Below are 237,721 nucleotides of genomic sequence, written 5' to 3' on the forward strand. Positions count from 1 at the left end.
TTTGATCAATTACGTAGCTATGACATTCGTATTGTTACTGAAAAAGCTATCTGTTATGGAAGTTATTCTTTACCCATGATGGGCGTTTTATTATCGAAGTCTCATACGGAGATGCATCTAAGCAATTTTCGTATTAGTTGTTGTATAACCAAACGCTACATTAGCAGCCAAAACAGAGAACAGTCTCACAAATAAAACGTAATCTGTCTTCAGTAGTAGAAAGTCTTGGAATCTCTTTGAGCACCAATGCAGTAATATTTCAATTACTGAAACGTAGTCGTTCATGCCTAGTCCATAATATGTGTGCCTTGAGTTCTGGGACACGTTCCTAGTCATGAATTTGAAGCTGATTTTTACACAGACTTAATTTTTGTTTGTTAGCTTCAATACTGTCTGTCATATCTGTTACCCACTGATTATCCATTTACATTAAGATGACTGGTGTGGCTTCTCCATCCTTTCTTTTTTTAGACAAATGTGTGCTCCTAAAGCAGAAAGTAAATCTGGTTTAATAGTACTGGTATTGCTACCAAACTGCAGGGCGTGTGATATTTGCTGCAGTCATAACGAGCCATTTAAAAACCCATTTTTGAGGAAATGACACTCCCAGACTTTTCCCTGTCTTAAGGACTTCAACTAAAAACATCTATGTTGCTGTTGTATGTTATCTAATGTCATATTTCCACATTCCTTTAGGTGTTTTCATAGCTCTTGCGATCCGACAAACAACTTTCTTGGTCCTCTATTCGCCTTAATTTTATTTTCAACAGTGTCAACGCTACATCTTGCGCTCCTACGGAAAATGAATGCTACAGAACATCCCACAAATTACTGAATAAAATAATACCAAACAGAGCAAGATTTTTTCCTGAGAAGTAACAAATTCGATTGCATATTTATTGTAATGATATCTTTATTTTTCAGCAAGTGCTTCTGACAAACACAGATATCTGTGGATTACCGAATCGTTGCAGATTGAGACAACAAACAGTCTTCGAAGTGTACAGCGTGCTTAATGAGACCGCACTCCAAAATTGCAACCCCGCTCAGAGAGTTTTCTTATTTTTAAAACAACTATTTTAAGCACATTTATTACTCGAATTAAAAAAAATTAGAGGCGCCGTCCATAAGTAACACCTTAATGAAACAAAAAGGAATCTTAATTATTTCATTAACTTGTACATATAAAGTTATAATTGTCCATTTTTATGTTGTACCTACAGTCTTAAAAGGAGCGGAGACGTGTTTATTTTTTAAATGCATGGGTCATACAAATTTTGCATGGGAAATTTGAAAGTTCCAAATAGTGGTGGTGGGAAATTTAAAATGTAAGGTGGCAGTGCAAGGAAATTTGAAAAATGCAAGACGGTGCTGGGAGGATACTTAAAAAAAGGAAAAATTAGCTTTCATTAAAATGTAACAGCCAATCACAGTCAAACATTATACCCAAAATGAAACAGGGCAACCAGCCATGTTCAAATGTATTTGATTATTTTTTTGTGGCATGTTGAAAAAGGTGTTAGGAATACTACAATAACTCCAAAAACTACATAAGTTGTACCCGAATTGCTTAGCGTGGTGGCATCACACACACAAGTACTCTCCCTCTTTCTCTCCTCTGTTTGTAATGGATGCTTGACTAATGCAACAACATTGTATAAAATTCCGGGGGGAACGAAAGGGAAGACACCTAAAAAACCTACTGTAGATATAGATTTTATTATAAAAATTTTTCTATTTTTATACAATAAACCACAGTTTTTACACATACAGTAAGTTAACAGTTAACTTTGTCCTGCAGCATAAATCGTTTGACACTTTATGCTATTACTCAATGGAAACATAGGAATATGATACATATTCTAATTCATCTTCAACATATTTTATAATGTCATCTGTCACACGCAGTAGGTTGTTAGAATTTGAGTTGTTGTTGTTGTGGTCTTCAGTCCTGAGACTGGTTTGATGCAGCTCTCCATGCTACCTTATCCTGTGCAAGCTTCTTCATCTCCCAGTACGTACTGCAGCCTACATCCTTCTGAATCTGTTTAGTGTATTCATCTCTTGGTCTCCATCTACGATTTTACCCTCCACGCTGCCCTCCAATACTAAATTGGTGATCCCTTGATGCCTCGGAACATGTCCTACCAACCGATCCCTTCTTCTAGTCAAGTTGTGCCACAAACTTCTCTTCTCCCTAATCCTGTTCATCACCTCCTCATTAGTTATGTGATCTACCCATCTAATTTTCAGCATTCTTCTGTAGCACCACATTTCGAAAGATTCTATTCTCTTCTTGTCCAAACTATTTATCGTCCATGTCTCACTTCCATACATGGCTACACTCCATACAAATACTTTCAGAAACGACTTCCTGACACTTAAATCTATACTCGATGTTAACAAATTTCTCTTCTTCAGAAACGCTTTCCTTGCCATTGCCAGTCTACTTTTTATATCCTCTCTACTTCGACCATCATCAGTTATTTTGCTCCCCAAATAGCAAAACTCCTTTACTACTTTAAGTGTCTCATTTCCTAATCTAATTCCCTCAGCATCACCCGACTTAATTTGACTACATTCCATTATCCTCGTTTTGCTTTTGTTGATGTTCATCTTATATCCTCCTTTCAATACACTGTCCATTCCGTTCAACTGCTCTTCCAAGTCCTTTGCTGTCTCGGACAGAATTACAATGTCATCGGCGAACCTTAAAGTTTTTATTTCTTTTCCATGGATTTTAATACCTACTCCGAATTTTTCTTTTGTTTCCTTTACTGCTTGCTCAATATACAGATTGAACAACATCGGGGAGAGGCTACAACCCTGTCTCACTCCCTTCCCAACCACTGCTTCCCTTTCACGTCCCTCGTCTCTTATAACTGCCATCTGGTTTCTGTACAAATTGTAAATAGCCTTTCGCTCCCTATATTTTACCCCTGCCACCTTCAGAATTTGAAAGAGAATATTCCAGTAAACATTGTCAAAAGCTTTCTCTAAGTCTACAAATGCTAGAAACGTAGGTTTGTCTTTTCTTAATCTAGCTTCTAAAACAAGTCGTGGGGTCAGTATTGCCTCACGTGATGCCATATTTCTACGGAATCCAAACTGATCTTCCCAGAGGTCGGCATCTACCAGTTTTTCCATTTGTCTGTAAAGAATTCGTGTTAGTATTTTGCAGCCGTGACTTATTAAACTGATAGTTCGGTAATTTTCACATCTATCAACGCCTGCTTTCTTTGGGATTGGAATTATTATATTCTTCTTGAAGTCTGAGGGTATTTCGCCTGTATCATACATCTTGCTCACTAGATGGTATAGTTTTGTCAGGTCTGGTTCTCCCAAGGCTGTCAGTGGTTCTAATGGAATGTTGTCTACTCCCGGGGCCTTGTTTCGACTCAGGTCTTTCAGTGCGCTATCAAACTCTTCACGCAGTATCATATCTCCTATTTCATCTTCATCCACATCCTCTTCCATTTCTATAACATTGCTCTCAAGTACATCACCCTTGTATAGACCCTCTATATACTCCTTTCACCTTTCTGCTTTCCCTTCTTTGCTTAGAACTGGGTTTCCATCTGAGCTCTTGGTATTCGTACAAATGGTTCTCTTTTCTCCAAAGGTCTTTTTAATTTTCCTATAGGCAGTATTTATCTTACACCTAGTGAGATTAGCCTCTACATCCTTACACTTGAATTTGAGTAAATATATGAAATATCGTCACCAGCTAACCAAGTTTTGACAGCTGTATCTACGTTAAAAAAATCTAAATGATACAGAACTACATTTTGTTATCAAATTGTACAGAATATGATGACAATGTCCTTAATGCAACAGTCAATCAGTTTGTTATACTGAAACAGAAATACTTCAGTTCAATAAATGAGTTCATGCTTATCATATACTTTGAAAACAACGAAGTGTTCAGAATCTGTAAAGCACTTGAGGGACATTGGCTACACAAAACTAATGACTTTTTACCTGAGAAGTAAACGCACTTGGGAATTAAACACAGAGCAACAAAATGCTTCTTTTAGAGAACGAACACTAATGTCTTCTAGAGTTCCACTGCTTGATACCTTTTGAATGGTAACTGACATTTTATGTATACAGTTTTCTGATACGTGTGTATAATAAAAATACGTTAGTTTATATCACTACCCTCAGGATCAACTGTGTACATATTGTTCACTCTTCGAAGATACACCATGCATAAGAGAATGTCAAGTTTACGATCAACGAATGCCGAGAATCTTGATGGTGAACGTACTTTGCAGTCCTTGAGCTAGACTATCATTGGCACTCTACATTAGGTATTGGCGCATCTTCTCAGGTTTGGGTGCCGCTGCCCTTCTCCAATGGCAAAAATCTCCGCCAGTGGCCACTTCTATCGACTCACAGCACCTGCAGCCCCAGAGGGGGGAAGTCGGATCTCATAGAGTGAACACCAAAGATGCAGACATGGGGGCATTCTGAAATTATCCAGAGGGCAACGGCGCCCATACAGTAGTTTGCAAGGGAGGGCATAGACCTGGGGTATGGTATACTTTTAATATTTTGGAAGACAAATGGCGACTTATAGGTAGCCATAAAAACTTTTCAGATCTTTCCATGTTAAAAACCTGTTTAATACTGACTTTTAAATCGTTTTCTTGAAATAAAAACACCTGAATACACTATATTTTTTTTCCTTACCCTGACAGCTAAAGGGGGACACTTCCCTCCCCGCCCCCATCCCTAACTTGCCCATAGGTATGGATGCCCTTGTCAGGGGGTACACTGACAGATGCCCTCAGCTCACTTAAGAATGGGCGCCTTATGAAGGGCCTAGCGGAAAATGAGAAAGGTGCCGATAATTCGAGGACCCCCTGAAGGGACTGAGACGCATTGTACACACAAGGCGCCAGGAATGCATACGAGGAGGCAAGTAAAATCATGGAGCCGCAGAAGAGGAGTATCACAATATCCTTGCCTAACATCCGCCTCCCGGCACAGTGACGGCACTGCTTCAGCTACGAAATCCACAGCGACCTGCCGATGCGGAGACTGTTCCAGTCATCTTGCTGCAAGGCCAAAGGACACCAGTGAGGGCTGCCGTCACATGCTACACAACTCTGAGGCGACGTGCCGTAACAACCCAGCGCCTGCTGCCGTTTTCACCACATGAGAAATGACTACCAAAGAAGTGAGATCATTCTCTCCTCACGCCCTCCCCTTAGTAACCGAGTTATGTCCACACCCAGTCAAATTGATTCTGACATTTGTAATTTCGTGTGAAAGGTACTATAATAAAAGCAAACATTTCACATTTTATTAGTCTAATTAATATATTCTACTTGCTCATAAATCATTTTGACATCACCACCATCTCATAATCATAACTTTCTACTTCTTATTTGTCATCACTTTCTGTTTCCATAAATGCATTGTTTTCTTTGGACCCATCGCCTTCATCCTGGCTGTCTTCTACTTTCAAAATAGCAATATTTCTTGAATCAGTCTCCATAGCAGTTGAGAAACAGATATGAATGCTCTTTCTTGCACACACCCAGCTTCAGTTTGCCTTTCTTGAAGCACTTTTCTGCATATATTTCGTCGAGCTTTGAATACCTGGCCTTTCAGACTAACGTTTCGGCCAATGAAAAGGGGATGCATGTTGAAAACTGCAATGCTCAGTCAACACCTGACTTATTGTAAGCAAACACCTCAATTTGTATCACAATGCAGAACTTCTCACACGTAGCACACGATCGGATGATGTCAAATACAAACATATTTATTGTAATTAAATAGGAAACATTCGCACAAACCATCAAGAAATGGAATAGAACAAAACAGAATGGATCGGAACTGTACAGAACAAATTTCAACGGGTTGGAGCAGAATGGACTGGATCGGAGAGGAATGGAGTGGGATGGATAAGAACAGACCAGAATTTCTTTCAAAAATGGAATGGAAGAGATCAGAAGCTCAAAAAGTTCCACAATGTAGCAGATGATATTAAATACAAATGTATCAGAATTAATACTATAGTGCCCGTTATTTACATCGTAATCTTTGTTTATAACCAGAAAATCGTATGCATTTCTTACTCCGTGCCCGTTTATACATTTGGAAGAACACGTCAAAGTACTATCTGGGAAAGCAAGATCGCTAAAACCATACCTTACAAAACGTCAGTCTTGTCTGTAAAGGATAATTCCATTAGCATTATTTCTAATTAATTGTTTTCTAATTTTGCTACATGTCTGACACAGATAAAAACTGTCTACACTATGATGGCGACCCAAATTAAAGTATGCCTTCATATGATCTTTGCTTATCACAGGCAATATCATTGATAATAAAAGTCAGTGATACTACAATCTCCTTACTCGAAAATGCGAAATATCCATCATTCAACTTTTCAAACAATTGTTCTAAAAATTAGTGATATTGCTGAACCGATTTGGAATCAACACGAACATTCTTAAATTCAGAACATTTTAATGAAGGAGAAGGTTAATAATATCACTTGTTTTTTCAGAGTTAGAAGGATTAGATATGATGCACCTAATTGTATGTGGAAATAGAGCGCCATTATTGTGATTTTTTAGATGTAACCGAATTTCGATGGCAATAGTTCTGATGGGAAGTTGAAGTGTATACTTCTTGAATTGCATCTTCAAACATAGTAAGGATCCTTCAGCATTACAACAACTAATATATAAGAGCACTCTCTGTATTCTAGCACATCACTCATGGGGTGAATATCGAGAAATGGACAAGAAGAAGAGGAAGAGGAAGAAGCAATGTGGATCTCTCCTTAATCGTGTTATTAACAAATTACCCAAAGTACCTTGAGTCCCTGTCTCCTTTTAGTGCAAGCCAGATACAACATTGATGGAACGACTAAATGGAGGTTAAATTTGTAGTCAATCCATTAGATGTTGCGTGCAAGGAATGTGACGCGGCTTATGTATTCCACCCAGACAGTTTGTCGGACAGGCACCAGGCTGACTAGATTATGGCCCAAGAAGAATGGTTTAGAGTGAAGGCAAAAGACACTAAACTCAGTGAAAAATTAGCTGCCTAAGCAGTGACTGATGCAATGAAAGCTAAAGTTAAACTAACTGTGGGTACGAAAGGGATGGAGAAGAAGAAGAAAAAGAAGAAGAACAAGAAAATGAGAATGAAATAAACAAAATAATTAAAATAGTTCAAACTAAACTGTATGAGGCTGGGCAGTGATCTCATAGCAGCTGTGAAAATCGCGTCTAAAATTTTCCTCAAAAGTTGCTCCAAAAGGCAGACTGCTAGACAGAAGCTGTAAAAATAACTTCTAAATATTGCTTCATAATTGCTCTAAAAACCAAACTGCTCGACAGAAAGCGAATAACACTCACTCCCAAACCAGGTGGAATATTACCTCTGTCCGCAGCTCGTGGTCGTGCGGTAGCGTTCTCGCTTCCCGCGCCCGGGTTCCCGGGTTCGATTCCCGGCGGGGTCAGGGATTTTCTCTGCCTCGTGATGACTGGGTGTTGTGAGATGTCCTTAGGTTAGTTAGGTTTAAGTAGTTCTAGGGGACTGATGACCATAGATGTTAAGTCCCATAGTGCTCAGAGCCAATATTACCTCTCATGCCAATATTTGCTTAATTATCAGCACTTTGAGGATTAGTGGCAACTGTGGTAGGGGACCCTGGGTCTGTAATTGACGCAAAAGCTGCTCACAAACAGCTAGATATGTTGCAATGACAATCATACAATGAAAGCAATAGCACTTTGCAAAAGGAACAGGCTGAATTGGGTCCATTCAATAAAAACAGGTGTGGTCTTAATTCCTTGAAAAGAAGAGAAAAGTTCCCTTTAACAGTTTTCCAACAAAAGCGCTTTATGATAGAATATTATGCTAAAATCTGTAAATACAACATTTTTGAGTGTAGTCATGAGACATTTATACGTATTATGCCACCATTTTTTACGAAATTTTTATCGATTTTATGTTACTTCCGTCCACACCATTATGACATCATTTCTCGCCACATATTCTAAAAGTGCTTCTGAATGTAATAACACAGTTTTCAATAGCTAGCGCAAATTGCACTATTTTTGCTGGTTGGGCGGTATAGTATAGCACTGAAGTCGATTGCATCCAACCACTTATTCAACAGATGCAGTGCATTTGCTCTGTTTTCTGTATATCTATGTGCTGCGGATGAATCAGGGAGGAAGGCACAGGTCTGCTGCCGGCTTCATGTGGTTGGCGTGATCGGTATTTCCCGAGTGACCGGAAGTGTTCTTAGGATTAGCGCATGCACGAGCGCGGGCCCTGACCGGTGTGGCGTGGCCTGACAAAGGACATGTGGAGTATCCAGGCGGGAGGCGAGACGGAATTTGTCCTTAGCGTTGTATTACCAGTTGAGCGACTGAACCATACAACTATAGAATGGATCGCATGTTTGACCCTGTGCAGGACAGATTAGGTGTTATAAAGCCTAACAAAACGGTATTTACAATGTGCTTCTCTGTACTTTCCGCCAATCACAGCCTTCTGGTGTCAGCTAACAAACAGTTGCTGTATGCCAACATTCTGCTATATGTCTACTGACGTAATATTTACACATACGAGTTGACTGCTGCCTTTGATGCTTTCCTGGAAAAAAGAGAACCATTTATCTCTAATCTGACTTTCATCTGCGTTAAAGGATGACACAAATGACAGAAAGTGGATGGAGTGATGGGTTGACATTGTCTTGTAACGAGGTATGATTTAATGGTAGACCGATGATGTATTCTAGAGAGAGGGAGACGTTGCTTCAAGTCATTGAAACATTTATCTCCATTGCCCTGTCAGGGTGATTCAGTTGTGTGGCATAACCTGCGTCCGATGCGTATCCAACTGTGTATTGTGGGTGACTTACAGCACTATCTATCGGCGATCGTCAACAGCAAACCTCTCAGTCATCAGTGGACTTCTAACAGAGTATCCTGTTTCGGCATCCTCCTCTAGACGAACGAGGATTTATGTGAGACACTTCGTTCCCCTAGGGCGTAAAATCGAATCTTCAGTTTCAAACTATGGTGATCAACCGATCACTCCAACCACTTACTGTCATTTGTGTCAGCCTTTAACGCAGATGAAAGTCAGTTTAGAGATAGAAGGTTCTCTTTTTTTCCAGGAAAGCATCAAAGGCAGCAGTCAACTCGTACGTGTAAGTATTACGTCAGTAGACATATAGCAACTTTTCGTTTGCTGACACCAGAAGGTTGCGATTGGCGGAAAGTTAGTGACAGGTGGTTGTGAGGTGCTGCAGCCCCAGGTGTTTATCTGCTTGACAGATGTCCTGTTTGCAGAGTTGGTGGCAGCACGACTGCTGGTATGCATTTGTTTCCTTGTAAGAGGCATTCTCCATTACTAACGATAATTTTTTTATAGGACTGATGTGAGCATAGTATAATTTCTGCACTGTGATCAGATGTGAACAGTGGGTGCTAAACACCTCTGGAATGCTGTGTCGCACATGTGTCACAAAGATCCGATGTTTTCTTTGGTGTGCAAGGTAGCAGCTTTTTGCATTTTACATTTTTTCACCCTAGTTTCTCGTAAAGAAACCTGCAAGGAAAATGTATTTCATGTGCTGGAAATATATTTCTTACATTGGAATATTAACTGTGTTGCATTCCACATGACTAATAGGTCAGAAACTGCGCCGCTCTAGCATTATAACAAATTTTAGGTGCTGAATCAGGCAGCCTTAGGAGTGCATGTGTTTACGTTCTCTCTTTCCAATACCTTCTTAATACTGACCCCAGACATTAGAACAATACTTAAGAATTGATAGCGCAGTTGATTTATGTAAACTGCTTCAAACTCCGTATGTCTGCAGATCCATCATGCATAAAAGCTACATGTCTCCTCTCCTTAACCGTCTGTTATAACATCACAACACTCTCATATCTATTATACGGCGAACGTATTGCTAAACTCATCGACATGCATGCATCCGGAGAAATATTGTGCACTTGTATGAATACTGTGAGAAAGTTCGGCGCGGAACAGCATTTACAGACTCAGCTCACTCTGCTCCTTCACAAGATGCGGAATGTAGTGCTCTACTTCCGTCAGCTGTGAATGTAATCGGTAACAGTGTTGCTGGGTGCGTTGGTCAAAGACAATGCAAGGATATCTTTCAATCTTCAACTCCGAGAATGCTCGGGTACTCTCATCCGTATAGGGAAAGATGAGCAATTGTAATCGTAAATTACGCACTATCGTCGAAGTGTTGGAAATATATAGATCGCTGTCTGGTATACTTTGGTGTGTATGGTTGAGAATTAACTATGAATGGACGTACTGCACAGTCATCTATCTACATTCGCAATCTAATATATGAGTAGTAGGGCGCAGTTTAACGATGGTACAGAAATTGGGAACCATGCTGCCGCATCATTGGTCTGTGTGGAAATTACGGAAAAACTGGTAAAACTGCTAATATCGATTGCACTATCAATTGTGATGCTTATTACAGTACATAAACAGTGCCTTCCCATCCCATCTGTTCAATGGTACACTGTTGATTACCACATAATGATTGACTGACATCATTTGCTTAAGATAGAAAAAGAGTCTTGCTGGAGGGGCAACACCTTCCATGGATGGCTAGCACCGAATCGTCGTCAACATGATTGCACTATGAGGAATCAATCGAAATGGAACTCTGAGCCATCTGCTGTCCTGTCACTGAGAAACTTGAGTTTAAATGTAGAGGCTGCCAGTCATGTTTGGGCGACTGTTTGGAAATGCTCCACAACACCGCAAAACTCTTGCAGTTTCCATATGTTTTGATTGTCTTTTACTTAAAATCATTCTGTATATGATTTTTGGAGGCAGCAGCATAATTTACACTGTGGGAAGTCCTACTTTCGGTCAGAGCCAATCGATCGATACATGTTAATGTAAATTTTGAACCTGACGCAGACGTCAAAGTCATGGTGGAGAAATGTATGGTGGTGTACAAAGCTGTGGCATACGCTGCTTGGACATGTTACAGCAGAAAAAAAAATCAAGCAACACAGGGACCCTCATTTACGACTGATAATCTGTGGGATATGGTTCTCCTACAATACAGATGATGACAATTTACAAATGGCTCTGAGCACTAAGGGACTTAACTTCTGAGGTCATCAGTCCCCTAGAACTTAGAACTACTTAAACCTAACTAACCTAAGGACATCACACACATCCATGCCTGAGGCAGGATTCGAACCTGCAACCGTAGCGGTCACGCAGCTCCAGGACACTTTACAATCGTCTGAGCAGGCAACTTAGATCACTGAGTGGATCAATACCTGTATAGTTAATGGGGGTCAGCACATATTCTCGATGCCAGCATGCAGACAGTATTTGTTTTCAGTATATATATTGGAAGACAGGGGCGCTGTAATATCTTATCGAGTTCTCTACCGGATCACGTAAGTGGAGTTTTTATAGTTTGTAGTTTTTTATTCACCCTTGGATGGTACTAAATAATGATGATAGAGAGAGTGTTTGGGTGACAGACATGAATGTACCCTGAGGGACGCAGACCTCCTTCAGACTGCAGTTTGGAGATGCACCGCAATCTGGTAGCAAAATCCTCATCCTTCTCCCAGTTAGGCCCTTATAGTCTTTTATTACTGCTACCTCGCGTTGCTGGAGAAAGTTGGGTTTGGCATTGGCCTTACACATCGTACACTGTTGGTGGAGCAACAACAACATGTTCCATGGTCAAAACAAGGTCCTGTCACATTAATTCGGCTCACCCTGTTTCTACACAGGTTGCAGAAGGTGGTAGATACAGTGCTCTCTGACTCCTGCTCATGTCTGAAATTGGAATGAGCACTTGCACAAAGCTGCAGAGGGAGGATGGGGCAGAGCCTGGGGAACACTTACAAGATGTATAGAAACTGCCTAAAAAGCCATGTTGGAGTTTTACTGTAGCTGATAGGTTCGAAAAAGGTGACCCGTTTCGAGATATGAGAGTGCCACGAATATGTTTCACTAGTGGCTGGAATCATTAAACGACATTTCCATAGGATCCAACGCAGGTTTGTGGTTGAATGGAAAGACTTAATTCCAAATCGCAGACAGCATTTCTACCAGAAAGCATAACACCATAGATCTGAAAATCCAGTGTATTGGTCATAGGTTTTTGCCCATTTCTTATGATTACAAGCCAGCGTTGCATTTTTTAAAGTGATTCGTTGCATAACACACCATCTACTGTATGTGATCATTCTCAATCAACCATCATCCTCCCTCGCCTATAACCCAGTGGAAAGATTGCAGAACCTGTGAGATGGCAACAAGATGGAACGCAAATCAAATACTGGAGAGGTATCTAGTGGCGGCATGAGGGAGTTGCAAATACCAGCCTCATATCACGTTCCTTAGCTGAATCACTTTCTAAATTCAGTGATTTTATTCGGAGACTACACCGCCAGTGATGTGCACCCTGCGCTTTTGGTCTGTTAATATAAGCCCCAGCGACTACCATCTATGTTGAACATAGCAGCATTTGTGTGGAAGACCACTTCATTCGGAAGCAATACCATACCTCGATTTATAAAGCTTGTATAGTTTTTAACAGGAATATCATTAGTGATACTTGTGTGTGCTTTCTCTGCCTCGTGATAACTGGGTGTTGTGTGATGTCCTTAGGTTAGTTAGGTTTAAGTAGTTCTAAGTTCTAGGGGACTGATGACCATAGATGTTAAGTCCCATAGTGCTCAGAGCCATTTGAACCATTTGAACTTGTGTGTGCCAGTAGATCCGAGACGACTTGTGACAGTAGCATAGCCGTTGCAATGTGTTTTTCTTAATAGCTTGGCCCTTATAAGATTATGTCTCTGTTCCTAAGACACACTGATACCACTGGCAAGAAAAACAAATGAGGCATGCCCATCCATGGCGAATTTTCGCTCAATATTGTTTGGTATCACCAGCATTCATTCATTGGCTAAGTATTATTCTTAGTATGGGATGTGTGATAGATTCACTGAGATGAGCAGCCTTATAAAGTATGCGTGTGTTCCACAAGACCGAAAAAAAAGATTGTGTCCGGTTGTAAAGAAGGTATTGATTTGACGCGGAAAACTGCAATAGCTGTAACGGAAATTAAAGATTTTTTTTTACATGAAAATTATGTCCACTCATAAAAGTGCTACAGATTTCCATATTACCAGAGCCAACGTCATTAGGTGGGGCTATTTCCGATACTTCGCTCATTGTCGAACGTCACCAGATTGACGTAATGTTTAATTGCAAGTACAGTGATAAAATATATGTGGCTGAAACTTCCTGGCAGATTAAAACTGTGTGCTCGACCGAGACTCGAACTCGGGACCTTTGCCTTTCGCGGGCGAGTGCTCTACCATCTGAGCTACCGAAGCACGACTCACGCCCTGTACTCACAGCTTTACTTCTGCCAGTATCTCGTCTCCTACCTTCCAAACTTTACAGAAGCTCTCCTGCGAACCTTGCAGAACTAGCACTCCTGAAAGTAAGGATACTGCGGAGACATGGCTTAGCCACAGCCTGGGGGATGTTTCCAGAATGAGATTTTCACTCTGCAGCGGAGTGTGAGCTGATATGAAACTTCCTGGCAGATTAAAACTGTGTGCCCGACCGAGACTCGAACTCGAGACCTTTGCCTTTCGCGGGCAAGTGCTCTACCATCTGAGCCACCGAAGCACGACTCACGCCCGGTACTCACAGCTTTACTTCTGCCAGTATCTCGTCTCCTACCTTCCAAACTTTACAGAAGCTCTCCTGCGAACCTTGCAGTGAGTACCGGGCGTGAGTCGTGCTTCGGTAGCTCAGATGGTAGAGCACTTGCCCGCGAAAGGCAAAGGTCCCGAGTTCGAGTCTCGGTCGGGCACACAGTTTTAATCTGCCAGGAAGTTTCATATCAGCGTACACTCCGCTGCAGAGTGAAAATCTCATTCTATATGTGGCTGGTTTTCTAGGACGATTTGTCCCAGTGCAAGAGCGCGTATGGTGGCTGTATCCTGTGGCCACAACGATTAACGTTTCTGGTCTACGGTGGGAACCGTCCGGACTAGAGAGAGTGGCTGGTGTATAGGAATGTAACTCATCTAACTGTGGCTCCCTCTAGGTGTCTCAATAGCGAAGGGAACTCAGTATGTGTTGGACAGCCTTTGTGGTCGTGTCCGTTCTCCATGTAAATTTGAGAAGATTGAATATAGGCGTGTGTTTGTGCTGCACAGTTATTCCCTCCCACGTAAATTGTCCGGTTGACTGCTTCTACCCATTCCCCATTTGGTTGAAAGGACAACGATTGTGGTCTGTGCTGTGTACATCTAGATGGTGAAAGACAGGTGAAAGAGATGTTTGCTGGTTTTCTAGACATGAGATACACCTTAGTAGATTTTGTAAACTAGAAGGATATTTTGGTATCTGTTATATCATTGACATCAGTATTCGCTAAAGAAATACGAGTGGAACTACCAGTTTTCTCTATTTTTTCGACATTTCACGTGAAAATCACACATCCATGCCCGAGGCAGGATTCGCGGTCGCGCGGTTCCAGACTGAAGAGCCTAGAACCGCTCGGCCACTCGGGCCGGCGCACCTCGCTAAAGTTTGGGGTTTCTAGCAATATAATTTCAACTCTTTGTCTTTGGAATTATAATGTACAAGCGATCGGTATCATACTGCTATGTGCTTGATATGGAGCACTACCACGCAAATTGTCTGATATTCTGGCAAACCACGTGAAAATACGTATGTTCTTGTAATTCCAGAGTCTGGTGATGGCTGTAGAAAGCATGGCAGCAAGCAAGCAAACAAATCGGGGCCAGAAACAGTAACGTCTTTATACGGAAGGGAACCAGCCCAGCCTTTGTACAACAGCTCGGAGAGTGACTGCTGTCCACGGAGGGCGCTGTGATCGCGCGGCGGGCTAGGGTGCGTGCAGGGGCAGCTGTTTCGTGACCGTTGAGCACTGTGGATGACCGACCGACCTCGCAGGAAGTATCTAGTGAGCACCGGCAGCTGCAGCACTTTGGCGGGTTTCACAGGGACAAATTCAAGCTTTCCTTGACGGAGCACTGTAATTGAGGAACTAACTTTGGCGATAATTTGCATATTTCATGGTCTGTAGACCACTTTTGCAGGATTTAACCGTCAGTGCAATATGACTTCTGTATGTGTTGTTTAGATTTGTACAAAATAGTTTTGCTGCTGAAAGTCTCGTAATTTGTCTGTTTGCAGAAAATGGCAGACAGTGCAGCAGCAGTAGCAGTTTGGTGAGTAAATTCAGTAAAAGCCAATCAGAATGCTTCATTCGAAAAACATCCTTTGCGCAAGGCGTAGGACCCTCTACAGCTCTTTTCGAACAAGATGGGAAAAGGTATCTACAGAAAGTTCTGTGACGTCTGGGAGTAATGTGATTGTGGTATTTTTTGTTCAAGTGTTCAGAGACACATCCAAGCACACCGTCAACCTCTGGCTGGATGCTGTCCCTCATCCGCCATTATGGCTTTAGAGCATCTCCAGACTAGTAGCTGTAAGAAACCGAAAATTCACCTAAAATTTCAGCCATTTTTATCCTCTGTAGGACATTGCTTCGAATTCTATTTGAGTAGTTGTTCTGATTTTCCAGTGTGTGCTTAGACACCAGTGTGTGCTTCGAGAAGTGAGGAAAATAATGTCCATGACTCCAGAAGCACCAAATATAAAACTAAGCCCACTTGCTGTTTCAGAAAAGTGATGGACTCCATAGCAGCTATAGGATACAGAAATATTTCTCGGTCTCTGGCAGTGCTTTCAAACAAGCAGCTAAAACTCGAAAATCTGTTAACATGGTGTTTAGAGATACAGAGATATTTGTTTCGATTTCCAAATATCGTTTTTTTGTGTAAAATCGGATATTGCATCTGATATCGATTTTGGGATCTGATTCCCACAAAACCGTGGGAAGTGTATCAGGGAGATTTCACAGGTGTGCAGCGATCTTTTTAGAGTCTGTTCAAGTGTGGCGGTGGTGGAATTCCTCGGAATAAAACGAGTAACTGTCTAAATATTCTCGCATCATCTGCAATGAGTACTCTCTTTCTTAGCGCAGTCATACACTTAGAGTAGTTCCTGTGGCATCTTCAAGTTATGTATGTGACAATATTCCGGAAGAAATTCGTGTTCAACGACAAACGGTATCCGTCTGTCGGGGATGTGAAGGAGGAAAGCCTCGGGTATTTCCAACATGACAGGGAGTGCTTAGCATGCGGCCCTGCAGCTGCCATGTGGCGTACCGTCCATGGACCCAGCGCGCTCCCTACCAGAGTCCCCGCACCCATTGGAAAAGGCCACACGCCAGAGGGGGTGAATGTCTTGCCTCTTATACTTCAGAAGACTGACTGGACTTTTATCGAATGACCTTCAGTTACAGCAAACGCATTTTTTACCATGACTTGCGAAGTGTCACTTAGACCCATCCTGCTGCATATTTATTATTTCATAAGGTGTACTTGTCTTCACCCAATATCGTTGCTATCAACATAGTTAAGCATTACAACTAATATACCGATTAAACTACTTTTTCTCCAGCACAGACATCTCATCCATTGAACACAGTACACAATTACGTACATCCTTCCAGTCCAGCAGCTAGACACAGACTGAGTAGTTTTTCCACAATTTTTCCCCAGATCGCCATCATGGATTATGTCACAGGAGGGGAGAGGGAGAGGGCCAGGAGCGCCCTCTGGTGGTGTTGTTGTGAAGTAAGTCAGCTGGACTCTGAACCTCACAGAGATCATACTGGATGGACCTACTATCTATGACAACAAAAATTGTTTAAATAAACAATGCATACTTACATCCATCCTACCTGGCTGCCCATCATGGACTGAATCATTTTCCTGCCAATTTCGTGGTGGGGGCGGGGAGCGGAGCAAGGCATACAAAATTAAGACTTCTGGCAGTTCAGTAGTGAGTCCATTTCCCACAAATTTACAGATAGGGGAAGGGTGGGGAGGGGAGTGAAGGGGAGGGGAGGTGGAAGGAGTGGGGGGAGGGGTGTTAGGTTAGTGGAGGTAGCCCAATTGACCTATTTTCCTTCCAAAATTTCAACTCTCCAGCATGATGTCGCTGTCATGTTGCCACATATATGGGCGCCATCTTGAATAAACCTGGCAACGATGCAACTTGGGGTGACATGAACTTTGGCCTACTACTATTGATGGCCCTTAGAAATTACATTCTTTCGTCGCAAAAGTCTGTAGTTAGTGGAATAACACAATAGATAATAAAGTTTTGCATAATAACAATACGAAAAAATACTATGCTCTTTGCGTGCTATCATTTGCCAAAATCTCATTTCGATATCTCAAATCGTTTATGAAATATGAGGAATGCTGTGGATGTTTTACTCAGGCCTTATTGCTCTCTGCCAATGGCCTTTCCACAGTGGTAACACAGTAGTTAAGCACTGTCGGGCTGGGCTAGCACTTGGATGGGTGACCATCCGGTCTGCCGAGCGCTCTTGGTAAGCGGGATGCACTCAGCCCTTGTGTGGCAAACTGAGGAGCTACTTAATTGAGAAGTACCGACTCTGGCCTTGGAAACTGACGTACGACCGGGAGAATGGTGTGCTGACCACAGGCCCCTCCATAACCGCATCCAGTGACGCCTGTGGGCTGAGGATGACACGGCGGCCGGTCGGTACCTTGGGCCTTCATGGCCTGTTCAGGGGGAGTTTTTATTAGTTTTTTTATTGATCTCGCGGTGCGATCGCAAATGAGTACGCTACGTCAAATCAATTTTCTCGAGATTGGTGACAGAGACCTCCACACAAGTCTACAGAAAAAATTAGTATGTTAGATAAATTTCATACACAGCAACATATTATTTAATATGCATCGAACGCAAAATCAAAGCGATAACAATTTTTCATTGCAAACTTTTTCGAATTTCGCACAGTGTCTTACTTCCACGTAAATATTACAATAACAATTACCATTAACGAATTTCATCGCTGACCAGCCGAAAGGTGGCAAACACTTGTGGGCTTCCACTTCTGAACAAACGAATGGATTCGCCCAGCGCTTTGGAAGAAAACTGCCCACTACGTATCTGCCAGCGCATCCTGCACGACCTACACTCAGATGGTTCATGACAAAAAGCTTCCGACGTGTTTATGGCTGCAAAATGGGAATTGAATGCTGAACGATTGTTGGAGCTAGATGTATGGCACTTTCCATTTCGGAAACCTTTAGAGAATTCAACATTTCGAGATCCACAGTGTCAGGAGTGTGCCGAGAATACCTAATTTCAGGCATTAACTCTCACCACAACTACGCTTTGGCTGACGGCCTTCACTTAACCGACTGAAAGTAGGGGCGTTTGCTTAGAATTGTCAGTGCTGACAGAGAGGGAATAACCACAGAAATCAATGCGGAATGTACGGCGAACATAGGCCTATTCGTCAAGACAGTGTGGTGAAATTTGGCGTTAACGGGCTATGGCAGCAAACAAGCAAAGAAAGTGCGTTTGGTAACAGCACGACATCGCCTGCAGCGCCTCTCCTGGGCTTCTGACCATATCAGTTGTACCCCAGATGAGTGGAAAACCGTGGCCTTGTCAAGTGAGTCCCGTTTTCAGTTGGTAAGATCGCCTAAATTGTGGTCTTTCTCCGGTATTGTCTACTGTGTTCGGATGCAAGGCGTCAAAATGATAAACTTCTGTTATTAATATTAGGAAAACTTAACAGTCAATTTACTTGCCTTTATACAACAGCATCTCTCAATAGTAGTCTATTATTTCATTATTTCAAAATTATTCATTACCAGCAGATTAACAAACAATTGCTAAACCAAACACTTCGGAGATCTTCGGATCGCGCCTAACTTGGGGATGGATGGCGAAACTATCCAGCTGTAAGATCAGAGCTGGTTCGACAATCTGAGGACAGACATGCTGTCAGCCGCAATTGAGAACTAGTTTGATAGTAATTAGCAAATCCTCAGTTCATTATTATGTTTACTCTCTGTAAAAGTGTGAAGGATGCGAATTATTTGTAATTCATAAATGGAATATAATTGTACAGTTTCTCATCTTCCGCTAACAAAAAGCGAGTGGCATCCTGTATAAAGAAACTTATTGGAAATTTCACTATTTATACAGTACCAGTGCCTCGCTAAGAGTCTATTACAGCCTCATGATAATTGATACACAACCCACGTCCTGTCTTCTGCGCAGGGGATAACTATAGAATACTGCATGTTGCTGACGTTATTCAGAACTTATGCATTCCACTCATGGCAGTGGAAGCAACTAGAAGCCTTGCTTGTACAGTAGTCTTAGTACAAATGAGATCAGTGACACATCATCTGTGGTAAAACAGAGGACGTATGAAGGAGGGAAATTTTGAGGGAAGGGATTAATCATAAACACGTAAATATTTCCGCCAACACCCCCCCTCCCCCTCCCTCTCTCTCTCTTTGTGTTCCACTTGCCGTACGGTGTGGCTAGAAAGTGGTGTGGGCTGTCTGGAGAAATCCATAACTTGATGTTATCACTGTATGATGTGACTGCAATTTGTCATTGCCATCGTCAGAAGTCATCTGAGGTGTATTCGTCATCACAGTGTTGGTAAGACTTCTGATGACACATTTTAAAAAGCACCAACTCCCTCTTAAAGAGAGGGAGAAACGCAGCGTCAAGTGCTATGAAGGCTGAGTGTGAATGTTCATACAGAGAAAGATACTGTAACTATATATGGAGTTGTCTCAGAATCTGACCTGTTAGATTTGATTTGCTTTTTGTTTGTTTGTTTGTGTGTGATACATATTACATAGATGTGCACTCTCAAACAATGCCCACAATATATGGAATACATTGTCTATTTTTTATCTTTTTTCTTCTTCTAAATACATTCACATATTCCATAGATAAAGACAATGTGCTGAGTAAAGAAACACCCAAGAGGATGGACGAATTAAAGTAATTTTTTGTATAATCCTTTTGAGTATACATTCCAACAAAAACAGCACCACAGTCATAGGAAAGATCTTTTATGAATTGAATTGTTGTCAAGTTGGCTGGTAATGTGTGATGTCATTGTATTACTGAAAACGAATTAAGGTCTATTATCCTGAAGGGTGGACTTGGTAAGAAGATTACATACTACATTCCAGCCAAGCTTTATCACTTGCTTTGATAGATCACACACACCTACCTGCAGGTAGATAAGTAGCACTAATAATCACCTGGTGCAACAGTGCAATACAACTGAATTACATCTACTAGGCTATATACATATGTGGCATCTTGATCACATGACTAGTTGTGTCATCATCCTGAATCCTTAGAATGTGTAATAATGTAGTGAAGTTCAACATGTGCTATGTAGCAGAGATTTGTTTTCAACTACAGTAAGAGCTTTTTTTTGTGAGAATTATTTTTAGTTTATTATAAATATTGCAGAAAAATGAGATACATCAATTCCCAGGGAAACATGATAATGTTATTAATGGAATCATACATATTACAGATCATGGAGAAAATATTGATTTTTTTATTATAGCTACATGTTATATATATATGTATGTATGTATTCAATACATACTGGTTTTCTATCTGTGAAAAACTCATGCCATAAGGCACTATTTACCAAATAACGTCTTACGAATTCTAAATTCATCATGTACATAAGCTCAACCAAAGGTTGCTGTAAAATCACTCTACTCTTTGCTGATATGCAGACAAGTTGTAGAATGGTTTGCATGTTGTCATCAAAAGTGTTCTTCACTTCATCACTTAATGGATGTGTCTGGTCTTCAGCGAGACATATTGCATGATGTGGCACTCAGGTATTGGTAAAGCTTAGCCATTTTAATAAAACAGTATATGTCAACACACGATCCAATAGTTTCAGTGCTGTGCCACTGAAAACACTACTGAGCACTAAGACATTCACTATTGGTGAACACGTTGATGTTGATGTCAGTGTTGTCTGGTCTGAATTCGTCCATTTATTGACTCTCAGTTTACAATTGCACAAGCAGTACCATTGTATATGTGTGAACTGCGCCTTCCTACTGTTAAGAATACTTATTTAGAAAATGTAAATACAAATACATCTGTCTTTATACATTGAACACAACCATGGCCTGGAACTGACTGCCTAACTGTTGTGCAGCAAAAATATAATACTTATTGTTGAGATCCCTATCGACGCAGTCAGTACTATCGATAGAAATACCGCATTCCAGCATGCATCCTTACATTTTTATCACAATAAAATTGTTTTCAACATTTCTTGAAATTTTATAAATTCGTTTTTGCTCAAAGATTTTGTAAAAATGTCTGTTTCATTGCTTTCTAAATCTTCTTTACAAATGTCTATAACTCTATTCATATAGCATTCATTTACAAAATGGCAATGTACTTCAATATAATTTCAACTTTTAGTAAGGTTACAACATCTGGCAATATTAATTGCCCCGGAGCTGTCTTCAAATGCTTTAACAGGTCTGTCAGACTTTGCATTAAAAATATTCTAAATATCTTCAGTTAACATAATTTCAGTGAGAGCATTTTGCAATGGCACATATTGAGCAAAAGTAGAGGATTTCTTAACACTTCCTTGTTTTGTAGGTTTCCAAAACCTCACATTACCAAATAACATAATTACATAGGCTGATGTGGACTTACAATTTACAGAATTGTCTGCCCAGACCACATCTACAAAACAATGCAAGAAATCACTAGTTCCAGCCTTTTTGTGTGTTAACTTCAAACTTTTTGTTTGATATAAATATTTCAGTGCTCACAAAGTATACTTAAAGTATCAACATAAAACTTTTGAAATCTACTCAAATAGTTCACACTGTAACTTGTATCTGACTGTTCCTGAGCTAGTGTGCAGAATAACCTTATCAATTTCCTGTACTTAATATCATGACTTTAATCTTGTGCTGCTTCCATTGCCAAATTTACTTCCACTGCTGTACATAAAACTTTGAATGTTCAATCTGATAATTCTTAGCTAGATAAAAAATATAGCTTCCCTATTCATTCATTACATTCTTTGCATGATTATAATAAATATCTATCCCAAGATAAGTCTTTATTTCACTTTTTTGTATTCTGCCTTTACTTTTACAACAAATTAGCAAATCATCAACAAACACAGTTATAAAGAGCACATAATTTGTAGTTGTAAATGCAAATAAGCAATACAGTGGAGCCCTGGTATTAGAAAATTTCATTTTGTTTGAGCTGGACTTAAGAAAATTGGAGTTTTACATAAAACTAGAGTTAAAACCCATTTCCAAATGTTGTGCACTTGTATGTTTTATGCTCTTACAAATATGTTACATTTGGAACTTTCTTTCAATTTTCCATGTGTAATGGAGGTATAACTGTCCTACTTAGGGTTTTTGTTCCTAATTCACAGAAATAACCTTGACCTCAGGCTGCTAATGCATTTCTATTACAGATGGCCAGGTACCATTAGTCTGCCTGCTTAGCTGGGTGGCAACGTGCTTGCCTTCCATGAACTGGGCCTGGGTTCAGTCCTCGGCCAGGTAGGAGATTTTCTCCACTTGAGGACTGGATGTTGTGTAGTCCTCAGCATCATTTCGTCCTCATAATTGGTCACAAGTCACCCAATGTGGCACCGAATGAAATAAGACTTGCGCTTGGCAGCTGAACCTGCGTGGGACATCCCGGCCAACAATGCCATGCGATCATTTATTTCAGGTACCATTGGATTTTGAAGAGTGTGGTTGCTCTTCTTTGTCAACCCTTCACCAATTGGGACTGCCTGACAATTAGTTGTACAGTGTGTGCCATATTTATTGTTACCCCTATTGTTGTGCCTACTTAGCAACAGTGGTTATTAAGATCCAGTATGTCTATGAAACAATACAATATACATTTTACAACATTGGCTGATCACTGTTGTATGTACTATAGTTGGTTGTATAGTGACATCTATGCTGTAATGATCCCACCTGTGTCATATTAACTTTAAAGTGTTGTATGTATGGTACAGTGTACTGTACATGTGTAACTGTGTGTTTCTTAATGTTTTTAATTCATATGTAACAATGAATGGTAGGAGTAAGATAAAATTTGGGCCATTGAATGTGCAGCTTTAAAAGACTAGACAAAGGAAAAACATTTAAAAAGTACTTGCTGCCGAGTATTGAGTGACTGAAATGACAGTTCGCGATTGGGATAGAAACACCGACAAAATCGAGAAGTTTCCATCAAACAAGTGCTCTGTTTTGTCATTTGACTGGAAGTCAATGAAGAAATCTGAGTAAGAAAAAACGAATGAAGCTATGTTTGTTTGGTTTACTCAAGAAAGACAAAAAGGAAATCCAATTTCATGGCCAATTCTGCAAGAAAAGGCTGTTTTTTTTTTTTTTTTTTAGAAATTAATTAAAGCAATGTTTTTCAACCTGTGGGTTGCGACCCCCTGGGGTATCACAAAGCCTTGTTCAAGGGTTAGTGGTCACAGGAGAAAGCAGTTGCAGCATGGCTGGTAACATATGTTTGATGATGGCCTGCTTGGATTTCCGCAGCTCGTGGTAGGTGTTTTCGATAGTAGTTCATGGTGCCAAGAAAACGCCGAAGTTCTTTGAATGAAGGTCTTGGTAGATCTAAGATAGAATATATTTTCTCCGGTGGAGGTGAGATACCAACAGCCGATATCCGGAACCCAAGGAAGGTGACAGCAGTCTGTTGCAGTTGTAGTTTGTTGGGGTAGGTTTCGATGTCTGCAGCTTTCAAGGTGTCTAGAACGGTCTGCACATGATTTATATTGTCCTCGACAGAGGAGCTGAAGACAAGTATGTCGTCGAGGTAAGCAAAACAGAATATGAGGCTGAACAAAACCTCGTTAATAAAGCGATGCCACGTGTGTGTGGCGTTTTTGAGTCCAAAAGGCATGAATCGGAATTGAAAGAGGCCTATGGGCGTGGTGATTGCTGTTTTTTCAATATCCTCTGGTGCCATTGGAATTTAGTGGTAAGCCCGTTTACAGTCGATGACGGAAAAAACAGATGCACCCGATAGCGCGCCGGTGAGGTCGGCAATGTTTGGTACAGGGTAACTGTCCATTACAGTTCTCGCATTCAAGCGACGGTAATCCCTGCACATGCGCCAGGTCCCGTCTTTTTTGGGTGTCATATGAATGGGAGTGGACCAGCAGCTGGCGGAGGATTCGATGACACCGGCGTTTAAGACCTCTGTGATTTGCTATTTGAGATCACAAAGGCGCTCGGGGCCAAGTCTCCAATGATTACTAGAGATGGGAGCACCCCGTGTGAGGCGCAATCTGTGCATTGTTCCGTTAGTAACCACAGTGATGTTGCCTGATGCAAGGGAGGCTGTTTGTTTACTGCTCGCGTCGGGCGAGTCAGGCGGAGCAGGATTACTGCGTTCGGTGTAGGTCGGCTCTTCCGAAGGAAGCCGAGGTGGCGACGTGTCCCGGGGGTCAGCGCGACAAGATGGCCGCCGGCCCAAAGTGCAAACTCCGGAATCGTGAAAGTTTGGTTGGGTTCGTGAATCGTTAGTAGGCACAGCGGCAGTGGATACGGCCTGTGGCACCACGGTCCCGGTCGAAACATGTGAATTGCGTTCAGGCACGAGTGCACTGTCTGTAGTTCATCGAGTTCACATGGTGGCGCACAGGAGCAGCGGTTTCACAGTTTGCAAGATCATCCACTGGGGGCAGGCCAGGCTGAAGTGAGGCGCGGCGCGCATGTGCAGTGGTACACAAGTCGGAGTCAACAACGGTGGCGCGAGGAGGGCGTGGCACTATGGGGCTGTCAGTACATGTGGTGGCAGCAGTACGGGGACCTAGTTTACACATATCTGCAACGACATTACAACAGCACAGTTGATGGAGGTGACGGATGAGGAGCACACGGAAGTAGGATTGTGTGGTGTCACCGCCAGACGCCACACTTGCTAGGTGATAGCGTTTAAATCGACCGCGGTCCGTTAGTATACGTCCGACCCGCGTGTCGCCACTATCAGTGATTGCAGTCCGAGCGCCGCCACACGACAGGTCTAGTCTAGAGACTCTCCCTAGCACTCGCCCCAGTTGTACAGCCGAATTTGCTAGCGACGGTTCACTGCCTGCATACGCTCTCATTTGCAGAGACGACAGTTTAGCATAGCCTTCAGCTACGTCATTTGCTACGACCTAGCAAGGCGCCATATTCAGTTACTATGTATCCTGAACAGATAATATTGTGAATCATGTACCGTCAAGAGCGACGTTCATCATTAATGGATTAAAGTTAAGTATCAAACTAATTACGTCCGCTTTCTGAATTCTATCTCCTTGTCATGTTCCAGACCTCACGTCAGTATAGTCCTTCCCTAATCACGCCAGCCTGCGTGAGCTAAAACACGTGCATTTCGGCCTCCTCTAGTAACACTGTGATGGCACTTCTGCCAACACAACAGATTGTCTGTACAGTCGATGCACTTACTAACCTTGATTTGTCCTTGTTGAAGTGTTTTTAATTTCTTGAGAGCGATGGAGAGCTGGAACTGCTTTTCGTGGATCCAGTGGGCGAGCTCAGAATTTTCGCTGCATAGGCGAGCGACCTGTTTTTGCTCGATGAAGCACTTGTCTGTAATTTCTTGCAGCACAGTCGAAAGAGACGAGCATGTGTGTACTATTTCAGCACAAACAGATGCATACAGAGAGCGAGGGCTCGACGGAGCACAGGGAAAGTGAGTGTTTGTCTGGTGATGAAACATGGTGTTACACACTATGTCCGGGTAAAGTTTGTGGTGGCGCAAGAAATCAGTGCCTATGATAGGTTCGTCAGTATAACAGACTAGGAAAGTCCACTCGAGCATGCAGTTCGGAGAGAGCATAACAAAGTGGGCTGTCGAACCAATGCACTGCAGTTTAGTGGAGTTGTCGGCTTGTAGTGACGTGTGGTCGGAACGAATGTTCTCGGATGGTAGAGACGTGGGCAGTAGGGACACATCAGCACCTGTGTCAATGAGGAACAATTGTCCCGAAGACATGTCTTTGACATATAAGTGTCCACAAATGTTAGGTCGTTCACGAACTGAGTGAAGCACTGGGAGGTGCCTGTCTTGTGCCCAGGAGGCGGCACCCGAACCTACCAGCGACCGGTGTTTGGGAAACAGCAAGGCGGTCTGCACTTCCTTGCTGCATCACCGAAATGTGTGTGGAAGTAGCAGTAGGGGTAATGTGGATGTGCATCCTGCAAAGAGCCCGTAGCCAAGGGAGAAGGACGAGGGTGTGTGCCTGCCGAAGAGTTGACTACAGGAGAGGGCGATGCCGTCAGCAGTGCCGGCAAGTGGTTACCAGTGTCCAAATTAACACAGCGTCCGCGGCTAGCAGGGGGAGGGCAAAGCTGTTGGCAGGAGGTGGGTTCAGTTTGCCGGGTGTGAAGCTCGCGTTGTAGTGCAGAATGAGCTCGATCAGTGGCGTGGATAAGTATGTTAGTTGCTTGATCTTCAGGGCAAGAGATGGCAGTTTGGACAGAAAGAGGAAGTTTCTTGATCCAGATTGCCAAGAGCATGTTATCGGGCATGGCCTGGTTGTTAACAAGGAGTCGGAGACGGCGCCACGGCTGTGATGGAGTCGAGTCGCCGAGTTGTTCCTCGTAGATGAACTGCTGGACCTTCTCAGTCGACGTCTGTGTAACACGTTCCAGCATCGTCCTCTTGACAGAAGCGTATACGTCTACCTGAGGAGGTGTGGTGGCTAGATCATGAATCAAATCAGCATGGTCGTGAAGATTGTTCATGAGACAAATATACCGTGAGTGGCCATCAAGCGAATAATACTGAAAAATCTGCTCGACTAAGGCGAACAAGAATTCGGGGTTCTCGATGGAGAACGCAGGCAGTTCCGGTAATTTCGCGAGTGGTGGTGGCCTGGAAGCAGCCTGGGGGTGAAGTGCGGAAGCAGATGTGAGGTCCAAAACGTGGACGGCAGTAGCATTCTCGAGCCTTCACGCAGCGGTCAGGGAGCTCGATGGAGCTGTGAACTGGCCCTGTGGTAGAGTGAAGGTGGTACATTTGCGGTGGAGGACGATGTGTCACTTCGCAGAAGGCCGACGCAGATGAGGCACCGGTTTGTGCCAAAAACGGTTGCGGAGGCTCGACTGGAGCCAGCACGGATGCAACAGGTGAAAAATAATTAATGAACTGTGGGCGTATGTTAGCTCGACGAGAGAGCTGAGCCGTAATCACCTGTGTGGCAGGGAGGCGGTGGAGGTGTGGGCTGAACCGAAGCACTGTGTGTATAGTGATGCCGTACATGGGGTGAGTGTTAAAAAGGTTCATTGTTCATAGTCACTCCACTCGAAATCACGTTCGGATAAGGCGAGAGCCGTGACACAGAGCACTGGAGCGTAGTAGTAGAATGTAGGGTGTCGTTAGGCCCACTAGACCACTTGTTCATGTTGAAGGCTGATGTGCCGAAGTTGGAAGACACATATTGATGTGGGACAGAAGTAGCAGCAAGTGTGGTCAGAAGCTGAGGTGAAAGGCCCGTGAGCCTGGCAGGGCCGACCATGTGGCTGTAGTTAACATGGGGTTGCACGGAGTAGAATTGTTGCTCCGGCAGTGGAAAGTTGTCCAATGAAACTTTAATGGAGTACAACATTGGTACCACACTGCATCGAGAGCCGTAAGTAGTGGTGGCACAGTTGATGGAGGTAGGCACATGAGGTGGCGAGAACAAAAGCGTTTGGTAACCATAGTCAGGCGTGTTCCTAACCTCACTTGTTGTTACAGGCTCGAAAATATCGAGCGCCACCAGGGGAGCCGACGAAGGAGAAACACCGTGTTGCATTCCTGGTGGGTGTACATCCCAGGAACACGGTGCATATTTCTCACAAAATCGGGGGTTAGGCGTGGAGCCGAAGTCATTGTTCGAATACTGTTGTGGTAAAACACACGAAAATAAGCGGCGCAGTCGTTGCGGGCACTGTCGGAAAGCGAAATCCAATAACGAAGGAACTCGGGGTCACAACTGTGGTGGATTCAGGGTGGTTTTCTCCAGGGAATACACCAACATGTTGAGAACCATATTTTATTGCACATCATGGCAGAACAACACATATGGAACTGAACTTCAACATGGTGGGAAGCAAAAAAGTCAGAGATGAAATACAATGCAAACATGGTTTGTTTATGTATCGATATTTCTGGTGATGAATTTATCGCCGCCACAGTTGGATAGGTGGAAGAAGCAATACAGCATAAGGCACCTTTAAATTTGTGGTGTAAACTTCGTGCAGATTCTCAAATTCTTACACAATTTTGTGGAAATTAGGAAAAATTATACAAGAAGAAAATCTTAATCCTGATCACTTGTATAACTGTGATGAAACAGGGCTAAATTATAAAACGCTTCCATCTACAACTCTAGCCTCAAAAGAAAAAAGGCTACCGGGGCATAACAAAAATGCAAACAGAGGTTTAACAGTTATTGCTGCATTGAATGCAAGTGGAGACAATAAACTGAAATTGCTGGTGACAGGAAAGCCTGATAAGCCTAGAGTTTTAAAAAATATCACTTCTTCCACACTGCCTGTTACATATGTCCACCAAAAATTTACTTGCATGGAAAAAAATATTTTTAAGAATTAGTTTTTTGAAGATTTTGTTCCAGAGACCAAAAGATACCTAAAGAAAAAGTGCTTGCCTTCCAAAGCAGCCTTAATGCTTCACAACGCTGATTAACACTCTGATGAGGAAGAATTGCAATGTGACAGTATTCATGCATTGTTCTTACCCCCTAACATGACGAGTTTTGTACAGCCTGTGGACCAAGGTGTTTTACAATGGTGAAAAAGAGAAAGGTATCATTGTCGTTCGCTCAAGACGCTTCTAAAAACAACAAAATGTGAAGGAACTGTCAAAGAATTTCTAAAAAAAAGAACTATGATAAAAGACGTAGTTGACTTTATAGACAATAAAAAAGTCTTGGAACTAGATTTTACAGAATGAAATGGATACCTAGAGATGAAGGTGACATACCACTGGCAGAACTGATGAAAAAGCTTGCAGAATGGGAAAATCCGAATGCGAGTGATGTTTCAGAATGGACAAATGATGATGAACAGTTTGAAGTAATTGATCTTGCAATTGTTGAAATTGTTAGTGAACCAATTGAAGACAGCGACAACAAAGAATTACCTGAAGAAACTGTACCAGTGATCACTCACACTGAGGGTTTGCAGCGCTAGATGTGGCATTGCATTATATCATGCAGCAGGTGGAAGCTACTCCAACAGCCAGTACACTTCGTAGATGGTATCGTGACATTGCTGCTGAAAAACGGGGTTCTGTTTTAAGATGTCACTTGTATTTTTGAAACTTGGAAATGTGTGTCCATGTATGCACATGTAACACAGGTATGTATTATACCTTTTTTGTATATTTTTCAATCATCATTGTACTCATTGAACATTTGTTCATGATTTACTCATTGATTTAGTAATATTTCCATTTTATCAGAGATATTTGTAATTCAAGTAGACTTAGCATCAATTAGCTCAAATCACTGGGGCTCCACTGTAATCATTTTTACTTTTTTTAGAAGGTTGACCTTTTAAAAACTCATTCAAACAGTCATAACATGCTCTAGACCCTTCCCTCAAGCCATATAATGCCTTAAATAACTTACAAACTGTATCTGTTCCATCACTGCATCTAGGAGGTTGCTTCACATAAATTTCTGAGTAAACTTTACTAGGCACATTTTTTACATTTGAAGGCTCTTTTAAGGTCACAGACCTAGAAAAATAGTTTTCATGATTAACAAATTGACCTGTGCAATCAGTATCCAATAACCAATCAATCTGTATGTTTTTACTGTAGGTTGCACTTCCATTACAAAACAGCCAATGCCAGTTCCATTCTCTTGGTATCCTTTGTATCCTGGCTATGACTTCCTCTTGAACCATAACGTTTACTCTAATCACATGACCAGATGTTGTTGTCCATGCTGCACTGAGCAGTTTGCGCATGTTGCCACCTGCTCTGACCACCTCCTTGAGGATGTCTGCCATGTGTCCATGAATCTCTGCTTGTTTCTGACTGGTGAGAGTCCCTCTTGAAATGTCGTAGTTTCCTACATCCATAAGACAACTGCTCCTGGTAGCTCATACCAGTTTTCCTTTCTGTGTGAAATGCATTGGATATTCCACTTCCACTTCCATCCTTGCCTTTTAAATCCAACATCTGAAGTTTACTTTTAATGTATTTAACTTTCTGACATTCCTCTTTCAAAACATTGACCAAGTCCCTAATTAGCTGAAGGGTTCTGGTAAGGTTCTCTCTCAACACGTGGTGTAGCTTCTCCTTTTACATCACTTTTCACTTGCTAATTTTAATTCATTCACTGTTTTTTCCCAAAAATGCTGAATAAAGTTTGCTGTATCACTACAGTCTATTAACCTTAGTTTTACAACTTGTTTCTGCACACATTTTGTAGTATTGTTGATTCTTTGAAAATAATTTGTCACACTTTTTCAGTATCTCAAATTCAGTTTCCTTACCATGCATGAATTTAGTGGCTTGTTCAAGATTACTTCTTAAATGTAATTCACTGGAGTCAGATTTCTTCATCCCAGTATGCGTCTTATCTACATTTGTTTCCACTCATGAAGCCACAGTACAGCGTTTCTTCATTTTCAGATACATTTTCATTTTCTGTTCCGAGTTCCCACAGTCTTCTCCATCAAACACTGGCATCGTAATGTCAACCGTGTCCAATTTCACAAAACACACTTGTCGAATAACCATCTTCCTTTTAGTTCACAGCTGATCACTACTTTTCTGAATGCACTATTCTATTTACAACTGCAGACTGCTTCAACGTTAAGAATATTTATTTAGAAAATGTAAATACATCTGTCTTTACACAGTGAAAATATTCATGCCTCAGAACTAACTGTGTGTGAAATGTGTGTGTGTGTGAACACTGATCTACAGATCCTCTGACAACAGATCAGAGAACTTGAATGATCTGTATTGGATGAGGGCAAAATGGGAGGTAGGGGTGGGGGGGAGCTTGATTCATGTTTGACAACCACCCTTCCTTCCTCTCTCCCTCTCCTCCCCTCCTCTCCCCACCATTGGGTGATCTCACCACATGCCGACTGTGAGTCAGCAATTTGGGCTTGTTCTCATACTGCCCCTCTACTTCAGTTGTTGGATTGGAGCAGACTGCTGCAAGAATGCACATTTGCATCCAACTCGGAACATGCCATGACGTGAATATGCCTGCAGCTGAGGCAATGTCTGCTGATAAATAACGGCCACCACTGCCTGTTTTTACCGACGGATGTGAGAGTGGGGAAGGGATGGTGTAGGGGCACAGCAGTGAGACTGGTGGGCTGCTGTAAGGGGGAAGGGAAGACTGCCAGGCAGCATTACATGCTACCGCAGAATCAGTCTGCCACCTGACAGTGGGAGAAGAGCAGCATTTGTCACTTGGCTGTAATGTGGTGTGTTGTGCATATGCACATGATGCATTTCATTCCTCACAATAAAGGTTTCTTCCTTACAACTCCTCTTACAGTATGGCATTGTTCCGTGTTTGGCACTACATGCTTAACTTTTCTGTGTCACTTGTCATAAATCTTTTTGTAATATAGTGAAGATATACTTCTTTGTAAGATCCATACGCATGTCTGGCTTTCTGATCGGATCGATTTTAATGATCATGTGAGCTGCTTCACTTTTTTCTAATATAGCGAAATTTTAACGTTGTTGTGTAATATGTAGCTTCCAATCATTTTTCTGTAGTATGAGACTGATCGATTTTGTGAACTGTAGTGAAACTGTCTTTATATTTTCGATTACTGGTATCGTTTTTCAAATGAAATTTCTGTTGAATGATCACATTGTTATGTCAGTGACATATTACATGATGCACATAATTGTTTATTTATAAGCCTATACAACGTTTCCAGCAGGATACTGTGCAATGTGAAAATTTCTGCTTATTGATCTTTTTTCATGTGTAGCTTCCTATTACAACAATTCAAATAAATTTTCATTGATCATGTGAATGGTAGTCAAGCTAATGTGCTTCCAGCAGGGTAATGCACAAACTTTCTTTTCCTTCTTCTCGAATGCATGTGAAACACAAATACCAGAAGAAGGGGGGTTGGGAAGTGCCTTGATGACATAGGCATCAATATTTTTTTTTTTTGCTACCATCTTGGATCTGTCATCTTGTGACTTTTACTTTGATGTAGAACTGGCTGCACTGCAGACTATGCTGGCTCTTGGAGAGAGGGGGAGGGAGGGGTCGGGGGGAAAGGAGAGGTGGTGGAGATCTGCCAACAAAGCAAAGTGTGGTGGCTCTCTCTCTGGTCCAATACCATCATGAACTTCCTTTGAAAAATTTTCGTTACCAGAGATACTTGAACCTTTCATTCAAAATCCAGTTTATGAAAACTACTCCAGGCCATGTTTACTCATCTTTAAATTTATGTTGCTGCCTACCTAGTCTTTGTCTTCCATTTTTCACAAAATTTTTCTTACATCTTATACTTATCATCTAATTTATGTTTTTATAATGCCAGGATATTGTTAATTAAGGCTTATGCCATGAGGAAATTAACAATGGATGTGTTACTGTGTCCATATGTGGCACTATGTAATTAATTAACTTTCAGAAAGTTTATGTTATGACTCCCTTTCAGTAACAGTGCTACTTACTTGGCCTTCCTCTGTAGGATGAATGGCGTTTGGCATACAAGCCACGAATTCACTAACATTTTCTTCAGTGCTTTCTTATCTGCAGCATCATGTTACAACTGAGACCATTGTGCATGTTATATTTTGCTGGCAGCAGCACCAGAACTTCCTTATGTCCACGGCCTTACATATCTGAAATGCTGAAAAATTTATAAACTATGTTTGCATTATCGACTTCCAAAAATTTGTTCAAGGACTCGCTCATTAGCAAATTGGTGACATTGATCTGAAGCTGTAGATCATTTGTCATGGAATATTGGAATAGATGCATCTCTATAAATATTTAAAAATGAACATTTGCTTGTAAAATATAAATAATGAACTAGAAATTAGTATTTGTTGGAAATGAATTTTACCTTAAATGATGGCTCTTTGTTCCTTCAAGGAATACAAAATCGAATTTTGGTAGAAATTTCGCTTATATTACATTATACACATAATTTTATGAGTTACACAGAAAATTTATATGTGGCAATATTTAATTTGTGCTTGCAAAGTGTGGGAAATCTCCACAGTATGTGGTAAGTCGCTTTCCTGAGATATTAACTATGACATTACCTTTGATAATGTCATATCTCTCACTATTAATGTGTTTACGAGGTGTCCACAAGCAATACATGTTCTTCTGTAGCCCAAGTAATGTTTGGTAATAAAACGCCTTTTTCCTTCCCTAATAAGACAACTGTGTTGTACATCTTTTTGTAGTGGTGTTGTTGCTTACGGATTTTTATTTTCACGAGCGATGCATTAGCTTTGCTTCTCCTAAATTGGTGCTTGAGAACATTTTACATGCAGGAATATATACTTTGAGTTGTGTTATGACTTACATCAAAAGTAGGCCTGATTATTTATTCAGTGTGTCTGTTTACCTGCTTAAATAATATGTATTTTGTTTCGAATTTTAACAAATACCGATTCTGGTTTCATAATTTATATTTTATAAGCAAAAGTTTTTAATTATGTATAGAGAAATATTCCATGACGAATTACATATAGCTTCAAATCAAAGTTACCAATTTTACTGGTGAGCCAAAACTTAAACAAATATTTGGAAGTCAGTAAAGCAAATTTAGCTGTCAAGTTTTTCAGCAGTTCAGGTATTTCATAGTATTTGGCAGCAGAGAGTGTGTGTTTTGGGCAGGAGGTGCTTCATGCAAAATTTACAGGAGAGTAGGGTTGGGAGGCAGGAGTGCCTCCCCTCTCCCTTCCCGCTCCCCTTCCCGGCATGTGGCAGGATGTCATGAGTGCCAGTACGGCCTTGGAGATAAGGAAGTGTTGATGCTGCTGTTAGCGACAAATAACATCTACAGTTGTCTCATCTGTGGTATGACACTGCCGATAAGAAAGCTCTGATGCTGATGTCAGCGAGTTCCTGGCTCATATGGCCACTGCCATATTAGTTTCATCTCCATTTTTCAAGCAGCATGATTCCTTGAGGACTGTTCTTCTTTCATGATATTAGCATACAAGACAGATTTCCAAATACATAGCAATATATGGAGTCTAAAGGTTATGATTAATTACCAAAAAGTACAAAATTTCTAAGGTATTTAGTTGTTTTCTGTCTACAGGATGAACTCGGAAACCACGGAAATAGTTTTAGATGTAGTTCTGAGATTTTTCTGAGTTCAAGTATAAATACATTAAAAAATGAGGGTGCTCAGTGAGTAATCGAGAGAAGCATTTTGGGAAATACTCGGAGAAAAAAAATATCCAGGCAACATAGTGGAGTCTAAGGCCTGTATACGCCTACAATGAAAAGGATAATGAGGTGCATGGGACATGTAGCTAGGTGATGGATGATAGATGAACCAAGAAAGTTCTGTTCTGGATTCTAAGAGCTACTAAAGAACATAGACGACATCCTAACAGTTAGTAGGTAGATGGTCAGTTGGATGATTGATTTGGGGGAGGGGACCAAACAGCAAGGTCTTCGGTCCCATAGGAGGGGGAAGGAAGCTGGCCGTGCCCAAGTAGATAGACGATTTTAGATCGCATCTGGCCATACGTGGGAGTGTAGATGTGGAGAATATACGTCTAGATAGCATTTCACGTTCCATGCATATTCATACATTGAAGGAGAGGGTAAGGCCACACTAAGAAATCGGTAAAGGATTCCCAATTATCGACTTCCCTCAGTTCCCACCCGCAGCCCAATGCCATCGACATCCATGGATCAGCATATAGTAGTGAAGAGATTTTTTTTCCTGTTCTCCTTCTCAAGACACTATAATCACAAAGACGATTTACCGTCCGTTCTCAGCAATATATAGGCGCAGTTTTCACACATTATTATAAAAGCGTCTAGTAAAACCATAAAAACACTGTTTCACATTTTTAACTGAAAGAAATAATAATTTTTTCGTTTCGTATCTTGTGAATATTATTTATCAGGCGTTTTACTGTTATTAGACACGAATACACTGTTGCATTTTCCTCTCAGAGGTCGTCAGCGTAAGGCTGCAATGGCACATTCTCATTCCAGAAATCCATCCGCTCTCCATCCTTGTTATGGGCGACAGTAAAGTTGGCCTGCATCAGCATGTAGCTGCGGGTTTCATTGTTATAGGATTCCCATACTACAGGGTCCGCCTGGGGAGTTGGATTCCTGTGAGAAAACGTATACATGTATTTATAAGGATCATAACTGTTATGTAGTGGATTTTTTCTGAGTACAGATAAAATGTTTGGCTTTTTTCTTGGACTTCATAAGCCAGTAACCAAGGTCTGTGGTACCTGTCTACAGGATTATCTAAAATTTAGCAAATAGCGATAGTGATACTGAACAAACTGTGTACATACCCATACTTCGTGAAGTTAGTCCAGTACCGAAGCATATTCCTGCGTATACGATCTTCTTCAGATTCTGGATCCAAGTTATATTCGGTATCTTTCCTCATGAACAGGAATGGTAACTCACCTGAATGGGATACACCTGGAACAAGGGATTATTTACTTTTTTCAGTTTTAAGGTATTCTGGAACGGTTATTTATCTACATGAACAATTAAATCTGTACTCCATTAGACACCTTACAGTATGAGGCAGAGGGTACTTTGTGTACTATTGTCACTTCCTCCCTTTCCTGTTGTAGTGGCGGATGATGTATGCGAACGAAGACGGATTGCTGGTATACACCTACGACCTTGTGAGCTCGTATCTCTCTATTTTTATCGTCACGGTCTTATCGTGAGATATATATGAGACGAATCAATATATTGATCGATACTTGGTCAGACTGCATGCTGTTGGAATTTTATCAGTACACCATAATGTGATACACAATGCCTCTGTTGTAGCCTCTGCAACTGGAGTTAGATGAACACATCAGTGACGCCTTCACTTTTACTAAACGAACCTGTAACGAAACGTGCTGTTCTTCTTTGGTTTGTTTCTATATCTTCAATCAATATTACCTGGTGAGGATCCCAGACTGACGAGCAATATAAAACGAGCAGGTGAACGAGAGTTTCGTAAGCTACTTTCTTTGTGAATGGCGTGCATTTCCTGAGCATTCTTCCAATGAATCTTAGTCTAGCTTCTGCCTTATCTGCTATTAACTCTATGTGGTTATTCCACTTTAAATCACACCATATGCATACTCCTAGCTATTTTACAGATGTGGTTACTCTGCAATCGTGGAATTGCAGAATACTGGCTCCTTCTGCCTACTCATCCACATTCCATAACATTTATTTATGTTGAGAGTCAACTCTAATTTCAAGCACCAAGTGTCGATCCTTTGAAGGCGTTCCTAAATTTCGTTACAATTTTCAGGCATTACAACTTCTCTGTTTGCAATAGCATCATTTGCTGACAGCCTTATGGAGCTTTGCTATTATCCACTACGCCATTTATTTTAATAACTTTTCTAATGTCTTGACCATCCTTTTTATTACTTTTAAAGTCGCCTTACATGTCTTATTTTCAAAGGCTGTAAAATACAACATAAAACCGGTATCAGAAGGTATGAAAGTACGTTACATTTTGCCATTGATTAGAGACATAGTATAAGAAGTAGCATATGCTTTTATAGCTTACCAGTGTTATGTCAATCATGTAAAATTGTTCATTAGATACATTGTATCTCGACAACATTCTCAATCAAGAGGAAAGTGCTTACTTCTACCAAGGGAGAAAATGAAAGTTAAGTGGACTAAATAATTAAGTGGCGCTGGATATGTGGTGTATGCTGCATTTGTTTGTTAACAACTGCGTTTCCATCGTTACATCATGTAAAATAATTTCATCACTAAACAATTTATGGAAAATACAATAACAATGTTTTACAAAAGGTATCTCTTTACAAAACAGTGCGTAAAAGATCTTCTGAATGGTCGAAAATAATACGCTCAGTGGTCCTGCGGTGCATGGGGACAACTGTCTCATCATCATCATCATCATCATTATCATCATTATCTCAGCCTTTCCCTACATCATGTGGGGTTGACATTGCTTTTCTGGATTCTTATCTTCCATAAATGCCTATCCAGTGGTTCTTCTCTGAGCCATCCTTTCTCCCATACGTCTGCTGCTACCTTGTCTTTACACTCAGTTTCTTAGGTCTTCAACTCTTCTCCCCACGTAGTACTCCCCTCTTCTCTGCACATGTCCATATCATCTTAGCCTACTTTCTTGGATCTTCTTTTCCATGGGCCCACTTTCACTGTTACCCTGATGTACTCATTCCTTAGTCTATCCTTTCGTGTCACCCTACTCATCCACCTTACCATCCTCATTTCCGCCACTTCCATCTTTTTCTCTTGGTCTTTTGTAATTGGCCATGTTTCTGAGCTATGCTGCATCACAAGCTTCACCATAGACTTGTAAAGCTTTCCTTTCATTCTGCAGCTAACCTTCTTATCACATAGCACTCCGCTCAGTTTCCTCCAGTTCATCCATCCATTATTTATCCTGCCCTCTATTTCGACCTCCAGTCCCCCCTCACTTTACATGTAAGAGCCTAGGTATTTAAATTTCTTGACCAGCGTCAGTTGTTCTCCTTGCAGATTAATATACAGATCTTTGGCATTCTTTGTACGCATGTACTCTATTTTCACCCTGCTAATTCTCATACCCCTTTCCTCTAGAGCTTTTGGCCACTGTTCAAGCTTGTCTTGAAGTACCTCCTGGGTGGGTTCACAGATTACAACATCATCAGCAAACATCATGCTCCAAGGTGCTTCTTTTTTCACATCTTTAACTAATACATCCATGACAAGATCAAAGGGATATGGGCTGAGAGCAGATCCTTGATGTAATCCTACACTCACTGGACATGCCTTTGTTGCACCTGCACTGTTCCTGACATGTATCATTGCACCTTCACACATCTCTTCTACCAACCTGATATATTTTTCTGGCAGTCATTTACTCCTCAGACATATCCATATCTCTTGCCTCGGCACTCTGTCATATGCCTTTTCGTGATCGATGAAGCCCATATGTAGTTTTGCTTGTACTTTTCTGCGCCTCTCCATCAGTTGCCTTAGTGCAAATATTGTGTCAGTTGTTCCTCTTCCCGGCATAAATCCACATTGTTTTTCACATACTTCAGTTTCTAGACGCAACATTTTCTCGAATGAGATTTTCACTCTGAAGCGGAGTGTGCGCTTATATGAAATTTCCTGGCAGATTAAAACTGTGTTCCGGACCGAGACTCGAACTCGGGACCTTTGCCTTTCGCGGGCAAGTGCTCTACCGACTGAGCTACCCAAGCACGACTCACGCCCCGTCCTCACAGCTTTACTTCTGCCAATACCTCGCCTCCTTCCTTCTGAGAAGTCGTGCTTGGGTAGCTAAGTCGGTAGAGCACTTGCCCGCGAAAGGCAAAGGTCCCGATTTCGAGTCTCGGTCCGGCACACAGTTTTATTCTGCCAGGAAGTTTCAACATCTTCTCAACTACCCTTTCCCAGATCTTCATTGTGTGGGACATGACTTTTATCCCTCTATAATTGGCACACTTTTGGATATCCCCTTTCCCTTTAAATATGGGAACCTGTATATTGCTTCTCCACACATTCGGGATTCTTCCTCCTTTCCAGATCTTCTGCGTTAGATCTCAGAGAATATCAGTTCCCTGTTCTCCCAGACTTTTCCATGCTTCTATTGGGATTTGGTCTGCCCCTAGGGACTTCCCATTTTTGATTTTCTTCATCGCATGTTCGATTTCTTCCCTACTTATACTTTGGATCATTCCTTCATTTATATTTCCATGCTCATACTGCTCTAGTACGTTTCCCTCGTTCAATAGCCTTTCCAAGCACTCCCACCACCTATTCAGGGTTTTCTCAAGGTCGTGTAATAATATACCAGTACCTGATCCAACCTTTATCTGCCTCATTGATGTCATGTACTTGGTTGCCTTATCTCTTGCTTTAGCGATTCGTAGGAGCTGCCTTCCGTCCTGTCTATTAACAAACAATATCACAAGAGCCCATCAGAAGTTCATAGAAAAACATTTTATAAGAATTTACAACGTCTAGAAATACCAGTTGGGGCACATAGCATTCACTTATATGGTGCAGGTGGCGCCCATTCATTGCTATTTCCGCCAGAACCCCATACATCAGTTCCATCAATAGCATATGCCAACCATGCCAGATAGCCTTATCGTCATTCCGTAACCCCAAACATCAGTTTTACTAAAGCATCATCCAAAATACAGTCATGTAAAAACCAGTGGAACATTACTTACACTCCTGGAAATTGAAATAAGAACACCGTGAATTCATTGTCCCAGGAAGGGGAAACTTTATTGACACATTCCTGGGGTCAGATACATCACATGATCACACTGACAGAACCACAGGCACATAAACACAGGCAACAGAGCATGCACAATGTCGGCACTAGTACAGTGTATATCCACCTTTCGCAGCAATGCAGGCTGCTATTCGCCCATGGAGACGATCGTAGAGATGCTGGATGTAGTCCTGTGGAACGGCTTGCCATGCCATTTCCACCTGGCGCCTCAGTTGGACCAACGTTCGTGCTGGACGTGCAGACCGCGTGAGACGACGCTTCATCCAGTCCCAAACATGCTCAATGGGGGACAGATCCGGAGATCTTGCTGGCCAGGGTAGTTGACTTACACCTTCTAGAGCACGTTGGGTGGCACGGGATACATGCGGACGTGCATTGTCCTGTTGGAACAGCAAGTTCCCTTGCCGGTCTAGGAATGGTAGAACGATGAGTTCGATGACGGTTTGGATGTACCGTGCACTATTCAGTGTCCCCTCGACGATCACCAGTGGTGTACGGCCAGTGTAGGAGATCGCTCCCCACACCATGATGCCGGGTGTTGGCCCTGTGTGCCTCGGTCGTATGCAGTCCTGATTGTGGCGCTCACCTGCACGGCGCCAAACACGCATACGACCATCATTGGCACCAAGGCAGAAGCGACTCTCATCGCTGAAGACGACACGTCTCCATTCGTCCCTCCATTCACGCCTGTCGCGACACCACTGGAGGCGGGCTGCACGATGTTGGGGCGTGAGCGGAAGACGGCCTAACGGTGTGCGGGACCGTAGCCCAGCTTCATGGAGACGGTTGCGAATGGTCCTCGCCGATACCCCAGGAGCAACAGTGTCCCTAATTTGCTGGGAAGTGGCGGTGCGGTCCCCTACGGCACTGCGTAGGATCCTACTGTCTTGGCGTGCATCCGTGCGTCGCTGCGGTCCGGTCCCAGGTCGACGGGCACGTGCACCTTCCGCCGACCACTGGCGACAACATCGATATACTGTGGAGACCTCACGCCCCACGTGTTGAGCAATTCGGCGGTACGTCCACCCGGCCTCCCGCATGCCCACTATACGCCCTCGCTCAAAGTCCGTCAACTGCACATACGGTTCACGTCCACGCTGTCGCGGCATGCTACCAGTGTTAAAGACTGCGATGGAGCTCCGTATGCCACGGCAAACTGGCTGACACTGACGGTGGCGGTGCACAAATGCTGCGCAGCTAGCGCCATTCGACGGCCAACACCGCGGTTCCTGGTGTGTCCGCTGTGCCGTGCGTGTGATCATTGCTTGTACAGCCCTCTCGCAGTGTCCGGAGCAAGTATGGTGGGTCTGACACACCGGTGTCAATGTGTTCTTTTTTCCATTTCCAGGAGTGTATATTGTGAACAGTAATGGTCCTATAACACACTTTGGGGTATACACAAGGATACTTTTATGCATGAAGATTTTTCTACGTACTAAAGATTTGCTGTTCACAGAGCCTTAGAACAAACTGAATCGTGATGCTAAAGAGATTTGGAAACAACAGTATAAGTTCAAATTACAAAATGAATTTAAAATGAAAATTTTATATATGATACTAATTTTCTCAGCCAACGTCGATTTTGTACAGTTTTGTGTTCAGCATCAAACATGAGGGTTGTTTTTAGTAACACCTATAATCTTTAATTGTAGTGACGATTACTATTAATATTATTCTTCTTTGTTGGGGGTACTGAGTAATTCGCTCGTCGATAAAAAAATTCTCACATTTTTAGACGTGATTTTACACCTACAAAACACAATCTACATCGACCAAAAGTTAAGACTTCTTTTAAAATAAGTGAGTGAGATGAAGATAATGGAGTTTCTGGTGATCTTTGTCGAATGTTTCATGTTTTTGTGTATGTGATTTGCGATGAAAAATGTAGGTGAAGCTATACTCATTGAAATGGTAATTTGACAGTGACAATGTTTAAGAGTATGTATTCGTGTGGAAGAAGCAGGGCTAAACCCCGTTAATGGCGCCCTGAATTAAGTTTTCGGTGGTGGCCTAGACCATATGAAGGGAGAATGGTCTCTTAAGGCGAAAGTAGATTTAAATACCAACTTGTCTAATTCGATCTTGTGCTCTGTATCTTATGACTTTGTCCCGATATCGTTCTGGACTTAGACCTCGACGTTGATCTCGACCTAGATTTCGACCTCCACGTTAATCTCGACCTGGACTTCTACCTCGACCTCTATGGAACGTCAAAAACTAATATTCTGTTTACGTCTCGTCAACGTCGAGATAATTACAGATGGAGTGCAATCTTAGCTTTAACAGCTGCGCCATAGTCCAGTTGCAAGAAGCATACAACCCCAAAACCAGGTAATTTCAGGGAAAAAACAACGTTGTAGAGGGCTAAGATAGATCAAAGCCAGATAAGATTGTCATCCAGGATAAGCGCGTCAGACTAGGTCTAATATCCATCATGAATCCTCAAAGGTAAATCATACGTGTTCTGGCATTAAAGAAGCTGTTTATTTAAGGGATAACGTTTATGAAAAACCCACACTATTTAAAAATTTGCACCAAATCCACAACTTTGAAGATACAGGAAAGAAATTTTGTACCAATTTTATCGAATTTAAAAAAAAAATATTTTCAAAAAACAATCGAATAGAAGAATTTTAATAATTTTCTAATTATAATTCTGCAAGTACAATATACAATTAACGCAAAATTCCAGACACTTTGCCCCAGACCTCAGCCTACACCCATAACTTCAAAATTTAACATTTATTGGGTTTACAGAAATCAATGTACAAAATTTTATAATTCAAACCTTCATAGATTTTGAGAAAAGTGACATAACTTTAAAAAACATAATTTTCAAGAAATGCAATTTAAAGTTCAACCTAATATTGTTTCTTATGTCACATCTTCAGAAGGCCCCAGAGTTGTGTACCAGGTCCTTTTCTCCATCAAGGCTTCTCTTCTGGTTTCTTATTTCTACCTTGTTACCTTTGACAGATCTTCAACTGGCTTTTCTGTTGCAGAGAGGCATTATAATGTATTTTTTTCAAGATGTCTTGAATGAAATTTCCGAGCTTAAATCTCATTCTCTCTAGTACCTTCATCTTCCCTATGTTCCCACCATTAAATACAAGAACTGCATCATAAGTTGCAATTCTGACACTTGTAGCAGATGAAAAAGTATGACTTTAGGAAATCATTTCCATTTGGGTGAATTTAGAGATTCATTTGGATTCTGGATGTTGCTATGAACACACTTTTTTAGAAGTTCAAGATCGGCCAGAGACCTGTAAGTTGGCTTGACAACACCCAGGATACAATTTGGAAGCCTCTCCTTGTGAAAGTAGGAGTTGGTATCCCTCTGAACCCATAGGTATTTACACCAATTAATGTGGCACATACGATGAAATGAAATGTTCATCTGTTGACATCATGTGGAGATATGTAGCTTATACTGCAGGTTAGCTAGTTTTCTATAGACTCTTTGCGACCAATTCTCCATTAGCAGTACACAGCAAAACAAGAATTGCTTCTTCATAAACAAAGCAGCTGATTTGTTATTGTTTCTAAGATATGGAACAAAGTCACAGATTACCTGTAAAATCAAAGAGTATACGTCACAGCCTTGTAGATGTATCCCATGCAAGTTTGCCTGAAAGTAATCTATGGAACTGTTGGTCACCAAGGTAGTTTTGATGTGTTGCTCAAAAAGTGGGCATTACAGGGAGGTCATGACACACATTTAATTATTTATCAGGCAGTTTGGGTGCGATTTCATCATTGATACTATAGGAAGGTATTGTGCAGGAGTCCTAATAAATAAAAACAGATTTAAAATTGATATTTTCGGTCAAAAATTTAATGAAGATCTACCCAGAAATAAAACTGGCGACAGGCTTGCATTTCTTAACATCACTCGACCTTTAAGAGGAAACTGATATCAGAATATCTGAAATGGCGAAGGTTTCATAGCATAGGTGAGTTACAATTCTTTGGCTTCGCAGTTAAAACAAAAGCACCATCCTGAGCAGACCACCCACAACTATAAAATCTCTCAAGTCATGCATCTTGTACACACATTTACAGTCTAAGTGAACTACATCTCGTGCAAGATTTTGAACTAGAATGACTCATTGTTTTCACGAACATTCATACTATACAGTCAGTGAGCACAAATATGCCTGACTACTCAGTGTGTTTAATGCACTTTGGGGATATTCGAATTTGTTCTTGTATGATAATCATGTCGGGATTCTTGTGGCGCAGTAGTTAGCACACTGGACTCGCATTCAGGAGGACGATGACTCAAACCCGCGCCCGGCCATCTTGATTAAGGTTTTACGTGATGTTCCTAAATCGCTTCAGGTAAATGCCAGGATGGTTCTTGTGAAAGGGCATGGCCGACTTCCTTCCCCATTCTACCCTTATCCGATGGGACCGATGACTTCCCTGTTTGGTCCTTTCAAAAATGTTCAAATTTGTGTGAAATCTTACGGGACTTAACTGCCAAGGTCATCAGTCCCTAAGCTTACACACTACTTAACCTAAATGATCCTAAGGACAAACACACACACCCATGCCCAAGGGAGGACTCGAACCTGCGCAGGGACCATTGGTCCTTTCTTCCAAATCAATCAAACAACCTTGTCGACGTTGCACTCTGGTAACAGTATTTGTTTCTGTATTCGTAGCCTTCTTACAGAAAAGATGCGAGTGATACTGTTGAACATCTCTATAAAGATAACAAAGTTGCCAGACATCTCCATACAGTGTTTTAATTTCGCAGGCAGCACAGCAAACAGCAAGAACGAACAGATTGCAAGAATCTCATGACGTTTTATTACAACAGCTTATACTCTCAACGCTTTTATACGAAAGCTAGACTTACTCTATTACCTAGGGGATCGTAAGTCAGTAATCACGTAGTTAAGTATAAAACAATATATCTAAACGAGAGAGGCACCACAGACAAGGAAAGAGACTGATCTACAATGGCCTGCGTCACGTTCATAGACAAGATGGCCGCCGAGTGAGATCTCAGGTATTTTCTTGGTCCACTAAAACAACTTATTTAAGAGGAAATAGTGTCAAATTTAAATTTTCTTTGTTTCGTATATTTGCTGCAGTGTCCGTTCTTGTCATACAACTGAATGTTAGCGTCCCAGCAGTGCTTATTCTTGAAAAATCTTCGTGCTATCTGAAGTCCCGACAATCGCGACATAACCCGAAATTTTGCGTGACATAAACACAAAAAATCCTATTCAAGTTTTCTTGATAGAGCAAAATTCGTTTAAGAAAGTCAGCTACTAGTTTCAACAGTGTCTATTGTCGCAATAAAATTATAACTAAACGTTTGTAAATCCTATTTCACAAACACATTTCGTATTGTTTACTAGTTAGACGCGATCTAGGCCAAAATTTTCCTAGTTATAGACATTTGAAAACCTGTCCAAACTCGTCTGATAACATAAATTCTCTAAAAGCAAAGTAATTACTAATTCATTCTTCTGTCATTGTATCTCTAAATCAGTACAAAAAGAACAACAACCGCCCATAAGACCTTTGTGTCGTTTTTTTTTTATGTGCAGCTAATCTCGCACCCTTGCCAAATTTACAACATTCTTTAAACTTAATTATTCTTTTGAAACTGACCATGAGTGAGAAATGTGGGAGATCTTATATGGTAGTGAGTAGAGGGATTTGTTGCCAGTCTTGTAGGAAATATTTTCACTGGGGGATATGCAGAGGGGAGAATCTTGGGAGAACAGAAAAGGCTCTCTCCTGGAACTGCAGAGTATGCAGTAGGAACATTTTGATTGTGGAACAGGAAAGGAAAATCCATGCCCTGCAGGCACAGTTGGAGGAAGCAAGGAAGGAACTGATATGGATCAAGGGAGGAGGGTGGTTGGGAACTGGTAACTGGTAGGAGGATAGGAAGAAAGAGAACGCGATCTGATAGATTTATCATTAACACCAAAAACAGGTATCTTCCACTGCCAGGGTTGAGTGGAGAAGAGCCTCAGGTAGAACGAGGAGCAAGAGATGTGCAGCACACTTCAGCCAAGGCCAAGACGCCTAGGAATATACAAAATGTTAGGAAGAAGAAAGTGCTGCTGCTAGGTAGTAGCCATGGGTGAGGTGTAGGTGCTCACTTACAGGAAAGTTTAGGGGCTATGTACCAGGCCACCAGTATCTTGAAGCCTAATGCAGGGCTAAGTCATGTGATAGAGTAGGGTCTTTATGTAAGGACTTCACAAAAGAGGACCATGTAGTGATAGTGGGTGGGACGGGAAACAGTTTGGACAGGAATAGGGCATATAAAATAGGTGGTGACTTGGACAAGGTAGCGTCCCTGACTCATGGCACCAATGTATACTTTGGCGAGCTGATCCAGCGTCACGATCGACCACACCTTGATGGAGTTGTGAGGTGAGTCAATGTGAGGTTAGAGATGACTCTGAGAGCTGCCAACTTTGCTCATGTTTCTCTGGTGCCTGTTGGGACTATCAACAGATGGAGTTTCACTAGGCATGTCCTACACCTAAACAGGACTGGAAAGGGAAGACTGGTACAGCTGATTCATGAAAGTATAGAGGGTGGATCTTTTGTCATGGGTAAGAGAAGTAGGTCTTTTTTAGGATAAATCCAGACAACAGGTTACCCTGTCTAAAGAGTATCTCCAGCAGTTTAAAAAATACTGAAACAACCACTCAAAAGAAAGATTTTAGTACTTCAAATATCCCACATATCAGATGTAACAAAGAAAAACAAACCATTGATAAAATACAATTGTTAGAAGTTGAAGTCCAATCTTTGAACTGCACAGTAGTTTGTGTTACTGAGCACTGGTGTAGAGACACAGAAATCCAACATGCAGTATTACCATTGTATGAAGTCCCAAACTCTTACTGCAGAACTACTTCAAGGGGTGGAGGATCATGCATTTATATCAGAAAAGGAACACAGTTCAAATCAAGACATGAGCTCAGTAAAGTAAGTGAAGACAGACACTTTGAAATATCAGCTATTGAATTAACAGGTCTTGATATCACCAAGAAATTAATCATTTTGTTTGTGTATAGATCTCCCAGTGGTAGCGTGGACACTTTTTTCAATACATAAACAGAAGTTCTAGACAAAGTCTCAAGTGCAAAGGTCAGCATAATTCTGTGTGGGACATGAACATCATCACTAATATCATAAATGAATCCAGCAGCACCCTCATAAATATCCTTCCAAGTTTTGGCATGTCCCTATTGGTCAATAGTGCAACAAGGGTTACTACAATGATTTCATCAGTAATTGACCATGTGGCCACTAATATGGACAGGGAAAAATGTGATGTAGCTGTAAAAGATCTCGGACTATGAGACCATCTCTGTCAACTAACAACAGTAAAATCAGGCATCGAATCATTCCCTAAACTACATGCCAACAAATGACATCTACCAGAAATCAAAATATAAGATTTTTCAGAATAACTAGAAAAAAAAACAAAGCTGGGATAAGGAAACCAATGTGAATATGAAATTTTCTAAATTCTCCACATTATTTAAGTTGAACTTTGAAAAGGCATTTCCAAAAGTATGCATCTCTGTATGAACTTCACACAAAACAGATGAATAACAGTAGGTACTAAGAAGTCCTCCCAAACACTTAAATGCCTCAGTTCCATGAAAAAGAGTCACAATCATACAGAATTTTTAAATTTCTATGATAGCTACAAAAAGATCTATAGGAAGGTGCTGATTGCTGCAAAAAAGACATTTAATGACAAAATAATATATAATGCAGAGAATAAAAGCAAAGTAGTCTGGGATGTTATAAAAAAGGAAATGGGGAGAGGCAAACAAATGCAGAATAACATACTGCTAAGGGAGGGGGATAAGGTAATAAATGATCCACAACACTTAGCGAACTATCTAAATTAGCATTTTTCAAGTATTGCAGGGAAGTTGCAGCAAAATTTCCCCAAAACAAATCTAACACCTGTAAATAATATTGCACTAAATACAATGATGTTACTTCCAACCACAGAGATTGAAGTCAATAAAACTGTTCAAAAACTAAAAAATAAAAAGTCAGTATGCATAAATGAAGTACCAATGTGTGTACTAAAACAACACATAGAGATTATACAAGGCCCCTTAACAAACATAATAAATGAACCCTTCACATCAGGGACATTTCCAGAGCAGTTAAAACAGGCAAGAGTTGTACCTTTGCTTAAGAAATGTAATGGAGAAGACATAGAGAGTTACCAGCCCATTTCCCTGCTGTCACCATGCTCAAAAAGAATAGAAGCAATTATGAAAGACAGATTAATGAATTACCTGAATAAATACAGTCTTTTAAATGAATCACAGTTTGGTTTCTGAACTGACAAAAATACAGAGACAGCCATAATATAATTGACAAAAGTTGTACTTGATGGTCTTGATAAAGATGAATTGGTCACAGGCGTATTTTTGGATCTTTGTAAAGCCTTTGATACAGTCGACCACAAGATTCTATTAAATAAATTACAAGCATTAGGAATAAGAGGGGTAGCTAATGACTGGTTTTGATCATACCTGTCAGATAGGGTACAATGAGTAGAGATAAAACATACTTCAAATAGATCTAAACATTCAGTAAAAGACTTAACAGAACCAAAATACATTAATATAGGCGCAAGGTAGCATATTAGGACCAGTACTATTCCTCATATACATCAATGACTTTCCCAGTAGTGTTACTCATGGTGAAAAAATTCTCTTTGCTGATGACAGCAATATTATAGTCACTGAGAAAACAAGAGAACTCCTCGCAGAAAAATCAAAGGAAACTCTCAAGGAAGTTTATGATTAGTCAACAAGCAATAAAGTGACATTGAACATAAAGAAAATTAATGCCATGAATTTCAGTTTGAAGAGGGAAAATAACAATGTTAAATTAAGTATAGATGGCACCTCTATAGTCTGTGTTGCAAATGCAAAATTTGTAGGAATGAATATTGATTCTCAGTTAAGTGGTGTGAACACACAAAGGTACTTGCAAACAGGATGTCATAGCATGTTATGCCCTTAGAATCCTATCATCAGTGTGTATCATGCAGTGTCTTCTAGTTACATACTATACACATGTACACTCAATTCTTAGCTATGGCTTTCTGTTTTGGGGAACAAATACACAAAATATGAACACAGTTTTCAAACTTCAGAAAAGAGCCATAAGAATAACAACCAAAAATAGTAGTCGAGCTCATTGTAACGATCTGTTCAAAACACTGGGGATTTTAACTGCACCATGTGAATACATTTACCAGTCAGTTGTACACATCAAAAATATCATTGGTAATTTCTGCACAGACAGCTCTGTCCATGACCATTGAACAAGAGCTAGATTCAACTTACATTTACCAAGAAAAAATAAACATAAAACTCAAAACAGCATTTTCTACCAAGGAATAAAACTGTACAATAAATTACCAAAAGAGATTAAAGAAATTGCAAAACTACACTTATTTAAATAGGGAGCTAAAAATACCTGTTACAATACATCTTATACATTGAAGGGTTACTTAGATAAAACAGTGTAGGGGTTTGGTAAAAAAAGTTATACAAATAAATTATAATAATCATTATGAAACATCAAACTTTCCGCAGAACACCTTCACACTATGTTTTTTCCTTCTTTTTTCCTCTTCTATAAATACTTACCCCCAAGCTATGCATAGCACAACACTAACACCTCTTTCTCTTTCTGAGCTCAACATCTCACTCATTGTAGAGGGACTGATTCAGTTTTTCAGGGTAGCAGATGGGAAGTTGTGGTACAGAAAATGGCCCAGAGCTCACCGGTGCGTGTAGTGAGTGAACTGTTTCAAAAAAATGTGTGTATAGTGTGTGAAGTGACTGATAGATATGAGTGAACAGTGTCACATTACATTATTTAACAAGTTATTTGTAAAAAAAGTATTGTATACCAGGAGGGAATCTAATGATTGTCTCTAATTACAAGTCTGTAAAAGTATGTGTATACAAAATAGCTTATTTTAAATTGGTCTAAACTTGTAAATACTTTGACATGCTCTATATCGTTGTAAAAAGAGATCTACAGATAAATGAAGCTACAACCATTACTACTAATGTTGAGAGGGATCATGCGTGACAATGACGATGTGATGAGATTTCAAGCCGGCCAGAGTGGCCGAGCGGTTCTAGGCGCTTCAGTCTGGAACCGCGCGACCGCTACGGTCGCAGGTTCGAATCCTGCCTCGGGCATGGATGTGTGTGATGTCCTTAGGTTAGTTAGGTTTAAGTAGTTCTAAGTTCTAGGGGACTGATGACCTCAGCTGTTAAGTCCCATAGTGCTCAGAGCCATTTGAACCATTTTGAGATATTGCAATAAAAAGAATCACACTGCAAGGAGAACAATGGAGCTAAGATAGGAAAGCAGACATCGATAAATTTGTTGCTCCTGACAAGTTTGGAAATTCCTACAGGCTGAGTTAGATGTCACACAAAATTATTTCTTTGGAAGTGAAACTCACAACGAGTAGGAAAACATATTAGGTAACGATACTGAGGACATGTGAACTACATACTGAATGACCGAAACGTATAAAGGAATACGGCGGCAGAACAAAAACTAATTAATTGCGAGAACAGTGGCTGCCTGTCCTCGACGGTACCCAAAAACTTTATTGGCAAATGATGAGGAACGTACGTGTAATTTCGAGTGAGCGCCTCATGTGGGCAGAAATTCCTATCGCCTGCCGAAGCAAGACTTCTACGTGCCTCTGTGCCCTCCAAAAGTTTTGGCATATATCTCCGCAAGATGTGAAACGTAAACTTGTGTATCATTTTTCCTGCCTAAACTCCACTACTACGATATAAGACAGTACAACACGACTATTGGAAACCGTAGACTGCAGGTGGGCAACCAACAACCAGAGGGCTGGATCCAGCCCACGATTTGTTGCAGTTCGGCCCGCGGAAGAAATTCGTGCGAGTGAGAGCCAGATACTCCAATTGTACGCCATCGACGACGTATCTTTGGATATTTTCGTGACACTCTGCTCACTTAGCGTTTGCAGCTCATGACGCAGACCGTTACAAATTCTGCTTACTCTGCGTATGCCAATTCGCTGTCACTGGATTTGAGCAATGAAGAGAAACACGTTTCCAGTATGAGCAGAAACAACATATGGCTATGCGATTAGTCATCAAAAGTATTTTTGGATAAATATTTAAAAAAATATGCTTGCTAATAGTGTTCGTGTATCTTTACACACTAAATTTCAAACACTTGACTGACTTCCTTGCAGCCAAAAATCGCGAAGTTACTCCTAATTCCTTGCCCAATGGAATTACGTGTCTCACTGTCGTACTTCGCTTTACTATCCTGTCTTGTATTAAATCAGTAAATAATTTATGTCCACTGTTTACGTACTACAACACTGCTACTAATGAAACTGAAGGTAATTTACAGTGAATTAGCTGCAACCGGTTGCTTTTATATGCTTCCAATCTTCAGATGTTTATATTTATTTACATGTTGTGGACGTTTTTTTTTTCTTTACAAACAGTGTTACAAAATTTTGCAACTTGAGTTTTTAAGACAGTAATTGTAAAACGTCGTAAGGACCCAATGTTCACAATACGTAAATAAATTTAAACATCTGGAGATGGGGTGGACACAAAAACGAATCTACTTTCGAAAATGAGTTTTTTGAGGCATCATTTGTTGGCGCTTTGTGAAAGGGGTGCCATCATATCGATGCATTACTCGATAACATCATCGTATGGACGCTGTAGTTTTGACTTCATTCACTAGGAGCGCTGTTGCCACATCAAGTGAGTGGCAGCCCGCATGCGTATGAATGTGATTCAGGCCCACAGGTCACCAAAGGTTGCCCATGCCTGCTCTAAACTGTTAGAACTAATCATGTATGCTCGTTTGCTTCACTTTTACAACACCTGTCTGAATATGTCAGTGCTTCATACACCCATTTTGGACCACGGCAGCCAGACAAGTTATGAGACTGTCAAACACTATCTCTACTTCATCAGTTCCATAGTGATCTAATATCCCAGTGCCTCGCATCAGATATCAACTACTCCCCCTCCCAGATGATGTCCTCATGCCTTCCATCTACCCCTCCTACCAGATCTAATCCCTCCTTCTTCCCCCCCCCCCTCCTCAGGGCTACCTCTCTCCCTCCCTCTCTCCCTTCCCTTCTTCCTGCTTTTCCCTGCTGAACACCCTGCCCTCCCTCCTCCCTTCACCCGGTGGTAGGTCCCCTTTGGTGCAGCGACTTTTAACGTTTTCCTTGTGGTGTCAGTGTGTCAGTGTTACTCCAGTGCCGTGAGCAGTGCAACATTCCACCAGCACCAGCAGTGTCGCCAGCATCATTCATTTGTGTTCCCACTGTGGTGTTTCTTTGTTTTCGTGTCGACTCACAGTGTTCATTCTCTGCATGTGTGTATGGTTCTAGTCTATGTTGTTTTTAAGTCTACCGTTTCTACTCATCTCTTTTTGTTCTTGTTAATTCATCATTTTATACCATTCTATGTTATATGTTATTTTCTCATAAGCCTATGTTTTCACTGTAACTCTCTTGGGTGAAGAATGGCGTATTGTGCTGCTGCCAGCCCGCCCGTTTTTGGGGAGTGAAATGACAATAAAGAAAAAAAATCGACTACTTCTCATCTCATCCAAATCGGAAAACAAGATCTCACTTATCTAAATCTATAGCTGTGTCCAGCCATAAAGGAAAAACATTCATAAATTCCTTCTCTGTCGCTGTTGCCCTTCTATGGAGCAAGTGCTGCACACAACTAATTAAAGAAAAAACTCCCTTCTATCAGTCTTATAACTTTTTCTTAAAAGACGTCATCAAATATGGCGAGTGTGTCAAACATAAGCAAATATTCCCCTCTTCTTCCAGATACGCTTCTTTCCCATTGCGGTTTTGTCAGTCTTTACCCCTGTCATCAGTTCTTCCGTTCTCCTATGTCCCCCCTCTTCCTCCCATTCTCACACATCGTTTGCAGAATGTGTCCTCTGTCTAAACCTACTTCTTGTTCTACTTTACATGAGCTAATATCAGTCGCACTTTATTTTACTATAGCTACAGTGTATGGTATAGTAATTTATAAGCGTAAAACCCAGTATGAAATACATAATATCTCTATCGCAATGACCATAGTGCAAACTATGTAGAACACATGGTTTGGTGTAAAAGAGGATCCAATGGCCCATATATTGCCAGAATATGTAAATAAATATATAATGAGTAAATAGCATGCTTATTCGTGTAGGGCATGCCTGCTACAACAGTAACGAATATGTGGAATTGGCGTGCAGAAGAGAGTGGTTCTAAACTATGTGTGGATGCTATACCATATAAAGTGATCAAATTCTACTGTTTTTGGTTAAGTACCGCTACAAACTATGGTGAATTCATGGCCGTAAACGAGTTAGACGATACCAAAGTGATGGCAATCTGGCACCCTCCATTGTTTAGCGACATCTCAGGCAAATCCCTTGATTATATCCCGGGGCGACATCAGACGCTATAGGTGATCTCTGTTCATATATGTTGAGGGTAATCCAAGCACATCAAAGACATCAGGATAATTTTAGTGCTAATTTACGTTTCGTATTTCAGAAAGACATTTAAGGACGACATATTGTGAGAAATACGCTAGGCGTCTTCGAAAAACTACCTGCTCCTTCACCTGGAACGTCGCACATCAAACACGTCTCTGTTATCGTTAATTGGTAAATTGCTCGTCACGGTGTTCCATCACCGCTGTTAATGCTTTGTGGAATCGAACCCATTTCGCTTGGAGAAAGATTCCCCAGGAACAAATTCAGGCTCGTTTTAATCTTATGCCACGACATTTGCAACTCTGAGTTTAACACGCTGGGGCTTCGCATCACACATAATTCTCAAGCTTGAAGACCATTTTTAGCCATGACAGAAGAGAGGAATGATAATTCTCAAAAATCTTTTAAGCGGTCACATGATCAACAGCTGCTGCAAATTTTTCTATGAAACGACGTCACGGTAATGTGCAGAAAGAATCTGAAGATTTATTTGACAGTGAAAATTACAAATTAAAGGCGAGTTTTGTTGTTCTGTACATCAAGTAGCACTTAGTGCTACATTTGCAGGCATGGGACACGTAAAGAAATGAATAGTTATATTGCTGAAGTCGCACGCGCTACTCCACCGTCAGATGCAACACTTTTCGGTGGAATTGAACAAAGAGTATGGAGACTTTATATATTACGAAAAGTGTTGTTGTTAATCACGGAGAATGCCTGGAAAGATTTTTCTATTTAAAACATGCTGTTGTTGATTTATGAAGTAAAAAGACCCACGGAAAGGAAAATTAGAACATCGGTAAGGAAGGGATTGCAGACTGCCCACAGTTGCAAGGCGAGAAATAATTATTTCTGATTTGATCGGAATGCATTTAAAACGAAAATCGCATTGCAGAAGCGAAAAATTCTGTCGATCTGAGTCCAGTTCCCTAAGCTCACTGATGTTAAAGAAAACACGAAGTTTAAGGAATTCATTGTGACCTTGAAGCGAATACAAGGATGGTTTTCTGAACGTCTTGAGGACAATGCCAGTCTTTTAAATGTGTTTTCGAACAGTTTTCGAAATCGTTTGCCGTTTCAGCTGAAAGCGACCCAATGAATGCACAAATGTAACCGACTAATCTGTAATGTAATCTTGTTTTAAGGACAAATCCTTTTCCTCGTTTAGAGTTTCCATGTCTTGATAACGAGATTGCGAAAGTCCTTCAATATTTCGATCAACGTATGTGTGTGAAAGAGCTTTTTTGCGATCACGAAACTAATTATGTCGTAACCTGAATGCGAAAATGTGTGAAATTGTCTGCGTCTGTCCGTTGCCGATGGCCTGTACCAGATAAAAATTACACAGGCCGTCCCAGAAATGTTGCGATAAATTTAGAGGAGTTGTGAAGGATGTCTTGAGGAACATACAATGAAGGCTTCCGCGACCGGATGATTCAGCTGCCGAGAATTCTTCCGGGTTGTATGGCCGTGGTCCACGTAACTCTTCTAACCCTGTCGTTTCCTCCAAAGCTACGTTGGTCATCTTCGGAGGTGCTCCTGGTTGTGCTGAGTCTTGCTGGTCGTCAAGGAAACGTCAGCCAACGACACTACAGAACGTCAAAGTTAAGTGCGTCAACACCTGCCAATAAGCTACCGCTTCAGCACCAAACATGACTTTCTAAGCTGACTGTAGGAGAAACGTCTTGCAGTGTTGTTTGTTATTCAGTAATCGCGAATGACTGCCACGATCACCAGTGGAGAACATGGCGCTGGTGCTGCGCAGAAAGGCCTTGTCTCCCATGAATGCAGTGCTTGGTTGCCTTGCTGGATGACAGTTATACAAACGGTTTCTGTGGTGTCACCGCCAGACACCACACTTGCTAGGTGGTAGCTTTAAATCGGCCGCGGTCCATTAGTACATGTCTGACCCGCGTGTCGCCACTGGCAGTGATTGCAGACCGAGCGCCACCACACGGCAAGTCTCGAGAGACTGACTAGCACTCGCCCCAGTTGTACGACGACTTTGCTAGCGACTACACTGACGAAGCCTTTCTCTCATTTGCCGAGAGACAGAATAGCCTTCAGCCAAGTCCATGGCTACGACCTAGCAAGGCGCCATTTGTAACATTGCATGTGTCTACAGAGTCGCATTTGTATAGTCAAGAGCGATGTACCACAAGGATGGAATAAAGTTAAGTATTTCCGCAGCTACGTACTTTTCTTTATAGCATTCATTACGTATCTTGTTTCAGACCTCACGCCATCCTTCGTGCGCTTATAGTGTGCATTTCGGCCCCCTCAAACACACTGTGTCGGCACCTCTGTCGACACAACAAGTGGCGACGAGTCTCAAAAGGGACTTTAGCGTTCGTATTGTATTAATTTGCTTGTGTCATGGCTTCGCCACAATCTCCAGATGTACTGTCAGAATTTTATCGCTTGCAGAATCAGCAGACGCAGGCGTTATTGGATGCCCTTGGACAGCTCGTCCAGGGTCAACGTGCACTGCAAACCGATGCGGCAGCCGCTGCTTCACCGCTGCCACAGCCACAACATGCAGTTGCACCCCCATTTCGACCGTATGATGCAGCCATAGAAACCTGGACGGAGTGGTCACGCCAATTTGGATTTCATCTCGCCGCCTACAGAATTCAAGGTAACGAGCGGCAGCCTCACTTATTATCATGTGTAGGGGTGCAAACGTACCGTGTGATAGTGAAATTATTTCCCCGACGCGACGTAGCAACTCTGTCCTACGAAGAAATTTTGTCTGCGTTGGATGCCTATTTCAAAGAAACAGTCAATGTCGTTGCAAAACGGTATACGTTCTTTCGTACAAAACGTACGGGCGGTCAGACTAATAGGGAGTGGGTTGCAACATTGCAAGGACTTACTAGGGATTGTGCTTTTGAGTGTGAATGTGGACTCCCTTATTCAGATACAATGGTGCGTGATGCAATTGCACAGAACGTTTCTGATGTTCGTATACGGGAACAGATTTTGAAACTAGTTAATCCCTCCCTTCAACAAGTGATATATTAGATAGGCAAGACACACTTGACTTTGCTCAGGCATCGTTTGAAACTTCGCCAGCTGTGTGTCACATTAACCGGCCCGCCGGGCGCGCTGCACGGAACGTTAAACAGCCCTCGCGCACGTCCGCGCAGCTGCGGCCTAGCTCTCAAACACGTGTGCCGCGTAAGCATGCCAATGCAGTGCTGAAATCATGCCTGCGGTGTGCAACTAGACATTCGCGTGACAATTGCCCGTCACGCCAAGCTATTTGCTTTTACTGTCGTAAGAAAGGACATGTTCAAAGTGTTTGCCAGAAAAAGCTTCGATCGGACACTCACAACCATTCCAGACCCTTTGTTTCGCGCTGGAATCGATCCAAGGACAATCAGGCTCGTGAACCTTCGCCCATGGACATTCATGTAATTAATTCCACCCCGTCCAGTGCCACTATCTCAAACAGTGACTGTGTTCGTCCCACACAAAGTGTGTGTCGACGTCGCCGGAAATCCCGTAAAGTCGCAAGTGCTTCTGTACCTGTATCAGTTCAAATTGCACGAGAAAGTCGCTGTTGTCGTCGGCAGGACAATAAACTTTTTGTAGACTTGGACTTTGCAGGCAAAGTAATACCATTCCAGCTCGATACCGGAGCTGCAGTTTCATTGATCAATCACGACACGTACAAACAACTGGGCAAACCTCCATTGCGTGCTGCACATGTTCAGCTCACTAGTTATTCAGGACAACAGATCCCTGTGTTAGGACAGTGCACTCTTCTTGCAACGTACAAAGGACAAACAAAACTTTTGTCTTTTTACGTCCTTCGTTCTTCTTCTGCAGTGAACTTGTTTGGTTTAGATTTATTTCAGTTGTTTGACATGTCTATAGTAAATCAGGTCCTATCAGTGAACGAGACTGTGCCTTCAGACAGTGTTTCTCGTCTGTGTGACGAATTTGCAAACATTTTTGCACCGGGCCTTGGTAGCGCTAAGAACTATGAAGCACATTTGGAACTGAAAGTCAACGCGCAACCGAAATTTTTCAGAGCGCGCAATGTTCCCCACGCATTGCGTGATGAGGTCGCAAGAACTTTACACGATTTAGAATCACAAGGTGTAATTGAACGTGTGCAGGCTTCTCTCTGGGCATCACCCTTAGTAATTTTGCCAAAACCTTCCGGAAAACTGAGACTTTGTGTGGACTTCAAGGCAACAGTGAATCCACAACTAGTGATTGCAACTTTTCCTTTACCCCGCCCGGAAGATCTTTTTGATAAACTGTGCCCGGGTCAATACTTTTCGAAGTTGGACCTAGCGGATGCTTACTTGCAGATACCAGTGGACGAAGAATCCCAGCGCGTCTTGGTGGTTAACACGCATCTTGGTTTGTACCGATTCAAAAGACTGCCATTCGGGTGTGCATCCGCCCCTGCATTGTTTCAGCAATATTTACAAACTGTTTGTGCGTCGGTCCCTACTGCTGCGAACTATCTGGACGATATTGTGATCTCCGGAAGGACAGCAGCCGAACATTTAGAAAATCTACGAACATTATTTCAGGTATTGCGACAAAATGGTCTTCGCTTGCGGAAGGACAAATGTGTGTTTTTTGCTCGTGACTTACCGTATCTGGGACATTTCATCAATGCCCAAGGCATTCATCCCAGTCCAGAGCACCTCCGTGCCATACAAGACTTGCCCTCGCCGCAGACTTTGAAGCGGCTGCAGGGTGTGCTGGGTAAAATACATTACTATCATCGCTTTCTGCGCAATGCCTCTTCCATTTCAGCTCCGCTTCATCGCTTACGCTGTAAAGGTGTTCCGTTCGTCTGGACGACGGACTGCGAACGCGCCTTTCGCCAGTTGAAATCGGCGTTGCTTTCAAATACTTGCCTTACGCCATTCGATCCCGAGAAACCCCTTTTGTTGATGGTAGATGCATCGGATTTCGGGATCGGTGCTGTGCTTGCGCACAAAGATGGCTCGCATGATCGCCCTATTGCCTTTGCGTCCAAATTGCTCTCGTCAGCGCAAAGGAATTATTCACAAATAGAGAAAGAAGCTTTGGCTCTCGTGTTTGGTGTTACAAAGTTTCATGATTTCTTGTATGGTCGTCACTTTACCATCATCACAGACCACAAACCTTTGACATCGCTTTTTCATCCGACCAAGCCTGTCCCTCCACGTACAGCGCAGAAATTCATTCGCTGGTCTATTTTCCTCTCGCAGTACCGCTACGATATCTTGTATCGGTCCACTGCTAAGCATGGCAACGCCAATGCGTTGTCCCGTTTGCCTGTTGCTGAGGATAAAGCATTCGATTCTTCCGAACTTGCTTGCATGTTCATTGACTCGGAAACCGATGACGTGGTCGAATCGTTTCCGATTGATTTTCGTCGTGTAGCTACAGCCACAGCTGCTGACCCTGTCCTTGCTACCGTTTTGCGTTTTGTTGCTACGCAATGGCCCTTGTCGAAGTCGCGGATCGAGGATCCGTTGGTTCGCCGATTTTTTGCTCACAAGGAGAGACTTTTTGTACGACGTGGTGTTTTGTTGTTGCGTTCTGATAATGATCAGTCACGAGTCGTGGTCCCACGTTCGTTACAGTCCTCTGTCTTACGGCTTCTTCACCAAGGACATTGGGGTATAGTGCGCACGAAACAACTTGCTCGTCAGCACTGTACTTGGTTCGGAATCGATGCTGCGATTACGACTCTGTGCTCTTCTTGCATGGCGTGTGCCGAACAACAATCCGCCCCACCGCGGACATTCTTTGCATGGCCAAAAGCCACTTCCCCTTGGCAAGGCTTACACATCGATTTTGCTGGTCCATTCTGGAATGCTCGATGGTTGGTTGTGGTCGATTCTTTCAGTAATTTTCCTTTTGTTGTCCGGATGTCTTCCACGACGTCATCTGCCACAATCCAAGCGTTGTCTGCTATTTTTTGCATTGAAGGTCTTCCACAGACTATTGTTTCCGACAATGGCCCACAATTCATGTCCGCAGAATTTCAGTCATTCTGCAAGGCCAATGGTATTCAACATCTGACATCCGCGCCGTTTTCGCCTCAGTCATGCGGTGCCGCTGAACGATTGGTCCGGACTTTCAAGTCACAGATGTTGAAGTTGAAAGAGGCGCATTCTCGGGAGGACGCATTGTTGCTCTTTTTGTCTTCGTATCGCTCTCAGCCCCGTAATGGTCGCTCGCCGGCTGAGTTGCTCCATGGTCGTCCTCATCGAACCTTGATGTCTTTGCTGCATCCGCCGCATCAGGTTCCTGTGCAGCGGCAGACTCCTGTTTTTGCTCCAGGCGACGTTGTATTCTATCGCAACTATCGAGGTTCACGGCGTCGGCTCGCAGGGCGCATTCTTCGCTGCCTCGGCCGCGCGATGTATTTGGTTTTGGGGGCCTCTGGTGAGGTGTGTTGGCATCTCAATCAGCTGCGCCTCTGTCGTCGCCTGGGTTCTGCCGCTCCCCGTCTGCTTTCAGCGACGGTGGCGTCCGGTCAGCGCCCTGGGGACCCATCTACTGGCTCGCCTCATCCCCAGGTGTTACCGACGCTGCCTTCCATTTTGCCTCTTGGCGACGCGCCGCCGCCGCCGCCTGTTCTCCCGCCGGCGCCGCCCGCAGTGGACGCATCGCTGCAACCGCCTGGCGCCTCCCTGGGTCACGCGCCGCCGATAGCTTCCCGTGACCAGATGTCCTCCGCCATGGAACTTTTGCCCGCTCTGGACCAGATGTCGTCTTCGCCCGTCGGGTGCCCCGACGCAATGGAGGTCGACCCTTCGGCCCCTCCTGAATCTCTACGGGCGCATACACCGCATGTTGGCGTGCACCCTGGACTAGGTTTTCAGGCGTTTCCTAGCTCCCCTCGGACCGAATGGCCAGGTGCGGGTGGCACGGCCTCGCCTGTTGTTAGGCTCCCCACCTCATCGCATACGTCAACATCGGGTCCTCCCCTCGGCGGGCGGAAGCCTTATAACACGACCGTTCGCCGATTTGCGGGGGAGGAATGTGGTGTCACCGCCAGACACCACACTTGCTAGGTGGTAGCTTTAAATCGGCCGCGGTCCATTAGTACATGTCTGACCCGCGTGTCGCCACTGGCAGTGATCGCAGACCGAGCGCCACCACACGGCAGGTCTCGAGAGACTGACTAGCACTCGCCCCAGTTGTACGACGACTTTGCTAGCGACTACACTGACGAAGCCTTTCTCTCATTTGCCGAGAGACAGAATAGCCTTCAGCCAAGTCCATGGCTATGACCTAGCAAGGCGCCATTTGTAACATTGCATGTATCTACAGAGTCGCATTTGTATAGTCAAGAGCGATGTACCACAAGGATGGAATAAAGTTAAGTATTTCCGCAGCTACGTACTTTTCTTTATAGCATTCATTACGTATCTTGTTTCAGACCTCACGCCATCCTTCGTGCGCTTATAGCGTGCATTTCGGCCCCCTCAAACACACTGTGTCGGCACCTCTGTCGACACAACAGTTTCCATCTGCAGTTTATTTTCCTCTTGGATACTTCTAAAATCTTCCATGTTTTTCACATTCATAGGAAACAAGGGCTGTCTATGCAACAGCTAGCTCCATCTTCTCCACTGGCGATTTTGGCAATCAGTCACGATCACTGAATAACAAACAAAGTTCCTCCTACGGCCCATCAGCATACTAAGTCACGTTTGCTGCCGAACGGGTGGCCCTGTGACAGGTGCTGGCGCATATAACTTCGACGCTCTGCAGCGCCGTTGGATGACGTTTCTGGACACGGTTACCTATCCTCGATTTGCTCCTGAAGACACGCTCTACAACACTTCGAAGTTTGTCGTAATAATTCAGTGTGCTCCCTGTGTTACGCATTCAGCGAATGTATACTGGCTGACTCATCATCGCCTAGCCCAAAACGCCAAGGACAGAAACTTGAAATTTGTAGAGGGTGTTGACCTTAAACTGTAGGCACCTTTTAAGAACCGATTTTTCGAAATTCGCCTTAAGGGGCTGAAACAGAGGATGACAAGTCTTTTTGAAAATACGTCGCTATCAAGTCAATTTTGAAGCTGGAACTACGAAAAGTTGTATTTAGAAATAAAGAACACGTCTTTCAGTGATATTTTTAATATTTCGTTACATTACATATTTCGTTACATTAAAACATAGACACAGAGATACATTAATTTTCAGTAGAGCTAATATATGTTCATAAAATTATTTTTGTTGCTGTTACGGTGCAAACGAATCGTTACTGATGACTAAATAGATACCATTTTAAATGTGATTCCGTGCAGAGGAATATCCATTCGAGATGAGAGAATTCAGTACGGGATGTAAGACAGGCGCTAATTACTATAGAACCAGTTAGTCTGTTTGCTTTCCTAACTCGTCATATCAAACGAAATTAGACCCTTTGGAACAATTTCATTGTGCAAAGACTGGCAGCTATGTAAAGGGTCACTAACTCTTCTATAGTGTGTAGATTTATGCATGAGCAATTGGCTCCAGAAAATACAAATTCGATTAAAGGAAAAATACCTATGATGACCACACAGTCTCCGCAAACGAAGCGGTGGGCCCTAAGGTAGTAATTAAATAATATGAAAATTTATATGTTTGTGATCTATCTTGTTGAGCAATGTCAAATATAAAACCTAGTCGTATGCAGTGCGACTGAATTCCCCATTTAAATGCAGTGTGTTTGCAGTTTCCCCTCTTCTTCCTCCTCAAGCTCAGGTAGCGAGTCGTGGCGTTGGGGGAAATGTGTAGCCAGGCTGAACACCATGATCTCTTGCCAGGGCAAGGCTTGCAAGCCAAATTCTTGGCTGCCCCTGCGGACTATATGACCTTTATATCACTATGGGATGGAGTCGCACGCTATACCCTGTATCCAAGATTGTGATAGGTTATGTATTTGATAATTATTTACGAAAGCGTATAGTTCAAAGAGAACATTGGTTTTCTTTTTTAACTAATAATTTGTGTATTACCATGTACATAATCTATAGTTCGTGGCTCATTTCAGTCACATGTATTCTTCTTGGAAATTTCTGGAACTGAACGAGGTGGAGCAGTGGCTAAGGCATTCGCATATGAGAGGAGCTGTCTTCAGATCCCTGCCCGACCATCCAGATTAAAGTTTTCCATGGTTTCCATAAACCACTTAGGGCATATGTCGAAATGGTTCTCATGAAAAGTACACTGCCAATTTCCTTCTCCTTTTTTTTCCTTTATTGAGTTTTGATTCCCCCCATATGGGGCGGGCTGGCAGCAACTTAGTACGCCACTCTTCAGCCAACATATTTTTAAAACAGAAGAAGAAGATAATAAACAATAAAAGCAGCAATAAAAACGGTGACTTAGATTGTAAAATGGCGGAAAATTGTGGAAGTTAAAACATAAAACAAAGGGTTGGCGATGCTAATAAAATACACAGGAAGCAGACAGGGAAAATAGTAGACAGACAATTCAAAAAACACAGTGACAGTCTGGTTTCTGTTTGGCAAGAGATATAAAAATCACAACCAGCGACAATATGATTTCTGTTCGCAACACTTTGGAAAAGACACACAACACTTAACACTCACTTAAAACACTGCACTAAAAAGTTGGCATGAAGATGGCACACCACAGAAAAGGGTAGATGGGGGGGGGGAGGAGACCTGGACAGATGAGGGGTAAATGGGGGGAAGGAGAGGAAAAACGAAGTGAGGGGGAGGAGCCGACGGAGGGAGAGGACTCATAGGGGAGGACAGACGTGAGAGGGAGTGGGGAAAGGCGGAGGAGGGGAATGCAAAAGGACTCAGGGGAGAGAAGGGAGACAGAGAGAGGGTAGCAGGGGAAAAGCAGGATGGAACCCCCTTCCATCCTGCAGGGGAACCCCCTTCCATCCTGCTTTTCCCCTGCTACCCTCTCTCTGTGTCCCTTCTCTCCCCTGAGTCCTTTTGCATTCCCCTCCTCCGCCTTTCCCCACTCCCTCTCACGTCTGTCCTCCCCTATGAGTCCTCTCCCTCCATCAGCTCCTCCCCCTCACTTCGTTTTTCCTCTCCTTCCCCCCATTTACCCCTCATCTGTCCAGGTCTCCTCCACACCCGCCCCCGCCATCTACCCTTTGCTGTGGTGTGCCATCTTCATGCCAACTTTTTAGTGCAGTGTTTTAAGTGAGTGTTAAGTGTTGTGTGTCTTTTCCGAAGTGTTGCGAACAGAAATCATATTGTCGCTGGTTGTGATTTTTATATCTCTTGTGAAACAGAAACCAGACACCTTGTTTTTTGAATTGTCTGTCTACTATTCCCCCCCCCCCCCCCCCGGAGAGGGACCCAGGAAAAGGACAGAGGAAGGCAGGGGGAGGTGAGGATCAGAGTTGACAGGAGGGATAAATGGAGGGAGAGAGGGCATCATCTTGGAAGTGGAGTCGACGGAAGCCACCTTGGGAAAGGAGATGAAGGGTGTAGAGGTGGAGGGTAGGGAGGGTAGGGGGGACACAACAGTGAAGGCGTGGTGGAGGGTGGAGGTCGGAGAGGAGAGGAGCAACTAGGGGATGAGGGGGATCAAGGCAGTGGGAGATGTTGAGGACGTGGATATGTTAGGGGAAAAGGAGCAGATTGGGGAAAGGAATCAGGTCATAGAGGATCTGCATGAGGGATGGGAGGCACATACGGAAACGAGGTGGAGTGCACGGCGCTTGAGGATCTGGAGGGACTTATAGAATTTGAGGGGAGCGGATATCCAGGCAGGACTGGCATAACAGAGGATGGGATGGATTAAGGATTTGTAGGTGTGGAGGATGGTAGCGGGGTTCAACCCCCATGTCTGGCCAGAGAGGAGTTTGAGGAGTCGGAGTTGGTTGTGGGCTTTGGATTGCATAGAGCGGAGATGAGGGATCTGGGTGAGGTGACGGTCAATGGTGAGGCCAAGGTAGGTGAGTGTGGGGAAGAGGCAGACAGAACGGGTGCAGATGGTAAGGGAGAAATCAAGGAGCCGGAAGGAGCGAGTGGTACAACCTATGATGATTGCCTGGGTCTTGGAAGGATTGATTTTCAGGAGCCACTGGTTACACCATGCGGCAAAAAGGTCAAGGTGATTCTGGAGAAGCCGTTGGGACCGTTGAAGGGTAGGAGTGAGGGCAAGGAAGGTGGTGTCATCGGGATACTACAGGAGGTGTACTGGATTGGGGGGGGAGGGGGGTTGGGACATACTTGCCGTGTACAGGAAGTTCCTTCTCCATATTTCATCAGTCCAAGTTTTTCTCTATCCCCATTTTCCGAAAAGCCATCGGAACATTAAAATCCTAGTCCTTCCCTGTATTGTATTTCAGTTTCCACAAACTATTATACAGGTTGATTATAATTAAACTTTCAAAACGCTGTAGAAATAACACCACTGGTCAGAATGACGTCAAATTGCAACGGAATATTATGGGAGAAGGGGGAAAACGTATGGCAGAAGAAAAAATGTGCAAATTGGTCAATAGAGGGTGCTGTATGTGTTAGAATACTGTACGTAAATGAAAACATCTGCCATGCGCACGACCAATTGAAGTTGGTATCAACACGCGGGATACACGGCTTTTCCTCCTTTCGCGTCTGCGACATTCGCCATGACTGTCTCAATTCAGGATCGCGCTCTGTTTGTGAAGCTGTATTACAAGAATGATGACCGTGCTCACGTCGCTCTGTGGAAGTTCCGGGCACTGAAGGGCTAGAAAAAAGGCGGTGGTCCGATGACTGCTGTGAGTCTGGAGGAAATGATTCGGAAATTGGAAAAGACGGATTCGTTTGGTGTGCAACCTGGCAGAGGGAGGAAACGAACTGATTCGACGTCAGTGGAAGCAGTGGCCACAGCAAAGCAGGAGGAGACGAGTGGTGGTGTGCAAACGTGTAGTGCATGGAGAACTGCCCGAACATTGGACACATACCTGTGAGCACGGCGCGTAAAATACGACGAAACATCCTTCTGTGCTATCCATTCAAAATTACCTATGTCGACGGGTTGCTTCCTGTTGACCCGTCAGCAAGAGAGACCTTTGCTTTAGAATATCTTGCTCGCATGGAAGTGGACAACGATCAGCCGTGGAAGATTTTGTGGATAGACGAAGCCCACTTCCATGTGACAGGATATCTCAATACACAGAATTGTCGAATATGGGCAACGGAAAATCCACACGCAAATCAGCCAGTACCACTTCATCCTGAAAAGGTCACAGTGTGGTGCGGGTTTAGGGCATCATTTACCACAGGGCCGTATTTTTTCGAAGAGACAAGTGCTTCCTGTCCTGTTACTTGTACCGTCACTGCTAAGCGCTATGAGTGTCTTTTGTGCAACCACGTCATTCCACCTCTCCAACGGCGTGGATGTGTGGATGGGATCATTTTTATGCAAGATGACGCACCTCCGTACATTGCAAATTCAGTTAAGCAGCTGCTGAAAAGCCATTTCTGAAATACTAGAATTATCAGCAGCCATTTCCCTACAGCCTGGCCGTCCCGATGAACTGATCTTAATCCATGTGACTTCTGGCTGTGGGGCTATCTCAAAAGATGTGTTCAAGTGCAGATTGCAAACTTAGCTGCACTGAATGCTCGCATTAGCCGGCCGGTGTGACCGAGCGGTTCTAGGCGCTTCAGTCTGGAAGCGCGAGACCGCTACGATCGCAGGTTCGAATCCTACCTCGGGCATGGATGTGTGTGATGTCCTTAGGTAAGTTAGGTTTAAGTAGTTCTAAATTCTAGGGGACTGATGACCTCAGATGTTAAGTCCCATAGTGCTCAGAGCCATTTGAACCAATGCTCGCATTGCACAACACATTCTGAACGTGACCCCTGAAACACTTCGATCAGTTGTGGAACATGCTGTTCCTCGATTTCAACTTGTTGCAGAAAACGGTGGACAGCTGACTGAACAGGTTTTGCACCAGTCACACAAAGACTAATAATCCGATTTGATTGCGATTGGTACTTTTTATGCGGTTTCTGGCCTCAGGGCCATTAAAAAGCGATGTGATTGATTCTTTTATGCGGTTATCGGCCTCAGGACAGTTAAAAACTGAATTTTCCTATCCGATGTGATATAACCGTGCCATGGTGGGTGAGCTTACGTAACAAACAGTATCACGCCTGTACGCTAGTGCACACTGAGTAGTACAGTTTGTTTAATGTGAAACGTGCACCTTAGGCATTGTTGTATGTTTCATTTCTCATTTGTAGTCGACCACTAGTAAATCATGAATCTATTGCTACATTTTGTAACTAATTTTTTCTGCCATACGTTTTCACCCTTCTCTGACAATATTCCGTTGCAATTTGACGTCATTCTGTCAAGTGGTGTTATTTCTACAGCGGTTTGAAAGTCTATAATTACACTACTGACCATTAAAATTGCTACACCAAGAAGAAATGCAGATGATAAACGGGTATTCATTGGACAAATATATTATACTAGAACTGACATGTGATTACATTTTCACGCAATTTGGGTGCATATATCCTGAGAAATCAGTACCCTCTGGCCGTAATAACGGCCTTGATACGCCTGGGCATTGAGTCAAACAGAACGTGGATGGTGTGTACAGGTACAGCTGCCCATGCAGCTTGAACACGATACCACAGTTCATCAAGAGTAGTGACTGGCGTATTGTGGCGAGCCAGTTGCTCGGTCACCATAGACCAGACGTTTTCAATTGGTGATAGATCTGGAGAATGTGCTGGCCAGGGCAGCAATCGAACATTTTCTGTATCCAGAAAGGCCCGTACAGAACCTGCAACATGCGGTCGTGCATTATCCTGCTGAAATGTAGGGTTTTGCAGGAATGGAATGAAGGGTAGAGCCACGGATCGTAACACGTCGTCCGCTGTTCAAAGCGCCGTCAATGCGAACAAGAGGTGACCGATACGTGTAACCTATGGCACCCCATACCATCACGCCTGGTGATATGCCAGTATGGCGATGACGAATACACACTTCCAATGTGCGTTCACCGCGATGTCGCCAAACACGGATGCGACCATCATGATGCTGTAAACAGAACCTGGATTCATCCGAAAAAATGACGTTTTGCCATTCGTGCACCCACGTTCGTCGTTGAATACACCATCGCAGGCGCTCCTGTCTGTGATGCAGCGTCAAGGGTTGTTGTCTTGCAAACGTCCCCATCTGTTGACCCAGGGATCGAGACGTGGCTGCACGATCCGTTACAGACATACGGGTAAGATGCCTCTCATCTCGACTGCTGGTGATACGAGGCCGTTGGGATCCTGTACGGCGTTCCGTATTACCCTCCTGAACCCACCGATTCCACACTCTGCTAACAGTCATTGGATCTCGACCAACGCGAGAAGCAGTGTCGCGATACGACAAACCGCAATCGCGATAGGGTACAATTCGACTTTTATCAAAGTCGGAAACGTGATGGTACGCATTTCTTCTCCTTACACGAGACATCACAACAACGTTTCACCAGGCAACGCCGGTTAGATGCTGTTTGTGTATGAGAAATCGCTTGGAAACTTTCCTCATGTCAGCACGTTGTAGGTGACGCCACCGGCGCCAACCTTGTATGAATGCTCTGAAAAGCTAATCATTTGCATATCACGGCATCTTCTTCCTGTCGGTTAAATTTCGCGTCTGTAGCACGTCATCCTCGTGGTGTAGCATTTTTAATGGCCAGTAGTGTATAAACACCCTTTATATCAACAAAGAACTATTTCCTAGAGCACAGGATATATGTGGATCGATTCTGTCTTACGAAGAAGTCCGGACTGAGTTCCACAGTGACCGAGCCGTTCTGGGCGCTACAGCCTGCAACCGCGCGACCGCTACGGTCGCAGTTTCGAATCTTGCCACGACCATGGGTGTGTGATGTCCTTAGGTTAGTTAGGTTTAAATAGTTCTAAGTTTTAGGGGACTGATGACCTCAGCAGTTAAGTCCCACATTGCTCAGAGCCGTTTGAACTATTTACTGAGTTCCACACACTCCACAATAACTGCATGTGGGGAATAAGTTAGCAGTTAATAAACACTTATTAGTACTTACCCCACTCTGTTGTATTCACATGTTCTCCATGGTAGTCAAACACATAGTAGAAGACTGGTAGATCAGTTATTTCACTTTCCTGACCAGAGCGTCCGTCGGCTCGAAGATCCCCAAGTCGATGTTGAACTGTTCCAATTGAAACATAGTCTTTATCAGGATGTTAATCTGATATTGAACTCAAGTGAATAAAATCGAAATTTGTACGACACATACGATCAAGTGAATAAAACTGAAATTTGTAGGCAACATAGATAATATATTGTTGCTCAGTTTTGTCTCTCATCACATGGTCCAGTATGATACTAAATGTGCAAGTAGTACGTTATTTAAGAAACACTTGGTGTCATGTTGTTTTTAAGTCCAGAAATGTATTAAACTATTTTATTAGTTGATATCTGTATGCCAACTACTTTTTAATTACACTTGGTTTTTTACCATTCAGTTTACCTAACAGCAGTTTTAACAATATGTTATCAACATAAGTTTTAACTGTAACTCTAATTCATGAGCTACAGCATGTAAATCTGGCCTTCACCTCAATAGGAAAGGGAAGGGAAAACTGTCAGGGTTGATTGCAGAAAACGTAAGGGGGGATACTGTCACAAGTGGTAAAATACCAGTGGCGATAGGTGTCAGAAGGATGCCTTTTTTAGGATAGGGAAGGGGGATAGAAAACGAGTTTTAAGAGAGATTGGCAGACACACTCAGTTTGAGAAAACAGATAAACAGGAGTCAGATTTTCGCATACAGCCTCCATTTAAACAATGTTTAACAGAAAGTAATCAGAAACTGCCAGTTTATCTTCACCAAAGCAGTTATAATCCCATTAGTATGAGGTATCAGTTATCTTTATTACGCCAGAACATTCCGGGGCTCAGAAATAAAGTTGATGAACTGCTCATTTGTATCGACGAAATGAATTCATCTAACCAAATTGACATAATCTGCCTCTCTGAACATCAAGTGACCACTGGTATAGATATGTTAGACATTTAAGGATTTAAGCTAGCTTCCTACTTCTGCAGAGTAGATATGGATGGAGGAGGAGTTGCCACATTTATTAAAAACTGCCATAAATTCAAGAACATTGACATTAATAAATTCTGTTTAGAGCAGCATCTAGAAGCATGTGCAGAAGAAGTAGAGTTCCATAACACATCCTATATAATAGAAACTATTTACCGAGCACCTGAAGGAAATTATAATCTATTCATAAATCATCTAGAAGATCTTTTGGGTTATTTAACAGGAAGAAACAAAGAAATTTTGATTGCTGGTGACTTTAATACAGATTTTCTAATTCAATCTTCCAGTAAACATTTACTGCAGTTAGTAATGTTGTCTTTCAATCTAACTCACACTGTAAACTTTCCAACTAGGATCACTAAATCCTCAAGGACAGCCATTTATAACATTTTTATAGACAAAGGAACAAAATCATATCATAAAACCTGTAATAAATGGACTATCAGATCATGACATGCAGCTCCTTGTTTTAGATGTAAATTCTAAGCAGATTATCAAGACTGCTAAATCTGAGTACAGGAGAGTATTCAATCAACCAAAAATTGAGTGTTTTAGAAAACTGCTCAAAGATATGAACTGGAAAGATGTTTATAGTGCTCAAGACATGAATGAAAAATATAACACATTCATGAACAATGTCAGTACCATGTTTGAAAACTGTTTTCCTCTAAAAGTTACTCAAATTAAACAGAAGTCTATAATAAAAGCATGGATCACACAAGGAATAAAGATTTCCTGTAAGACAAAAAGGAAAATGTATCTATCGACCAAGAATAGCTCCAATGCTGATGATTTAGCTAACTACAAGGAATACTGTAAAATATTAAAAAAAGTAATTCAGACATCTAAACAAATGGACTACGAGAAGAAGATAGCAATGTCAGGGAACAAAATAAAAACAATATGGGATATAGTGAAAGAGGAGACTGGTAGAACCAGAAAGGAACAGGAGCAAATAGCACTAAGGGTAGATGACACATTAGTAACCGATGGGCATAGTGTGGCAAATCTATTTAACAAGTACTTTATATCCGTTACTGATAGATTGGGATTGTCAGGATCAGTAAATAATGCCCTTGAATATCTGAAACTAGAATATGTCACTCACTTCACCAAAAGAAATAACTTCCATAATAAAATCTTTAAAAACAAAGCATTCTAGTGGTTACGATGAAATATCAACAAAGTTAATTAAGGCATGTTCTTGTGAGTTTAGTACAATTCTAAGTTACTTGTGTAACCAGTCAATTATAACCGGGACATTTCCTGACTAGCTGAAATATGTAGATATTAAGCCTCTATTCAAGAAAGGGGATAAAGAGATGCCATCAAACTACATAACGATTTCACTTTTGCCAGCATTCTCAAAAATTTTATAAAAAGTAATGTACATGCAGCTCTCAACCATCTGACCATGAATAACATATTATCAAGAACACAGTTTGGATTTCTGAAGGGTTCTGATATCGAAAAGGCTATTTACACCTACAGTGAAAATGTACTTAATTCATTAAATAACAAGTTACAAGCAGCAGGTATTTTCTGTGATTTGTCAAAGGCATTCGATTGTGTAAACCACAACATCCTTTTAAATAAATTAGAATTCTATGGTGTCATGGGCAGTGCTGCAAAATGTTTCAAGTCATACCTCGCTAACAGGAAACAAAGTTTGTCAGTGCAAGGGACTAGTGAATTAAGTCATCAGTCATCATCAGAATGGGAAGAAATTACATGTGGTGTCCCACAAGGATCCATCGTAGGGCCATTGCTTTTTCTTGTGTACATTAATGATCTCTCATCAGTTACACTGCCAGAAGCAGAGTTCGTTTTGTTTGCAGATGACACAAGTATTGCAATAAATAGTATGTTGAGTGTAGTTCTAGAAAGATCTGCTAATGATATTTTCGTGGATATTAATAAATGTTTTAAAGCCAACTCACTGACATTAAACTTTGAAAAGACTCACTACATGCAATTCAGAACCTGTAAGAGGTTTCCACCCAGCATATGCATAAAGTACGAAGAAGAGCAGATAGAAGAGGTTGACAGTCTTAAATTCCTGGGATTAGTGTTAGCAGACATAGGCGACATAAAAGTGAAAAAGCTTGCATACTTTGCCTACTTTCATTCCAAAATGTCATATGGTATAATATTTTAGAGTAACTCTTCAAGTCAAACAAAAGTTTTCAGAGTCCAAAAGCGTGTAATACGTATTATTTGTGGAGTAAACTCAAGGACGTCTTGTAGAAACCTCTTCAAAGAACTGGGTATACTAACTACTGCCTCTCAGTATATTTACTCCTTAATGAAATTTGTCCTAAATAATATATCTCTTTTTCAAACAAACAGCTCAGTTCATACATACAATACCAAGAACAAAAATTATCTGCACAAGGACTTAGAAGCACTTACTTTAGTTCAAAAATGGGTACACTACTCAGTAACACTCATCTTCAATAATTTGCCAGCAAACATAAAAAATTTAGTTACAAATAAAGATCAGTTTAAAAGGAGCCTGAAAGATTTACTAGTCGCCAACTCCTTCTACTCCATTGACGAATTTTTTAATAGAAACAAATGATGTATTGTATATATTCATACTATTAGTATTGTTATTTCAGCTTTAAAAAAAAGTGACATGTTCCAAATCCACGAGGATCTCCTCAACACGGATCTATGGAACGAAAAACTAATCTTATCTAATCTAATCTCATTTATTTTGTAATATTTTAATTTTTATTCTGTTTACTAAATAACTAATGGTCGTTATATGTCTGTATTTAACGATGTGACATGCGGTACGTATTTTACAAGCTTGAAAATGATTACACAGGTGAAACTGCCCAGTAGTGAAAAATACAAAGTATGGGATATTCTAATACAGGTTACAACAACCAGTCAGGCAGGTTACTGTCATTAAAAAATTCTATTTCTGATGTGAACCCACTTGTAACTAAAATATTTGCATTTCTGCTTATCTATAGGGTGTGTGAAAAAATGTATACACACTTTCAACTGTCATAGAAACTTTATTTGTCTTTCTACAAGGTTCTGTTCCTGGGAGAAAGTAATTTTATATGTCTCCAACAGTTGATAGCAGTTAGTGGCAGGGAAGGAACTTCAACATGGCGAATGTACATTTTAGCTTTGAAGTGCAGAAGCAAGTGATTAAGTGGCATTGGAAGTTCGAGAATGTTGCTGCATTTCAAAGGCAGTGGAGAAGTCAGTATGGTACAGAATCACTTTCGAGGTTAACAATTACACGTCTAAGCCATAAATTCGATGTTCGTGGAACAATGTATGATACGCATAAAGGTCATCAGCTCAAAAATCTTCAATACAAGGGGCACGTGAGAGTAATGCAAGTGTTTTTAGTATGTTACGTATCCTGAAGAGAGGCGTGTCTAGTGTGTACATCCTAAGGCAGGTGCAATGTCTAAGTCAAGATGATTCAGATCGAAGGTTATAATGTTGTGAATGGATTCAGGCGATGGTGACACGTGAACTGGGATTTATGGGTAATGTGAATTGGTTGGATGAAGCCTAATTGAAAAGCTATTAATAGGCACAATTTCAGGTACTGGGCTAAATATAATACATTACAGTTGAAAAGTTTATGAATGTGCTTGGTCTAAATATATCATGCGATTTGTCTGCAAGGGGATTCACTGGGCCTTCCCGCTTTGAAAAATGCTTCTTGATTCCATATTCCCCGCCATTCATGCATTATACAGTAATGACAAGTTTTATTACCAACAGGATGGCGCCCTGCCGCACTATCATAGGTTTGCACGAGCCAGGCCAGTGGATAGGAGGCAGGGGAAAAATCGAGTTTTTCCACGCTCTTCAGACCTCATACCATTCGATTTCTTTTTATGAAGCACAGTAAAAGACGAGGTGTACACTCAGAGGTGTATTGACGCTGAAGGCCATCATTTTGAAAGTTAATCAGGAAGAACGTACATTTACTTTTTAAATTTGACTTTAATTTTTCTATTTCCAGAAATTAAACCATGTACAACTGAAACCAAATTTTCTATGACTGTTCAAAGTAAGTGTAAGTTTTTAACGCAACCTGTATATTTCGTTAAATATTTATTATTTAGTAATACGTTCACTTTTCAATTTTTTAACGTACCCTGTATATTTCGTTAAATATTTATTATCTAGTAATACGTTCACTTTTCAATTTTTTTCAGTATCTTTGTCATTATTATTCGAAATTCTCATTCATTTACGCCAAATAATTTTCTTCAATGGGAATGATTTTTTCTTAGGTTATAATGACGTAACTCCTTTTCATCATACGTAAGAATATGTAATAACTTTGCCAGTAACATATTATTCCTATTTCTGAATAGTGTAAGTATCTGGAGCAAGCTGTCATATTTGTAGCCTAATGCTCTACAGCAAAGGAAAGATATCCTTTTAAAAATGAACAATAATGACTCTTTTTAAAATGATGGGATTGTTTATGAACTAATCGAAACAAAAGATTTACTCACATGCACGAGAGGGGCAGGATTGTCTGCAGAGATAGTATCGTTGCCGAAATAGAATTCTCGTAGTTTGAGAGCTGCTTCCTGTTGCATTTCCACAGTTGAAAGATGTAAACATGGCCCAACAGATTCAGAAAACATGTTATTTAGAGTGTTGATTTTCTCTGTCTGGTACAGTATTCCAGAACCTGTGCAGAGGAACCCCAATTAAACGCCTGTTGTAGGTAACAGGTACAATACTCCATTATTTTATCTACCTGAGAACACAACGAGGTATGTGTATACATTTGATAGAATTAGAATGCAGACTCCAAGTGAGTGATCAGCAACTCAACATATTTCGTCTAAAAGTCTGTATGACTTAGAGTCACTTCTGAAAATACTTCGTTCTATTGCCTTGTAACGAACGCTCTGAACTATGCAGCAGACATTTACGTACCTCCTTCACCGGACGTTACTCCTGTCATTATAGGCACTTGGAGAAAACGGCCATCTATCAGTGCTTGAATGGGAGATTCTGAGATGAAAGCACCTTCCAGCTGTGGCTCTATATGTGGTGACCACAGAGCGTAGGAGAACAGAAGTTTATCCTGAAACCGAAGATAGTTGTTAGTTCCTAGCAGAGGCTCGTCTGTTGCTGTAAACAGAAGCAAACTCAGTTGTTGTTATCATTTAATTTTTGTGTTGACTTTCTGTAAGAAAAAAAGGAAAAGAGAGAGAGAGGTGTAACAAGAGGGAAAAGTATGTATTGCATTTTCTTAATAGATTGGGACTAAGCTTCAAACAATGAATATGTGTTTAGCTATAACGAAGTAAACAAGCAAGATACGACAGTGGATTGAATTAATCTGCCATCGTAATGGCGGTTTGTCACGTTTTGTATAATAATATTGACATCTGTGGTACGAGTTTATTGACTGATTTCAGACACCCAGAATATAGTGGTGTCGATCACCACGCAACGTGTTGGTTCCTTTGTTATAACATTCTGGTCTTACAATAAATGACTTTCGGTCTTCCTGTAACATTGTCTTTCAGTCACAATATCAATAGTAAAGTTTGTTTTTCGATTATCATGCCTGTGTGTCGCAGGACGACAGTATGAAACCCAATCGTTGTTTCTCCGTTGGCACTATGAAAAGAAACGTGTTTTGTGTATTATGAGATTCAGCTTTGCAATTTAAATCGGAACTACAACAGATAAAATGAGACACCTAGCCAAATAACCAATACATATACCCATTTTCCCTAGAAATGATATAATAAGCAATGGACACATTTAGAAATAGAGAAGCTACGTTCCTGAGCGACATTCACCCTGAACATTTGAAGCACAGTGATTCAGCAACCAAGAATCGGCTTGCTTCTTTCTTCGACGAAATTTTATATTCAGTCGACGTGCCCATTTTTATGAAATCTAAAATTATCGATACCTTTAAAACAGATAATTAAAAAAACAGTTAAATTTTGTATATCTTCAAACCCACAGCCGTATTAAGTGAAACTTAAGAGCTACTAGAAAGACCGATTATCAAAACGATAGCGCCCGCAAATGGTTGTTTCATGTTAGTTCCACTGCTGACTTTTGATGTGGTCTAGACTGCAGAGATGAGGCACTCAGCTTGAGTATGACCCTCGAAAATAGATTAGATAGGAAAACAAAAAAAAAACCATTGTATTCGACGATCTATTGTCTACTTATGGTACCGTTTGGAAGTGAGATCTTTACCTGAAATTTAGCACCATACCATATAGAAAGATGTTTATCCCGATAGATAAATAAATAAATATATTTAGTGGCACTTTTTTTTTCAAATTCGTAGAGAATATGTCGTAACAGATTACATATGCAACAATGGCTTGCCATAAGAATCAGTGCTTTGTCCAGTTCTCCTTATCTTGTACACACATGACGTTCCAGCAACAGTACATCGGAAATTCATCTACGCTATAGACATTAATCTAGAATTGCAAAGAGAAGATTTCATTGAGACGAAGGACGCACTGTCCTAAGGCCTTTAGAGGATGGATGGTTATATTATAAGATTGTGCCTGTAACCTACCCCTCTAAAGACATAACTAGCTACGTCCCGCCTCAGTAATGGAAAGAGAAAGAACCAGCCTATGGTCAAGTTCAGAAGTAACACATAATCCCACTTCCAAGTATCTGAGTATAACCTTAGACAGATACTTAATGTAGAGGTATCATCTTCAGGAAAGGGACGAAAAACATTAAAGTCATAACAGCTTACTGGTAATATTGGATGGAACTTCATGGGCAGCAGTTTCAGCACGCTTCAGAATTTGTGTTTTCGCCCTCGCCATCTCAATAATGCTCTGTCGTATGGCTGAATAACTCCCACAATGAGTAGATTTCTGGCCTACTATGGTACATCATGAGACTCATTTTCGGTATGTTCGTCTCCATTCCTGTTCAGCGGCTACCCACAGTGAGTAAAATTCAGCCTCCCCGCATCAAATGGCAAAACGCCCGTGACAGATTGATGTGTAGAAAACTGAAAAGCTGCCCAATTCCCATCCACCAAGAAACAGACGTAATTGCTGCAGTACGACATACATTTCATAGGTCTGCCTGCAAGTCAGCCCAAAGATTGCCGGTTCCCTTACCCCTCACGAAGCAAGGAGACAAGAACTGTCTCAATCACATCCTCGCAGCCTTATTAATACCAGTGCAAAACTGGCTAACTTCAACATCCATCGGTCCACCTTGCACACCAATAACTGACAACTGTGCACTGTACTTACAATGAATTTTTTTTTTCGAGCCACTCTACGTAAAGTAGCATCAATTTGACACTTGAGTTGAAACGAAGTGGAAGAGTATGGAAATGTTTGCACCTTCTTAAATATTACGTGCTATGATTTCATGAGCTGTTTAAGCACTATTGTTTGTGCTGTTTCAATTCGTATTTGCGCTGAGTACAAGTTAACCGAAGCAACTGATTAAGAAATATATGGAAATTGGTTTAGTAACGTGGGTAAACTGTTGTGATCGACATTGGTGCAAAATAAAACTTTGCTACAGAAATGTTGTTTTTCATAGAATTCCAACAGATTTATCTTCCTGGCCTACATAGTAATTCAACGTAGATGTAGTTAATTCAGTTGTAATTACCACATTCTTAAGGCCAGAGAGAAAACATTTTTACATTTTATGGACAATCAGAATATTTGCTTTAATTCCCTTCAGCATTGTTATGTTTCATTCCTGAAACTCTCTTGTTGAACGATCAAATTGATTACATATTTGATTGTTAATTAGCAAGCACAAGGCATGTATAGTATGAAGATTACGTTGAATATGGTAAGGTACAAGTTTCGTCATGTTTCATTTGAACTTATTTCGGACTCTGCGCTAATTTTCACTTCTGCTTAGCTTATTACTCGATGTGTTACCCTTTTGCATGTAGGTGAAGCTACATCCGTACGAAAAGGTTTATCTCTCTGTTAGTTTACTGTCATTTTCTAGCTTTCGCCATTGTCTTATCACAAGCGAAGAAGTGGTCAGAAAATGAAGTCATTTGTGAAGTAGGTGATTAAATTTCTTTTTAATGAGAATGAAAATCATTGAAGAGCAAAACTGTATTTAAAGTATAAATGCAAGTATTACAGATTACAATGACTTGTTTAGGCCAAAGTTCAACGAAAGACTAATGTGTGACGCAAAACGGGTAAATCTTTTGAAGGTGATGGAGATTTATTCTAAGGCACAAGATTGACTCTCTGTCCTTGGATGAGGCCTACTTTTAGTGAAAGAGGCGCCCAGTTGACGATTCATCCTTCTGTGAATGCTTGCCTGGTCATCGCCCTCCGAAAACACATTACGGTACGCGCTTCGGTCTGCATATGACACCAGCGAAACAGACCAAGAAAGTAACGGTCAAATGTAAGAAGGATCCGTAACCGCTGATCAGCCACTCTAAGTATGCAATCACTGTTAAACATACCTCTCACAATACTGATAGGCGATCCTGTAATGGTTAAAATATGAAAGGACAGAGATGGACCTGCCACATTTCAGTCTCAAGGCCTACAATGGCGAAACTATTTCTGTTCTTGGAACATGCACTTTGCAAGTAAAATATAGAGGCATGAGTACATCAGTCTCATTCATAGTACTTCAGTCATGTTCTAGTCCCAATATTTTTGACATGGATGTTTTTGACATATTTGGTTTACATGTTCAGAAAAATGTACAGTTTACTGACACGCAACTTCCCATGCCAATATTCGTGAGTTGTGTAAAAAGTGTGTACATTTGTTCGACGACACTCTGGGATATGCGAAGAATTTTCACACACACACACACACACACACACACACACACATTACAATCACGGACAACGCAAAACGTAAGTTTTATCGGTCACGTCTGGTACCAAATGCCATTTGCGATGAAGTTGTTTGTGAACTCAACAGAGTAGAACAAACAGGAGTCTTGAAACCCGTTTCAGCAAGTCAATAAGCATCTTCCTTGCGATCAAAAGAAAGGCGAACATGAACGTCAGACTTTGTGCCGAATTTGAAGCTATAGTTAACGCTGAAACAGTGATTGATTCCTTCCTGCTTCCACGTGTTTTAGAGCTTATGGATCACCTAGCAAACGGACGATTTTTTTTTTCAAAAATTGTTTTAGTCGATGCTTCACCTGGGTGAGAAACAAAACAAAAACGTTATGGTGGTTAACACTGACGTCGACGTTGTATCAGTATCAGCGCCTTTCCTTGGCAGTGCCTCTGCTCCTGCGTTATTTCAACACTTTCTTGAACAGGTGACGTCGAATGTTCCAGTTGAAATTATGTAGATAACGTCATTTCAACTAGACAAACACCGGGACAGCATTTCAAAAATATGGAGTCTCTTTTTAAAGCTTTGACTCAGGTAGGACTAAAGTGTAATTTACAGAAATGTTCATTTTTCAACACCGAAATCGAATATTGGGGATTGGTCATTGAGCACACTACGCTTGTTCCGTGGCCAAGCATCTAGAAGTCATACGGAGATTATCTTATCCTAGTAATGCACGAGAACTCCAAGCAGTTCTTGGCTAACTGAATTCTACATTAAATTCATTCCGGACGCAGCACAAACAGTCACTTCTATGTTTCGCCTCTGGCGTAAAACTGTTCCTTTTAAATGGATTGGAGATTGCGAAAAATGTTTTCAGAAATTTCTTCTTTGCTTAGTCACCCATGTCATACTCGTATGTATTTCGAACAGCTAAAACCAGTAGTGTTTGCAACTGACGCATCACCACATGGGCAGTTTTATCTTACAAGGCCCTGCAGCATTCGTGTCTAAGATGTTGAACAAGATCAAAGTCATGGAAGCTTAGCCATAATTTACGGTGTCAGGAAATTTCATCAGAAGTTTTTTTCTTGTGTCTGATTATAAGTCGTTGACTTCTCATCTTCGACCGGCGAAAGGTGTACAAGATTGTGCAGCACGGAAGTTGCAACGTTGGTCATTACTTCATTATATATACCAACATGAACTTCTTCATCGTCCTACAGCATAGCATACGAAATGAGATGCTCTGTCTCCCTTGCCTATGGGAAACTACATCTACATCTGCATTTATACTCCGCAAGCCACCCAACGGTGTGTGGCGGAGGGCACTTTACGTGCCACTGTCATTACCTCCCTTTTCTGTTCCAGTCGCGTATGGTTCGCGGGAAGAACGACTGTCTGAAAGCCTCCGTGCGCGCTCGAATCTCTCTAATTTTACATTCGTGATCTCCTCGGGAGGTATAAGTAGGTGGAAGCAATATATTCGATACCTCATCCAGAAACGCACCCTCTCGAAACCTGGTGAGCAAGCTACACCGCGATGCAGAGCGCCTCTCTTGCAGAGTCTGCCACTTGAGTTTGCTAAACATCTCCGTAACGCTATCACGGTTACCAAATAACCCTGTGACGAAACGCGCCGCTCTTCTTTGGATCGTCTCTATCTCCTCCGTCAAACCGATCTGGTACGGATCCCACACTGATGAGCAATACTCAAGTATAGGTCGAACGAGTATTTTGTAAGCCACCTCCTTTGTTGATGGACTACATTTTCTAAGGACTCTCCCAATGAATCTCAACCTGGTACCCGGCTTACCAACAATTAATTTTATATGATCATTCCACTTCAAATCGTTCCGCACGCATACTCGCAGATATTTTACAGAAGTAACTGCTACCAGTGTTTGTTCCGCTATCATATAATCATGCAATAAAGGATCCTTCTTTCTATGTATTCGCAATACATTTGTCTATGTTAAGGGTCAGTTGCCACTCCCTGCACCAAGTGCCTATCCGCTGCAGATCTTCCCGCATTTCGCTACAATTTTCTAATGCTGCAACTTCTCTGTATACTACAGCATCATCCGCGAAAAGCCGCATGGAACTTCCGACACAATCTACTATGTCATTTATATATATTGTGAAAAGCAATGGTCCCATAACACTCCCCTGCGGCTCGCCAGAGGTTACTTTAACGTCTGTAGACGTCTCTCCATTGATAACAACATGCTGTGTTCTGGATGATAAAAACTCTTCAATCCGGCCACACAGCTAGTGTGATAAACTGTAGACTCTTACTTTGTTTATAAGGCGACAGTGCGGAACTGTGTCGAACGCCTTCCGGAAGTCAAGGAAAATAGCATCTACCTGGGAGCCTGTATCTAATATTTTCTGGGTCTCATGAACAAATAAAGCGAGGTGGATCTCACACGATCGCTGTTTCCGGAATCCATGTTGATTCCTACAGAGTAGATTCTGGGTTTCCAAAAAGGACACGATACTCGAGCAAAAAACATGTTCTAAAATTCTAGATTTCGATGGTTCAGAATTTATTCTTGTCAGATCACAAAGGTTACTGGTCAAGATGGAATAGTACGATTGTTCAAATGGCCTCATAATTCGAAATCAGTCTCAGAAGCATTAGTGCACAATGCAACAGTTTGATTAGATTAGATTTACTTTCATTCCAATTGATCCGTAGTGAGGAGGTCGTCCAGGATTTAGAACTTGTCAGAAAAACAACAATACATGACAAATATTTACAACTCAAACAAATAAGCTAATGTACCATTCCATAGGTCCCAGTCTTTCTATTGAGAATGGTGTAATTTTATTGCATTCTCCCAAAGAACGAATGACTGACTCCTGCTTCTGAAATCTTTGCAACAACATGTGCTGAAACTGTCACTTAGAGGACATTGGGGGATCGTCAGAACTATACAGCTAGTGTGCTAGCACTCTACGCAGCTCGGACTGGATAAACAAATAGAAGATATGACAGCTTGTTGCTGCCGCACTAGGGTGAACAATCAGGCAGCGCCACGGCAGGAAATTTTCAACTAACGTCGACCTGACGGTCTTGGCAACGTATTCATATTGATTTTGCTGATCCTTTCTGGAACACAAGATAACTCATTATCGTTGATGCACACAGAAAATATCCTTTTGTCATTCCAATGCATTCGATTACTGCTAGCATTATGAAAGTACTCGCTACTGACTTTTGCTTAGAGGGTTAGCCACAAACAATTGTTTCGGATAATGGCCCACAGTTTTCTTCGCTGGAATTTCAACACTTCTTACAACAAAATGGAAGCCAACGTATCCGAATGCACCATTCTCTCCTCAGTTTAACTGTGAATCGGAACGTGTCGTTCATATTTTCAACGCTAAGGCGCCCAAACCTTGTGCTTCGCACTAGAAGGAAAACGGCTTTTCTCGTTTCTGAGCACCTACCACACTACGCCTGCTCACGACAGTTTACCAGCACTCTTACATGGTCGTCGCCACTGAACTCTTCTGCAGCTCTTTCACCGTCGCCACTCTGTTTCCGACGCTCACTTCACAACAAAGTTTTGCAAGAAGGCAAAAGTTTTGTACATGTCTACAGCAATTCTCATAATAGGGAGTCCAGTGTTGTCATTAAAGACATCTGTCGTGCACATTCGTGACACCAAAACCAACTTTGTTGCCATGGTTATATGGATCCTGCCACAGCCGCCGCGACCATCGCCAATCGCTACGACGTCAGTCACGGACATCGTGTCTGTATCAGCCGTGCACCCTCTTGCGTTCTCAGCAGCGCCAATGTTGCACCCACATGTGCTGTTGAATGGACGTCCTACCTCCGGTTGCTTGGCAGATGTTCCCGGCGTTTCATAAGACGAATATCGAGGTGTGGATTGGTTGGCGCCATCTGCCATAGTTCACAACCAACCCCATAGGCAGCACTAAGGGCACAGAACTCTCTCTCGTCATCGCCCGCATCCACAATGTGCAACGACGGTACGCAGTTTGAGGTGTGCGTGGAATGCGGTATCAACGACATCTTCGTGACCCCAGATTGGCGCGCCGCGCTTTCTCATAACTACGTGGAAGATGGCACCCGCCAACTTTCTGCCAGTGCGCCGCTGGGAGAGTTCGCTCTCCCATCTGTTACTGTCTCCGATGGGTAGGTTGGTGGGCAGGGGGAGGAGGGGGGGGAGGGAGGGCACACATACACGCCACCAGCAGAAGGACACCGAAGGGACATGACCTCAGTTCTAGCGACTCTGATTGGGCGGCGCCTTTTTTTTAAGCAGCGGCGCTCAGAACTTTGCCCCAGAGCTTCCGTGAACATACAGCCTTTTCAACGTCTGCACGGAAGGTTGCAGTGAGGAAATTATATCGAAGAAGCACAATAATACATAACATTACTGAGTGTGAAGAGTTAACTAAAGATATAACCGTTCAAGACTATTTGTTTCTCTCAAGAACATTACTCTCCTCGTATATAGCTCATCCCCAACTTAAGAACCTAGAAATATACAAAGTCAGGTATATCTCATTTATTAAGTCAATATACAGAACTGCAAACAAATTTATTAATGTGTTACCTTTTTGTAAATTTCAGATTGTCCTTTATTAGTCTTCCGAACTGCCAATACATCAGTATGTCTCGGTATAGTGTAACATTAAAGGTCAAATGTTGAATATTTAACTACCTTATTATTACTACAAAAATTAAGTCCTTTATTGTAACGTGAGAGTGATCATTGTTGGTAGCCCCTCACAATGTGAAGAGAAAGATTCAGAATAGTGACTATCTAAATGATAAAAGACACGAAAAGACATTTAAATTGCGAAAGACCATTTAATTAACCTTTGTCAGGGAAACACACCTGCCCATAAAAGAGCTGAATTAATGGGAAAAAATGGATTTGAATTACAAATGTTTGGAACATTCATCACATCCAGCAACCACAGATGGATAGTGATAAGACGTACGCCTCGTTCTTGAGAGGAAAGCAGTTCAAATCTCAGTCAGGCCATGAAGATTTAGTTTTTCGTGATTTCATTAAATCACTTCATGTAAATGCCGAGAAGGAAACTGCGCTTGCAATTAGAACCTAATGACCTCATAATCAAATGGTTCATATGGCTCTGAGCACTATGGGACTTAACATCTGAGGTCATCAGTCCCCTAGAACTTAGAACTACACTACTCGCCATTAAAATTGCTACACCAAGAAGAAATGCAGGTGATAAACGGGTATTCATTGGATAAATATACAGGGTGATTCAAAAAGAATACCACAACTTTAGGAATTTAAAACTCTGCAACGACAAAAGGCAGAGCTAAGCACTATCTGTCGGCGAAGTAAGGGAGCTATAAAGTTTCATTTAGTTGTACATTTGTTCGCTTGAGGCGCTGTTGACTAGGCGTCAGCGTCAGTTGATGCTAAGATGGCGACCGCTCAACAGAAAGCTTTTTGTGTTATTGAGTACGGCAGAAGTGAATCGACGACAGTTGTTCAGCGTGCATTTCGAACGAAGTATGGTGTTAAACCTCCTGATAGGTGGTGTATTAAACGTTGGTATAAACAGTTTACAGAGAATGGGTATTTGTGCAAAGGGAAAAGTTCTGGACGGCCGAGAACTAGTGATGAAAATGTAGCACGCATCCAGCAAGCATTTGTTCGCAACCCAGGAAATTCGACTCGCAGAGCTAGCAGAGAGCTGCAAATTCCACAATCAACTGTATGGAGAGTCCTACGAAAAAGGTTAGTTATGAAACCTGACCGTCAACTACCCGAGGCGATGGATCGGCCGCCAGGCAGCCCGTGACAGAGCACTTCATCACTGGCCTCCAAGAAGCCCTGATCTTACCCCCTGCGATTTTTTCTTATGGGGGTATGTTAAGGATATGGTGTTTCGGCCACCTCTCCCAGCCACCATTGATGATTTGAAACGAGAAATAACAGCAGCTATCCAAACTGTTACGCCTGATATGCTACAGAGAGTGTGGAACGAGTTGGAGTATCGGGTTGATATTGCTCGTGTGTCTGGAGGGGGCCATATTGAACACCTCTGAACTTGTTTTTGAGTGAAAAAAAACCTTTTTAAATACTCTTTGTAATGATGTATAACAGAAGGTTATATTATGTTTCTTTCATTAAATACACATTTTTAAAGTTGTGGTATTCTTTTTGAATCACCCTGTATTATACTAGAACTGACATGTGATTACATTTTCACGCAATTTGGGTGCATAGATCCTGCGAAATCAGTACCCAGAACAACCACCTCTGGCCGTAATACTGGCCTTGATACGCCTGGGCATTGAGTCAAACAGAGCTTGGATGGCGTCTACAGGTACAGCTGCCCATGCAGTTTCAACACGATACCACAGTTCATCAAGAGTAGTGACTGGCGTATTGTGACGAGCCATTTGCTCGGCCACTATTGACCAGACGTTTTCAATTGGTGAGAGATCTGGAGAATGCGCTGGCCAGGGCAGCAATCGAACATTTTCTGTATCCAGAAAGGCCCGTACAGGACCTGCAACATGCGGTCGTGCATTATCCTGCTGAAATGTAGGGTTTCGCAGGGATCGAATGAAGGATACAGCGACGGGTCATAACACATCTGAAATGTAACGTCCACTGTTCAAAGTGCCGTCAATGCGAATACACACTTCCAATGTGCGTTCACCGCTATGACGCCAAACACGGATGCGACCATCATGATGCTGTAAACAGAACTTGGATTCATCCAAAAAACTGACGTTTTGCCGTTCGTGCACCCAAGTTCGTCGCTGAGTGCACCATCGCAGGCGCTCCTCCCTGTGATGCAGCGTCAAAGGTAACCGCAGCCATAGTGTCCGAGCTGATAGTCCATGCTACTGCAAACGTCGTCGAACTGACAAACTGCCTATTGGCTTCTGTCTCGGGTTCTTCGGCCGACGTTCATCTAATGATTTTTCTGACGTTTCGCCAGCACGAGTGGCTGGCATTGTCAAAGCTTCACCCTCCATTGCCGGTGGTGAACTGGAGCCGAGCTCGCGGGCGCAGACTATATGTACCTGGCGCGCCAACGTCCGAGGGCTTCTCCGCGGTCATTTCCGGTGCGGTTCTCCTCTTGCTACCTGCGACGGTCGTTCGCTGCAGTACGGGAAGCCAGGATCCGTTGACCTTAAGGCTTTCCTCTTTCTTGTTCAAACTGTTCGCGTGTTTTTGTATTTCTACAGCTTCTCTGAACAAGCGCGTGTGATAGTGGTTCTCTACAGCCAGAACTTCCGTGTCGGCGAATTTTATTACGTGGTCGGTCTCATTCAGTGGGTGTTCTGCCACGGCCGATTTCTCCACCTGCCCCAACCTGCAATGTCGCTTATGCTCCTTGATCCTGGTGTTAATGGATCGTCCAGTCATCCCGACATAAACTTTTCCGCATGTGCATGTCCATTAACACCAGGATCAAGGAGCATAAGCGACATTGCAGGCTGGGGCAGGTGGAGAAATCGGCCGTGGCAGAACACGCACTGAATGAGACCGACCACGTAATAAAATTCGCCGACACGGAAGTTCTGGCTGTAGAGAACCACTATCACACGCGCTTGTTCAGAGAAGCTGTAGAAATACAAAAACACGCGAACAGTTTGAACAAAGGAAAGCCTTAAGGTCAACGGATCCTGGCTTCCCGTACTGCAGCGAATGACCGTCGCAGGTAGCAAGAGGAGAACCGCACCGGAAATGACCGTGGAGAAGCCCTCGGACGTTGGCGCGCCAGGTACATATAGTCTGCGCCCGCGAGCTCGGCTCCAGTTCACCACCGGCAATGGAGGGTGAAGCTTTGACAATGCCAGCCACTCGTGCTGGCGAAACGTCAGAAAAATCATTAGATGAACGTCGGCCGAAGAACCCGAGACAGAAGCCAATAGGCAGTTTGTCAACAAGTGGCCACGAAAGCCTCAACAATGTCGTCGAACTGTTCGTGCAGATGGTTGTTGTCTTGCAAACGTCCCCATCTGTTGACTCAGGGATCGAGACGTGGCTGCACGATCCATTACAGCCAAGAGGATGCCTGTCATCTCGATTGCTAGTGATACGAGGCCGTTGGGATCCAGCACGGCGTTCCGTATTACCCTCCTGAATCCACCGATTCCATATTCTGCTAACAGTCATTGGTTCTCGACCAACGCGAGCAGCAATATCGCGATAGTATAAACCGCAATCGCGATAGGCTGCAATCCGACCTTTATCAAAGTCGGAAACGTGATGGTACGCATTTCTCCTCCTCACACGAGGCATCACAACAACGCTTCACCAGGCAACGCCGGTCAACTGCTGTTTGTGTATGAGAAATCGGTTGGAAACTTTCCTCATGTCAGCACGTTGCAGGTGTCGCCACCGGCGCCAATCTTGTGTGAATGCTCTGAAAAGCTAATCATTTGCATATCACAGCATCTTCTTCCTGTCGGTTAAATTTCGCGTCTGTAGAACGTCATCTTCGTGGTGTAGTAATTTTAATGGCCAGTAGTGTACTTAAACCTAACTAACCTAAGGACAACACACACATCCATGCCTGAGGCAGGGTTCGAACCTGCGACCGTAGCGGTAGCGTGGTTCCAGACTGAAGCGCCTAGAACCGCTCTGCCACAGCGGCCGGCACCTCGTAATCGACAGAACAAATTAGCCATAATATACTTTCCTGTCCAGCGAATCCCCATATGTTCTGTCACATAGGGAAATATGTGTGTGGAAAACATTTGAGTCCAATAAAGCGTTTACGTCACAAAGAGATGCGTATTTTGCAGATTTTAACACTTCAGGAATTCAATCCACTTAGTGGAATCGCGGCGGAGAAAGTTCAGTAGCCTAAAAGGACAGAATGTAGGAAAATGTGTGCCTGTTTGTCGTAAAAAGCACTCTTTTTCTGCCAGGTATGTAACTTTCCACCTAACCCGGGGATTTCCAAGTTCCTTACGTTAGCGTCCGGAAATTTTTGTGCGGCAAATGTTGCTTGAGAGTCAGCAAACTACATAAATGTGTCTTCTTGGTTCAAAGAGCTTTGATTAAGATAGTATACTGCTCACCTCCTCTGTCAGGATGAGCGAGCTGTCCACCAGGAGGTCTGATGGGCTGACCGACCGCAGGAAATCCACCAGCTCCTGGGAGTCATCCGTTTCGAGGCCGAGGGCAGCCCCCAGTCTGAAAGCGTTGTTGCGAGCAGCTTGCAGAGGCATTGGGCGTCCAATGAAGTTGGCGCTTTGGATGATGAGCCTCGAGAAGAGACCTGACCCAAACGTGGAATGAACCAAGTTACATTCACATAGTGGAATCTGGAAAAGTTTGGGCTACATCACGTTCATTTGCCCTGGAAGGTGTCTTATGTGACATGTCTAACAATTGTTTACCCATCTTGAGTGCTTCGCTAGTAAACTGAAATTTAAATGTGTATGATTACCGGCTTTCGAGCATTGTTCATAATCCTTACACGGGATATGGTTCAAATGGCTCTGAGCACTATGGGACTTACCATCTATGGTCATCAGTCCCCTATAACTTAGAACTGCTTAAACCTAACTAACCTAAGGACATCACACAACACCCAGTCATCACGAGGCAGAGAAATTACACGGGATATACTGGGCGGTTATAATTACAGTATAGATACCCGTGGAGTCCAACGTGGGCTGTAATTATCGCATGGCAGCGAAAATTGGTAGATATGCTGATGCCTTAATGCGGAACCGATTAATGCCGGAAAAAAATAGTTGCAATTTTGACCACCAGATGTAGATCTGGCGCTGCACAGCATCTCGTCAACGTCTCCGGTGCTCACATTGAACAAATTGTGGAAGTGGCAGTTAATAATAAAATCGCTTATTTGACCTTTTCTTCCTATGTTCTGTTCCTAATCTACTACATATGGAAACATTTCTATACGTATTTCTTGCATTCACAGCACCACATTTGCACCTAGCGTCCAAAATTGGAACTAATTTTTTCCAGCATAAATTGATTCCGCGTTGTTAACACATTAGAATATCTACCACGTTTCGCTGCCATGCTATAATTACTGCTCACACTGAACCTCTGCGAGTAGCTGCGCTTACATTATAACCACCTGGTACATGTTATCCTGTGTATTCTGGCAGCAAGTGAAAACTTATTTTCTGAAATGATATCTAAATAATGGAAAAACAGAATTATTTAAATACTGTGGCAAATGCTAAAGGTATTAAGCGAATTTGAAAATATGATCAGTACATCTCTTCAAATTAGGCATGAAACATTCGCTAGGTGCAGAATGTGGCATAATTTCCTATAAAAGTCTGAAGAAAGTAGTGTAAATCTTGTTAATCCGAGAACAAATAGAATTAAGAAACAAGTATCAACATTACGTGTTCTCGACAAAATATGAAAATTATGCAGTTTGCAAATATCTGGCAAGAGTAGAAAACTGTGAAACTTATTAGGAAAAACTCCCTAAGAACAATAATTAAAGGATAAAGCCATAATCAATTAGAAGACTGATTTGAACAACTCAGTGGTTTAGTAGTTATGGTCCTGTTGGGGGTGCTATGCTGTTACCTTTCTCCGAAATCTGAACTAACTTACCCAGCTAGTTATAGGGCGTCCTACAGTTTAAAATGGATTCCGAACCGCAGTGCACCTCGGCGCTTATCACATAACAAATATTGTCAGAAGTGAAATAAGTGATAGATAAAAATCCTAGCACTGAAGTGGGATTGAAATTAACGTAATGAAAATAATTTTACAGTTACTAATTTAACCTTTTTAGAGCCTGTCATCACTTATGAAAATAATAACAGTAAAGTGAACATGAAGGGGGCAGAAATTTTGAGTGTATGTAGAGTAATAAGTAGGCACATAAAGATCAAAACGCTAGTAGAAACGCAATTAAATTTTGCAGGGGAGTAGTAGCTGCAATTTTGTGTAATGGAACTGAATCACGCATTAGAACCAAACCACAACAGTTCAGCGTTGTACCGGAAGTGCTGTTGCTTGGAGTGGCTAAACTTGAATTATTATTGGATCAGACAGACTAAGATAAACTGATAATAGGAAACAAAAATGTGGAATGACCATTTCCTAAAAATAATGAAGTACATCACTTAAAGTTGAAAACTTTAAGTGGAATAGTAGATGCGTTTGCTAAGACGAAGAATATCCTGTAGAGGAAAATTCCTCGTAATGCAGGGTGGTTATAATTTAACTTTCACTAATTGAGCCAGTATAGACGGAAAACTCTTTACCGTATTCGTATCCAACGGTATAAGAATGATGTGCAGTCTGTGCGCTGCAGGATTTTCGTTGCTAATAGTATTAGTGTCATGACGTGCCGTTAGTTGTCTCTATTGGTACAGTGACTTAGAGCTTAAACAGAAGCATCAGAGTGCATTACAGCTGCAGACAGTGGACATGCGTCCCGATAAGGTGAGCACGGCTTTACTCGTAAAGCTATTTTATCAAAACAACAGCAATGGTGCTGTCTGCTCTCCGCGAGTATGACGCATTAAAGGAATACACAGAAGTTCCCTTTCTGGTTGAAGAACATGATTCAGAGGTTCGAATTAACTGACGATTTGGGAATTGCTTCTGGCAGAGGCCGACGACCAATTGGGCCACAAATTGTTGAAGAAAATACTGTTGCTTTGGCTGAGAATGCTGGACACATTCTGCGATCCTCAAGCGGTACACGAACTGTGTCGAGACAGGTAAACGTTTCATGGTCGACGGTTCGAAAAGTGCTGCGAATAATTGTGAAATGGTCTCTTTAACCGGCCGAAGTGGCCGCGCGGTTCTGGCGCTGCAGTCTGGAACCGCGAGACCGCTACGGTCGCAGGTTCGAATCCTGCCTCGGGCATGGATGTGTGTGATGTCTTTAGGTTAGTTAGGTTTAACTAGTTCTAAGTTCTAGGGGACTAATGACCTCAGCAGTTGAGTCCCATAGTGCTCAGAGCCATTTGAACCATTTGGTCTCTTTAATGCGGTTCCAGGTTGTCTTGGATGCAGATGGTCGCCACATTGAGCAACTTTTGTAACCTGGAAGGAAGAAATGGTGCGCAATTAACAGATGTTACCCTCTCACGCGCAAATTAAAAAGAGTTTGTTTTAATGGTTTATTTCTCTTTCGCGTGCCCTTACAAATGTTTCCGGAACGTTTCATTGTCATACGATCATTCGTTTTTCAAAGGGCCCTTTCAAGTAGCGAAAGTTTAATTACAAACATCGCGTTCCACCGTTGCTACTTTAGAGGTAAGACAATTTAATTTATTTGTTATGTCCACAGGGACCAAAGTTATCAATTTTGCACAGGGCCAGATGATTCAGTGCCTAAGGGGCTGAATGTATTTTACAGTGACTGTATTTCTTTATTGGTATTGGAAGTTGCATTGCCCAATCAACATGTGTAAAGTTTTGCTGACAATAACACAGAGTATGCACACCACTTGCACTTACAACATGCTACACGATAATTCGAGTTTTGTATCCATTCAACAGTTCAGACATTCATTCAACATAAAGTTTTTTTTAAAAGAATGTTACACCAGTGTTCCAAAGTCGACTAGTTTGCACTTTTAAGGCAGTGACTAATATTTTGTCCGGTGAGATTATTGCTACAACTTGTTGAGTACGAGGCGCATTTGTTCCAATCTTCTATTAGTCCATCAGCTCCCTCCCCCTCTCTCACTCTCCATCTTTTCGTGCCCCGTCTCTCTGACCGCCTTCCTCTCTCCCTTTCCGTCTCCTTCTTCTCCCTCTCGCGTCCATCTTCCCCCCTTTTTTCTGTCCGTTTCTCCCTTCCCCTTTCTCTGTTCATTCTCTTCCTCCCCCTCCAAATCTGTGTTCATCTCCTGCTAACCTCTCTCTTTATCTCCAACTACTCTTCTCCTTCTCTCTCCACATTTTCATCCCCAACGAAATAGAAGGCCGCTGGTTCTTACCCGCACTATTTCTTTCCAGATAGTGAGAGACATGTGTACCACGTTCGGTTAAAATCGATGCAGGGGCTAAGGAGGAGCTTTTTACTCACGGCTTTGTCCGCGTACGCACTTGTCATACATGTTTCACGCGTATTTATCACAATTCGCTCATATTTGTACAAATATTTCACCCGTATTCGTAGCGAATTTCCCCCTGCAGATTCGTTTTGACGCAGCTCAATCTTTCTGACGTCATATCTTCTGAACTATGAGTCGTACAATGATATAATTTTCCACGTATACCCATTGATATACGTGAATACTGTCTGCGAAATTTGTTGCGAATAGAGGTAGTAGCAGAGAAGCAAACGTCATACATGGTGCAGAATTTTTTCACGCATCTCAGTGTTTTCGATGTAATATCTCCTGAACTAAGCTTGTGAATTGGTATAATTTTGTAGGTGTGCTCAGCGGCACATGTGGGTACCGTCTGTAATATGTGTCACGAGTAGAAGTAGTAGCATAGAAGTAACAAATTAAAACATGATGTACGATGCGGCAGTTTTCCACGCGTATCAGTGTTTATGACATCACATCCCCTGAACTACTTGTCTTGCAGTGATATAATTTTGCAGATATATTCAGTGCTATACGCGAATACTGTCTGCAAATGTGTCACGAATACGTATAGTAGTAAGGATGAATAAATTAAAACGTTTTGCATGATACGGCTGTGTTACTGCATGAACAGTGAAAATCTAGCTCGAACAGTCTACGGGTGTACTGCCGGTCCATAGTGTCCAACGGGCCATTGGACACTATGCACCAGCAGTACACGCGTGGACGTTCGAGCAAGAAATACGCCGGGAGAAACTGAAGAATCACATCAGTGAAAATCTAATAAGGGATAATCTCTTCTTTCCCCATTTTGTGAGGGTTTTCAGCGAGAAGTTTCGTAAAGGTTTAAAACTGTGTGTAAATTTTTTTGCAAGTGACTGAGTGCTATTATTATAGTAAGCGACGTGTACCAAGTTTGGCTGAAATCGGTGCAGTGGTTTAGAGGGAGAGACAGAACATACACACACATCTTCATTTTTATGATACGTATGTTGTTGTTGTTGTTGTGGTTTCAAGTCCTCAGACTGGTTTGATGCAGCTCTCCACGCTACTCTATCATGTGCAAGCTTCTTCATCTCCCAGTACGTACTGCAGCCTACATCCCTCTGAATCTGCTTAGTGATTCATCTCTTGGTCTCCCTCTACGATTTTTACCCTCTACTCTGCCCTCCAATACTAAATTGGTGATCCCTTGATGCCTCAGAACATGTCCTACCAACCGATCCCTTCTTCTAGTCAAGTTGTGCCACAAACTCCTCTTCTCCCCAATCCTATTCAAAACCTCCTCATTAGTTATGTGATCTACCCATCTAATCTTCAGCCATCTTCTGTAGCACCACATTTCGAAAGCTTCTATTCTCTTCTTGTGCAAACTAGTTATCGTCCATGTTTCACTTCCATACGTGGCTACACTCCATAGAAATACTTTCAGAAACGACTTCCTAACACTTAAATCTATACTCGATGTTAACAAATTTCTCTTCTTCAGAAAGGCTTTCCTTGCCATTGCCAGTCTACATTTTATATCCTCTCTACTTCGACCATCGTCAGTTATTTTGCTCCCTAAATAGCAAAACTCCTTTACTACTTTAAGTGTCTCATTTCCTAATCTAATTCCCGCAGCATCACCCGACTTAATTCGGCTACAATCCATTATCCTCGTTTTTCTTTTGTTGATGTTCATCTTATATCCTCCTTTCAAGACACTGTCCATACCGTTCAGCTGCTCTTCCAAGTCCTTTGCTGTCTCTGACAGAATTACAATGTCATCGGCGAATCTTAAAGTTTTTATTGCTTCTCCATGGATTTTAATACCTGCCACGAATTTTTCTTTTTTTTCCTTCACTGCTTGGTCAATATACAGATTGAATAACATTGGGGAAAGGCTACAACCCTGTCTCAGTCCCTTCCCAACAACTGCTTCCCTTTCATGTCCCTCGACTCTTATAACTGCCATCTGGTTTCTGTACAAATTGTAAATAGCCTTTCGCTCCCTGTATTTTACCCCTGCCGCCTACACTATTTGAAAGAGAGTATTCCAGTCAACATTGTCAAAAGCTTTCTCTAAGTCTACAAATGCTAGAAACGTAAGTTTGCCTTTTCTTAATCTAGCTTCTAAAATAAGTCGTAGGGTCAGTATTGCCTCATGTGTTCCCATATTTCTACGGAATCCAAACTGATCTTCCCCAAGGTCAGCTTCTACCAGTTTTTCCATTCGTCTGTAAAGAATTCGCGTTAGTATTTTGCAGCCGTGACTTATGAAACTGATAGTTTAATTTTCACATCTGTCAACACCTGCTTTCTTTGGGATTGGAATTATTATATTCTTCTTGAAGTCTGAGGGTATTTCGCCTGTCTCATACATTTTGCTCACCAGATGGTAGAGTTTTGTCTGGACTGGCTCTCCCGAGGCTGTCAGTAGTTCTAATGGAATGTTGTCTACTCCCGGGGCCTTGTTTCGACTTAGGTCTTTCAGTGCTCTATCAAACTCTTCACGCAGTATCATATCACCCATTTCATTTTCGTCTACATCCTCTTCCATTTCTATAACATTACCCTCAAGTACATCTCCCTTGTATAGACCCTCTATATACTCCTTCCAGCTTTATGCCTACGTAGAGATTTCCTAAACCCTGTTACTCGACATCATTTTCTCGGGCCTTCTGGCTCACACTTGTAGATAACTATCTTTTCAACGAAAGAGTTTCATATGACTTCAACGAAGTGTACAGTTTGTGTTAGATACGCATGAAGGACTCGGGGCACGCACCTGCGGACAGAGGTGACACGAGATGCAGCGACACGGACACGCCGCCTGCGCTTTGCCCCTGCAGCGCCAGAAGCTGTGGGTCGCCGCCGAAGCTGGCGATGTTGCGCTGGACCCATGACAGCGCCACCTGCTGGTCCTTGAGGCCCGCGTTTCCAGGGACCACCTCGTCGCCGGTGCTCAGAAAACCTGGAGGCAACGGTAACTTTGGTATCCGCGTTACATCCTGTCGCTATTAAAGTAGCCGCTAATGTTTGGGATTACGTAACTGACGAGACATGTAAAATTCTGTGTTTCTTTGCAACCTGGAGACATTTAAAACAGCGTGCAATGACTGGGATGAAACAGGGATAGAATGCATCAGTCTGAGTTTTTATTCCAGCTGTATCGACGAATAGTATTAAAACACAGCAGTCACCAAAAATGATGGAGAAACAGTTGGAGAAACAGATGAGAAAAGAAGATGTAAGGAAGGAAGGAAGGGTTTAACGTCTCGCCGACGATGAGTTCGTTAGAGACGGAGCACAAGCTCACAGTGGTGAAGAATGGGGAAGGAAATCGGCGTTCGCTTTTCAACGAAACCGGAATGGCATTTGTATGGAGACATTTAGGTTGGTTCAAATGGCTCTGAGCACTGTGAGACTCAACTGCTGTGGTAATCAGTCCCCTAGAACTTAAAACTACTTAAACCTAACTAACCTAAGGACATCACACACACCCATGCCCGAGGCAGGATTCGAACCTGCGACCGTAGCAGCAGCGCGGTTCCGCACTGGAGCGCCTAGAACCGCACGTCCACCGCGGCCGGCAGACATTTATGAAAGGAAAAATCTGGATGACAAGATGAGGATTTGAACCGACGTCATTCCGAGTAAGAGTTCGGTGTGATCATCACTGAGTCATTTTGCTCTTTGAAACGGCTTACAGGGGTATTGATAGAGGGGTTAGACGAGAGTGTTACTATCATTAACATTTTTCAATATTTATGTTGGCAAAGTAATAGAAAAATCATTAGGAAAAGCAATAGGCATAATACGTAGTAGAAGGAGCAAGGATATAGACACTTCAGTAAGCAGATGATGGCTAAATGAGAAGAATAACTGCAATTTAAGTGGGAAAAGAGCACGGAAAGAGGATAAATACAGGAACGATCAAATGAAAGCTCTGTCAAAATGTGATACGAACGACAGACTTTCAGACACGCAAAATATTTTAGGCACTTACGACAATCGGCGAGGAATTGGGAGTAATTTCTAGCGAAAGCCGGATAATATGCAACATATGCAAGAACCGAGAGGAAACAATAAGCCTGAAAGAGAAAGAACAAAGTGCTCGAATTAAAAAGTGTGTAAGGCAGGGATGTAGTTTTTCGCCTCTGTTGCTCAGTCTGTACATCGAAGAAGCTATGCCGGAAGTGAAAGAATGGTTCAAGAGTGGGATTAAAGTTCAGGGCGAAAGGCTATCTTCATAGCTGGTGACTCTGTTATTCTCAGTGCAGATTATGAGGATTTGTTCAGTGGAATGAACAGTCTAATGAGTACAGAATATGGATTGAGACTAAACCGAAGAAAGACGAAAGTAATGAAAAGTAGCAGAAATGGGATCAGCGAGGAACTTAATATCGAAACTGGTGATTACGAAATAGGATCTTGGAACAAAAGTAACCCATGACGGACGAAGCAAGGAGGACATAAAAGGCAGACTAACACATACAAAGAGGACATTTCCTGTCAAGCAAAGTCTACTATCATCACACATAGGCCTTAATTTGACGACAAAATTTCTGAAAATGAACGTTTGGGGCACAGCATTGTATGGTAGCGAATCATTGACTATGGGAAAGCCGGAACAGAAGAGAACCTAAGCGTTGGAGATGTGGTACTACAAAGGAATGCTGAAAATTCGGTGGACTGATAAGATAAAGAATTAGGAGGTTCTGCGTAAAATCGGAGAGGAAAGGAATATATCAAAGATACTGATAAGAAGAAGGGACGGGATGATAGGATACGTGTTAAGGCAACAGGGAAGATGGTGAGGGTAAAAGTAGAGGAAGACAGAGACTGGAATACATAGAACAAATAACTGAGAGTGTAGGATGCAGGTACTACTCTGAGATGAAGAGGTTGGCACAGGAGAAAAATTCGTGGCAGGCCACATCAAACCAATCAAGACAGAAGTGTTCTGTCTGAAGTGTAGCACAACAGGACAAAGGTTCATGGAGAGCAAAAAAAATGAATACTTCTTTGATAGTTTTATAACACGGTTATAGAGAAAAATACTCTTGACTTGGAATAGATTGTCAAAAAAAAAAAAAAAGGAAAAAATACTCTTAAATTAGGAGAAGAACGAAAACTAGCGGAAATACAAGAAGATATTTACTGCGAAAGCATTGCCTGCAGGGCCGGCCGAGAGGGAGAGGGAGAGAGAGAGAGAGAGAGAGAGAGAATGACAGATAGAGTGGGCGAGGGGGGCGGGGGAAGAAGAAGACGTGGAACATCGAACGGCATGAAGCTGCACGAAGTTACCAGCAGTTTAATGAAGAGTGACCAGCGGATACTGTCATAAGACATTAAGAGCTCATATGGAAAGACAGTAACAAACAAATAAGATACATGAGCAGCAGTCATTCAGAAATATTTAAAACTGTGCAAGATGGCAATAAAACTGAATAAAACAGGACACGCTGCAACAATCGCAGTAATAACCTTCTTAATTTCAGGTGCAGCGGAGCAAATTTGGCATTTAATCAAGTTCAAACATTGTTCATAGTTTTAAGTAAGACTGTACAGTTTTCTCAACAGTACATGAACAGTTTGATTGTCGATGTAGAATAAAATAGGGATAATGAAGAAGTGGGTCTACTAATCAATAAGAAAATAAGAATGCGGGTAAGTTCCATGAGCAACTTGGTGAATACCTTATCGTGGCTAAGATAGAAACGAGGCCAACATCCACCACCACAATACAAGTTTATACTCCTACTAGCTCCAGAAATGATGAAGAGATTGAAAAAATAAGAGGGGAGATGAAGGAGATTATTCAGATAGTTAAAGGGGACTAAAACCAGATTGCATGGGAGGAAAGGAGTTCGATAGCAGGAAACGGAAGAGAAGAAAAAATAGTAAGCGAATATCGACTGGGGAAAAGGAGTGAAAGCAGAAGCCGCCTGGTAGAATTTTGCATAGGACACCATTCAGTCATTCGTAATACGTGTTTTAAGAATAATGAAAGACGGTGGTATATGCGGCAGAGGCCTGGAGACACTGTAAGGGTTCAGATACATGTCTTCATGATAAGACAGAGATTTCGAAAATAGATATTAATCTATGAAACATTTCCATGGGCGCATGTGGGCTCTTACAATAATTTTTGTGCTTATGACTCGCAGATTAAAACTGAAGGATTCGTAGAAAGGTAGGAAGTCAAGGCTGTGGGAAGTGAACAAACTGAAAAAATAATCAATGATCATTAGAAAACGATTGACTGAAACAGGAGAACAGAATAAAAATAAACGGGAATGGCTAGCTTTGAGAGATGAAATAGTGAAAATATCAGAGAATGAAATATGTAAAAAGACAAGGTCCAGTAGAAATCCTTGAAAATAAATGAATATATTGAATTTAATTCACGTAGTAGAAAATGTAAAACTGTAGCAAAAGGTAACAGCCATGAGAAAATAAAGACGTAAAGAAAAAGGGGGTTTTTAAATGTGATTCTGTGGTAGAATGCTGAAGGCTAGGTAGGTAGATCGGATAATTAATGGTAAGGTGAATGGCACTGGGGAAAAAGTAAATTTATGGCAAAAATTCATTAAAAGGAGGGATCTATTGATAGGACACGTTTTTATGCCTCAGGGAATCGTCAGTCTGGTTATAGAGGTAAGGGTGGGTGTTAAAAATTGTAGAGAGTGACCAACCCTTACCTAGAGAAATTATTTCTATCATCACGACATATATACGTACCAAGCGGGCCAAGCCGGTAGTTGATGGTGACGAGTATGACACCGTAAGACATGAGGAAGTCGGGCCCATACTCCTGATCTGAGCCGCTGCCGTAGACGAATCCTCCGCCGTGTACCCAGAAGAGCACGGGCAGCCCTGCACCCTCCTCTGGTACGCCCGGCACGAACACGTTCAGGTAGAGGCAGTCCTCGGAGCCGTCACCCGAACTCTGCACGCAGTCGCTGCCGTACGAGGTGGCGTTGCGCACACCCTCCCAGCTACCAGCTGGCTGCGGATCCTGTAGGTACGTTATAGGTTACTATAATTGCTATTATGTCCATAGTAATGTGACAACAATTAACTTATGGACGTCATACACGTAAGATCACATTGTGCAGCATCCTTGTGTATTATGATGTTACCATCCAGCATGCTACTATTTTCTGTATTTCTGGTGCTCGTTTTAGGCTGATGCTCTTCTACATCATTATTCTGCAATACGTACTTACGTGTTTGGCAGAGGGTGCCAGAACCACGTTCAGACTATTTCTCTCTTTCTCCAGTCTCAAATAGCACATGGGAAAAATTCTCCCAGATCATTCCGTATGTGAGCTCTGATTTCTCTTACGATATTAAGATGATCATTTCTTCCTACGTTAGTGGGTGTCAATAAAATACTCCGTCGTTAGGGTGGCAAAGCTATTGATTATAATTTAGAATTTCGTGAGAAAGCACACCAGAACGAAAAAGTCTTTGTTTTTTGATTGCCACTCCAACTCTTATCACATACGTCACACTCTCCCGTATTCAGTGGTAATACAAAACGAGCTACCGCTGTTCGAACTTTGTCAACGTCCCCTGTAAGTCCTGTCTAGCAAGGATATACCGTTGAGCAATACTACAGAAAAGGACGGACAACTGTGCTCTAGGCAGATTTGTATCAGCTTCTAAGTGTTCTGCCAATAAAACGGAGTCTTTGGTTCACCATTCTCGCAACATTTTCTGTGTGTTAGTTCCAACGTAAGTTGTTAGAAATTGTAATCTCCCGATATTTAGTTGAATCGACAGCTTTCAAATTTATATGATTTATAGTGTAGCAGAAATTTAACAGTTTTTTTTGCACACATGTGGAAGAGCTCAGACTTTTTATTGTTCATCTCAATTACGACTTTTCGTACGGTGCAGATATTTTGTCTAAATCATTTTGTAATTCATTTTGATCTTCTGATGAGATTACTAGACAGTAAATGACAGCATCATAAACAGTCTTATAGGACTGCTCATATTGTCTCTTGAACAGTTTGTATAGATTAAGAATAACAGAGGCCCTATAACATTTCATTAGATGACTTCCCATCAGTTAACACGGAATGTGACCTTTGTGACACGGAATCATGTACCCAGCACAAGGCTGAGATGATATTCCGTAATCAGACATTTTAATCATATTTTATTCAAGGGGCCATTTAAAGGTTTGTGGACGCTGTAAGAAAAGAAGCAGTTGAAGATGAACCCAAGGGATTGAAAATGGCTTAATGAATTATATAAATGAAGATAGTTTTTGACTACGATGATATTCATATGCACAGTGATTTTAATTGTGCTTATTGGCATCGTAATGGCTAACATATTAACTGATTCACTTCGCTTCCATACGGGCATCAATTGTGCTGGGTACCATGGTGTAAGTCCAAGCGTTTTCCTCATATCTCGTGTATGGTCCTTCTCGAACACCACTTATTTTTTTGGCCTACAAATCGTACCCAAGGCATAATGATTGTGTGTTACATTACTTCTTGGCGTTTTAATCTTGGATAGTTATCTACTGTGTATTCGCTTAAAAATCAATATCTGTATGTATAATGATTTTATACCGTTCTCTGATGAAATTCCCGTCACGTCTTTGGCCTCACGTGTGCAGTGCGTAAGTATCCTCTAATAACATAAACTGGTACACGTTTTACATGTTTTTAATGTTTCCTCTAATAACATAATTTTGTACACGTTTTACATGTTTTTAATGTTTCATGGAGAAATAACAAGAAATACATAGTTTTGTGAAAAGAAACGTACTTTTACTTTAAATGTTGTTTCCTTCTATCGGAATGATAAAAAGGTATTAATGCTCGGATTTAATGTAAGGAACTAATATATTAAGAGTATCTGTCATTTCGCGCAGCAGCTTCTTGTTGTACACTATAATTCCACGCCTCCTTTATATTTTCCTTTTTCCTTTTCACTTTGTTTCCTTCTTTTTATCAACATAAAATTCTTGTAGCAAAAAGATTGAAAAGGATGTAAAATGTTTACTTCCGTTCTTAGACAAGAGATTATCAATGCTAAACCCAATGTAATCTAATTAATTAGCTACGTTCCTAAGAAATAAGTTGTGTGACTCTATGGATAACCAGGTAAGTTTGGAACACTAGGGTAAAGCAGTGGAGTTCAATCTTCCTTCCTTCGATTTTTTTTTCATATTACTTGGTTCACTTCTGGCAATGTTCTGTAACGTGAAAAATACCAAGTTATGCCGAGGTTTGGAGCTCATATTAAACAGTAGGCCCTCCATCCACAAACTCGGTAAGCCAGTTCAGATGCCGGAGGAAGGAAAGGGGAGACCACTTGTAATATGACCGTACCTAGGGGAGCACTTCAGGTTGAGAACATCTCTAAGATATCATTTAGAGTTGAATACAGACTGACGAATTTTAGGAAATATAAATCATTTCGATGGGACATATTCTAAATCAATAGTGACGAGCGAAAGCATCTCTGAGTGGTTAATATACATTATTTTAGTGACTCTATGTCTCACAAAACGATTACAATACTGTCGTTTGCTGAAGCTAACTCTGGGCCAGATTTTTGGAAGCGAAGAGTTAGAGAAAGAGATAGAGAAACATGTAGAGAGAGAGAGAGAGAGAGAGAGAGAGAGAGAGAGAGCTCGGGGCGAGATGGAGCACTGAGAACTTGGAACTTGGAGTTGTCTGTTCTCTCTGCTCACTAAGAGTCCTAGCGTATTCTTAATAGCCTAAAATATAAGTAAGTTTGTAGACTTAATTTACATTTTTAAATGAAATTATTAAGGTATTTAAACAACAGGATACTTTTATCCGTGACGTTGTTTTGCCTTTAATAAATCTTACAAATGAAAAGCCTTCTATTCATGTGTATGTTGTCTCAGAAGAGACATAGGCCTCTGTAACTATACGCAAACGTTCTTAGCTCTAGGAAATGTTCACTGCGGTTTGAATGCCAGAAATTAATTAAAGAAGTTTTATTCTGACATAAGTTTATAAAACTGATCATCTCTCAGTTATAAAATGAGGATCTAACTCAATTTCAGATATGGAAATTGACTCAAATATCAGTTTTAATATAATTTATAATGGACAGGAGCTTTTGCCTTCTAGTTTTAAATTAAGACTCTGAGATGGCAACTAATTTCAACTAAAAATACCAAATCAATAACAATTAGAAATTTGATTTGGCATTTTTCTTGAAGTTAGTTGTCATCTCAAAGACTAAATTTAAAACTTAAAGGCAAAAGCATCTGTCTGTTTAAAATTACATTAAACTGATCATCTCTCAGTTATAAAATGAGAATGTGAGTCAATTTCCATATCTGAAAGACCAGGGTGAATGCGCTGTGGATAACAGCAATGTAACAAAACACACGTATTGAGAAGCGTCATTTGAAAGCTTTTTCATAAGTTTTAAAGCAATTTTTAGTTAGAGGACAAAATATAATGCAGTTTCCTAGTGAAACAGAAACAGAGATGATTAGTTTAAAAATAATTTCATTGTTAGAAATGTAATCTGATAAGGTTTTATGATATCAAAATAATTCTGCCATAATAAATGTGTGGCATTCATTATACGCAGGGAACATTTCCTAGGGATAACATTTGCACATAGTTACAGAGACCCGCATCTCTATGAGACAACATGTAGATGAATACAAGGCTTTTCATCCATAATATTTATTAATGGCAAAACAACGTAACGGATAAAAGAATTAGATTAATGGTATCTATGGTTTCTGTTCTTAACAGCTGTTGTTTAAATATATTAATGAAATCATTTAAAATATTAATTAAGTCTACAAACATACTTATATTTCAGGCTATTGAGCATATGCTGTTACTCCAAGTGAGCAGATAGAACAGACAACTCCAAGTTCGAGGCTCTAGTGCTCCAATTCGCTCCGAGCTATTCTTGTGCGCTCTCTCTCTCTGCTCCAATTCGCTACGAGCTATTCTTGTGCTCTCTCTCTCTCTCTCTCTATCTATTTCTATCTCTATCTCCTCTATTTCTTTTTCTCATTCTTCGCTTCCAAAAATCTGACCCAGAATTATCTTCACCGAACGATTATCTCTTGCAGCTGTAGCATTGTAAGCGGGGTCCACGACAGCAATCAACCTCTCATCGAAGAGATGATTTCCGACTGTTGTTGAATGGTGGTGCAATAAGGGTGTGTGTTTGGAACTGTCGTAAATTAATTGACTTAACTGCGTGAGTCGAAGCGAACGAGATCCTGTCCTTATTCCTGTTTTCCAACCTCAACACTGAACGTATGAAGGCACAAAAGGTGCCTGAATTGTATGATGCATCTGAACTCCTCTGCGAAAAAATTAACGTATGTCTTGTTAATGCTGGAAAATCACAGTACGTGTCGAACACTAAAGTAACACGAATTAGTCAAAGCACATTATAGAGAGTGCTAATTTCAAATCCAATCTATAACTGTCGCAAAGAATATCAATTTAAGTTCTGGTTGAAGAAAATGGCAGCTACCTAGATTTCTGAGGTCGTCAGCAGCCGGATACCTAACGACAGTCGACACGACGTGTGCCGACTTGTACCTGCACGGACCGATCCCAACTAGGGCATCTCAGCGCAGATTCCGGTGGAAAAGCTATATTTTCTTAAAGCCAGTCCCACATTGTTGCAATAACATACGAATTTCTTCACTATTACACCGTAAAGTAAAGCGCCGACACGCCAGTCGGGAACGAAAGAGCAGAGAGAGCTGTGAGAAGACGTCAGCCAATCGCACGCTGACCGACCCCTCTCCAGGATGACAACGTGACAGCAGCGGCCTCTGTACGAAGAGGACGTAAGCGTCGCGCCCGACTGGTCGCGACCCAGTTCTACAACAGCTTCAAGACTAGTCATTTCGCTTGTACTATGTAGCATTGTCTATACTTAAGAAACTTGCTTATTTTGTCTGTCGTCCTTTGCTTGCGACACTTCTATATAATTCTCAAAGTTAAATATTGTCATGCACTTTTCATAATAAAACTCGGTAATACGATTTGCTTGAATTGTTGTCTAGCAATCCGAGAAAGTAGGTTTCCTAGACAGCCCATCTTTGACGAATACACAGGATTCAACATTCTCAAAGAACTACAAGTTTTTCGACGAAACTGTTGTGGTGCCATTCAGAAGTGTCATCGGATCTGTCATGAGAACTCTAGTGCAATTTAGTATATTTTCTGTATTGGAAATGGGTGTCTCATTGTTGCGATTATCTCGTACTCTATCACCTGCTCAAACAAATGTCGTTAAGGTTTTCTGTAGAACTCTTGTGGAGCTATTCAGAATTGTGAACACAATTTTATTTTCGCAAATCGGCAAATAATCTTTTCGCAACATTAAAATTTTGCCGATTACGAGTGTTTCCTTCGCGAAATTCTGCAGAAGTATTCAAATTTAGTATAGAGAATTCTAGAAATATAGCATATCCACCAAGAGCTCTAAAAAAATGTGTAGTTCTCGAAAGTTGGGTGTGAACTTCAGAGCTAATCAGCTAATCAGAAATGTGATTATAACTTTTTTTCTCAATGTTCTACAGAACTATTCAAAATTCGTGCAGAGAACTCTAGAACTATAACATATCTGCAAAGAACTCTGAAAGAAATGGGTATTTTTCGAAAATCGGTTGCCAGCTTCACACGACTGTGAAAATAGGTCCCTCATTATTGCAGTTAACTCGTAAACTATTATCTGAAAAAAAAGGTCATTAGGGTTTCCTGTAGAACTGTTGGGGAGCTATTCAGAATTGTGATTATCATTTTTTTCGCAAATTCGGCACTTAAAATTTTTGTCAAGATTAAAATTTTTCTTATTACGATGTTTTCTTCGCGAAATTCTGCAGAACTTTTTAACAGAGAACTTTAGAATTATGGCGCGCCTATCAAGAACTCCAAAGAAGATGTATATTTCTCGGAAGTCGGTTGCCAACTTCCTCAGACAGTGTGAAGCTGGCCTCCCATATCGACTGGCGTCTTCAGTCAGATCGCGGCCAACACGGAACCTGTCGCACCGTTACGCAGCTGTGGTTTTCGACAGACATGCTGCACCATAAAAATTCTTCATTCTCTGGTAGGTGTCTACCGGTGTTTATTGTTCGGCAGTCAAGAAAAGACTAACAGCATGTTGGTCCTGTTTGGACGCATTTGGTAGTAATGTCACAGTAGTTCACGTTTCCGCATTTACAGTTGGAAAGACACGTGTGCATTTCTTACATGTCGGTGCTTATATACCCGCATAAGATTTGCGCAACGTTTTTTGATCGCCCCTTACATTTTACAATTTTACCTTCCTTCTGCTGCTCTTACGGAATTAATATCACTAAAGATGTCCCGTCGAAGTTTTAATTAGGAACAGAGCACTAGCGCATTTTTTACAAGGAAAGTATCAAAAACATCCGAGCATTCATATTAAGTGATTTAAGGACTCTCGTTCCATCTGTGAACGATCTCGTTGTAGTGTGTAGCAACTTTTCTTCAGCGTACAGTGAGTACTGGCATGGACTACTCGAGACACGGAAACTGTTGGGAGCCATCCTTGCAATGGGTGCTGACCACAGCTCACAGAGACTAGCTGAAGCATAATCTAAAACCAACGCATTCAAATCTAGAATACGCCATGTGCGTTGAATGGTGTGTGTAACTTCCAGAGGTGCTTGTCCTTTGTTTCTGATAAAATCGGTAAAAGTTTTAGCCTCTAATACGGTTTCGCCGAATAAAGTGCCGTAAGGAATCTGTCAGCATAAGTCTGTATAGATCTGACATGAGAAATGACGGTAAAAGTATTAGGGGTTCATTCTTCCTTATTCAAATATTTATCATAAAAACATTCTGTACATTTATAGAAATTCATCCCCCTCTCGTCGACGTGCGCCAACATTTATCACGTCTGTTAAGCCCAGGATGCTATTTCCTTGTTTGAAGCATACGATATTGACGTTCCTATTCCCACGGTGATCCCCTTTGCTGTAATGTGCACTTAAAAGAGTGAATCATATCAGAAGTTACATCCTCTGGACCGTAGCGAGGAGGCGGTTTTGGATGGCGCAGCGATATACATGCAATTGTGACACCACTAACTTGGGTAGTTATGATTCTCGTCTGAGGTCTGGTCCATCTCTGCTAGCACAGACCGTGTCATCCGCACGTCCAGAACTACGACAGCTTATCCTGGCTATTGCGGTACCATCCGGCAATAAATAGTCACCACTTCTCGGGGTGACAGAGACACTATCTCCCAGACAAGGCATTTGCTTGGAAGAGCTCCTCTTTCTTGGTTTCTTTCAGAGTTGTGGTTCTCTCTTACACAGAAACAGCCGACCCATATACGTACATATACGTACTATGAGCAATCTACTCACCTGGAATCGTAGCTCTCCAACGGGTGGTTCTGCGTACGGGATCCCCAGGAAGGCCGTGTAGGTCGTGTTGTAGACACTCGTGGCTGTGACACCTCGTAGAAGGCCCTGCTCTACAGACACAAGCACATCCTCCATCTGCGGGAAATGTCACACCAAATTAACTGGTATTCCTCACAATTCTAATTAAGACAGTGGCAGCAGCACTGGTTTTCCTAGCATATAGTGTGTTAGTACATTATTTGGTTCTGCCAGAGTAACAGTATTTACATATTTGTCTTGTGGCTGAAGCAGCCTTTAGGTCCTTGATTATATCAACGTCAAACATCTAATAAATAGAAGAAGGGGAGATACACAATAGACGCAAGAAAAAATATTCGGTTTCATGAAGCATCTGTCGGCTATGATTCTGGGGACAAAGCGAAAGACCTACACCTGAATTATTCAGTACGCCTTATCTAGAACTCCTGCCTTGGTTCCTCTGGTTTTCACGACTTGTTCGTTACGTGGAGGAATGACAGGTTACACTGACGAGCATTTAAATGATAAACACAGAAATGGAATTACCAATCTGTATTACATAGCGGGTAGCCACACTAACGTCACAGAAAACTGAAGGCCGATTTAAATGTTTTGAGCGTGTCTACGAGGATTACTTTTTGATGCAGATTCCTTAGGTACAAATAAATCTCGTATTAGGTGACAAACGTAGCTTTTGATTTTGGAGATATTCTAGTAGTTCCTTCTGTTGTTTCCCCGTTGGCTACCTACCAAAGCGATAATTTTCCTATATTTAACATACATAATACCTTGTTAACAGGGAACGATTCCTCTCATCTACCAGGTGTCTACGCACGGAGGTCTAGTGTGGGCTGTAATTTATCGAATGACAGCGAAACTTGTTAGATATGCTAATCATTAATGCGGAACCGATTTAAGTAGGGAAAAAAGTTTCAATTTTTTCTACCAGGTGCAAATCTGTACAGCATCTCGTCGACGTCTTCAGTGCTCATAGTGAACTAATTGTGTAAGCGGAGATTATCAATACAATCAACGGTACGCCTTTCGCACTTGTCTGACCTTTTCTGCCCACGTCCCGCTCCTAATTCATTACATATGGAAACATTTATGTACGTCTTTCTGGCATTCACAGCGTCAGATTTGCACCTGGTGGCCAAAATTGGAACTAATTTTTTTCCAGCGCAAATCGGTTCCTTATTAACGCATTAGAATATCTATGAAGTTCCGCTGTCATACGATGATTACAGCCCACATTGAACGTTTTGTGAGTAGTTGCGCTGTAATTGTAACTACCTGATAACTAAGAAAGGGGACTGGTAACGGCCATAGCAATGGCCCAAATGTATTTGTCGATGCTTCGGAAAATTCAGTACGGATCGTAAGAAGCGTTTTTCCAGAATATTTGCTGTGTTTTCCTAACCCATTCACTATACCTGAGAACGTGATTTCAGAAGGCCGGAAGAAAAATACACAGATCCGCTACGTAATTGTAAACGAAATAAAAAATTAATGTTAGTAATTAAATGTTTACTGCAAGTATAAGCATTTTTGATTTGACTCTCGCTTATTCTGTTTACAAATTACATTACTTGGATCTTTACCTTGGCACTGCCCACAAGGTCAAGAAGCAGGAAAGACATTAGACTCATGTGGAAGAACATTATGATGGACACGTTTCTGTCGAAGTACCAGTCGTACATCTGATGTCCCGGCAGACAGTTTCGCAGTAACTGGGGCCAGGTGAATTCAGCTATAATTAAGTGAAGGCTACCGACGGGTGTTGTTAACTCAGCTGATACACCAGACGCGTTCCTATTTGAGAATGAGAGAACATTGTTACATTTTGTCTTTGCCCTCCCATTCGTTCACCATGTCAGATCTCTCCATGTAAAAATCCTAAAGCAAGTCTTGACCTTAACAATACCAACGTATTTTCAATAAGTGTACTACTGACTGGGAGGGAGCGGGGTGCTTTAGAACCACAATAAAAAATAATAATTAGGTTGTTTCTGACTTTACTAAGAACATAAATTCCTCGTATATAGGTACTTCTTACCAGTTATAATGCACTGGAGTTACGTATACTACCAATAGCAGGGGAAGGGGATGGAGAGGGTTTCTTTACTACACCAACAAAATAAATAAATAAGTACAAATTTCATTTACTGTTCTTATTTTTAATAAAAACATATTTTTAAAGAGACACTAATGTGTAAAAAGGGTCTAGAACGTAAATATATTGAATATGACATTCGTTGTGAAGAGTCGCATCTATAATGAGACGCCAAAGAAACTGGTATAGGCATGCGTATTCAGATACAGAGATAGGTAAACAGGCACAATACGGCCCTGCGGTCAGCAACGCCTATATAAGACAAAAAGTGTCTGGCGCATTTATTAGATGGATTACTGCTGCTACAATAGCAGGTTACCGAGAATTAAGCAAGTTTGAAAGTGGTGTTGTCGGCGCACGAGTCACGGGACACAGGGTCTCCGAGGTAGTGATGAAGTGGAAATTTTCCCGTACGATGATTTCACGAGTGCAGTGTGAATATCAGAAATCCGGTAACACATTAGATCTCTGACATCGGAAAAACATTCTGCAGGAACGGGACCAACGACTACTGACGAGAATCCTGCAGCGTGCCAGAAATGCAACCCTTCCACAAATTGCTGCAGATTCCAGTGCTGGGCCATTAGCAAGTGTCAGCGTGCGAACCATTCAACGAAACATCATCGATATGGGCTTTCCGAGCCGAAGTCCCACTCGTGTACCTTTGGTGACTGTACGACACAAAGCTTTGTGCCTCGCCTAGACCCGTCAACACCAACATTGGACTATCGATGGCTGGAAATATGTTGCCTGATCGGACGAGTCTCGTTTCAAATTGTATCGAGCGGATGGACGTGTACGATTATAGAGACAACCTCATGAATCCATGGATCCTGCATGTCAGCAGGGGCCTGTTCAAGCTGGTGGCGGCTCTGTAAAGGTGTGGGGGGTTTGCAATTGGAGTGATATAGCACCCCTGATACGTCTAGATACGACTCTGACAGGCGACACGTACGTAAGCATGCTGTCTGATCACCTGCATCCATTCACATCCACTGTGCATTCCGACGCATTCCAGCAGGACAATGCGACACACCCACACGTCCAGAATTGCTACAAAATGGCTCCAGGAACACTGAGTTTAAACACTTCCGCTGGCCATCAAACTCTCAAGACATGAACATTATTGAGCATATCTGGGATGCCTTGCAAAGTGCTGTTCAGCAGAGGTCTTAACCCCCTCGTAGTCTTACGGATTTATGGACAGCCCTGCAGGATTCATGGGTTCAGTTCCCTCCAGGACTATTTCAGACATTAGTCGAGTCCATGCCACATCGTGTTGCGGCACTTCTGCGTGCTCGAGGGGACGCTACACGATATTAGGCAGGTGTACCAGTTTCTTTGTCTCTTTAGTATATATTTGTACTTAGGGAGCTCAATGCATAGAAAATGCGGTGCATGTAAGCTGAATAATGAATCAGTCAGAGTTATCCTTGCATGTATTATTCACTGCGATACAGCACAGAACTGTTTGATGAAGCCAAAGTGTGGTAATAATGTTTAAACGATCAACAAAGTAACATTAAAATGATGGGGCATATTTGCACATATGCTTATGTTACAAAGTAAACTCACTAAAAAAGTAAAAGTGTTTTGTTCTTATCCATGATTGATGTACAATTTTGTAGTTGCATGCGGTCTCCCTCAACAACCACTAAAGAAGAAGATGCCATCTACTGGTTTACTGCTAGCACATTGTGTGATGAGCATTGACAGTACTTATCAGTTAGGTCGTTTCTCAAAATATACTCCTGAGATTCGGTGTTGGGGCGGTAACGAATGTTATAAATAAAGAATGAAGTTCTGTAACAATACTAGAATTTATTTTGAACCCACGTAGTCTCTTCCCTTAAATGTCTGTGGTATCAAACTGAGATGGCGTGAAGCTCAATTAATGGTGAAATTTTAACTGATTTTCTCACGAAAGGAAGTCGTTTTTAAATCGATCACCGAGGAGCTTTCTTTGAGATACAAAAATAATAGATGCATCTCTCCATGCCCTACAAAAATATAAAAAGCTCTTTTATTTTGACTTGAAAAAGAAACTTTCACAAACGCTTATACCCCCAGTCTTTGATTATAGCGTTGTTATTGGGCAAGAATGCTCACGGCGCCTGGAAATGACATTGAACGTCTGCGTTCGACATATCTGTGACGTTCGACTCTTTGATCATATTCCACCATCTTACGCAATTCTGGCTAGGTGTAAAGAAGAACCTCGTCATATTCATTCGGTGTGTCGACGACAGTCTGAGTGTCACCGAAGAATTTCTCGACCTTATACCATTAAAAAGATACAACCATGGGGTTGGATATTTTTCTAGCCGCGGAAAACATGTTCAAGTCAATGGGTTTAAAATGGGAATGCCTGACCAGTGTAACAACGGATGGAGCCCCTGTGCTACCAGGCTTACGTCAGGTCAAAAATGGCTGAAGTCTGCTGTTCCTTATTCGCGACAGTCCATTGTCTGATACACTAGGAGACACTTCGTGCGAAGATTTTTAACATAAAAATTTTTATGGACACAGTTGTTAGAACGGTTAATTGTCTTCGCTCGCATGGACTCACACATAGCCAATTTAAGGAATTTCTGGCATCCCCTGCCACGCCGAAGTAAGATGGCTGGGCAGAGGGGAGGTTCTTAATCGGTTTTTCTCCTTGAGGAACGAAATCAATACCTTTTTGGAAACGAAAGGACGTCCAGAAGAATTACTTCGTCGTCCTATGTGGGTGGCGAATTTGGCTTTTTTGAGTGACCTAACTGGTCGTTTAAATACTTTGAACATTTCACTCCAAGGCGAAAATCGCTCTGTTGTTGATTTAGTGCAGACGATTCAAGCATTTAAAAAAAAACTTATTTTTGGGGAATAACAGTTGCATGAGAAGAACTGTGGACACTTCGCTGATTTAGACAGCATTAAAGATGTGGATTTTTGAGATTATGTTAAAATCATTTGTTAATTACAAGTAGAGTTTAGAAACAGGTTTTTGGAGATAAATGAGATTCAGCCGGCCTTAGATATATTTTTCGCCCGTTTTCCCCTCGGGCAGAGGACGTCTCACAAGTGTTTCAACTAGAGCTGATTCACCTGCAGTGCGATATGTGCCTAAAGAACCGCTTTCTTATGTGTAAAACTTTGCATGACTTTTACAGCTGTTTTCCACGAGAGAAGTATCCTCTTTTGCACAAGCACGCGGCCAAGTTCTCTCAATGTTTAGTTCCATGTATATTTGAGAGCGATTTTTCTCCCTTTTAAAGCTTGTTAAAACTAAGAACCGTTCACTACTTAGCGATAAAAATTTAAGTAATTCTTTGAGGTTAGCAGTCTCCCGGAATATTGTACCAAACCAAGACAAAATCATTTCCTCGAAAAAGAAAAACCTGTAAAATGTTAATTGTATTCTTTAACAATGTTGACTGTAAGGATTAAAGGTCTTTATAACCTTAATTCTATTTTTTAATAACTTGGTCAATTAAAATTTTTGCGTACAAAACAGCAAACTAAGGATCCGATGTGTAAATTATGAAAAGGGACATAAAAAGTATAGCACAAAGTACAACAAAAAATATTTACTTGTAAATACTAACACTAAGAATGAGAGTCTATATCAGTTACATAAAATAATTTCTAAAATAGAATATTTATGAGACTACTTCATTTAAGAAATTGCTATAGCTTTCAGAAGACGCCTACTGCACATATGATGAGTGTGCATATGCAATGCTGATAGACTCAACTTGTTGGTCAGAAAACTACTAAGTTGTTCTTCGATTCTCGTTTTGGATATTGTTTTCTAAGGCTTCGCTCAGTAATGCTGCCACACGAACACTAATTGTTACGTAAACAGTAAATGGTTTGCTTGTTTTACCGCTCATCGACCTCTTTTACAGCGTTGCAATTCCTCTGTTATTTTGTGTACGTTGGATCTGACCGCGGGACAGTCCAGCACACAGCAGTACTGTGCGGTCTCACTCGCTCCGCAGCTGTCTCTCTCGCTGCTGTGCCGACACGTACACATGGGCGCGTACGGGGCGCTGAACTACACTCCTGGAAATTGAAATAAGAACACCGTGAATTCATTGTCCCAGGAAGGGGAAACTTTATTGGCACATTCCTGGGGTCAGATACATCACATGATCACACTGACAGAACCACAGGCACATAGACACAGGCAACAGAGCATGCACAATGTCGGCATTAGTACAGTGTATATCCACCTTTCGCAGCAATGCAGGCTGCTATTCTCCCATGGAGACGATCGTAGAGATGCTGGATGTAGTCCTGTGGAACGGCTTGCCATGCCATTTCCACCTGGCGCCTCAGTTGGACCAGCGTTCGTGCTGGACGTGCAGACCGCGTGAGACGACGCTTCATCCAGTCCCAAACATGCTCAATGGGGGACAGATCCGGAGATCTTGCTGGCCAGGGTAGTTGACTTACACCTTCTAGAGCACGTTGGGTGGCACGGGATACATGCGGACGTGCATTGTCCTGTTGGAACAGCAAGTTCCCTTGCCGGTCTAGGAATGGTAGAACGATGGGTTCGATGACGGTTTGGATGTACCGTGCAGTATTCAGTGTCCCCTCGACGATCACCAGTGGTGTACGGCCAGTGTAGGAGATCGCTCCCCACACCATGATGCCGGGTGTTGGCCCTGTGTGCCTCGGTCGTATGCAGTCCTGATTGTGGCGCTCACCTGCACGGCGCCAAACACGCATACGACCATCATTGGCACCAAGGCAGAAGCGACTCTCATCGCTGAAGACGACACGTCTCCATTCGTCCCTCCATTCACGCCTGTCGCGACACCACTGGAGGCGGGCTGCACGATGTTGGGACGTGAGCGGAAGACGGCCTAACGGTGTGCGGGACCGTAGCCCAGCTTCATGGAGACGGTTGCGAATGGTCCTCGCCGATACCCCAGGAGCAACAGTGTCCCTAATTTGCTGGGAAGTGGCGGTGCGGTCCCCTACGGCACTGCGTAGGATCCTACGGTCTTGGCGTGCATCCGTGCGCCGCTGCGGTCCGGTCCCAGGTCGACGGGCACGTGCACCTTCCGCCGACCACTAGCGACAACATCGATGTACTGTGGAGACCTCACGCCCCACGTGTTGAGCAATTCGGCGGTACGTCCACCCGGCCTCCCGCATGCCCACTATACGCCCTCGCTCAAAGTCCGTCAACTGCACATACGGTTCACGTCCACGCTGTCGCGGCATGCTACCAGTGTTAAAGACTGCGATGGAGCTCCGTATGCCACGGCAAACTGGCTGACACTGACGGCGGCGGTGCACAAATGCTGCGCAGGTAGCGCCATTCGACGGCCAACACCGCGGTTCCTGGTGTGTCCGCTGTGCCGTGCGTGTGATCATTGCTTGTACAGCCCTCTCGCAGTGTCCGGAGCAAGTATGGTGGGTCTGCCACACCGGTGTCAATGTGTTCTTTTTTCCATTTCCAGGAGTGTAATTGTGAACGATGGCAATAATGCTGTCCACGCTATTCACCAAGTTTCTTGATATCAGTCTCAGTGGAACATACTTCGCCTGCATTACTGCCCTCTGCTGCGGCACTTGCTTGACCTGTACACTGCAACCCCATTTAAAATCAACCAAGTTAAAATATGTGACTATACTTACTGTTCGTAAGTCACTTGATTGCTGCACTCCTTACTTTTGAACTGGCAGAAATTGGAAGACTTCATACTCTTAATGCCTTGTGTCTGACCACAGCCACTAATAGTAATAGTAATAATAATAATGATAATTAATAATAATAATACTGTGTAGAGCACTGTAGTAGCCCCTATGTAGTTACTGCTCTGTCGTACCGTCAATTAATTCATTTATCTGTTTCGAAGTGAGAAATGAAGCACTTTCTGGACTTCTGCAGGTACTATCTACAACTTGGAGAAGACATTTTCTTGAGATATTTATCATTTGTTACGTATATAACTTACTTTTATCATCAGTGATGTATGGGGTAAAGCATAACGTATGTGTGTAGTGGGTAGACTACATGAGGAACCTGTAACCTCCATCGCATCAATGCTACTTATCGAGAAAAATTAATTTTTGATGACTTGTAAACCATTATTGGAGTCTTAAAAAATTGTGGTAATAGTAATGATCTTTTGAAAATAATTTAGTTTCGTGACTGAAACAGAATCGCATCGCTTAGCTTTTATCCCACAAAAAAATTCATTTTACCCCTCATGGGGTAATTACCCCCATGTTGGGAACCACTGGTCTATGTGAAAGTCGCCGAGAGTTTGCCCCCATCCGTGGTACGTACTCAATATTCTCTATATTCATACTTGCTTACGGTCCACCTAAACTGGGCTACTCGTCGGTACTTTCCTTTACGATCGAAAGCGTTTCGAACCAATCGTAAACACTTTTCTTTGATCAATTCCTCCAACACATATACCAATTCATCTCAGTCACGATTTATTCCCTGTAACAAAACTTAAATTTTACGTGTTGCTCAATTGCAGTTGTTGCTTTCAGGTAATCAAAGCATCAAAATCGGTTTCAGCGTGGTGTATCGATCTTGCGTGTCAGGTCTTAACATGTATTTCTATGCACATGAGCACGAATACATTTTAACTCATGTCTCCATTTAGGCACCGTCCCATTCACTAAGATTCCCAGGCGCACCTCGTAGCCTATAGGAAATGTTCACCATAAAAAATCAAAGTATAAACATGGATTAAGTGTCGGCCCGATGGATACACTATTTGCAAGTATAGTCCAGACGTAGTAAGTGTTGCGTTATAGAGGAAGAAGGAGTATGTAGGTGACATGTAAAAATTACGTGCTGGATCAGGATTTGAACCTGGATCCCTGGCTTTCATGGACAGCCTTTCACTTTGGCAGCACTCTACCCATGGATTGCAGGTATCCGGTCTCGAGTTCGGTCCAGAACAGTTTTAACTTGTCACATATAAACAACGCTGAAAACAGGATTTTACGAAGTACTCCGACAAGCCAAACATTAAGACCACTTTCGGCCGCGACGTTGGTTACCGCCTGGTGGTGTTACGGGCAGGTGACGTGCTAACAACACAGTTACCAACTCAACTTCTCAAAGCAAGAGCTATCTTTGAACTATGTTTACGTCATTTCTATTTCTAACGGTATTTATAATCTGTCCTAGCAACTATTACAAAATGCGTATTTATATGGTCAAACGCATTTTGTTTAATTGATTTAAATTACCATCATTGGTGTGAAATAAAAAACATTTACAATTCTTTTGCTTTGTAGATCGTTACATAAGATATTGACTATTGATGTTTACTTACGACACTTTTGCCTGATTTCAACTTACGCCTGAAGTGTCGTCTCACCACACAGTTTTGAGGCATTTCTGCGCTTGGCAGGTTTTCTTTGGCCTAAACATTTAGCCAAGACGAAGTAAACAAACATTAACGGTGCTGTTTTGTCGTATTTCACGTCTAGGAATGTGTAATGCTATAAGCGAACGAGAAGTTGGAGCTACAATCATCTTGTGTTCTTGGCCTCAGGAAATCCATTGACATAGACGCCTTTGACAAAAGGCATATCATTGTTAAGCAGAGTCTGTGAACGAGTATGTCTGAAACGGCTAAGCTGGTAGTTCGTTTACATGCTACTGTCGTGAGCATCTATGGAAGGAGGTTGGACGGAGAAACTACTACTAGGCAAAAAATTCTTGGACGTCCATGACTCTTCTCAGAATGTCGGGTTAGAAGGCTTGTACGCTCTGTAAAGTAGGATAGATTGTGGTCTGTGGCGTCTCTGCGGAAAGAGCACAGTGCTGGTGAACGCACAAGTGTTCCGGAGCACACCGTTCATCGAACATTGTTGAACATGGAGCTCCGCAGCAGACCATCCGTACGTGTTCACATGTTGACCCAATGACATCGTCAATTACGATTGCAGTGGGTACGAGACCATCGTGATCCGACTGCCGATCAATGGAAACGAGTCGGTTCTTCGGGTGAATCACATTATGCTACACTAGGTCGATGGTCAGACTCCATAAACGCTGTCGTCAAGGTGAAAGGCGCTCGAAACATGCAGTGCACCACGGACGCAGGTTGGTGGGAGCGGTATTATGCTATGGGAAACGTTCCCCTGCTCTTGCTTGGGACCTGTGGCAGCAGCTGAAGACACGCTGACAACTGCGAACCACCTGCGTCCCTGCATGCTTGATGTCTTCCCCGACGGCGTTGTCATCTTTCAGCCGAATAATTGTCTGTGTCTCGGAGCCAGAACCATGCTACAGTGGTCTGAGGAGCATTATAGTGAACTCATGTTTCTAGCGTTAGGAACTTGCTTATTCTGGATAATAAGTAGTAGTAGATAACAATAGTGATGCTGCAACTGTTGGTTGGTAATATTTACTGGCAAAATGCAACCTAACACCAGATTGCGTACTAACTGCTATCCCGTGTGGCCGTTTTTCAGTACGACTTGAAAAGAGAGAGAGATTATTAATTGATCATCGATGCGTCGGTTCTTGATTGTGTTCAGGAGACGTACGGATCGATTGCGTGAATAATTGACCTTTGACCCCGATTGCCTTCACGCAATCAGAATCTTCGATGAAATCACCTAAGGGACCTACTTGAATATAAAAATGGAAATGAAAGTAAATTAGTGGAATTTCGTAAGAGAAAGAATAACAGATCGGAAGCTGAACACATTAGTGGTCTCACAAATACAATCGAGACATCGCGATAAAAAGCGAACCTGTAACAAAGCTCATATACAATTTGAACATCATTTTTGGTTAGAGAAAGAAAAGAATAAGAAGAAAATTACTGCATTGTAAAATATATTTTGAACAAAGGCTTTAAACTACTAGACATTGACAAATACACAATAAATGCAGGTCTTACATCTGATATTTCTTTTGTGCATGGCGCAGTCGAATAATCGCTGCTCTGTCAGTCCGTTCCTCCTTAAAATTAAATGTCCTTGCGTGTGCGTAAGTGCATTGTATCCTCACCCGGGTTACCAAAATGTTTGTTCATCGTTTCACATAGTTTTTACACTAAATAAAAATACAACTTGCAGCAATGCTATGTAGTACGTCTTAACATGTCGGCGACCAAACGTACAAGGGTAATGAAGTGTCTAGAATATTTCTGAACAAAAGATAGATTGTTCTTTCTTCTGTTTCGCAGCTTCTTGCCATCAAACGCTGCGGCAATGATTTTAAATATCTGCGCCCAGCGGGTCATAGTGTTTATTTAGAGGATTTAAACGCTGGACGCGCGTCTTTGTATAGGCGCACGTTAAAAAAATTACTCTCGCGCTGTGATGCTTAGCATCTTTACGAACTACAGCTCGTTGGCTTCCTTTTCTTTTGTGACAAATATCTCATACGCAAAGTATCTGAAATCCAATAATATTACATGTTGATGCTTCGGCGACCAAATCGACCTGACGTAAACCCTATGAAACCCTTCCGGGTCAGCCGGCCGAAGTGGCCGTGCGGTTAAAGGCGCTGCAGTCTGGAACCGCAAGACCGCTACGGTCGCAGGTTCGAATCCTGCCTCGGGCGTGGATGTTTGTGATGTCCTTAGGTTAGTTAGGTTTAACTAGTTCTAAGTTCTAGGGGACTAATGACCTCAGCAGTTGAGTCCCATAGTGCTCAGAGCCATTTGAACCCTCCCGGGTCGCTGCCGGGTGCTATCGCTGCGTATGCAAGTCAATGGCCCGATAATAACGCAAATTGCATGACCCGTGGGTAGACGTCTAATGCCACATACCTCCAAAAACCTACCAACAAACTGTCGGATTCCTGGTACGCATAATCAGTGATGTATTTCGTTCCGCAGGGCGGACAAAGCAGCTATTGAGCAGTTGGTCATCATTTTTTTTTCGTCAGTGTATATTTTCATCATATTCCTTAATTGTTCCATTTTTTTAAATGAAACTAACGCTTTCGCGGAGCTCTTGTTCTTCGTTAGTCACCAATTACTGCCACCATTTAAAAGCATGATTTAAAGAAACAGCTGAGAAAAATAGCAAGCAGTATCTTTTTTAGTAGACAATAGAAAAAGAGCTATGTCCAAATATCATTATTATAAAAAAATGGCTCTGAGCACTATGGGACTTAACTTCTGAGGTAATCAGTCCCCTAGAACTTACAACTACTTAATCCTAACTAACCTAAGGACATCACACACATCCATGTCCGAGGCAGGATTCGAACCTGCGACGGTAGCGGTCGCGCGGTTCCAGACTGTAGCGCATAGAACCGCTCGGCCACACCGGTCGGCATCATTATTATAGTCCGTGACTTCTATGCTAACAACTTATCAACTAAGTGAATTGCCTAGAGCGTAGCCGGCCGGAGTGGCCGAGTGGATCTAGGCGCTGCAGTCTGGAACCGCGCGACCGCTACGGTCGCAGGTTCGAACCCTGCCTCGGGCATGGTTGTGTGTGATGTCCTTAGGTTAGTTAGGTTTAAGTAGTTCTAAGTCCTAGGGGACTGATGACCTCATCAGTTAAGTCCCATAGTGCTCAGAGCCATTTGAACAATTTTTTGAACCTAGAGCGTAATGTAAATTTCGATGAATTTCAGGTAATGGACAAATAGCGCGATTAGTTTAATCATCATTTCGAAAGCACCGGTTTTGGTACTGAGATGGCTAGCATATTTTTGATCATAAGATAAATTCTATTATCTAATCGCCAGTCTGGCCGGAGTTATCGGTTCTCCTACTTCAGCAGAAACAATCACGTGTGCTCACAATTTCCTCTGTCCTTCCCCTGACATCTGACTTTACATCAGCACAGTCGCATCGCAGCTTTCGCCTTGCGAACAATAGACCAGTGCTGCTGTTTCGACGGGAGAAAATTCAGTATGGATATGCGCTGCATCAGCCTTGTGTCCGTCCTGCTTCTTCATCTCGTTGACCATACCAAGGTAACCCTTAAAATTGATGAATACCCTTAGTACGGAAGATTAAACTAAAAATACCAAAACGTTTCCATGTGGGTGTATAATTTACAGGCACGCGAATATCCAATACAGATGATGATCTTACGTATAATTTAGTTAATCTCTTTACAGGAAAATATGAATGTAAATAGGAGTAAACTGACACGTTTCATGTCTGTTAACAAGAACGTAATGAGTTAACTGTATGATCTACGCTAGTAAATCTTACCTTTGTTGAACAGCTGCATGGAATAAACGGCAATCTCTCAGTAGGAAAGTGATCATGCTGAACTGTTGATGCATCTAATTTTCTAATGGAAGATCACTCAGGGTTGACTGTCGATTTTCATGAAGTAACCTTGTAGTGCCTTTCAGCACTAAAAGAGCTCAACGGAACGAATTATATCATTTTTAAGCAGTGGTTGTAACTATTGAGGCAGGTGCAGAATGAAATCGCTCTCTTCATTATTTTCTCTACCTCTTTAATCTCATATTCACTGTATCAGAGATAGATTTTCGTCGTGGCGTGAAAACATGGGCAAGACTGCAATGGAAAATGATGTCTCACAAACGTAAATATACTACACGTATTCTCGCTGTAAAACCCAGATTGTCGGTTTCACTGCTTGGCGTAGTAATAAAATACCCGTCAACGTTCAGATTGATATTTCCTCCTTTGCTATTGGTTTATTTATTATATATACGAAAACAGTAACTTGTTCCCGAAAGAACAGTTACTGTTGATGACCGTGCAGATTTTCCCTGGGATAAATGAAGACTAACTGAAAACCTCAGCTGCTGACAGGTGTTGTTGATTTACCTCGATGTGGACAGCTGAATATTTGTGCCCCGACCGGGACTCTAACCCGGGATCTCCTGCTTACGTGGCAGACGCTCTATCCATCTGAGCCACCGAGAACACACGGGAAGCGTGCAATGGTTAAGTCCCTGCAGTCGCGCTATTCATCTGTGTCCTCGGTGGCTGAGATGGATAGAGCGTCTGCCACGTAAGCAGGAGATCCTGGGTTCGAGTCCCGGTCGGGGCACAAATATTCAGCTGTCCACATCGAGGTATATCAACAACACCTGTCGGCAGCTGAGGTTTTCAGTTAGTCATCATTTATTCCAGGGAAAAGCTGCACGGTCATCAACACTAACTGTTCTTTCGAGAACAAGTTACTGTCTTCGTATATATAGTTAAAGGCTACCCAGCCATTGACCTTCGTCTGTGCGAATGCGCACAGGTTGCCCAAACTCTTACGGGAATCGCCAAAGCGTGCGCGAGTAATGAGTGGTTGGGCAAATGTCTATAAGGTACAGTACATATGTAGAATTGTGGACAGTTGGGAAAGTGAGTCTCACGGGAAGTGTGCAAGGGATAAGTCCCTGCAGTCGCGCTATTCATCTGTGTCCTCGGTGGCTCAGATGGATAGAGCGTCTGCCATGTAAGCAGGATATCCCGGGTTCGAGTCCCGGTCGGGGCACACATTTTCAGCTGTCCATATCGAGGTATATCAACAACACCTGTCGGCAGCTGAGGGTTTCAGTTAGTCATGGTTTATTTATTGTTCTTCGGTTGCACCCATACAGCAAATCCAAATATGTCTTAAAAAGTTAAAGCAAACTGCAATTCCTTGGTAAGACCAAACATACAGGGCCATGTTTAGTTAAAACTAATACAGACGGAAATATATGAGCCCCATAAGTTAACATTCAGAGTTAAAACAAGCCCACACACACACACACACACACACACACACACACACGAAACTTACTCCAACTTAACAGTTACATTTTAATTCCAACCTTTAAAACAAATTCCACCAGTAATTTGTAGTGTGTAAATACTTCATAAACAAGAAGATTAACATACAAGAAAGAAGTGCTCGATGTGTATCCAGGCATCTCTGCAATCAACCAGTCGGAGACTGTTCTTTACCTGGGGCAGCCGAAGAAGATACGATTAATGTCCTGGAGTTCCCCGCAGTCGTAATGTGGTGATGGTACAATGTGGAGTTTATAACTGTGTTGCAGCAGTAGTGGAATTTCAACTTCGCAATGATCCTCACAAACTGTGTCTCATTACCTATGGCAATTGATTTGCATTTCAGACGCCACTTTTCAAGATACTATTATATCTTCAGTAGCTGCGGATGGGTTTGTTTGTGCCATCTGTCCACTTGCAGATAATCGGAATCCCACGCCTAGTTCCATCCGCTTTTGACCATTCCCGCTATTGCTGCAATGAGCTCATCCGCTGGCGCGCTTAGCTGTTGTATGGAATTTGTCACTGCGTTCTTAAGCAACTGATCATCTTTATCATTCCCTCGATCCACACTGATGATACATCTGTACAGGTATTGTACATTTCTGATACAGCAGCAGCTATTTGGTATGGTAAATAACAACTCCCTCTGTCCTTATCTACTGATGTTAATGTTTGTACTGGGGAGAGCGAGTTCGTAAATATTACAATGTGGGTAGCTGGTATGGACATGCCATATCTTAGGGTGCGTTTAATGGCTTCGAGTTCGGCCATGTAAATTGATTCCTCTTTTTATACCCACATTTTTAGTAGTGTTTGGCATTGTATGGAACCACGAAAAAAAAACTGTAAATTGAAGATACAACGATACTGGCAGCTTTCAGGGCCAAGAACTATCTGACATCCACAGCTAAAAGAAGATTGTCAGGGTATGGAGGAATAGGTTGTAGGTTGTACGACAAATGGTACTGTGTGCACTGGATAATCAGTATTTGCGATAAAGTCTAACTTTCTACCGAACTGGTACAGTTGACTCTGCGGTAGTACGGGATGTTAGTTCATTTTGTGAAGACATTTTTTTCTACAAGGGGAAAGGGAATGGTGACAGCTGTCCTCCTTAACCCATAATTCTCACTGGGTGCACCCTTGCAGTGAATACTTAAACTCTGAGCCATAAGCAGCAATGGAAATTTCAGTGTATTATCACATTAATAATCAGAATTCTTTTGCACAAGACTTCATGCTGCAGACCCATAGAACAGTGTGTAGGACATTATGCCAACGTTCTTTGTTTGAAATAAATTCAATTTCACAGTAAATACTATGTCCCCACAGAGAAAAATGCAGTAGTTTGATATCCAAACAAGCCATGAAAGCTAGACTCCTTGAACAATCCATATCAATATCTGCTGTAGCTATTTTGTTGGTTGTTGTTGTTGGGCTATAAGTGAACAATTGGATTTCGTAGCTAAGGACGTACCTGGAGAAAGACAGGGCAGACAGGCTGGCCCCTATCCCTCTATACCACCAACTACTAGTTCACGAACTGATACCTTCTCGAGCATGGCCAAGGACAAGATGGACAGAAGTCATTTTCCCTTTTGTAGTTCACGTTCTAATATTTTCTCGATTATGTTTTGAAGGCATGAGACAAATTTCCCCTCCCCCTCACCCACTCCACTCAGTTCGCATACTAATACTTTCTCGAACTTGATAGGATAGGTTCGAAAGCTGCCCCCTATCCCTCTTTCCTCCCTCCCCCTAGTTTACGTCCTGAAGAGCAGGACAGATAGTTTCCCCCTCCCCTCTCTACTCTCATCCTAGTACTTTCTCGTGTATGTTGTGGCCACAGGTGGAGCTTTCTCCTTCCCCTTTTCTGACCTGCCTCCACCTAGTTCAAATCCTGGTACTTTCTCAAGCAAGCCCGAAGGACATTAGAGGCAGCTGTGCGCTCTCCCTCTCTCCCAACTCTTATTAGATCACGGTCTGATATGTTCTCAGGCACAGTTGAAGGGGAGGACATGCAGTTTTCCACTGTCTCTCTTCTCTGCCTCCTCCTTGCTCATGACCTGATCGGAGCGTGCATCGCGCGACATTCACCCGCCCGAGCCCGGATGTGGCAGACCGCTCCGATCTGCTGCCCACACCGCGGGTAGTCGAGCTCAAGTGTACCGGCAACAGAGTGAGCGAGCCGCGATGCGCCGTCGAGGCCAGCGGCTCGTCGGCTACCCGGCCGAGCCCTGGTGTCAACAGATCCGACGTAACCGGGAAACAGGCAGCGCAGGGAAGGCGGGACTGAATGGCCACATGCGAGTGGAACGTAATATAAACTGTGACATGGAAGTAACTGAATTCAAAGCAAGTGGTTTAATGGCACTAATGCTTTTATAATGCTTTACATTTCAACTGTACCACATCAAAAGGGGAGATTAAGCTTTTGCACAAAGGGTAGCTGTAGTTGCAATATTAAAGCATTTTATACTTTTCTGTTAATCTACAAGTTTTCATTATGGAACTGACTGGCTCAGTCCTTCTTTGGAATTCGTTTAGGGGGACCCACCTGTTTTGCATTTGACTTAACTTTGAAATCATGAACCCCTCACTTTAAGCTTAGCTAGAAACTTATCAGTCGTAGTGGAGCTATGTTCATAGCATCCAACTCGCCATTGTTGCCAGATGTATCAAAGCTGGCGGCGATTACGTCATCCAAGATGGCGGCCAGTAGACTTGCCAATGGCACATGATGTCATCCAAGATGGTGACAGTGACGTCATCCGAGAGGTCGGATTTTGGCGGGAAGATAGGTCAATTGGGCTACCTCCACTAACCTAACCCCTATCCCCTCCCCTCCCCAGAAAATGGCGGGAAGTTCAAATTCCATCAGGACAATGCAACACACCTCTACTAAAGTAAGAAAATGGCGGGAAAATAGGTCATTTGAGCTACCTCCACTAACCTAAGTCATCTGACCCAACATCTTCCTAGGAAGTGGTGGGAAGTTTGAATTTTGGAGGGAAGATAGGTCAATTGGGCTATCTCTACTAACCTAAGAAAATGGCGGGAAAGAAAGGGCACTTGTGCTACCTCCACCAGCCTAACTCACTTGATCACCACCTCTTCTTAGGAACTGGCGGGAAGTTCAAAGTCCATCAGGACACTGTAACATTCCACGGCTACCTCCACTAACCTAAGAAAATGGTGGGAGAAAAGGGCACTTTGACTACCTCCAATAACCTGAGTTATCTGTCCGCCACCTCCTCCTAGGAACTGGCTGGAAAAGCACTTGACTTGTGCTGAACATAAGTCTTCATTTTGCTTGCACTATTTATTTAAACAATTAGAGGTAGTACCTCCATCAAGTGTGTTCACCCCAAGGTCCAGAGTCCACATGATCTAGTACACAGTACTCCCACCAGAGGGTGCTATCATCCATAATCCAAGATGGCGGTCTGGGGTGGGGTGAAATGGCAGGAAACAGTGTGGTGGCCATAAGGCCCGGAGTCCAACTGACCTAGTGCACAGTACTGCCACCAGAGGGAGCTGTTGGGTACCTTGACATAATCCAAGATGGCGGAGAAAATGGTGGGAAACAGTGTGCTCACCAGGGGGTCCAGGTCTAGAACACAGTACACCAGAGAGTGCTGTCATCCATTCTGTGATGTAACCCAAGATGGCTGTCTAGAGGGGAAAATGACTTAGCCTGTGCTGGGCTGCTGGAGAGAGGAAGTAGTCTACTTTATTTATTTTTAGAACAATTTATTTAGACGTGGATTTGAGATAGTACATTTATCACACTGATACAAAACACATGCTCTGACATGCTTGGGGTCATGCCACACACCTACAGACCTGTAAACTACTCATAAATTACCTTAACAACACTCTGCTGACATGCAAACAACTCCTAAATTACCGAAATAATTTCAGTACACAGCACACAGACATGCAAAATGCTCCTAAATGATGCAGTACACTGATGTGCAGACATGAAATCAAATTTCCAAATACTGCATAGCACAGCCTACAGACCCGCTTGCAAAATAATGCAACAAACGCGCAAACAACATGTGCAGGCACTGCTCGCCACCCCCAGTCCACTGTACTGCACAGGAGGCCACTGAAGACACACCCAGAAGTCGGGATGCACCAACAGCCCCCAAGAAGTGATGCGGCCGTCAGCTGCCAAGTCATGCACAGGTGCCCATTCGGGTCCCCCAAGCATGAGGCGGCGGCACCCCTTTCATATTTGACACCTGAGAAATTCCTCTCGAAATATGTGATCACCTAGGCACCATTGCAGACATGACCTGATGGGAGCAAAGACCTATTTGCAGAGGGCAGATGCTACAAAAAAATGGTTCAAATGGCTCTGAGCACTATGGGACTCAACATCTTAGGTCATAAGTCCCCTAGAACTTAGAACTACTTAAACCTAACTAACCTAAGGACATCACATACAACCATGCCCGAGGCAGGATTCGAACCTGCGACTGTAGCAGCCCCGCGGTTCCGGACTGCAGCGCCAGAACCGCATGGCCACCGCGGCCGGCGCAGATGCTACAAGGGCGAGTGCACCAACACCAGCACAAGCCACTGCCAGACGCAAGCCAGCACTCTCATGCCACTGCTGACAGCATGTCAAAGTCACCTCTACATTTAAAGTCCTTCAAGTGTTATACAGACGTCACATGTCTATCTAAATAAGCGCCAAGTCATCCACTGGGCAAAGTGTGTGTGTGTTCACTGCTGTTGGTGTGATCCCTTTGTCTACCTGCAGTCCAGCAAAGACCTAATTGCCGAGCAGTCATCCTCGCAGACACTGCAGAAATTCGTTCCAGAATAGCACAGGGTGCATTGTTCCTCGTGACCCTAACGAGACATGTGTGACGCCCATACTGACGTCACAGATCGTGCAATAGAAATCTGTTTGATGGCTCACGATTCTAATGGGGCATGTGTGATGTGTGGCTGATGCATCGCTGAGCATAGCTACATACCATCACAAGCGCATCTTGCAATGTTCTCATTGGTGTACTGAAGTCACATGGCTATCTAAAATAAGAACCATGTCGAACTCTCAGAAATTGAATAGTGTTCCAGAAATACTTAATGTGCGCTTTTGTAGGAAAAAAATGGTTCAAATGGCTCTGAGCACTATGGGACTCAACTGCTGAGGTCATTAGTCCCCTAGAACTTAGAACTAGTTAAACCTAACTAACCTAAGGACATCACAAACATCCATGCCCGAGGCAGGATTCGAACCTGCGACCGTAGCAGAGTTGCGGTTCCAGACTGCAGCGCCTTTAACCGCACGGCCACTTCGGCCGGCTGCTTTTGTAGGAGCTTGCGTGATGTTTTGGCTTGTGTGAACTGAAATTCTTACCCTAACAGAACCTGTTTACGAAAATAGCGCCCAATAACGCCGAATGCATTGCCCCTGATGGTCCTAATGTGGCACCCCGTCCATCACATATTACCCTTCCTGCTTTCAACATACACAAATGTTCTTGCCACTATGTAGAGACTCCTATATCCTAGCACAAAGGATGTTTTGTGAATGAATCAAGCATTATGATTGGCTCTTATCGAATTTACCTGCCGAATTACTGATGTTACTGGTGAAGAAGCACTGCCCGCCTTTTTTTCTGCAGATGAGGCTTTCAGTGCCAAAAAAACTGTTTTAAACAGATCGTCGTATTGCACTGACAATTAAACCTTGCAAAGTGCCCCTACATATCGTCAAATACTGAAAAACTCTTACTCAGTTACACTGCTCTCCCACTGAGGAGAGAAGATTGAATATTAGAGTGCAAAATCGATCTCCAACCTAGCAATATATCACCGTGTACTGTGTCGATGTAGTAAACATACAATTCATTTCCTGTGCCATACAAAATCAGCAATTTTACATCATTTGTACATACACCTCAAAGACAGACCGCACCGTATACACTCCTCGCAGCACTAGATATTTCCCTGCGAGATCGGTGGTCATCCACTCCTCACGCGTGACCAGAGCACTCTCAGCAGACCGAAGTTACTCTCAGGACTGTTCTACAAAATTGGGCTCGTTCCCCTCGGCACAAACGGACCTGCTTGCTTGCTTGGTTTCCTACACCTATCTCCAGACTCTGGGATTACAAGAACACATGTATTTTCACATGGTTTGCCATAATATTGTACAATTTTCGTGGTACATCTCCATATCAAGCACCCAGCAGTATCCTACCGATTGATTGCGCAACATAATTCCGAAGATATAGACTGGAAATTATTTCTCTGCAAACCAAAAACTTTTGCTAGGTGGGGCGTGCTGTAAACCACTAACTAACTAGAAATAAGTCATGTCTGGGAAGACGTGGAAACTCGAAAAAAAAGGATGAAACTGATATTTCCACTCGCGAATTATGATGTCAATGATGTAGCAGATTCCAAATCATCCCTATAATTTAAAAGTTAATTAAGGTGTTTCTCATCTCTAGAGAACCGGCAAATGTATCTTCCACCTGCTAGATGCTCACGTCACTATCGATCTTCTCTCAACTATATAAAGGCGGAAATGTGCAGAAGCCCATTTACATGGGCGGGAATAATGGCCCAGCGCAAACACTCGTCCATATTGAATCTTGTCAAATTTCCATGCAATCACTAAAGCTGCCCAACAGATACTAAGTATTAGTTCGCTATTCGGCTGTCTAGAGGACAACACGGTTAAGTCAGCTACATCCCTACACTCCAACAGACCTCTCCATTCGGATGGCTCCTATCGTTAACGGGAAACATGAACCATTCCCACACAGGTCATAGTCACTGCATGCCAAGCACACTTAGGCAGACTCGTCCTAGGAAAAAAAACGGCCTCATATATATTTTATCCCTGTACTTACAACTAAATGTTACCATTGCGGTATCAGTTGAATGACATTTGACAGTGAAATAGAAACTCTATTAAACAGATTCAATAATTTACACAACAAAATCCAGTTCACCATAGAATATGATAAAGATAACAAAATTAATTTTCTAGACATGACAATAAGTAACACAGACCAAACCCTAAAAATCAATTTCTACATGAAACCAACATACACAGACACAGTCATTAATAAAGCTTCCACACATCCGAACTCACATAAACAAGCTGCAGTCAGATCCTTCTTAAACAGAGCACAGAAGTTCCCAAATAATGGTGCCGACTATGAGACAGAAATGAACACTATCACATACATTGCACATAATAATGACTATCATGAACATGAAACAGACACACTATCACAACACACAACTAAAAATAACAACAAACAATGTGACACAGCCTCCTTACACAACATCCGAGAACTCAAGTACATAACGTTACCATACTTAGGTGTCATATTAGACAAAATAGCCAAGCTGTTTAAAAAACAGACATCAGGATCACCTTTGCCTCCAACAACAACTTAAAAAAGAAACTGATACATGACATCTCGCATCCCACAGAGAAAATTAACAAATCAGGAATTTATAAAATTACATGCAGTCATTGCAACAAATATTACATTGGGAAGAAATTTTAAAATCCGCTTTAAAGAACACATTGACTGTTTCAGACTTGGCAACCGGAATAAATCAGCTATAGCGAAACAAATAAATGAAACAGGATACAGTGTTACAATAGACAACGATCTCAAAGTACTACATAATTTAGAAAAGCGCTGGAAAATGGACATCTTGGAAAAAATGGAAATATTGACCCATGGCCACATGGGGAGTAACGAGATCCTGAATCAAATGACAGACTTCAAAAATTCACATTTCTTTTCCAATTTCACTACAGTACTCCTAGAATAAAAGATACGTAACATGACAGTCGCTTGACTCTAGCTTAGAAATATGTAAAATAAATAGTTTATATCATGATGTGTCCAACAATATTGTAACAGGTGTTCAATTTGTAATGTATTTTCTCAACCTTCATCAGTAATATGATATCAAGACGTGCAGAAGACATGTAAACATCTGACACAACACATATCGACAAATCGATAGTCAAATCGAAACCAGCTGTATTTCGACCTCCATCTCGTCCACTGCACTACAGAACTGTTTGTGATCGTGTTTCCAAGCTACTGCTATGTTAGAGACAATTTGTGAAGAGTGACCAAAAGAGCCACGGAATTGGAAACACCGCATCGCATCACAACGAGACTGCCATGCTAGAAGAACTAAGTGAGTGACCGTTACAAAACATTATCGTGCAAACATCAGTACAGCTTCCAAAGTGACATCGCTTCTTACTAAATTTTCTCTTCTTCCACAGGATGATCACAGCATTTACGAAAAGACTATGTAACATCAGTATGACCTTATTGTAAAGTTGTTTTGTAATGCCATTTAGCCTGATGATGAGGTATAACTCTCGAAACATGTCCTAAATAAATAAGTAATAGAACAGTTGACAAAGTTTGTGACTGGCAGCCGTAATTTAAAAAAACCTTTACATATTTCTTGAGACAGTCACGGTCGAAAAATAGTGAAAATGGCTTCAAAAGGGAAGTTGTGCCAATCCCTCTCTCCCCCCTGCTACTAGTTGACAGCCTAGTACGTTCTCGAGCTCAGCTGAATGAAAAGACCGGCAGCTTTCTATTCAGTCACTCTCCTGCCTCCTCCTACTTCAATTTCCAATTTCCTTCTCTCCCCCTCCACCCAGTTCGCATCCAAATATGATCTCGAGTGTGGCAGTAGGACAGGATAGGCAGCTGTCCTCTTCCCCACTTTACTAGTGTCCTAATACATTCTCTAGCATGGCCGTAGGACTGGCAGGGCACTTTTTCCCTCCCCGTACTGACCCCCACGTAGTTCACGTCCTATAATTTCTCGACCATGACCTGTGGCGTTAGGGAACTGTGTTATGTTGGGAGCCTTAGGGTTCTGGACTACAATAACAATACATATTCAGTTTAATCAAGCACAACTTACACTCCTGGAAATGGAAAAAAGAACACATTGACACCGGTGTGGCAGACCCACCATACTTGCTCCGGACACTGCGAGAGGGCTGTACAAGCAATGATCACACGCACGGCACAGCGGACACACCAGGACCCGCGGTGTTGGCCGTCGAATGGCGCTAGCTGCGCAGCATTTGTGCACCGCCGCCGTCAGTGTCAGCCAGTTTGCCGTGGCATACGGAGCTCCATCGCAGTCTTTAACACTGGTAGCATGCCGCGACAGCGTGGACGTGAACCGTATGTGCAGTTGACGGACTTTCAGCGAGGGCGTATAGTGGGCATGCGGGAGGCCGGGTGGACGTACCGCCGAATTGCTCAACACGTGGGGCGTGAGGTCTCCACAGTACATCGATGTTGTCGCCAGTGGTCGGCGGAAGGTGCACGTGCCCGTCGACCTGGGACCGGACCGCAGCGACGCACGGATGCACGCCAAGACCGTAGGATCCTACGCAGTGCCGTAGGGGACCGCACCGCCACTTCCCAGCAAATTAGGGACACTGTTGCTCCTGGGGTATCGGCGAGGACCATTCGCAACCGTCTCCATGAAGCTGGGCTACGGTCCCGCACACCGTTAGGCCGTCTTCCACTCACGCCCCAACATCGTGCAGCCCGCCTCCAGTGGTGTCGCGACAGGCGTGAATGGAGGGACGAATGGAGACGTGTCGTCTCCAGCGATGAGAGTCGCTTCTGCCTTGGTGCCAATGATGGTCGTATGCGTGTTTGGCGCCGTGCAGGTGAGCGCCACAATCAGGACTGCATACGACCGAGGCACACAGGGCCAACACCCGGCATCATGGTGTGGGGAGCGATCTCCTACACTGGCCGTACACCACTGGTGATCGTCGAGGGGACACTGAATAGTGCACGGTACATCCAAACCGTCATCGAACCCATCGTTCTACCATTCCTAGACCGGCAAGGGAACTTGCTGTTCCAACAGGACAATGCACGTCCGCATGTATCCCGTGCCACCCAACGTGCTCTAGAAGGTGTAAGTCAACTACCCTGGCCAGCAAGATCTCCGGATCTGTCCCCCATTGAGCATGTTTGGGACTGGATGAAGCGTCGTCTCACGCGGGCTGCACGTCCAGCACGAACGCTGGTCCAACTGAGGCGCCAGGTGGAAATGGCATGGCAAGCCGTTCCACAGGACTACATCCAGCATCTCTACGATCGTCTCCATGGGAGAATAGCAGCCTGCATTGCTGCGAAAGGTGGATATACACTGTACTAGTGCCGACATTGTGCATGCTCTGTTGCCTGTGTCTATGTGCCTGTGGTTCTGTCAGTGTGATCATGTGATGTATCTGACCCCAGGAATGTGTCAATAAAGTTTCCCCTTCCTGGGACAATGAATTCACGGTGTTCTTATTTCAATTTCCGGGAGTGTATTTATGAAAAGAATTGCGAAATTTATCATTGAACAGTGGCAGTGGAGGTCATCCTATTATGAAGAAAACAGTTAAGGTCAAAATCGAAATACATTTCACTGAACAGTACAAAAATACAGCATATTAGATAAATTAATCTCAGTTTCTAGAAGCCCCCAGAGTCTTAGATTGTAAGTCAGAATACCATAATTAGTAACACAGAAGCTCTGACAAATTACAATGATTGTTTAAAATAATTCCCGTAGGAAAACCAATAACTCTCGTAGATTAATAAAAGTTTTGTAACGTATCAGAAAATGTAACTTGAATTTTCGTTGTTGCACGGGGCAAGCTGTTACAAGAGATTTATATAAACTAGGTCTGTTTATCTAGGCCTCAGGGTACTTTAAATGTACTCACGCAGTAGCGTTCCACCAAAATGATAGATCAGCAGTGATGTGTTCGTGCAATGTCTGAAATTCCCACTGAAGCAGGTGACAAATACTAAAATAAATTTTCTTTGGTAGAACAATTAGACGGTTTTCCTCCGATTTAGCACGTCCCACCAAGTGGATCAAGTACTAGAATAAAATCATCACACTATAAAGAAACACAAAGGAAAAATATTATTACTCAGGTTACAAGAGACAACGAAACATTTTCAAACTACGCTCAGAGCTGCATCCTCTCTAGAATAATTTGGGATTAAGTTTGGGTATTATTCTGAGCCATCCAGGTCAGCAAGTCAAGGTGCAACAAATAAGATGATTTCGTTTAACTTGTCTCTGTTAACAAATGAATTACAAAAAATATCAACTATTTTTCCAACAAAGTAATTTAGTCAGGTCGGTCACAAGTGACCGCACGAAAAATTTGACTTGAACTACTCCCTTTTCTAGCATTCACGAGAAAGGTGGAAATTAACTTAACCAAACAATTTCTCTAACTTGATCTACTTAACAGGAGTTTGGATTTTTTTCCCTTTAAAATGTGTCTAAAGGCGCTAACAGCAGTCAACATCTTCCAAAGGTTTCAATCAGCACAAGTTAGTGCAACGCTGGTTGGCTGTGGGTGGCTTACAAGCAAAAAATCAATAAGTTCAGTAGGAGTGTGACTCCAAACTAAAGCGCGCTGGCCAGTGAAAGTTATTAAAGAAAAGGTAGCATACCCTGATTCCTTGATTATTGTTTAAACAAAGAGTCAGTGACGCTGTGTGGTCAGCGTTACACTGATTGGTGTAGTTTTGAACTTAGTCAGCTTCTTCTTCAGAAAAAAATCTCGATCTTGGACAGAACAACTTGCTTAGACCTGCAGCACAAACAAACCTGCTGAGGTCATCGGTCCCTAGGCTTACACATTACTTAATCTAACTTAAACTACCCTACGCCCAAGCCTCAGGGAGGACTTGAACCTCCGCCAAGGAGAGCGTCTTTGCCTGGAGACGCCTGAATGCTTCTTAAAGTAAAGTAAACCACCTGCTGCCGGACAAATGTATCTATAAGTCACATTTGAAACTTTAAATGGTCCAAACAGTTTATTCATAAAGACTGACGACATGTCACCAACGAAATAAATACTTTATTTTCGAATCATAGTTTTACACTTTTCTTAAGTATGTGCTCAAATTGTTATCACCGACTACAAGGCACATCTGCAGTCACCGGTCCAGAAATAGATGAAAGTGCATTGGATGATATGCCGTTGCATACTGTGGCGATTCGATGGCTTATATTGTCTGGTATATTTTGGGCTCCATGATAAACTGCACCTCTCAGTGCTCTCGATAGAAGAAACTCAAGAGAAGTCAAATCAAGAGACCTGGTTAGCCCACGTGCTGCAGCATTCCGTCCTATTCAACGGTGGGGATGCCTTTCATTGAGAATTTCGGTTGCAACTCAGGAAGAGTGATCTGCGCAGCCGTCGTGTTGGAATTATACGCAATGTCGCTTACCTGATGGTACCTCTTCTAGAAGAAAAAAAAAATATTCGTAACAAAGTGTGCACACGTATTTCCATTTAACACCCCTAGTATGAAGTAAGATCCCGAATTGGAATTTCCTGCGGTGCTGCACCATAGGTTTACGCTTTCGCGGTCGTTGTTGTTGTACCTGATGAAGCCAGTGTGGATTTTCAGCTGCCTAGTAGTGCATATTACGTAAATATACATTACTGTGGTTCGTAAAAGTTGGTTCTTCGGTAGAGCACGTGTTGGAAACAGTCGAAACACTTGATACAACAACGTAGCCTGGTATGAGCGTGTTTAAAACACAGTAGTCGATTCCGGCCAACTTGCCTTTCAATTTTAGAATATTTCTCAACCTTTTTTTTTTTTTTTTTTTTTTTTTTTTTTTTTTTTTTTTTTGTGAAGAGTGTCAGTCTCAACATTTCACTGTACTCGTCTTTTCAAGCACTTTTGGATGCCATTAAGAAAGTGTATCATTCTATATTTATAAAACCATACTTGCTTCTTTAACTTGAGCTAAGTTAAGACACTTTATCACATGTCAAGGTACACGAAATTTAGACTATTATCATTTGTCGATAATCTCGTTTCGATTTCTGGAAGAACATTTACACCAGAATTTAAGCCACTAGCTGGAATAGTGGGTATTAATACACAACAGTAAACAATACACAGGAACCTGCCGAATCAGTAGTCTGCTCAAAAACAATAATTCAACTACAAAGGCCTATCAATTGCTCACACTAAACATATCAATACGCTAGAGCATATGTCTCTAACACGAACACAGCATATTAGTACACATAAGAAACAACTGACCAAATCTGCAGTTTACACAGAACAGAGATTACTCTACCATCATGGCCCCTAGACTGGCCACATTAAAATGCATTAGTATATCAGAATTTAGATCTCTAACTGAAACATGGTGAATTAATACACCATAAATAGCAGCCTGCCCAATACGCAGGTTACAGAGAATAGAAAGATTGAAGTGTCACGGCCCATAGATTGGTCACACTAAAATGTATTCATAGAATCACCACCATGTGCAAGAGACTACAGTGTAAATACCAGAACGACAAAGGCCAAAATTTATACAAGATCCCCAGGCACAAGCGCCAGCAATATTTCAGAGGAAAACTTTAACCGAAAAAAAACACAAATAACCAGAACGCATTGGCTGACTCCCATGCGAAACCAGCACTTCGACTGGGACATTGAGTGTCACCACTAGCTAGAAGAACCACAATTTTGGGCAGTCCAAACGATCTTACTTCCGTCCACGGCATGGTGTATTAATCACAGAGTGCGGCCTCTGCGTACACAACAATGATCGGCCCCACTCATTGTCGACACGTCACTTGGATGATGGAATTCTCCTTTCTGTTGGCCTTCCATACTTGCCAATCGCAAGCCTCTAAATTCACTCCGATCGTGCACACATTGCCCTTTCGAGGGCCTAGGAACTACCTCCACACCACTGAACTAAAGAGTGCGCATGAGCTAGCAATATGGACTGACACCAAGAAAATAGAACACGTGCAAAGCACAGACGGAAGGACAGGACGGGGTGCTACTCCATCTCCCTCTTCGCTCCCCCACCCCCTCCTCTTAATTTACGTCCCGCGTTCTTGAGTATGGATGAAAAACGGGACAGGCAGCTTGCCCATTCCCCAATCTCCACCATCCTACTAGTTCATGGCCTGATACATTTTCTATCATGGCCAAAGGACATGATGGGCAGATTAAAACTCTCTCTTTCCTCTCACTTATACTACACCCTAGTACTTTCTCGGGCATACCTGGATACTATGGAAGCTGTCCAACCTCCCAATCTCCACCGTACTCCTAATTTACGTCCTGACACGTTCCCGAATATGGCTGAATGACAGGATGGGTAGCCTCCTCCCCCTCCCCCCTCTTTAGTACACGTCCTAGTACTTTCACAAGCATGGATGAAGGTCAGGATCGGTAGGTTTTCCATTTCCCTATCTTCCCCCTCCTGGTTCTCGTCCTGACACATTCTTGAGCATGGCTAACGAACAAGTACAGCAGCTGTCCTCTCCCCCTCTGTCCTCTGTCGTCCTTGTTCACAAATGTGACCAAAAGACAGGAGGGTCAACTGTACTCCTCCGACCCTCTGGCCCTTTTTAGTTCACGGTCTAGAGCTTTCTCCGTCATGAATGGTTAATTGGATGGACAGCGCCCCCATGTCTCTCTCATCTCTTTGCTCCTACATCACGACCTGAAATTACTTCGCGCATGGGTGAAGGAAAGGATGGAAACTATACCCTCCCCACAGCCAAAAGGCAAGGCGAGCAGTGTCTTACGTACACTATGTGATCAAAAGTACTCGGACACCCACAAAAACGCACGTTTTTGATATTAGGTGCATTATGCTGCTATCTACTGTCAGGTATTCCATATCAGCGACCTCAGTAGTCATTAGACATCGTGAGAGAGCAGGATGGGGTGCTCCGCGGAACTCACGGACATCGAACGTGGTCAGGTGATTGGGTGTCACTTGTGTCATACATCTGTAAGCGAGATGTCCACACTCCTAAATATCCCTAAGATCCACTCTTTCTGATGTGACAGTGAAGCGGAAACTTGAAGGGACATGTACAGCACAAAAGCATACAGGCCAACCTTGTCTGTTGACTGACAGAGACTGCCGACAGTTGAAGAGGGCTGTAATGTGTAACACGCAGACATCCATCAAGACCATCACACAGGAATTCCAAATTGCACCAGGATCCACTGCAAGTACTATGACAGTCAGGCGGGAGGGGATAAAACTTGGAATTCATGGTCGAGCGGCTGTTCATAAGCCACCATCACACCAGTAAATGCCAAACGACCCCTCGCTTAGTGTAAACGATTGAACAGTGGAAAAACGTTATGTGGAGTGACGAATCACGGGTACACAATGTGGCGTTCCGATGGCATGGTGTGGATATCGTGAGTGCCCTGTGAACGTCATGTCCCAGCGTGTGTAGTGAAAACAATAAAATTCGGAGGCGGTAGTGCAACGGTATGGTCGTGGTTTTCATGGAGGGAGTTTACATCCTTTATTGTTTTGGGTGGCACTATCATAGCACAGGCCTACATTGATGTTTTAAGCACCTTCTTGCTTCCCACTGTTGAAGAGCAATTGCCCGCATCTCGTGGTCGTGCGGTAGCGTTCTCGCTTCCCACGCCCGGGTTCCCGGGTTCGATTCCCGGCGGGGTCAGGGATTTTCTCTGCCTCGTGATGGCTGGGTGTTGTGTGCTGTCCTTAGGTTAGTTAGGTTTAAGTAGTTCTAAGTTCTAGGGGACTGATGACCATAGATGTTAAGTCCCATAGTGCTCAGAGCCATTTTTGAAGAGCAATTCGGGGATGGCAATTGCATCTTTCAACACGATGCAGCACCTCTTCATAATGCACAACCTGTGGCGGAGTGGTTACTCGACAGTAACATCCCTGTAATGGACTGGCGTGCACAGAGTCTTGACCTGAATCCTATAGAACACCTCAGGGATGTTTTGGAACGCCGACTTCGTGCCAGGTCTCACCGACCAACATCGATACCACTCCTCAGTGCATCACTCGATGAAGAATGGGCTGCCATTCCCTTAGAAACCTTTCAGCACCTGATTGAACGTAGGCTTGCGAGAGTGGAAGCTGTCATCAAGAATAAGGGTGAGCCAACACCATACTGAATTCCAGCATTACTGATGGAGGGCACCACGAAATTGTAACTCATTTTCAGCCTGGTGTCCGGATACTTTTGATAACACAGTGTAGGAATCACGTACCAAACGTCCCCCCCATCCCCCCCCCCCTCCCACACTCATTCATCTCCCACCACCTAGACCCATTCAACACTGCCACAAATTATTATGCTACGTTGGTTGTTGTAGTTGTCTCTTCCATAAGATTAACAAGCTGTAGCATGGTATACCATGATTTCCATCATTTGTATGATGTATCAAAAAGAATCATCTGATTTTAAAAATCATAACTATTATGTTATTTGAGATACGTGCGTGAACAGTACATTGTTGGAAAGAGCAAAGTCTCGAGTTCTGCATGGTTCCCGCTCGGTAGCAGCAATGTGCGCCCACTTCAGTTCTACAAGAGAAAGCGTTTTGTGTTCTACGTTTCGCGCAGTGCGTGTCGGTAATAATCGTGTAGCGTTACTTTCGCACTAGGTATGGTGTGGATCCTCCTACAGCACTGAGCATTAGACGATGACATGAACAATGCCCAGTAACAGGTTGTTTGTGTAAAGGCAAATCACAGGGCTGTCCCCGAGTGTCTCAAACAGACGTCGAACGCATCCACCGTAGTCTCACAAGGAGTCCGCAAAAATCCGTTCGCTGTGCAGCTCGACAGCTCAACATGCCCCCGAAGCCCGTCTGGCGTGTGTTACGTCAACGTTTACATATGAAACCATGCAGAATTCAGCTACTGCAAGCTCTTTGTGAAGGTGACAAACGACAACGTGTAGAGTTCTGTAATTTCGTTCTTGGCAAGATGGAGGATGACAGTTTTCTTCCTCGCTTAGTGTTTAGTGACGAGACAACATTCTATTTAAGTGGGAAGGTGAACCGTCGTAATTGGAGAATATGCGGTACGGAACAACCACATGAAGTTGGACAACAGGAGAGGGGCTCTCTAAAATTTAATGTGTTTTGTGCAGTTTCACTGGTGAAGGTGTATAGTCCGTTTGTCTTTGCCGAGAACACTATTGCTGGAAGCACATATCTCGATATGCTTGAGAACTTTCTTTTCCCACAGTTGGAGACTGATTCGAACGACTTCATTTACCAGCATGAAGGGGCACCGCCACACAGGCACCTGGAAGTGCGGGAATTTTTAAATCGAAGGGTTACTGACCGATGGATCGGTCGCACTGGACCAAATGATTCAGCCTTACATTACTGGGCTCCAAGGTCACCGGGCCTGACTCACTGAAATTAGTTCTAGTGGCGATTTATGAAAGACTCTATGTGCCTCCGTTAGGAACAACAATGAATGAACTGAGATATCGCATAGCAGCAGCTGTGGAAGCCGTAACTCAAGACATGCTCGCTGCAGTGTGGGGACAATTTGAATACCGCATTGACATATGCCGTGCATTTCAAGAGGGGCGTATTAAACACCTACGAAAAGATGTGAAAAAACTTTTTGTGTTTCCCCGTTCATCAAAAAAACAAAATTCTTTGTATACGTTTATTAGTTTCAGAAATGTAGGGGTACCAAATCTGATGAATATTGTTGACACTCCCTGTATTTATTCTCTAAAATGGCACAAACTGATCGTGGGACAGAATGGTAGGACTATTGAAATTGAGTTAGCAGGTAATACAGATAAACCCTATCTACAACAGTGCTACTTGCTGCTCTTGATAAGGTTAACCGATTCTTAAATCTGCTTGCAGCTTATCTTACTACTGATGATAACATTCTGCTAAATAAGCCACAATCACTTGGAAAAAGAGGCGCCGTTATCTACTTATTCTCATAACACCTAGCAAATGGCGTACGAAGAATACACATAACACAAACCCCAAACAGTGCTTAACTGTTGGCAAAAAAATTATCAGAAACGAAACATTTTAATTCGAGTTCCTTAAGGTTAGCACGAAATGTGTTCTGATACACGTCAATAAATATTCCGGAAGTGCTGGCCATGGTAAATACTCTCATTATAATCACGAAAAAGAAAAAAAAAGAGAACTACTTGGGAGAAAGCAATTAAAACCATCTAGGCGCTTTAGAGTTGATCAATATGCAATAATATCACTCTGATCGTGAACGAAACAATTGTCATGACCATGTTAAAGACCCTGACTTGGTTAAAAACCAACTAACACACAAAATAAATTTTGACTCTCAGTTGAAGTGGAGCGAACACACAAAGATGATTGAAAACACGACGTCAGCAACATTTTATTCCTTTACAATCTTGCCATCAGTGTGTAACAGCCGTTGTCTTTTGTTTTCATGCTATTAACACATACGCTCGTGTCTTAAGTATGGAAAGCTTTTCTGGGAAACACATGCACAAAATATGTATACTGTTTACAAACTACAGAAAAGGGACAAAATAATAAGAATGATAAGTAGTATTGGAGCTCACTGTAAAGAACTGCTCAAAACATTTGGGATTTTAAGTACACCTTGTGAATGCTTTTGTCAGTCAGTTATGTACAATGAAAGTAACTTTAATTACTGCGCAAACAGTTCTGTGCAGGACGCTGGAATAAGGTCTCGAATGAACTTACTTACCAAGAAAGAATAAACACAAAACTCAGGGCAGCTGTACTAAAGAATGAATCTGTGGAATAAATACAACAAGAAAATTAAGTAGAGTAGTAAAATGAACTTATTTCGAGGGGCAGTTTAAAAGTTCATGTTAGGTAGCACAGTCCATGCAGTGAATTATTTAGAGAGCACAGAGGGGGAGTTAGGTAAACAGTTTAACACAAGCAAATAATAACAAAACGTTCTTTTCGTTTTCAGCACGCTTTTGGACCTTTTTTGTTTTGAGTCGTCAGTCTTCTGACTGGTATGATGATTGGTTTATTAATTTTCTTCAGGTAAAGCTTACACCAAAGATCTTTAATGGATAACGCTAAAACATTATCCTCCTCCTCCAGTCAACGTTTGACTCGTTATGGCGGACTGTTCATTCAGGTTATGATGCAAATAAATGGGAAGGTGCGATACACAAAATGAAAACCAACATCATCGGCAAGATCCTGATGTTAGGCGATAATGTGTGCGTTATGTATGTACTGCGTGAAATGATCAGAATAGTCGCATTTATTATGCTATTAAATAAATTCTTTGCGAGTATGTACAAAGAAAACAGTATTTATACTAAGGAAAAACCGAATGAAGTTTGCCTGCTTTTAAATGGCTTCACTTCTATTCAGGATGATGGACGCTCTAATCTCCATCAAGTCATCCTTATTTTAGTTTAGCGTGAATTCCCTAAATGTCTTCGCAAAAATACTGGTATGGTTCCTTCGATAAGGTCGCAGCCGACTATCTGTTCCATCCTCGTAAAACTATACCTGCAGCTATGGAAATACCTTTACTGATAAATGTTTTTTTCTTTTTTTGTTCTTAAACTGCATTACCACTTCTTATTTCCTTCTAAAAGTGATTTGCGAATGACTAAAGTTACTACTACATGACACAAATTGAAACTTCCTGGCAGATTAAAACTGTGTGCCCGACCGAGACTCGAACTCGGGACCTTTGCCTTTCGCGGGCAAGTGCTCTACCATCTGAGCTACCGAAGCACGACTCACGCCCGGTCCTCACAGCTTTACTTCTGCCAGTATCTCGTCTCCTACCTTCCAAACTTTACAGAAGCTCTCCTGCGAACCTTGCAGAACTAGCACTCCTGAAAGAAAGGATATTGCGGAGACATGGCTTAGCCACAGCCTGGGGGATGTTTCCAGAATGAGATTTTCACTCTGCAGCGGAGTGTGCGCTGATATGAAACTTCCTGGCAGATTAAAACTGTGTGCCCGACCGAGACAAGGACATGATCAATTCGAAACGTACATTAGTATATCTTATCCGGAAGTAGCAATAGCCTGATCAACGAAGATCAAGAAACGTCGAACAAGGAAAAAAAATTCGTGTAGTCGCAAATTTTTCTACAGTGGTAGAATGGAATACCATGAACGACGTACTAAGATTCCTGACCGGTGCGGTGTGAGCGTGGTGGCGAGGGGAGGGGGAACGTTTAAAAGCCACTTTTTATGTTTTTCTTAATAGCCCAAGTACCGCTGCTTGTAGGGAAACTGTTTCCCAATGGAAAATTAAACTACACTCAGTTACCTACAACAAAAGTTCTGCTCATTTTCTTTCTCTAGGACTAACGATTCCGCTTTGCAAGGGATAGAAAAATCCCATATTTTTAAAAATAGTATTTTAATGTTATAAAACTGTTGTTTATTCTTAAATGAAGAGGGCGAAGAATAAATATTAAAACAGCAGAATCATATTAATGGATAGCTTATGTTCTGAGGCCATGGCGGGTTAGAGGCGGGTGTTGGGTGGAGGGTTGGTGCGTGAGGGAAGGTAGGTTGCCGCATTATGGTCACGCACTTCTCTCCTTCGTAGATCAGCAAACTGAAGAGGGGCAGGCGAGTCCCCACCCTCTCTATGCCACCACAGTATGTCATAAGAAATGTCCACAGTGTGTTTCATAAAGTTATTACTATCCTTGGTCAGCTCGTCTTACAAATTACTTGTGATACAGAGTGCACACACACTCTAGAGGTGCTTGTTCTCCACTACATGGCATTCAGACATCAGACTAATAATATGAGCACAAGAAACCATTATGGATAGATTGCAAGTAAATATCTGCTTACTGTTCTATTCTAGTAGAGGCAAAATTGATTCTTAGTCATCGTATAAGACAGCTGTAATGTTCTTCCTGGAAAGGCAACTTCTTCCATCATGAGTGCTGCTCGCTTTTCAGTTGACAGACTTTACCTCACCAGTATTTCCTGTAAAGTTGTGTTATGTGAGTAGGCAAAATAATTTCACTGAGTTCGTTTTTACGTAGTGGAATAATTTTCAATTTATTAAGTCAGTACTCATTTGCAAATGTTAAGCTAGCTTTTAAGTAAAATACGTTTCTAACAAAAAAGATTGAGAAGCGTTTAATTTGTACTTGTGATGTTGTCAGTGAACTGTGTGGAATTGGTGGGCAAGGGACTGAATTTGTAAAAGTGGCAACTTGTTGCTGGCTATCGTCGACAGCATACTGTAAAGTCGTGTAACAATTTTGTTGTCAGTTAGTGGTAAATTAATGAATGACCAGAAAGTTACCCAACTGTATTACTGGTAGATTGCATAAATCTCTTGTAGGATGGGTTGCAATGAGTGCAGCCACTTACCAAACATCCGCAGTGTTTCTTCCAAAGCGGAGACGATGAAATCGACATTGTATTTTTACATAATACTTTCCTTAAAGAGTGCAAGTAAGTACTCACTAAATAAACACAAAATAACTCCACTATACACTGAGATGACAAAAGTCATAGGATAGCTCCCAACATTGTATCGGACCTCCTTTTGGCCGGCCTAGTGCACCATCTCGACGTGGCATGGATTCAACAAGGCGTTGGAAGACCCCTGCAGGAATATTGAGCCATGCTGCCTCTGTAGCTATCCATAACTGCGATTATGTCATGAACTCGATTCTGTCATAAATGTTCGATGGCATTAATGTAGAGCGATATCTGTGGAAAAAAATATCGCTCGAATTGTCCAGAATGTTCTTCAAACCAATCGCGAACAATTGCAGCCCGGAAACGTGGCGCACTGTCATCCATAAAAATTACATCGTTCTTGGAGAGCATGACATCCATGAATGGCTAAAAATGGTCTCCAAGTAGTCGAACATCCAGAGGACCCAGTCCAGCTCACACCACAGCTCACATCTTTATAGAGCCACCGCCAGCTTACACAGTAGCTTGTCGGCAATTTGGGTCCATGGCTTCGTGGGCTCTGTCCCACACTCGAACAACACCATCAGATCTTAGCAAGTGCAATCGGGGCTCGTCTGACCAGGTCACAGTTTTTCTGTAGTCTAGGGTCCAAACGATATGGTCACGAGCCCGGGAGAAACGATGCGACTGATTTCGTGCTGTTAGCAAAGGCACTCGCGTCGCTCGTCTGCTGCCACAGCCCATTACCGCCACATTTCGCCGCACTCTCCTAACGGATACGTTCGTCGTGCTTTGCAGATTGATTTCTGCGGTTATTTCATGCAGTGGTGCCTGTCTGTTAGCACTGACAGCTCTACCCAAACTCAGCTGCTCGCGGTCGTTAAGTGAAGGCTGTCGCCACTGCGTTGTCCGTGGTGAGAGGTAATGTCTAAAAGTGGCACACTCTTGATACTGTGGCTCTTGGAATATCGAAGTCCCTAACGATTTCCGAAATGGAATGTCCCATGCACCTCGCTCCAACTACCATTCAGCGTTTAAAGCCTTGTAATTCACGTCGTGAGGCCGTAATCACATCGAAAATCTCTTCATATGAATCACCTGACTATGAATGACAACTCTGCCAATGCACTCCCATCTATATACAGGGTGGTCCATTGATCGTGACCGGGCCAAATATCTCACGAAATAACCGTCAAACGAAAAAACTACAAAGAACGAAACTCGTCTAGCTTAAAGGGGAAAACCAGATGGCGCTATGGTTGGCCCGCTTGATGGCGCTGCCATATGTCAAACGAATATCAACTGCGTTTTTTTAAATAGGAACCCCCATTTCTTATTACATATTCGTGTAGTACGTAAAGAAATATGAATGTTTTAGTTGGACCACTTTTTTCGCTTTGTGATAGATGGCGGTGTAATGGTCACAAACGCATAAGTACGTGGTATCACGTAACATTCCGCCAGTGCGGACGGTATTTGCTTCGTGATACATTACTCGTGTCAAAATTGACCGTTTACCAATTGCGGAAGAGGTCGATATCATGTTGATGTATGGCTATTGTGATCAATAGCCCAATGGGCGTGTGCTATGTATGCTGCTCGGTATCCTGGACAACATCATCCAAGTGTCCGGACCGTTCGCCGGATAGTTATGTTATTTAAGGAAACAGGAAGTGTTCAGCCATGTGTGAAACGTCAACCACGACCTGCAACAAATGATGATCCCCAAGTAGGTGTTTCTGCTGCTGTCGCGGCTAATCCGCACATCAGTAGCAGACAAATATCACTAGAATAGTGAATCTCAAAAATGTCAGTGTTGAGAATGGTACATCAACATTGATTGCACCTGTATCATATTTCTATGCACCAGGAATTGCATGGCGACGACTTTGAACGTCGTGTACAGTTCTGCCACTGGGCACAAGAGAAATTACGGGACGATGACAAATTTTTTGCACGCGTTCTATTTAGCGACGAAGCGTCATTCACCAACAGTGGTAACGTAAACGGGCATAATATGCACTATTGGGCAACGGAAAATCCACGATGGCTGCGACAAGTGGAACATCAGCGGCCTTGGCGGGTTAATGTATGGTGCGGCATTATGGGAGGAAGGATAACTGGCCCCCATTTTATCGATGGCAATCTAAATGATGCAACGTATGCTGATTTCCTAAGTAATATTCTACCGATGTTACTACAAGATGTTTCACTGCATGACAGAATGGCGATGTACGTACTTCCAACATGGTGAATGTCCGGCACATAGCTCGCGTGCGGTTGAAGCGGTATTGAATAGCATATTTCATGACAGGTGGATTGGTCGTCGAAGCACCTTACCATGGCCCGCACGTTCACCGGATCTGATGTCCCCGGATTTCTTTCTGTCGGGAAAGTTGAAGGATATTTGCTATCGTGATCCACCGACAACGCCTGACAACATGCGTCAGCGCATTGTCAATGCATGTGCGAACATTACGGAAGGCGAACTACTCGCTGTTGAGAGGAATGTCGTTACACGTATTGCCAAATGCAATGAGGTTGACGGACATTATATTGAGCATTTATTGTATCAATGTGGTATTTACAGGTAATCACGTTGCAACAGCATGCGTTCTCAGAAATGATAAGTTCACAAAGGTACATGTATCACACTGGAACAACCGAAATAAAATGTTCAAACGTACCTACGTTCTGTATTTTAATTTAAATAAACTACCTGTTACCAACTGTTCGTCTAAAATTGTGAGCCATACGTTTGTGACTATTACAACACCATCTATCACAAAGCGAAAAAAATGTCCAACTAAAACATTCATATTTCTTTACGTACTACACGAATATGTAATAAAAAATGGGGGTTCCTATTTAAAAAAAAAAACGCAGTTGATATCCGTTTGACCTATGGCAGCACCGTCGAGCGGGCCAACCATAGCGCCATCTGGTTTCCCTCTTCAGGCTAGAGAAGTTTCATTCTTTGTAGTTTTTTCGTTTGACGCTTATTTCGTGAGATATTTGGCCCGGTCACGATCAATGGACCACCCTGAATATGCGTATCACTCCTCCCTGACTTCTGTTACCTCAGCGTAGAAATACGACCTGAGTAAAGTTTTACGGATATAAGAAAACTTGCCAGGAAATGTAATGAGGGTATTGGTACCTGTAAAATGAAAAACGAGCAGTGGTTATGGTGGAGAAAACTACCTTCCCAGAAGAATGCTACACCTGCCATACAAGACAACTAAAAATAATTTTCCCTCTAGCGAGGTAGAATCATGCGCAGAGATTTACATAGAATCTGTCCACATGTGTTTCTTGCATTAGCATTGCTGGTGACCCATATCTGTACTCCATATAGTGGGAAATGAAAACCCGTAGGTAATGTCTGCGCAGTTCCCCGCCGTGATTTGTAAGGGGAGCAGCAGGAGAATCGGTCCGCGGTGTAGCAAATATGTACGAAAAGGCCACACGCAGAATCGCAGTTTGTGGATGTCTTGGTGCTCGGGTCCTATTGGAGCTAAGAACATGCTGCAAAAAGTTTTTGGTTTAGCTCGGACCAGCGGTTATTTGTATAACCATTCGAATATCTGTCTTACTGTAGCTATGTTACAGTACATTAAGCAAGGTTTGAAAGATAAACCGGAGCTGGCGCCTAGGCAAATCGTGCAAATCAATTACTTCCTTTTACAAAAGGCTGAAATTAATGCTCAACTAATGACACCATTTGTATGTGTACCGTTCGGATTTTTCAAGCAAAAGCAATCACCGTCGCTTGGATTTTACGTACAAAAACAGTCACCACACCATTAAATACCTTCGGAGTGGAAGCGAGATTGATGGTTTAGACTTGGTACACCAGTGCATCGGACTTTGCTGTAATATAAATTTTTACCGTTTGGAAAAAATTTTGCTTCGTTTGGTTTGCACGTGAAAAAAACAAGTTTTTCTGGGAGGTCCGCGTCACTTCTATATTTTATTTTAGTACGAATCGGTTCAAACTTTGCACAAAGGTAGTTAAATTGATAAAATCAAAACGAAATTTTTTATCCAATAATCTTCATCCGTTGTCGAGATGTGACGGTTTAAAGTCGAGCTAAATGTTGCACATACACTTTGTTTCGTGAATTTTACGTGCAAGAACAGTTTAAATCAAATAAATATACAATGTGTTCGTAGGATAAAATTGAAGAATCACTTTCAAAAAATCTAGTGTCATTTGGATTTCACGTGCAAAAATATGTTTTTGTCAGTTTATTTACGAGTGCAACTTCTGTTTCAAACTTGGGCGAATCTGTACAAATTTTGTAAGAAGATAGAAAAATAGATGTAATTAATGGTAGCCTGTTGTTTTGTGAAAGCTTTATCTGTTGCCACGATATAAGCAACACGGTTCGAAAGAGAGTAAAAAACGTATATCTGATCAATAGTTGCCCAGGTCAATAAAAACCTACATCGATCTAATGTCAAAATTATGGTAGAGTAAAAGTTTAGAAGCAAAATGAAAACTGTTCCTATCATAACAAAAAAAAAAGGCGAATATGCCTTGGGCACATTTAGGTGTGTAAAGCGAACGAGCTTTTCGAATTATGTGGCAGCTTCAAAGACATTTAAATCAAAACATCTTGACACATTAGCGCTTTTTTACGAGATAACCCTTCTTCGCCAGCGCACTGAGCTCTCTTAACTGCAGGGTCTTAACACTCCTGCATCTTGTAATTTATATGCCAAAGTCCCTGATTCTTGTCACTAAAATCCAGAGGATTAACCAGCCATACGAGACAATATATGGGTGGCTGGGAGGGGGTGACTTTTTCCCAGGGACCAATTTTTCCCTCAAAACTACCACATGTTACCAGTATGGTGAGGCGTATAAGAACAAACAGACACAGATTTATGTGCTTCTAGAAAGTGTGGTGGACCTACAATAGGTAGCAACCGAGAGTGACGGTGCATCTATAATAGGAAGTATCCGAGAGTGGGGCTGCATGCATCCAAAACTTTAATGACAAGTTGGGTCATGTTGCACCATTGCACGACATAATACATGGATGATATGATGGTTGCATCATGTTGTATGACATGACATCATGTATCATGTTACTTTACGTGACACGATGCATTATATTATGTGACCTGGGTACCATTATTAACAAGTGAAAAAGCGGCAGTATGTCAAGACGTTTTGATTTAAATGACTTTGCTGACAGATAAGTCGAAAAGCTGGTTCTCTTCTTTTACATCTCTAACTCCGTCCAGGATATATTCGTCTTTTTTGTGCTATGATAGGAGCATTTTTCGTTCTGGTAACTTTCTGAAACACCTTTTAGCTGTTTCTCATGACTTAATAGGTAGAGAGAGTGGGGGACTGGCCCATACTCTCTTCAGTTTGCAGATCTACGGAGGAGGGAAGTGCATGCTATCGATACAAACCGATCCATGCGATTGTAGCATCAACTGGCGAGTAATGACTGCTAGTCAGACACACGCACGGTGCATGTAGTATCAGCGAGTGTTCTATCCATGTGTAGAATAGGGTAGGTGCGCGATCTCTTGAGTCTGACCGAGGGCAGATTGTGAAGCGCCGAAGGCTCGGCACGAGCATTTCGGAAGCTGCACGACTTGTCGTGTATTCGAGGGGTGCTGTGGTCAGTGCCTTCAGCACGTGACGACATCAACGTGAAACGACGTCCAGACGTCGTGGGGTTGGGCGGCCACCCCTCATTACAGATGTCGGACGTCGTAGGCTGGGTAGATTGGTGAAACAGGGCAGGCGGCGAATTGTGACGGAACTAACAACAGAATTTTATGCCAGGCAAGACACAAGTGTGCCTGAACACACAGTGCACCGAACACTCCTAACGAAGGCGCTACACAGCCGATGACCCATGCATATGTCGTTAACACAACGACATCGGGAACTACTACTGAAATGGGTGCGTGACCATCGGCACTGGACGTTGGCGCAGTGGCACAGCGTTGCATGGTCTGATGAATCCTGACACGTTCTTCATCATGCCGATAGGAGGGCGCGAATCAGTCGTATCCCAGGGGAACAACTCTTTCGCACCTCTAATGCGGAACAGAGACAAGCTGACGGAGCTCCATTATGCTCTAGGGAAACATTCATGTGGGAATCCGTGGGTCCAGTGGAGCTCGTGCAAGGCATCACGAGGGCCAATGAGTATCATACATTGGTTGCAGATCACATACATCCCTTCATGACGACCATGTTTCTCGGAAGGCAGCGGCATTTTTCAACAAGACAATGCGTCATGTCACAAGGCCAGGAGTGTGATGGAGTGATTGAAGGAACACAGTGGCGAGTTCCAATTGGTGTGCTGGCCCCCTAATACGCCAGATCTGAACCCGATCGAACGCGTCTAGGATGTGATTTGAAGATGGCGTCAGAGCACGTTGCCCCCCTATCCGGAATTTACAGGGTTTAGGTGACATGTGCGTGCAGATATGGTGTCAGCTCCCTCGAGCGAACTACCAAGGCTTCATTGCTTCTATGCTATGACGCGCCGCCGCTGTCATCCGTGGCAAAGGTGGACATTCGGGCTATTAGGCAGGTGGTTATAATGTTTTGGTTGATCAGTATAAATGACTGCTACAATGAACTGCATTCTAGAAGTACCTCAGCGTACACTAGACGTCTCTGTCTTGCAATAGCATAGGTGGTTTCATATGAAAAAATGAATGAAATGGTGGTTTCACGCGGAAGCCATTGGTACTCAAAGCGTTACTAAGATTTGGAATACTTATTTCGTTTGTCAATCATTCCATCGTATTGAACTATGACACAAAAATGTTGATGTCACACACTTCTGCGACAGCAAAAGAGAGGAAAAGAACATAAGACTGAATCGGAAAACGGAGCGCAAAAATTCGAATCTGTGCCTTTTTTTCCCTAGGGCCTCCAGTCCCCCCTCCCCCTCCCAAAAAAATGAAGCATTGGCTGTGTTTTGAGCCGGAACACAGAAAGTTTTGATTATTAATCAGAGACATGAAGGACGATACCCGTAGACCTCGGGTTCACCGCTAATGGACTGATGAAGTAGAGTCGAAACTTTGAACATCATTTGCTCGTAAACTATTAAATAAACCAACATAGATGTCCCGTTATTTTCATACTTCTTTCATCCTGTAAAACTTCGACTTTATCAGGGAGCGACACGTGGCGGTTTCTTCTTGTTAGATGAGAAATGTAAACTTTGCCTTGGTCGATGGGCCCTGCACGAATGGAAGTTGTATGAGTACGCTTTTTTAGCTTTTTGTGTACGGTCGCTGCCAATTTTAGCCGTCTGCTCTGTGAAAAAGCACGGTAGCACTCAGCAGTCTCTGCAATGTTTTTTCAGAATTGACATATACCACGAGTAGTCACTAGCATACTTTGAAATCAATTACACGAAACATTTCAGGACTGACTTCTAATTTAGTACACAACGCAAACCAGAGGAACAATTGAAACGTCCCCTTTTAATAATTTTACACGACTGTGCTTAACCTGACACACAATATTTTTTTTAGCGCAACGCAATCTGACTTTCAACACACAATATTTTGTTAGCGCAACGCAATCTGACTTTCAAAATTCTCTACAAGAGAATGGCCCTGACTAACATTAACCTATACGTCTCACAAATCACTTACCTCACCAAAAATCTTCGCTGCTCAAGCTACTGCAATACAGCGAGCGCCACTACTGCCAGCTAAATAAAAGATTCAAACTATGGAAGGCACTAACTACTGATAGGGATAGTTAGCAAATGAAAGATATTAATAGAGAACAAACAATGTATTTACCTTGATATCATGACAAATTACAAAACTCCACCATCTCTCTCCCCACATCCACCACTGCTGGCGGCTCACCTCCAACTGCGCAACGCTACGCGCTGTTCACAGCCAGCTGCCTAACACTACAATGGTTGAGTATTACAACAATGCAAAGCAGCCACAGACTGCACACAGCACAGCCAGTGATTTTCATACAGAGGTGGCGTTACCAAAAAAAAACCTAAACAGCCTACTTACATAGCCCCCATGCTCCCCACAAAAAAATTTTACAAATTGTGTTGGACAGTGGCCAATACAGATTTGAAGAAATTTTTCATAATTACAATAACAAAGATATCAAATGCACACACTTATTGATACAATGTTGGTCAAAAGCTAAAATTTTCTCACAGTCCATAAAGATAGTTCTGATCATTCATCATAATAGTAATTACAGTTTTTTTTTCACAAAGTCTCATTAGTAAAAGAAATTGCACACAGAAGTAGTGGATTTCCATGCAGTCTTGAAGAAGTCGTGTCCTTCCAACGGAAAGACAGTGCTGACTCTTGAAATGCAGACAAGTAATGGGCCACAACAGAGTAAACCCACCGCAGAGTCAGTCGAAGTTTTGAAGAGTATTGGTAGGTAGGTCATCACAGAGCAGACCCACTGTAGTCCTGGTAGAGATTACGGTACTGGTGGGCCACCAGAGGTGCAGACCCACTGCAGTCCTTGTAGAAATAATGGTACTGGTGAGTCAGCAAAGACGCAGACCCACTGTAGTCCTTGTAGAGATATAATGGTACTGGTGGGCCACCAGAGGCGCAGACCCACTGTAGTCCTTGTAGAGATGGCCAGCAGCCATCTGTTGTGACTGTGCAGGTACACAATCACCATTGAAGAGTCTTGCGGATAATATAACAAGTCCATAACCACCACTTGTGCACTCACAAAGTTGTTGGAATTGTCCTTAGAACAAGCAATGCTGTTATCCAGTCCCTTGCTGAATTATTAACACACGTGCAAACACTAACAGTCCCTACTTGTCACATATTGTCCATATACTATGACCAACAAAAATGTGTGCAGTGAAATGTAACTTACAAGTTGCTTAATTTGATGACCTGGTGTCAATTACAATTTTATAACATAAGAACACAATAACAAAGGTACAAAACACATCATTCAAGAACATAACAATACAAATAACAGTTGCGGTAATAGGGGCTTTACAAAAGAATAGAAATAAACATATACATCAGTGTTACAAAAATAATGACATAAGTACATACATAAAGATCAGAATAACTTTTGGAACATCAACATCACACATGAGCATTAAAACAGAACAGATAAATGTCTAAACATCTTTACAAAGTAAATAACATAGTATTTGAAAAATTATACAACATAAATCTTATTAGCTAAACACATAAAGACAGGAAAAACACAAATATAAAAGAGTACACAAACACATAGTGAGATAACACAAAAGGAAAGGACAGGGTTCGTTTTCAGTGTAACTTTTGGTACTGCAGTATTTTGCGAACAAAACCTTTTTTGTTCTTGGAGATCTCCCTTCGTTCATCATTATTCCCAAAAAGTCCTATCTGTACCTCTTTTCTGTGTTCCAACCATATTTCTTTCAAAATAGTTAGTTCTTAGTGCACAATACTCATTTTTGCCAAACCTGTTTCTTATATAGTCTACCCCTCTTACGCTAACTTAAATCTACTGAGCTCAGATGCTAAACTAAGGGACGAGGCAATGCAGCATCACATAAAACAATTAATATAAACAGCAATGAAAAAAAAAACGCAGATTTGCGAAGCAAGCAGCATTAAGAAATTAGCAAAGCAATTGTAATATTACAACTAATCTAAGGCAATGTGCAACAAATAATAACAAGAAATCATTAGTAAAACTGGCTTAACAGAATAATACAAAGTCAAATTCAATAACACTACGCCTGGCAAACAGCAGCAACTTATACCTAAACATGACATAGCTCAAGCAGAAAAAATATTACAGTAAAAATGGCCATGTCTAATACCTATGTCACATCTTAACACTAGAGTGATGCATCACGATAACTTACTCTACCAAAAAATTACCAAGTAGTTGAAAAGAAAATTATGTATGCAGTTCCTGTTACTAGTCCCTTCTTATTGTTCTTTCCATTCCAATAGCTCCTTTTTCGAAGAATGTGGATCATAAAGTAATTATTTAATAGATCTGTTGACAGAAAGTGTTCACATTAGCAAATGCATTTAATTTTATTTTATGAAACCAATGCTGCAAGACAGCTGGAAACCAGATATCAAATGAAATAAGCAACAATGAACAAAGTAAAGCATAAGAACATCATTCAGTAGTCATGAGGCATTTCATAAGTTAGTAGAAAAATCTCTCAACTAGAGAGACAGTAGTCATAATCAGGTGTATAGACATAAAAATATTTCTCGTCATTTCATTAGGCATTTCTGTCGCCATATGGCATTTCTCTCAATTAGCACGACAATAGCAGTGAAATGTTGCGATGCTTTCTACAAAGGAACGTCAATAGCGATTATAATGGCTTCTTTTTTCTTCTACCTGTGCCGCTGGAAGGGTAATGGCTTTTTTTTGTTCGGGCGGCTGTCGCCCAGGTGTCTGACACAGCTGTGTGCTCACGACGTATTACGTGCCGTGCCGGTGGTCACTTAACTTTCGTACGGAAATATTTACGACAGCAGTTTCCGCTACAATGGCAGTCTTAAATAAAAATATTTCACAGGTCAAGAATTAGCGTTGCAAATCTGTAAAAACAAAATCCCATGAATATAACAGTGTCCAAAAAATTTTCGTCGGCATTGTGATACATTCACGCATTTACACACATTTCATAATTCTAAAAGTACGATTCTCGGTTTCCAACATACGTCTTCACAAGGCAGAGTTCCTAACCGCTACTCATTACTCCTTACCTTATTACACATATACAAATTCGTCGACGCTTCTTCAATACTTCATCATAAGATACATAGCATAATCAAATTCCTCATATAGCATCAGCTTCTTTATCATAAACATACCGCAACAGCGTAATACACATCGTCATCATAACATTATAAAACCTCAGCTAAGTCTCAAAATCGTCGTTGCTTCCTGAATATTTTAAAACCTAAAAAAATTCTCTGCTCATTTCAAAAGTGTTATCTACCTCAAACGTACTTTAAAAATCATGATCCCATACCAAATACATCATTCAAAGCTCTCATAGTATCACAATGGTTCCGAAAAAATACGAACTGTTCACAAAGTACAGACAAAATACAATTTCATACGTATGAAGTTATTCAACTGTGTAATTACGTAAACATCTGTCACTGACGTAGTAAAAAAAATGTTTCTTTCTCTGTTAAATGATCAGGTAGCTGTGTAATTTATGTGTTAGAGAAATATGGTACCGATGTGTAAAGTTGTATAAGCAAATACCATATTAGCTAGGGCTCCTTGTGCTCGCCAAACACATGGTACACAAAGTAAGCGTGTACCCCCCTGAGGATTAATGTAATTATACCCTCAGGTGTTACAGATTACAGCAATGGAATGAAATGTATCACGGAAAACTTTCTTTGTAAAAAAAAAATCTTTAAAATAAATGTTTTAAGTATAAAATTAATCACTCAAATACGTGTCCTGTAGCGCTAAACTGTGCGTCATGTTGTAAGATAATTCTATGAAACTGTCGTAGTTATCGTCCTCTGTAAGCAAAGTTCTGCTAAAGTCAATGTACTTACCTCATGATACACAAAAGTGAAATGCTTTGTGTATAGATATCGTAGTTATTACGCTTATTGTTGTGATGAAGAAAGTACTGTACTGTAACGTATTGTTGTGCTACGAAAAAGGCTGTCTCATTGTAGCTATACCACAAAAGTTACTACTAAAACATGTTTTACTTTCCAGAAGAAGTCAGAAAAACTGTGCAGATATAAAACAGATACACCGCAAAAGCAACAAGGTAAATTGTGTCACACATTAGTAGCGTCGTGATATAGTCGTGTAGCTGTCAAATAAACTAACCACTGTGTCACCTGGTACCTCTCAGAAAGCACCTTGAATCCATAATGTATTTGCAAGTAAACCAAAATGTTGCATTAAAAAAAACAGATTATCTTTCAATAAACGGTTTTACGTGTGAAATGTGGTGTAAACCTTTACTCTTCCTAGTACGCAGAGTTTCAACTTCAACGCAATTATCATGTGGTATACGTCGGATTCTGTAAGGTCCATTGTAAACTAGAAAGAATTTGTGACTCAAGTGTTTCTTCTTATGTGACAATGAATGAGCTTTAATGAGAACTTTCTGACCAATATACAATTTCTTTGCATTTGCTTCACCGTGTAGTTTTCTCCTTTTATCTGCTGCAGATTTTATATTTTTAAGAGCCAAATCAATTATGTCTTTGTGTCGAAGTTTACGTGTATTCGGGAAAGGTACAAGCTCTCTGATTCTGTTCGGTGGTTTTTCATTCTTCAGTACAAGAGTAGGTGGTAAAGCAGTGGAGTCATGAGGCATTTCGTTCAGCACGTTTTGAAATAAGTGTAAATATCTGTCCCAATGCTGATGCTTTCTGTGACAATAAAGTCTGCAAAGCTTATTGATTTCTTTCATAATCCGTTCGGAGGGGTTACAATGTGGTGAGTACAATGAAATAAAAACAGGTTTGATTTTATGGTTGCGAAGCATGCGAGACCAAACAGCAGATCTGAATTGCGGTCCGTTATCTGAAATGACTTTAGCAACGTGGCCAACTTCACGTAAGAAATTTTTAACAAAGGCGTTGGATACAGATCGTCCAGTGGCTTTACGTAACGGAGTGAAAGAAACAAATTTGGAAGTAAGTTCAACAGCGACTAGAACGTACGAAAATCCATTCGATGTTCTGACAAGGGGTCCCAATAGATCAACTGCAGCAAATTCTTTTAATTTAGAAGGAATAATAGGAAACAACGGAGCACGATGTGAGACAGTAGATGGTTTCCCCTTTTGACAAAGTTTACAAATAGACAAGACTCTTCGAATTCTCTTTTCCATATTGTTAAAATAACAAGTCGTTCGAAGAATATGATAACATTTTCGTGGACCAAAATGTGCGTAGCTGAAATGAATGTACCAAATGAGCTTATTAACAAAATCGTCAGGAATGCAAAGTACCCATAGCTTGTCATCAACAGTGCAGCGTTTGAACAGTATGTTGTTTCTAACCAGATAATAATGCCGAATCTGTGTGTGTGTCTTTTCATGCCATTTGCTTTTGATGTCTTTCCAAATCGGATCTTTATCTTGTTCATGAGCAATGTCCTTTAAAGATGTGGTGATGAAGTTTTCAAAGGCGACTTTCTGAATGTAAAGAATACTGAAATTTTTCTCGAGGTTGCCTTCTGTGTTACTTTTCTCAAGCCCAGCTGGTGCGCGTGACAGTGCGTCCGCAACAATGTTCTCCTTGCCGGGAATGTAGACTATTGTGAAGCGGAATTCTTGCAGAAACAATGCCCAACGTTTTAACCTGTCATGATTTAATTTTGAGGACATAAGAAATTGTAATGCACGATGATCACTGTATACCTTTACGTGCTTACCAGAAAGAAAGAAACGGAATTTGTTAAATGCCCAAACGATAGCTAAAGCTTCTAATTCAGTAACGGAATAATTTTTTTCAGATTTTGTTAGCACTCGGCTAGCAAAAGCAATGGTTTTCTGAACAGTAGTGTCATTTTCTGTGGCTTCTTGAAATAAATGGGCACCAAGACCGACTTTAGAAGAATCCGTGCTAAGGCAGAAATCTTGTGACAGATCTGGATGAGCTAGAATTGGCGCGTTAAGTAGCGATTCTTTCAAAGAATTGAATTCCAACTGTGCTTGTTCGTCCCAGTTCCAAATAGTATTTTTTCCAGTGAGAGAACAAAGTTTTGGTGTAACAAGGATTTGCATATTCAGAAAACGACGGTAAAAATTTACGAGACCTAGAAAACTGCGGACTTGTCTTTTTGTGGATGGAACTGGAATGGCTCTGATTGCTTCTAACTTTTCAGGATCCGGCTGAATGCCTTCAGAAGAAATAATATGTCCCAAAAACCTCACCTTTGACCTACCGAATTCAGACTTTTCCAAGTTAACTGTAATTCCAGATTCTGCAAAAATACGTAACAAACTGTTGAGGATGCGATTATGTTGTTCCCATGAAGCTTCTGCTATTAGAATATCGTCCACATATAAGGTGATGTGACGTTTTAAGAACTCAGGTAATATGGAATTTAGCCCGCGAATGAATGCTGCTGAAGAAATGTTCAAACCAAAAGGAAGTTTCCGAAACTGATAACAAACGCCGAAACAAAGGAAAGCTGTGTATTTTCTACATTCTGGATGAAGTTCGATCTGATAAAAGCTGGATCTGAGATCAATGGAAGACAACACATTTACACCATTGAAATTTTGAAGAAGTTCTTCCAACGTTTGCGGCCTGTCTGTTTCAGGAATAATGATAGTATTAATTTGTCTCGAATCTAAGACAAGCCTGATTGATCCATTTTTCTTCTCAACAACATGTAATGGATTGTTGTATGAGCTTACTGCAGGCTCAATAATGCCCTCGTCAAGCATAGATTGTATTTCTGTTCTAACACGGTCCCTATAATGCGCCGGAATTACGTATGGTCTAACACAAAATTTAGTATGCTCACGAACACGAAATTGGTACTGAAATCCCTTGATTGTTCCTGTTTTATGAGTAAAAACTGTGGAATGTGCTTGTAAAATCTCAAAAAGGTCTTGCCTATCATTGTCATTACAATTCTCAATTGTTTGAATTTTATTCTGAATTAACTCATTAGTATCAAATGCGCCGTCGATATCACCCCTGTCAGTACTTGCAGAGTGATTGTTAGTGTCAAGTTCCGTCGAAAATTCCGAACTGTTGTCTAACAGGAGGTAAAGCCGATTAATTTCTTCGTCATGGTTTGAGAGCCAATCTTCAAATTTCAAAGCTACTGACTTACCTTCTTTTTCTAAACTTATTTCAGCATCGTGAAAGCTTAAGATTGCTTTGTATTTATTCAAAAAGTCTACTCCCAGTATAATTTCCGTCGACAATAATGGAACAATAAGAAAGTTCATAGAGAAGCTGTGGCTTTGACAAAAGAATTCTAAGTAGGTTTGTTGGCGTACATCTACACTTTTTCCAAAGATTGCACCTTGTAATTTAATCTTACGTAACGGAAGTGTGGGGCAATCGTTCGATATGTTGCATTTTCTAAAAGCTGTTTCACTAATTACTGAAATGGGACTGCCAGAGTCAAGTACTGCCGTAAATTTTACGTCATTTACTGTAATGTGAATCACAGGATATGCAATGTTGTTATGTTTTACGTCGTGTTCTTGGAGTAAGATGTCCCTAATGTCTTCCATTTTTACGTAATTACTTGCTACGGCAGCTGCGTCGTTAGTGTCACACGTGCGTTTCGTGGCTGCCAGCTGTATGAGTCACTGCCTATTGTCTCTTTGTTGGCGCGCGTCATTATTGGGGTTTGGAGACCTAACTTCTACAAATTCACCATGACGAGACGGCCCTGCCCTGTTTAAATCCCGCCAGTTCTGATGCAATTCAGGTCTGTCGTTACGATCACATCGTCTGTCGTCATGTCGGTAGTTTCTGTGGTTTCTTTCTTGTCGGTTAAGTGGTGGAGAATTTCTCCCTGAATCGTGACTGCGCGCTGGACCGTTGCGTCTAAAGTTATTCTGTCCCTCGTAATAATAATTGTTTTCGTTCCCATATTGTCTGTTTCTCTGATTGTCTCTGTGATAGTCATTACCGCGGAGAGGTGATCTTTCCCTGTAATTATTACTACTCTGCCAACGGTTGTTATACGGGTGGTGTCTGTTTCGGTCACGATTTGTGTTGTGAGAATAGCCTTGTCGCGTCCAGTTATTATTTCTTTCATCGCGGAATTGCGACGGATGTGATCTGTAATTGTTGTGCTCGTGGGTTCCGCGATTGTCAGTGTCAATTTCCAGTTCTTGTAAGAGTCCTTGAAATGCTTCAATGTCGTCTTTGCAACGTCCTGCCAAAATAATGTGTCGCAAATGTTCAGGCAGTTTGATTAAGCAAATGCGGATGAGTTCTGAGGGGCTGTATGGGTTTGACAGGTACTGATTCTTGTGCAACATGTCTTCAAAATATTTCACAAGACTGGAGAATTCATATTGTTCGAAATGTTTCATCATTATGATGCTATGTTTTACTCGGTCTTGTGTGGCTTGAGACCAATATGCTGAGAGGAAGGCATGGTAAAATTCTCCTTCACTATGACAATCGTGAATGACCGAACGCATTCTTACAGCTGGTTCATTCTCTAAATAGCCACACATAAATTCTAATCTGTGTTCTAATGACCAGTTGGGAGGAAAACAATGAGAGAATTGATGGAGCCACGCTTGTGGATGAATGTCGTTGGCAGAATTTTTAAACGTTTTGAATTTACGTGTAGTAATGAACAGCTTATAGTCAAAGTCATCATGTCGGCGAGTCGCATATCGGTCATTGTTACGTCGTTTCGGCGGTTCCATTTCAAAATTCGGTGCACCTTGCCAATTTCTTTCATAATTTCCGAAATGCGCTGTGTTATAATTTTGTGGCTGTTCCGTATTTCTATGTCTCTCTTCCTGTATTGGGGCGCGAGTGTCCTCTGAAATACGTAATTCTTGTATTACCTCTGTCAGCTGATCTTGTACTTCCCGGATTTCTCTTTGGTGTTGATTCAGATTTTGTTTCAGTTTCCTAATTTGTTCGCTCTCTTCTGTGTCATTAAAGACTACCGGTTTTGTGTCATTCAGATTTTCATCTACCTTCGTAGATAAATTAGTGAACTGATCCGAAAGTTCGGCTACTTTCTCTGATAGTGTACTTATTTCCTCAGTGTATTTTTCTGAACCAAGTTTCAGAGTATCTACTGTGTCCTTTAAATTTTCTTGAGTTTTTGCAAGTTGCGTAACCGAATCGGTAAATGCAACTGAGTCAATTTTAGCCGACAAGGTCTCATGATTTTCATGAACAATGGTTTGCAGTTCTTTTATAGCTGCTTCGTGATTCTGTAATGCATTTTCATGCCGCGAAAAAATAGGTTGAAAATGCTCACAAATTTGTGTTTTTACGTCATTACAGACTTTTTGACATTTCGATTCAATGTGATGTAACTCAGTAGTTAAATCTTCACGTGTTTGTTCAACCGTGGAGTCTAACTTTTGAAGCTGTTGCTGTGTTTGACTCTGATTTTGTTCCATTTGTTTCTGATTTTGTTCGATTGTGTCTAATTTTTCAAGCTTTTGTTGTGTTTGTCTCTGATGTTGTTCCATTTGTTGCATTAGCTGTAATAACAATGCATTAGTGTCTGGAATCTGTTCCTCTACGCTTTTCGGCAGTGCATTTGCACCGGCAACATTCACATTTTGACAAGCAGAAAATGTGTCTTGACTTATTTGAGAAAACGGTGAGGATCCAAAACCTGAATCTACAGTATTTGTGAGATCGTCTCGTGTCATTTCGGATTCCTGAGCCGCGCTATTGCCGACCGATCGATCGATAATGCTTCCCTGTTCTCTAATTGTTTCGCTGTCTACACCATTGTTTGCAACCCGCTCCATTTCCCTATGCACGATTACCAAATTACTACTTTGAACGTCTGTTAATTCATTACACAGTGGTGCTGGCAAACTACGCTCGTCGTCACTATTATTTCTCAGTTTGCTTTGGAGCCTAGTGTTACGTTTTTCACACGCCATTATTGTCACAGTATTTCAAACGACAACACAGAAAAACACAATTTCAAGAGCAAAAATAAGAGAACACATTAACATAACACTGAAAATAATATCTAGTTAATTGCAGCTGCGAAATACTTGGTGCAAATCTACATGCATACCACAACTGTTTTATTGTACAACAATGAAAAACTACAACTACAAAGGAGATTTTCTCTAAAATTACGCGCTAGCAATAAACAAAAGCTACACTAATTACACAAACTACAAGAAAAAATCAGAAGATTCCAGTGAGGTATCCTAGGCTATGGGTCGACATATGAAACGTCCCCTTTTAATAATTTTACACGACTGTGCTTAACCTGACACACAATATTTTTTTTAGCGCAACGCAATCTGACTTTCAACACACAATATTTTGTTAGCGCAACGCAATCTGACTTTCAAAATTCTCTACAAGAGAATGGCCCTGACTAACATTAACCTATACGTCTCACAAATCACTTACCTCACCAAAAATCTTCGCTGCTCAAGCTACTGCAATACAGCGAGCGCCACTACTGCCAGCTAAATAAAAGATTCAAACTATGGAAGGCACTAACTACTGATAGGGATAGTTAGCAAATGAAAGATATTAATAGAGAACAAACAATGTATTTACCTTGATATCATGACAAATTACAAAACTCCACCATCTCTCTCCCCACATCCACCACTGCTGGCGGCTCACCTCCAACTGCGCAACGCTACGCGCTGTTCACAGCCAGCTGCCTAACACTACAATGGTTGAGTATTACAACAATGCAAAGCAGCCACAGACTGCACACAGCACAGCCAGTGATTTTCATACAGAGGTGGCGTTACCAAAAAAAAACCTAAACAGCCTACTTACACAATGGCTCCTCTGGGTGCACTTGTCAGAGTTTTGAATCACAACGCCACTACCGCCTACCCGGCAACCCTTGTGCTTCGCGATGCTTGTTTCCGCCGATTTTAGAAAACCGCTATATTAGTGTTCGAGAAAAAAGTTTAAAAAGACCAAAGTCCCTAGCGGTGGGCACATAATTGTGCTCTGAAACCTGAAAGCAACACACTACGGGACGCGTATTTGATCAGTAAAAACACATTTGCATTGCAGAATGCGCGACACTCTCTTTGCATAAATGACACAATATAATACTTAAATGCGAAGTGGCACTGCTACGTTGTAGAGATTATGTCTCTGGTACGAATTTCGCTTCTTAATTTTCCATTACTGAGCGTATCCTTTACAGTGACAAAAATAATAACAGACAACTATTCCATGAAATTTCGAGATTGCAGCCGGATGACGTCGACTTCTTGCCACGATATTTCGGCTGACAGCCATTCAACCTAAATATCGTGGCAACAAGTCTACGTCATTCGGCTGCAATCCAAAAATTTTATGGAATACTCCTTACGCTGGAAAATTTCAAGAATGGTATGTATTACAGGTAGGATTCGTGCACTGATTCATGTGGGAAGGGTATTACAAAGTTGTTGTATCCTCTCCTGGGGCATAACAGTCGTGACTAACCTATGGTATCCTGGATAATGGCACTGGGACGAAGTTAATGTCCGAACTGATCCACACATGATCTGTTGGGGACGCATCTGGGCATATCACTGGCGCACAATTCATAGAGACACTTACCATGTGTGGACGAGCCTTATCTTGTTGAAAACTAGCACCACGTTATTGTCGCGTGGGAATTAACAGATGAGGACACAGGATGTCCGTGAGTTCTAGCCGTGACCTTAAGTCATACCCAATTGCTGCACACACCATGACTCTGGGAGTAACACCATCGTGCCTCTCCAAAACATTGCAAAATGATAGTCCTGCCCATGTTGCCGCCATAATCGCAGACGATAGTCAGCTGGGGTAGGGCACAATAGCGATTCATCGCAGAAAACAGTGCGACGCCATTTATCAGCAGTCCGTGCTTCCTAGTCACGGCACCATTCCAAACACAGCCGTCTGTGTGGTGGTGTTACTGGCACCCTATACGTGGGGCGGTAATTCTCTAGTTCGGCTACTGTTAGTTTCCGACCTATTGTGCGGGATGGCACAGAATGTTGCATAGAGTGCATTACTTGTTCGCGGATGGCAGTCACAGACGTGAAGGTGTTCGATGTACGTGGTGCACAATACGGCGATTCTCCCTTGTGGTGACTGGGTGTTGTGTGCTGTCCTTAGGTTAATTAGGTTTAAGTAGTTCTAAGTTCTAGGGGACTGATGACCATAGATGTTAAGTCCCATGGTGCTCAGAGCCATTTGAACCATTTTTTGAACCTCCCTTGTGGTGACCATTTGTTTCGACCGGAACTTTTACGCCAAGTATGCCTGCCCTCACTTTCCCATGAAGTACAACATCGGGCCACTGTCATATTAGAATGGACAATCCTACTAGATGACCAAATGGAGATTCGTAAGGAGGCCCTTCCCAGATTCAGTCAGGTGCTGAGAACGCTGTCTCACAATAGTACGCACCATCTCAGTGTGCTTTACAGTTATCAATCAACATCTAACGCTGTTTTACCCAAGGTCTTGTAACAAATCTACACACGAACAACACTAATATATTCTGGTGGTCGTTCTATCTGTCACAGAGGCATAAACGCTAATTACTTATAGCAGCGGATGGTGTGCACCCGTACTAAGTTATAATGTTCTCTTACCACGTATTCTGGGTGCCTAATTTTTTTCTCGGCCAGCGTATTTGTAATACTAGCTATGGAATGCAATGCGCGATAAGTATATCCAAACGTGTTGGCTGCGTGCCGTGTAATATAATGCTGTTAATACTATTGTCACGTGTTATAAATCCTTGATCTTTCTCGTACTGTAAGTTGAGATTACTTTCAGCTGCTTGATGTCATTGCAGGCCGAGGACGTGTTGGTGACGGTGGAACAGGGTACTCTACTTGGAACCACGGCTACTAGCGTCTACAATACCACTTACACGGCGTTTCTGGGTATCCCGTACGCGGAACCACCCGTTGGAGAGCTACGTTTCCGGGTGAGTAAGTGTGCAGCAGCACAGAGCTCGTACTCATTACTGTTCAATATGAATTTACTGCTTTTAGTGTTTCTGTTTACTTGAATATCGCTTAGACTCCGAATGATAATTAAATTTCCTATGAGATATTAATGACCAAACAAGTAACGACTACATCAGTGTACAAAGGTTAACAATAAAAATGAAGGGAAGGAAATGGAGAGAAGAACTCTAGAAAACATAGTAAATATAAGTGCTACACTGCTTGACAGTTGCTAAGGAACGGAGGCATTGTTGAACAGGAATAATCAGAGGCTATGATGGACGACACGGAACATGGGACATAACTAGTGGAAGTATATTTAAAACGAGAAATGGTACAACTTTCACCACTTGGGAAAGCATAATAACAGACATAAATAACTTTCTTGTTGGATACAGGTCAAACTCGCAACATAAAGTCTATATTGGACTCTCAGTAGGGAATACGCCCACCTCGGGCTATAATCCACATTTTCCACCTGGCTACCATACTATTGAGGAGTCCATGGTGGCTATTGTCCCTCTCCTCTCTCAAGGCTGCTGTTTTCAGATCTTGTACAGTTTAAGGAGGGGATTTTCGTTGGGAAACACCTCTGTCAAGAGCATCCCAGACATGCCCATTCAGGTTTAGGCCCAGGGAGTACCAGGCCATTCTGTTCATTCAATACCTTCACTTTCCAGTGTGTCCAAATACTCAGAGGTCCTGTGAGGGCAGGAACTGTCGTCCATAAAGTGATAGTCGGGACCTACTGCATCCATAGACATACTCACATGATCCAAAATAATCTCCCTGCATTAACGCTGTGTTGTAATAGGACTTCGCGCAAAGATATGAAATGGTGTTTGTTCATTGTGCATAATGCCTGCCACACCATAGCGCCTAGGCCTTACCATGACGTTCATGAACATTCTGTGGTGTGTAGCATGTTCCCCCCCCCCCCCCCCCCCCCCCCCACCCTCACTCTCTCAACACTAGCTAGTGGCCAGAACCATTTGCCACAGTGAAGCTGGATTCATTGGAGAACATCACTCTGGACCACTGCTGCTGACCCCAAACAACACGCTCCCTACAACAACGACCTCTTTGCCGACGATGGAGTGGTTGATGTGGAACAGGCTTCTGCGCATACAAACCAGCCTGATTTAATAGCCAGAAAATAGTTCTGGCGGAGACACGTGTAGAGGTACCGGTTGCAAGATATACAGCGATCTGCGTAGGAATGAGATGTCTGTTCCGTTTCGTCACTAGGGCTACGTATCGATCCTCTTGCGGTGTGGTGGTTCATCTAAGAGCCTAAGCATGCTTTCACATAACATTTCCACCTTGAGGGACCTTTTTTAATAGCGAGAAGACACTTTTGGACACACTCATTGCTGTGACCACAGTAGTGACACTTTGGTTTCGACCCGTCCAGCTACTCGTCCACAATCATAATAGCTCAAATGGTGTCTTGCAGACATGTTGCCGTGCTACACGCAATGACGCACTAATCGAGTCCATAACAACCTTTGTCAAACTCCGTACTGCATGAACTGTCGAATGCATGCAGAGTGTTCGTGCACCGGCTTCGCTGCAGTTAACACGTCCTGACCTCTACATTTTCCTTTACTATAATTGGTCTGGAGTTTCGTACAAGTTTTGGATGTTCCGTAGCAATTGGCCGTTGTTCCTTAGCAGGTGACAGTTGTTCTTTAGCAGCTGTCAAGCAGCTTACTATCTGCATTTGTCAAGTAGCTTATGTGATTAGATAGCAAGTATAGGGGCAGAAAGACACAAAGTAAAGAATTTAAAAACTAAGGACATTAACAAAACATTATAACCACAATTTATTATGAAACAGATGTTGAAAATTCTGTAAATATACTTTAATATTTGTCATGTTAAGAGTTCAAAAATTGACCAAAATATTATCTGCCTGCTGAGTAGTTCAGAAAGATGTTTCAAAAACGTTCATCTGATTTCGCAAGACTGCATGGTGTACAAGAATGGAGATAGAAACTTGGAGAGAATTTCAACTCACACGTCAAAATAAATATTTATCTTGTCGTTATAAGTTTCCGGTCTATGTGATTGGTGATGGAGGTCTTCTGGCGCAGTAGTTCGCTCGTTCATTACCCAGTGTGCGTCGAGTCGTTATGGAAAGAACACAGCAACAAGAGGTGTTTCGCTTTCTTCCGTTTCAACAGGTGCGATTCAGTTACAAATTGGTGGGTTGATTTTCGTCGAGGGTACAGAACCGCACCTCATACTACTCAAAGTATTCGATGATGGGATCAGCGTCAGCAGGTTCAAGACACTGATTGTTTACGTAAGAGAAAATCCACATGTTGAGCGAAGGGATCGTTCAAGACGTAGAGCACATTTTTACAGATTCTTGCCCCTAGTTCACAGAACTATCCTCGTCATGGCATGCAAAACTTACCTAGTCCTCACATGCCTGTCTAATTTGTTTTGCGGCGTGTTTCTACCCGTGGAGGATTCAATTGCTACAAGACCTTTATGACTGTGATAAACAAAAATGAGTAGAGCTGTGTGAATTCTTTCTGGGCATGAAGTCGAAAACCGGAAGGTGGGATAGTCTTACCGGCAACCATTGAAACCGGCAAATTATACCCATTACACGATGGTAAACGCTTAGTTTCGATGCGTATGTTTAAAATCACCCTTCCGCCCTCCAAACAATCGCGCCCTCGTCCCATGCTTCTATCTTGCATGTAGAAGGTATAGCTTTGTTGAATTGGATGCATGTTTATGAGTAACTCTGTATTTGCAAATAATTTGGGTAGTAGGTCGAACAATAATATAATTTTTTCATCTTGAACTGCTTTGTAAGAGAACTAATATAACATTTATTAATACTGAAAAGAGGTTTGATAGTCGTTATAAATTATTTATATGACTTACATTTCGTTCGGTATGATTGATACGAATTTTGAAGGGAATATTGAATTTGCCTACATCTGAGAATTCAAATATAAAGTATTAAGACGAACTTCAGTGAAAAAAAAGCAACAACACGTATTCAGTGATAATACAAATTCTGTCATTAGAAGTAACAGACGTATTGGAGGCAAATTAAATGCAAATTGGGATGAAGCTGTAGATGATACTAATCAAATTCTCTTCATCTATAAATGTATAGAATCTTAACGTATGTGTGGCAAACGAAGTCACATGTGCAAATCACGTGAAAGTTTTGCATCTGTCGAAGAAAAATAATAGTTGCAGTGTTTTATATTACTGATACGTTACGTAGCTCCTAAAGAGTCCAACGACACAAAGTACCTTCAAATATGTAAATAAGATTAATGTCGCTGAAATGAAATGAACATGTATGCAATCATATCAGCAGACACCAAAAACAAATGGTGCACTTGCAGTGTGGTTCATGATGTCTTCGGATGTTTTTCTTTATGTTTTCCAGGATCCCCAGCCGGCAACGCACTGGGTAGGTGTATACAATGCTACTAAATACGGCAGTGACTGCGTACAAGACACGGGAGATGGCTCCGAGGACTGCCTCTACTTGAACGTGTTCGTCCCTGACGTTCCAGGGGAGGGTTCAGGTTTTCCTGTGCTTTTCTGGATCCATGGAGGGGGGTTCACCTACGGCAGTGGCTCAGACCAGCAGTACGGACCTGACTTCCTTGTCTCCTATGGTGTCATTCTTGTCACCATCAATTATCGGCTTGGGCCACTAGGTGGGTATCTAGACCATGGGATAAGCTAAGTTGCTTCTCTTGCTTGTAGAAGGTATAGCTTTGTTGAATTGGATGCATGTTTATGAGTCTTGAGATGGTCTCCACTCTCCAAGTTTATATTCTCGATCTATTCCACTTCCTTAACTGCATCAATGATCTACAATCAAATGTGCCACTAAATATAACTGATAACTTAAAAGTTGATCTACCTGCAGATAGATTCAAATGGTTCAAATGGCTCTGAGCACTATGGGACTTAATATCTGAGGTCATCAGTCCCCTAGAACTTAAATCCACTTAAACCTAACTCAGCTACGGACATCATACACATCCATGCCCGAGGCAGGATTCGAACCTGCGACCGGAGCAGTCACTCGGTTCCGGACTGAAGTGCCTAGAATCGCTCGGCCACAGCGGCCGGCCTGCAGATAGAACAAGTGCCTTTGTACAGTCAATGAAATTGAATTATTGCAGAAATAGTGGTTCAGATGACGTCAGCTAAGGAAGAAATGAAACGCAAGAAAACTGTTTCTGATTCCAAATCAATTCACAAGAAGATCATACAGTATGTGAAGTTGAATATTTTAAATTTGGTGCAACGCACAGAAAGAACCATCACACTTGGGATTATGTGCATACACAAAGAGCAGTTTTCCTTTGCTTTACACTAACTTCTGTTATTAACGAAATTCGAAAGAAAGTTTACTATAATTATTATGTCTTATAAAAATTCGGGCAAGATGGATACAGCCAGTAGGAAAACTGAAGAGACCTTTGGATAAATTGCAGCTGTATGAATATCAAGAGCTCAGATGGAAAACTAGTACTAAGCAAAGAATAGAAAGTTCAGAAACAGAAAGAGTATATAGAGGGACTGTACAAGGGAAATGAACTTGAAGGAAATATTATAGAAAGGGAAGAGCACGTGGATGAAGATGAGACGGGGACATGACAGTGCGAGAATAATTTGACAGAGCACTGGAAGACCTAATTCGAAACAAGACGCCTTCTTTGGGAAAGCCATCCATGACAAAACTGTTCCACCTGGTGGCAAGATAGGCGAAATACCCGCAGACTTCGAGAAGAATGCAATAATTACGATGCGCTGATAGGTGTGAATATTATCGAATTATCAGTTTAGTAAGTGATTGTTGCAAAATACTAACACGTATTATTTACAGAAGAACGGGGAAGCTGGTAGAAACCGATTTCGGAGAAGATCAGTTTGGTTTCCGGAAGAATAAATAGAGACGCGAGGCAATACTGACCCTACGGCTTCTCTTAGAAGATAGGATAAGGAAAGCAGTTATAAGCATAAATTTATAGCATTTGTAGACTAACATAAAACTTTTGACAATGTTGACTACAATAAGCTCTTTGCAATTCTGAAAGTACCACAGCGAAAATATAGGGAGCGAAACGTTATTTACAACTTGTGCAGAAAGCAGGCGGCAGTTATAAGGATCGAGAGACATGAGAGGGAAGCATTACAGGAAATCAGGGAAAAATTGGTGAAGGAATTAACGTTCATGGAGAAGAAATAAAACTTTAAGGTTTGCTGATGGCAGTGTAATTCTGTCAGAGACAGCAGAGGACTTGGAAGAGCAGCTGAATGAAATGTAAAGTGTCTTGAATGAAGGATATACGATGAACATCAACAAAAGCAAAACAAGTGTAAGGTAATATAGCCGAGTAAAATCAAGCGAAACTGAGGGAACTAGATTAGGAAATGAGACGCTAAAAGTAGTAGCTGAGTTTTGCTGTTTGGGCAGTAAAATAACTGATGATGGTAAAAGTAGAGACGGTATAAACTGTAGACTGACAATGGTAAGAAAAGCGTTTCTGAAGAAAAAAAATTTGTTAAGTAGGAAGTATTCCCTGGAGATATTTGTCTAGAGTGTAGCCCTGAACGGACGAAAACAGTTCAGACGAGGAAAGAGCAGAAGATTTAAAAATGTGGTGCTTAGAGGAATGCTGAAGATTAGCTGTGTGGATCATGTAACTAATGAATCTATACTGGGTGGAATTGAGGAGAAAAACATTTGGTGCAGTTTGACTAAAAGATGGATTCGGTTGATAGGACACATTCTATGACATTAAGGGATAGCCAGTTACGTAATGGAGGGAAATGTAGGAGGTTAAAACTGTAGAGGGAGACCAAGAGTACAGTAAGCATGTTCAAACAGCTGTAGATTGCAGTAGTTATTCGGAGATCAAGAGGCTTGCATAGGATAGAGTAGCATGATGAGCTGCATCAGATTGATGATCACAACGGCAACAACACCAGGAATACGGGAATTACTTTTTTGTTTCTTTTCATTGGTAGCTCATAAACGACCAAAAACACTTATCTGAAGCTGTATATAAAAATTACTGACAAATCAATAGTCTCTCTGTCTCTGTCTCTCTATTCTTTCAATCTATTCCAGCTCTCTGTGATCCCATTAACCAAAAGATTTCCGTTTGGTGTAATAGTTAAGGAAGGCGGATCTCAAACAGATATGTTTTTGGTGAAATGAATGTGGAAATTCCATTAACCAAAGCACGCCAATTTTTTCCGCCCTGTACTATCTTCAGAAGAATATCCAGATTGGAATCAATAACTTGTGTGATGCCGTCAATCCATCTCATCCTTTCCTGTTCTCTTCTACTTGTGCTTTTGAAGTTACTGGCACTAAGGTCTTTTACAGCTAATCATGTCTTCTCACGATGTACCCATAGTATGTCAATTTTTGTTTCAGTGCCAGACCGTTCAAGAAGCAGTCTGGCTTTACTTAACTATAATACCGACCTATTCGTTCTAAGGACTTTCCTGCAACACCGCAACTCAAGGAAGTGTATTCTACGATGTTCAACCTTTCTTACGGTTCGGATATCCTATTCTAACTTCATAACTGGAATAACCATAGCCATTACTATACGTTTCTTTGTTGTCCTTAACACATTGTTAAGATTGGTCTTTGCCCTTCTACCAAGTAACAAGCGCCTCTTGATTTCGTGGTTGCAGCCACCATCAGCAGTAGTCTGGGGGCCGAGGTAATTGAACGTACTAAAAACTACCATTGTTCTTCCCCTTACATGTCATGAAGTCGTGGATGTAGTTTCCAAATTTTTATTTTCTTCACATTGAACATTAGTTCAGCCTTTGGACTTCCTTCTTTCACCTTAAGTAAGTGGATCTCTAATTCTTCTTCATTTACTGCCATCAAGGATGGTATCATCAGCACATCCAAGGTTGTTTACTTTCATCCCAGCTAGTGTAATTCCGGTTTCTTCTTCACTTAACGCGGGATGCCTCATAATGTGTTCTGCATGCATACTGAATGAACATTGTGACAATATGCACCCTTTCCGTACTACGTTCTGAATCTTGAACCATTTAGTTGCTTCATACAGAATTCTCACTGTGGCTTCTTAATCATAGTAATTGGACACATACTATCCACAACCGTTGTTTGTTGTAGACGTAACAAATGAACCATTTTCTCGTGATTCGTACAGGCGCTGATACCCGATTTCTCCCCATACGTGCTGCGTGCGATTCACTACATGATAAAACGGAGGAAGCGGTACCAAGTACGTTAAACCAGTTAATGTCGTCGAAATTTGGAAGCGACGTCAGCACTGTTTTTATTTTTTTGCTATCATGTCTGTGGTCTGTACCTTTATAAAGGATGTTCTCAGCCAGGAAAACTGCTAGCATAACTATGTTCGGTGTCGGCGAGCGTAAACCTTCGTTCAGTAATAAGCAGGGATAAAGGGAAGGAAGACTGTAGAGTTTCAATAGCGACGCCATTGTCATTTGATGGGAAACAAGTTTGCTATGAAGAGATTGCGGTTGTAATCGGACTTGCAATTTTTGAAGGAACCATTCTGGAAAGTGTGTTGAAATTCTAACTACACCATGCCTGAACCTACCTATTTCTTGGGAGTGGTGATTGGTAATATGAACCATTCCAAGAACAACAGGAGTATTAAAACAGTATCGATTAGACAGAAAAAACGATGTACACTTTGATAACACAGTTGAAACAATAGTGCAAAAAGATAGAGCTTCTTCTGTACGTCCTTCTTTCCTAGAGGCTTTTGAAAGAGGTGAAAGTTGTGAATAATAAACCTCAGATTTTAAAATTCAGTTGGACTGTCTTTCTGGTAGGATATCCATTTTACTATGTATTGTCATCTACCGCAATGCCTTATAGTTTTCCACTCCGTAGCACTATCAGTATGAATGTATTATCGCAAATCTTTTCTTATTTGTGTCTTGCGTTTCTAATCAGCAGTCTATGAACTACACCTGAAGTGATTCGATGCAGGAGCGATTAGTTTTGGCTCAGAGTGTTCCAAACAAAGTAAAATAAAAGCAGTGGAGCTTCTTAGTTTAGCCTGTTTATTATTAACGAGTAATTTTTAACGTTTCCAGTATTTCCTTCTTACTTTCGAAAGCTTTCTTGACCCTTCTCGTACTACGTAGGTCAAGGATGTTATTGGTAGCAAGTTAACAAATCTGAATTTATATTTTCGGAGTGTAGAGCTTACATGTATACGTTAGCAGAGAGTTTTTTAGTTCAGTTTTAAAGTCCAACACATTATCTACGTGAAACGTAACATTCTCCAGCAGGTTGGGGGATACGTGTATGGAGCACGTATATTCCTCCTTTCTTGTAACGCAATTTTGAATCTAAAGATGCCTGTAATTGGAGTTTGCCTAAAAAAGTGACTACGTAACTTATTAGTGAATGGAAATAACTGTGTAAACTACTTGCTTCTGTAAACAACTTTTCTCTTGTATGAAACGTTTATTGAATGATGAAGAACTTAAGCAACTCGAAACATACTAAAACATTTGGCACGACCTCATAATATTTTAGAATTTAAAGATTTTTATTCATTTTTAAGGATCAAATCACCACAATGCCTTAAAAATACATTAAGTTACCTTTAAAGTAAGACATTATACAGGGTGTAGCGGGTATAAGTGCAGATATTTCTAATGGTGACTGAGGACAGTGTAATGAACAAGTTTACATCAGTATTTACTTCATTTACCGACTGATAAATATAGCTATTAGGAGTAGTGTCTTTTTAAGTTGGTTAGTATCTCCAAGCAAAAGCAAGCCACTAGCGCTTCTTTTCCCCTCGGCAGCAGGCCTAGTGTTGAAGTGTGGAGACGTGGACGCGAAGCAATTAGTCTATAGAGACAGGCGTAAACCACTTATTGGTGCACTTACAGCCACCCGGAAAACGTCGTAAAGTTCGTGAGATGTTGGTGGGAAGACTGATCGACGCACAGAAAAGATTACGAACTCTCTGATGTGTGTTCTGTACGTATTAATATACCACTTATATAAATACCTGCACTTACACCCGTTGCACCCTGTATAGTGGTACGGTAACTGTGACGCAGCAGAAGCCATTCGTGGCAGGTTTCCTAAGCACCGGCGACGAGGTGGTGCCTGGCAACGCGGGCCTCAAGGACCAGTTGCTGGCGCTGAAGTGGGTTGGGCAGAACATCGCGAGCTTCGGCGGTGATCCGGACCTAATCACATTGCAGGGGCAGAGCGCTGGCGGCATGGCCGTCTCCTTCCACATGGTCTCCCCACTGTCCACAGGTCAGTTGCTCCGCGTTTACCATGCGCTTTTCAGTCTCGCCGTAGTGTGCCGAAATTTTCACCATTTCAGGTCATACACTTTACAATATGTTTGCATAAGTGAATAATGTTGTTGTTTATAACTGTATAACAGTACCATGAAGTAAAATGCATTGGTTGGTGTTACGTGTAAGAGAAGATAACTATAGCTTCGTCCGACATATAAGGTTGTGGATTGTGAGACTGCTTTGGAAAATAATTAACAAGATGGGTAACCCACGTAAGGAAATTTTTTTTGAGTCATCAGTCTCCTGACTGGTTTGATCCGGCCCGCCCAGAATTCCTCTCCTGGGCCAAACTTTTCACCTCAGCCTAGACTTTGCAATTATTTTCTCGATGTATTCCAATTTCTGTCTTTCTCTACGGTTTCTACCCTGTACAGCTCCCTCTAGTACCATGGAAGTTATTCCCTAATGTCTTAACCAATATCCTACCACCCTGTCACTTCTTGTCAGTGTTTTCATATATTCCTTTCCTCGACGATTATGCGGACAACCTCATCATTTCTTACCTTATCAGTTCACATAATTTTCTACCTTCTTCCGTAGCACCACATTATGCTTCAGTTCTCTTCTATTCCAATTTTCCCACAGTTCATGTTTCACTACCATCCAATGCTGTGTTCCAAACATACATTCTCAGAAATTTCTTCCTGTAGTCGAGGCCTATCTTTGATACTAGTAGACTTCTCTTTGTCAGGAATGCCCTTTTTGCCAATGGTACTCCGCTTTTTATGTCCTTTTTGCTCCTTCTGTCGTGGGTTATTTTGCTGCCTAGGTAGCAGCATTCTTTACCTCAATCTACTTCGTGATCACCAATCCTGAAGTTAAATTTTGTCGCCGTTCTTACTTCTGCTGCTTCTCATTACTTTCGTCTCTCTTCGATTTACTCTCAATCCATATTCTGCACTCATTAGATTGTTCATTCAGTTCAGAATATCTTGTAATTCTCCTTCACTTTTACTGAGGATGGCCATGTCACCGGCGACTCTTGTCGTTGATATACTTTCATCTTGAATTTTAATTCCATTCTTGAACTTTTCTTTTGGTTTCGTCCTTGCTTCTACGATGTACAGATTGAACAGTAGGGGCGTAAGACTCTATCGCTATCTTACGTCCTTTTTAATCCGAGCACTTCGTTCTTGGTCTTCAAGTCTTATTGTTCCCTCTTTTCTCATATACATAAATCTAATATCATATTAATAACTGATTGACAATTGCTAAGGAACAGAGGCATTGTTGGACTGAAATAATTACAAGGGACGATGGCCGACATGGAACAGAATACATATGTAATAGAGGTGGAGTGGTATATTTAAAACGAAAAATGGTACAGATTTCACCACATCCGGAAGCAGGATAATAGACATAAACAATGTTTATGTTTCACACAGGTCAGATTCCCAACTTTAAGATGGACATCAGACTTTCAGTAAGGAATATACCCTCCTCGGCCACTAATGCACAGCCACTGGACCTGTTATTCATTCTGGATACCAAACTGTTGAGGAGTCCTGTGGGGACATTGTCGCACTCCTCTCTCAAGGCGGTTTTCTGTTCTTGCACGGTTTTGAGAGAGAATATTCTTTGAGAAATATGTCTACCAAGAGCACCTCAGACATGTCCTACGATTTAGGTCCGGAGAGTACGCAGGCCGTTCCATGCGTTCAATATCTTAACTTCGTGTGTGACCGACACCTCAACGGTCCTGAGTGTACAGGCAGAGTCTGTAAACAGAGAGTCGAGAACTACCGAACCCCTGACCAGACATTTCATGGGATAATCTCCCTGCAATACCCCTGTGCTGTAACGGTATATCACGCTAAGGTACGCAGCTATTTTCCGCCATTGTGCATAATGCCTGGTCACACTAAAGTGAGGTGAGAAAATTCATGGTATAGCGATGTGCACATATACAGACGTCGGCACTGTCGCTTATGCAAAGTATACAAGGGACAGTGCTTTGGTGGAGCTGTCATTTGTACTGTGGTGATTCACGTTTCACGTCATGATTGTGGCTTCATGACGGAAATTAACAGATATTGAACGCGGAATGATTGTTGGAGTTGGACGCACGGGACATTCCATTTCGGAAATTGTTAGGGAATTCAATATTATGAGATCCACAGTGTCAAGAGTGTGCCGAGAATACCACATTTCAGGCTTTACCGTTCACCACGGACAACGCAGTGGTCAACGGCATTCATTTAACGACCGAGAGCAGCGGCGTTTGCATAGAGTTGTCAGTGCTAACAGTCAAGGAACACTGCGTGAAATAGCCGCAGAAATCAATGTAGGACATACGACGAACGCATCCGTCAGGACAGCGTGGTGAAATTTGGCGTTAATAGGCAATGGCAGCAGACGACCGACGGTTGTGCTTCGGCTTGCAGCGCCTCGTCTGGGCTCGTGACCATGTCGGTTCGACCCTAGACGACTGGAAAACCGTGGCCTGGTTAGATGATTCCCGACTTCAGGGGTAAGAGCTCAAATGGTTCAAATGGCTCTGAGCACTATGGGACTTAACTTCTAAGGTCATCAGTCCCCTAGAACTTAGAACTACTTAAACCTAACTAACCTAAGGAGTTCACACACATCCATGCCCGAGGCAGGATTCGAACCTGCGACCGTAGCGGTCGCGCTGTTCCAGACTGTAGCGGCTAGAACCGCTCGGCCACTCCGGTCGGCTGGTAAGAGCTGATGGTAAGGTTTGACCGTGCCTCAGATCCCACGAAACCATGGACCCTAGTTGTCAACAAGACACTGTGCCTGTTTGTGGTGCCTCCACAATCGTGTGGGCTGTGTTTACATGGAATACACTTCAATCTCTGGGTGTTCGGATACTTGGAGACCATTTGTAGCTATTCATGGACGTCACGATCCGAAACAACGATGCAATTTTTATGGATGATAATGCGCCATGTCACCGGGCCACAGTCGTTCGCGATTGGTTTGAAGAACATTCTAGAAAATTAGGGCGAATCGTTTGACCACCCAGATCGCCCGAGATGAATCCCATCAAACATTTATGAGACATAATCGAGGGGTAATTCGTGTACAAAATCCTTCATCGGCAATACTTTCAGAATTGTGGACAGCTATAGAGGCAGCATTGCTCAATATTTCTGAAGGGGTATTCGAGCGACTTGTTGAGTACATGCACTGCGCTGGAGAAAATGAGGTAGACACCGTAGTAGGAAGTATTCTATGACTTTTGTCACGTCAGTGTATAGCGCGATACCAGTGACGATGATGAATATTTCGCAATAAATGGTGACCAGAATCAATTGCCACAGTGAAGTGACATTCGTCGGAGAACATCTTTCTGGGCCACTGTTGCTGACCCCAACCAACATACTCCCAACACCAACAGACTCTGCGTCGACGATGACGTTGTTGAAGTGGGATACATTTAACAGGCCTCCGAGCATGCAAACCAGCCTCATCCAATCGCCATGAAATGGTTCTGGCAGAGACGTGTGTAACTGTAGCGGTTGCGAGGCCTGCAGCGACCTGGTTAGGAGTGAAAGAGATGTCTCTTCTTTTAATCCTCTTGCGGTGTGGTGGTCCATCTATGACCACCTGCGTACCTTGACATATTATTTCCACCTTCAGTGGGACACACCCATTACTGTGGCTACAGCAGTGACAGTTTGACCGGCTTCAAGCCGTCCACAATCGCCAGCACTGGGATGATGTCTTGCAGGCACTTTGTCATACCGCACTGTATGTCACACTAATCGGACTCAAAAAAAGAAACTTCGTGAAACACCGTACTCCATGAACTGTCGAATGCATACAGAGCAGTCGAGCACCGGATTTGCTGCAGTTAAAACGTTCCGCCCTCTACATTTCCTTTTACTATCATTGTTCGGGAGTTCCGTATCAATAGTCAGTTGTTCCGTAGCTACTGGCAATTTTTCCTTAGAAAATGTCTATTTTTCTTTATCAGTTGTCGTGCAGTGTACTTAGAATACATGTTTGAAGCTGCAGATTTAATTTCAGCAGTCCTCGAAACTTTAAAACGTTGATACTTTCTCAAAATCGACTGGATTTGGAAACAGTTCACTCTCATGACGCAGTTACTAACCAAGAACTTTCTTCGTCTTGAAATGTTGTTTAGTTAGTTGCATGTTCCATAGGTCGTATTCACGATAAAGTTTATGATGGGGTTGATTGGAAGAGACAGAACACATAAAACAGGAATAAATATTTATTTGGCAACATACCGACCTGTTACAGATTTTTTTTCTCTAAGAGCGACTAATTACAAGTATTCAAGAATACCTCTATGGTATAGGAGTTGACAGGGAGAAACATCTTTAGTCTACATTTGAAAAAACGTCTACTACAGTCTAACATTTTATTTCTATTGGTAGATTATCAAACAGTTTTGCAGCTTTGCATTTCATCAGTTTCCCTTCCAAAGTTAGAGTCATCAAAGAGTAGAGCAGTTAATTTTTCCTTTTATTGTTCTGCTTGCTATACTTATGAATTTCAGGTGAACTGTTTATAATAAATTTCGGAAGTGAATAAATGTACTGTGAAGTTGTGGTTCATGTTTCCAGCTGCTTCAAGAGATACATAAAGATGCACATGTGTAAAGCCTACACATAATTCTAATTACTTTCTTTTGTGCATTGAATAGATTTTTGCATATGTGAGAAGTTACTTCAGAATATTATACTGTATGGAAATACGTAATATGTATTAACTTATTGGCTTCTATATCCTCAAACGTGGCAATTTCTCTTACGGCGAAAGTAGCCGAATCTAAACAGTTTAAATAAATATACTAAATGGTTTTCTAATTTTCATTTTTCGTCAATATGATATGCCCTTTTTTATCGGACGAGAGAAAAGGCTGCTTAATGCGTGTATCACGCATTCCCCGCTGCGTCTGAACGTAACCACCCCCACGCTAAGAGGCACAGTATGACTCCCATCCACCCAACATTTGGGAAACTACAGATCGGTTCGCTACACGGACGAAATGTCTATAAACTTCTTCGCAAGTATGTACAAGGAAAAATTTTTAGCGTTCATATGAGGTTCAGGCCGTTAGACGGAGCACTAGCTCAGACAGAGATTAGAGGAAGGAAGTTGTATGGCTGCTTAAGAAACCATTCTTAGGACATACAGTAAACTTAAATCAGCCCGCCCAGTTAGCCGTGCGGTCTAACTCACGGCTTTCCTGATTGAGCAGGAGCGCCTGGTCCCCGGCACGAATCCACCCGGCGAAGTTGTGTCGAGGTCCGGTGAGCTGGCCAGTCTGTGGATGGTTTTTGGAGGTTTTCCATCTGCCTCGGCGAATGCGGTCTGGTTCCCCTTATTTCGCATTAGTTACACTATGTCGGCGATTACTGCGCGAACAAGTTCTCCACGTACGCATACACCACCATTACGCTACCACGCAAACATAGGGGTTACACTCGTCTGGTGTGAGGCGTTCCCTGGGGGGGGGGGGGGGGTCCACCGGGGGCCGAACCGCGCTATAACCCTGAAAGAGTTGTTCGGTGTGGGGCGGCGGAGGTGTGAAGTGGATTGCGGTAGTCGTCGTGGGGTTGCGGACCACTGCGGCTGTGGCGGGGACAGAGTCCCTCCGTCTTTCTAGGCCCCCGGTTAACATACAATACAATACAACACAATACAAACTTAAATCAGGATGACCATACAACTGCCAGACGCATCTGTAGAACTTAGCTCATACGTTTATACTAAAGAGGTGTCCAACCATAACAAGATTTCCATATTTCTAACAGGTCTCTTCTCAAAGGTCATAATTCAGAGTGGAAACTTCATCGGACAACCTCTCTCCATGGAATGGGCCCGTAGGCACGCCTTCAGACTTGGAGCTGCCCTGGGATTCGAGACTGATGACTCTCAAGAGCTGGTTGATTTCCTGCGCTCTCTCAGCGCAACAGGCCTGGTGGTTGACACGTCCTTGGTCCTGACAGATGAGGTATTATACTGACTGCGTACAAACACAGTGTTTCGCATCTGTGACCTTTAAATCATCAACATCAGTATAGGCCATCAAGGATTTAGATTCTAATTTCAGCTGCACTGTATTTATGGAACTGTCGCAGACCTGCAAAATTTCGATAAACGTACAAACAGCAGTCTAAAATAGGTATTGAATTATTTCTAGAGGTGTTCTCTCTGATCAACGTTAAGAGGTTAATTGCTATCTTCATAATCTACATAAGGATGTTGTTGATTTACGAAACTGATGCGATGCAGACTGGTTACAATGCAACGAGATTATCTCACTTGTAACGACATGGTCTTGGAAGAGTTGTGGATTTTTTTCTATGGGTGACGGTTCATGACGGATAACATAGAGTTACTTTAAAGAGTAAGTCGCTGCAGTCTAACTGTATTCCCATATGTAAATAACAACAGTTTCGTACCAGAAGAGAAGTGCAAAGTAACGTACTGTACATTATCTTTCAGGTCCTCCGCACGACACCTCACATCTCGTTTGTAGTAAGGTACACTTCAATGACTGATAAATATAGCGGACGAGTTCATATAGACAACGATAATATACATTTGGAAAATAGCAGCGAAATTTTTAGAAACGCTAAATTTCTGTTCTCTTGGTACATATGATATACCAGAGCGTTTACGGATACCGATTATTGACCTTAATTTTTTTAAAAAAGGTATCTAAAGTTACACTCTCCAGCGACATTAGTGTGATCACCTCTCGAAAGCCTGAATGACCACTTTTGCAGAGCGAATTCGCTGCGAGACGTGCAGGTAGAGAGTCAATGAGGTTTTAGAAGGTACTGACAGGGCTGTGGAATCATGCCGATTCCAGCGCCATAGTCAGCTACAACCGGTTTCTCGATTGAAGATCCGTGACGCTAACAGCTCGATCAAGGTGGTCCCACAGATTCTGGACTTGGTATAAATCAGGGGAGTTTGGTGGCCAGGGCAGTACGGTGGACTCATCCTGCTGCTCTTCGAACAATGCATGTACTACACTGCGAGCTATGGCACATTGCATTGTCTTGCTGGTAGATGCAATCGTGTCGAGGAAAATCAAAGTGCATGTAGGGTCGGACATGATCCCCAATGATAAATGGATACTTGTGTTGATCCGTTGATCCATTGTGCCTTCCAGGACGACGAGATCACCCACGGAATGCCAGGATAATATTCCCCAGATCATAACGTGAGCTGGGCGTTTGCTTTCAAACGTTTCACCCAGTACACGCCAATGGCCATCTGTCTGATGGAACATAAACTGCGGGCCTCAGTGGCCGAGCGGCTCTAGGCGCTTCAGTCTGGAACAGCGTGACCACTACGGTCGCAGTTTCGAATCCTGCCTCGGGCATGAATGTGTGTGATGTCCTTAGGTTAGTTAGGTTTAAGTAGTTCTAGGTTCTAGGGGACTGATGACCTCAGATGTTAAGTCCCATAGTGGTCAGAGCCATTTGAACCATTTGAACGCAAACTGTGATTCATCTGAAAAGGCCATCTGTCCAGCTGCGGTACTGGTGTGCACATTCGCGCTTTCGTTGCCGATAAACAGCAGTCAGCATCAATGCATTAACCAAACGAGTGCTGCGGCAGCCCGTACGCACCAATGTTCGCTGAACGGTCGTTGTGCAGACGTCGTTCACCCCTGTCGTCTATGTTGCGTGGAGTACAACATTCACCTCAGCGCCGGTTCTGGATAACGCCATTTTGCTACGCACTGTATACAGTGGTACGCGAGCAGCTTAGGACCGTAGCTGTTTCGGATATGCTTCCAACCTTGGCTCGAAAGCCCATGATCATGCCCTTTTGGACGCAGTTAAATCGCTCTGTTTGCGAATTACAACGACTCCCTCCGACGCCTTTATATACCTTCCACTGCTCGTGCTACAAGCTGTCGTGTACGAGTGGTTATTGCAGGTTGACGTCGATTATAGTCGGTGGTCACATTAATGCATGCAAGTTCCCATTGTATTAAATGTACTCGAAATATATGACAGCAAGGAGTATTCGGAGGTAGATTTAATTTTGAGATAGGGTTACGCATATTTCCTGCATTTGATTAAAGCTAACAAAAGTTCTACCAAAAGTCACTATCTCAGAGTTGTTCAGATCCTTCAAAAAGAAACATCTGATTCTGTGTGGCATTTGGGTATTCTGGATGAGACGTGGGTTTACGATCTCAGAAACGACACAGTAATGAAATAAAAACCTGAAAGTCGGTGGTCCCGAACCGAGACAGGCGAAATCGACAATGTATCGTGGGAATCAAAATAATTTTTCTTATTAATTACCTTGAAATCTCAAAAATGAGATCGAAAGGAAGTGTAAAATGGCTAAGCAGGAATGGCTAGAGGACAAATGTAGAGATGTAGAGGCTTATCTCACTAGGGGTAAGATAGATACTGCCTACAGGAAAATTAAAGAGACCTTTGGAGATAAGAGAACCACTTGTATGAAAATCAAGAGATCAGATGGAAACCCAGTTCTAAGCAAAGAAGGGAAAGCAGAAAGGTGGAAGGAGTATATAGAGAGTCTATACAACGGCGATGTACTTGAGGACAATATTATGGAAATGGAAGAGGATGTAAATGAAGATGAAATGGGAGATACGATACTGCGTGAAGCGTTTGACGGAGCACTGAAAGACATGAGTCGAAACAAGGCCCCCGGAGTAGACAACATTCCATTGGAACTACTGACGGCCTTGGGAGAGCCAGTCCTGACAAAACTCTACCATCTGGTGAGCAAGATGTATGAAACAGGCGAAATACCTTCAGACTTCAAGAAGAATATAATAATTCCAATCCCAAAGAAAGTAGGTGGTGACAGATGTGAAAATTACCGAACAATCAGTTTAATAAGCCACAGCTGCAAAATACTAACACGAATTCTTTACAGACGAATGGAAAAACTGGTAGAAGCCGACCTCGGGGAAGATCAGTTTGGATTCCGTAGAAACACTGGAACACGCAATACTGACCTTACGACTTATCTTAGAAGAAAGATTAAGGAAAGGCAAACCTACGTTTCTAACATTTGTAGACTTAGAGAAAGCTTTTAACAATGTTGACTGGAATACTCTCTTTAAAATTCTAAAGGTGGCAGGGGTAAAATACAGGGAGCGAAAGACTATTTACAATTTGTACAGAAACCAGATGGCAGTTATAAGAGTCGAGGGACATGAAAGGGAAGCAGTGGTTGGGAAGGGAGTAAGACAAGGTTGTAGACTCTCCCCGATGGTATTCAATCTGTATATTGAGCAAGCAGTAAAGGAAACAAAAGAAAAATTCGGAGTAGTTATTAAAATCCATGGAGAAGAAATAAAAACTTTGAGGTTCGCCGATGACATTGTAATTCTGTCAGAGACAGCAAAGGACTTGGAAGAGCAGTTGAATGGAAAGGATATCGTCTTGAAAGGAGGATATAAGATGAACATCAACAAAAGCAAAACGAGGATAATGGAATGAAGTCGAATTAAGTCGGGTGATGCAGAGGGAATTAGATTAGGAAATGAGACACAGTAGTAAAGGAGTTTTGCTATTTGGGGAGCAAAATAACTGATGATGGTCGAAGTAGAGAAGATATAAAATGTAGACTGGCAATGGCAAGGAAATCGTTTCTGAAGAAGAGAAATTTGTTAACATCGAGTATAGATTTAAGTGTCAGGAAGTCATTTCTGAAAGTATTTGTATGGAGTGTAGCCATGTATGGAAGTGAAACTTGGACGATAAATAGTTTGGACAAGAAGAGAATAGAAGCTTTCGAAATGTGGTACTACAGAAGAATGCTGAAGATTAGATGGGTAGATCATATAACTAATGAGGAAGTATTGAATAGGATTGGGGAGAAGAGAAGTTTGTGGCACAGCTTGACCAGAAGAAGGGATCGGTTGGTAGCACATGTTCTGAGGGATCAAGGGATCACCAATTTAGTATTGGAGGGCAGCGTGGAGGGTAAAAATCGTAGAGGGAGACCAAGAGATGAATACACTAAGCAGATTCAGAAGGATGTAGGTTGCAGTAGGTACTGGGAGATGAAGAAGCTTGCACAGGCTAGAGTTGCATGGAGAGCTGCATCAAACCAGTCTCAGGACTGAAGACCACAACAACAACAATTACCTGGAAAAGGGAGAAAAATAATGGTGAACACTACGCAACTCTCCGGGAAAAGCTTTGTTTTTTTTTTTTTTTTTTTTTTTGTCATCAGTCTACTGAATTGTTTGATGCAGCCCGCCACGAATTCCTTTCCTGTGCTAACCTCTTCATCTCAGAGTAGCACTTGCAAGCTACGTCCTCAATTATTTGCTTGACGTATTCCAATCTCTGTCTTCCTATACCGTTTTTGCCCTCTACAGCTTCCTCTAGTACCATGGAAGTCATTCCCTCATGTCTTAGCAGATGTCCTATCATCCTGACCCTTCCCCTTATCAGTGTTTTCCACATATGCCTTTCCTCTCCGATTCTGCGTAGAACCTCCTCAATCCTTACCTTATCAGTCCACCTAATTTTCAACATTCGTCTATAGCACCACATCTCAAATGCTTCGATTCTCTTCTGTTCCGGTTTTCCCACAGTCCATGTTTCACTACCATACAATGCTGTACTCCAGACGTACATTCTCAGACATTTCTTCCTCAAATTAAGGCCGGTATTTCATATTAGTAGACTTATCTTGGCCAAAAACGCCTTTTTTGCCATAGCGAGTCTGCTTTTGATGTCCTCCTAGCTCCGTCCGTCATTGGTTATCTTACTGCCTAGGTAGCAGAATTCCTTAACTTCATTGACTTCGTGACCATCAATCCTGATGTTAAGTTTCTCGCTGTTCTCATTTCTACTACTTCTCATTACCTTCGTCTTTCTCGAATTTACTCTCAAACCATACTGTGTACTCATCAGACTGTTCATTCCGTTCAGCAGATCATTTAATTCTTCTTCACTTTCACTCAGGATAGCAATGTCATCAGCGAATCGTATGATTGATATACTTTCACCTTGTATTTTAATTCCACTCCTGAACCTTTCTTTTATTTCCATCATTGCTTCCTCGATGTACAGATTGAAGAGTAGGGGCGAAAGGCTACAGCCTTGTCTTACACCCTTCTTAATACGAGCACTTCGTTCTTGATCGTCCACTCTTATTATTCCCTCTTGGTTGTTGTACATATTGTATATGACCCGTCTCTCCCTATAGCTTACCCCTACTTTTTTCAGAATCTCGAACAGCTTGCACCATGTTATATTGTCGAACGCTTTTTCCAGGACGACAAATCCTATGAAAGTGTCCTGATTTTTCTTTAGCCTTGCTTCCATTATTAGCCGTAACATCAGAATTGGTTCTCTTGTCCCTTTACTTTTCCTAAAGCCAAACTGATCGTCACCTAGCGCATTCTCAATTTTCTTTTCCATTCTTCTGTATATTATTCTTGTAAGCAGCTTCGATGCATGAGCTGTTAAGCTGATTGTGCGATAATTCTCGCACTTGTCAGCTCTTGCCGTCTTCGGAAATGTGTGGATGATGCTTTCCCGAAAGTCAGATGGTATGTCGCCAGACTCATATATTCTACACACCAACGTGAATAGTCGTTTTGTCGCCACTTCCCCCAATGGTTTTAGAAATTCTGATGGAATGTTATCTATCCCTTCTGCCTTATTTGACCGTAAGTCCTCCAAAGCTCTTTTAAATTCTGATTCAAATACTGGATCCCCTATCTCTTCTAAATCGACTCCTGTTTCTTATTCTATCACATCAGACAAATCTTCACCCTCATAGAGGCTTTCAATGTATTCTTTCCACCTATCTGCTCTCTCCTCTGCATTTAACAGTGGAATTCCCGTGGCACTCTTAATGTTACCACCGTTGCTTTTAATGTCACCAAAGGTTGTTTTGACTTTCCTGTATGCTGAGTCTGTCCTTCCGACAATCATATCTTTTTCGATGTCTTCACATTTTTCCTGCAGCCATTTCGTCTTAGCTTCCCTGCACTTCCTATTTATTTCATTCCTCAGCGACTTGTATTTCTGTATTCCTGATTTTCCCGGAACATGTTTGTACTTCCTCCTTTCATCAATCAACTGAAGTATTTCTTCTGTTACCCATGGTTTCTTCGCAGCTACCTTCTTTGTACCTATGTTTTCCTTCCCAACTTCTGTGATGGCCCTTTTTAGAGATGTCCATTCCTCTTCAACTGTACTGCCTACTGCGCTATTCCTTACTGCTGTATCTATAGCGTTAGAGAACTTCAAACGTATCTCGTCATTCCTTAGTACTTCCGTATCCCACTTCTTTGCGTATTGATTCTTCCTGACTAATGTCTACTATATTGTGATCTGAGTCTATATCTGCTCCTGGGTACGCCTTACAATCCAGTATCTGATTTCGGAATCTCTGTCTGACCATGATGTAATCTAATTGAAATCTTCCCGTATCTCCCGGCCTTTTCCAATTATACCTCCTCCTCTTGTGATTCTTGAACAGGGTATTCGCTATTGCTAGCTGAAACTTGTTACAGAACTCAATTAGTCTTTCTCCTCTTTCATTCCTTGTCCCAAGCCCATATTCTCCTGTAACGTTTTCTTCTACTCCTTCCCCTACAACTGCATTCAAGTCGCCCATGACTATTAGATTTTCGTCCCCCTTTACATACTGCATTACCCTTTCAATATCCTCATACACTTTCTCTATCTGTTCATCTTCAGCTTGCGACGTCGGCATGTGTACCTGAACTATCGTTGTCGGTGTTGGTCTGCTGTCGATTCTGATCAGAACAACCCGGTCACTGGACTGTTCACAGTAACACACCCTCTGCCCTACCTTCCTATTCATAACGAATCCTACACCTGTTATACCATTTTCTGCTGCTGTTGATATTACCCGATACTCATCTGACCAGAAATCCTTGTCTTCCTTCCACTTCACTTCACTGACCCCTTTGATTGAGCCTTTGCATTTCCCTTTCCAGATTTTCTAGTTTCCCTACCACGTTCAAGCTTCTGACATTCCACGCCCCGACTCGTAGAACGTTATCCTTTCGTTGATTATTCAATCTTTTTCTCATGGTAACCTCCCCCTTGGCAGTCCCCTCCCGGAGATCCGAATGGGGGACTATTCCGGAATCTTTTGCCAATGAAGAGATCATCATGACACTTCTTCAATTACAGGCCACATGTCCTGTGGATACACGTTACGTGTCTTTAATGCAGTGGTTTCCATTGCCTTCTGCATGCTCATGTCGTTGATCATTGCTGATTCTTCCGCCTTTAGGGGCAATTTCCCACCCCTCGGACAAGAGAGTGCCCTGAACCTCTATCCGCTCCTCCACCCTCTTTGACAAGGCCGTTGGCAGAATGAGGCTGACTTCTTATGCCGAAAGTCTTCGGCCGCCAATGCTGATTATTTATCAAAATTTAGGCAGTGGCGGGGATCGAACCCGGGACCGAAGACGTTTTGATTATAAATACCACCGGTACAGAGCTTTGTGAAGAAATATATAGAAGGCGGTCTGAATTTGATGTCAGCTTTCATTATGGCAGTGTTAGCTTTTATGAAATAACGCAACATGACATTTAGTATCTTTTGATTTCTACCGAGACCGGTATCTACATTAATCTGTGACTGGAAATTCAGTGGACTCGTTATGGTAGCCGCATCAAACTAATTAACTTGGTTGAATTTTTTTTTTTCGAAGAACGTGGGACACAGTGATAACTGGTTAAAATGCCGCTGAATTACAGTTAAACCAAATATTATAGCTGATGTTTTCTCATATTCATCAATGTCCGCAATTTTAGGTTCCTGCTTGAGTTATCTGTACTGCTTCTGTCATCTCACTTCTTTGCTACTCCCCATGTCCTCGATAATCGCGACATTGGCCTCTGCTACAGTGAGCTGCTGCGCAAAGATTTGCTGTACTTTCACCATCTGAAACGTTAGCGACAGTTAATCTCTACTCCACTGTTCTTCGCTCTCACTTCAGATTTTTAGTTACGCTATTCTCTAGTTCTTCAAAGCCATTCCAGATTTTGGGCAATGGAGAACCTAGCATTTATCAGTGGAAGAATGAAAGTTATTGTTTAATGTTCCTTTCACGAAGAGTTTCATGGAGACGATTTATTACTTGAGATGACTCAAAATCGTGACAGGTAAATCGTATTCGTTTCTTGTTACAGGAACAGGCGCTGTTCTCTTATTCTCCTTGGTGGCCACACATTGAGCCAGAATTGGAGGGTGCCTTTTTCTCTGAATCTCCTATTCAGATGCTCACCGATGGACGATTCAACCGAGTGCCTATTCTGACTGGAGTCACTTCCGCCGAGTTGGGTTTGTATCCACGAATTTCCAGTGTCATAATAAAAAACACACAGCGAAACGTAGGTGCTAGACGTCTCTCTAACTACTAATAGATGGTTGCCATTTCCCAGAATAGCCTGTTACATCTAACGTATTGAGTTTCTCGTTACAGTTAATCCTTTCATGCATAAAATTTATTTAGCATATATTTGAAAAACAAAAGATCAAATACTGTCTTTATTTCTGATAAATAATGCACTTTCACCACAAAAAAATGTAAGTTTACTGATTCTGAAAATAGATGAAGTGGGATTCGTGTGTCCCAAGGACCCAACTAGATCCATGTTTTCGTATGGTAGTAGGATTTTCAGAACTCAAATTTTAACTTTAGAATAATTTTATAATGATGGAAATTATGAAACAATAACAAACTAGTACCAAAACACTTTTATTCTACTGACAATTAAAATATGAATATGCTACACAAGTCTTCAACGTTTAAAGATGGCTTTGACGTATCACACACCAATATTTTCTACATTTTATGAAGTTTTATGGGGCATATACTTCCCACTACATACAAGTAATGTGCAAACCACGAAAACTACTGCTGTGTGTATTAATGTTTCAAAACAATGTCTATGATCTATAGGAAAATATATTAGTTACTTCAGGCATTCTTGGAAAGGATAAAATGATGATTTGATCTGATTTTCGTGAAACAGACAAACACACGTCGCCCCATTCGATCACTTACAGCCTTCAGTATTACCATCTCATGGTCCGTAATACACACTTTAAAAAAAGTTTTGCCTCACCTCAATTCCCAGAACTCCTGAAGATAGACGTGGCCTGTGGATATTGTATCACAGACACAGTCTCTTTGACCGTTGAGAGATGTCACTGAACACTCCCAAAGATGTAAACAATCATGCATGAGCAGCGTTATTAGACGGAGGGTGTCCGACAGCCGATCAGTTCCAGTCATTCCACCAGGAAGGAGGTACACGGCTCGTGTTGTCTGTAGTTCAACCATGCCTAGACAGTCAATACCGCGGTTCGATCGCGTCCGCATTGATACTTGGTTCCAAGAAGGCCTCTCAACAAGGGAAGTGTTCAGGCGTCTCGGAGTAAACAAAAGCGATGTTGTTCGGACATGGAGGAGATACACAGAGACTGAAACTGTCAGTGACATGCCTCGCTCAGACCGCCCGAGGGTTACTACTGCAGTGGATGACCGCTACCTATGGATTATGGCTCAGAGGAAAACTGACAGAAACGCCACCATGTTGAATAATGCTTTTCGTGGAGCCACAGGACGTCGTGTTACGACTCAAACTGTGCGCAATAGGCTGCATGATGCGCAACTTCACGCCCGACGTCCGTGGCGAGGTCCATCTTTGCAACCACGACACCATGCAGCGCAGTTGAGATGGGGCCTTCCTGGTGGAATGGCTGGAACTGATCGGCTGTCGAACACCCTCCGTCTAATAACGCTGCTCATGCATGATTGTTTACATTTTTGGGAGTGTTTAGTGACATCGCTGAACGCCTTAGACACACTGTCCAGCGAGTGCAGCAAGGTGGAGGTTACCTGATGTTTTGATGTGTGCATCATGTGGGGTCGACGTACGCCGCTAGTGGTCATCGAAGGCGCCGTAACAGCTGTACGATGCGTGAATGCCATCCTCCGACCAATAGTGCAACCATATCGGCAGCATATTGGCGAGGCATTCGTCTTCGTGGACGACAATTCGCGCCCCCATCGTGCACTTCTTGCGAATGACTTCCTTCAGGATAGCGACATCACTCGACTAGAGTGGCCAACATGTTCCCCAAACATGAACCCTATCGAATATTCCTGGGATGGATTGAAAAGGGCTGTTTATGGGCGACGTGACCCACCAACCACTCTGAGGGACGTACACCGAATTGCGGTTGGGGAGTGGGACAATCTGGACCAACAGTGCGTTGATGAACTTATGGGTAGTATGCCACGACGAACACACTCATGCATCAATGCACATCAATGCAAGAGAACGTGCTACTGGGTATTAGAGGTACTGGTGTATACAGCAATCTGGACCACCACCTCTGAAGTTCTCGCTGTATGGTGGTACAACATACAATGTGTGGTTTCCATGAGCAATAAAAAGGGCGGAAATGAAGTTTATGTTGATCTCTATTCCAATTTCCTGTACAGGTTCCGAAACTCTCGGAACCGAGGTGATGCAAAACTTTTTTTGATGTGTGTATTTTTCTCCAATTTCCGAAAACACTTTGCTACATCCTATCACTAGGCGGACATAGACGTCCCAAAGCTCCAAACTGCATATTACTTTAGTGGAACATAAGTATCCCATCAGCTACGAAAGGGATGAGACTAATTATGTACTGTTGTATATTAAATCATAATTTCTGTTACCTGTGTCTTTACCTGACGTTCGTGTACAGGTTATAATTTAGTGAACGACGAAGACAAAATCAGCAATCTCAACAACACATTTGTGGCGTCGGTGGGCCCCAACTTGCACTTGCCAACACCAGAGCAGCAAGAGGAGGCAGCTCTTAAACTTAGGGAGTTCTACTTCGGCAACGACAGTATATCAGCGAAATCCGATGCTGACGAGCTTGTGGCTGTAAGTAAATCAGCAACTTCGCTTAGTGCATACATACTTAGAAACCAAATACTAATTTATTTCCCATCATGTATGAGTTTGCTGCCCAGTGGCTACGGTACATGGTGCTAAGAACTACACACAAAGGAAAGCAGCTTACATTACATAAATTGTAGGATAACATATCAGTATGAAATAAAATTGGAGTTACATCTGACACCTGAGTTTCTCCCAGCGAAGACAATGTTCGAATAACGTATGGGAAAGTAGCCGTGTAATGTCATCGACAACCACCGATATTTCGACAGGTGACCACGCTGTCATTTTTGAGGCAAAACTGCAGCAAGTAAGCGATGTGCAAGTGAATTCAAAATCTCGGTTTGCAGAGAAAATTCGGAAGGATAACACGCATTCACACACACACACACACACACACACACACACACACACACACACACACACAGTAAACACCAGCGCCATCTCACAGATGACGGACGCCAGAAGTTGTCAACAGTGAAAGGGAGAGGTTTAAAATTTTGTATCGACGCCCAAGCGTTTGCCAGTGGTTGGTTTTCTTAGTTCTATTGAACAGGGCGTTTTTAAACTACCTTCTGACGTTGCAGATGGTTGGTTGGTTGTTTTGGGGAAGAGACCAAACAGCGAGGTTATCGGTCTCATAGGGTTAGGGAAGGATGGGGAAGGAAGTCGGCCGTGCCCTTTCAAAGGAACCATCTCGGCATTTGCCTGGAGCGATTTTAGGGAAATCACGGAAAACCTAAATCAGGATGGCCGGACGCGGGATTGAACCGTCGTCCTTCCGAATGCGAGTCCAGTGTGCTAACCACTGCACCACCTCGCTCGGTGACGTTGCAGAGGAGGCTAGGAGCGAGGTATGTTGACTGTTGAAATCTGGAAGGTTGCAGTGTGGCCGAGCGGTTCTAGGCGCTACAGTCTGGAACCGCGCGACCGCTCCGGTCGCAAGTTCGAATCCTGCCTCGGGCATGGATGTGTGTGATATCCTTAGGTTAGTTAGGTTTAAGTAGTTCTAAGTTCTAGGGGACTGATGACCTCAGATGTTAAGTCCCATAGTGCTCAGAGCCATTTGAAACATTTTTGGAAGTTTGAGGTAAGGTCTTATGGGACCAAACTGCTGAGGTCATCGGTCCCTAAGCTTACGCACTACTTAATCTAACTTAAACTAACTTACGTTAAGGACAACACACACACCCATGCCCGAGGGAGGACTCGAACCTTCGACGGGAGGAGCCGCACGGACCGTGACAACACGCCATAGACCTTGACAACACGCCATGGACCGAGCGGCTACCCCGCGCGGCCCTGTCGACTGTTGAGTGAGGCACATCCACTATAACGCCTCTTCTTCTGGATGATTTGGTTTGATTTGTACTTGGCCTCGGCTAAAACTCGGCGACAGTCGGTAGAGTGTTGAGATCGTTATCAAGTTACGAAGACGACGTTACACAAAATAACATGCTGAACCGAAATGTCGACGTGCGTAAGATATTTATTTCATCATTAATCAGTTAAACATCGATTACGAACGATTAATTACAATTCTTGGTGAAGTAAATATATCACGCACGTCGACATTTCGGTTCAGCACTGTTATTTTGTGTAACGTCATCTTCGTAACTTGATAACGATCTCAACACTCTACCGACTGTCGCCGAGTTTTAGCCGAGGCCAAGTACAAATCAAACCAAATCATCAAGAAGAAGAGGCGCTATACGACCCAAGGGTAATGTCACAGCAGCAGAGAGGACTGCTTTACGTTCATCTAAAGTTGATCGGGATGCTGTTATTTTACCTGCGGACAGGGACGACGCTACAGTTGTTCTGGAGAAACAGGATAACTTTCAAAAGATGCAGTGTTTACTATGTGATTCAGCGTATCCCAAGATCGGTGCTGACACCACAAATACTGTTGAGAGAAAATTTACAGCCTCCTGAAGAAAAGTTCCTTGCGCAGGAGACTGTCAGGAGTCTTAATTCTTACTGTGCTGCTCCCCCTAAGTTATAGGGCTTTCCGGAGATCCACAAAGTAGAGATTTCTCTGTCAGTAACATTGGTGCTCCGACATTTCGTGTAGGAAAACACATTGTTACTCTGTTGTGCCCACTGGTTGGTCGGTGTGAGTATCACATAAAGAACTCAGCGGATTTCTCACGTCGATTTGAATTATATTACAGTAAGTTTTGATGTGGTCTCTCTTTTAAATCATGTGCCACTGTCTGCTTCGTTACGGTTAATTGAGCTTAGATTTGGTGTTGAAGTAACGAACCTATTTTGACACGTGTTGACTTCCATTTACTTTTTATTCAATGACTAGTACTATGAGTAGACAAATGGAGTTGCGAGGGGAAGCCCGTTATCACCTGTTGTTGCAAATTTGTTGAAAGGATTCGAGGACCATGCCTTGGAGTCGGCGGCTTTCAAAAGTTTGTGTACGATACATTTGTTGATTAGTCTCATGGCAGTGAGAATCTGAACCACTTTTTAGAAGACCCGAATTCAATCCTCCCCATGTTCGTTTCACGATGAAAGTCGAAAAGGATGACTACCTTTCCATCCTTGATCCGTTGGTCAGGAGGAAGATTGATGCTACGTTGGGAGATGCTGTTTATAGAAAGCCTACACACACTGACTTATATTTACAGTCTTGACTGTTGTCACCATGCGGCTGGGCGTGAAGGGGTACTTCGTACCTCGGTTCACGGGGCCAGCGTCATTTCAGATCCTGAAATATTGTCAGCTGAATTTGCCCATACTGAGGTCACCTTCCGTCAGAATGGAAAGACAGATCAGAGTAGCGCTGCGCTGTCGGCCAACAGTGCACCGGGTGAGTGATGATACAAGCGAGTTGGTACCAAGGTCTACGGCCTTCCTGCCTTACACAGGGAGCATCTCTAAGACTGGTCATATTTTGCGGAAATATGGTGAGAAATGTTTTTTATGACCTCCATCTAAGGTTAGGGTCCTTTTAAGTTCCGTTAGGGTTCTAGCTTGCTTAGGGTGGTGTCGCTCGTATTCCTTGCAGTTGTGGCATGCCGTATATTGGTCAGACTGACAATGACTATCAGTTCTGACAAGAACTGCCATTATAAGTGTCCTTAAAAAACAGATAAACAGACGCAATTCTATACAACCTTTTTATTTTTCAAATATATGTTTAATACTAGCTGTACCCATTGCATATCAATAATTTTGTTGTGGTGAGTTTTTAGAGGTTCCTTTTCTTCACCTAGTAATCGAACTGAGATTTTGCCACCAGAGCAGCACTAACTAACCGCTTCTTCCTTGCATTTCAATGCACCACAGTGCCCACATTTTTGATTCATTCTCCCTCAGGTGGCTCACCGGTGACGAACGTAGTGAATTAATGGACCACAATGAAGTGCAGTCTCACTGAAAGCCTCCAACGTTCGACGAGTACATGTGAAGGCACGACGTGCCTCTGTCCTCCGTACAGCATTTAAATGACGATGTCGGTGTGAGTCTTCAGGTGTCCAGAAGCTATATGAGGCGCCTGACGCCCAGCATCTAAAATGCGACGATCGATCGTAAGACAGCGTGACGTTCTCCACGAAGGTCCGGCGGATCTGAGAAAGATCCGAGATTTGTTGCGTTCGAGTAACTTCCGCAGCTCGAGCTCTCCAAGAATTATGTGCTAAAGTAGACTTACTTTTGCGATGCATACCTTTAAATAATTAATATTAATAGGTCCTAATATGTTTCTTGAGGTTTCCCCGCAGTAATAGTTTTAAATACCGTTCTCAGGCTTACCGGAGAATCTCATTACGGTATCTCTGGAATATTTCGACGTAAAAGTTGTCCAGATTCGCCAGGGTATAGCAATTCTTTTTAAAATTTCAGAAACCACGTGCACGAGTAAACATGGGATTGTACTGTCAAGGCATAGTTCTCAAAAAGTTAAAACGAATTTTCGAAATAGACTATTTTCTTCCTCGGGGATCAAGCCATACTCATACCAAATTTTATCTACATGATGCTCTGCAAGCCACCTAATGGTGTGCGGCGGGGGTTACTTTCGGTACCACTATCTGATCGCTCCAACCCTGTTCCACTCGCGAATAGTGCGTGGGAAGCATGATTGTCGGTAAGCCTCTGTACTGGCTCCAGTTGCTCGTATTTTCTCCTTGTGGTCAATACGCGCCGCTCTTCGTTGGATCTTCTCTATCTCATCTATGAGTCCTCTAACCTAAAAAAGCCCCATGAGCACGCCACACCTACTCCGCTACCCTAGTAGCCGCTTCCTGCGTGTAGTGCACGCCTTACCTAACAAGGGAAACCCTACAATTCTGCATCCCCGATAGCGAAGGTCGAGAAACTCGCATCCTATACCGTCTCAGAGCCGACTGAACCACTGGTTTAGACCATCCATTCTGCTCCAAACCAGAGGACCGCCACCAACCCTGGGTACGATGCTATAAATAGACAGCTTAGCCTGCACCGTGTGTGCGTTGCTAGTGGCCTTCACCAAATCAGCCAGCCACCGAAAGGAGCCGAGGATGGCCTCAGAACCCAAGCGGCAGGCGTCATTCGTGCCGACATGTGCCACTACATGCAGCCGGTTGCACCCAGTGCTCTCGATAATCGCCAGCAGGGCCTCCTCCACATCACGGATGAAACTTCCCGGCAGACATACAGAATGCACACTGGAATTCTTTCCCGCCTTGCTTGCTATCTCCCTGAGGGGCTCCATCCCCGCCCTACGTAGGAGCTCCCAATGACTAGCATACCCACCCTCTGTACTTGTCCGGACTGGACAGGAAAATCGACCGCTGGCCCAACAAGAGAGGCATCCAGTGCTGGCTCAGAGTTATCATCAACACTGGGAAGCACCTCGTACCTGTTGCTAATACGCAGGGAGCCAGCCGCACAGTCTGCTCCCTCTTTAGCCTTCCGCCCAGTGGCACGCGAATCCACCATTGCCTGCCACCCACTCTGGAGTGAGGACGGACCGGTCAGATGTTGCGTATCGGAAGCGGCAGCGACGTCCGGGTCACCATGGGATTCCTGTGGCACCAAAGGTGTCGCAGGTCTCGTCACTGGAGCCATGACGTCCCCGCTACTTCGAGCATTAGCTAGAAGCTTGTCGACTGTAGCCAACGCAGCTTCCAGCTGTAATTTCATCAAAATCGGTTCCGCTGTTAGTCGTGAAAACGTGACAGATTTACTTTCGCTTTTGTAATACTGGAATTGATATTATAGTATGTAATATGAATCAAACAAGTAGAGGATTGTATAGGCATTGTATTAATTCCGTTGAACTGTATCGTGTAGAAAATGCCAAACAATAAAAGCATTTTCGGAAATATGATAAAGATCAAAAGTGAAGACTAAATAAGTATTTCAAAAACTAAATATTTTTCCATATTTCGCGTGATATTCCTCAGATAAATATCTTGTACTACATCTTTTTCCATGTAATGTCCTTTCTCGGCGTTCAAGTTATATCCATGCCAAAATTCGCCAAAATCGATTAAGCGGTTTACTCGTGAAAAACTAACGGACAGACTTATTTTTCCGTTTATAATATTAGTATGCATTTCATCGACAGGTCTGCTACATAAACACATCCACTCTACACATATTAGTCAGACTGTGGGACCAGTTTTTTATGTGTCTGCCTCGTACATATTTGCTACATACGATGATAATCAACTCATCGAGCTTTTTTCAGTTACTGCCTTCATACAAACGCATGGTGAAAACTATCTTCTCTCTAATCATACCACGAACAAATTCCGCCCATTACTGGATTGCTTTAGATGGTCGTCCCATTTGCTTTTCTTCTACAAAATATGATCGTGTCCCATTGTTGGTCGTGAGGCCTCATCCGGGGATGTTCGACCGCCGAGGTGCAAGACTTATTTTATGTGACGTCTCTTTGCGCGACTTGAGTGTCGGTGATGGTGCATGATGATGAGGACAACACAACACCGAGTCTACGAGGGGAGAAGATCTCCAACGTGGCTTGGAATCGAACCCAGGCCCGCCGCATAGTAGGCAACGCGTTACCACTCAGCTAAGCAGGCGGACTTTCATGTACAATTTTCTCTTATACTGATTTGCATATTGACATCCTTCTGAGAAAAGTATGTGCATTTTCTGTCCATTCTCCGTATATCCACTAATTTCTATTACTAACGATGACTTTAAAGGCTACAAATAACAATTTTCTGACCAAACATCATGCACAGCAATCGTTTCGATGATTTCATCTTCACGAAGTCTCGCAATGGCATCCCCGTACCCTCTGGGGTACACGGTATAGTGTGGTGAGAAAAATTATTTTTCCGATACGTTACAAAATTGTTTCACTCAGTTCAGGATCTAACAAATGCTGCAAGACTCATGTAAGCTCTACAGGTACGTCCGCTGACTCAGTTCAAAGTATTCAACAATTATAAATAAAATAACACCTTGGGTGTGATGACCATGTACTCTTAATTTATTCGTAATTGAGATTAGGCAGCCGGCCGGAGTGGCCGTGCGGTTCTAGGCGCTACAGTCTGGAACCGAGCGACCGCTACGGTCGCAGGTTCGAATCCTGCCTCGGGCATGGATGTGTGTGATGTCCTTAGGTTAGTTATGTTTAATTAATTCTAAGTTCTAGGCGACTGATGAACGCAGAAGTTAAGTGGCATAGTGCTCAGAGCCATTTGAACCATTTGATTTGAGATCAGGCGCAATAGTCACGTGAAAGGCGCAACGGTCATGTAAAAGGGTTTTTTAAGAATTAGTACCCACCATCTGCAATAATGATAAGTATAAACGCGCATGACAGTGTAACAGTCAAGTCTGTTAATGCACAGCAAAAATTAACAGGGTTTTAAGACTGTGCAAAAAACAGAAAGCTGAGAAGCTGCTCACGAACTCTCAGCAGAACGAGACAGAATGGATGAAATATTGTTCACGGCTGTTATGGATAAAGACTGATATTCTACGTTGAGGAGCACCGTTCTCATAGATGAAAGATTCTGAAAATGTGTCGCTCATACGAAAGTAGATGAAATATACTGCAAAAAGCACTTCACAACGGATGATACGAAAGTTTAGCAATACAATGGTTTTGTAGCAATACCTCACAGACGTCTGGAGCGTGACTCATTAAACGTTCCTCATAAATGTGAGCAGATAATGTTTCGTTGCAGAGCCTGAGTGCACAGGCGTTGGAAACGTGCTTTAAAAAATCTGAAAACTGTGCAGGAGCTTAAAATTCGCAAATAAATACATACTCTCAGTGGAAATCTCCGTAACTTAACGTTTCAAAGTGTTTATATCACAGACCCATTCACCGCATAATTTTACAAAATAAACTGTTTGTAATAATCAGTTTCATGATGTATTAAAGAGCGTAAAATGACACATTTCCTTTCTATAGACGGTATGATAACTTTTATAGAATCATTAAAATTTGTAGCGAGAACACATGTTGAAGTCCTAGAAGAGGCGTTGTGGGTGATTTGTGATTCAGCCAGCTAAATACCAGAGTCTTTGCAGAGAGCTGAATTTTGCGAATATCCAAAGTACTTCGCACAGTTGACAGTAAGTTGATGATAAATATTCTTCAGTGCTTGTATTATATTGTGGTGTCAGGGCCAACAATGTCGGAGGGAATTACAGTAACGCTGTGATCAGCCCAGGTGCGCACTCTTGTTGGTAGCCATCTCTAGATCTAACGTTTCTCTGATTCTGCATGGTTAGTTATAGAACTGCCACACTCCAAAAACTTTCCCCTCTGGAAGACACAGACAGCGGGAAGCTTCCCACGCAAAAATGGCTCCAGTTGGGTGGTACGCGGGTGTCGAGTGTTGGAACATCATCCTAACCCTCAAATGCTATGCAGGGAAATGCAGGATAGCGAGATGACTGGTTCACAGGCCCCATGGTAAACCATTACTGCAGTGTCTAAAAGCTAACTTACGTGGAGAACCATCTAGGTTGTAGGTGTCAACTGTAGGATGCCCTGTCCTCGTTTTTGGTAAATCGTGTATCAGTGAATCATTTTTGCATCTGAATGTGAAGTTACTGGTGTAAAACGCTTGTGAACAGATGCCAGGGCTATCTATGGCCAGGACAACATACTTACGCTTCATAATTGACACAGAACTAAGATAACTGTCCACCAGAGATGAATCTTGAAGATTAAAATATATAATTTTTTGTAATTAGCACATAAAAACTCTAATGTAACTGTGCTTGCTCAAGTTTTATTATTTACAGGAGAATATATGTAATTTTTTACCTGAAAGAGAAAATGTCTTGAATATTTTTGATTATATAAAACCCTGAGAAAAGCATCAATGGGAGAAGTTGAAGACTTAGTAGTATAACTGAATAATAGAAAGGTTGACATAAGAACTGGTTGGAAGTTGGACTGAAAATAAGGGCGACATGGTATGGTAGTTGTGATTGTGTGATGTGAGGTCTGATGGGGTCTGAGAAACACATCATGATATTGTTACTAATTAAGAGCTAAAGTTACTAAAGAAAAAGAACACAAATGTAAGAGAACATGAACTCCGGTGGCCCACCACGAATTCTTTCCTTATGTCAACTTCCTCATCTCGGAGAACCACTTGTACCCTACATCCTCAATTATTTGTTGTGTGTGTTCCAATCCCTGTCTTCTACTACAGTTTTTACCATCTACCACTCCCTCTAGTACAATAGAAATTATTCCTTGGTGTCTTAATACGTCGTATCATAATGTCCCTACGTATCATAGCAATGCCAAAATTAAGTAAGTGTTCATCTGTGAATTGTAATGTAGGATACATTTTACTTAAGTTATGTACAAGATTATTTATTTCGTCCTTTCCACTCTGTGCAGTATTTACATGTCGTCAGTGTATCTTATAGTAGATAAATTTACTCTGGATTTTCACTGAAAAAAAAAAAAAAGGATTCAATATGATTCATAAATATATGAGCTACCATTCATCTTAGAGAACTGCCCGTAGGTAACCCATCCTTTTGGCAATATACCTTATTGTTGAATGGAAAGCAGTTAAATTCTAGTACATTTTCTAGTTCTCCAGTATTCATCGTCTCATGCTTCAACAAATTGGGTTTAATAATATTTATTGTTTCTTTAACTGGAATATTAGTGTAGTCTTCTAAGTTATTTTTAATACTGAAATAATTTTCATTTGAGGATACAGTCTTTAAAATTTTATTCACTTTTACTTTAGTAAATAAGACAATCAATGTTGTTATCAATAGATCAGATAGGGGTATCCTGTTTATGTAATTTAGGTTGGGCTTTCAGTGTGGGTAATAGCAGATTCATCACTTTAAAATACCTAAGCTTTTTCTTGTGGTAAAAACAAATAATTACTGCCATCAGCTAGTTTACTAATTTTAGCTTATTATCTACTGGCAGGATCCTTAGTACCCTCACATATATCATCTTCATTAACGAGATCGAAAGTTTTGCTAATGTGCTTATCTTCTCTAGTAGGGAAAAGTGGGTCTTGATTAGGTACTATAACTTGTCTTACTGTTAGTTTATTATTTATGAGTTTTAAGGCTTGGGGATCTTCACTAGATTTTTGTTTATTTTCTCATTTTCAATAAATTGCTTACTTTGCAGAGCAATCTTGAACTGTTCCAATTTACCAAGTGTATCCATTTTTGTGACAGTCCTTAATTGTGCAATAATACGTCTTACAATAATCGATTTAAGTCAGGTGCATTATTATATTTGAGACTTGTATACATTAATTCAGTTGGATTACTTGCGATTCGTCACTCGTGGATAAAAATATATGTATGCTACTTATATTATCACAAATGCTTTGTTATTATTATTAAACTGAGAATTAATTTTCTTCAGATGGTATCTTTTGTTACATCCTGTTGTGTGATTATCTTATCTATGGAACTGAGGACCACAGTAAAAAATCAAAGGTGAAAGTTGATTGCTCAGAAGCAAATGAAAATCATACATTTCGTAAGTCAGATGTTCTTTTAACTTGTATACCTTTTTAATTTCGCTTTTAGTCCAATACAAAAAAAAAAAAAATGGTTCAAATGGCTCTGAGCACTATGGGACTGAACTTCTAAGGTCATCAGTCCCCTAGAACTTAGAACTACTTAAACCTAACTAACCTAAGGACATCACACACATCCATGCCCGAGGCAGGATTCGAACCTGCGACCGTAGCGGCCGCGCGGTTCCAGACTGTAGCGCCTTTAACCGCTTGGCCACCACGGCCGGCAGTCCAATACAAGCAGTTGTAATTCTAAGTGACAGGTAAACCAGCCACCAGGATGCATTAGTGCTGTTTGTGTTTAGTGTTGGAACCAAGTCTGGTAGTGATGTGAAGAGTGTCAAATTTGAAGTGATCTCTTTGAAGGGCAAGAAGATGTTGCATATTTATTTGAAATAAAGTTATCAGCGTATTACAGGGCTTGAAAGGGTCCTCATTATGAGTCTCCGATTGTCCAGCCAATTGAATTGTGCAATATGTTTTGTGGCGTATTCAAGTGGGACAGTGATCTGATGTTGGACTGCATGGGAACGGGATAGGAGGTATACTCGTCGTCAAGATTCTGTTTGACCAAGTGTGGTCATCGCAGGAGAGGATTGACATATTGTGTACTAAACACATCTTAACTCTTTCACGTCTGTGCTTGCCTTTCAGTAACAAACAATGGACTCCCTGTAGAATCCTAGTCATCCCAAGCCATTGGTAAGAACCTAGAACCAGTCTGACTAGGGAATTACTGTCCTATGTGCTGGCTTCCCTGCAACTTCCTCGTCATCCCATAACACTGTTCGGAGAATAGAAGCGGCCTGACTAGAGAATTACTGCCCCATGTGTAGGTTTCCCTTTGCCGTCATGAGTGGGGAGCTTGGACTTTTCATGAGCAGTGTTGTGTTGTCTTCTGCGATGAGCAGTGGTTCTGCATACCTAAGATGATCATTGTATAGTGGAGACCTGAGGAGAGATACCATACTTAAAATGTTTTGCAGAGGGACAGCAGTGTTATTCCTGGCATTGTAGAGTGGGGAGCCACCAGGTATGAGTGGAGGGCATGACTGGCTGGAATTGATGGAAATTTGGTGACACAATGGTACGGCACTGACATCCTGCGTCCTTATGTGTGCCTCTAAGGTTTTAGTATCGTGGTTCCATTATTCAACAGACATGTCCTCATCTACACTGGGCACATGTTTCTATAAATGGTGCACGTGAGGCTGCAGTATTCCCATCGCCAGCAAGAACCCCAAATCTATTCCCAATAAAACGTGTGAGACCAACTCACATGTCAACACTGTCTCTGTGACAGTATATAGGATATTAAATGCTAGTTATAACAGTAGTGGGCAAGCTTGCGTCAAAAGAGGATAGAAGGGCTCTATGACACCAGTCCTAAAAGAATCATTACATTTATCCAGGTGAGATGGCTCATAACGCCATAGCGATAGGTGTTGCTCATACTGCCAAGTCCTTTGTAAATTTGACACGAGTTTGTAATTATCGAAGTAGCATACTGACTCTCAACCTGCGAAGCTTCATTTTGTTTTCTTCTCCTCTTCTGGATGCTTCACTTTTCGTCGGGCAGTGTATTTTCGAGGGGGTACCCAAAAAGATCCAGAATAGCATTTGCCGTGGGCGGAGCCTGCGTAGTACGGATTTCTGCAACTAGGAGTGTATAGTACAACTCATTAATAGTTCAGTGCCGCCTGTGTTGTCGATCTGGCTTGTTCTGTTCATCTGGAGTGACGATTGTTTTTGTTAGCGCAGTTTTATTCTTGTTTCGTTTTTATAATGGCAGTTTTAAGTCGGGCAGTAGTAGCCGACCGAGACAGACGCAGCAACAGGGAAGTAACCGCTTTTGTGATACTTACGAGTTCCTACCTAGGAACGAATTTTATTATATCATCTGTGTGCTCCAATAGTTTAATTTCTTGTGTTTCTGCATCTAAATGTAATATCTAATTGCCTCAGTTTTCGTTTACGTCGGAAACTAAACCGATTTTGTGACGTATTGAAAGTTCCTAATCAGGGGCAAATCATTTAGTTTCATCTGAGTGCTTCGGTAGTTAGGTATTTGAATATCTGCGAATTAGTAGACACAATTCGTGCGTTTTCGTCGGGGTCTACAGTAGAGTTACGCAGCACGTGCCGATAGTCCGTTTATCTGCATAGTTTAGTTTTCCACGGTGTTTAGTACGGACAGGGACTGAGATTGTTGTGTGCGGATGCGAGCCGAGTTGGTGACACTTCGCTCTCTGCTTCAGGCTGTGATTGCTTCGGTCACACAGCTTGAGGCTGCATTGGATGGGCACCACTTGTGGGCCGGCCAAGGGGATTCAATGGACGTCCAGCACGTCCGAGTCCTCTGATCGGTCCTCAGCGGTGGCCAACCCAGTTACTGCTCGCACTGAGGCAGACCCCTCACCTGTGGTCGAGTGGGAGGTCGCCCCAGGGCGAAGCAGGCGACCAAAGACTTCCCAGGCGGCCGCACCTAAGACCTCCCCAGTTTGTGGTTGTGGTTTGTGGTTGTGGGATTAAAGGGACCAGACTGCTACGGTCATCGGTCCCTCCCCGGTTTGTCTCACAAACAAGTTCCAGGTGCTGTTTGTGGCTGATACTGTCGCTGAGCGAGGTGTTGTCGCCTGTCCTGTTTCAGAGGAAACCACTCAGCCTGCAAGATCCTGGCAATCACAGAAGGTGGGGTTATTGGTAGTTGGGAGCTCCAACGTTAGTCGCGTTATGGAGCCCCTTAGGGACTTGGCTGACAAGAGGGGTAAGAAAACTAATGTGCACTCCGTGTGCATACCGGGCGGAGTCATTCCAGATGTGGAAAGGGTCCTCCCAGATACCTTGAAGAGCACAAGGTGCAGCCAAATGCAGATGGTTGCTCACGTCGGTACCAATGATATGTGTCACTTTGGATCAGAAGAGATTCTCTCTGGTTTCGATCGGCTAACAGAAGTGCTAAAGGCTGCCAGTCTTGCTTGCAAGATGAAAACAGAGCTAACCATTTGCAGCATAGTCGACAGGACCGAATGCGGACCTCTGCTAAAGAGCCGAGTGGAGGGTCTGAATTAGAGGCACAGACGGTTCTGCGACCATGTTGGCTGCAGATTCCTCGACTTACGCCAAAGGATGGTTGGGTTTCGGGTTTCGCTGAATAGGCCAGGTGTCCACTATACGCAGGAGGCTGCTACACGGGTAGCTGGGGCTGTGTGGCGGGGACTACTTTTTAGGTTAGAGGGTCCGCGGTAACTAAGCTGTGGATCAGCAGCAGCAACTGCAACAAGAACATTAATTTCCCCCTCTTCTGTCGTCACTTGTTTCCTTCTATTACGTTGGTTGGGTGTTACACTACCACCTCCACGTAACTGGTTGAAGAAGTTGATAAATAATTGCCGAGATGGTTGACGTCTATTGGATTATCTTGCTGCATACAACGTACAAGAACGAACTGCGTTCTTCTAACACTCTCCTTACACTAAGAGCATGTTGTTTTTTTCTGCATTCTTAAATTCCATCATGCACTCAAGAGCTACTGTATGGACTGTGACACACTAACTGACTAGTAAGATGCAATGCATTCAAGGAAACACAGGCATATTGTAAGCAAACATAGCATCGTACATTGCAATGACGTAAGCTGAATTGCAGAAACAAGTAACGGTGTGGAAATTTTTCAAAATACGATATCTCGTAAAGGACTCTCATTAGAATACTGCAACCAACACACTGACGTTCTAATTTAGCCTACTTTAATTTGTTAACGTCAATAGGCATTATTCCATTTAAAAAGTGTATATTTGCACAAAAATAAACTTTCTAAGTATTACTACAATCTGTTTATTGGCTACCAGTTCGGCCTCTGACTGCCAATCCACAAGAGTGAAAACCGGCAACTAGCTTCAATGCAACTCAAATCAAATGAATTAGAGAATATTATGAAACTAAAAAATGAGATGTGTCATTCAAGCAATTGACTGCCGTGTATCAAAAGACCGTGAAGGGATGTTACAATCTGCTGGCCTCTCGCCGTTGAGGATATCTGCTCATGCCTCACAGTGTTGCCCTGGCGTTTACCTTGGTAGCTTAATATTTTTTAACGTGGTTGTTGATGGGACTACTGTGGCTACAGCTGGTTTTTCTGGTCCCGTGTGATGCCCTGTCTGTCAACGAAAATGTACATTCTTTGGCCATTGGTGGCATCCATCACAGTTGGAGCCCACTACATTGACCTACCAAACGTACAGGACCAAATTTCATCACCCATCCTGAAACAAGAGGTGCTTGGCGTGTGTAATGGAGTGGAGTAGGTGTAGTAAGATTCTCTTCTTTCATTAAGTGTCTCCGATGGGCTTTTTCGTTTATTGGGATTATGTGATATGTGCTAAAGAATAGGTAAAACGTTGCTTCTGTGTTTCCTTCCCCACCTTCCCTAGTGAAATATTCAGCTTATGCTTGAATGTGCCCTCTCTCATTATTACCCATTACTCTGTGGGTGGAATGTTAACCAAGCAACATTTTGATGTCATTGCCAGTGCAAAACTCATTGAACTAATGTGATGTTAGCTGCTGACGGTTGTTATTTACAGTTGTATGTGGATATCCTTCACTTATGAAAATCCGTACTAGAGTTTGTATCATTGTATCAGATGTGATAGATGGCAGAAAAATAGACACCACTAAGTATAAACATTTTCAAGATGGTCACACTGTCCAAATGAGTAGTTTGGTATGGAACATGAACTGATTTTTTTTCGGTCATGCTGGCTGATGTTGTTCACATTTAGAGCATAAGCATCCAGTACTTGCTATCGCTTGCATGCAGCCAACATTAAATACGTCGCCTAACAGACTATTCCATAGGGGTCATTTCCACCAGCTTGTGTGTAGAAGTGATACAAGTTCCTGCAGAATGTCTAACTAATGCTGTTCTAGATTTGATGGCAGTGTCAACAATCCGTTAACTTAATACATCGCAGAATTCACAGTCTTAGTATGTTTGATATATTTGAACGGATACCTGATTTCAACTTTACGGCAACCATCAGATCTACAAGAAGAAAATATAAATGATGGTGTTTCCGATTTTACGTAATATGAACATAAACCAGTTACATACAAATGACAATTTTATAAGGAAACAATGTAGAGGACACACTTTTTAACTGAACTGACTTAAAATGTGCATGAGATTTAAATAATGACTATCATTTAGAAATCTTGGCACTGGTGGGCGGGCTGGTGACAGATCTTAAAAAAATGTACTTAGAATATTTAAATGTCAGAACGGAAAGTCAAAAATGTGAACTAAGCTGATGTAAAAGGTGCAATGCAGTGACTAACTTTTGAACTTGAAAGAGTGAGAATTACTTACATATGAATATTAACTGTTATGTTAAAAGTAGTAGCAGTTATGTAAAATATGTCTGAAAGCACAAACACAGATATGTTGAACTGGATGGTCAAGGTGACCTCAGCGGTTATCTTACTATTCAGGCAGTCCTTCTACATACAGGAACCTTAGAAAAGGCTGGGGTGCAGGAGAACCTTTAGTTTTCAGTGAGGGGGGCCACTAGTTTGTACTGATATTGGTGGATCATACTGATGTTGTCACTGGCCAGCAGTCCATTGAATAAGGATAGAGGCTCTCAAAACATTATATATAAACTACCACAATGTAGTCTGTTGTAACAAGTCTTTATAATTGTCAATTGTGAGGATAAAATTCATGTTGTTCATTAAGAGTGTAGATTTCAGTTATTGATTTTTCTGCCGATACATTACACAGAGTGTCTTTCTGCTAATGAGCTGACTGAATACTGGTTACTGAATACTGATCATTGAATACCAGTGGTGATGTGTTCACCATATTGTCTTATCAACATGATTGTACCAATATTAATTGTGTTGTGTAATGAAGTTTATGCAAGTTTGGAAGAAATGAACTTTATCACAACAACCGCAGATTTGTTTATACGCTGCAGAACTTTAATATTATCATTTTTGGCATACTATACTGTATATTTCAACTTAAAAACCTACTTTTTTATCGTGTGTATGAGAACCCATTGACCTATTTTGTCTGAAACATGTCTGTTATATCATTGAAGCATATACTTCCTTCTCTTCTTCGATCTCTCTTTTTTCTTTTTTTGACTGGTAACCCATTTCATAGATGCCATTGGAGATTTAGTGTAAATAGATTCTTTATTATCTTATACAATTTATAGAAAATACTCATGAAATAATTATTATTGTCAACAACATGTTGCAAATGTAAGAATTCTTAGAGAATGGCTCTAAACTAAGCTATCTTGGTTTAGCTGTGGGTGAATCTACCTTGCATTAATAACTACGTTAGTAATAGTTGGTATCTCATGAGTAGCAAATTTATATATTTCATTGCATTTACTTATCACCAAGTCAAGGAAATTTATTTGGTTGTTTGTTTCGATATTGTCATTAAACATGTCATTATGTTGTGTTGAAGATATCGTTTCTTCCACTTTTCTAATTTCTTCTGCATTACCTCCTTACAGTAAGATACAGTCGTCATTGTGTCTCTAATAACAGATGATTCTTTGTTGTGTAAACGTTATCATATTGAATTTAAATTTGTTATCAGGTTTTAGATATATTCCCAGTATTCACTTATTTGTGGTGTGTTACATTATCTTTGATGGTATTTATGAATTTGTGTACTGGATGGTTTGTGTGATATTTCGCAATTTCAAGCAACGTCAAGCAAGATTCATTTGTAATCCTTACTTTTTATCTACAGTTGGTTAATTTGTGGCATATTTTTACAGTGTAGGACTGATCTCACTAGGGGTAAGATAGACACTGCCTACAGGAAAATTAAGGAGACCTTTGGAGAAAAGAGAACCACTTGTATGAATATCAAGAGCTCAGATGCAAACCCAGTTCCAAGCAAAGAAGGGAAAGCAGAAAGGTGGAAGGAGTATATAGAGTGTCTATACAAGGGCGATGTACTTGAGGACAATATTATAGAAATGGAAGAGAATGTACATGAAGATGAAATGGAAGATACGATACTGCATGAAGAGATTGACAGAGCACTGAAAGACCTAAGCCAAAACAAGGCCCCGGGAGTAGACAACATTCCATTAGAACTACTGATGGCCTTGGGAGAGCTAGTCCTGACAAAACTCTACCACCTGGTGAGCAAGATGTATGAGACAGGCGAAGTACCCTCAGACTTCAAGAAGAAGATAACAATTCCAATACCAAAGAAAGCAGGTGTTGACAGATGTGAAATTACCGAACTATCAGTTTAATAAAGTCACAGCTGCAAAATACTAACGTGAATACTTTACAGACAAATGGAAAAACTGGTAGAAGCCGACCTCCGGGAAGATCAGTTTGGATTCCGTAGAAATATTGGAACACGTGATGCAATACTGACCTTACGACTTAGCTTAGAAGAAAGATTAAGGAAAGACAAACCTACGTTTCTAGCATTTGTAGACTTAGACTCAAATGGCTCTGAGCACTATGGGACTCAACTGCTGAGGTCATTAGTCCCCTAGAACTTAGAATTAGTTAAACGTAACTAACCTAAGGACACACAAACATCCATGCCCGAGGCAGGATTCGAACCTGCGACCATAGCGGTCTTGCGGTTCCAGACTGCAGCGCCTTTAACCGCACGGCCACTTCGGCCGGCTGTAGACTTAGAGAAAGCTTTTGACAATGTTGACTGGAATACTCACTTTCAAATTCTAAAGGTGGCAGGGGTAAAATACAGGGAGCGAAAGACTATTTACAATTTGTACAGAAACCAGATGGCAGTTATAAGAGTCGAGGGGCATGAAAGGGAAGTAGTGGTTGGGAAGGGAGTAAGACAGGGTTGCAGCCTCTCCCCAATGTTATTCAATCTGTATATTGAGCAAGCAGTAAAGGAAACAAAAGAAAAATTCGGAGTAGGTATTAAAATCCATGGAGAAGAAATAAAAACTTTGAGGTTCGCCGATGACATTGTAATTCTGTCAGAGACAGCAAAAGTCTTGGAAGAACAGTTGTACAGAATGGACAGTGTATTGAAAGGAGGATATAAGATGAACATCAACAAAAGCAAAACGAGAATAATTGAATGTAGTCGAATTAAGTCCGGTGATGCAGAGGGAATTAGATTAGGAAATGAGACACTTAAATTAGTAAAGGAGTTTTGCTATTTAGGGAGCAAAATAACTGATGATGGTCAAAGTAGAGAAGATATAAAATGTAGACTGGCAATGGCAAGGCAAGTGTTTCTGAAGAAGAGAAATTTGTTAACATCGAGTATAGATTTAAGTGTCAGGAAGTCGTTTCTGAAAGTATTTGTATGGAGTGTAGACATGTATGGAAGTGAAACATGGACGATAAATAGTTTGGACAGGAAGAGAATAGAAGCTTTCGAAATGTGGTACTACAGAAGAATACCGAAGATTAGATGGGTAGATGACATAACTAATGAGGAGGTATTGAATAGAATTGGGGAGAAGAGGAGTTTGTGGCACAACTTGACCAGAAGAAGGGATCGGTTGGTAGGACATGTTCTGAGGCATCAAGGGATCACAAATTTAGCGTTAGAGGGCAGTGTGGAGGGTAAAAATTGTAGAGGGAGACCAAGAGATGAATACACTAAACAGATTCAGAAGGATGTAGGTTGCAGTAGGTATTGGGAGATGAAGAAACTTGTACAGGATAGGATAGAATGGAGAGCTGCATCAAACCAGTCTCAGGACTGAAGACCACAACAACAACAACAGGACTGATGGAAAGTGTACAAGCTATGGAGGTACTTACGATGCTCTTTGCAATTGTAAGAGACCTGGGCATTGGTATTGTTCATTATGGGACGAGTTGATCTTCCATCTTCATGAAGTTTCATTTCAGCCCATAAGAAGGTAGCCCGTTGGTTCATTGTTCAAAATGTCCTTTTTTTCCTCATCAGAAAAAGGACACCAGACAATCAAGTTTTTTAGATATCGAAAACAAATATGAAAAAAGGTGCACATAACAAACACGAACGTGTGCACTACATCTCATACATTCAACTGCATACGAACAAGTGCATATCACAAATATGAAGCGAAAAAGAGCGAGAGTAGAATATGATTGATGACTAGCAAGTGGGAATTGTCAGACGAATCATGTTTGATAGTATAAAATTACTCGAAATAACAGATAATGATCGACTGAACTTTAATGCTCTTTCACGTGTCTTACACAACTGATGGTAATTAACATTTCACTGTCAAATCTGTTAGCTTTTCAGTTGTGACCGAGCTGAGTCTTCGTTTGAAAATATTTTGTTGTACGTTGTTACCAAAATATAGACCGCTCCCTAGTATTTTCCTAATGTGCTTCTATAATTGCCTGAGTTTTTTCAGCTCGAAAATTTCGACGACATTGTGATACAAAATAAGAACAGCAGAGTAGGTAACATAGTTGTGATGTACAACAACATGGAAATTGTGAATCCGCCTTGATGCAAAACACTTTTCGTTATTTGTTTACTTATTTACTCCCCAAACTAGTTCCAGCGACAAATATCGCCTTCATCGGTGCGTTCTTTAAATGTAAAACATGCAGAAAATAGCATAGTTAATAAAACACTGTAACATATTATTAAATTTGCACTGTTTGTTTTTAAATATTGTTTTCTGAAGATACTAGTACACACCAAAACTGGATCCACAACACCACCGCAATCCCAACTGTATAAGGCTGACGTACGTAAGTTCACATTTTAGTATTTGTTTACCAACAGCCGCTCACACATTTGCAGATGACGTGAGGTATGTCGAGAAATACAGCAACAGAAAAAGTACTGGAAATATGCCGCAAACAGCGACAACAATTCTTAAAACCATATTGTATTGTGCAGTAAATAAAGTAGTAATAAAATATCCACAAAAAAAATAGTTAAAACACAAACAGTGCACATGTAATAATGTGTTAAGTGTTTTATTAACCTTTCTATTTTTTGCATGTTTTAGATTTAAAGAACCCACTGATGATGGCGATATTTGTCGCTGAAACTAGTTTGGGGAATAAATAAGTAAATAAATAACAAAAAGTGTTTTGCATCAAGATGGATTCACAATTCCCGTATTACTGTTTTTCTATGCAAGCACGGACCAAATGGAAGACTTACAAGATAAAGTTATTAGTTGTTATGTGGCTTTACGTATGACTTACGAGAGCCTTGATCATTAGTGTTGAACTAACAGTTCTTGAAGATGTTAGCTGATTTTTACTTCCTACAGTGTATGATAAATGTGAGTTTTATTACTTTTTTTTTGTTTCACTGCAACAGTTCAGCAACGATTTGCGTTTTTTGGAGCCGACTGATGCGCTCGTGAGGCGAGTGACGGAAATGACAGAGCTGCCCGTCTTCTACTATGAGTTTGATTACCGTGGAAAGAATGTAAACGTCACTCAATGGGGTAAGTTCTGAGAACGGAGCGCAAACAATTTGATGAGTACAAAACTCAGTATTCTAATATATATTTAAAAAATCGTGTTACCTTTTTCTAACTTCTGACGGTTTAAACTTAAGACCACGTGTTGGTGTTTTGCATACGTTTTGTCCATATAGCAGTCATACCAAAGTACAAATGAACCACACAACGGAATAAAGGGAACCAGCATGATTGTCAGTATGCGAATAAATAAGAGCACCACACAAAAAATTAGTCACTCCGGTGCCACGCAGAGATGAATCGTTGCGCCTTTACAGGTGGCGCAGCTTTCGTGTCACATGCTCAACCGCGTATGCACTGTCTCTACGTGAGCACAGGGCAGTAGCGATCAGTGGGACATTTATGTTTCATGATGCAATAATTTACCAACAGCCGTATGTATTGTAGAAATTTATTTTATGAACTTCCATGTGCTACCAGTTTCGGCATTACATTGATGCCATCTTCAGGTCCCACACGTCATAGTCGTAAAATCGATATATACGGTAGGAGCCATATAACTGGATCCGTGAATCAAATCGTTATGCAACAGCTCTTGGTGGCCAGGCGACACAGACTCTGTGTCGCCTGGCCACCTAGAGATGAAGTACATGCCAGCCGTTGTCCCACGGTCCATAATGGATCAACGAAGATTTATGTTTCAAGTGAACTATGTACGTAAATATGGACAAATTAAAGACGTGACAGTGACAAAAACGGGCAACTGTGTTTGGTTGCGCCCGTGGCCATATGGTGTGTGAGGTTGCTGGATTTTTTTGAGTTAGGCGGCGGACTGTCCAGCATATCCACAAACAGTGGTTTAGCTCACGTGACCACGAAACACGACATCAGAATTGTGAGAGTATAAAAATCCTGACTGAGAGGGACTGGAGACGCGTTTCGCGGCCTGTGAATCAAAATCGCTTCAAAAACCAATAGGAATGCTGTAGGCAGTGAATGAAGGTCTATCCCAACCTGTTAGTGAAATTTTAGCGACAGAACATTGGGATGGGAATGCATGTAATGACCATTTGAAGTCGGTCATCTCACAAGAGGCCATGGATACCCTTGTTTTCAAGACGACACAACGACGTTCATAGGGCTGGAAGAGAATGTAACCAGTTTTCTGAACACTTCCTCACCCTATTACATCTCGAATGGTCTGCAAATTCACCTGATCTGTCCGTGGGACATTTCTGAACAGAGGGTGAAACGCCGCCATCATCATCATCATCATCATCATCCCAGTCTGGGAGAGCTGCTTAATGAAATCCTCAGCTTGTGGCTTGACCTGAATTGAACGTACCTATACAGTCTTCTGGACTCAGTTCCTAATCGAATCCAGGCGATTATCAAATTCAAGGGCGCAATTACCCGGTATTAGATGATGCTTGTATTGCTTACTTTTTTGTCAGGTGAGCTTAACAGTCATGAAATACAAAGCAATAGAGAGACTATGGTGCTAAGCCCGCCAACAAAGGACTTGTTTCTCCACCAGCGGAGGAGTACTGCATTGCCACCTCCCACTTGAGATCTGCCTGTCCCCTTCCCTTCCCCCCCCCCTCCCCCCCCCCTTCCGGGGATAGTTCTCCACAGACAAAGAATTTTCTGCGACTCTGCGACTCTCCCTCCTTCCTGAACCGAGCGAAAACAGACAAAGGATTTTCCCCCACCCTCTTAACTGCTCTGGTGCAGACAATGATGTACTCATTCCCGTCCAAGACGCCCAGGTGTTAGAAGGTTCTATGTTTAACTTTTTGTTTAAAACAATGACAAGCGATTACACCGGTACTGCCGCCGCTGCTCCATGATTCGAGTAAAAATTCGCGTGTAAGAAATTGTGAGATTGCTGGGGAGCCGGCCGAAGTGGCCGTGCGGTTAAAGGCGCTGCAGTCTGGAACCGCAAGACCGCTACGGTCGCAGGTTCGAATCCTGCCTCGGGCATGGATGTTTGTGATGTCCTTAGGTTAGTTAGGTTTAACTAGTTCTAAGTTCTAGGGGACTAATGACCTCAGCAGTTGAGTCCCATAGTGCTCAGAGCCATTTGAACCATTTGATTGCTGGGGAATTCGGTCGCGGGCGCAAGTCTTTTTAGTTGACGCCACCTCGGCGACGTGCTTGTCATTATGATGAGGACTACACACACATCTTGTCTCGAAAGGAGAAAATCATTGCCCTGGACGGGAATCGAAACCGGTGCCTCGAGGTCAAAAGACAGCAACGTTAACCACAAGACCACGAGGTGCTGACGTCAGGTCGTTGATAACGAATTAGAAGTTAAAATTACCTTACTGAAGTGTTTTATTTGATATTTTACATTTTTCAATCGAAATCATAGTCTCATACGTCGCTTGTATCGATATTGCATTCAGAAGTGTCGCTATCGGTTGTTCACTGGAAAACGGTTCAAAAAGCTGATCCTTTACCTCAGAAAGCATCTAATCTTATCTTTTTCAATTGTCATTTTCTGAACTCTTGAGATGACGGGCTCGCAGATGTCAGAAGCCGATGGAATAAGACCTGTATCGTTTACTCCCGGGAATATTTGCGTGTAAAATCTCTGTAACGCCGGTTATCCTTATTCAGAGCTTCCTGAGCATTTTCAGATAGCGGACCAATCAGCAACGGAGCAGCTTCGATTATGGTATAACCGTGCGTCAAAACTATGTGGGCTGATGTCGGCATCGGGCGCTATTGCAGAATATTGTGAATCCGGTGTGTTGGCACCTGACTTTCGAGAAATACTTAGTTTTTGCAGATTTCTTGATATACATGTTTTAGTTCTAGAGTTCTCTGTACAAAATTGGAATAGTTCTGCGGCATTTCTAGAAAACAATATTACTATGCGAAATTTTGATCTTGTAAAAAAAAAATGTTTGGCCTTTTGCGAAAAAAAATTATGGTCACAGTTCCGAATATCCCCCCCCCCCCCCCAAGAATTCTGCAGAAAACCCTAATGGCACTGTTTTTTTGTACATAACATTTTATAAGATAATTGCAATAACAAGGGACCCATTTTTACATTGTGGCCATGTATTTAGCCTGTTGGTTTTAAACTATGCATACAGCTTTTCTGTTGCTGGATACACAATGTCCAATACACCAGATTTAGATACACAGCAATGTGCCCTAGAGTCTATCGTCTCCTCCGAGAAGTCCAATGTCCAATGTTTGGTTGCTTTACATCGATTTTTTGAGTAAATGCTGATTTATTTGTATTCCCCACTTGTAGCCAGGTTTTTTTAGAGCTGATCGTTTTTATAGTCTTCCTTCATCGCAATTGTTTTTTTTTTTGCCAAATACTTCAGTTTACGTCTTTTTGACTTTCATTCACAGTTTTATTTTATTTTTTTGTGCATAATTTGTCATGTAAGATAAATTTGGTATGTTTTCAGCCCTAAAGCTCGATTCTAGTTATTCTTTTTTACTGTGCCCTTTTCTACTAAATGACACCAGCTGATACAATCTATGATGCCTGCTGCTTTATTTTAATAAGCTCCAATACAGTCAGTTTGGTTTTGCGTCAACAGCTGCTACTAGTCTACACTCATAATGCTAATTCGTAACAAATGTAAATACTTTTTGCTTCTGCTCCACTTAACCACGCTAGTGAATTGAGACAGTCGATTTCAGATATCTACAATACCTTATATATTTCATGTTCCCGAAAAGTACATAACGTAGGCGTTACATACATACAAACATGTATATAAGCATAAACTTACGAGAAGTGTAAATAACCAGAATAATGGTACATAGGAAGACATTAGTACTCTGGTTTCATTTTTCGGCGGGACAAATCTAGCGTTGTGTGCATCTTGTGACACAAAGGGGGAGGAAAGGCGACCACATCGAAACCTGCGTGTTGGGCCACGAAATGTCATGATGTCACTGTGATCATGTTTGCCATGGACTATGTAACTCCTCATCTTTTAGTGCAAGATTTGACCACTACTCCAAGAGCAAGGTTAATCCGTTTACAGTACAGGCTGATTCGTTTTGATTAAAAGCACTGCTTTGCAGAAAATGTGCGTGATGCCAAATTCCTGTGGCTGTAATTGAGATTATACTGCCTGGGGTCAATGGCTGCTGCTAGCCACCCCTTCTGTAGCAAACGTGAGCTCGTATGCTGACGGACAGCCGATGGAACTTCACACTATGAATCGGACAGTGTTCAAAATGTTGTTTGTTCCGCCAGGTGATGTTTCCTGCTGAATAGGTGGTCTAGCTGCAAGCTTTTGCAGCGTCGACGATTTTTAGCTCATTGGATGACTTTTATGGACATATGTTTCCATCCTTAATTTGTTACTCAAGACATCCAGCGTCCGTCGGGATTTGTCGGTATTGTTTCGTTACACTCTGTATATCAGTTGCGATGCGAGTAGATGGAATTGTGGGTGCTACTGGTGCCGATCATCACTTTAGAGAAACTATTGAAGCCGAACTTCCGCACTGTATGGTTTCATACTTTAACATTTCAGTGTTTGTACCACGCAAAAAGCACAGTGTTCTATTGCACGTCACACTCAGCATCAATTCTTCCCATGTTTCTCCAGCATTTAATGTCAATGAACGGTAGCTTTGTATCGAAACGAAACAAGTACAACTTGAGCAAAGCATTCATTGCCTTTCAGACTCGAAACCTTGCCAGGTATTCTCCGTTGGGAATCGTAGTAGCTTTACAAAACAGTTCATTCTGCCAGACATTGATGTAAATATAATAGTATGAAAGCTTAATCATCTGTACTGTTCTTGCATTTGACGTGCTGCTTGTGATAAATCTTTTTTTTATATGTGATTTCTGTAGAATACATAAACAAATAGCATTGTGTTCTCCAGACGAGTAATTGTCCACCGATTTGTCTACAGAAGTTCTCGAACCTGTTATTTTGTGGCTCAGGTAAACCTGGCAGCACAGACTGAATCGTGATAAGAATATCACGAGATAATAATTAAAAATGTACTATCCTTAGTTAATTAATATATAAATCCTTCACTGCATCACAAAGTATTTGTAAAACGGGCGCGTCAGGAAACTTGTGTGAAGAAACTATAGAACAATAATTTTGTATTTTTCAGTACAACCGAACAGTAAGTATTCTACGATTGGATAATAAACTGGCTTGATGATACACTAGAGGAATTATTTCACAGCCTGAAGAAAAATCCCTTAGTAATTGTTTGTACCACAAATTCAGTTGTGTAAGTAAAGTTATATTAATACTGATTTCATGGGCAAGACTTTTTCCGTGCCATAGCTATGTATCGCGTTTTTTGTACTGGTAGGGATTCCTATCGCATGTGACAGTTATTTCGAGGGCTCGCATATCGAGTTTTGTAACAATCGATATTGGCGTTAAGCCCCCTGGAAACTGTTTATCCAACAGGAAGTGATAATTTTAATGGATCGTTCTTGATGTGTGCAGGATGTGCTGCGACAGTAAAAGGTTCTCTTGCAATATTTAACAACCAGTCGTATCTTCCCCCTTAGCGGACAACGCTAAAAGGAAAATACGATAAGGTTTGACAGAAAGTACCAAACAAAAACTAAAAACCAAAGCAACTCGGTTTTCTATTTTTGTATGTTATTCATGTAAATAGTAATCACTAATATCATTCAGAAAGAAGTAAATTATCCAGTAACTAAGAAATGTGAAATTAATGTAAATCATTACAAGTAGAGAAGTTTTTTCTGTTTGCGCTTGTTCACATTGTGTTCAGTTCGGTACTGTAACAATATGTTTATCCAGCGATTAAGTTTGCAAAAAGTTAGTGCGTGTGGTGGTAAATTTTTGTTTAAGATGTTTTGAGTATTTTTGTCATATCTGAATTGAATTTCAATCATGGCGACAAGAATTATGATTCTATTATTATCCACTGTCATGTTATTCCAGGTGTAAAACATTCTGGTGAGCAGCCCTTCCTCTTCCTCAGGAAGGACACTGTGTACAACTTCGATCCCGACTCAGAGGAAGAGAGAGTGCGCAGGAATATTTTGCGATACTGGACCAACTTCGCTAAGTATGGGTACGTTGAACATTTACTTGCTTTAGTATGTATTTTGGAGTGAGCAAATACAATACAAATGTCCAATAAATAAACCATTTTGTCTCAGAAAATTGAACATTCAGTTGCGCTAAACGAGTCATCTTTTTGTTTGTATTAGCAGAAATCACCAACGATTTCACTGTAAGGAAAAAAAACCGTCGCCCCGCGAAGGAATTATCCTAATGGGACGGAAATCGGTAGATATGATGAACATGTGCACAAATATAGGATGATTTCACAAATTGAGCAAGTCAGAAACATGTTGGTCCGCCTCTGGCCCTTATGCCAGCAGTTATTTGGCTTCGCATTGATTGGTAGACTTTTTGGATGCCCTCCTGAGAGCTACTGCGCTAAATCCTGTCCAATTCGCGCGTTAGGTCGTCAAAAACACGAGTTGGTTTTAGGGTCGTGCCATTAATGCCCCACATGTTCTTAACCGGGGAGAGACTCGTGTCTCTAGACACGTCTCTTCTGGTCATCTGGGCTCAGTTCGGAGCGGGACTCATCACTAAAGACAATTCTACTTCAGTAAATGAGATTACAGCCCGAAGACGTATCTTCAGACGCAGTGGAGAGTGGCGGGGTAGTAAACTGACTGTCGCCCGCCATACGGCGTGACAACCAGGAGTGATGGTCTGCGACGCTATTTCGTTTCATAACAGGTCATCTTTGGATGTCACCGCGGCACTCACGAGTCAGGAGCTCGTACTGTTAGCCAATCAACAGATTGTAATAATACTTAGAAAATGTATTTTAGTACAAACATACACTTTTTAAGGGAACAATGCCTGTTGACATTAACAAACTAGAAGTAGAGTAAATTAGAATGTCAGTGCTGTTTGGTTCAGGATTATAGTGTGAGTTGTTTACAAGATAGTGTATTTTGAAAGGTTCCAACACCAGCACTGTTCCAACACCGGCACTTGCTCTCTAACTGTGGTGGTACACACTATACACACTAAAGAACAACACAAAAGCATACACCAGTTGTGTGGATTCTGACTGGTAACAGGACAGCTTACAAGACTGGTATCAAACGACAGCTGCACACTTGTTAGCATTTCAACGGATATGTCTAAGTATACGTAGATTCATACCATCGGGTGTATTTAGTATGTCCTTGTAGACAGTGTCTTCCAGCATTCCCCACAGTAAAAAGTCTACAGACGTCAAATTCAGGGAACTGGCTGGCCAAGGTACTGGTCCTCTGCAGGCGCGGTGGCCGAGCGGTTCTAGGCGCTTCAGTCCGGAACCGCGCGACTGCTACGGTCGTAGTTTCGAATCCTGTCTCGGGCATGGATGTGTGTGATGTCCTTAGGTTAGTTAGGTTTAAGTAGTTCTAAAGTCTAGGGGGCTGATGACCTCAGATGTTAAGTCCCATAGTGCTCAGAGCCATTTGAACTGGTCCTCTGATGTGAATGGGGTGCAACCCATGTCGAAGGAGAATCCGTAGGTCACTTGCCTGACTCATACCACATCCTCAGATATTCCGCGGGAACTAACTGCAACTGTAGCAAGAAGAATAATTTCACCCTATTCTGTCGTCAATCGTTTCCTTCTGTTACGTTGTCTAGGTGTTACACTTCCATCTCCACGTAACAGGTTGCAGGGGTTGATAAATAACTGCCGAGATGATTGACGTCTATTGGGATATCTTGCTGCATATAACGTACTAGAACACTCTCCACACACTATGACCATACGTTTTCTGCACTGGTAAATCCCATCGTCCTCTCAAGAGCAACTGCTTGGACTCTCACACACTAGCTGACTAGCAAGTCGCAATGCACTCAAGGGACACACAAGCACACTGTAAGTAAACGTAACATCGTACCTAGCAACGAAGCGAGTTAAAATGCACAAATGAGGTCGGTGATGAAATTTTTCAAAATAAGATATCTCGTAAAAGATTCTCACTAGAATTCTGCAACGAACGACAGTAACATTCTAATTTAGTCTAGTTTTAGTTTGCTAGTGTCAATAGGCACTGTTCCGTTAAAAAAACACACTTTCTAAGTATTATTACAAAATGGTTCAAATGGCTCTGAGCACTATGGGACTTAACACGTCATCAGTCCCCTAGAACGTAGAACTACTTAAACCTAACTAACCTAAGGACATCACACACATCCATGCCCGAGGCAGGATTCGAATCTGCGACCGTAGAGGTCACGCGGTTCCAGCCTGTAGCGCCTAGAACCGCTCGGCCACCCCGGCCGGCTAAGTATTATGACAATCTGTTTATTGGCTACCAATACGAGCCACTGACTACCAATCCTTTTTGTGAAACTGCACATCAATAGCACTTTCCATTTCCGAAATATTCGAGTTTTAGATAATTCACTCTGTAGACAAAAAACCATCACCCAACAAACTAGTACAATTATATATCTCAACAGCTCCGAAAATGACGAGGAGATTGAAAGAATGTAAGTGAGTTAAAAGACATTATTATCCTCTCCTGTATCAACCTTTTCATCTCAGAGTAGCACCTACAAACCACATCCTCAATTATTTACTGGATACATTCCACCTTTGTCTTCCTCTGCAGTTTTTATCCTCTGCTGTTCCCTCTAGTACCACGGAAGTTGTTGCCCGATGTCTTAGGAGATGTCCTATCGTCCAGTCGCTTCATCTTGTCAGTGTTTCCCACATATTCCTTTCTTCGCCGATTCTGCGGAGAAACTCATCACTTCTTATCTTATCAGTCCACCTAATTTCCAAAATTCGTCTATAAAACCACATCTCAAATGATGTTGTTCTCTTTCTTTCCAGTAGTCCCACAGTCCATACCTCCCTGCCATACAATGCTGTGCTCCAAACGTACATTCGCAGAAATTTGTTCCTCAAATTAAGACAGATGTTTGACACTACTAGACTTCTCTTGGCCAGGAATGCCCTTCTAGCCAATCCTACTCTGCTGTTTGTGTTCTCCGTGCTCCGTCGGCCGTAGGTATAAGCATCAGAATTAATTAGCTTAATCTACTTCTTTATCACTAATATTGATGTTAAGTTTCTCGCTGTTGCCATCTGTGCTACTTTCCATTACTTTCTTCTTTCTTCGATGTACTCTCAGTCCATATTCTGTACTCAATAGACCACTCTTTCCATTCAACAGATCGCTTACTTCTTGTTCACTTTCACTCAGGATAGCAATATCAGCGAATCTTGTCATTGATATTCTTTCGCCTTGGATTAATCCCACTTTTCAGTCTTTCTTTTATTTCCGTCATTGCTTCGTCGACGTACAGATTGAATAGCAGAAGCAAAAGACTTCATCCATGTCTAACACGCTTTTTAATCTGTGCACTTCGTTCTCCGTCTTCCTCTCTCACTGTTCTTTCTTGGTTCTTGTACATATTGTATATTACCAGTCTTCCCCTATAGCTTACCCACATTCTTTTCAGAACTTCGAACATACTGCACCACTTTGCACTGTCGAACGCTTTTTCCAAATCGACAAATCTTATGAACGTGCCTTGATTTTTCTTCAGCCTTGGTTTTATTATCAACCACAATTTCAGAACTGAACCTCTTGTGCCTTTATCTTTCCTTAAGCTAACAGATCCTCAATCTTGTGTTCCATTCTTCTGTGCATTGTTCTTGTCAGAAACTTGGATGCATGAGCTGTTAGTCCAATTGTGCGATAATTCTCGCACTTATCAGTTCTTACAGTCTTGGGAATTGTGAAGATGATGTTTTCCCAAAAGTCTGATGGTATATTGCCAGTCTCATACATTATACACAACAATGTGAACAGTCATTTCGTTGCCCCTTTACCCAGTGATTTTAGAAATTCCGATGGAATATTATCAATCTCTTGTGCCTCATTTAAGTCCTCCAAAACTCTTCTAAACTCTGAATTAACACTAGATCCACTATTTCACCCCTAGCGACTCCTGTTTCTTCTTCTATAACGTCATCAGATAAGCCCTCCCCCTCATAGAGACCCTCAATGTACTCTTTCCACCTATCCGCTTTCTCCTCTGCATTTAACAGTGGAATTCCTTTTGCCCTATTAATGTTACCGTCCTTGCTTTTAATTTCGCCGATGGTTGTTTTGACTTTTCTAAGTACTGAGTCAGTCCCACCGACAATCATTTTTCGATTTCTTCACGGTCTTTCATATACCCATATCACCTTAGCTTCCCTAAACTTCCTATTTATTTCATTCCTAAGTGGCTTGTATTTCTGTTTTGCTGAATTTCCCTGAACATTTTTGTACTTCCTTGTTTCGTTGACAACTGAAGTATTTCCTCTGTTACCCGTGGTTTCTTCTCAGTTTCTTTCCTTGTACCCACGTTTTTCTCTGCAACATCTGAAGTGGCCCTTTTTAGAGATACCTATTCCTCTTCAACTGAACTGCCTACTTATGTACTCATTATCGCGGTATGTATAGCCTCAGGGAACTTCAAAGGTATCTCATCAATCCTTAGTACTTTCGTACCCCACTTCTTTGCGCACTGATTCCTCCTGACTAAACTTCAGCCTCATTTCAACATCACCGCTGCGGTCGCAGGATCGAATCCTGCCTCGGGCATGGATGGGTGTGATGTCCTTAGGTTAGTTGGGTTTAATTAGTTCTAAGTTCTAGGGCATTGATGACCTTAGAAGTTAAGTCCCATAGTGCTCAGAGCCATTTGAACCATTTTTGAGTCCGTATATGCTCCTGGGCACACGTTGCAATCCAATATCTGACTGCGGAATATCTGCTTGAGGCCGGCGTAATCTGACTGAAATCCTCCTGTATCCCCCGGCCTTTTCCAAGTGTATCTCCTCCTCTTGTGATTCTTGCACAGAGGATTCGCTATTAACATCTGAAATTAGTCTTTCTCCTCTCGTATTCCTACTACCAAACCCATATTCTCCCGTAATCCTTTCTTCTACACCTTTCTCTACAACTGCTTTCAAATCCCCCATGACAATTTTCCTCTCTCTCTCTTTACGTACTGAATTGCCCGTTCAATATCCTCATATACTTTCTCTACCTCTTCATATTGTGCCTGCGACATCGGCATGTATACCTGAACTACGGTTGTGGGCGTTGGTTTGCGGTCGATTCTGATGAGAACAATCATATCACTGAACTGTTCACGGGAACTCACTCTCTGTAATACTTTCCTATTCGTAAAGAATCCTGCTCCCGTTATAACATTTTCTGCTGCTGTTGATATTACCCTCTACTCGTCTGATCAGAAATCCTTGTTTTCTTTCCATTTCATTTCAATGACCCTCACTATATCTAGACAGACCCTTAGCATTTTCCTTTTATGAACTTCTAGCTAGCCTACCACGTTCAAACTTCTGAAATGCCATATGCCGACTCGTAGAACGTTATCCTTTCGTAGATTATTCATTCTGTTTCTCATGGTCACCTCCGCCTCGGCACCCCCTCTCGGACATCCGAATAGGGGGCTAGTCCGGAGTCTTTTTCCAATGGAAAATCATCATGATACTTTTTCAATTACAGGGCACATATCTTGTGGATACACGTTAGGTATCTTTGATGCAGTGGTTTCCATTGCCTTCTGCATCCTCATGCCGTTGATCATTGCTGATTCTTCCACTTTTTAGAGGCAATTTCCCCACCCGAAGTGCAACCAAGTGCAAGAGAGTGTCCTGATACAATGTCCGCTCCTTCGCCCTCTTCGACAAGACCGTTGGCAGAATAAGGGTGACTTCTTACACCGGTAGTCTTTGGCCGCCATTATCAACGATTTTTATTCAAAATTTAAGTAGTGGCGAGGTTCGAACCCGGGGCCGAGAACGTTTTGATTACTAATGGAAGACGCTACCTCTTGACTACCGGAATAAGAATCGTAAGGTAGATTGTATACGTTGAAGAGACGTGCAGACATTGGACGGTTTCATAATGATTATATACTAACAAGAAAGAGATTTCGGTACCAAAAGACATTTCCAGGAGCAGATGTGGACTCTGGTCACAGTTTATTGATTATTAATTGTAGAATAAAACTGAAGAATTTGCAAAAATGTAGGAAATTAAGGAGACGGTGTAACGTTCCTGGTGGTAATAGGAAAAATGCAAAGTGGATTAATTAACCCCTCCAACTTTCGTAATGTTAGCAGTCACACGGCAAACTCAAATTTTAACCCTCATATGCTTCATTCTGGGTTCCTGATTATATCACTTCCCACCCAAAAGATGTGCCAGTATCCAACAAGATGAATTTCAGCAAGTAATACCAGCGCTCATTTTCCGTAGCACTCCTGAATGCAACTCGCTTACATCTTGTCTTGTAGACGTCATCCAAATTAGTTTCTTCTCCGCAGGCCGCACGCTTCAGTGTGAATGCAGGAAACAGTGCATTACAAACTGGCAAATCGGAAAGAATTCAGTGCCACTAAATAATTAAAAATTACGGAATTTAGGAGGCCACTTGTTTTTTATTTCTATTTGTATGACAATGATATAAAGAAAAAATTTCTGAGAGCCATTCTGCTGTCAATACTTGTTTTTGGATACGTTTTGTTTGTAGAACACTCTAAAAGTCACAAAAAATGCTTCACACGATCTCACAGTTCACACGATATCACACAAATGTTCTTCGAAGCAGCTTTTAACGATTCAATTAGTTTTTACTAGAAATCGCATTCGAGACATTAAAGTACGAGGTGCCTGCCCGGAAACCGAACATAGATTCCTGGTGAGCTATCTTAACTAGTGGACGCATGCTGCCTTAGGTCAGTTGTTACATCTGTGACTATCAAGTCTCAACATCAACTTGAATTTCTGTTTCTTTTTACGTGAAGTTTGAAAGTTACTGCTATCAGTGCAAGTAGCGTCACAAGAACAGTTGGAGGTGCATATTAATATTGAAAATGCTGATAGTGATGCCCTTCTGAACAAAGCCTTCCAGGCGAGTCCCTGTTGTCTGTAAGGTTCCAGCACCGGTCTCAAGCTCTTTGACCATCTGTTGCGTGACGTGAAGTGTACGCTTCTACCTTACAGTAAATCTTCCCACGCTGAATGAAAAAAATGTAGCAGTAAAAAGATAATGAAATGTAGGAGAAGATGTAGCATAAACGCCACAATTGGACCTGGATAAATTATAAGAACAAGAGATTGTTGAGAGTTTCAAAGAGAGCATTAGGCAACGACTGACTGAAACAGGAGAGTGGTATACAGTAGAAGACTTGTGACAAACTTTAAGAGATGAAATAGTAAAGGCAGCAGAGGTTCAAGTAGATAAACAGACAAGGCCCATTAGAAACCCTTGGATATCACAGGAGATATTAAGTTTAACTGATAAAAGGAGAAAATATAAAACTTCAAATGAAGCAGGTGTGAAATTGACTGAAAGGGCCAAATGGCTAAGCAGGAGTGCCTAGAGGAGCAACGCGGGACTACAGAAGCATGCATAAATAGTGAAGAGACAGATACTGCCTATGGGAAGATTAAAGAGGCCTTGGAGGAAAGAGAAACAGCTATGTGAATATCGAGAGCTAAGATGGGAACTTGTACCAGGGAAAGGTAATGCGTGAACATTGATAAAACCGATGAAGTGCAGCGAAGGATTTCTGACTGGAAATGGAGGAAAAAATGTCCTATTAACATGTAAATGGACAATGTGCCTGTGACAAAAAAAAAATCGTCCCGGAACACAGTCTCAATAGATGTTCAAAGCGGCCTCCATGGAATGCAGTACATACGGCTGCACATAATCTTATTTCGGCTTACACCATGTTGGCGTGCCACTTGTCTGGAGCTTGTACTAGGGCTCGCCTCAATGTCCTGTAGAATCTGGTCCTCCAAATCCGTCACCTTCCTGCAGAATCATCTGTCTGTAAAGGACCCGTGATCACACAAACGCTCAAAAAGGGCTGGAAATGTTGTTTGGTGTGGTTTGTGTCTGTGAGGGTACTTGTTTTGGTGCTACCTCTCGACCGTTTCCATCTCGGCTTGTTGCCGACGTGAAAACCGGACCATACTGCTGCTTTCGGTACGCTTCGTCAATCACACAGCATGTAACTTACAAGGAACGCATGACATGAAGTCAGACGAACTCATTCATTAACGTCATCTACAACGACAACGATGCACTTCCGGCCATATGGTCATAGGACCTTATTTCTTTGATTTCAACTCAGGAATCCGCCCCTGCAGTTTGTCGAAATGAACTTGAAGGCAATATTATGCGAAGGTAATAGATGAATATGAGATGGGAGGTACGATACTGTGAGAATAATATGACAGAGAAGTAAAAGATCTAAGCTGAAACAAGACCCCTGGTCAGACGTAATTTGCTCAGAACTGATATCGTTTGGAGAGCCAGCCATGGCAAAACTATTCCACCTGGTGAGCAAGGTGACAGATGCTGACGGGTGTGAATATTACCGAAATATCAGCTTAATAATTCATGGTTGCAAAATACTAACACCAATAATTTACAGAAGAATGGAGAAGAGCCAACCTCGGGGAAGATCCGTTTGGCAGCAGAGGTTCCAATAGATAAATAGACAATGCTGTAACATACGAGGGAGTGCAGACTTTATGACTTAACTTAGAAGAAACGTTAAAGGAAGGCAAAACTGTGTTCATAGCTTTTATGGAAAACTTTTGACAATGTTGAATGGAATACACTCTTTGAAATTCAGAAGATAGAAGGGATAAAATGCGGCAACTAAAAGAAACCAGATGCCAATTATAAGAGTCGAAGGGCATGAAAGGGAAGAGGTGATTGAAAGAGAGAGAGAGACAGAGCTGTAGTCTATGCCCAATGTTATTCAGACCGTACATAGAACAATCAGTAAAGGAAGCAAAAGAAAAATGTGAAGGAGGAGTTAAAGTTCAAATAGAATAAGTAAGAACTCAGATGTTTGCTAGTGACATTGTAATTTTGTCAAACAGTAAAGGATTTAGAAGTGCAGTTGCGTGCAATAGACAGTATCTTGGAAGGAAGATATAAGATGAACATTAACAAAAGCAAAACAACGGTATTTGAATGTAGTTGAATTAAATCAGGCGGTGCTGCGGAAACTAAACTAGGAAATGGGACAATGAAAGTATGAGGTGATTTTTGCTGTTTGGGCGGCAAAATAACTGATAATGATCAAAGTAGAGAGTATGTCAAATGTAGATTGGCAATGGCAAGAAACGTGTTTCTGAAGAAGAGAAATTTGTTAACCTCGATATAAATTGCAGTTTTCGAAGATATTTGTAATGTATTCTTGTATGGAAGTAAAACATGGAGGAAAAGTAGATCAGACAAAAAGAGAATAGAAGCTTTGGAAATGATGTGATGCTACAGAAGAATGCTGAAGATTAACTGGGTAGTTCTCACTACTAATGAGGAGGTATTGAATAGAATTGGGGCAATAATGTGTAGCATAATTTGACGAAAAGAAGAGACTGTTTAATATGACTCATTCTGAGACATCAGGAAATCTTCAGTTTAATATTGAAGGGAAATGGTGGGGAGGGGGGGGGGGAATTGCAGAGGGATATCAAGAGAGCAAGTAAGCAGGTTCAGTAGTTATCTGGAGACAAAAAGGCTTGCTCAAGATACAGTAGCGTTGAGAACTGCGTCAAACCAGTCTTCGCATTTAAGACCACAACAACAACAGCAACAACAAGGAACTTCTGAGATTATCTGTTGTGAAACCAACGTAAATCTGTCTCTTCAATTGGCACTGAGAATGCTACGCAACCAGTTGTCAAACGTGTGACATTTTTACCACAAAAAATATCATACATTTGACAACCGTTTGCGCAATATTCTTACAAGAAAACTCCCCATCACATCCGTCTCCGATTCAGTGGTAAGATGGGCCTCTAGATAACCTGTGATAGCCTGTCAAAAACTGAACACAGATCACGCATGAAAACAGGAAGAAGGTGTGCTGAAGTGTGAAAAAATACAAAACAGAAACAGTGAAAGGTCCAAGTTTAGAAATTTAGGAATATTGAGCGGAAATGAACTGCCCAGAGTCGTGATTAAGTGGTCACCGTGTTGGACTATGAAGCGGACAAGCTGTGTTCAGAATTCCCTCGCGCCTTTTATTTTATTTTTTCACAACATTATGAACTGTTCGTCCGTCATGGAAATGTTTGTTCCCTTTTTGTAGTCTTGGTTGTCGTCATGCTATACACTGGTTATAGAATATGAGTCATGTGGTAATAATACGTTACCGTAGGAAGTAAACGTGATAAATAGTGAGAACAGGCGAGAAACCACATAGACGTCTCACAGGAATGAAAACAACAAATAAACAGGAGTGAACTATGTTACAACAAAGGAATTCAACAGTCAAAGCTTCCAAAACCAAACGCAACTTCAAAACGTTAAAAACGTATGTTCTGACAGAGTATAAAGAAACTGTGTGATTGTAAAACTGTTGCATTCATTTGTTGCTTATGTGACAAACTATTATGTTTTCATCATTTCTTGGAAGTGATTACATTTACATTCATACAAACACCTATATCGGGCAGGGAGTCATACCTCACTCACTTACCACGGGTACAAATTAGGTACGACGTTAAGAGACTCCTAATATATGACATACCTACTGTCACTAATGCCGTGTGTGACACACCAGACGTGTTTTCCAACGGAGGATTCGCTTGACTTGTCGCGTTGTCATCAAATGTTTGCGGCTCCTGTTCGAAAGCCACATCCTTTCGGCTGCTAATAGAGTGCTTGTGCAGAATGAACTTTCATTTTAAGTCGCTTCCTTACACCTCACCGTTGCAGGCGGACGTTACACCACGACACAGACACAAATTTCAACACTTATATAAGAGGGCCCAGTGGATATCCCGTCTGAATCTGAACACAGATCAAGCATAAAAACAGAAAGAAGGTGTGATGAACTATGAAAAAAATGCAAAATATAAACATTGAACGTTGCAAGGATAAGAAGTGCAACAATATAGAGCAGCCCGGAAGAGCGACCGCATCGTGGTAGAATGGTCACGGTGTTATATTGTCAAGCGGGCGAGCCGTGTTCAAACTTCATTCGTGCCAATATATATATATATATATATATATATATATATATATATCCTTGCACCGTTCATTGTTTATATTTTGCATTTTTGCATAATATATATATTGGCACGAATGAAGTTTGACCATTCTACTACGATGCGGTCGCTCTGCCGGGCTGCTCTATGTGCCCTATGTTGCTGCACTTCTTATCCTTGGACCGTTCAATGCTTTATATTTTGTATTTTTTCATAGTTCATTACACCTTCTTCCTGGTTTCATGCTTGATCTCTGTTCAGTTTTTTTAAGGGCTATCCACTGGGCCCTCTTACCAGTAAATCTGAGCGGGATGCGTTGGGAGTTTCCCCTGTCACCACCGAACCTTCTGAGGGATATTTCAGTGAGTGCACGTATAATACCTGAAATATTTGACTGCCTGAAAGTAAAGTGCGAGTGTTACGTTTATCATTTTAGGGAGAACGATGGGAATTAAGTACTCAGATAACGTATATTGGAAACAAGTGCATTTAAAATCTTTATTAGAGGAGAGTACAGGTTGGTGGCACTTGTGTTACGATACCCAGAAGTAATTCCCTGAAGTCTACAGACAGGGGCTATGATAGGAATACATAACACATAGTACTAAGAACTCTGAGTGTAGCAGACGTCAGAGATGAAAAGACGCAAGTAATTAACAGTAATTTAGTGTCAACAGATAAAATTGAAATGAAATTTTTACTAGTAATTTTTTTTAGATCATATATTTTTCCCTGAGACATTTAAGTCTCTTGTTTATCTACGATAACGACTGAATCAGAAGAAATGAATTAAAATTTGTAACATTCAATATCCTCTTCGATCTAGACCGAGTCAACATCAGCTTTGTCTTTTGTTTTCAGTAATCCGACCCCAGAGGCAGACCCTGTGGTGTGGGAGCCGTACGACAACACAAACCGCAGCTACTTGCTGATGCAGACCAACTTCACACTTGCCTATGATAAGGACGCAGAGAGGATGGAGTTCTGGAGCAAGAATCTTGCGCTACTCCCCTACGCAGACGATCTCTTAGATAATACGAATGTATCGTTTTATGGCGATATGTAGTGGTAACATTCACTGGAGTTCCCAACCGCGTCAATTGATTTGTGAGAGGAGTTCGTAAAATGCAGGAGTACATCTCGGTTCATAACACCACCGGAACGCCAGTAGACTAACCATGAAATTGTCTATGGATCCCATTTATCATCCACATGATGAAAACTGATCGTTACGAAGAACTTCCAAAAGTCAATCACTGTAATTATTAAGAGAATTAAGAAATACATTTATTTCGAAAAGTAATATAGAATCTAAGTTAAATGTCTAAGTACTACCTGCTTTCCTATAGTGTACTATAGAGGTGGAGGCTGGGTGTGGACTAGTGGTTCTTTGGTGGGGGTGGAGAGTGGTTGCAGAATATGAATACAGCAAGCGGCAGCAAATAATTTATTGGCTTTTAAGTTGGACAAGAGCAGACACAGCGCCCACAGGAGGCGAGCGGCAGTAAACCTCTGCCTGAGACTGACTGGTAACCGTACGTCGGAGTCAGCGCTTTCCATCTCTGTGGCTCGGCAACGTCCTCGGTAGCAGCACATTGAACTGTGTAAGTGCTGTGTCAGGCGGCGGCGCCTCTGCTCTCGTAATTGCAGTCAGGAGGAGCTGTCCTGTGGCGGCCCAGAGTCAGCTTTGGATCGGTGGCTGTCAGGCCGCAGTGGCTCAAAATTGAGGGAATGTTAAATCGACCTCTGGTCCGTTCATTGTTTAGGCTTTGAGGATGGTGTCGGATAAAAATCCGTTCAGAAATTGTGCAGCTGATGCCATTAATCAACATCACTTGCCCTCGTAGTTCTAAACACATTGTGCTACCAGTGTGCCCGTGGCCATAACTGGTATGGATGATGACTGCGGGACACGCTTCAGGAAACAGCCAATTTGACATTTTTGCTTGCAATTACCTGCCTGGGACACTCAAATGCTGGTTTCTGTGTACTGAACAGGTTTACCTCGGACGAGCCTGGTGCTGTACATGATAGTTTTTTGGGACAGACGGTAACTCACTTGGCTCGGCTTTGCAGCAACTCCAGAGTGGGGAGCAGTGTTTGGAACTTTTTGTCTGGTATCTCTTATCTCGTGTAATGAATCTCCTCAGGGCTCCCTGTGCCACCAGGTAGGAATGAATTAGGAAACGTTCGAACCGACAATCCATACAGGTGAGTGATATCCGCACTCGAAAATCTACAAACTGCTGCACCACGTAGCATACAACTAGTTGGGTTCTGATTTCTTGTACCAAGTATGCCTGACTGACTTCGGATACCTGCGAATCTGTATCTAGCAAAAACTTGCACATTCAGTTTCCTACACAGCTGGTTAGAGAAGTAGTCTGCCACTGAGTTAGCATAGGGTGCCTCCCGCTGACATTCGCTGGGAACGCTGCACAGTGGCTGTACTGTTCCCTGTTTGATTTAACGTTGGTGAGAGAGATCCACCCCAGAACCCCATCCTCATGTTTGCGTGTTCCTGTGCTGGCAGTCTCGTTCAGAGCCCAACGTATTTACACTTCATACATCGAAACTTGCTACAATATCGTTGGAGGTGACCTGGCTGAATACATCTATAACACTTGAACTCGATATTAAAACTTACTTTCCTGTCCCTAGGCTTGCTCACGGCGTCTATCATGGCCAAAGCCGCTGCGACTGTAACAGTCGCCTCGTTTAAAGTCTGTGCAAACTCTACGCACACTTTACACGTCGTCTCAGAAGACAAACCTCACAAAAATGCTTCTGGCACCCTTTGTTCTGCCTCTGCCCTATTGGAATTATCGTCATCTATCGGTTCATACATATTAATGTTTATCTTCCTTATGTGATCCATTAAACTCTCCACAAACTCTCTCTGTTTTTGAGTTATTCCCTTCAGTTGTTTCCGATAGTGTGCAAATGCGTTCTGGTCCATCCTGCAGATCCTGGAAGGACTGACTGTTTCGAAACTCCTCGTGACACATCACGTACGCCCTAGCATCACCAGCTAATTATAGTCGAGCCATACTTAACAACTGCTCGTCATTTAAATTCCCTAATATTGCCCAGATTTACACCACAGTGTAGTCACTAATGATACCATACTTGCGTCTAAGACTGATGGGGACATGTTAGGAATTGGCTGTTCCCTTCTATCTTCGCTAAGTCTGTGTATCTCACTATATAAATACACATTATGAGCCTGCACTTTAGTTAACTGGTGCAGCAAGAGATGAATTGTTTCTTGAGTTGACACTTCTTCACTTACTGCCAATTTGCACAACTATTACTGCCAGGAATTTACAGTATACCTAGGAAAACAAAACAGAAAAGGCAAAATCTTCCCAATGGGCCTATGCAGCCCCACACACTTACTTGTACATTTTCGTTGAACATCACTTCTGCAATGCCCCTGTCATCGTCCTCATTCCAACCTCCAACAGGTTTTGTGGTATCACTTGTAAAAGCATGGGCTAGGTATAGGCGAGCGGAGGATGGTAGGTGGTAGGTGGTAGATGCAGAACTACCGGTGACAAATTTACTTCTAAGTTGGATGGGCAAGTCGGTAGGGGGTGAGTTTCTGGCCGGGACGGAGTGGCATTTGTGTGCCTAGAATAAGTGCTTTCTGTCAGTACGGCTCGGCACTGACCTAGCTAGCAGCGCACCGTACTGCCTCGGTGCAACATCAGGTGGCTGTGATCCTGCTCTCATAACTGCGATAGAAGGAGCCAGCATGTGGCCCAGGGTCGAACGTGGGACCGGTGGTCGGAGGATGGTGGCTGGCTCAGTCCGACTATAGTGGCTTAAGACCATACAGTCTGTGGCTAGACCCCCGGCTGACAGTCCCGTCGGGATGATGGAAGAACGTTGGCAACCTCGCAGTAGCAGCCTGCACACAGCAGACGTTGATGCCCAGTTGTCGCAACATGTCTAAGCTGCACCCTGGCTGGACAGCCAATTTTTATACACAACAATGCAGGTCTTGTTGCAGCTGAGGTCAAGCACGCGTCCTGCCAAGTGCTGATAATGATGGTTATTGCTCCCTGTATCTTGGTAGTAGTTGCAAGGCCAGTGGCATAGTGTAAATACTGAGCCAGTGATTGTCAGAAAGTGCCTCGATTTCGCCACTGGGCTAAGACATGATCCCATGACGCTGCAGTACAAAGGAGATCTGAAAAGTATTTCTTATTACTGTTTTATTTAAACCGGTGATTGAAATGTCGTGCTGAGCGGCACAAGAAAGTCCAAGATATAATAAGTTCACTGAACAAAACAAACTCTCGCTCCGATGGTAGGTAATTAGAAGCTAAGAATACAGTAGTAACAAGAGTAACAGAATGGGTACTGAATAATTGTGGATCAAAATAAGGCAAGACTGCACTAAGAGCCGAGGGCACTGGTTGGACAGAAAACAATCCTACCTGAAGCCAACACGGGAATGACCACTTGCTGGACGCTAAGTTCCTCAATGACCTCTGGCTATATGTTAAGTTCATGGCTGAAAAGTCTGAGTCCGAGGATGACGGCTGTCCTTGTTTAGATCCAATAAGATAGCACTTAGAGCTTGGACCGAAAACAAAGCCAGCAAGTCCTATTCAGAATAACGTCACTACAGGAACTAACGACCCTGGATATCAGTCAGTGAGAGAGTCAGGGAGAAAAACCTACGATGACTTCTGGCAACGGAGATTATTGCTAAGGACGGACTTCGAGAGCAATCCTGTTTGATGGGGTTAGTAGCCCCCGTTGTCTGGCCCAGCGAAGATTCTCGAAGCCTGACTGACTAGTGCTTTTTTAAAGGGTGGAGCCCCTCCACACCTACACCGACATGGAGATCATCTCAAGAAATCTACTTACTGTTCCCTCTGTATTTGTTAGCTACTAATCGAGGACTTCACGGGATGTGGAGCCGTGATGTTATCCATACGTCTGGGTAGGTTTACCCACTAGTACGGTGGCGTTGAGGAGATAGATGGTGGGCGAAAGGCGAAAGAAGGGTAGCGGTTTCATAGGCAAAGGGGTAAAAGTGCCAAGGCAAGCACCAAGGGACAAAAACCTCTGCGATAGCCTGGTCGGATAGTAAGAGCAGTAGCGGTTTTCTTGCTAACAGCGACAGATCATCCAAGGGCGGGGTTGTTCTTACTTTTGGGTATCGCGCAATGCTCGGTAGCGTCGTCGTTGCTTAGGTCATCATAAATAGTGTCAGTGCTATCGAGGAGAGGTACTGCTGCGCTGGGCACCTGCAAAGTCTCCTGGGCCAGCTGCAACTGTCCCTGTAACAAGCCAAGGTCGTTATATGAGTGGCCGATTGGCCCTAAATCGATCGCACTGTGGTTGGGTTTGTGCAGTACGGCTTCACTGCATTGCCGGCTGGTCAGCTGGTTTACGTCTGGCAATAATAGTTAGCTTTGCTGTGCTATGTCTGTATGTTGGTGCTACCTGGTGCTATCCTGTCGCCGGCTTACATAGCTGCCTGCGGCGGAATACTGTTGGCACTGTTTCCTTGCTACGCGGCGCGCGGACTCTAGCAGGTTCGGTGTCGGTGGTGCCTTCTGTAGACGCAGGCTTCGCCTCCTGGTGGCCGGTCTTGAAGGCATCGAGTCGCATTTGCTATGCTGAGGCATGCAATGGCACTGGTGGTTGCCCACGTGATGGGTCTGCCCGATGGGTTTCTGATCTATTAGGTGAGAGCCTCTGACATAACTGTAATGTGGCTGATGCCCTATTTCTTACTGAGATGTTGCCATCAAAGTACATAAAAAAATCATTGTCCAAAACTACTGGATACGTCAAATTTGTAATTCTGTCACTTCAGGGATTATTTTGTATGAATTTTTTGCGCCATGTGCGTCAGTTTCAGTTTCTTACACGAAGTCTGTTGCCCTGCTTCCGCCAACAGTATGTATTACGTACTCAGACACGTATGGATTTTAAGTATCTTGCTGTCTATTTTGAAAACCAACACTTGTAACCAGACATAAACTAAAAATTACATAGATAAATTTGTTTTGTGTCTTGTTGAAAGATTCTCCAATTTTACGATATTTTAGCTTAAATTTGCTGTCTCACTAATCTACAAATGCAAACAGGCGCAATCAACTATATTACGTGGTATAAAGACAGTGTTTTTATTAGTGATGCGTTTGTGGCAGTCCAACTTCCTGACTGACAATGTGCTAGAAACAAACGTTATCCATTGTGGATTGGTTACTGGTGAGTACTAAATATAGCACATTCATGAAATAAAGGGAACAGCTGTGAAATTCGCTTGGTATAAATATGTATTAAAAACGTTAAATTGGAACAATGCGTATAACTGACAACTTCTCAGGAAAGAACATGGACAAAAATGAAGTGCTATTCGCTTTCAGATTTCCCTAAATAATTTACAAGATTTCAGTTTTCATCAACAGTTGTAAACAAAATCATCGCGTTTAATCAAACACAGGAACAAGCTGGCTTTAAAGGTGGATATAGCCCAACTCGTCGATTGTAAATCTTGACTGATAATGAAGAACACAGCATTTACTATTAATTAACATCGTGATGTAGATTTATAAATGATGAGAAATATTTTGACTCGATTTCAACTAGATCTATACTAACAGTACTTGAGAAACAAAACATTGACGCAACTTATATTAACCCACTCAAGAAATTTCACTGACAACTTAAAAACATTGGATTGCTGAACACCATAAACGTTGATACCACCTGGTGACGTTGCACGCATTTGACGCGGTAAGAAAAGTATGAAAGCGGAGCAGAGACAAATGAGGAATCATTGTACGGGTCGCAAATTGGGAAATCACTGACGTAAGCGACTTTGATACAGGGTGAGTTATAATGGTCAGGCACATTGGAAAGAGCATGTCGGAAAAGACTGAGCATCTCTCTAAAGTGGTTGAAGGATGCTGAAACTACGTGTTTCGGAGAAAATCGTTAGCGCACATTGTTGAACAACGGGTTCTGCAGCAGAGTTCCTATGTACCCTCAACTAAACTGTCAATTACGACTGCAATGGGCACGGGATCATCGATATTGGATTGCTGATAAATAAAATTCCCTAGTGGGATTAATCGTGTACAGATGTGCCGTCATCTAGGGGATCTGTTGCTCTAAACATGCACTGCACCACTGCCCTAGGTCGGTGGAGGAAATATTATGTGATGGATGACATTAACCTGGTCTACTCTGGGACCTGTGGTAATAATAGAAGGCACCAGGGCATGTGTGGATTATATGAACACTATGGTGGAGCACTTGCTTCCCTTCATGCTTCGTATTGTTACGACTTCTCCGCCACTTGTTAGCAGCAGACACAGTGGCTGCCCCAAAGACTGAGACGGCGTGGAGTTTTACAATTATTTATTGAACTTTCTTTATAATTTCTCCCTCGTCGTCGCTGCCCAGCCCTGCGGATTCCTCCACCTGGCTGCTGCTGTGTAGATTCTCCGACAGTGCGCGCCACTCGCGCCGCTGATTGCACTCGGGAGCCTCAGGCCACCAGTGCTCAGCTGAAGCCAGGATGCCCTGTGGTTGAGATGAACTTTTCGCCACCTGGCGCCCCAGTATGGCACGCCCACGGAGCCTCATCGCCGTGAGGTCAGCTGCCGACGCCTGCTGCGCCGGCGGCTGGGAAGCCGTCAGTCGCGGTGTCCGCGAGGTCCCGTCATGGGCGGACCACGCGCCATGGCGCTGGGTTGCCGTGAAGTCCGGACGTCAGTCCCCGGCGGCGCCTGTGACCAAGACCGCGCTGCGGCCGGTCCTGCTGGAAGTTCTCGCTGTAGTTAGTCAGCCATGGTGCCGACCGAACTCGGGTTGACTTTCAGAGCTGAAGTTGACATCTGGTGGCGAACGGATGACTCCTGCGAGCTGGAAGAGACTTCCGGAATCGTCACCTACGAAGATTGAACATTCAGACACGGACCACGTCCGTCCTCAGATCCGAACTGCTTCCTAATGGCTTCTGTCTGTTGCTGCCTGCGCTCCACTATTTAAATCCAGCAGGAGGACGTTTTTTACCCTCAGTGGTAGCTTTTTGCTATTACTTCAGCAGTATTTTGCAGCGTAGCTTAGCGTCCTGGCCTCACTTCCCCTTACTCAGCACTCTCCAGGCTTAGCTCGGCGCTCGGTCTGTGTGCGTCCTTGCGTCACACTGTTGGTAGACTGCTGCTGTCAGCAAGGCTATATGTGCGTGCTTATTTCGCAACGCCTCGGTCGCCGGCGTGCCTCTGTTTTGCCATTCTCCACTGCGTGAAGCAACACTTTACTACATGTGGCCGCAACACTGCCTCCTCCTAAAAATTAAATTCGTCCCCGAATTTACCCTATACGTGTGGCGTGCGTACTATAAGACCTTCGGAACACACACCATCAGATTGACTTGTCGCTCTAACGCAGTAGGCGGGTGTCAGCAATATGTCTCGTGGTCTTATCGTGGCGTGTTTATCTTCTGCCGTTAGGTCAGACGATTGAAATGCCACTTGCACGCTTAGAGTAGCAGTTGACGGTGACCAACTTTAAACAGAACTTGATTAATTTTCACTCACATTTATTAAAATAATAAAAATCATAGAGATTACGTAACTTGATTCTGGATGCTGTTTACAACTGACAATCTGAAATTCCTTTGGTCTTGGTATGTCAATCTTATTCTCACATATCTCTGATACTTGACAAAGTGTCTATACATTTCTCTTCATGTCTATGTACAGGAATATGATAATCTTATTAGGTGCGGTCTGAAACTTGACTACAGAAAAATGCAGACTAATGCAGACTGACTAATCGGAGGTCTGTACACTCGTTATAATACCTCGCGCGTTCAGGTATCACTGCGCGAGTGTGATCCGCGAGGAGAAAAGGTTCTACGTTAGCAGCAATCTCATTGGCTGCATTACATATTAATACGCGGATCGGCGGAAGCAGAATTTGGGCTGTCTCTAAGACAGCGCCATCTCGTAGTGCGGAGACGGACGAGGGCTGCGCCTGCGCTGTTGTGCTTAGCGGGTCGCGCTCTAGTGGGAAAGTTGTGTACGCGCTGACTACGCGGAACTATGTACTTCCGGGGGAAGAAAAAAAGCTTTTGAAGTTTGCTTGAAAAGCCTTTTTTTTCTGCTTCATTGCTTTCCGGCGTGCGTATGTCTGTGGGTGCACACATGTTGCTCCCCGTGACATTCGCCCGCGGTCCTCTAGGAAAACCCACTCAATACCTACGGAAGAGGGAACCGGAGAAGCAAAAATTTTGTTACATAATTGCATTTCTACATCGTTACATTGGTCATAGTTTAAATCTAATTCTTCTTCGACGTCCATCTTCTCGGGGGATGTCGGCTGTGGACGGCTGGCGTAGTCGGCTGCCCCTGAAGGTGCGGCGTCGGCGGCGGTGGCTGCGTTGGCTGCGGTGGAGACGGCGGCGGCGGTGGTGGTGGCGTCGGCTGCCGGTGACGGCGTCTGGAATCCTGCGAGCTGCTTGAGGTTGACATCGTCTTCTGAGTCTGCAAAATGAAACAGCCTAGGAGTTATGCCTATATGTGACTGCTGTCTTTGCTGCCGTAATTGATTGGTATGGCGAATAACCATGCCGCTTTGCGTTCTTATTCTATACATGACATTTCCAATGCATTCTACAATGATTCCTTGTGTCCAAGTACGTTTTCCTCGACTCTAGACAGTCGTCCTTTCGACGTTCGTTGATCATTTTCTGGATGCACTGTCGGTTTTAGGATAGACATAAAAGTCCTGTGTTGTCGCCCATGCAGTTTTTCTGCTGGTGACTGTGCCTCGTGCGGAGTAGCTCTGTACGGGGACAGAAAAATTAATAAGGAATTCTCTTTGTTGTACTGTTGCACCAACTTCGTCATGTGTGCCTTGAACGTTAGTACGAATCGTTCGGCGAGTCCACTAGCCTCAGGGTGAAATGGTGCCGTCCTGCAATGTGCGATTCCGCTCATCTGACAGAATGACTGGAATTCTTGCGACGTAAATTGTGTGCCGTTATCGGTCACTATGGTTTGAGGCAATCCTTCAATTGAAAAGATCTTTGACAACGCTTGAATTTTTGTCGCTGAATTATTTGTACGCATTTGTAGTACAAAAGGGAATTTTGAAAATGCATCAATGACAATTAATCAAGAAGTTCCAAGAAAAGGACCTGCATAGTCGATATGCAATCTTGACCAAGGTTCTGTTGCCTGTGGCCACGGAAAATATTGTCTTGGCGGAGCTGATTGATGCGTCTGACATAAGTTACAGTTAGAAAGCGTTCTCTGACCATGCGTTTCGTGCGTACTATGCCCCAATGACATTGGTGTAACATTGTTAGCACTTTATTCCTGAGAGCTTTGGGTATAACTACTCTTGTTTTTCCCGTTTCACTGTGAACTAATATGACGCCTTTGTGCATTGAGAGAGCATGTCTCATGTTTCAATAAGATTTCACTTCTGGCTGAGCTAACATGTTCTTATCGGTTGGCCATTCCGTAAGAATATACTGCTTTATCTTTGATAACACTGGATCTTTGGGCACCAACTTAGCTATTAAGGTGGCATTGACGGGGAAATTTTCCACTATGTCCTCACTGATTACGTCTATCTGTAAATATACGTCCTCTGATTTGTCAAAATGTTCATCTTGACCCGCCGGTAGACGTGAAAGTACATCGGCGTTGGCATGTTTTGCCGTCGATCTATATAAGATCTCGTAGTTGTAATTAGACAGTAGCAATGACCAACGTCGTAAACGCTGTGCTGTCTTAGGGGATACACTATTATGCCGTCCGAATATTGTCACCAATGGCTTATGGTCTGTGAGCAGAATAAATGTTCTTCCGTATATGTAGTCATGAAACTTCTCCACTGCAAAGACAATTGCTGGTGCCTCTTTTTCTACTTGGCTATAGTTTCGTTGATTTGAGTTTAAAGTTTTCGACGTGTATGCAATCGGTTGTTCAATTCCTTGATGTTTATGGGACATGACTGCACCGATCCCGTAATCTGACGAGTCCGCCGCAATAGTGATCAACTTTTGCGGGTCATATGTCGTAAGACATTTTGCGTCTACTAAACTTTGTTTCAGTTTGTAGAATGCGCGCTGCCATTCTTTGGACCAATTCCACGCGACTCCTTTGCGAAGCAATCCGTGCAACGGTTCGGAAATTTCAGCTGCTTTCGGTATGAATTTCCGGTAATAAGTAATTTGGCCTAATAAAGCTCTTAGTTGCTGGAGGTCTTTCGGTGCTGGCAATTTCTGTATTGCTTCTCTATGCTGTGATGTCGGACTGATTCCGTTATTTGACAATATATGTCCTAAATACTGAATTTTCTTGACAAAAAATATACATGTGTCCTTGTTACACCTGAGATTGGCCTTTCTGAGAACCTTGAACAGTTCTTCCAGGTTATCTAGCAAATCTTGTGGAGTTTTTCCCGAGACGATTATGTCATCGAGATAGTTAACTGCGTTAGGACAGTTTCTAATTAATTGTTCCAAGTAACGTTGAAAGATGCTTGGTGCGCTAGCGATACCAAATGGTAAGCGCTTGTATCTGTACAATCCAAATGGAGTATTTATTACCATAAACTTTTGTGTATCTTTGTCTAAAGGGATCTGCAGATATGCTTTCTTTAAATCGAGTTTGGCGAAATACACACCCCCTGCTAATTTATAGATCAGTTCTTCCGGTTTCGGAATCGAGTATGTATCTATAATGCACTG

The 237,721-nt window shown here is 42.2% G+C and overlaps 2 protein-coding genes across 2 annotated transcripts; one reads left to right on the forward strand and one right to left on the reverse strand.

Moving 5' to 3' along the window:
* Positions 1 to 35,102: 35,102 nt before the first annotated feature.
* Positions 35,103 to 107,144, reverse strand: LOC126252031 (cholinesterase-like). Its single transcript, XM_049952817.1, is given in 11 exon segments — positions 35,103 to 35,383; positions 35,578 to 35,710; positions 68,140 to 68,214; positions 68,217 to 68,265; positions 73,671 to 73,852; positions 74,104 to 74,254; positions 87,046 to 87,245; positions 93,791 to 93,976; positions 97,750 to 98,026; positions 105,404 to 105,538; positions 107,023 to 107,144. Coding segments are annotated over 11 exon segments (1,656 nt in total). The 5' UTR covers positions 107,122 to 107,144; the 3' UTR covers positions 35,103 to 35,214.
* An 11,198-nt stretch (positions 107,145 to 118,342) lies between these two features.
* Positions 118,343 to 227,271, forward strand: LOC126251969 (cholinesterase-like). Its single transcript, XM_049952734.1, has 10 exons — positions 118,343 to 118,461; positions 162,029 to 162,163; positions 165,610 to 165,886; positions 171,313 to 171,498; positions 177,299 to 177,498; positions 185,693 to 185,843; positions 188,268 to 188,452; positions 208,796 to 208,925; positions 214,835 to 214,967; positions 226,840 to 227,271. Exons 1-10 carry the CDS (start codon positions 118,399 to 118,401, stop codon positions 227,042 to 227,044), a joined length of 1,665 nt encoding a protein of 554 aa, XP_049808691.1. The 5' UTR covers positions 118,343 to 118,398; the 3' UTR covers positions 227,045 to 227,271.
* Positions 227,272 to 237,721: the final 10,450 nt, after the last annotated feature.

The sequence above is a fragment of the Schistocerca nitens genome, chromosome 4 (genome assembly GCF_023898315.1).
Source record: "Schistocerca nitens isolate TAMUIC-IGC-003100 chromosome 4, iqSchNite1.1, whole genome shotgun sequence".
NCBI lineage: Eukaryota > Metazoa > Arthropoda > Insecta > Orthoptera > Acrididae > Schistocerca > Schistocerca nitens.

Bases quoted from the DNA above. Each gene is read 5' to 3' on its own strand.
- LOC126251969 (XM_049952734.1), top strand. From the start codon at position 118,399: ATGGATATGCGCTGCATCAGCCTTGTGTCCGTCCTGCTTCTTCATCTC. The intron at 165,887-171,312 runs GTGGGTATCTAG...CATTCGTGGCAG, and splicing joins TTATCGGCTTGGGCCACTAG to GTTTCCTAAGCACCGGCGAC. The intron at 214,968-226,839 runs GTACGTTGAACA...TTTTGTTTTCAG, and splicing joins ACCAACTTCGCTAAGTATGG to TAATCCGACCCCAGAGGCAG.